Source organism: Haliotis asinina, chromosome 14 (assembly GCF_037392515.1).
Source record: "Haliotis asinina isolate JCU_RB_2024 chromosome 14, JCU_Hal_asi_v2, whole genome shotgun sequence".
NCBI lineage: Eukaryota > Metazoa > Mollusca > Gastropoda > Lepetellida > Haliotidae > Haliotis > Haliotis asinina.
This window is the reverse complement of record NC_090293.1, coordinates 33,130,361-33,375,133: the sequence shown is the minus strand read 5'-3', so window position 1 is coordinate 33,375,133 and position 244,773 is coordinate 33,130,361. Positions and strand designations below refer to the sequence as shown.

General features: G+C 40.3%; 5 protein-coding genes across 7 annotated transcripts; 2 read left to right on the top strand and 3 right to left on the bottom strand.

Annotated features, from left to right (window-relative positions):
• Positions 1–16,707: 16,707 nt before the first annotated feature.
• LOC137260762 (homeobox protein ARX-like) lies at positions 16,708–51,567 on the bottom strand. The gene is made up of 4 exons (XM_067798338.1): positions 51,291–51,567; positions 43,778–43,977; positions 43,073–43,204; positions 16,708–16,923 (listed from the first exon to the last, which is right to left on the bottom strand). Exons 1-4 carry the CDS (start codon positions 51,565–51,567, stop codon positions 16,708–16,710), a joined length of 825 nt encoding a protein of 274 aa, XP_067654439.1.
• A 5,107-nt stretch (positions 51,568–56,674) lies between these two features.
• On the top strand, positions 56,675–82,071 carry LOC137262309 (oxidoreductase HTATIP2-like). The gene is made up of 6 exons (XM_067800131.1): positions 56,675–56,825; positions 73,224–73,413; positions 75,340–75,447; positions 76,444–76,581; positions 76,781–76,842; positions 77,505–82,071. The coding sequence occupies exons 1-6, from the start codon at positions 56,689–56,691 to the stop codon at positions 77,755–77,757; spliced, it is 888 nt and encodes a 295-aa protein (XP_067656232.1). The 5' UTR covers positions 56,675–56,688; the 3' UTR covers positions 77,758–82,071.
• A 688-nt stretch (positions 82,072–82,759) lies between these two features.
• Positions 82,760–97,316, bottom strand: LOC137260959 (2-amino-3-ketobutyrate coenzyme A ligase, mitochondrial-like). 2 transcript variants are annotated; one of them, XM_067798534.1, is made up of 12 exons: positions 97,267–97,316; positions 94,104–94,333; positions 93,502–93,591; positions 91,942–92,161; positions 91,166–91,262; positions 90,677–90,763; positions 89,722–89,804; positions 88,457–88,566; positions 88,015–88,116; positions 87,794–87,872; positions 86,727–86,774; positions 82,760–86,466 (listed from the first exon to the last, which is right to left on the bottom strand). In XM_067798534.1, the coding sequence occupies exons 1-12, from the start codon at positions 97,283–97,285 to the stop codon at positions 86,357–86,359; spliced, it is 1,275 nt and encodes a 424-aa protein (XP_067654635.1). In that variant the 5' UTR covers positions 97,286–97,316; the 3' UTR covers positions 82,760–86,356. The 2 variants fall into 2 exon arrangements, with proteins under 2 accessions (XP_067654635.1, XP_067654634.1); XM_067798533.1 differs by having other exon boundaries at positions 86,271–86,466; positions 87,788–87,872.
• A 279-nt stretch (positions 97,317–97,595) lies between these two features.
• On the top strand, positions 97,596–135,617 carry LOC137260957 (condensin-2 complex subunit D3-L-like). 2 transcript variants are annotated; one of them, XM_067798531.1, is made up of 46 exons: positions 97,596–97,697; positions 99,801–99,965; positions 100,501–100,586; positions 100,947–101,022; positions 102,112–102,189; positions 102,662–102,774; positions 103,538–103,654; positions 104,474–104,601; positions 105,395–105,437; positions 106,033–106,089; positions 106,457–106,575; positions 107,900–108,011; positions 109,647–109,733; positions 110,185–110,254; positions 110,551–110,638; positions 111,016–111,326; positions 111,874–112,007; positions 112,996–113,111; positions 113,941–114,054; positions 114,541–114,615; positions 115,338–115,440; positions 115,596–115,695; positions 116,538–116,624; positions 117,086–117,162; positions 117,757–117,880; positions 118,474–118,608; positions 118,984–119,139; positions 119,282–119,411; positions 119,550–119,658; positions 121,120–121,204; positions 121,844–121,948; positions 122,277–122,346; positions 123,033–123,117; positions 124,148–124,237; positions 124,529–124,636; positions 124,747–124,806; positions 125,756–125,840; positions 126,356–126,483; positions 127,649–127,893; positions 128,531–128,738; positions 129,138–129,210; positions 130,274–130,291; positions 132,196–132,306; positions 133,033–133,111; positions 133,389–133,425; positions 134,389–135,614. In XM_067798531.1, the coding sequence occupies exons 1-46, from the start codon at positions 97,634–97,636 to the stop codon at positions 134,533–134,535; spliced, it is 4,908 nt and encodes a 1,635-aa protein (XP_067654632.1). In that variant the 5' UTR covers positions 97,596–97,633; the 3' UTR covers positions 134,536–135,614. The 2 variants fall into 2 exon arrangements, with proteins under 2 accessions (XP_067654632.1, XP_067654633.1); XM_067798532.1 differs by lacking the exon at positions 130,274–130,291 and having other exon boundaries at positions 134,389–135,617.
• Positions 135,618–153,001: 17,384 nt separating this feature from the next.
• LOC137262147 (uncharacterized) lies at positions 153,002–195,296 on the bottom strand. Its single transcript, XM_067799929.1, has 7 exons — positions 195,244–195,296; positions 173,293–173,403; positions 170,937–171,029; positions 158,369–158,530; positions 157,617–157,706; positions 155,632–155,777; positions 153,002–153,166 (listed from the first exon to the last, which is right to left on the bottom strand). Exons 2-6 carry the CDS (start codon positions 173,385–173,387, stop codon positions 155,633–155,635), a joined length of 585 nt encoding a protein of 194 aa, XP_067656030.1. The 5' UTR covers positions 173,388–173,403; positions 195,244–195,296; the 3' UTR covers positions 153,002–153,166; position 155,632.
• Positions 195,297–244,773: the final 49,477 nt, after the last annotated feature.

The following is a 244,773-nucleotide window of genomic DNA, read 5'->3' as shown; positions in this document are numbered from 1 at the left end:
TTCATCGTTTCGAGCTCACAGAGAAATATTGTTGGTCATCTGGCCATGGTAACTTGTACAACCATGCTTGGACATTACATGGTCTTATAGTTGAATAATGCAGTCATGCTCGACAGTCATATTCATTTTGTATCTGCCTTTGTCGTAGGTTTATTTCCGTCATCTTGACTTATTACATGTGTTGGTTAGTTGGTTCATGTTCAATGGTTATTTGAAAAATGGCGCACTAAGTAACATCCCAGCTATATGGCGGTTGCATGTATGTAATAGAATCTGGAACAGACAATCCAGTGATCAACAGCATGAGCATAGATCTACACAAATGAGAGTAAGTCGGACCACCCGACCTCATTAGGCGCCTTTAACGACAAGCCTGGGTTGCTGAGGATCAATTCTAACCCGGATCTTCAGGGTTCTGTTACACTTGTAATGACGAAGATAGTTAAGAGATAATGACACGAGTTACATGGATTCCCAGCCATAAAACAATATGAATGCATACAATCCGTACAGTAACATACCACTTTACTTAGTAATAATTATATTTTGCGTTCAATCCTCAGACTTCTCATATAAAAGTCTGTGGAATGATATAAATTATAAGGAAAAGCGTCATATGTCTACGGTTTTCTATTTGCATGAATGATCACTCAGTTTACAAGGAAATTATATATTCTGTGCAAAATAATCATAAAGTTTTTCAGTAATAAAGTACGTGATGGAACAGGAACAATAACAGACAGCTCTGTTTACATAAGTAATTGAGTCAGTATAGTTTCACGCCGTTTATAATCAATATTCCAGCAATATCACAGCGGGTCATGAGGATGGACCATCTCACAGGAAGAATGCCATCTGTGTACTCTTTATCTGCGCAACCGGGCTCTAGGGCATGTCATCAGTCGACGTACAGTGCTGCGACGTCTACGTACAGCAGGTGTCAGAGCTCGACGTCCTCTGCATTGGCACAGGAACATCGTCGTCGTGGGTTAGAGTGGGCGAGGACTGTACGTCGTTGGCTGGTACAAAATTAGCAGCAATTCTTTTTACAGACGAAAGTCGATTCGCCATGCTCCATAATGATGACCGGGTGCTAGTGTACCGTAGCAAGGAAGAAAGACTAGCACAGAAGTGCATCCTTTTGGAGGAAACGATGTGGTGGCGTGTGGGGGAATTTGTGTGAATCTACGTACACGATTGGTCATAATACGTGGAAGCTTGATCGCTCAGAAATACAAAGATGGCATTCTTGGACCCGTGGCAACAACAGGGAATACTTCAGCAGCACGACAACTCCAGGCCACACAGCTCTAATTGTCCAGAACTTCTTGAACACTTCTTGAATATCCAAGCTCTTCCATGGCCAGCACGCTAACTGGACTTAAGCCCCATAGAGCATTTGGTACATCACATGTATCGCCAGGTGAAAAGACGCTCAAGACCCCAAGCGAACCTACAAGAACTTGCAGACGCTCTCAGGAACGAGTGGAATCGTGTTCCGAATGACACCATTCGTCGACTGACGACATCGATTCGACGGCGTGCCTGGGTGTGTGTTGCTGCTAGAGGTGGTCATACTCATTACTAAGGATGTGTATGCTTGACCAGAGACTTGAAATGACCGAGACATTCCATGATTGAGTCTTGTATCTGTCATCTGTGCTGTTCCTACCCCTCTGTCCATTACATGACACGTGTTCTTTATCTGTGATGAGTTTCTCATTGACACTGTTGGTGTATTGCCCCAAATGTGGGCTTCATTAAATGTACTAGAACATAAAAACATTGTATATTTTGCTCTGATTTTATTGATGATAAATAAGGGTGTTCACTTTCTTTTGCTCACTAGTTTACAAGGGAATGTGGGGATTGAATATGTTCTTCAATGCATGTAAGATACTCCAGGTACAAAAATCTGGCCATGATATCTAAGATATGACAATAATGAATTTAGTAAAAAGTTAAACCATAAACCATATTTTAATAGAAGGATGGTATTTTTGTGGTGTTTCAGGCATACATGAAAGTGTAATATGTTTAAATCAGTAAGCTTCCTCTCTCTAAAAGTGTTTTTGGTTTTTTGGGGTTTTTGTTTTGTTTGTTTGTTTGTTTTCGTTTTTTTTGGTGAAGTGTGCATTAGTATATCCTAGAAACTATCTAAGACAGCCGTTGTTCAGGGGGAATGTCTTGGTAGTATGTATTAGTGAGTGAGTAGGTGAGTTAAATTTAACGTCGCACTCAGCCGTCAGCCAGCTATTTGCAAATAATCCAATCCGGACCTTAAAGTCCAGTGATCAACAGCATGATCATCTACGTAATTTGGATACGATGACATGAAGCAACAAAGTCAGCGATCCTGATCACCTCATCCCGTTAGCTGACAAGCGTGAGACGTCACACATCAGACAGATGTCATTTTGGAGACTACATGGAGCTGTAGCCAGAGAACAGCCGTATCTACTTTAACATGTTACGTCAGTGCTTCTTCTTCATCGCGACTTACGAGTTAGACGCCTCCCTGTGTTCATTCGTCGATCATCCATAATCACAGCACACATTGTATCAACGTCTTTCTTTGTTACACACAAGGTTTCGGAAATACGTACCACTCTTTCACCTAAACAGTAAGAATTTAATGTCCTTCGGAGAACATTTCCTTAGTCTTCGCAGTTGAAGGTCTTTCTGTTCTTGGGTAATCTGCGAGCCTCTCTGTTCATCCCTTGAACTTACTTGACCCCTCTTAACGGGAGCAAAGGAGGGAACGTGATCCCGTGAAGTTGACATCGTGCCTGACAAGACGGCTGTTTGAGTGAACTTACTGTAGGATATACTTGTTGACAGCGCTAGCCAAGACTGTCCATGTTCAAGAACAACGAAAGAACTCTCCACCTTGATGCCTACAGAAATATGCCTCCTAGCGTTGTTTGCGTTCCAAACGTTGAGTGTAATAATGGGATGTACTTAACAGGATACATGGAAACTGTAATTAGAGCACCATACTTCTTTCGTAGTTTGGATACGGTGGCGTTGCCTGGTGGTCAAAGCGTTAGCTCGAAGTCCCGGGTTCGATTCCCCACATGTGCGCAATGTGTGAAGCCCATTTTTCGGTGTCCCCGTGCGTGATATTGCTGGAATTTTGCTAAAAGAGGCGTAAAACTATACTCACTCAATTTTGCAGTTTTACTCAATGTTTGCCAATACCTGTAATAAAGAGAACCTTGCTAAAAAAGCGTTATCCCAAATATAGCATATGCTACGGTTACCTTATAGCGCCACTGTCATAGTCGGAATGAGTTCATGAAACATTAGACACACTGTGTCGTTTGTACGCTACAGCAAATTCTTTAGAACTAACGCAATAGTCCAGCGGAGTATGGCAGAGATGTGTGAGTCATCGGGTCTGGAGCACACATTCCAGTAATCACCATCATGAGTATCCAGATATTTGTGAGACTATAACATGTGTCAGCCATGTCCGCGAGCCTGACCTCCTGATCCCGATAGTCGACAAGCATGTGTCACTGAAGACGACTCCCAACCCGACTCTTCACAGTTAACTTCATTTTGAGACGGCTTAAGGTTTTATTGTAAACCAAAAGAGGACATACACAGAACAATGTTTTATTTCATAATACTTGCAAAAAGGGCCTAAGTATCTTTACACTGGACGTCACGATGTGGCTGAAATATTACAGATGTGACGGATAATGTTAACTCACTCATTCTTTACACTGGACTTGTCCGTCGTACGTACCATAAGAAGAATAGATCCCGTCATATATAACACGCCTATCGTGCATTGTCCAACGATGTTCCACTTTCAGAATTATGTCATTATGGGCTCGGACCGAGTTGACTCTGATCGTGTCTGTCGTTTCAGCATAGGAGCACGTAGGTTTCAGCAAAGTGATACACGTCTGGAAAACTTCATCAATTTGGTCTTTCCTTCCACACGCCCCCTCAGCTCGCTAACCACAAAAATGCTGAAAGTGGGTAAATCCCAAGTATCAAATGCTATTAACAAAACGTGAATTTGATTTGTAATCCAAAAGACATACACACAAACGCCTCATCACTTTGTTCTCGTGTCAGGATGACATTCCTGGTGACAGTCTAACCACCCGATCCCGTTAGTCGCCTCTTACGACAAGCATAGTGACCTTTTATACTCATTAAACTCACTCACTCACGTAATAAGAAAGTTGTTACCCATAAAGTTTGTCTAGTGTGTACTTCCCGGTTTCTAAAATGTCATTTATAGAAATTCTATTCCTCGTTTGACAACAAACATATCAGACCTTTAATCAGAAAAATATATACAGTGGTATTTTAAGAATGTTAGAATTTCTTTAATTTCAGGTATGATTATGTTTTTCTCTGATAAAAAAACCCATTGTAGACAGTACGATCTGATTATTCTACTCTAACGTAATATATATCTGATATATTTACATAGTCATCACGTTAAAGGAAACATAGAAACATGATCATTCTAGGGACGCTCTCTGTATGTAAATGAATTCTTGGGAACCATTATTCATATACTGTCCAGACAATGAGCTGTGAACGATGAAAACAACCAGCAATAAATGAGTCTACATATCACCAGAAATGTGACTCTGTCAAAGCGTTCACGCAGCCAAAAAGGAGAATATAATGAACACACATGGAAAGAACGATAGTTTGGTTGTTTCAAGTTAATATGCATAGACCTTCAGCATCCATGTGAGCCATAAAAGGCGATTATGCATGTCATAAGAGGCGACTAACGGGATCGGGTGGTCAGGCTCGCTCACTTGGATGGTACATGTCATCGGTTCCCATTTGCGCAGATCGATGCTCATGTTGTTGATCACTGGATTGTCTTGTCCAGACTCGATTATTTACAGACCGCCGCCATATAGCTGGAATATTGCCGAGTTCGGCGTAAAACTAAACTCACTCACTCACTCACTCACTGAAGTTATGCATATCAACATTCAGTTCAGTGCTGAGCGTAATGAAAACATCAGACCCACTCTGAAAAAAAAGTTTCGAATATGAAATAAAGGGTTAGGTAACAAAGTACGTACCTTGCCCGTGTGAAGTCTTCCGAGTGTAAAGTAACAGTAAATAGTGGTGGGTACGGTCTTGTTGTTCTGTGTACAACGGCACCCTGGGAGTTTTTTTACCCTTTTCTTTTCTTTAATTGTGTCACTTCCTCATGACATAACTTCATTTTCTGAACGCAGTTTAAACTATGTTACATTGAATTTGGGGTGACGCTCACAAAGTTTCTGTTCAATACAGATTTTGGGTAAAACTTGATGTCAGCGTGTTTTTCCTCAGCAGTTTCCGAAGCAAATGCTGATCACATGGACAAATTCCTAATTAAATCATTCGTGTTGCGTCGCTGACGCTGGCGTTCATGTTGACATCGGGAACCAGGCAACCGGAGAGCCATGACCTCCAAGCGGAGACTCAGATTTTTCATCTGACGTTGATGTCTAAAGAGTTTTCGGCCATGTCTGATCTACTGTCAACGAAATGAATCCACCCTCGTCATAGAACCAGACGTTTTAACCCGATTACTTCGGAATGTTCATCCATTTCCCATAGCGGAATACGTTGAAATACAGTACTCTTTGTGGTTGCAGGTTTATTTCACAAAAGAGAGTTAGCGGTTATTGCAAATTGTAGCGGAATCAGTTGACAATAAATTTGTGATTGTGTTGGCAGAACTATTAAAAAAACACAGCTTGAGTGTAAACTTACATTCGACGACAGTAGCTACAGAAGGGTGTATAATTATTGTCCGGAAGGTAGAAAAAGCAACATATGGCTTCGAGGCTACGGTACTTCAATATGATGCAATGATGGGTGTACAGCAAACAGCAAAAACTCTATCGTGGAAGAGACCTTTGACTTTTACTGGTACGTTCAGGCAAGTCATCTGATTATGTTATCTTATCTGGGAAAGAATCGAAATGTTCGTGTGAATACTGCTGGGTAGTTTAGGGGTTAAGACGTTCGGTCGTCACACCGATGATCCGGGTTCGATTCCCCACATTTGTAGAGCGTGTAAACCGATTTTCTGATGGCCCTGGTGTTTCTAGAATATTGCTGAAGCGGCATAAAATTATACTCATTCATTCCCGTTAATGTAATTTTAATGAGCTAGCTTTTTCGCCGCTTGCACCGGCTTGAAACATTGTACTACTGAGAGGAATCAAGCCAAGTCTCTTGCAAAGATGATAGAAAGTCTTAAATTACTGGCCCCCAGCTACCTTCATTACAAAAAGAATTGAGTGAGTTAACTAATGACCGGTTTTAAGAAATCGTCGATAAGGAATCATACGAATCCAATGTCAATATCTCATTTAAAAGGGGTTTGCTTAGTACGGGGTCAAGATTAACAAGCTCTGGATGGAGTCTCGTGTTATCCAAACTCCTTCCAAACCTTTAGATTCAGATGGTGAAAGATGTGATTTTGACATCTGTGTCGGAAGCTTTTCTAAATTTAATATTTTTTTCAATCCAAAGAAACAATGTAACTTTTAAAAATAACCGTCATATTCCGAATGTTGTTTTTGCAGTTTAATGGATGGTCTGAGACTCCAATGTGTAATGTCAGCACCAGAGTAAACGAAACTACGGAAGCCTATTAGGGCCAGGCAATGCTATTATTCAGCATCTTTTTTTCTTGAAATTTTAACGTGCTATCTTGAAAATTAACACCCTTTCTTGAAAATGCAACACCCTTATTTGAAAATTAGTATCTTGAACGTTGACTTGTCAAGAAAGGGTGTTGAATTTTCAAGATAGCAAGTTGATTTTTCAAGATAAAAGATGCTGAATAATAGCGTACCGTGGCCCTAATAGGCTTCCGTACCAAACTGTGTAGCGATGAGTTGTCATTATTTTGTTTGCCATACTATTTCTTTATGCGGAAATGTGACTCCGGAGCTAACACTAGGTGCATACCTTCTTGTAGAATACTCATCTGCATGCGAATGTAATAGCTTCACGACGTCTCCACTGACCTCGAGCCCCTCAGACAAAGACAGTAATGTGTGTCAGATTGCTAGTGAAGGCAGTTACTGGGGATATCTGTTCTTGACTAACTTAATATTGCTCAGCTGTCGCCACGCACAAGAGAAGGCAGACATTGTATCTAGGTTTGTGGCGAAGGAGACATGAATCAGGTTACATTTCTTATAGCGATCGTGTGTGAAATATACCAAATTCTTGATTCAGTCGGAAAAACCATCAAATGCTGGACTCAATAACACAATTACCATCGTGTAATTGAAACCAACATTTTACAAAGTCAATATTCGTTCCTACAATTGTCATCGTTCTTGGTATGTTTTGACGACATAGTAGTTTGACTATGTCGGGTTTTTTTCGCTTGAAAACGGACGGTTTGTTCGTTTTTTTCTTGAAAAGTATTTTACTTAAAATTTACGTGAATGTACAATGTGATTATATACTCTTAAGATTTGTACGGGATCTTCATTTTTTATTTACGATTTAAAATATTTAGGAGATTTATCGGAGTCAATCAATGTCGATATGATATTATTGAATGTTTTGAGAGTGTATCATCATTTGCACTTATTAGTAGTCTACCTTTTGAAAGGTGATTGGCGTATGGAATGTAATTTGCATGTGTACGATATTTTCATTCAAAACCAAACACTAACAAATGTGTGATGCTAGATGAGTGTCAAAATTAATGTGATTTCTCGACCTTCTTGAAAAATTGTCAAAATCAAGAATGGGACCCCATAAACGTGTATGGGGCTACTCTGTTGTGCAAGTGCATATCATGCGGTGTGTCTTGGGGTGGTAATAGAAGGAAATGGTGGTGAGATGTCTGTCCTTGAAACATTTGTTAGCGTTTACACTTCCTATCCAAATTGGAAGTTCTTGTTCCCCTACTTTTTTGAAGAGTATATTACGACTACAATTTACGATGGGGTTGATATGTTACGACTGACAACAATGTGTTAGATTTACACTTGCTGTTTACTATGTCCTTGCCTCAGGATGACAATTTACCAACTGATGGATATGTTACGACTGACAACAATAGGGTTCACTTCAAACGACCCTTTACTACGTGCGTGCCTTATGATGACAATCTACGATGGGGTTGAGATGTTACGACAGAAAACAATATACTTCGTTTACATTGACTGTTTACTACTTGTATGCCTTGCGATGACAATTTACAAAGGGGTTGATGTGCTTGATTTACACTAGCTATATATTATGTGCTTGAGCTACTGTGATGTACGCTATCGATTTACAAAGTGCATCATTCACTGATATATTGCGGCCTTTTGTGCTTGTCTTACTGCGTCGATTTATAAAATACATTCTTCTGTCAAAAAACTGAAATATGCTTGATGGTCTACGACATTTTTCAATTTTCTCAATATACTTAAACAGTTTACATTATTCTTGATTAACTATTTTTACATGTGTTTGATTTACAACGTGTTTATCTACTTGGGAGTTTACAATATGTTATACGGCAAATGTACATTGCGTATTCACTCAGAGTTAATGAAAAATGTAAACTTCCTTACAATATAGTAAAATGTTTACATCAGACGAATTTTCTGGAAATTGACGCCAAAGCAATACTGAACATTATAGTAGGAACAAATTATATTTTCTAATGCCAAGTTGGAAACCAGAGACACAATTAAGTCTGTATTGATGTCATTAAAAAGGAATGGGGATTTTATTGGATAGGATCCAAATTGAAAATTCTTGTAAAAACTGATCATGCTTCAGACTGCTAAAAAAGAAGACTCTGCCTGCTAGAAAAATACGTAGGTGCAAGTTGTTGTTGTTGTTGTTGTTGTTTTTCAAGACATCTGCAGGCTGGCTAATGGTTTTCATCCTGTTAATATCTCAAGTCGCTGGGTGCCATTCACCACATAACTGTGACAAATGTTAACAGTATATTTAATTTATTGCCGTTCGCTGAAGACTTGAGCCATTTAATTTGATTTAAATGAAGTCAATTTATGATCAGAACCTGACACATATTGCACATTAGATCATTCCTGCGCAAAAGCGAAGAAACTCTGCATTATGTTCAAGAGTGTACATAGGAACATCTATGTAGTATACACGTTTGTAACAAAACGTAAATCGAACTATGGGCATAACGCAGTTACACAAGACGTCTTTTTGAGTTAACCGAAGTTTACTTTAAGTGTGACTGAAGAAAATAGAGAAAGGATGATTGAGTGAGTATGGATTTACGTCGCTTTAGAAATATCCCAGTAATATCACGGCGAGGGGCACCAGAAATGGGTTCCACACATTGTGCTCATGTTTGGAATCGAACCCGGATCTTCGGTGTAACGAGACTGGACGAAGAACAAGTGGTAGTAAGTACTTCTCTTCCTGGGATCAGCAATACTTTCAGACGGACAGACAGGCAGACAATTTATTTCAGTATTCAAAGCCATTCTCGTAATAACAAAAGAAAATACTAAACGATCAAGCATATATACTGAAGATCTCATTTTAATGTTGTATTTCTTTTCCTAAGGACTAAGGATGTAGAAACCTTGCCAAACTCAATATTACATTTTTTCAGTACTTGCCATAATTCAAACAAAATTGTCCATAGAAGGGTTATTTCTTATACTGTTGTGAAAACATTCTCCTCTTCTACCAAAAAGATCTTTTTACCATGAAAGTATAATCAAAATTTTCACTACCATTTGAATTGCAATGCCTTCCTGTTTCAATGCTTTATGCGCCTAAATTTACATATAACACTTTTTAATTCCAAAGCCAAACTGAAATAAAATATTTCTCACACGAGAGGCTCAAGTAGTGCTACCGACGTGACCGACATTATTAAGTATTAAGTACGACTGATATGGTAAACGATTATTCTACACCCCAATATTTATTAGTCTTAACATAAAGTCATACTGAAGTGGTAGTCTACCACATTCACCAAGTGCCACAACATCATATATGTTCTGAAGTAACCTTCATAATCTCTTGCAAGATTTACCCATTCTGTGCACTCCAAACATCAGCTCCGTGTGTGATAATTGGAACAATCATTGTATCTTGAAGGCATCAGTGCGAGAGACAAAAACATACGTTCTTTGATAAACTTTGATAAGTCACTGTGTTCTGTAATCTGACTGGTTGAATAACATGATCAAATGGTGTTTGATTCCTGGAAACTGCATGACTGTTCGCAAAAGACGCCGTCGGTTCCAAATGTATTCCCTTGCTTCAAATACTCAGTAACACCCGGAAATTGGCCAACACATGATGTTTATCTCCTAATTATATAATTATACCAGTGCCTTATTAGCCTGCACTGCTAAACAGTCCTGTGCCTGTGGAAACAACGCCAATATACCTATATGTATTAACATCATTCATCTTCTGAACTTTGAAGTACCATTTCTCATGACGTCTCCGAGGACCACGATTATCTTGGTTTTCTGTAGATTTGCCTTCATACCTGTTGCCTAACGAAAATGTCCTAAGACATTTACTTTTCTTTGTAGATAATAGAATCAGATAGCCCTGATACACCATCCGCAAATAACAGTGCAGATATAAGGATACACACATACAGATGGTCAAAGGGGACACTTACCACTTCCCCCTACTACAACCACTCACACGCACGCACGCACGCACGCACGCACGCTCACACCTCCCCAAACTCCCCACTCCGTCCAAGTACCACACCATTTTAATATCATTTTTCAAAGATTAAACCATCAAAATCAAAACAAACGTACTTCATATTTTTAACATTCACACTCCCTATTAATCTTACAAGTACCCAGAGACAACAATCGTACTCCTCTATCCTCCCTCGCCACTTCCCCGACATCAAACCCAGATAACGAAGGGTGTCCTCCCACCTAGCCCAATATGAATTACCCTATTCCCGCCTAGCCCACAGCCGAAACAGTGGTGATGTTACAATGGATTAAAGCTCTAGGTTAAATCCTGTGTCGCTGATGTCTTGAGTGATGGTTCACACACTATTGCGTTCAATCAGTGTCATGATACAAAACACGTAATGGTAAACGTACAGGTACAAGTTGAATATATTGATAGCCATAGGGGGGGGGGGGACAATTTCTAATCTACAATGGCTTTCAGTTCAATGTTAAGAATGTCCACAAGGATACAGATGCCTGGGTTTTCTTTTCACTTCTGACGTGCAAATTAATCAAACGTGCAGCAGATATACCATTAGTGTCGTGGATAGACTAGGTGATGTGTTGGTTCAGGCTTTGGAAGTGACCGACATAGATACGTTTGCAGACTATGTGACTAACCAGTGGGTTCAGAAGAAGGTCGCCACTTTGACACCCAGGGCCCCCAACTTGAAGGGTGGCACCATAAACTCAACAACGCCATCAAGCCACCCCATTCTAATTTGTACAAGTTCATCAAGACCATGCAGGTTGAGGGCGAAATTTCAATTATCCAACTCCAGGCCACAGGTAGAGTAAATTACACGAAGTAGAAGATTTTGCAGACTCAACTTCTGACCGAGACGACCAGATATAGATGTGGCGAAAAAGACGCATTTGTTTTTGCTGATATTGCTTATTTTCAGTAGGTGTTCACTTCTAAATTATTATTTAAAGGCTAGAAGTATAGGGCTCTGAACTGTACTTACAGGTAACAAACTGAAACAGACTATATTAATCTGTATGGAAGCCTGTGTTTATTTAGTACGACTAAACCCTGAGCCCCAATATTCCCACATAGACCAACGTGTTTGTTACAGCCAGTTTGACGCTAGGCAGGCATGATCCTAACAAAGTGTGCTTGCTCTCTCTTTATTGTTGTTAAAAACGGGATGAATGCGTGTATTCAGTATATATTGCCTGCCTTTCCTATCACATCGGCCACATTAACAAATTTAATCATAACTCAGCAAAAATAAAAACGTGACACTCATTATTTTTCAAATAGTGTTTTGAAATTTTTCTTGAAAGAGTTCTTGTTGTGATTATGGTTAAATGCATTGTCAAGGACATTACGTCACACATTCCTTCTACTGGTCGGGTCTACGTAGCAAAGGGGAGAGCACTGCACGCTAAAATCACGTTTCCACGTGCCGCTAGTCACGTGACCTATTGATACACATGCAATTGACCTTACGGTAGCAGAGTAGAGTGTCATCTCAGAAAAAACACGGTTTTGTGGTTAATTATTCGTTAATTTGCAATGCCACGAGTGTCACACATTCAGCGTGAAAGTGCCATTGGCATGCTGAATACGGGAACGTCCGTCACTGATGTTGCGATGGTTATGAGATGCAGTCGACAGACCACCCATGATCTCCAGACACGTGTCCATCAAACTGGCACCAAAGCTGACCGCCCCGTCCTGGTCGACCACGTGTGACGTCACACGCAAAAGACCGACAGATTGTCTTACGTCATTTGCGTAATCGGTTTGTCACTGCCTCATCCACTGGGAATGTATTGTTTGGAGGTCGAGTGACTGCCGAAACCATTCGAAATCGCCTGAGCTCTGCTCGTCTCCATGCACGGCGACCATATCGTGGACCAATTCTAACCCGTTTCCATCGACCCCAGCGTCCTCTCTGGGCACGACGGCGCCTGAGATAGACCCAGCGAGAATAGGGTTGTGTTTAGTGATGAATCAAGATTCACATTAACCTTTGCTGATGGAAGGGTTAGATTTTGGAGAAGACGAGGAGAACGCAATGCCCAGTGTTGCGTACAGGAAGTGGATCGATTTGGGGGCGATAGCGTTATGGTCTGGGGTGCTATCGACGGTCATGGTGTGCTATCGTCGATCTCGGCTCATTGTCGTCCAGGAAAACCTTAATGCGACAGCATACAGGGATCAGACGCTCGTTCCAGAGCTTTTGCCATTCATGGCAGCCCATGGCCCAGGTCTGACTTTCCAACAGGATAACGCCAGACCTCATACGGCCAATTTGAGAACGAATTTCCCCAGGTACGCTGGCATCAATATCATGGAGTGGCCATCAAGATCTCCCGACGTCAACCCCATAGAGCATTTGTGGGATGTGTTAGGCAGGCGGCTCCGTCAAGTAGCGAACCCTTCACAGAACATGCAGGAGCATGGTGCCATGTTGGTACAAATACGGCGACGCATTCCCCAGGCTGTGTTCAGACGCATCATCCAATTCATGAGGAGACATTGTATCGCAGTTGTGAACGCCCATGGAGGATACACCCGCTATTGACATGATGTTATAAAGTTGTGACTCACAGTGTTTGGTCAGGGACATTGTAGTAGCATTTCCGGTGGAACCGATTCCATGACAAACATGATCTGTATGCTATAGCATCTTTAATGACAAGAGAATTGAATACAATCGTTATTTCAGACCCATTTTTGAAAGGTGTTCCAACTACTGACTTTGAAACGAGTGTAAAGTTTTTATTTTTGTTGAGTTTATTTGAAATAGGGAAGACATTAACGCGTGTACATCATATTTGGATACATGGATTATTTTCATGATGTCCTGCTATATCCTTTTGCGTGTGTATGATAGCTGACAGCTAGTTCAAGTGATTGGATGAATATGGTATGCGACAGCAATATCACAGCTGTACCCATACTGGGAATCGAACCCGGTCCGTCGGCGTGTGTGAGCGAGGGCTTTAACCACTGGGATACCCCACCACACAAGCTAAGTTTGAACGTCCATATACTGTCAATAGTAATGTTCATTTATGCTACCATTTTGGTTCATGTACTCCACGTGTTTACCTTAGCACACCATGAGGGTATTTTTCTGAAGCCTTGAATGATTTAACCACGATTAAACAATTTTTAAAACGAGTAGTATGACCATTGTAACCTTTGCAAAAGAATCTTGATTTAAGCTAGAAATTGTGGAATAAAGACAGTACATATTGTAGCAGATGGAATACCGTTCGACATAAAGGGAAAATGGCATTAGAAATATTGGCGTTACCTAACCACAACACAGTCTTGGGGATATCTTTTCATCACTTCGAATATTTATAGATAGATTGAATATGAAAGAAAATATCTGGTTTTCTTTATTTCGAGATGAGGTTGGTAAGTCAGTAAAAGGAAATTGGTTATTTGAGTGTGAACACATAAGATAAAATTTCTTTCCTGTCTTATCCTGTCTGAGTATGCCAACACAGGACATTGTTGTTTCAATAATAAGCCGATAACTGTGTAATTTGTTGTGGTAATGATTTTAAAATGTTAGACTATATTTCATTTGTAAGCAATATACAAGAACGACTGGCCTAATCATGGTATATTGCTTTGCTCAAAATACCTGTATATGAACTTTCTCAGAAAGGTAACTGAAACAATAGGTATTTGTTTGTGATTGGTTGCTTATAGTTTGGAAATAGTACAATAACCCCTCGATTAAATGATCGTGAGTGATTGAGGTTAGCTTTGCGCCGCACTCATCAATATTCCAGCTGTATAGCGGCGGTCTGTAAATAATAGAGTCTGGGCCAGACGATCCAGTGATCAACAGCGTGAGCATTGATCTGTGTAATTGGGATCCGATGGAATGTGTCCACCAAGTCAGTGGTGCCCACCTGATCCTGTTAGCCGCCGTTTAATACTCTTTTCACAGTCCATTTTACAAGATACTGGTAGACAAATACTCGAACATAAACACAACGCTTCCGAATCATTGTGTAGAAAGTGATTACGCCAAGGACCACAAAAAGCACGTGCGCGAAGTTTTCAAACCTGTTCCCCCTTTGAGAAGCTAGTGGGTAAGTTCACGGCACGCGCCTCGCTCTCCTTTCAGACCCATAACAGAATGACCAGCCGATCCCCAGAAGCCTGGACAAACCAGAAATGAATACATTATTTAGATTCTAATTGATATAATATATATTGTGAGAGTTGGGTTGTTGTTTGAAAGAAATCAGTCTTGGCTTTTGACGAAAACATCAGACCAACTTGTCATCATTCGGTGTGGATTTCATTATCGTATTTTAAAGTCTATACCCTTAAGAATACTTATGTGTGTTCTTTCGGGGCTGTAGGGGAGAGAAGGAAGGTCAAAGAGATGTTGTACTCTGTTCGATTCACAACACTGACAGGATGTGCTGAGATCCATTTCATGGCTTGTTGTATGGCTTTGATCGCTGACAACGATGCAAAAACCACCCACTCACTCACTCACTCATTCATTAAACTGCGCAAACACGTTGTGTGCGTAATTTTCAAAAGTGCTTCAAAGCAGAGGGATTTTGCACAGGCTCACAGATTTATAAACGAGCGAGTGAATACTGTTTACTTCCACTTTAAATAGTATTGCAGTCAGATCCCAAGGAGTCAGGTTGATGGTCCCGAAGTGAGGCTTGTCTTGAGATTTAATGTGACATTTGTGACAACTGTGACCAGTGTACCAAAAATATATTATTTTTTTTTTTAATGATTAAAAAAATAAACACAAATACGTTTCCACTAGAAACGTAGAGGTACATTTTAAATATATATTTAATGGATATTATATACAAATAAAGCGATGACATGAACGTAGACAAGACTCGGTTACATAGGCATGGGTCGGCCAGTGGTCAAAGGAGTTGTCCCTCACATTAGAGTGAGTGAGTGAGTGGGTGAGTGAGTGAGTGAGTGAACTTGAAACGCTAAATGGAACCCCAGACATTTTAATGAAATTGCAGGCGAAAAGCAGACGGCTTCGTAAACTACAGTGTATTTGCGTGATTTTAAAAACTTTTTGTCATGTGTCCTTCTGCCTTGGAAACAAACTAAGAACATCCTCTTTCCTTACAAACCCCCAGCGATGCTAAATGAGACTTTTTCAGTTTGCGTTTCCGGTGTATTTTATTATCAAGGCGTGGAGTAAGCAAATACTCGGCAGTAAATGTATTCGCAAGCTTATATTCTCAACCGAATGTAAGTTTGTTTGTTCGTCAGTTTTGTTTTTTGGGGTTTTTTTTGTTTTGTTTTGTTTTTGTTTTGATTTTTGTGTGTGTTTTTTGTTTTTGTTTTTGTTTTGTTTTTTTGTTTTGTTTTTTTGTGGGTTTTTTGTTTGTTTGTTTGTTGTTGTTGTTTGTTTTTTTGTTGTTGTTGTTTTTTGTGAGCTTGGAGAACGTAAACCAAACCATCAGTGAAACAACACAACAAAACACAGAGAGAGAGACCAATAAAGTACTGAAACCAGTCTTCGAGCACACCACTCACTGACCTGTCCGGCGTATCAGGGGATGCAGACTTTGGCAGTATACAAAGATGTAACCTACAAGCACGTGGTGCTGATATTCGGATTAGTGCGAATGTTGGAATCCAAGTTCCTGACACACAGACGAGACAATCCGATGAGTGATAAGACGACCTGTCACTGAGGTTGATATCCAATGATCGAGGGAAACAACAAAGTGAGCAGCCACGATGAAACTCGGCGATATATAAATATTTTATGATAAAAAAACCAAAAACTTATGCTGCACAACTAGTTGTGGAACCCATGATGATTGAACCACCCTGTGCCCCAAAGTCTAATCGTTATATATTATCATCTCCTCTCTGCACTAGGGAGATTTTGATAGCTGTGGGCAATGGGCAATGTCAATATTACTTTCAAAAAGTAGATCAACGTTTTTTGATCAGCTTGAATCTCACATGTGTCTGTGCGCTTGTGTGTCTGTGTGTAAGTTCCGCCATTCAGTCTTTCCCTGGCGGAAATGAAACTGACGAGGCAATCTCGTTTCTTCCCAGAGCAGCGGCGAGATCTGACGGTTCTTGTCCCATTCCGGATGAGGTAGGAGTCACGTGGGGAGATGAGAGCGTCGCTGATGATGGCGTCATGACGTAGCGAGTGGTGGATCCGAGTATGGCCGGAAAAGCCCGATACATTTGAGTATAAAATCCATCCAAACCCTGAAACACAATGTGAAAAACACGTTTACTGGACGAAACGAACGCCCACACTAGCGACTGAAAAGAACACAGGTCTCGTTGATGCGGGAGAGTCTTGTGATCATGAAATCTCAGACATGCTCGACGCATAAATTCAATATGGCTACCACAGTGTAACGCACAGAGTCAATACTGTCTGAAATGGTATTGGGTTACTTAGACTACAAACAGTATCCTTATATAATAAGTTTTAGAGTGCAGTCTTTAATCTTAGGAATTTTCGATCAACTGCATCCATAAGACATAGCTGTTATCGTCTACAGGAGAAAATAGTTAATCCGGAAGTTACCGATTTTCTTGAAATCGTTCAAATGAAATTCTGGATGCCCTGTTGTGAAAATGCTGATCTGGAAGTGGTGCAAAGGAAGGCTCGGACACATCTTGCGGTCAGGAACGTTGTTCTACTGGACCGTAGTGATTAACGTAGTAAACCACAGTTTGATCATGGTGCAACCACCGTTGTACGGTGTACTACGGTCAACACAACAGTGCAGAAGGGTCAGTTACGGTCCACTAGGGAGAGCTAGTGTCAACCACGTGCAAACTGCGGTAATAGTGGGGCCTTGGCATTCACGCTAACCGTAGTGATATTTGAAATATGATGAGAAGTTTTAGGCCTAATCACGACCAGATATTGGGGTTGCTGAAGTTCAAAGTACGGCCGGAACGACGGTGATATACGTTGAACAACACTTGTCTATGTCTAACCACGTTTAACTTAGGTCATACTGTCTACTATACGTCTACTACGTCAACAACAGCTATGGCCAACAACGTATGTCTCCATAAGATGTGACTGCCCCAAACTGCATTAAATGGCAGTTTAGAGATCATATAGAACATTCGTTCACAGCTTTGAGACATATAATTTTATGGCATTATGACATTTGATGTCAGGAATAAGAACACCTGTACAATGTGACACCCGAATTCTCCGTCATAGAGATATCTCAAACCCGAGTTCACCGACACGAAGATATCGCTGAGATATCTTAGATCAACTTTTATATCACCGAAATAGCCAGGACCCGACTATTCAATTACCGAGAACAAGTGAGACCCAGCTGTTTCACAGTGCGATATCTTAGATGAGGTGAGGTGAAACAGAGTTTAAGGTCGTACATTTCGTTCCTAAAATAACGTGGATGTATGTATGCGGGCGGGTTGTGATGGTTCTATGGTGCAAACTCACTGAGATACCCCACCGGAACACGTTATACGAACTCCCAGCTGGCCAGTCCTTGTTGCACCCATTAATGCCGAGCGCCAAACACGGACCCAACAAGTACCATATTTGTACGTCTTTTGGTATGACACGGACGGGGATCGAACCACGACCTTCCGTCCTCCGGGGGACTCTATACACAACTGAGGCGTTAGAGATATCTTAGACTGACACTGAAACAATGAGACAGGGCTAACGACTAGTTTTATTTCTTTGCCTTAACGACTAGTTTTATTTCTTTGCCTTAGAGAGTCGGTGGCCCAACTATATCATCATGTAATATGTCAAGTAGCAATCCTCTATCACTGCAATGTCTGAAACCCAAGCTCTGTCACCAATATGTTGGAGACCCGACAAGAGTACATGGTTATGATTTTTACAAAAAATAAAATACATGAAATAACAACCAGATATATTTTTACTGATCCGCATTTAATTCACCCATAACAATTAAGGAAGGATTGAAGTGCGCTATCGCTTTGGGGTTGTCCCCCATACAGATATCAGTAATATTCATTAAATACTGAACCACACGCAAGGCAAACTGATTTAATCGTTTTCCCGACCATTGAAGCCATACAGGGCGTGATGTGACACTTCATTTTCTGAAGTGGAAACAGAAATAGTGTTTACTAACATTCATTCAGGGGAGAAATGATATATAGTAGCTAAAATATGTGTGTCAGTATGTAGGTAATAGCATTATTTACCGTACCTAAATAATCAGACCCGTGAAGGTCCAGGGGTAGAATAGGCCTTCAGCAACCCATGCTTGCCATAAAAAGCAACTATGCTTGTCGTAAGAGGCCACTAACGGGATCGGGTGGTCAGACTCGCTAACTTGGTTGACACATGTCATCGGTTCCCAATTGTGCAGATCGATGCTCATGTTGTTGGTCACTGGATTGTCTGGTCCAGACACGATTATTTACAGACCGCCGCCGTTTAACTGGAATATTGCTGAGTGCGGCGTAAAACTAAACTCACTCACTCACTCACTCACCTAAATAATCAACACCACTTTACCTACGCAAGATCACGTTGACAGATATGGCGAAAATGTCAAGTTCTAAACTATGTAACCATGAAAATATTCACGTCCAAAGATGTTTTACAACTGTCATAACCTTAATTTACAAAACAAACATCACTTTGTGACAATTCGTGTCAAATGGGTCATTTTCAAACATCGAAAGACTAAAAAATCACCCTCAAGCTCTAACTTTGCCTTTTTGTCTAAATTTAAGGCCTATAAATATAACGTTGTAAGTTACGACATGAAGGCGTTAAAATTTGGAAGCTTAGTTTTCATTCATTATGTTTTGCTACCTTTCACAACCGGATTTTTAGAGCCCAATTAATTATGATTTCTGAAAAAAATATAAATCCAAGTAAAACGAATGTAAGAAATATATATAATTAATTTCTCAACTTCAATTCTTGTTAAATGAAATTATGAAAAGAAAATGCAGAGTGAAATATTTGATGTTAATCTGGTTTCTGGATCCTGGAAGTATAGCATTCTCTTATACCACCCTTTGTCCAAGTTGCTATAGGAACGTTTGATGCAGGAGTCACTATACAAGTCATGTCCATAACAGTGGCTGCTTGTGAGAACAGAAAGATGAGACAAGATTTAGGTAAATAAACCAAAAGGTCTAAGAGGTTCCTAAGCGACGACATGGAGGTGGTGTACATCAATTTTGTAAATTGATTAAAGGTTAAACATATTTCTAAGCCAGCCTTGCATCTTTAGCATCTGGTAGATTTAATATGTCAGTCATCGTTACATATGCAGTTTACTTGAGGCAAATATGTCCATTCTTTGAAGACCTAAGACTATTTCTACAAACGGCATTGCCTTGTATACATTTAGTGAAAAATTCAGTTACAAGACACTGATTGTCTGGCATGGCTGTTTTCAGACATAATGAGTATTTAATATACGAATCATGTTCCATAAGTAATACCAGACGTGTCTTTTAGTTGCTTGTGTATGAATATTTTCTCGGAAAGTTGGTTCAAATTTCAGCGCATTATCATGATTTTAAAATGTTTAAAGAATATTTGACGATCAAATGGACGCAAATGGGAGAATGTGTTCATTATCTGTCCATTTGGGATTCTACATAGTATTACATTTTATCAGTATATGTCAGAACGCACGATGTTTCATATGCTAGCAACTATGAATGTTTGAATTCTTATCGTGGTAGCCTATGACGTTAATCCATAGTGATGGTATATCTGTCAAAACTGTATGAGTGAGTGAGTGAATGACTTTAGTTTTACGCCGCACTCACCAATATTCCAGCTATATGGCCGCGGTCTGTAAATAATCGAATCTGGACAAGACAATCCAGTGATCAACAACATGAGCAAATCATAGTCAAATCATGGGAAAAGTTTTCAATGTGATATGTTGTGTGTAAGAACTCTGAGAGTTGCCTGATCTCTTACTTGTATGAAGAATCGAATCGAAAATGATCGAATCGCGAGTCCAACATCAAGTGGAGTCGAGATCTTTGGTAAGTCGTAACCCCATTCGTGAGCTTTATTGTTTATTCGCGATTTTTCAATGAGGCTGTCACCGGGGTTATGACCTACGTGGAGATTGACACGGGTTGACAAGAAGAAGATCGGGAGATATTCACAAGCAAAAGCTGTCCACATTAACCGGGCGCTATCTGTCATTACCCGGTATTTACTATAATCGTTAGCATTACCATTCACTTTCCACACACGCTACTCGTCACTCCATTCACCTGTCTTCACAAATGTAATCCATCAATCTATCATTCCTTCAATCCATCTACATCAGTTTTCTCACTAACGTCTCCATAGGCTATAGATTGATATGCATACTTCATACTTGTACTGACTATTGTTAAATTAAAATATATTCAATTAAAACATTGCATATATATATGAATAGGCTATACGGAAACAGTACCGCTTTTGACAAAAGTGTGTGGGCTTTAGCCGTCGTTTTAGGAAGGCCAATGATAACAGGTTTGAACAGAGGACCTGAGGATATCAGAACAGGATAAAATATAATTTTGAAATTACCCATTGAAATTACGCATTATAAACTGACGAGCAAAAGAAAGTACACAGGGGTGGGTATTTTTTTCAGTAAGATAAAATTAACACATATTTTCATGAAATGGAAAATGTATATTAAAGCACACTGCGATACATGTGTTTCATCAGCAAAATGACATTGTAACAATAAATAGCGGTGTAGACCACTGCAGAAGATTTGGTCAAGGTCATTCAACGCAGCGGTTGGTGGACCCATATACCAGCAGCACAAAGTCGTCTTGTTACCGTGAATCGGCTCACGCGATGAGTCTGTGGTGTGGCTGCTGATGATGTCACCGTCGACACCTGGCTGTGCAAGTGTATAACCTACGTATAGCGATGTCGGGGTGTTCTTCTGGGTCGATCACATGTCTGGCCTGTCATATTGAAACAGTTAAATAGCCGAATTATGGTTTGTCTTGTGCAACTCAGTGTCCTTGCAATACGACTGTTGGAAACACAGATTTGTGACATTCGTGTGACCCGTTCTCGTTTAGCTGGCATTTCCTTGTGAGATTTTTGTGAAATGATTGTTCATTTTTCACGACTAACAGGTCTGATACCCTCTGTACGAAAAATTCATGGGACAATAATTTGCAAAAACAAATCGTGCAAAACATGTACACATGATTTTGGTTGCATTTTGGCAAATTAAACCTGATGGTTGCGTTCTATACAATCAGTTTTCTTCAATAATTGCACTAGTTATGACGCAAATTTCTGATTGCAGCAACAATTACACCAGTGTACTTTCTTCTGCGCGTCAGTTTAGTAAAAACGTAACAGCATCACATGGGATACTGGTAAGACAATGAAGTATATGCGCAATGGTACAACGGTTCCTAGAGGCCTTCATTGAATCATACTGCAGGACTGGAAGATCCAATTTTACACGTGTTCAATGCATGAACAGTGTCGAGCAACTTTCAGTTTGATATTAAACAGTACATAGTTAGAATAAAGCGTCACTGAATATATACAATTGTGATAATAACAACTAAACGCATTCAAATTGAAAAAGAGCCCTAATAGGATGCCTGAACATGGGGGAAATGGAGACCTGCTTCATTTAGGGCTTTATCATAAAGAGGCCTAGGAGAGGGAAAATATTGTGGTTCAGGGATTGTGAAACAAACCGAGTACATCATGCCCATCAATCAATAATTCATTTCAATTGATCAAATCGATACTTTCAGATGCTGCGGTGGTACAGGTAGCGCATACCAACCTGCAAGATACTGACATTCGAAAAGCTTATATTACTGTATCGCTTGATGTTGGTAGAAACAAAGGCCATCGTCGAATAACGTCCTGTTTGTGACGTTAACCATTGTTGGTGGAGTTGTCTGACTGGTTTGATTTTTTTAAATGTTTAATCTTACAAAGGACGAATACGGTTATAATAACTATAATATCAGTTCGTAGAAAATCTCGGACTCCTAACAAAGCCTCGAAAGTAGCGGTGTTCTTGTAGCAGCTATTTAAATATGATTTTAACTATCTGCGGGGGCGAACTCTGATCAGCTAACCTTAGAACATTAAATCTGAATTTAAAAGAAGCTGTCCATATTTAAGCATATGCAGTTCCATATTTAAAGGTCACATGCAACGTAAAACACAACTTTGCAGATTCTGGTACCTTTAGGTATGCACTTACCGAAACAAATCATAAAAAATGCCAATTCAACCTATAAATTTGAAAAAAACGCGATGAAAAAAAAGCCCGCGAAATCGGAGTTCAAACGTTTCGCTAAATTCCCCCCAGCGCTGGGGGAAAACTGGTTTCAACAGCAGTGCTGCGCTGCGTCCATAACGCATGCGCAGTGAATAGGTTCGCGGAGCTTGAAACAGCATGCATGCCCAGCGTCTGAGGTCGTGAGCAGTAGTCTAATCTTGGTTGTGTACACAAACAAGTAAATAATCTACTCGTTACGTAAAACAACTTGTTGATTGTAGTAAGCAGTTTCTGTCACAGAGAAAACTCAGTGTCTGGTTTATTCACACCTATATGTCTGTCTGTCTGTCTGTCTGCTAAAGACAACATGCAATACACAGCTTCAATCATTGACCACGTGCAGTTTAAACTTAACACCTATCAGACTATACGACGTAAAGAAAATAAGTTGGTTTATTACCCGTGCACCCGAGTCCCGTCTCTGCCACATTATGTAATTAGGCACGTGTGATACACATGACATGTTTTTATGTCTGTGGGTTGCAAACAAACTACATTCATTTTTTTCGGATGACTGGATCTGACGGAAACTGGTGCAAACTCTTGTCACTTTCAAGTCCTGCTTTGTACTTGGACGAATAACAGATTCCAGTCACGCAGTAGTTTACTATCTCTACTGACATGATTTTTTATTGGATCGAGCGCAAATTCAGAGAACATGTATTTTCCAAACCCAGCATCTCTATATACATTCTTCATGGATAACGACTTCTTTCAGTGTATATGATTTTGTTTGACAACAGTATATGAATCCATACTGAAACGACGCATCAAGTACACAAAAAGAAGTTGTTATCCATAAATAATCTTACTTTCTTGTGACTGGCTATAGTTCTAACAAGGCCCATCAAACAGTTCATCTTTCTGTACACACGATGAACCCTCAGCATATCAGCAAATGAAACAGCCAATCGGAAGCCGTCGTTACACTTGAGTGTATATCATCCCGCTATGACTGGGTTCGGTCTCCCGACCACTTCGTTTCGGGGGAAGAAAGCCCATGTACAAAATATTGCACTTCTGAATCGCGATTGTACGCTTATAATTTTGTTTATTTGGTTTTTCTAAAAGCATCAGTGTATATTATATGTCATGAATAAGTGATAAATGTGTTTTAATTATGTATGATTTTTTGGTTGCATGTGACCTTTAAGTCAGATATGAGTTGTAGGTTTTCAAAGTGACCTAACTGGTTCGAGATGATTCAAATGGTCAATGCGTCCATAACAGTGGATCAGAGAGACAGTACAGCCGATTTCTGATGCAGCAATGCCTATATCCAGTTTCATAACTACTATTTCGCAATCACAAGTGCCCATGAATATCCGGGTTAGAATGCGTCTTCGGCAACTCATGCAGTCTTCCAGCTATATCACGCCGGTCTGTCAAAGAAACGTCTTCACAAGATAATCCACATTTTGAACCGATGCCAACCTGTGCCAGCCTGTCCAGCGAGCCTGATCACCCTATCGCGTTAGTCACCTCTTACGACAAGCATGAGTTGCTAAAGATCAATTCTAACCCGGATCTTCACGGGTGTTGCCAGAGAGTGTGATGACAATGGTATTCCTCTGTAGACGTAAGCAGTGCACAAACTATGGTGAACTGAACTTTTTAGAATATGACATCGACATAAGAAATAATAACCGACAGAGAAAATACTTTTTGGAAAGCGAGGAAAAGTTTTACAGTTATTTGAGACGTCTGCATCTCTCGAGTTAAATAAACAGACGCTAACACAATAATTTGACATCAGCCGCCCCGAAATTGTCCCGCTCACGTGTGATCTCGTTGAATGCGTTAGATTACGAGACCGCAGGCTGCCATGTCATCGTTATCACATTCAAATGGAAAGGGCGGTGTTTTTCTTAATAATATCCGGATCTATTTCTGGGCAAGATTTATCTGCACATCGACCCCGGTACCGCCGCGTACGTCATCAAGCGTGGAGAAACATCTCGAAATATTCCGATTCCGACTTTTAAAGCTTTCTTTCGTACAGAGAATCTGTTGAAAGTTTAAACACAGAGAGCATGAAGTAGAATTATTGCCCCATAGATCAATGGCACAATGGACCAACAGAGGGGATCAACGGCGCCTGGGGTTCAATTGAACCCATGTGTAGGCCCCGTAGTCACCATCTACGTCCCCCTTGAGACCCTCATAGAGGGTTCTATTGTACTCGGGGACAAATTTAGAAAAGCGATCGTGGTGAAGACACAGTATTCTCCCCCGCCATTGATCTGTGAGTGTTTCATATCACTCGTCGATGTCCCTTTTGGATCAGGTCGAACTGGGGTCTATTTCAGGCCTTTTGATAGGCTCAGCGTGTTTACATGTCCTGTGTTCGATCCCTCAATGAGACAGAAAGGCTTGTCGTTTCTATTGTGAGGGACAATGTAGCTGGCAGACGTAAACCAGCAGATAGGATACTGAAAGGGCCTCAATCCCGACATGATCTCTTCAGATGACCCATAATATGAGGCAGTGGGTCACCAAGTGGTTATGGGGGTGGGGGCGGTGGGGGAGTGAAGGAGGCGGTCGTGATGGAAGCGTGATGTTTGTGCGATGTAATTGTTTTGTGTGATTTGTGTGTTCTGTACATTTCCTTCTGAGTTTTATGGCATCTGTTTAATCAACGTCCTGCAAATCGCGTTAATCCACAACCGAATTCTCATCTCGTCTATTGCGTTTCTTCAAATCAAATCCAGGTTACATTTTTCCCCGAGACGCTACAGCGGTGACTGCAGATCACAAATGCATCCGTTATATAAATAAATATAACATGCAGTATGTCATATATACGTGTGTATCTGCATGTATTGAAAGCTATGTTTCGTCTTGATTTAACTCATGTGAGATGTTGTTCAATGCTTGTCAATAGCAAATCGTACCCGTGTCTATCCCGTTTACTTCAAAATCTCCAAGCTCCAAAAAGGAGTCGGCGTAAACCAAACTCACTACCTAACCTGACCAGGTAAAAGTCACCATGGTGCAACTACCTGACAGTACACAGAGTAAGAAGAGCAAGATTTATGGTTGTCAACTTTTTATTGTGAATAAAAAGGCTGACATCCTTCCTTTGCTCGTGCATTCCACTTCTAAATGCTCCTCAAAGAACTGAGTACATAGTGTGTAACAGTAAGCAGTATGAGTGCGAGTGGAGTTGTGCAGCTTTTCTCAATGTGCGTGTGCTTGTGTACCTGTGTGCGTGTACGAGTGTTAGGTTATTCAATAATGTTTCAGCCTGTCATAAAAGTCACCATTGTGTATATAAGCGTTCTTGTATTACATCAAGGAGTATACCCTTGTCCGCAATACCAATACTGCTATCGATGACGTCAGCCAGCATCCACACCCTAATTGTGTTACCCACAACACTGGTCCTATTCACGGTACGGCGCACGTTGACTACTAAGCCTATCATGGGTTATGCTAATTCTTTAACACAATCCAACGCCAACGAACGGCCTGGACTAAATAAGCTTTCACCGCTTACATCATACCCACTTAACAGTTATGTAATATTCCAATAGTCCATCCGAAATGATTGTAAAAGTTTCGACTGACGATCACAGGTGACGTTTCATTTCGTAAGTTCTTCCTACACTGTACAGAATTTGTTGTTTTTTTTACATTTTCTTTTCACATTTTCTTTAGGTTTAATTCGTTTGTTTTGTTTCGTTTTTGTTTGGTTTTGGGTTTTATTTATTTATTTTTGTTTTAGTTCGTTTGTTTTCTATTTTTTCTTTTCAAGTGATGAAATTTATATCATTTTAGAACATCACGATTAAAAAGAAGCTGGGTCATCATGTGCCTGTCAAGTCTCGCGATGAATCACATAATCTCGTTCATGTATAAGTTCCACCAGCGTTATCCATAACTGCCATTCCAGCCTTTGCAATTCTTCGTGTAGCTTCGTTATGTCCATTGTTATCAAGTTAAACAACAACGAAACCCCATAGATTTTTACGTAAGAACAAAATCGTTTATTTAATATCATCTGCGATCTCAAACGTGGAAGTTGAGCTGCTCTGCTTCATAAAGAGAATTTGGGATACTATTTTCGTCTGTTTTTCAATCAGTGAAAGGGAAATGTCGTTCTTATTGAAGAGATTTTGAACGTAAGCAACCAAAGCAATATAGTGATCACTGATAAGTGGAAAGGGGCCCCCTGCGCTCATATCCATCACCGCTAAGTTCAAACAATCACTCAGATTTCTCGGGCTAAATCGAGTTTAAACGTGACCCAGTATGACCCGAGAGCGATCAACTCGCGTGGGAGGGTGGCGTGGGTCTCGAGGGGGACGGGGAGGAAAACAAGGAGGGTGTGAGAGTAAACCATGATACGGAACACGCCTCGTATGATACCGTTATTTTGTCAGGGGGGTGAAATTGGAGCCAGGTTGGTGGCATCTATCGGCTTACAAACATAACAGATGCTTCTGTGTAGGGTACGTCAACATCAGCGTTGAAAGTTTCGGTCAACACCGTCGACATTAATATTGCGTTAGCCTTTTCTGCGATAGGAAATAGATTCATTTATTGCCGTACAAATATATGAGCAGTGTTCGTGTATTTGTTCAATTTATTGAAAACTGTAAACTGAGCCGGAACAACGAAATGACAGTCATTTCATGAAATTAAAAGGAATATTTTCCTATCCTATTTCTCATAGGTCTTGACAAGAAATACTTCGTTCCTCCAAATTAAATAATAACAATATTCTTATTCTTAGAAATTATTTCCTGGTTTGATAGTCTTTTAAATTAAAAGTGTTGCATTTTGTTGGCTGAAGGATATCGGTTTTTCTTCTTTGATAATTTTTTTGAGAATTCAGAATAACACAAGTTTTCACGCACTCGCACGCACGCAAATTCCACCTTTCGTCGTTGTTGAATTAAAAGCGAGGCGAAGACATAACTTGGCATGTTTGATTGTTTTATTAAATCTGCGACTATTCCAGCTATATGGCAGTAGTCTGTATATAATCCTGTCTTGACCATACAATTCAGTGATCAACAGCATGAACATCGCTCTACACAACTGGGATACGATGACGTGTTTCGGCAAAATCAGCGAGCCTGACCACACGATCACGTTATTCACCTCTTACAAACACGGATCTTCAATCTGAGTGAGTGAGACAATGACATAGGTAGTACAGTAGCTCAACACAAGAACCACCACGTCATGGGTTGTCATTCGAGTGAGTGAGTGAGTTAAGTCGCTTTTAGCAATATTCCAGCAATATCATGGCGGGGAACACCAGAAATGGGCTTCACACATTGTGCCCATTTGGGGAATGGAACCCGGGTCTTAGGCTTGAAGAGCCAACGCTGTCACCGCTAAGCTACCCCACCGTCCCCAGGGCGACCATCAGTGCTGGGTCATGATCAGACAGCATGGCTCAGTAATTGCAAAGGAAAATACAAATTGCAAATGACATGAGAGACGAGATGCAATGATGACACCGGTGTTGGTTTTCTATTTTTCATTTTTATATACAGTATTGAATTCTCTTTGTGTCCAGCAGTAGCGGAACAGTGGACAAAGCGTTCGTTTGTCACGCCGAACATCCGGGTCCGATTCCCCATATGGGTACAATGTGTGAAGTTCATATCTGGCATCCCCCGCTGTGATATTGTTGTAACATTGCTAACAGGTGTAAAATTAAACACAATCTCTCCAGCAATAGCACGTTGGATATAGTTCAGTTCAAACCTTACATATGACATATTACAATGTATTAATCGTACCAATTTTGGTAGAGTGTAGTAGATTACTGGTGTAGACAACATCTGACCTGTGACCCATACTTGCCGGAAGAAGTCTCGGTAGTTGTCGTGTGACCCATTCTTGCCGGAAGAAGTCTCGGTGCTTGTCGTAGAAAGGCGACTAATGGGATAGGATGGGTCAGCTCGCTGACGTGAAAGATGAAGATAATACGTTTCCAATTGATACCAGAAACAGTCGCTTATCCAGGTGATCAAGTTGCTACCTCTTACCTATTTAAACGATCATACTGGTAAACTAAAATGAGTGAAAAAGATCAAAATCAAAATCTGCATCGTGTCTTTCAGCAAATTCAGGTGAACGAACATGTGTATAAGAACGTAGAAATATCTCCACGAATAAAAATACGTCGATGAGAATAAACGTAGGACAACTGCGATAAAAGAAACACTAGACACACTGCCATTCAAATTATATTTCCGTCTCTGCTAGGTAATGTTATATTTGCAGAGACTGAGATTACCGCGTATATTCTCGTAAACCAAGCAAAAAATAGCAGCCAGTTGCGCGCACATTTTATCAGAATCTACAGGTGATTCAGTTTGAAAGTACCCATGAAAATTGAAGAAATTCGGATACATTGTGGCTGAAAACAGGATTATAGTAAGAATATTTATTACTATATTCCAATATCCATTATTTTGCTCATAGCGGTTGCGATATTTTTATCAGGTAAAAACGACTTGGGTGCAAGTGATTGCAACTACCCGGTACTTTCTTACGTAAGGAACAATTTGATCAATCACCGTTGAGATTTCCCTTGATCATTTTTCAATAACAGTCAGGCTACTATAAATATGACATTAATCACGGCAAAGTATGGCACTGACGGTGTATGTATCCATTTCTGACGTCTTAGATTCGCTTGAAATTACCAGTACCTGTAATCTGACTGCAAGTGAAGTAAAATATATATAATTTGGAATTGTTTCAACAAAATTAAAAACAAACCTGAACTAAGAAAAAAATGTTAAAATCGGTGCATATATATGTAATATCAGGATTGAATTAATCATAAACTGATACAGTTTTTTTTAATTAATACTTATTGAACGAATTTAGAGAAATATCTGAGGTTATCAGAAATACATCATTACGAAGCAACAAAAATTTATATCTCACCTATTTCAAAGAAACGTTGTTTCACTACTATAAATATATTTACCTGTTGAAATAGTAGCGGACAGGGTGTTCGCAGAAGAGCATTGTTATGTGATACTGTCATACTAAATACAGAAGCTACTGAAAATGCTATCAGATATCAAACAGCGTTTCACATTGTCGTTAATTGAGTGTCTTTCAAGGCAGACTTATTTTATCAGAAAAAGATATAATTTAGAACAAAATCTACTTTGAATATAGCAAAGTATCTCGTTTGCAGAGAATATGAAGATAGTTGAATACGTCAGCATGTGTTTTCCATCGTCACATACGTATTCACACGCATCATTAACAGGGACCATTGACCAAAATACACCAATCCGTACTGATCTTTAGGAACACTGTATATGTAGCACTTTGTGCTCACATATCGTCTCGATAGCTATTTGGGCAAAGCATCTATTCTTGGTACAGTGTTGACTGTCTCTACCATTCCAAGACATTGCTTCAAAGCATTATTTGGTTTATCAGGGCAATTATCAAACAAAGAGTCGATAGCTGGTATTACTTTCAAAGTATTTCAAAAGTTCAAAAAGTTCGACAAAGGCTTGACAAACATACAGAGAAGCAGTGTACGCAGGTCTTCAATGAATCCTGATATTTCAACGTCTTTGGTCTTTTGGATACTTACTTGGTCTATATATCGCTTTGAAGTCTTTTAATGGATTATACATTTGCAACGATTTGCTGTGTGGGTGGTGTTATTTTGTTTGCATTTGCAAAGTGTTCGGGTTCGAATCCAGTGTTTACACTGTTTGATGGTGCAATTATGGTACAGTAGTGTCACAACTGTGGGTAAATACACGAGTCTGAGTGATATGAACATCTTGACCTTGGGGAACTTGTTGACAAAGCAGTGACCTATGGTCAAGGTAATCTGATTTTAGCAATATTCGAACAAAAGCAGAAATGGGTTTCACATGTTGTGCCCATGTGGGGAATCGAACCCGGATATTCAGGGTAGCTTAAACCACTAGGCTACCCCACCGGACCGCCAGTGGGTTGGGGACATAAAGAGAATTTAATAACTTAAATAAAGGAAAAAAATAATATTTAAAAAAATGCCGATGGTGTTAATAGTGCAATCGGTCTCCCGTACCCACACCGGCCACAACCTGTAAAGTAATACGACCCATTTTTTCAGGTGATGTTGAAGAGCATACACACTAATATGAACAAGTGAATTGATCAATGCAGGTAAACATGACATGTGACGTTTTCAACTCTCCAGACTACCAAAGTCAGAGATACAATGTCATGAATGACTATTAAGAGGCTAATGTCCTTATCAACTTTGTTTACACATTTTATCTCTGCACTGAGATTTCAGCGGGTTCTCAAATGGCATTTACCTACTTACCAACCCTCTGACTGATCGACATTCAGATTACAGGTTGGTGTCGAAAGTGATGTTTTGTAATATGAGCTTGGAGTAAAGTAGGATATCGTGAAATATAATTGTTTTGGTCGGTCGTCGAGAGATTTTCAGCTCTAAAAAATAAATGACCGCCAGATATATAATGATTTGGGAACCAAAGTCAAACACGGATCACACTTGGGAGATGTGGCAGAGAATCGTCTTGTCGCTCATAATGCAGACGATAACATCCATAATTTGTTCCTCTTTCCCGCTCTGCTGATACAAAATGTTCAAAAAAGGCCCCTTACAGGGCGACGCTGATCGACAACCGGGGCAGATCAGCAAGAAACTACACCTTTAGTCCTCGAACTCAAACAACTATTGAAATTGTTGTTCCCCTGCACAGACCACCAAAGGTCAAGTTACTGAAGATCTGCAATTGTGGCGTTCCAGAAAGCAATAGTTGCACCAAACCCCGCCACTCCTATACTTTAACACACACTTCTAAAGTTCGTAACTCGATGTTCCCTTCATGGCTCCGAAGACTAGACTAGATGATATCATCTTCATGCTAAGCGACCACCTCCTGTATTATCATTAATTACTCTAGTCAGACACACTAGCCAGAGTATTTGCAGTGCAGAATCCGGACAACTCGCTGATAGCAATGCGTAATCCTTTCCGGTGAGCCCAGACTTTCAGGACAGGCGTCCTACTAACGTAAACGGGATGAACGTGAGACCTGGGCGTGAGTGTATAAAGGACTACGGCGGGATCATATTAACTGCCAGAACGTCACATACAACTGTCCAAGGAAAAGACACATTTCAGAGGACAACCTGCGCAATACTCTGGGATTGATGCTTTTATGCTCACTGTAACTGATACAACATTATGTTGAACATACGGATCGTGTAAGAAATAAACTAACTAGCGCTATAAAGCTGTTACAGTTGATGCCGACTTATAATAGCTTATCTGTGAGTTTTGTCCCCAAAGCAGTCCGCACGAGCACCCATCACTTGTGAACCTTGCCCCAGAGCAAGGATTCAATGCCTTAGGGCACAACTCATAGTCTTTGAATAGAAGGCAAGCGACATGTCATAATTGCCGTCAGAGAAAACAGGTAAAGGGCGACCATCAGGGATTCTTGGAAAGAAAGCATGAATCTTGCAGGCTTCACTGCCACAGACTTCGAGGAAAGGGAGGCCATCCGCTGTATCTGAATGGAAGGCAAGCATCTTGGCAACTTCGAGTATGTCAACTTCACTTTCTCATACAGTAAGGGAAGGACGCCCTACTTTTTATAGAAGGCGAACACTCTTTCAACTTTATCTCATGAGATAAATGATGGCTGCCGTTGTCCGTGGGGTAGCATGGTGGTTAAAGCTCGTTACGAAGAAGCCCCGGGTTCGATTAACCACATGGGTATTATGTGTGTAGCCCACTTCTGGTGGACCCACAGCTGTGATATTGCTGGAATATTGCTAAAAGCGGTGTAAAACCTCATTCAGTCACTCTTGTGAGTGGTCGCCTTCTCTCTGAGCAATTCGACTGGCCTGCCCCTCTAAGACCTCATGTGTGTTTTGGGAGCTAGTATTGACAAAATTTCTGTTCTTGTGTTGATAAGATTTCTATTTTTGATTGTTGAGACATTTTATATATCCTTCACCGTTCTATTTATGTACTTCCGAGCAGCTGACAATATTTTAGAAACAGTTAGTCTGGTACGCACTGTTCCATGTCTTAGCCTTAAGGGTAAACAGTCGATCAATCTGAGACATGGTTTTCACAAGAGAGTAACATATTCGGCATATACCCATGTTATCTTGTCTGAGTCTGATGGATCATATGACTGTCCCTTTCATAATAGAAAGAATGTGTCTTTTATGGATTTGGGGATGAATTGTGTATGTATAGCTGCTGTTCTGACAACCGTCCCATTGGGCGTACCATGTTTGGGCTGCAGCGGCTCTCAGTTTGCTCTTATCTCTAGTTTGCTGAAGGGAATGATCAGTATCCCTACTTGTCAAGAGACAGATTAAAATATGTGTGTTTTTCTTCTTTCCATTTCCATGAATATCTATGTCAGGCGTAATTCAAGGCAACTCCAGCGTTTCGATTGATCGTATAGTTGTGTATATTGGTACAGAATATTATTGACTATGTTTTGTCTCAAGTTTGAGTTTCTCCCTCTAATAGCTTGTAGTACACATAGCGAGTCTGGCAGGGGGACTGCATTCGCTTCCGGTGCCTTCGGTGTGACTTCCGGTGTGCATGATGGATGTCTCAAACTAAGCAGTGATTAATGACTGACTATAAGACATGGGAACCGAAAGCAGTTGTAGTTTGAAGTGAGTTTAGTTTTACGTCGCACTCGGCAATATTCCAGATATATGGCGGCAGTCTGTAAATAATCGAGTCTGGACAAGACAATCCAGTGATCAGCAGCATGATCTGAGCAATTGGGAACCGATGATAAGAGTCAGCCAAGTCAGCGAGCCTGACCACCCGATTTGTTAGTCGCCTCTTACCACAAGCATAGTCGCCTTCTATGGGTTGCGGAAGGCCTATTCTACCCCGAACCTTCACGGGTCTGCAGGTTGAATAATATCTCCTACGCCCGCCGTAAGCAGCACCCCCCAGCATCCCCCAGCACCTAATCCAAGTAACCCGAACAGCCAGTGTTTCACAGACAGCTACGGGAATCAGTGAAAACAGTGCTGGATTCGGAAACAATCTTAGCCCAGCAGCAATGAGCTTTGCTCGTGATATGAATCTCGTATTTGATTTGACAGCTGTATTCTGGCTAGAATATTGCTGAATATCGCCGTAAGGAACAAACAACCAAATGAGCCAAAACAGTCGACCAAAACACATGCCGTCCATTTGTTAATAAGGATACATTTTGATTGACTGCGGAAACAGAAAACCGGTAAATACAGTACTGGGATTTCCAGCCTTAGCCTTTCTGTGTTAAACCATCCTTGAAGCGGTGTTGGCATCCGCAGTGGATCAGTGTAATTTCATCTTGTCGAGTCTTTGCCCATATCACTTTAAAAGAACAAGAAGCGATTGCAACGATAGAAAAGCCCGGTATTTGGGGAAACGGCAAATATAGCGGGTCAAATTCCGACATGAAATAAAGTTCTCGTTTGTGCTTGGAAGAAAATCCCAACAGTGAGCGAGAACGATGAAAGAACCAGATTAAGTGAATTCGGGACCATTAGGAAATGACGGTATGAACGCTGACGGTTAACTTCCTGCGCTGCTCGGAGTTCCACGCCGTCAAACGCGGTAACGTGTGCAAAACACAGTTCCGTGTGCAGCACAACCGTTGGCCGGGCGATTGAAGCCAGCAATATTTCCCACGGAAGGGACGGGTTATTGACAATTCCAAGATGGCGACGGGAGAACTCTTTGAGAACAAATTATCTTTCGATTTCCCATAAACTGTGCTGGCAGACCGCAGTGCATGATGGGCACATCGTGGAGCTGTCGCTGAGCGATTAGCGGAATTAAATATTTGTTTTGACATAAAATATCTCCTTCATGGCCCGCAATTCAACAGGTAAACATTGTAAATGACCGTCCACGTTTGTTGCTGAATTTATTTCCATTGACGGCAGTAGTTACATTGTTTACAGTAGACTTTTACTTTTTTTTAAACTGTAAATTAATTGGACTGTTGAATGTGATGGCTGAAGTTTATGGATACAAGGTATGTGTAAAAGGACTTTATCATGAGTTTGGGGTGGAGGTTGGATTCACACTTTGGGCTGTATCACACTTTGCGGACTCGCTGTACGTGTAGATTTTAGACAGTCTAGAATAGGACCCAGGCGGCTTACCATCTGTTGCTGTCAGCATTCAAACAACGAATACATACAGTCTACGGTCAGCTACGTAAGTCCATCTCGTAAGTTATCTAAGCGACTACTTCCTCTATACTGTCATTATTTAATCGAGTCAGACATTCTAGCCAGGGTATTTGCAGTGTAGAATCCGGACAGCTCGCTGATAGCAATGTGTAATCCTTTCCAGACTTTCAGGATAGGCGTTCTACAAACGTAAACGAGAAGACTTTGGGCGTGATTGTGTCCTACCACCGCGCTGTCCTGCACTTTACAATCGTTTGCGTCTAGAGAAATCGACATCGTATTGCTGAGTATGACATTAAACAGACAAACGTACAGAGAAAGCAGCGGTTCTATCAGTGAACGTCTTCTCGCAATTACGTACAGCCGTTATCATCAGTAACATACAGTGTACCACAGCAAAGTAAAGTCAAAGCATTGGTTACGTACAGACAAAATGATGGCCTCTTACAGACAAAATATCGGTTACGGGCAGTCTAACTTCGATTGGTGAACGTCTTCTCACAGTATCTTACATCATGTACCATTGGATACGTAGGCTACAGCCCGCCAGCATTAACGTAAAATCAATGCAACGGCTGCGTAGTCTTCCAACATTTCCGTATAGACAAAAGAGCAGCGCTTCATTGTTCAAAACAACCTTATCTCTTAAGGTCAGCCTTATCTCTAAGATTACAACCTTTGACCTTTACTAAGGTTAGTCTCCCGTTGCACGAAACAACCTTAACTAAGGTTAACCTTAAGCTAAGGTTGATAACTAAATTTGGAGCGTGTCTGGGTTGGGAAGGGAATATGGTGGCTGCTCTTATATTTTGAGGAAGCAGAGAGTGTACAGAGAAAGAACTGGACACACTGAATTCACGTGGTAACTAGGGACGCTTCCATCACACCTGCGCTGAAGAGTTCAGTCTTAGTTAAAGTTGCGACTAAGTTTGGAGTCCGAGTTAAGGTTGTCCTAAGGTTGTTTTGTGTAACTTGTTTTTCTTAAGGTGATCGTAACTCTAACCTTAGTGTTTAAGGTTGGTCTAGATACCTAGCCCTAGATACATCAAATTTATATATGATAATAATTTATATATGATATAATTTATTATATATGCTTTACGTAGCATCGCGTTCTCAATTCATTGGTAATATTTTCTCGATTTGAAACGGATGTTTCTAGGTTAATTTCTCTACAATGGCCCACCGATGTATCATTTTTACATCTTTACTTATTATTGAACTGGAACGAGTGTTTGTGGATGGACAAGGTCATCATTGTAACGGATGCTTGCCTGACAACGGTTTTAGCATCTACATTCATTACAATAATTCTAAGTTGTCTATCCATAAAAGATCGTTCCTGTTCCACATACCAGCTTCCCAATGCCACTCTAGTATACATTTTGGTGAAAGGCCTCCGTGTTGCAGTGAGTATAGTGTCCGCCTGGAGAGCGGAATGTCGCGGGTTCGATCCGTGACCGCGTCATAACAAAAGACGTTGAAATATGACACTTGCTAATCCTTACTTGACTGGTCGGTTCGGAGTTAGTATATTAATGATTCTGAGTTGGGTATTCATGCTTAACGTTGGCATTGTATCTCAGTGGGCTAGTCCGAGGTAGTGCAAGCAGCCACACATACACACGCATGCACGTCGTCATAGGAACGATGTATTCTTCAGTAGAACGTTAACCCCCTGGATGCCAAAGGGACATATATGTCGTTCCTCTTCAACCCTTACTTTAAAGTCACATTACATTTCACCTCACCTAACCTTACATTTTGTTGACAATAGCTACTGAATCCTAACTCAGATTGAAAGGCACCAACAACGGCGCGACCTCATCACAATGGTCCATGTTAATTAGCGGTCTAATGAACAGTTAATTTAGTCAAGTACGATCTTCCTAAAACCAATTCAAAATACAAAATTACCTGGTATAGCATACACCAAAGGACTATCATGACATTTATGCTAATGAAAAACAAGAACATTTTAACCTGATGAGTTGCCATTACGGATGGGGAAGTGCTCACAAGGACGACGGGAAGCCTTTGTTGTAGAAACGTTGAAATGGGCAAATGGATCTGTCACATGATATCGTCTCCAATAAAGGCTTATGTTCCCTCCAGGAATCCAACATGCCATGGAATGTATCGTTTAGACAAGCAAATGGCTGAAATATCCAGGTAAATTATCTCTGGCTTGTCAGTGTCGCGTGACATGGTTTGTTAAGGTGGCAACGCGACGATTCATTGACAAATGTCGTTGACAGGCTTTTACACAATTTAACTAGTTTGGAAACTTTCACTTCATTTTGAGCTTGTCACTTCTACTTTCATGACATTAACTTTCATTGAACGACATTCACATATATTTTCAGGTGTACTTATAATAAAAGGAATATACCACAAGCAATTTGACGGTTCCGTAGAGTTTACAACGCGATGACATCATCAGTTCAAGAGTTATGGGTAGGGGTGTAGAGGTGACGTTTTTAAGAAGGGACAGCTACTGCTATTGGCTTTCCCCATTGCATTTGAATATCAGGCTTTCTCAAACCAAGCCAGACATGAAAACTGCGTCAAATTAATACAACCGGCGGTTACAATGGATCCGGTTTTAACGCCTTGTTTAAGAAACGTTTAAAAAATAAACAGATTATTACAGGGGCGGAACAACAAAGGGGAGCGCACCATATCCCCACCAATCTTTGGACTTCATGATTTCGGTCTATACCCAACCTCCAGAATGCATGATCTTTGCACGAACTGGCCTCAATATGTCAGTATTGTTTATGCCAGTGGTATGCTATGAACTAGTTGAACTACTACCTCCCCCTGTGCCACACCCCATACATAACCCTAACCAACTACTGTGGTTACACGCTGTGACTATTTGCTATGCTACTGGGGGAGGCGTGTTCCGAGCTCTTGAATCAATAATAGAGCTAATATCACCTTTATGAATCGGGTTTGTTGTTTAAAAGTAAAAGATACTTGTTGCTACCGTGCCAGGCGGTTGGGGTGAAACTGCGACATGATTCCTCTGTGAAGTAGATAGAAAGCCAGCAATAGTAAGTACCGGTACACGCGCACGCACATGCGCACACTCCCAGCAGCACACACACACGCGCGCACACGCGCGCACACACAGGGGAAGCCTACACTACACGTTCTTGGTGGATTCCAGTGCTGTCGTATTCCTCAATCCATCTCATCCCTAATGTGTTCGGTCGGGTTGGAAAGGGAAGGCCAGTCAATGGCATCAACATCGCCATCTGGCAATGTGAATGTGGCATTGTCACTATACAGTGATAGGGGCAGTGGGTTAGTCGAGTGGTTAAAGCGTTCGTTGATCACGCCGAAGACCAGGGTTCGATCCCCCACACGGATACAATGTGTGAAGCCATTATGGTGTCCCCGCCTTCAGATTGCTGATATTTTGCTGAAAGCGGCGTGAAATTAAAGTTACTCACTTACTGGCTACATTAAACTGGCCCAAACGTTCACTCCAAGGCAATCACAGTTTACTCGTAATATTTTACATCTGATTTCACTCATTCATATTTTTTTAATTCTTGTAACAGCAACTCCTATTTTCGGAGAAATGTAATGTGAAAACTTTTCCTGAATGGCTAGACACAATTAACTTTTATGTTATTAAACTCATCTCCCTAGTGGATTCCCAGCTTTTTCCTCCAAGCTCAGCTATAAACAAATTACCATTCTCGTCTTACTGTAGCTGCAGCAGACGACTGAAAAACCGTAACGCGGTGTCGTTTGCTTACGTTTACAGAATTACGACATATCTTTGTCTGTACGAGGCATCTTCCATAAAATATATCTAAAACGTTTACGCGTAACATTTCTAGGTCTCCTTTTTATAATAATATTATTAAATGACATCAAGTTTATCTGGTAATCTGTCATATAACCAGAATCTTTTGAATTAACTTTCATCTCATGCGTGAAAATCAACTGTGGTGTGCGGTCCTTTGCATAGAGTTCAGGTCAAAGCCAGTTCGAATGAAAGCAACACTGGAAACGGAGAGACCATGAATGGATGGCCATGTTTGGTAGCTCGGACTTCGATCCTGACCCACAACAAAGTACATATGGATTCACCTTAGGCAAGTGAGTTTGTTCAATGTTGCCGCTGTTCGCCCAGCAGAAAATGGGTACCCGCTGGGATAAGTCATGTGACTATGACCCTTCAGTCGCTTCACAGGCAGCCGGGGTAATAATGCTTTAGCGATTTGAGCATCTGCCCTGTATAATAACCATGGAAAAGACGCAATATGAATTCACATTTATCATTTTCATCATCATGATTATTATAACCGTATCTCCCTTCCGGTGACCCACTGTCTGTCTGCTGTAAGTCTAGCCTGACGCCCATACACACACCTGCAGTCGACTGTGCGATAAGGAAAGAGTTTCAGTAAAACAAACTACTACTGAGTGAAACAAACTATATTTGAATCGGGGCAGTAGTCACGGTACCCAGTCTTCACCTTATAGAGCGCTTCAACCAACTGGCAGTCGCAGTAGCGTCGAGCACAAAGAACCACAATAGACCATTGGAGTTGAAGGTTGCGTTCAAGACTAATACAGTTACAAAGTGCGTGCGTGCGTGCGTGTATTCGTGTGTTCGTGTGTTCGTGTGTTCGTGTGTTCGTGTATATTTTGCTGGTTCTATACCTAAGGTACAATGTATAGTCTGGTTCATAATTATTGAGAATTTTTCTTCTTACTTTGAGCTATCCTAACACCACAACTGATTCACTGATACTTAAAACTAAGTAATGGTATAAGGGAGGTAACTCATCTTGGCCTATTGAGTATAGTACAATTAGAGTTACCTCCCCTGAATTTGTAGCAGACGTCATTTTCCTCAGCACTGTCAACAATGTCTGCTGAAGATAAAAGAAGGTTGATTTTTGAGTTGTGTAATCAAGGAATTGATGATGTAAATACATTGGCAGAGAGAACAGGAACTCCTCTTTCTACTGTGTTTAGGATTAGGAAGAATTTTAAAGAGGGAAAGGATTTTGGGCACCAGAAAGGAACAGGGAGACCCAGAAAATTGGACTTCTCAGATCGCGTCCGACTGGGAATTTTAGCGTCTAAAAAGCAAAGGGCTCCAACATCTCCAACATCAGGTATGAAATGATAGAAAGGGGATCAACAGTTGTATCAATATCTACAGTTAGAAGAAATTTGATTGATCTTGAATGGGAGAAAAAGACTGGAATTCCTTCTCCTCTCATGAAACAAGAACATAAAGACAGGCGTGTTGAGTGGTGTTTGGTACATGAAAACTTTGACTGGGAAAATGTGATTTTTACTGATGAAAGCTCAATACGGGTATATCCCAATAATGTGAAAATATGGACAAAGTCTGCGTCAGCACCGTTGTATCGACGACCTAAATACAGCCCAAAGTTTCATGTATGGGGAGGGATATCCTTATTAGGAACGACCCCGCTGTGCGTGTTTGAGGGAAATCTGACAAGTCAACGCTACACTAACATATTAGATAATTTTCTCCTTCCAAGTGCACATGTGTTTTATGGAAATGACTGGATTTTGCAGCAAGATAATGATCCTAAACACACCGCAAAACATGCCAAGCAGTGGTTTCAGGAGAAAAATGTGACTGCATTACCACTTCCTGCATATAGTCCTGACTTAAATCCCATTGAGAACATTTGGGGGATGATGAAGGAATGTGTGAATCAAAAGGGGTTGACGAAAATTGAAGACATGAAGAGAGAAGTGGTCCGATACTGGGACAGCATAACTCACGAGACACTAACCTCTCTGATAGGAAGTATGCCTACCCGTCTTAGACTGTGCCGTGAAGCTCAAGGAGACTTGATAAAATATTAAATTGTTACCTACACAACATGAAAAGGTCAGTTCACTTTCACAATACATTCAATTTTATCTGATTTGTTCTCGTTTAATAATATGAAATGCTTTAGCTATTCTCAATAATTTTGAACCATACTGTATATTGAACATGGTCACACGGTGCCGACTCCTCCGTGTTTAATCATCTTAAATGCCAAGCTCAAGGCAGGGAAATAACAAGTATGACATTTTAACACAGCGAGGATCAAACTACCCACTACATCGGGTGGTAGGCTCGCTGACTTGGGCATCGTATCCACCTGAAGCAGGGGCAAGAATTAGCCCATAAACGTCTTGTACAACAAATAAAAAAGTTGTATCATAGATCGATACTCGTGACGCCAGTCACTGGATTCACTTATCTAAACTAACCAGTGAAAGATTTGGTCTTCAGCAACAATGCTGGTCGTCAGAAATACCTGACTGGATCGGGTTCCCTGATGCAGATTATTGCATCCCAGTGCGTAGAACTGGCTCATGATGCGAGTCACCGGATTGTCTGATCCAGACCCATGCATACAAACCACCATCTTATAGCGGAAATATTGCGATTTGTGGCTTTACGCAAACAAAATCTTTCCACTCCCAGATGGTACGGGTGATATTTTGTTGTTGTTGTTGTTGTTGTTGTTGTTGTTGTTGTTGTTGTTGTAGGGATATAATGGTTAGTATGTGTCCTGCTTAAGTGTGCATAATCAGTTTCATTATTCTTTATAGGCAATGACTAAATACCTGCAATGATATGTAATCAATGCATTCATACACGTTATGTTTTTTTATTTTTTTCTTACGTGAGTGAGTTTAGTTTTACGCCGCCCTCAGCAGTATTCCGGCTATACGGCGGTGGTCTGTAAATAATCGAGTCTAGACCAGACAATCCAATGATCAACAGCATGAGCATCGATCTGCGCAAATGGGAAACAATGACATGTGTCAACCAAGTCAGCGAGCCTGACCACCCGATCCCATTAGTCGCCTCTTACAACAAGCTGAGTCGCCTTTTATGGCAAGCATGGCTTTGAGCAATATTCCAGCAATATCACGACGGGGAACATAAAAAATGGACTTCTCGCATTGTACCCATGAGGAATCGAACCCGGGTCTCCAGTATCACGAGCGGACGCTTTAACCACTTGACTACCCCACCTGCCCCTTTCAAGTATAACAACAGGCATACCAGGGAACGAAATCAAAGAGAATCTGCGCGAATCCAGGATTCTTGCCAAGGGATAGTAATTCTGCATGGCGTATTTCGGCGGTTCAAGCACCTGCGTCTATGCCAGCGACGTCGTCTTAGCGTGCGTATAGGCGTTCAAAAGAAATGACACCCAGATCATGTACGCAAGTATTTGGGGAAATACAGTAGACTTGTCTCCTTAGCAGCAGAGTTCCATTACACGAGATCGGATATAATGTGCATGACTTTTACTGTAAGTATTTGACCAGTATTTTTCCCCAAACATAGACAGATATGTGTTAATCCACAAAGCAAATTAATGCAGGATTTTCATGTTACTGAAAATTTCATTCTATAATGAAAAAAAGCAACACGCAGAAAGTTCTTTTATGCTTTTGAGGATATCACCATCCTGCGATATCTTTATGTGTGTGAAAGTATGATTATATTCAAAGTAATAATGACGTTTGTCCAACCCCCGAGAAGGGCGTGTAAACCTATACACATTTGGAATCGGCCATGTAGGGACTTACGAGTTGCGTCCCTTAGCTGCTACAACACCATATCATTCGATTCCAATTCAGTCACTTTATAATCCTTCATTCTTACTGTCAGCAAAATGTGACTTTTGCTGAAATGGAATATAACTACAGCATGCACATCGGGTGTTCCTCTCACATTCAGCTCAATCTGGAGCTTTCTGTTGTAAAATGTTTAGCGACGTTCAGGCCATTTTAGAATGGTCTAACTTGTAGCATGCTAGCATGCAGGTCTGACGTCAGTTTCTTACCAGGTGTATGGCGGCGGCCTGTGACTGGGTCGGCCAAGACAAAGGGCAGGTAACTCCGTACCCGGCAAGGGACAGCGTTTGACATTGTTTTTCTTTCTTTCTCCACTTAGCACGACGATTTTGAAACCATACCTGAAAGAGTATCAAATATTTCCATAGATCTTACCATGGCATATATATGTGTATGTGACGCGTGTGTGTGCGTTTGCAAGCTTACGTGTGTGAGTTCGCGCGAGTGCGTGAGTTATAATCAGGTGGAGTCAGGTGGAGTCAGGTGGAGTCAGTCTATCTACGGGTAGGTCACCGGACGTATAATCAGGTGGAGTCAGGTGGAGTCAGTCTATCTACGGGCAGGTCACCGGACGTATAATCAGGTGGAGTCAGGTGGAGTCAGTCTATCTACGGGCAGGTCACCGGACGTATAATCACCGACGTCAGTATTTCAGTGTGGTGAATTTGGATTTGCAAGAATACCCATATGACTGTTGTCGCTCACAGAATTTCAACACTTCGGAAAGCACACATAACAAAATTATCTGTATACGTGCATCACCTCTTCATCTGCATTGAAGGTTAACTTGTGTCAGTATTCATAATTAGAGAGGTTAGGCCTGAAGGTGTGTGCATGATGATGGATGGAGGTGGGGTGTTGCAGTGGTCACACTTCATGACAAGAAGAGCCCCGCTACATTGACTTCTCCCTACCTGTATTCTGGACTCCGGAAGCTTGATACGGGAAGCCAGCTTCTCCCGGGTGAAGATGTCGGGGTAGTGCGTCTTCCTGAACGCTCTCTCTAGTTCCTGCAGCTGCCGCGTCGAAAAGGTCGTCCTGTTCCGTTTTCCCTTGCTGCAAATCTTGTCACTGAAACGCTCCTTGTTGATGGGGAGGGAGGGACACGTGGTTTCTGGAGAGTGAGTGAGTGAGTGAGTTGGGTTTTAATGCTGCTTTTGTCACGATGCGTCACCTTAACGTAGAAGACAAACCAAAAGTAGAACAACAACCGCTACTCATTAGATTATCTCTAAACTAATACAGATTTTTTATTCCACAATGATATGTTTCTTAAAACAGTGAAGCGCGCGTTTACACACACGAATCGGTATGGTTTTAGGCCGCTTTTATCAATATTCAAGCAATATCACGGAGAGACACCAGAAATGGACTTCATACATTGTACTCATGTGGGGAATCGAACCCGGGTCGTCGGCGTGACGAACGAACGCTTTAACCAATAGGTTACCCCACCGCCACATGCACACATGATCAGCCAGTACATCAACACCTGTAGCAGAGATGTGAGACGGCTCATTTGGTCAAAAAATTATCAACGTAGTTCTTTACAGATTCTAGTACTTTTTTGGAGTTGGGAGCAGTTCGCAATTGGAACCCACACGCTCAGAATGTTGCTTCATTCGCCAGCACACAAAGCCAGCGATCAAACCCACTCAGCTGGCCCAGTAGTGAAACCTTCTCTGGTCACGGCTGAGATGCCGGTTCAATTCTCCACATGAGAACAATGTCTACTCTTATTTCTGGTGCTATCCCTGATATTACTGGAATATTCTAAAAGTGGCATAGGACCTTCCTGAACACCCTACTCAACCGAAGAGCCTTCAGTACAAATGGTTGTCTCTCGAACTATGTTTACGCGTCCAGTAAGAGTAAACTCTACGTCACGCTAAAACCATTTAGAAAGTGGCCAGTCTTAACAAATGTTATTTATGTTAGGTAAAATACAACATATGCAAATTTTAAATGCCGGTGTTAGTGACCGAGTGTTTGTTTTGAGTGCATATCTGTCCGATCAGCACATAAAATATACTGAAAGGAAAATGAAAAGTCGTAATATTGGAAACGACATTCAAGTATCAATGGAGTATCTGAACCTATTCTATTTTTTTTAAAATAAAAACGCCGGATGTAAAGTTTGGGGAAAGTATGAATCATGGTCGTATTGACCCAAAAGTAGTGTTTTAGTGAGTGTGTGAGTTTAGTTTTACGCCGACACTCAGCAATATTCCAGCTATATGGCGGTGGTCTGTAAATAATCGGGTCTAGACCAAACAATCCAATGATCAACAATATGAGCATCGATCTGCGTAATTGGGAACCGATGACATGTGTCAACCAAGTCTACAAACCTGACCACCCGATCCCATTAGTCGCCTCTTACGACAAGCAAAGTCGCCTTTTATGGTATGCATTGGTTGCTGAAGGCAACTCCGGACCTTCACGGGTCGGTATTGTTTGAGACTGAAATTAGTTTTTGTTTGTGGAAAGGAAAGAGTTCGCACAAACACAACGTTAAAATCGAGATGCATGTTTATTCTATATGTATTCAGGAATAAATTGCCGGCTTGAATGGCAGTCGTTCGCCTGTTTTCTCAACACAGCAGCTATAGCTTGGTTAAAAAAGGATCAACGACAACAAGCCAGTGGACGTCTACACAATCTCCAGCGACGTTTCTTTTACCCTCCAATATACTATTGGAGATGGTGCTTGTTGACGCCCTTCCTGCTCAGCATTGTATGAGGCGAAACACGAACTCGTCAGTATACGCTGGATCAGAGAGGGGCATCCATGTTGAAATATCAAGGTATTTCAGTGGGCTAGCACTATAGAATCGCACGCAGTTGCACACACTCAATGCCATCGGTGGAATCTTCAATACACAACAACGTACAGACAGAACAGAATGACACAACAGTACAAAAAAAGACCCAAATCGATGCGCATGCGTGTTCTCCGAGTGAAGCATCTTGGGAAAAAGCGGTATGTTCTCTGAGGTTCTTCTCCCAACCCTTAGTATCTTACTTCACTATCAGCCACCCTATTGTACACCAATCAGACTCACTTGCTTCTATCGATTACCCACTGTAACAACACCATATCGGCTTTTGTATATTTTCACTCTCTTTTATCTGTTGTTTTTATTGCATATACATGTTTAAAATCATCACACTGCTAGTATATATATCCTAGTCGACTGTTAGTGGGTACACACTTGAGGAAGGGGCAAGATAGAGACCAGAAACGTTGTGCAAATAATAAAGAAGTTGACATCCATAACAGTTTCTCTTATATTGGATGTTGTCTGTTAGTAACTGTTCAAATGTGATATCATCTCACACCCAACCCAAGCCCAACGTGATCACTGTTCAAACTGCTGCTAAAGCCAACTCCCTCAGTCACAGTGTAAATCCATAACGTTCTGTTGTGATGTACATGTTGTGCGGCTGCATTATTTTTCACACAACATGTCTTCCAATTGAATACACTGTAAATACCTGAAAAGTGTTGTCGACGGTTTCCGACCTGACGTTTATTAGGCGATGTAGTTGTTTTATATGATTTTCTTTTTCAATGTCTAGACTGGATTTTCTTCATTGCCTTGTTTTACCCGGTGCATGATGATATTTGCAGTCGTTCAGTGAAAAGGACTGATTTCACATCGGGAGCATAACTCGAAAACAGAACAGTGAATGTCAAAAAATACTTTTCAGTAGGTATGAGTTTTAGATGTTTACATATGAGAAGGTTCATGTCCGGGACTGACGCAACAGTCTGCCTAAACGACAACATGGTGCTTTTTCCTAGCAATGGTACTTTAATATTTAGATTTTATCTTCCAAGCAACGAAAATGGACTTTCTGAGTTTCGGAACTGTTAAATTTTCATCAAACTTTGTAAATGGATAAGGCATCGGCTGAAATGGTAGCCTTTTACAGTCATTTGATTTTGTTCAGCGTTTGGATTTCCAAACTGTTATAAGTACCATGCGAAGAGAAACTTCGAAATTTAACCATTCAGTATTTCTTCAAGAATTGTAAGATCTTCTGTTTTATTTATACCTTTAAGTGAATCCTTGACTGTATTTAAACGGTGAGTAGGCTTACCTTTAAGAATAAAGAATCCTCGTGTTAAAGGGGGATTTACGCAAATGTCAATGTGCGCCCTAACCTGTCTCAGTTGTCTACGACGCCGCTGTGCTCTGTAGACATTTGAGTCTGAGAGTTGTAGGATCAGTTGTTTTATTTATACTGTGTTAGTAAGTACTTGGTTATATTTAAACGTAAGTAGCTTTAGCTGTAAGTATGTAGCTCTAGTGTCCTTCTGAATCACATCTGTTGTGCCCTTGGTGGATATATCAGAATAGATAGCTTGTAAATACTCTGATACATTTAACTTTCCACTTATTTAGATGGCCTCGTGTACAAATTTCGTAACCTTCCTATTAATACATTGCTGTTAAAATATAAGGTGTTCCAAACACATTTCAGTGCCATGTTTAATCTGATATTATATACGATTATAGTTTGTTGTTTCGTATTTTTAAATCGTAACCTTAGAACTCTCCTTCAGGATCCTATGTTTACCGTTAGAGATAACAGAATCGGGTGGACAGGCTCGCTGACTTGGTTGACACATACTGTATCCGAGTTGCTCAGATCGGTGCTCATGCCGTTGATCACTGGACTGTCTGGCCCAGACTCGAATATTTACAAACCACCGCCACATAGCTGGAATATTGTTGAGTGTGCCATATAACGAAACTCCCTCATATATGTATATCAAAAAGGTATATCGAGGCATAATATTAGCCGTGCTGTCGTATGGTTTTCGCTTATTTACAGATCGAAATATTGTTGAGTGCAGCATTAAAACACAAACAAAACTTAACATTGTATTCCTCGACCGTTCACGTTATCTTATCACACCTGTTCACTGATGGCATACATTCAGTTAACTTCGCTCTTATCGAACACGCTTATCACGAAGTGGTGGATATAACGAATTGTTTTTGCCTCGATCACTTGCTGAATATTTCCGTTCATTGCTGAAATACATATAACGGCTTACGCTCAAAACGAACTAAAATTAGTTGTCCCCTCTGTTTTTACAATAACTATACATACGTAGTTAGTATACATACCCATCATACGGCGGTAGCTGCGTAAACACCGATAGTCTTTCGAATAGCCTAATGGTTTAAATGTTCACTCGTCACGCCGAAGGCCCGGGTTCGATTCCCCACCTGAGTACAATATGTGGAGCTCATTTCTGGTGTCCCCTGCCATGATATTGCTGGAATATTGCTAAAGGAGGCGTAAAACAATACTCACACATTGTAACCTCTACGACAAAGACATTACTTATTTCTATCTTTATCAACGTCTTCATCACTAAGCGCTGCCCTGACAGCTTTCAGCATTTCACATCATTACGCCATGGTCAAGGTGACAGCAGAAATTCTGCAAAAGCGTCATGCTGTGTCCGTGTTCCAATATTGAATGTATTTATAACATATGACAAATAGCCTTTTGTGTCTGTGTACCGCATCCGTATGGGAAGAGGTTGTAGTTTCCAAACCGCAGTGTATCATATCTAGCACAGTTTGTCAAGTAGATGTGTGTGAAAAGGCGGAAGTGACACTTGTGCGAAATAGCTACTGGCCCTCTAGCCCGTGGCTAGTGACAGTCCAGTCGGGCCAGTAAATGTCCACACTCACTGGCCCTCTACCCCGTGGCTAGTGACAGTCCAGTCGGGCCAGTAAACATCCACACTCACTGGCCCTCTAGCCCGTGGCTAGTGACAGTCCAGTCGGGCCAGTAAATATCCACACTCACTGGCCCTCTACCCCGTGGCTAGTGACAGTCCAGTCGGGCCAGTAAACATCCACACTCACTGGCCCTCTAGCCCGTGGCTAGTGACAGTCTAGTCGGGCCAGTAAATGTCCACACTCACTGGCCCTCTAGCCCGTGGCTAGTGACAGTCCAGTCGGGCCAGTAAACATCCACACTCACTGGCCCTCTAGCCCGTGGCTAGTGACAGTCCAGTCGGGCCAGTAAATGTCCACACTCACTGGCCCTCTAGCCCGTGGCTAGTGACAGTCCAGTCGGGCCAGTAAACATCCACACTCACTGGCCCTCTACCCCGTGGCTAGTGACAGTCCAGTCGGGCCAGTAAACATCCACACTCACTGGCCCTCTAGCCCGTGGCTAGTGACAGTCCAGTCGGGCCAGTAAATATCCACACTCACTGGCCCTCTACCCCGTGGCTAGTGACAGTCCAGTCGGGCCAGTAAACATCCACACTCACTGGCCCTCTAGCCCGTGGCTAGTGACAGTCCAGTCGGGCCAGTAAACATCCACACTCACTTGCCCGACTTACTAGTGAAGTTGCACAGGGTCATTTTGCAAATAAATCACTCTCCCCGACATGATAAATCATGGAAGATAAGAATGTTCATCATATTAAATGATGAAACCCGCGTGATGCCGACAATATCATATTCACATCTAATTTTATATTCTCTAGCTTAGTCTGTATATTCAAATTTCGGGCTAGTGAATTATTTTGATGGCTAGTGACTTTCAGGTGCTGTTTACTGACAGAGCTTGGTTTGGAAGTACGACCCACCCTACTTTTAGATGACGTAATCAAAATGACAAAACTTTTTCTAGTTTTCACTTATTCGTGATGCCAAGAATGCAAACGAAATATTGAATGGTCTCACAAGTGTCAACATATTGTAAACAGTGCCAGCTTGAATATCTGGACAAAATGTTTTTGAAAGACGTAAATGGGAGTGTCCTTTAAAAACAGCCTCGTCTAAATATAAATCAAGCATTTCAAATATTTGAACGGTGATTATGACGTGAAGTCACCCATACCATACTGATCATATTTTGTATCATATTATCTGAGCGCATGGCATCATCCAAGAGGTATCAAATGACAAATTGTTTTTCACCTTCTGCAATGTTTCAAAAATAAAATATTATACCCCCAAATATTAAAGACTCTTATCACTGTATTACCAATGACATTTCTGTAACAAACAGCCTTGTCTCAGCAGCGCACAGAGTATACTTGAGTGTGAATAGATACACCATAATGATGTACATATAAGCAGGAGCAGCAGCAGCAGCAGTAGTAGTAGTAGTAGCAGCAGCAGCAGTAGTAGTAGTAGTAGTAGTAGTAGTAGTAGCAGTAGTAGTAGTAGTAGTAGTGAGAGCACTATATCTGCATTGTATAATGACATATTCTAGTGATATGTGACATACTACAGCTGATGACATAGTGTTTTGTTAGCCTGATGCGGTGCCAGGTAAAACAAAATACACCTTAATTGATATGCATTTTAAAAAGTGATCCCTGCTAGCATCGTGAATTACAACGCATTTCCGTGGAGGTGGGGTAGTCTAGTGAGAAAAACGTCCACTCATCATGGTGAACACCTGGGTTCTATTCTCCATATGGGTACAATGTGTGAAGTCCATTTCTGGTGTTCCCCGCCGTGATATTACTAGAATGTTGCTACAGGTGGCGAAAAACTGAACTCATTCACTCACTACAACGAATTTCCAGTTAGTGGTACGTTGTCATAAACGAAGATTACGAACAGGGATGACAGCCAGTTTGTTTCAGCACTTCTTGTCTGCCAGCTCGTTTTTTTTTCTCAAGCATACCATCATTTAACCAATAAGTAGCCTAATTTCAAAGAAACTATGAACATACATCACCTGAAACATGATAGTTGGGCACGACCCTAACTTGAAAACAATCGTGCATTACGGAAAGGGCAACGTGGAAAAGGGCATCGTGGAAATGGGCATCGTGGAAACATTTCATAATCTACATAGATGCATATCAAATCTACGAAACAAAAATGCATCAAAGTGTTAAAGGGTAACACTTTAAATTGTTTCATAATGAACATAGTTGGATAAAGAATCTAAACTGTTTGTATCGATGGAGTAACGGAACATTTGTAAATATTTCATAATTACACAGATTTATAACGAAATGTAAAACGTTTCCAAAACGGCATTAAGACAACCCTATGTTAAAGTTCTTTTTACACGCATATTCTAATTGTACTAGATGTGTATTTAACATGTTGAGTATCTCAACTTGTAACTGTATAATTCTTCGTGCAAACAGCTCCAATAAATATGAAAGCCCTTGTCCAATTTTGTGTAAATTGTCAGAAAATACTTTTCATGCAAATCGACGTTATTTAGTATTAATTCATGGCTTTTCTTTCATTGTAAATAAATACTTTTTCCTCAAAACATGAAAAGCAACGTTTTGGTTATGACGTAGCTATATGAACGAATTTATCAATCCAGATACATATTCTTATTAAATGTAGATTTAATCTTAGAAGTTAAAAGTGCAACGAATGCACTGAATAACGTCAGTCTTCTTACCAGCAGTCGCAGTAGAACTTGTGTCGACGGTCGGTCGACTTGGGCCTTCATGTAGATCCAACAACGCTGAAATTGAGAACTTTAACATGCTTGTAGGAGTTGTCTCCCTTTGACTGTTCGGCACCACATCAACGCTAAGGTCATTTTCGGTGTTTTTTAAATCACTTTCAACCTGTTCCTCTGCCTCATCCGAATTCTTCGTGTTATCATCCAATTCTGACTGAATATTTTCACCAACAGTCGGGCGCGACAGGTCCCCGGACTGAGTTGAGGCCATATCGACTCACTAGCGGATTTAATCTAAACATGAATTCGTTGTGACTTTATATATCGTTTGAAAACAATTACACTTTGATAAAGAGACGAGTTCCTGTTTAATCTCCTGTTCTCTGCGTCCATCGCGCCATTTACAAGTCTTCTTCTCCAAAAACGTCTTAAATGTGGTTAATTATCCACCTTAGCAAGGGATATTCTACTAGCTCAAAAATCAATCTATCAAATCGTCTCTTTGTATGGCTTTCATTTCTAATCGGGACATCACAAGGCAAGATTTGATGAAGATGACGACGGCCGATATGAAAACACTTGTCTATTATAACAGCGGCGTCCCTCGAGAACAATTAAGTGTATCACTTGCGGCGATTGCGCGGCCAATAAGAGAATCATACGGCTTCTCAGCGCGCACAACCAGTGAGTTGATTCCGCTGTTCGTCTTCACAACATATTAGGAAAACCTACAATGACGGTAATAATTTGGTCAGATTGTCACTTGTTTCCAAAATCTGGGATGGGCGAAGGAAACTAAAAGCAATATCAAGGCATAAATTCGGTTCTAATTTCCTGATTATAAAGTTGAAGTGTGTATAAACTTCGGGTAATCGGTGAAGATCGGCCTTCTAAGATAATTAGATTTGAATATTACTGATATTAAGTTTACTAGTATGACACTTCTTTCGAAGGCGACTGTTTCACGTGTCATATCATTCGCGGATCAAAGTCTGATTCAACCTAAATTTGGTTTTGTCTCATTTTTGTAGCTTTCTGTAGCTTCCTTATTCTGCTACAACAAAGGTGGCGATTTTTATTTAGTACGACATTTTATTCGGAAATGAGTCGTAGCTTTCTCATTTAGGCTTTATGTACAACAAACGATATAATTTTATATTCCTATGCTGTAAAACAAACCTGTTGCTTTCATAATCATCGTTTGATTTCTAATTCAGTCACACTGTGGTTAAAATATATGTAATACTATCTATACATTCAGATGCGATTTAATTGTTATTACGCATGAAAAAGGTCAGAATAAGCTTTTTTCCCAACCGCATGAACCACATCCGATATTAATTACATTTTGAATATCTTAGTATATATAGTCTAATGTTGGCCTAGCGGTTAAAGCATTCGCTCGTCAGGCCGAAGAAACAGGTTCGATTCCACACATGAGCACAATGTGTAAAGACTATATATGGTGTAACAGCCGTGATATTGCTAGAATATTGCTAAAAGCGGCGTAAAACTATAAAAACCCACTCACCGTTTATTGTGCGTTACATTAGTGTGATGTGTGTTGTTTTCTTTGTGCACTTATTCTGGTTATCCTCTTTATTTATGGATGTTATTTCGTTGTATTTTAGTGTGTACGTGTGTAGATATGTACATGTATACCACATAACAAGGTATAGCAAAAGCCGTGCTGTCGCATTGTGTTTATACGATTGGGATTTTGTTAAAACTTCAGCAGGGTTCGGTTTTACAAAAGCGACAAACGGGATCGGGAGGTCAGGCTGACTTGGTTGACACATGTTATCATGCCCCAGTTGCGTAGATCGATGCTCATGTTGTTGATCACTGGATTGTCGTGTTCAGACAACGGAATCTTGCTGAGTGTGGCGTAAAACAACTAACTAGCCCACATTAAGCTAACACATCGTGATAAAAGCGGCATTAAACCCAGATGTGCGGCGTACAACCACAGTCACTCATTCACTCACATATGTATGTCAAACAGGTAAAACAAGGTTATCAGCAGCCGTGCTATCGTATGGTTTTAACATAACTGAGATTTTGTTAATACTTTTGCAGGGTTCGTCATACGTCTGTCAATATAGGTGATTTAGTTGATTGGTCGTCTTGACACCACGTAAACAGAGCTTTCGTCACATCAACCGAGTTTGTCGGCTTAGGAATGGGAAAAAATGATGTTGGCCTTAGATACACACGTATGATAACCACGGCTGGGATACAGAGATGAACCAAAAGTGAGTGCATGACGTTTTACGCCGCTTTAGCACTAGTCTTGCAAAATCCCGACGGCGGACAGCAGAACTGGTTTCACACATTGTACCCATATGTGGATTCGAACCTGTATTTTTGCGTGACGAACGAACGCTTTAACCACTTGGTAAATGAAACGGGATTTGAGCCCACGATCATCGCCTGATCGGGTTCTGACATTGATAAGGGTCACAAGCGTGCAAGGCAAATCACGAAGCATATGACCTGACTGAGTGATATTTACTATTCTTCTACTCATAACGTACAACCTACTTACTAGTAAAATTAGTAAATAAATATGGTATCAACTATACAGGTAAAAGATAATCTATACACTTTCGGGGCTTTTTATGAAATCGTAATTGACAAGTAAACAGAATAAGAAGATCTGTTTTTCACATTGGTAAAATTCCCTTCATCACTGAGTACGGACTATGAAGGTCTGAAGTTTTTCAGTCTTGAAACAATAACATTAACAATGATGTGCAACCATTATTTACATGTAACCCTTTGATTCATCATGGTCTACCCGTTGTGTCAGACCCGAATGTTCACAGCTGACATTCTGCTGGATTATTACTGACCAGGAAGAAGGAAAAGTATCAGTATCAGAGTGAAATACAAACTCCAGTTTAGACAGCGTTTCTGTTGAATGTCTGCTATAGAATTAAAGTCAACAAAGACGCAGGCTGTGTAACTATAGTTCTGTTTGTTATAAAACGCTGCATTCAGCAATATTTTCCCCAATAGCTCACACGTTGCCTGAAATGTTTGTGAGAATCTCGCAGTGCTAACACATAGCAAGCAACAGATCCTTAAAGTTGAATTCACTTTGGGATCTATCCACGAAACAGCAACCCATTTAACCGTATTCTAACTGCCTTCAAACTGGAGAGGTTGATAGCCTAGGAAAAACTTAAATGTTTCTCAATACAATTAGTTCATATATGCATATTTCAAATAATTTTCAAGACCATTTGAGTGCAGCACAATACGTATATGGAATAAAGTGAAATTAAGATTGTATTCCTCATAATTTTACCTTGCCAATTAAATCATTAAATTCAACATTTAAATCTCAGATTTTACAAACGATCATAGTTTCAAATCGCTTTATCAGTTTGTATTACAAGGGGGTAGGCACATATAGTTATTTGTATTACAAGGGGGTAGGCACATGTAATTATTTGTATTACAAGGGGGTAGGCACATATAGTTATTTGTATTACAAGGGGGTAGGCACATATAATTATTTGTATTACAAGGGGGTAGGCACATATAGTTATTTGTATTACAAGGGGGTAGGCACAAATAGTTATTTGTATTACAAGGGGGTAGGCACATATAGTTATTTGTATTACAAGGGGGTAGGCACAAATAGTTATTTGTATTACAAGGGGGCAGGCACATTTAATGAAACACCGACAACATGTAGGTTTAGTCTAAGCTACATTCATCACCGTATTTACCTATTTGGATTACTTACGTTTTCACTGCCAACAGACTATAGAACAGAGTTAAGCAACAAACCAACCAATCTACTACGCCTATGCCACAATTGAGCCACAACTAAAGCTCTAGACGGTGGTAAATGAATCGTGGGACACTCTTAGTTATTTTCCCTACAAGTGTGGGGACTGCCTTCACTACGTCTTGTACAAATCACTGTGCATTTTTTACTCGTTCCAGTACAAGTAACAGTTACCTCATCTACTACGAGAAAGAAATGATGCGGTCGTAAAAGTGACCATGTGTACAATTACTACCACGTCCCTCACAGCAGACAATTTGATGATAAATTAACAATAAAGGCACTTACATATTGCGCTAGCTATAGCCACGCCATAAAGGAATGCCCATAGCGCATTGTCCCAAACGGTGGTTCCACACAGTGATATGAAAGAGTTTTGGATCTGAATGTTTCCACAGATGGAATCAACTTCGAACAATGATTGGGGTAGAGAGTTCCGCAGTGTAGCAGTTGAGAGAGAAAAGGGTCTGGAGCCGGAAGTTTTAATAAGTGGTGATCGACAGGCATCCCATGGAGCTGCTGTTGGCGAGAGAGAGGAGTTCTTGAAGGGAAGTAGCAACAGTTCCATATTCTTGGTACGGGTGGGGGGGGGGGGGAGAGTATTTTGAATATGATGACATGGCTGAAATATGTGCGTTTAGCCTCCTGTGTCCATGATTACACGATGCCATTTAGAAAGTGGTCAAATGCAACATATGTCATATTTGGGATTTCACTTTAAGCGCGCATCCAGGGCAAAGTGACCAAACGCGGTGTATTTTTAGAATGAACAACAGAGGGAGCTATACGTTGCTATCAGCCAATCACAGATGACGTCATGCATCGTGCTAGTTGACGGCGTCATAAATAGCAAGCATAAAATCAATACGTGGGGAAAAAGTTTGAAATTCAGCATTTTCATATATGAATCATGAGAAATATCACTTACTATTGGCTTCGTTACTGACAAAGTTAAACTTAACATTTTAAGAGAAAATATTATGTGAAAGCTTGCAATTCTACAGTTCGCACGCACGTATTATCTCTGGTGGAAGTTTCATGTGATTTTCGTTCTGTTTTGGTGGATATGAGTTCAGTTTTGATGATTTGGTCACCGTTTGTATGGTAGACCTGGGCGTTGGGTGGTCGAGCTCGCTGTCTTGGTTGACACACGTCATCGGTTCTCAGTTGAGGAGATCTATACTCATATGCATGTTGCTGATCACTGGATTATCTGGCCCAGGCTCGATTATTTACAGACCGCTGCCATGTAACCGGAATATTGCTGAGTGCGGCGTAAACCTCAACTCATTCACTCCCTCGTGACGTTTTGGTTTTCGGTCCTCTCTTAACTTTGAAGCGCGACCTCTGCTTGCAATATTATCATCATGGGACCCTTTACCGTATCCATATGGTCGGTTTATTACTAATTGTGTAGTACGTACTGGTAGCCAACACTGGGGGGTCCCAACGTTATTTGATGAAGGTACTCTAGCTGATTATCATTTATGTATCATCAGCCTCGTTCCATCCAAACCAAGCTAACCGGGCTGAGCAATAACCAGTCCCTCAGCACAAAGCGGTGACGTAGTTCACATCACAATTTCGGAGATGCAGGTTTTGTGGTTTCGGTGCGACGTGATAATACCTTCCGTCAGCTTGGGGGTTTTGGTTGTTTCTGTCTTAATTGGCAGCTTTTTCTACTTGCACGAGATTCAGGACGAACCGGACACTAAACGGAATTGCAAGTAAGTACTTTTGGCGAGGTTGCATACGGGCGACGGCAGAAAACCGCTTCATAATGCCACTTTATCGATCGCCGATTAGGTCACTGAACCATCTGGCCACTGGGCTGCTTCATCGGAAGGGTTCAGAAGGGCAAAGGGCAGTTTCCACGTTATATTGTCCATAATAAGTGCTGACACTGACGTTATGCTGATAAATGAGCTTTTCTGTTTATCTGTTGGCGAATGACATTCATCAGTTGTGCTGTCATACTCTGCGAGAAAGTCGATCTGCTGCAAGAAAGTCGGAAAACAACAGTCCCTCAGTTTTCGCTCACTTCCGTGTTTAGGCTATTGAAAAATATTGAAAATACCCTCATCATGTTATGACAATGTATGATATATCAGGAGATATTTTATTAAAAGAAGTTGTGTATTTATTTTCTTATGTCAAATAAAATCGGCCTAATGTTTAGGGAAGTATGTAAATGTATAATCTGTTATTAAAGGGGCACTGATGCGGAGCGAATAATGTTTCTCGCCAACGGTCTAATTACGAAATCAAACTGCAAATTGGTCAGCGCCCGCTCCTTCGACCGTGACGGACAAAGGAACTGGGCTCCTGTCCATATTAGCAGAATTTCTTCACCTAAACAGTCGGGAGGCCGGATGCCCATCATATGCCATTTCTTTAAAAATATCCATGGTATTCCTTGTCTGATCGTAACCAAATATCCCAGCAGTGCAGTTCTTTTCGGATGCTTGGATGGTATAGTTACTGATCCAATTTGATCCTATTTCAGTGTTTTTAACCTGATATTTAATCATGTTACATGAAAATATGATGTCTACAGGCACGTAGCCATTTGTTTCAGTACGGAAGATTGCAAAGCTTTATATTTAGGTAATTCTGAGTGTTGGTTCAGCTGTGATAGCAAATATCTTACGAAAATCTTGGTAGCTATGGTAGCTACAATGGTTTATTATTTATGATAATAAAAACACACAGTTGATTTATTTGAATTCGTAAACAAAAAACGATGACTTTGCCTTTGGTAGAGAAATCTGAAAATTTTCTTACGTAAAAAACCCTTATTTCACCTATTTACCCAAGTACACAGCAAATGCCCGTGTGTATTCCTTATGTAAGAAAATTCCGTTGGTATCCTCAAAACAGTTTCGGCCCAATAGTGTTTTCAGGCTGCATGCGACACAGAGATTACATCTTCCTTGCTGTAACTCGCGTTTGATGGTGTAAACCTACATGTGTTTTTGTCATCATTCTCTTGATGGTCAATTCATGAATTTATAACAGGTATAATTAGTAGTAACACAACTTCGGTTACTCAACAAAGGTTCCCATTTGGCATTTCTCCTCTCTGGAGTAAATACTCAACATCATAAATTAAGGTCTGTAATGGCAAATGTATTGTATGTTATGTAATATGTGCATGTAAGTGATGCAAGAGGGTTTATCAACTAAGTTACAAAAACAAACATCGATCAAAGGATTAACCGATAACTCACTGATTGATTAATTACTTTTATCTTCTAGCAGATTTGTCAAAAGGCAGTGTGTGTAGATGACTACACCCTGTCGTAAAGTGTAAGTGCAAAAACAACATCCTCCCTTCAAAGAATTAACCACCCTTGCGTTGATTGATTGATTGCTCATTATTGGTTAACTAAATTACTTAGAATAGTGGACATCATACAATTAGTTGCCAGGTGTGCTATCTTGGGAGACCAATCAGAGGTTTATCTGGTTTTCACCATCGAAAGACGTGAAACGATGTGTTACTTTTTCGCAAATGAGACTGTTGTAAGACACGCGACACAGAGCAGGATTACTTACCAGCTGCAGATGAATGGAATATGATTTCTTTTATGATGGATACATTCCTGAACAAGGTAGTAGCCTGACATCGTTGCTATAAAATTAGTCTGTTTTACATTCATTTTTTTTGCATTTTGTTTTAATTTATTTGTTGTAGCATTCAGCAGAATCTGTATGACAGAAAAAACACACTAGATCGCGTATGTGTGTGAAATAGGATCCACATTGGCATTCTATACAATGTATAAATGTTGCTGTTATGTTAGAAATTTACTATGAGTATAAGCAGATCGTGTGTTCTTTTATTAATTTTCAGAATCATACAAGTATGACAATAAACTAAATAGGGTTATGAGACAAAATATAGAGACGTTTTCCGTCCTAATAGTTTTTTACCATTTCTGCCACGGGCAGATGATTAACCTTCAAAGTGTTTCATTTGTTTTCATAATACATTTGGAATGAAGTAAAAATGACTTCACCTAAGTTGATCTGTCTATAATTAAACTATCAATTGCGCTTACGGACTGCGCAGCAGAGGTCACGAACCAGTCACAAATTCTGGGATATCATCCGGGTACTCACGGGAGAAAAACAATAACAAAAGTGTACACCAGTCCACGGAAATTGCTCCGCATCAGTGCCCCTTTAAGTGTTAAGCGTGTCTTGTGTAAGTTTGTGAAAAAACACTAGTGGTGTTTTCATTTGGCTGTGCATGACACTGTTTCAATGTGTTCCTTTTGTGACATTATAAAACACATCACTAAAACCTAACCAGAATCATAACATGGTTATTATTTAATTCCATGACATTATAGGACAGACCACGGTGACGTCAGTGTTTTGATCACGTGGTGCGCCCGAGTACTTCCAGTAGGCAGAAGTTAAACATAAACACGAGAGAACCACACAAACTGCATACATTTGATCGTTGACTTTTCATACGTAACAACTCTTCCCGGTCTGTATTTCTTTTTCTTTTGGTGTGTTGCGTAATTAGACAAGTACACAACCTTTATCTTTCTAAAACATTTGTGCAAAGTATCATATTCACAATATCCAGATTTCATACTTCAGTACCCTGGCCCAATACTGCAAGTCTTCGTTTTTTAAGCAAAAATGTAATGCAAAAACTCCCTAGTGTTTGTCTCGCATTTCTTTCAAACAATACAAATTTTAAACAAATAATCCCTCACATCCTGTTTCCTTGATTACATGTTGTCACAGAGTCAATGATATAATCAGGAAAGGTGACTAATCTGCCTCACCTGCCAGTCATACATGTTACATAAACACCACTCCAAACCTTCCTTGTCAACTATAACAACACATGCATCTACAGTTCAAAAGTCTTTAAATGGCATTGAGTGACCATTTCATCACAGCTTTGCCTTCTTACGAAAACAGATAAAGAAGTAGCTTTGATCTAAGCTAAGTCTTTAAATGGCATTGAGTTATCATGTCATCACATTAATTCCTACTTACAAATAACACATACAAAAGCAGCCTTGATCTATGCTAATCTCATCAACAGGGTGGATTCAAAACTTTCCAGACACACTTGTGGTAGACATCAGCAATATATTCTTTATTCCTAACAATCCAGTATGTAACTTGAACAGTCATCTCTCAAACATAATTTTCTCTTAGCAGACATCCAGCAAACACAGAGGTGATTTGCCATCGACATTGTGGTACTGTATCGGAAAAAGGTGTCCACTTTCCACATATTCATATGCTTTCAGTGACTTGAAGGCTTTCATAGATTCGAGGGTGAGCTGACCTGGGGTGTCTGTCAGATAGAAATAAAATCTTAAGTACATAATCCGACCATTCTTTGCCTTTCACGCTACACCGGTTGCCATCGTTATCATCAACCATTGTGGCTTTCTGCCTACCCATGTATGAGTGAGCGTGGTTTGTGACGTCACTTCCGTAAACATATGGACACCGCTATACAAAATATTAATGAGTGAACAACACATATATACCGGCTAGTGACCAGTTATCGCTGCATACCTATTATCGCCAACACCTGGCTATAGCGCTTGCGCAGACAGCTTTACTTGTACTTTTGTAGTATTTCACATATTGACACATTGAAAGAACTATAGGTTACAAGAGTTATGAAGTAGATGTTACAAATATGAATACCTCGGAAGACGAGACCCAAACACATCGGGGGGCTGTCATGTGACCATTAGTGTGTTGACATGAAATTTCATAAAAGATGAGAATTGAATGAAAATCATCCTGGCTGTGTTGTGAATCTATGACTTGATAATTCAGTCCACAAAAAGTGCAGATTTTACTTTGTCTGAACATACCAATGATGCCAACAGTCAGTCACTTAACTTTGAATTGACCCAAATTTCCATCTCCTATTTATGGACTCGACAGATACCATGCAGGCAATTCTGACAAATATAACTGTCAGTTTTTACTTTTATCTTTTTGTTTTCCCCGGCAAACTACTACTGGAAATGTCAACTTTCATAAGTTCAGCCCGGCAGTGACATCTCCATATTCCCATCAGCTTATATTAGCATCTGTCAAGATTACAATGAGAGCAAGTTTTGTTCTTTTAAACTTCTTTGTTTTAAACAAATTCCAGTAATGAAATTTCTTCAATATGTCAAGGTTTGAAGCACAATATTTTTATTGGCAAGTTTTTGTCAAATTAGGTGAATAATATAAAAACTTCAGAAATGGCGATAATTGGTCTTGTTAGTTGTAGGTTAAGCACAGTCTACCGCGCTTCCTGTTGACCGCGTTTTGGAGAAACACGATCAACAACTGTAAACAAGCAGAAAACATCAGTGAATAGCTGATCTATCATCAAAATAAATTTGATTTCATTCCGTGAAGAAATAATGGAGCAAATCGTTAAAAACCGCCTAAAAATGGTGATAACTGGTTGCTAGCCAGTACCCTGTATTGAACAAATGTCATATTCACTTCATTATGTTCAGTGTGTATTTGTTCGGACTGTGATGGATATAGGATGTTGTTAATTATCGGGTGAACATCGACCATTGATGATGATGATGATGATGATGATGATTACTGACAGACATATAAAACATATATGATAATATATTTGTCCTGATTTGAAGATCATTGCAAAGTGCTTCATTGATAGTCAGTATAAACATGAATCTACTACAAATCAAGGGGCTCCAGTGTCAGGGAAAGTGCATGAATACATTACCATGGTAACAGCGGAGATCATTGGTGAGATCATTGTACAAACCCCAGATGCCCCAAGCCAACGTCCTGAGACTTCCCAGCTCAATGGGTGTCATCAGAATCCATGTACCTTAGTTCCTGTAATAAACTCATGAATATTCGAATGTAACACTGAGAGACTAAACTCACATCTGGCTTGAATAAGAGCCTGGTAAAATATCCAACGATGAAATGGGTTATGTAATGCTATTTTTCAAACCAGGTGGTATAACGAGTCTTGAGTGATCGGTGGATTTGGTGTGAACAATTTTAGAGAACACTTTATTTTAGAACAGCTTTCAATTTTCAAAATTAAATTTTATGTCTATAAATAAGATGATGGCTCACTATTTTATCCATATACTTACACATTCCCATATTTTTTATTATCAAAGAAGTGTGAAATCTCACAAAAACCTTAAATAGGAACATACAATTATTATGCTTGTTCCAATTTACTGTTCAAAGGAATTAATAATAATAACATTTGTATGCCAGCGCTCATTGAACTTTGGTCTTTGGTCTTATGGAAGTGATTGAAAAACAGACCACTTTTGGAGGATTTATGGTAAATTGGTTAGTTCAGTCAATACAAAGGTGAGTAAATAGGGTGCTGACTGTTCAACTCGTTAGCCAGCAAGCCAAACACAACTGTGCTCACAGAGACTCCCTGTGGGGAATTATGAGGCATTGTCACTGTGTTCCCAGATGTGAATGGCTGTCATTACATTGTATCTGTTAATGAATTTATATGCACTTTACAGCATTTAGAAGAATTCACCATTGTTACTGAACCTGGAAGAAAAAACTAGAGATGTCTGTTGTTTTGTACTCCGTGACCAAGGGGCAGGAAAAGGTTTATCTTAGGTGAGAAAGTTCTGAACCAGGACTTCATGTAATCACTTAATCATGGATCATTTGTACAGTCAAAATAAAAACAAACTATAAATAAAATTATTAAGTATTTTTACAGTAACAGATTCATGTTGCATATGCCTTAGAGTGCATGCCCTAATCCTCGACTGAAAGTGCCATCATCTGTATTTACTAAAAAGTGAAATTCCAAACATAACATTTGATGGACAGTAATGAAAATATATGACCTTTTGGTCATGAAGAAAAGTGACATCATTTATCTTTTTTTTTTTTTTTTTTTTTGAGTGTGAAGTTATAACTGAGAATCAGGCAGAAAATCAGATTCACTTTTTGTAACCCTGTCTGTCACAGAATATGTTGTGACTGTGTTGTAGTTCTATACACAGGATTATTTCTTCTCATGCCATTTATGTACAGCAGAATCACTGAGAATCAGACCTAAAGAAGAAGTTGTGGTTCCGATTACCCAACTGACCCTTGAATTCTGGGTCTGACCCTATTTTTTTAAGCTGTATGAATAATATAAGCTTTCAGATAGTTGCTTGATTGGCATTTGGTAGCAGGTGGGTAACATGACAACAAATGGTATGGATTTACAACTTCTTTAATGTTTACAACACAACGTTTCATCATCAGGTGAATGATCTTCTCAACAAATGAGGAAGAGTCACTAATGAAGGATGAAGGGACAAGAAGTAGCCCAGAAACGGCGTGTTGTAAACGTTAAAGAAGTTGTAAATCCCTACCATTTGTTGTCAGCTTTCAGATACCATTGTTTTTTCCCAGTGCCAACAGACATTGCTTATTCTGATAGAGAAAGTTGACATGATGGCCTCAGGTTGACTGAATAAACAATTTACCTCTAAAAAAATATAAAATAAAATAAAAATCGCTCCTACCTATCTGTGTCAAATTTTAAAGACGTGTCATTGGAACCACTACATTTTTGTTATTTGTGCACAACACACATATCTGGTCCCCATCTGATGTACATGTTTTGCCAAAGAACAAACAAATAGAACAGTGCCCATCAGCGTAATTACATGGAGTCATGTTTTTATGAGGCCATGCTTCAGTGCACCTCATGAAACTAGTTGTGCAGGTTATTGATGCATACCAGCTTGCACAAATAATGTTAACGATGCACAATGTTTCACATGACATCTTTGCCAGATGTGACATGTGGCACTGAAAGCATACTTACCTCATTGAAATTTTCACCTTTCTCATTTTTTCGACCTTCTATGTCTCTATGATGATTGTCTGCAATGCTGGGGTCCATAGAAGCAGAAACATCACAACATTTATTGCTGTTTTATAGAAATGTTCATAATTTATGTCTAGGAGAGTTGATGATGATTTTAAGGGGTTGATTTTGGGAGGTAGTGGGGTCATCAAGTTTGTCCACAGGTACTAGAGGTGGGGTCAGCAATTTTGTGGTTAAGATTATTTGAAAATATTTCGGGGGGAATCATTGATTTTGGTCATGAACACGTAGGGTGTCACTTACTTTGTACATAAAACTTAAGGAGGGTAATTCATATTGCTTTTCCATAAAAGTCATCCTCAGATCCCTATATAGCCTCGAATTATGAACGTCCCTAACAGCAGTTTGTAAGCTTGATTTTTATTGCACCATTTATGCCTTTTCAGCCAGTGAAAGTTGTTGATATTAAGTTTAGGCATCTTAGGTAACAAAACTAAATGTGTTCCATGCAATTACTGAAGCAGCTATGGTGAGATAAATAATAATAATAATAACAATAATAACTAGGATTGCCTCAAGGGCAATACTTAACGGTCTTCAGACTTCCTGCAATCACCCCCGGTGGCTATCTTCACTTGAATAGTTTCTTTGGACGCCAGCTGGACCGTCCATTACTATGTTTTTCACATTAATTTGGCGCAGAGTCAACACTGTTGACACGAACACAAAATTCAGAAACAGTAGAAAAAGAAACTGGGTGGCAAATCAGATATACAAACCACTGGAAAGATTACAACCTGACATTTCCCAAGCACTAACAGTTTTGTTTGTAGATCATAGGTTCCAAATTGCGCAGGTCGATGCTCATGCTGTTGATCAATGAATTGTCTGGTCAAGACTCGATCATTGACAGACCGCAGCCATATAGTTGAAATACCGCTCAGTGTGGCGTAAAACAATATACAAACTAATAGGTTCCCAATTGCGCAGGTCAATGCTCATGCTGTTGATCACTGGATTGTCTTGTCCAGACTCGCTCATTGACAGACCCCAGAGTGCGGCGTAAAACAATATAGAAACTACTGGAAAGATTAGAGCCTGACATTTCCACAACACCAACAAAGCTGAGTGCGGCGTAAAACAATATACAAACTAATAGGTTCCCAAATGCGCAGGTTGATGCTCATGCTGTTGATCATTGGGTTTTCTTGTCCAGATTCTGTCAATGACAGACCACAGCCATATACTTGGAATACTGCTAAGTGCGGCGTAAAACAATATACAAACTAATAGGTTCCAAATTGCGCAGGTTGATGCTCATGCTGTTGATCACTGGGTTGTCTTGTCCAGATTCTGTCAATGACAGACCACAGCCATATACTTGGAATACTGCTAAGTGCGGCGTAAAACAATATACAAACTAATAGGTTCCAAATTGCGCAGGTCGATGCTCATGCTGTTGACCACTGGATTGTCTGGTCCAGACTCGATCATTGACAGACCGCAGCCATATAGTTAGAATACTGCTGAGTGCAGCGTAAAACAATATACAAACTACTGGAAAGATTAGAGCCTGACATTTCCACAACACCAACACAGCTGAGTGCGGCATAAAACAATATACAAACTAATAGGTTCCAAACTGTGCATGTCGATGCTCATGCTGTTGATCACTGGATTGCTTCGTCCAGATTCGATCAATCATAGACAACAGCCATGTAGGTGCAATACTACTGAGTGCGGCGTAAAATTCAACTCACTGTAACAGAATGCTGATGAGTACGGCGTAAAACAATATACAAACTAATAGGTTCCAAACTGTGCATGTCAATGCTCATGCTGTTGATCACTGGATGGTTTGGTCCAGATTCGATCAATTAGAGACAACAGCCATGTAGGTTGAATACTACTGTGTGCAGCGTAAAAGTCAACTCACTCACTGTAACAGAATCGACTATTTCCTTAACCCGCATGTATTTCTGTGAACGTTCACGGCTATGCCAATGTAACGCAGGAATATAGCTGAATGCGGCGTAAAGCAATATACAAACTACTGGAAAGTTTTCAACCTGACATTTCCATACCACTAATACTGCTGACTGCGGTGTAAAGCAATATTCAAACTAATAGGTTCCAAAGTGCGCAGATCGATGCTCATGCTGTTGATCACTAGCTGGAATAATGCTGAGTGCGGCGTAAAACTCAACTCACTGACTTTAACACAATCGACTATTTCCTTAACGCTCCTGTATTTCTTTGACCATTCATTGTTAGCCCAGTGTAATGCAGTTGAAGGGAAACTCGAGTTCTAATTTGACTGTGCTATAGCGGCGTTAAAAATAGATTTCTGCCTGCCACAGCGGGACGCGAGCATTTTGTTCAAACTTGAGTTGATTTTGGCTGGAAATGGGCAATTTTTCTTTCCGGCGTAATTGTGACGTAAGTATTGATTTTTACATAACCATAATGTGAAGCAAAGATGTTTCCCATTCAATTAGCTACAGTTTGGTACCATCAACGATGAAATCCGGTGTGTTATCGAGGAGTTATGACATCTTAATGAACCCTACCAAAATGCGTCTTTGAAAAATTGACCAACTTTGAAGGGCGATAACTCCGAAACTATTTGAGATATCAAGATGCCTTGAACAAATTAAGCTTTCCAGGCTATGGGCTTTCTAATGGTGTAACAAACATGATTGTGCCATATGCCGTTCTGGAGAAGAAGATTTTCAAAGATAGGCACTGTCAAAACGCTAAAATCGGCAAAAATTTCAGTTTTTTCAAAATAGTGCTAATTTTCTTCTGCTGCAAATCTTCTTTTACATGTTGAGTCGATGGGGAATTCAGTTGTCTACATTGTGTGTAATTTTGGTTAATATATCTCTAATAGTTTTGGAGATATTCAGGGTGAAAGATTTTCACATTTTGTGTTGTCTGCCCTTACCGGAAGTCGGAAGTCGGGATTTTTTTTTCATTGTATACCTTTCAGCATATAGGCTATCATCCCTGAAAGTTTCATTGAAATTCATCCAGCGGTTAGGTCAGGAGAGCTGGCACAAAATTCGTACAAATAATAATAATAATTCGGATAATAACAGTATGTCTTCCGACTTTCAGTCTGAAGACCTAATAATAATTCACTTGTATAGTGCCTAGTATCCATCAGGCTAGTGCTCACTGGATGCTGTAATCAGAATCTGATCATTATTACCCCGGATAACCCAAGCTGCCACTTAACCGCTAGAAGTCTCACTGGGTCCCCTTTTATCTGCTGGCTGGACAGAGGCAATTTTGAACAAACTCACTAGCCTAAGGTGAGACAACATGGACCACATGTACTTCTTTGTGGGCAGGACAGAAGTCCAGGAAACTGTCAGGAGGCAGGCTGCTGAACATGGTCACCCATTCATGGACTGCTCGACGGTGCTTAACCTCAACTGATTTGTGATCTGAGCTCTATGCACAGGACCACTCTCCACCCAGATATTTGCACTCTATGCTCCACAGAGCATAAATATTATGCCTCGGTTAACAAATTACTGTGAAAAATCACAAGAGGCCTCTGCGTTTGGAGAACACTGTAACCAGTTTGTACTGGTTATAAGTGGTGACTTAATCATTAATGGATGCGATGGTCTGACTAATGGACTTACTTGTCTGTTGTCATACCCTGATTTTGCAGTGTGGAAAATGATGCTGGTCCTGTGGCCCCTGTCTAGTGAAAACTCATCAGGACCACAAAATGAAAATGAAAAGTCTGCAGTGGTCTTGGTGGCAAGTGAATTTTGTACTGATAGTTACATAAATCTATGAATGTTATTTTGGACCAGTGAAGAGTGAGTGAGTGAGTGGTTTTAGTTTTACGCCGCACTCAGCAATATTCCAGCTATATGGCTGCAGTCTGTAAATAATCAAGTCTGGACCAAACAATAAAGTGATCAACAACATAAGTATCAATCTGCGCAATTGGGAACCGATGATATGTGTCAACCAAGTCAGCGAACCTGACCACCCGATTCCGTTAGTCACCTCTTACGACAAGCATAGTCGCCTTTTATTGCAAGCATGGGTTGCTGAAGGCCTATTCTACCCAGGACCTTCACGGGTCGGACCAATGAAGAACAAACAGGACCACTAATCACTAGTCCTGTGGTCTAGTGGGAAACTGTGAAAGGTTTCTTTCCCTGAAATGTTTGTATGTTCACATTTGTTTCTCTAAAGATAGTCAATTGAAGCACTTAGTAAGTGTTGAAATAAGACCTAAACATGAATGCTTAATTTTATGAGATTTAATTTTTTTTTAAATAGCGTTTCTTTTGTTATTCAGTATATATATACCAATTTGCACCCAGTTCATGTTAACATTTTGCTGGTGAAAGAAAGATGGAGCACAGTCACTGAATGACTGATACTGTCATGAAATTTTATGAAATAAGACAAAATGATCTTTCTAAACCCAAAATACTTCTTTTAAGGTGATGTTTTTAGTAATCTGTACCAAAACTCAAGCATATATATATATGTATGTATTGTGTGTATTTTGTATTGTGTAGCAAGTGCAACCACTTTTAGTCTGGTGCAACAAGGATATTACATAAGGTTACACTGAGTGCAAGTAGGTTTCATTTCCCTTAAATTAAATAAAGGAACCCATCAGCAGACAAATCCAGGCTGCTACTTTGTTGTAGGAATTTATCAAAGTGGTGGTTTGTGTTCCTGCACCTAGAACTCAGGTCACAGATCAGTTGAGCAACATTGGATGTTGAAAGTCCTTGGACTGTGTTTGGCAGCTTGACATCTACGAGTTTCATTTCTGCCCCACAATGAAGCACATATGATACACATTGTCTCATCTTGGGCAAGTGAGTTTGAGTTTGTGTGAGAAAATGGGTACCCGGTGGGATAAGTCATGTGACTAACAGACTTCTAGCACCTCACACAGCTGGTGTTATATTGGATTATATTCTAATAATCAGATTGCCTGCGCTTTAAACAACCACAACAGATGGAAAAGAACTGATACTAAAGGCACTTATATTGTTAAGGTTAGCACAGATGGTTAAACTAAAAAAATAATATGATTTTTTAATCACTGGTGTATTACTGTGAACCATAATTGGAACATGTGCACATAACCTTGAATAACCTCATTTGACACTTAACCCAAGAAAGCATGGCAAATTACATATAACGCAGGGATTAGTGAAGTTTAGTACATGAAGCATGGAGTAACAGGGCATCAAGAAATTGTTTTTGTGCCAGATGAAAGGTTAGCCTGGACAAAAAGTTGAATTGTTCCGAAAAGTGTAAATGCACATAGTGCCATTAGACAAATATTTGGTTCAACTTTTCAGTAGTGGGTTGCGCTGGTGCTTTTTGTAAATAGCTGAATCAAGCCTAACTGCCAGTGAATCCATACATCAATCACAGACTCATCAATATTGATATAGTGTATGTATAGTTACTCATGTGTCACCGTTTCCATGGTATGTGTCACCGTTTCCATGGTAATAAGGTGTATGTGGCTGAAGTATATTCCAAGTACAGTCCTGCTGACAAAAGTGCTTTCTCGTTTACCACCTGTGATCACACCTGGAGATATTCATTACATACAATTTCTAACGATCTTGACAGGTAAGTGACATGTAATGTTAGGATAACCTTGACTTTGTCAACTGACACAACACTTGTGTTGGAACTTGAAATCTTTTCTCCAGATCAATAGCACATCGCAGTGGGCCATTCATAAGACTGATTACAGCAAAGTAGATATAAATTTTGAAAAAAAACAACATTATGGCAGCACAGCAATGCCTTTTAATTTTGATTTTTTTAATTACAAGAGAATACAGGTATACATTAAAGTCGTGACAGTGTTTGCATAACAGATTTTTGTAAGAAGTAGGTAGCACCTGGTACACTTATACACAAAAGTACAATCAAGCTTTAATTTCAGTGGAGCATTCAGAAACGAGTACAAGTGTATGTTGATGGCTTTTGACTTAAGTTAGTACTAACGTTATACAGATTTCTTTCCAAAGTCTTCTGAGAAAAATGGATATAGTATTGCCAAATTTCAGAGGTTGTTGCCATGGTTACAAAAACATAAATTTTGTGGTTTGAAAAATTCTAATTTTGACATGTCAGTAGCATGTTTCTAATCCAATAATGGCAACAGAATGCAACGGACAACAAAAATATGTTGAGGTTTTAAAGAAGTCTGTCTTACCACAATAATACCAGTTCTGCAGACGGCTGTGTTTACAGTACAAGGCCAGGGGAACAGTGGCTTTGTGATGTCCGAAGCTTGTTTCCATGACTTAATTTGTATGTAGCTATCAGTGCATTCAATTACTCTGCAATGACATGGATTTGACTTGGTGTACTGAGTTAAAGGTTAAAACCAATCTTCAGCAGCTCATGCTTGTCATTCAGGCGACTAATGGAACTGGGTGATCAGACTCACCGATTTGGTTGACACACGTCGTCATATCCTAGTTGCACAGGTCGATGCTGATACTGTTGATTAGTGAAGTGTCTGCTCTGGATAAAATTCCTTTCTTACCACCAGTGACCATATGGACTCAGCTGAAATATTGCTGAGTGCGACATAAAACAGTAAACAAACTAAACAAACATTAGGTAGAGTCAGCGGGTGTTCTGACCTATATTTGTGGAATGAAGTCACAGGCTATTGATTGCTGTGACTCAGGTGTTTTCAGTGTTGACTGCATGGTGCAATTCTTGACTAGTCCAGGATAAGGTATCAACATGGGAGCTGCAGCACTGAGTGGAAAGGGGTGTGTACCTGTGTACATAAGCATGTGCTGAGTCTTGCCGATATTCTTCATTACAGGCTTGTGATTCTAATCAATGTAGCATGGATGTGGGTGGAGTATTCATCCATTGTCACCTTCATGTTGACCAGTGTGGAAAGAGTACATATGAAAGTGAGACACAGCTTTTTGTGATAGTTGGGATTTGATAATTCTCGCTAATTTGTGGAAAATAAATCACTAAATTGATTCATCATAATGTGTGATGTTTCATTTTAGTGGGACTATCTATCCTTTCTGGATCAACCATTGCTTCACATAAATTAGTTGTTTTCGTCCATGGTTGATATTGGTGGATCTCCTTGTGTATTCTGAATCATTTTGTGCCCTTTGCTAGCAGTCTGTTGGATAATTTATTTTTAAAGCAAATTTAGTCATTTTTAAAGAAATTCTACTAGAAATGTGTCAAGGGACTTCTAACTTGTATTTATTATTGTGTGTTGCTGTGGAACTTGACTCACAGGGGAAATATACAATAGGTCATTAGCAGTAAGTAGGATGTAGGACATTTCTCACAGGAGTAGAGTTCAGCATGTGTGGTGCCTGCTTTTTATCAGTTAATACAGATGTGCACAGAAAAATAGGTTTGTAAGGTGACAAACACATACTGTTATTTGTATTTATTTATTCGAAAAATGAAAATTAGATTCTACATATGCAAGTGATAATTGGGTAATTGCATGATTTTAAATTAAATTATTCATTGAGCTTAGTATGCCTCAGAATGCAAGGATTGGGGAGGATTGGGCGTTCAAGCTCGCTGACTTGGTAGACACATAACACCATTTGCCAGGTGCCTACAAAGATGCTCATGCTGTTGAGGGGAATGGGGTAGCCTAGTGGGCAAAGCATTTGGTCGTCACACCAAAGCTCTGGGTTTGATTCACAACATGGGTACAATGTGTGCAGCTCATTTCTGCTATCCCAGTGATATGGTAGGAATATTACTAAAAAAAGGGCATAAAACCTTACTCACTCACCATGACTGAAGAACTGTAAGTTTGTTTCATTTTTTGATGAAGCATGACCAGTCACGTGATGAAACAGGTCATGAAGTTTGGACCAGGGTGATGAAGAATATTTTCTTGACAGTGGGTACTGAGATGACACAACCGACACCATAGAGACACAACATGACACGACACTGTTAAGTAGTAATTCATAGCCCCTCACATGATACATGTACTTTGTTTAGGTGTCATAGGTAGTAGGTTACCATTACATTACCAAAATGTACAGTTCTCTGTACTTTATTTCACACTCGTTTTGCCTGAAAGGACCCTCAAAACTAATAATTAGGGGTCCCCTGAATCCCCATTTTTGTGAGTCAAGGTAAAATCCTGCATACCCATGGCGGAACAATCATTTTCAGTACTTAAACCTCTTTTGAGGATTCTGAAACAATAAACAGAAATATACATGACACAGGTTGCTACTGTGTCACCTGATGGTCTTCTTGCAGGCGGCGGAAGCCTTGTACAGGTGTAGTCATCATCATCATCATCATGATGATGATGATGATGATGATGACAACAATGATAATAGCTGCAACATCACTAATTAGAAAGATATTTCCTCATAACAACAGAATTAGCTCTATAATCTCTATAATTGCAATAATATGTCATTTATATCGTACACTGTGCCTTATCAATGGCCAATAAATTAGCATGCTCATTTAACTATACTTATATAATGTTGAACTCATGTTGCGTTCTCAGCTTCTTGGGGAGTAGATCTGTACCATGTGAAACAAAGCCATATGTTGAGCAGTATCAAATATTGGGGATAGAGATTAAGACTTCCCTATCTGCTGAATCATTGCTTGTCCACAGGGCATTATGCAGATGCAATGCATGTGTACAAAGTGTAAGGAAGCTGGGTAGTCCAGTTGTTATGTAAAGCATTCAGTGATCACAGCAATAATTAGGGTCCAATTCCCCACATGAGTGCAACATGTGAAACCCATTTGAATTGTCTCCAGCTGTGGTATTGCCAGAATATGCTAGAAGCAGCACAGTAGGACACTCACCTTAAAAGATTTGCAAATATATATCGACTGACCAAATTTTGGAAGCAGTGAAACAGAAACAAACAAGTCAGTCACTTAGTTGTAACTGAGAGCTAACACTGACCCATCTTGTTCGTTATAGAACAATGGTTGACCTGTGAAGATTAGGTTGGAACTAATCTTCAGAGACCAATGCTTGAAATAAGTGGTGATTAAACGGGTCAAGTGGTCAGACTCGCTGAGTTGGTTGACAGATGTCATCATATTCCAATTGCGTAGATTGATGCTCATGCTGTTGATCACTGGATTGTCTGGATTGAGAGTGCGATTGTTGTTGAGTGCATGTATAACTCTCTCACTCACTCACTCACTCACTCACTCACTCACTCACTCACTCACTCACTCAACGATGGTTGTGTTCCAGCATGGCTGAGGCTGCTCAGTCCAACTGGGAGAGATACAGAGCGGAGGGGCATCAGGCGTTTGTCCTCGGCTACACCGGCGAGGTCGGCAAGGAGCTGTTGAAGGAGCTAGCTGCTGCCAAGTTGTACAAGAGGGTGGTTCTGATTGGTAGACGACAAGTGGAGCTGGATCCGAGCTTTGGCCCTGAGTTTGTAAGTGTTCGTTCATACACAGGCTAGTGGAAGTAACTTTAAAACTGCAGGCTTTTGTTGTTAAGAGATGTTTATGTGACTTTGTGGTTATGTAAGAATTTGATTCTTTGTTGCTGTGTGCAACATTCACCAGTATATCAGGTACGTGGGCCACCTGAGAAAAACAAGCTGGTAGCAGTGAAGCTAGTGACTGATGTTATGAGCACTATTTGGTTGTCGGGCTATCTAAGTAGGTGGTATATGTTTATAACAAACATGCCATGTGCAATCAGTACATAACTCACGGCCATCAAACATTGCTTTGCCTGTGAAGATATGGGTTACTGTTGGTCTACAGCACCCCATGCTTGTTGTGAGAGATGTATTTTATGCCCATGCTTGCTGACTTGGTTGACCACATGTCATCATGCTCATGCTGTTTATCACTGAATTGTTGGTTCCAAAAATGACTATTTAGGCTAAACAAAAAAATGAAATGTTTCTCGGGCATCATTGCGTCACTTTTATTGTGCGGATAACAAATTTTTATTGCCAGTTATAATCATAAAATTTAACTTTCTGTGTCCCGATCATCCATTTGTCCACTATAAGAATGGGTGTCTGTACCAAAGAGTGTGACTGAATCTACCACTCATTATAAACTCTTCAAGCTGTATTTCTGAGAGAAAAAATGTGTTCTGCCTTGTCCCTTTTCTTTTCTATCTAAAATTTTTAAAATGTCCCACTGCCCTTGTCATTTTTGACAAATGTGTCCGAGAAACATTAATTTTTTGTTAATGCAGCCTTACAGACCACCACTGTTTAGCTTGAATATTGCTGATTGCAGTGTTAACCAACCAACCAAACATTGTTTTACCTATTGACCTCTAGACAGACTCGTGAAGGTGCCGGGGTAGAATAGGCCTTCAGCAACCCATGCTTCCCATAAAAAGTGACTATGTTTGTCATTAGAGGCGACTAACGCGATTTGGTGGTCAGACTTGTTGATTTGGTTGACACATATCATCGGTTCCCAATTGCGCAGATCGATGCTTATGTTGTTAATCACTGGATTGTCTGGCCCAGGCTCAATTAATTACAGGCCGCCGCCATATAGCTGGAATATTGCTGAGTGCAGCGTAAAACTAAATTCACTCACTCACTACTCGCTCACAAAATGTGCACTCCTCAAGTTCCTTGGTCGCATACTTGTTTTGTAAGGGTCTGGGAAACCAGAGGATTGCAGTTTGAATCTTTCAAGGAAAAGCATGGAATTGCATAGTGATCATCTTGATAATAATTTAAACATGACAACATGATAAACATGAAGAAATATCCCAAGAAATCACCTGTTTATTAATGGTTGGATAGTCCCCTGGTTAATCCATTTGCTTGTCTTGTCAATGTTCAGTCCCCTACATGGGTGCAAATGTGAACCCTATTTCTGGTGTCCCAAGCTTTGACTTTGTTGGATGTTTCCAAGAGTAGTGAAAAGCCATAGTTTCGGACTCTTGTTGTAAGTAACCAATTTCCACAAGTCTTGAGGTCATTTGGTAGCCTAGTGGTTAGTGTTCGCTTGTCATGCCAAAGAACTGGGTTCGATTCCCCACATGGATGCTAAGTGTGAAACCCATTTCTGGTGTCCGCTGCTTTGATATTGCAGGAATATTGCCAAAAGTGGCCTAAACTCTAACTCGCTCACTCGCTCTGCATGTCTGTATATGGGTTGAGCATTAAATCTGGGAACAGCTGTGATCGAACTGGTTCGTTTTTGCCCTTAACCCAAGTGCATCTATCTAAAAGTAGTGGTTCATGATATATTGAAACACTGCACTGCCATTGACAGTTTAGGTATTTAAGGTCTGAAGTTTCCTGATCACATATAAAAAGATGTCTTGGAAAGTACATTCATTATAGGCTGATGAATTTATTGTGTCTTGTTTTTAGGAGCAAAAAGTGGTTGACTTTGAGAAGCTAGATGAGCATGCTGATGTTTTTGAAGGCCTGGATACAGGGTTTTGTGCTCTGGGTACGACGCGTGGCAAGGCAGGCACAGTGAGTACAGCAGGGGTACACAGATACTACAGGTTGTCCAGCTTGACCTATCAAGTGAAGACTAATGCATTGCATGACCATGTCACACCTGGTTGGGTCTATTATTGTGAAGGGGTGCACCCAGGTCAAGTGATTGTTAACATGTCTGAACAGCCGAGACAAGGTCGGCATTTGGCATCTCAGTGTTGAGAAATTGTCATCAATGTGCTATCTTACTTCAAACAATTAGCTGCAGATGGTTTAATGTTTCCTGTTCAGGGTTTTAGGCAGCGAACTCCTCTATTTCATGAAGGCAACTTGACCTGCTGTTTGTGCCGTTTGACCTCCCAGGTTGTGCATATGTAGAGTAGCTCAGGTCAAGCTGAACAATCTGTAACTGACCCTTTCGTGTGACTGACTGGGCCATGTGAGTTGATGCCACTAACTTTGTCTTTTTATGGCAAGGTGTTGGATCAACTAGGTCATCTGTGTGACTGGCTGCTGCACTAAATGATAGGGATGTCATGATTCACCACTGCACTGGTGTATCGTTGGCTAGCTTTGCACAATACAAAGCACGATGCATGTGATCTTTTATCAGTTCAGAAATTATTTTATATATATTGATCACTATTTCGAGTCTTAGCGCTTTTGTCCCTTGTATTTTTTACATAAAATGGCAAATATGACTTGTTGGGTGTGAGTGAAGGGTACTTGGCTGACGGGTTGTTATCCATTCTTTAATAGTCTCTGTCTGTAGCAGAAATGAAGTGGATTACTTTACAGGTTTTCACAGACAACCATAGTTACAAGAAAACCTTGGTCCATTTGTTGAGACAGCTGATGACGCTGAAGGTCCTGTTATTGCAGTGGCTTGTCACATAGAAGTGTTATCAGAGCTTCGATGTGTTATTAGTTATGCAAGTTATCATTTCTTTCTTTGCAGCGAGAGTGATCAGACTGGTCATCCAAATAATCATACCTCATGATAATTGTTTTTTGTTGTATTTTCCACAGAAAGGCTTTGTGCGTGTCGACCATGATTATGTGCTAAATGCTGCTGAAATTGCCAAGGCAAGGGGTTGCAAGCACTTCAGCCTGGTGTCCTCCCAGGGAGCCAACAAAAACAGCAGTCTGCTGTACACTAGAACAAAGGTCAGGGTCACCACAAACTTCAGCAGTGCCCATTTGTCTTCAGCACTTCAACCTATAGTACTTTGTGCAAAAAGTAACATATCTTTGTGTTTGTTTCATGCCTATGTTGTGTGATTCATGCCCCTGTTGTGTGTTTCATGCACCTGTTGTGTGATTCATGCTCAGTTGTGTGATTTATGCCCATGTTTGTATGTTTCAGGGTCAGGTGGAAGATGCTCTGAAGGTCATGCACTTTGACAGGATATCTATCTATAGACCAGGGTAAGGAGGTGAAACACCGTCTCTCAACCTACGTATGTAAGATCAATTGAAATCAGGATTGTTTGGTTCTGATGTATGAACCGTAGTGTATACATGACCTGTGTATCTGACTCCTAAAAACATGACTCCGACTCATGACACAAGTAGTCTTGATGACTTTTACATTTGTTTTCATGAATGAAGAAAACCTGCTTATATGTCCATGATTACTTCTAAATTTGTATGCCAAGAGCAAACATGGATGACATGCTTTTTGCATGTCATCATGTCTATATACAGTAGATCATTGTACATACTGACTTGTACATACTGACTTGTACATACTGTCTTGTACATTAAACAGCAAGGCCAATAAGTAGTTATGTGTCCACAGTATTTTCTGAGAATCAAAGGATGTAGCCTTATGGTTTTAGTGTTTGCTTGTTACACCTTAAACCTGGGTGCAAGAGTACAATGTGTCAAGCCTATTTCTGTTTTACCCAGCTGAATATTTTTGGAAGCACCGTAAATCAAAGAGAGTGGATCAAAGAGAGTGTCATTGGACTTGTTTATGAGAATTCCTACAGATTTCGAAGTTTATCATTTTAAGGCTGCAGTATGGCACTGCTAAACAATTCAGTGGAGTTAAAAAACAAACACGCTTTTACACCTTGATGTTCCAGGGTCCTGATGTGTGACAGAACTGAAGATCGTCCTGGCGAGAAAGTTGCCCGCGTGCTGCTGAAGCCAATCTCTTACCTCTTCCCTACCGCAATAACAACACCGACCGAAATTGTCGCCCAAGCCCTGATCAACAATGCCGTTGCACCAAGCGAGCGCAAGGAAGAGGTATACGAGAACAAGGCAATTCACCAGCTGTCTGGAACGTCCAAGCTCTGTGCACAAAACAACCAGGAAACATCGAAAAGCAAATAAAACCTACACGCTGAAACATTAAAGCTGGAACTCTGTGATAAGGTTTAGACTTCATCCTTTGAAAAATGATGCTGTGTTTTAGTGCCGTGACCTTCAGGCGAGTTTTACCACACAACCATGACCCTGTCAGACGCCCCAAGCTCCTGCCTTGTTCAATGGCACCACAGTTGACTCAATTTTCTCTGGAGGTTAAGTCCTCTTAGGGATGAATAACTTATTGTTGCAGTTCAATGGCCACAAAACTTTGTATTGTGACCCATTCTATGCAAAGTTAATGCAAGGAGACAAAGTACAAACCAGTAAATGCATTCGGCTTCTCCACTTCCACAATCAATCAAATGTGGGTTTTTTTTGCATGTTCTTATGTCTAGAACTTCAAAAGGTATGCCTTATTCTTATGCCTTATTTTTTTAGTTATTAGCTTTTTATCAACATTCCAATTGTAAGTAGTTTTTACTACTTTTCATATGAAAACAGAAGTTTGCCGAAGATTGTTTAAAATAAAGTAGGACAGAAATTTCATATTGGTCAGGCTATACATATTTTGAAATGAGATTTTGAGTCTGTGACTCTGACATTCTTACCACATACAACACATTTCATAATTTAAGATTGCAACTTAGTGGTTAAGGTGTTAACTTGTCACACCCAAGACCCGGGTTCAAGTTCCCCATGTGTGAAGCCCATTTTTAGTGTTCCCTGCTGTGATATTGCTTGAATATTGCTAAAAGCGACGTAAATCGGAACTCATTCACTCACTTTGTTGCTGCCTCGTTATGAATTGACTGAAAAAATGATCGTGTTTATAAACATTTTTGATAGCAAACATTCTAAAACCTGAAGACAACAGTATGAAATCATTACAATCTAATTTGTGGTGTTATAATCTCCAATTTTTTCCCATTCTGGTTTCAGTCAGTGGAGAAAGAGTTGTTGATGATGTGACCAAAATGTTAGAGATTTGTTTTTGCCAGTCACATGCCATGCAATCTTTTGCTATTTATTTATATTTATGCAACTTGAGTGAGAATTTAAATGAAGTCTTCTTGCACCATTGATAATGTCACTTGTTGATCAGAGTTGCCTCACTTGAGCACTCCAGTTCAGATCCCAGCTTGATCTGAATATGTTGTAAGGATCGTTACACTGCATCAGTGCTTGAAGGTTTAACTAAAGTGGTAAAACATCTCAGACCTTCGTTACTCTGGACTTTTGTCCCACATTTAGCATCCCTGCCTTGATGTTGGTGGAATTATGTTAAAAGTGGATTTCAGCTCATTCATAGATGATGTCATTTGTTAATTCTTGGAAATTTGATATGAATAGTGTGGTAATATGTTATGTATGTTTTATGTTTTAGATTTTAGTGCTTTGTTACTTGCACTGGTGCAACCCAGTATTACAAGTGCAACCTAGTCATTAATCTAAGTTGCACCATTTGAAGTCAGTTTCTGAGTGGTTAACTTCAGCATTTTTCTACATATTGCAATAAAAAACAGTACACTGGAATTTGGCTGGTGTAATTTGCTTTTTACATTAGGTTGCACCTGGTGCAAGTATATCATCACTAAATCGTGCCAATAGTACGAAATACGAAATTAACTAATTTATAACTTTCATTCTTATGTAAATAATTACTGTGTATCTGCATATATCAAACTTTACAGTACTGATTGTAGTATTATTTGTGACTTATGAGAACTTAATATTACAAAGTGTATATTTCTTGACAATATGTTATCATTTCATGTTACTCGTACCTTATGCCCTATCTGTTTAAATGAGTGTTGTAGATAAATACAACTTTCGTAATTTTGCTATTCTCATCAGGATGTATAGGAAGATTTTGCTATGGTGCTCAAGTTCAGCTCATATGCTAACAAGAAGTTTAATCATCATGTCATGCCAATGATATGTCTAAAATATTTCTAAAAGCCACTCGGAACTATACTCACTCACTGGGCACAAATTGTGCAGACCTTTCTACATTTCTACGCCTCGAGTATACATTTTCATCCTAAACCTCAGAGGTATATTCTTTTGATCATCTATGAAACATTAGAATTAGGTGGTACTGCTGTAGAGATGTGTAAATTAGCCATGCAATTTTTCTGCTGTATGTCACTCTGCTGGTGTTGTAGCCATGGTAACAGTTTTTCATTTTTGCATGTACATATGATTTCAAGCAATATACATATGTGTCCATTGTACTGGTATAAACTAGTTTTTTTATGGTTGTTGTTTATTGTGTAACAATTCATATCAGGTAACAGTGTAAAATGTTGAAAGTATTCAGGGTTAAAGTGGAATACTGGTAATTGTCCTCGTGTTTTAAGGAGGCACAGATCTAGAGTACCTGTGTCATGATTTTTGCTGGAAAATTGGCAGAGGTGAAATGATAAACGACTCTCAGAAATGTACAATTTTCTCTTTAAAGTACTCTCTAATACAGTGCAGGTAACTTGAGCAGAAAGACAATTTATCATTTCCCTTTTAATGCTGAATATGCTTCCGTTATTTAAGGCAATTGACACAAAATCGAATGAATGAATTTGGGATAAGGTGCTTGACTCATGCCATTCTGCTCAAAAGGTGGTCAGTTCCAAAAACACATTTTCCTCATTGAACTGTTATTAGTGAACATACTTGAAACTGATTCTAGTGGACCCAGGCTTTGGATCATACACAAACGTTGCACATTGTCACAGTATTGCCCGTAGTCTCTTTGAGGCGGTGGAATAGCCTGGGAGTTAGAGTATTCCCTTGTCAGACAGAAGATCTGGGTTCGATGTGAAGCCCGTTTCTGGTTATCACTTCTGTGATATTGCTGGAATATTGCAAAAAGCAGCTTCAAACCCAACTCACAGTATCTGATTCTGTCATGCTCCAATAATTCATCAGACATGTTTAAGTGGCAAGTGTGTTCACTTTTTTCAAAATTATTTATGGCTGTAAACAACCATGCTAAAGGCTCTTAGATGTTTGGTTGAAATACAGATACAAGTTATTTCATGAGTGTTTCTAGTTGGAAAAATCAGTTCCAGATGGGTTGAATGACCCTTTTAGCACCACGGTTGAAAGAAAGGATAATTTCGGTAATCTATCAAGCCATGTAGTATTAGTCATGACTTATGTATCAAAATGAATCATACAGACCTTCACTGGAAGTGTTACATGACAAGAGACATTATCCCCCAGGTATGAAGCTGTCTACTGGGTCTTAGTGATTAATGTTACAGACAACCAGATGTTTACTGGGAGTAGTTTCGTAGGTGTTAAAAGATCAACAGAACTACATTTCAAAATCTGATAATATTAAAGGTCTGAAAATCAGATGATTATAAACAGATGACACCCAAATCAGCTTCTCCTGGTTCACGACATATCAGTGGAATGACTGTCACATGTTCATGAGCACCAGACCCATGAAGGGCTGGAACAGAATGTATCTTCAGTAACCCATGCTTGTTGTAAGAGGTGACAAACTGGATCGGGTGACCAGACATGCTGACTTGGTTAACACGTCATCGTATCACAATGTCGATGCTCATGCCGTTGATCACTAGATTGTCCAGACACATGAAGATCAGGGTTAGAATTGATCCTCAGTAACTTACTACAACAAATGGGATTGAGTGGTCAGGCCCGCTGACTTGCCGATCCTAATGGTCATCTATCCTAATTGCATTGATCAGTACTCATGCTGTTGATCACAGGATTGATTGACAGGATAAAACTAAACTCACTCATGAGCACCAGTTTTGGATGTGTATCCAGGAACTATGTGTTGAGAAATGTCTATCTCAGTTACTGCCACCATCCTGTCAGTACTGTTTACTATGCAGTGATAAGGGATGAACATTTAAATGTATACTTCTTGTATTTCAAATATTTCTAAATACTTCAAATTAACATTGATGTACATATTTATAATGTGATTCAAACATCTTACTGTGTTTGGTCTCAACAAGTTTATCAATCGTTCAGAATGTCTTTCTCAAATATTTGTTGACATTACATTACTGCTGACTGGAAAAGGTTTCTGGTTGGTTCACATGGACCTGACCTTCATTAAAATCTCCATTGAATTACTTTGTTGAGATATCTAATGTGTAAATCATCAAGTGTGACAACTTTGATATAAAATATGAGGAATTCATTAGCATGGATTAAAGATACAGCTAAATTTGCAATTACCACATGAGGAAGTGATCAATTTCTTGCATTATTTATTAATGAACTTGAAAACCTGATTCGGTTTGATTGTACGTCTTTGAACAAAATATCAGTAATAAAACATTTAATTGAAATTCATGCATGCCTGTCCATTTTGTCTGCCATTTCCTTGTTCACCTAAGCTGTGCGTGTAGGTGTGACGTGTTCAGTTGCCAGCATCACATTAGGTTGTGCCTCCTTTCAGTCCAAGGTGCAGCATTCATTGGCGACTTGTGTCCCTTATGTGTGCCAGGACTGATTGTGGTTCGAATACAAGATCTGCCTTTACTGAGAAACAAGTTTGCTGGCACCATATTTAAAACTGGTCCCAAGTAACCCATGCTTGTCATAAGAGACAGCTCACGGGATCAAATGTTTAGACTTACTGACTTGGTGCTCCAAAGACCTTGGTTTGATTCCCCACATGGGGGCAATGTGTGAAGAACATTCTGGTGTTCCCTACCATGATACTAAGTGAATATTGCTGAAAGCGGCATAAAACCATACTCACTCTCGCTGTTGATCACTGGATTGTCTGGTCGACACTTTAATATGTATAGACTGCCGTCATATAGCTGGAATATTGTGGCATTACACAACCAGCCAAACATAAAACTCTTCAGGTTTTTAATATCACAGTAGCCTTAAGTGATCACGATGAACCAATGGTTGATAGCATGAGCATGATCTCTGCTGCATGGAACATTCTAACATGGAACAATGCTGTTCACACACTGATGAACCAAAAGTCTCTTCAGTGTCTCTTACAACTGCATTAACACATATGTAAGGACAAACTGACTTTATTCTTATAATCTGAATTATTTGTCACTGCCAAATGTAAAATATATATGTATTCATTCAAAATATAGATGCAATTTATCGACAAATGCAATAGTAAGCATAGAGATTTCTGATTAACATGTGCAACAAAGCAATATGGAGAATATGTAAAATAACTCATATCAGACAACATCAGAAAGAGCACAGCAGAAACAATATGGTAAATAATAGCACTAAATGTGAGAATGTATGTCAGTAATGGCTCAATCACCAGGCTAATGTGAGACAGAAATACTTTGATCAATACCATGAGATTCCCATCCAAAGTTTCAGTAATACCAACAGACTGTAAAACAGAATTTGGAATAGTTGTTCAGTTTCTAGGACTTCTGTCCTGCCCAACAACAAAACACATGTGATACAAATGATACCTCTGTTCACTCAGCAGAAAATGGGTACCTGCAGGGATAAGTCATGTGACTATGAATGACCTTGTGCCTCACAGGTAGTTTGGGTTATCTGGGGTAATAATTATAATATGTTGTGCAAGCGCCTAAAGCAGACACTTACTGCTTGACAAGTCTTAGATAAGCCAGCGCGGTGAACACATTTGTGACAAGCAGGCAGGACAAGTCATCTGGACAAATACACATGGTTGCTGCAGGTAGACTGGCGATTAAGCATGTGCAATACATACTGACCATGGCGCGAAATCAATACTGCCATTAACACATGTCTCTTAGAGCGATTTAGTTCAGCAAAACACCACCACAACCTGATTTGCACAAGGAAATTGAACTTTTCAATATCTATATGACAATCTGTTTCCCTCTTGTTTCAAATGGAATGTTCTGGAGGACGCTCCCATATATGAAAATTGCGGTCATTTGTCAGGTCGTGGCTCATTTGATACTTGTCAAGCAGTAGTGCCTGGACTATTTAGCACTATAAGAATACACCTATTATTACCATTAGCAGTAGCCGGCACCACTGCAGTGGTTCTCGTGTATCATAAGATCAAGCTTGGACCACTTGTTTACATAATGAGAGTTGCATACAGATGTTTGACAATTTTTTGTAAGCATTTTTTCATAAGATGACATCATGTCGCCATATTGGATCACATCAAGAAGACAATAACTGACAGATACTGAGATTTCAATATGTATCACTGATTACCAAACAAATTACCCCAACCATCACCAAGAGAAATGAAAATGTAACAAAACATACCTATGGAATGTTGGAGAGCAGAATATTTGATAAAGTTATGGATCTGATCATGAAGTTTACAATATTCCATACGAGGACAAGGCTTGAAGAAATGACAACAGGTATTAAAAAACTTGGTCATATGATCAGCCGATGACAAAGAACCTCCATCATGGGATAAACAAAATGCATCCTTCTGTTTCAGGAGATTTCACAACACCCATTGTGCTGTTTCATGAGATATACAACATCTGTTTTTCTGTCACATTGCTCGTTTAAGAGTTTAGTTACGGTTTCAAAATACTTTATATCCATCAGTCTGGATCAAAATTCTTCACCAGACCTCATATTTCAATGAAATGACATTTCTGATCAAATAAGTGTTTTGATACAAATATATAACAGAAAAAGGTTCCACAAGATGCCAAAACATGACATGAAACACAAAAAACATGTACCCTGCATAATTAACTGGTATTACTCATACACTCTACTATTTGGGTTAATGAGTATACTTATCAACATGATCTAGCTTTTTAATTGCCTCCAATATTAACATCAAACACTGGTAACTTTTATGTTGACAAAATGTTTTTGTTCTCTACATATCTAAAATACATATTCTCTCCTAACTTATGTATCGTATTAACAACAAAGTTGTGAAATACAACCCATATAATTCATACATAATGTTATAAGTGTTGTATATACATGATATAAAGGTACAACAACGTCAGATAAAATATTTATACAACTTTGACAACACAAGCTATGACTTTGTAAACTCTGCAACTGCAACTGCAACTGAGATTCTACATCAGATCATGCCTCCAAAAGAAAAAATCTCAATATCATGATGACACGTCCATGACATATATGGTATCACTTTAACAAAGGATTACTTTGCAGGGATGGCAATTTTCTGCTGATTCACTGACTATATTTCAAATTGATCAACTGAGTTCCCTTGCTGAACACCCCCATTTGATGACACCATGTTCAGTTTTCAGTTGAAAATAGATTTTCCTGTTGCCATCCCTGCCATGTTACATGATCATCATGTATTTCTTTTAACAAACACGTAAAAATTGTACAACAATATTGATTACATAAATTTTTAATAATTCTATAAACACTGCATAGTTGTTGCTGATTATGCAAGAACATGTCAGCAGTTTGATTTGATCATTATCATGAATATACTGTCATGACATCCTTGAAATTCCTGTAGAATTTCTTGCCTTATCTTTCGTATTTCTCATTTTGTTGTCAAAAGAAGTTATTGCATTTCTTTACCAAAACAACCAGTTGGTCTTGTAAATGTAATAATCATATATCGTCAGTTATTACTCTGACCAACCTTTCATACCCAGACAACATGGCTGACAAGCATAGTGCCTAAAGTGTTTGTTTGTCACACCGAAGACTTGAGCTCCATTCACCAAATGGGTACAATGTGTGAAGCAAACTTCTGGTTTTCCACGTCAAAATATAGCTGGAGCAGTGTTAAAAGGGCCTACAATTTTTTTATTAAACAAAATTCTCACAAGTCTGGATACCAGCCTTGCCATGGACTGGACAAGGAGGTTACGCTATTGATGCACTTCTCTTCCTCATAGACAACAGAGATGACTCAATATCGACTTAACGGCACACAAAGTGAGATTACATCAGTATCTGTCATGCAAACAACTGTCATGGCCTTGTAGTCTAATCTCTGCACTCTGCTTCAATAATAGGCAACCACAGGGTTAGCTCCTTGTAAGAATAGGGAGGTTCTGACTTCAGAGCGTTACACATCCATTTTAAAAGAACATGGTGAGGATGCATCTACGGCTAGGCTTGAAAACTGTATTACCTCCCTTTACTGGCTCCACCTTCTTGTAGAAGCCAATCAGATATGCCATTACAACCGAACTTGCAAGATGGCGGCCATAGCCACTTAGGTTTGCTCGCTGTATGACTCAGATTTAGGAAAAAAACACACAGACAAACTGACAGACCTAAACCCTTACAAATATAATAAGAACTCCTTCTACCCCTGTTACAGTACCCCTTCAACAACTGTGTTGCAAAGTTTCTTCAGTTAGGAAAGGAAATGAAAGTGAGTTATGATAGAAGTATTGTGAGTGGTACACTCAACTTCCCAATGTAGACACCCAACAGGATTAAAAGCCAGCAGAGAGGTAATACAATTATCATGCCGAGCCATTGATTCAACCTAGGTACTAGTGGAAATTTATCAGAATGTATACCCTTCAGGATGCATGTATGCTAGGATGCATGTACTGGCAGTATGAAATTATATTGCAGTTGTGAATAGAATGACTGATAGAAACCTTCACCATAGAACATTTGACCAATCCTCTGAGATATGTGTGTGAGACTTTTACTGGACAACATTGAGTTTTCTGCCGATGTCAATGAAAGCATCTACAGCCCTGTCAATGTCTTGCTCGCTGTGTGAGGCAGAAATCTGAACTCGGATCCTTGCCTTTCCTGTGGAAAACACATTCAAATCAACTATTGTAGGATTGTGCATCTATTGTTTGAAGCCAATATAAGCAGTAAACCAAAAGGCTTATACAGTTATATATAGACACTGACGGTATCCATTTATTTCTGTATAACTATACATTTTCAAGAATTCTGAGGTGAAAACATGTTATCTTTACATGTAAAATTATATATTCTATATCCTAAGATGTGCACCTGGTTTGAGGACAAACAAATTGGAAGGCACCAAATTTTGCACTTACCTTTGGGTACAACTGGGAAGCTGAACCCAATGACATAGATTCCTCTATCTACAGAAAAAGAAAAAGAAACCATAAAAATCCGGAATATGTCATACTTAAGACTGAACATGAGTCTGGTGGCTAGCGACATATCTTGAGGATAGAGGGTGTCTAGTGCCTGGTGAACAGTGGCTTGTCTGGTAGATGCTAGTGTGTGTAGTGAGTAATGATGAGTTCCTTGAGTAGTGGTGTGTTTTGTAGCTAGTGATGTGTCTGGTGGAGAGCTGCATGTCTGGTGGAATTTTGTGTGTCTAGCAGTCAGGGCTGAGTACAGCAGACAGTGATATGTTTGGTGGATAGTGATGTGTCTAGTGGATAATGATGTGTCTGATGGATAGTGATGTGTCTAATGGAGAGTGGTGTGTGTCTAGTAGATGGTGATGTGTATGATGGATAGTGATGTCTGATGAAGAGAGATGTTTGTCTAGTGGACTGTCTTATGGACTGTGATGTGTCTGATGGAGAGCAGTGTGTGTCTAGTGGATAGCCTGATGGATTGTGATGTGTCTGATGGAGAGTAGTGTGTGTCTAGTGGATGGTGATGTGTCTGATGGAGAGTAGTGTGTGTCTAGTGGATAGCCTGATGGATAGTGATGTGTCTTATGGAGAGTAGTGTGTGTCTAATGGATAGCCTGATGGATAGTGATGTCTGATGAAGAATGCTGTGTCTAGCTAACAGTCTGATGGATAGTGATGTGTCTGTTGAAGAATGCTGTGTGTCTAGTGATAGTCTGATGGATAGTGATGTGGAGAGTGGTGTGTGTCTAGTGGATGGTGATGTGTCTGAGGGATTGTAATATATCTGATGGAGAGTGGTGTGTGTCTAGTGGATGGTGATGTGTCTGAGGGATAGTGATGTGTCTGATGGAGAGTGGTGTGTGTCTAGTGGATGGTGATGTGTCTGATGGATTGTAATATATCTGATGGAGAGTGGTGTGTGTCTAGTGGATGGTGATGTGTCTAGTGGATAATGATGTGTGTCTTGTGCATAGAAGATAGTGTTACAGGTATGTGGGAGTCACCCTTACCCAGCATCTGATCAGCAAAGTTACTGGCCAATCTGGCATCACCAAGCATCACTGGGCAGATGGGATGCTCTGGGTCTCCCTGAGGAAAACAAAAGCATCAGTAAAGACATAGTTTCCTGATCATGAACACTATCAAGAAAAACCTATGGTAATTAGTATGCTTGTATATGAAAGTGATAAGACAATGCATCAAGATGAGAGTGAGGTTGAGTTCTACATACAGCGACATTGAATCCTGCATCTATCATCCTGGATCGGAACCTGTTGGTGTTGGTCAGTACTTTCTGTGGGAGATCAGTGTTAGCCATGATCAGATCCAAAGCCTGTAAGGGAACACACTCATGAATTGTTTAGGAAAACTCAACTCAATTCAAACGTCCATTAGAACCTGTTCCCCTTCCCTTTATACTGTATGTAGCATGAAGAACTCGACAACATCATGCTTGTAACATCAGCATGGAAGTTGAAAGATCTTAGAAGCCCTTCCCTGTTGCACCCAATAAATCATATGGAGCATGTAACACTTTACAACATCATGCCTGTAGCGCCAAGATACTCATCTTGTGACACCCAAACATACCTTCCATGTAACACCCTAGAACACTGTGCTTTTAACATAAAGGAAATTATTCCCATAACACCCTTGACCCTCGACCTTCTCACCTTGCTGGCACAGGCCACTACTGGTGGTGGTAGAGTGTTGGAGAACAGGTAAGGTCGTGACCTCTGGCGCAGGAGGTCAATCAGCTGCTTTGGACCCGTAGTGTAGCCACCTGGAGATACAGAACTGCATTGTCAGCGCTAATGATTGTTACTGGTTGCAGTTATACTCTGTACTTTCACATCCGTCACGTGTCCTCCTAGTAGTCCTACACAGCTGCACAGCCATGATATGTGTGCCTTCCCATCACTGCTTAGCCACTATATGTGCCCCCACCCAGCTGCTCATCCACTGTTTCCCCCACCCAGCTGCTCATCCATTGTTCCCCCCACCAGCTGCTCATCCATTGTTCACCCCACCAGCTGCTCATCCATTGTGTCCCCCACCAGCTGCTCATCCATTGTTCCCTCACCAGCTGCTCATCCACTGTTTCCCTCACCAGCTGCTCATCCATTGTTTCCCCCACCAGCTGCTCATCCATTGTTCCCCCACCAGCTGCTCATCCATTGTTCCCCCCCACCAGCTGCTCATCCACTGTTTCCCCCACCAGCTGCTCATCCATTGTTCCCCCCCACCAGCTGCTCATCCATTGTTCCCCCACCAGCTGCTCATCCACTGTTTCCCTCACCAGCTGCTCATCCATTGTTTCCCCCACCAGCTGCTCATCCATTGTTTCCCCCACCAGCTGCTCATCCATTGTTCCCCCCCACCAGCTGCTCATCCACTGTTTCCCCCACCAGCTGCTCATCCATTGTTCCCCCCCACCAGCTGCTCATCCACTGTTTCCCCCACCCATCTGCTCATCCATTGTTCCCCCACCAGCTGCTCATCCACTGTTTCCCCCCCCAGCTGCTCATCCATTGTTTCCCCCACCAGCTGCTCATCCATTGTTCCCCCACCAGCTGCTCATCCTCTGTTTCCCCCACCAGCTGCTCATCCATTGTTTCCCCCACCAGCTGCTCATCCATTGTTTCCCCCACCAGCTGCTCATCCATTGTTTCCCCCACCAGCTGCTCATCCATTGTTTCCCCCACCAGCTGCTCAGCCATTGTTTCCTCCACCAGCTGCTCATCCACTGTTTCCCCCACCCAGGTACTCATCCACTGTTTCCCCCACCAGCTGCTCAGCCATTGTTTCCCCCACAAGAATACACTGCAATCTGTAAACCCCTGCATACTAACAACATGCGTAACCTCTGTACACACAAAAACGGCTTACATACTAAAGACCAGTAAAATGTTTATATACACCCCAAAGACACCCCTACCTGCTGCTCCTCCAAGAGCTTTGCCCAGAGTGGAGTTGATTATGTCGACTCGGTTGTTCAGATTGAAATACTCCTCTGTACCTCTGTGTAGAGAAGCAGCACTGTCAGTCAATGGCACATCGTGTACACATGACAGGCGTATTAAGTGAAGCATTTGACCATAAATTACTCAATAACTGTAACAACTCATTTAAAACCCTAGTGAGGCTGACTGAAGTCCCCGAAACCAGTTATTACAGATTGAGGACATTAAACATTAAAAAATAACAAAAAAACCAAACAAACCAGTTACTGAAGCTAAAATATTGCTGATGAGGAACGTTGTTCATCACTATTTTCAGGAATTAAACTTGAATAAAACGATCTCATTCAGTTAGAGTGTGGTTATTGAATGAGTTTCATTTTATGGCTCCTTTAAGCCAGACCAATTTTATATCTTGTTTTACGGATCCGCTGTCCATATTTTTTCAAGAATATGAAAAAACAAAACAAACTAATTTTCCCCCTCAAAAAATAGAATCCTATTGTTTTTATTCACTAAAGATGTAAACTCACAAGAAAATACTTTTTTAGGTTGTTGTTTTACCCATATTCACTTAATAAATTGCCAAAAGTAATATACTTTAAAGGAATATTACTTTGATTGGAAGTTATATTTCTATTTTTTTCCCTCCTGCCTATAGGTTTTCAGAGGACAAAAATCCATAAAACAAGAAATAAAATTGGTCTGGCCTCAGCAATAATCCGCAATATCACAGCAGGGGGACACCAGAAGTGGGCTTCACACATTGTAACTATGTGGGAAATCCAACCAAAGGTCTTAAGTGTGGCAAGCGAACGTTTTAACCACAAGGCTACCCCCCAGCCCGAGTGGATGGTTGAAATGTGACATTTAAGGTGTTGAATAAGCATGATAGCTATATCATCACAACATTTACATATTAAGTATTCTCACCTGCCCGTCTTACCGAAGAAGCCAGTGGCATGGCATTCATCCACAAACACCATGGCCTTGTACTTGTCAGCAAGGTCACAGATGTCTCTGTACATGGTAGTTAAAGAGTTCGTGAGAAGACACAAAGACATGAAATTCAGAATCTCACTAAATCGGTAAACTGGTGACATGGATCAGACAGCAAGTTCCTAACTGGGGAGGAAGGACACCATGTATTATGAAGATGAAATCATTTGTGTCATACAATGCCACACCCATCAATGTTAAGTGGACTATTTTTTTAAAATGAACATGCTTATAATGAACTTACAGATATATAAAAACAGTTTTGAAAAAGAAATTCATCCCATAGTCTTGCCTTGTACTTAAAATTGAGATCATTGAGAGTGATCATTTGATCCATTTTTCTGTCTTCTATAACAAGCACAGACTGCCAGGGATTTTGACCTGGAACCTCCAGGGGTGTGTCTTACAAACAGCGCTACTTACGGCAGCGGTGCGACATTTCCGTCCATGCTGAAGACACCGTCAGTAATTATTAACCGTTGGCGAAGATTCTGTGTGTCTTGAAGATGGCTCTCAAGGTCTGAATAAGACAATTTGTTTTGTCATTAAATGCACATTCCAGCAATATGTCTGCTGAGCCTGAGCCTGAGCCTGATCCAGACTAAATAGTGACTGACATCATGAGTACTGATACACACAATTGAGATAAGACGATATACAGCAAGCCTGACCATCATTTCTATTTAGTCTCCCCTTTCGACATGCACTGGTAACTGCGAACCTATTCCAACCTGAAATCTCTGTTTTATCCAGAAGAACACTACAACCTCTTCATCGCCACTATCTTCAGTACAATCTCCAGTCACTTCTACAAAACCATAATATTAGTAACATCTATCGCCTGCGAGGATCCGGATTAAAATTGGTCTTTAACAACTCGCTCTTGTCGTAAAAGGATCTGGTGGTCAGACAGCTGATTTGATTGACACATGGCAAGGTATAAATATGGCATAGATTGATGATCATACAGTTGATCATTGGACAGTCTGGTGTAGACTCAGTTATCTACAGACCACCAACATAGAGCTCAAAGATAGCTGAGTTCAGTTTTAAACAGGAGACAAAGCTACAACTATACTGACATGAACTGAAAATTTTCAGTCCAATTAGAAAATTGTTTACTGACGTTTGCTTCAGCCTGAACTTACTTCTGAACATGCCCATATAAATCCCAGGATGAACTTAATAACAGCCCCTACCCTTGAGGTCTCTGTGCTTGTAACGATATCTCTGTGCCTTACAAAGGCGGATGCCGTCGATGATGGAGGCATGATTCAGTTCGTCTGAAATGGCAGCATCTTCAGGCGACAACAACACCTCAAAGATGCCGGCATTGGCATCAAAACAGCTGATGTACAAAATGGCATCCTCTTTGCCATGGAACTTTGCAATCTTAGCTTCAAGGTCCTTGTGAATATCCTGGAAGGAGTCAACATCATAGTAACCATGGTAACAGTGTTCAATCAAAATACAGTTGAACCACATTTATCGGGATCTTTTGGTTTCACTCGAAAATCATCTGGATAGCGAGATGTCCGATTAACTGGATTAAACAGGCAAACATAGAAATTAAGTGAAAGTAAAAAGTGAAAATTTTTTTATGTATGTCTATCAATAAATCAATTGTCAATAGTAATAACAGTGAATCATCATAACGCGTAAGTATGCTGATAATACATGAAAGGTGGAAAGCAGGTTAAAAGTTTTCAGGTTGTCTCAGATATAAGCAATATTGTGGCATGTGAAGCTTTGGGTGTTAAGTTAGATAAAAAATGTAAATCCATGACAAAAAGCCACTATTTGGCCAAATGCATCTTCTTTTTTTAATGTTAAAGATGCATTTCTTGCCCTGAAAACATATGACATTGCATTGAATTCATGCTGTCTGCAGAAAGCAAACTTCCTGATGGGATCACATGACTAAGATCATGTAGCAGGTTATTTTTAACCTGCATTGTGATAGATAATAGGGGTCGATCCATATGTTATTTACGGTACAATTACAGTGTAGTTAACCATAATCCTACTTAACATGTGTTTTCGTAACTGATGATATGTTCTCACACCCGCCAAATCTTAATTAACAATCTGTGATATGCGTCCCTAGTGTTTTGATGAGTAATTAATCAATTCACATCAAATGCCTTCCACTAGATTAAGAATGAAATCACTTAGACACTATTGACGTGACACATACACATGCATGTGTTCACAGATCTTTCTGTCTGGATAACAGGATCATTTTTCAATGGAAATCTATCGGAATGGTCTAAAAATTTGCCATCTGGTTCCGGAAGCACAGGGTCCGGTTATGCGAGTACAATTACTGAAACTAAGGTTTGCTTCACATAAAAATCATGTGGAAGACATTGTTTCTAGATATGCAGGGTCCAAGTAAACAGGGTTCAACTGTATATACAATCCAAGATAAGGCTTGTAGAAATAACGTTCTTGCTCTGTATGCCTCCTCCACTAATATCTTCATTCATGTTCAAAAAACACCTTCTCTACTAATTAATGCAATCACTTATAGTATGTCCCTCATGCAAGTCATTGTGTGTCAGATCTGCAGAGGTACCGTGTGGCCATGACAAGGGTTCTTTAAAGGCTCCCTGGAACATAAAGTCACCTGGCAAATATGATTCAGGACTATGGAGTAAGAAAATTAAAAAAAAAAACAGTCTCCCAGCACTTCTGCAGTTTGTGAAAAAGAATCTATTTCAGCGGATCTCAACCCCTGAGTAAGATATTACACCTACCTGAGTTCCACATATGAATCGGACAGAGCTGAGACCAGCACCATGGGTCTCCAGGGCTTTCTTGCCAGCTTCAATGACCTCTGGGTGACCCTTGAAGGCAAACAAAATAATGAGAAGTGGTTCCTCAACATGAATGCATGTTTTTCACTCTTCTAGTAAATCGTATTTTCACTAATCAGCAGAGTTTCATTCTACAGAAACAAAAGTAAAAATCACATGACTCCAATTCCTCAAGCAACATCATTGAAAATGAGAAAAAACAGGTTGCTAATTATCTCACAAATCTTGGCCAACATGAAATTGATGAATGACTTGTTTTTATGATTTTGTTTGCTTGTGTGTAGATAAACGAATTTATACCAAACAATCCAGTGATCAACAGCAGGAGCATTGATGATGATAACAAATGTTAACCAAGTCAGCAAGCTTGACTATGTGGGTTGCAAAACACCAATTCTATCCGGGATCTTAACAGGTCTCTTTCTATGAGTGTGCTGTGCATAAACCACTGTATACATGTGTGTACAAGAGGTTAGCTTTAATAATATCCTGTCAACATTGCAGACATAATGATCGTGGCAAAGCAACTGTTTTCCACTCACCGAAAGTCCTAAGTAATTATTGGCACAGAAGTTGAGGATACTACTTGACTGGCCCTGAACCTGGATGGCAGATCCCTGACGAGAAGTGATGACTCGCTCAGATTTCCATGTACCTGCATCCCTGATACCTTCCAACTCTTGCTCTAATAGGTCTCTGGTAGCAGACAAAGTTGCAGTGCCACGTCTAATCACACGAGTCCTTTGTACAACGGAGCTAACTCCTGTCAAACCTAAGAAAAATAATTATATGGAACAATTGATTTATCATCATAAATGACAAAATGTTAGGCAATGTTACCACAACAAAATCCATGTAGGGAGACCGGGGGCATTAAGACAAAATGTTTTTGATTCAGCCTATCTCCCTTTTAAAATGGATTCACAAAAAAATTAACACATCTTCTAATCAACACTTTAACAACCCACCAAACATTTATTTCACAAACATGAAATTAACTGGGCCAGAGTGATTTAAAAAAATACTCAAAAAATGTCCTAATGCGCCCCACCGTGGGGTTCATTGAGACATACAGTTGGGTGGATTCGGAGAATCTTTAACAAAATGACGAATATATCTTCACAAGCAAATAAATGATTCTAAATATATATCTTAGAATATAATTAGAAGTTCTGTTTCAAACCTTAACTTAAAAAACAAGTTTTTTTTACAGAATCATCCCTTCAAACAACTAATTAAACTTCAATAACTTGATAACACGAGAAATATTCACACAATCATGTCTGATGAGGACAAGATGAGCTCAAAATACCTTGCCTTATCTAACTAAACTTCAGCAAAAATCTCAGTCTAATATCCTTTTCAGAATGTGACAGCACTGAACAATAACCTGCTGGTAGAAAGGAATTCCTGTCACATTATGTCTCCATAAATTCAATATTAACAGTAAATCCACACATCCACAAACAAGAATAGAAAATATTAATAAAAACTGATCTTGCAGATGTACTCTGACCTAAAAAATACTTGAACAAAACAGAGCAATTCTGTCATATGGTCAGATCAGAAGTAGTCAGTGGGATCAATATCGAAACTCAGTTGCTCTAAAGAACAGGCTGTTCCTCCAACAGAGAGCTGTTTAAGAGGTTCAGCGACAACATCTTCAATGGCAACAGACCCGTGAAGGTCCGGGCTAGGATAGGCCTTCAACAACCCATGCTTGTCATAAAAGGCGACTATGCTTATCATAAGAGGGGACTAATGGGATCGGGTGGCCAGGCTCGCTGACTTGGTTGACACGATCGGTTCCCACTTGTGCAGATCGCTGCTCATGCTGTTGAGTACTGAATTGTCTGGTCTAGACTCAATTATTTACAGACTGCTGCCATATAACTGGAATATTGAATAGTGCAGTGTAAAATTAAACTCACTCACTTCAATGGCAACAATGTCAGTGTCCTCCTTCTCTAGGAACATAAACTGGACGTTCTTGCTTTTCAATTCAGAAAAATGATGACACACCAGTCATGTAAACAAAATTACATCCATATATTTGTGGTGCATTGGGACATGTCCCCATACTTTTAATTAATCATTGTTTTGATTAAAACTCATACATCAACTGAATGGTGAAACACTTGGGTAGATAGAGCTTCAACATAAGGTGTGAGAATTTTACAATGAAGTTCAAAAATCATGTTTTACTAATCAAACTTCTGTTAACCATGCTGCGTCCACATGTGCTACAAAAAGTGCCAGGATGCATGATGTCACTTCCTTTAGGTTATAAATACTGTGGGGGGTTTTAGGGGGTGTCTCATTGCACCCTGTGTCCTAATGCACCCCGGTCTCCCCAGGTAAATGATCCACAAAACTATCTCTATTATCTCACTCAAAAAATACATATTTAACATGTCTTTTAGCATGATAAGGTCTATTCTGGTTTGCCCTGTCTTACAATTCTGGGATGCAAGAGGCCCCGAAAAATTAATTTCAAAACTTTTTGCAAGACAGATGAGGATCTGATAAATTAATGGAGCAGTGTAGTGAAGTATACTGTAGTGTAAGATTTGATAAGCATTTTACTGTCCGGAATTTCAATATTAACATTTCAATGTTTGTGAGGATACAGAAATTTGCACACTGTGACTGAGATATGACATAAACATTTTTATAAAATGTATATTCTTTAAAAATGATCTGCTAAAATCTATTACTGGGGCTTGTTAATGGTTTGGCTACCATTAAAAAATAAACTGACAGACTGAACACCTACAATATCCATAATTTCTACTTTATTACATTCAATGACAGTTTGAAGTTGATTCTTATACACTTTTATTAAGCTAGAGCAATGAAGTGCCACAAAGTAATTAGTCACCATAATAAATTAGTGACATTCATATGCAGAGTATGTTATGATATGCAGCAAGATGTGATTTAATTAATAACTGAAACTTGTAACGGATACCAAGCAACACACAAAGAGTTGGATAAAGCCATATAGTAACTCTCTGAATAACAAATAGTCCACAGGTAGGTAGGTGGGACGTGGCCGGCAGATGGGGATGAGAAAGTGATATGGGGTGATTGAGTTTGCTTGGGGTTTTTGTAGCCCCCTTTAGCAATATTCAAGCAATATCACAGCAGGGAACATCATTAAAATTAATGGGCTTATCAGACGGTACCTATGATGGGAATAGAACCCGAGTCTTCAATGTGATGTGCGAACTCTTATAACATTAGGTTACGCCACCGCCACAAGTCCAGAGGTAACAGTACGAGAATATATATTTAATTGAGAAAGTGTTATCACAGATGTACAAGTACGTATAACGAAGTACGGATCGATGAAACACTTGAAGTTGAAAATGGTACTAATTGACTATGTATGTGTCGACGGATTTCTGGTTAAAACAGCAGAGTACTTTAAGTCATTCCATTCGCCCAGCTCCGTAAACTGTGACATGACATTATTATGCAACTCATTTGGCATTTTCATGGTTAAAACACGTCAATTCATTTCAACATTTGCACTTCACTTCACTCAGTCGAAATATTGAATCAAGATTACTACATATCGGGAATTTAGGTCAAACATCGAGACGTCGTCTTATCTTTGGAAATTTATCTTTCAGGTGCCATAGCATAATGCATTAGAAAACCTGAATCTTTAACAGAACAGAACTTTCACGCTCGTCATACCTTTTCTCAACACCTCCATGTTGTTGCCACAAGACGATGACCTCGCGAGGACCCAGTCCGATCGGTCGAGCCAATGGATGTCGAAGGTGTGTCCCCAGCAGCCAATCATTACTTTCCTTCGTTTCGATTTAGATTTTACCTAACAAGTGCCTGTTTTCAAACAAACATGCTATTTTTGCTTTAAAAAATCCTTTTAATTCCAGCTGTGTTTAAGTCACAATACATAATGGTATTGATGGTTGTCGAATTCATATGAAACACAAGCTTTACACCAGGGATATCATTTATGTTATGTAATAAATTCATTTTCGTATTTATCTTGGTTTGGTATAGGCGGAAGTGGACGAAATAGCGGCAAAATTGAAAAATGGCGGATATAGAGCGGACAGTGGAAGTCGCCTCTGCGCTTCCAATTTCCCTGGTTTCCGAAGGTAATAAGCAATGTATCTCCTCGAAAACCTTTGGAAACGATGTACTTTGCATGAACTTTATCCCCCATGTCGGTTCATATTCTTAAGACAGAATTCCATATATATTTTTTCTCTCAAACTGATGACAGCTTGTTTGTTGACAAATATTCATATCATATTGACTCATTGACAAGACGTTCGCTGATCGTTGCTGATATGATGGAGATGTTTTATCGTCAGACCTAGCATACAAACGGTGAACAAATCATCAAAGCTGAAAAGAATTTAAAAACCGAGCAACATTATGTTTTCATTGGAGGAGTTCAGCTAGCTAAACTATCATCAGAGATGGACACATGATGATGAACTTGCTCAACTTCAACCACAAGGGATGGACATCAGTGTACGCTTGTTGGACCCAGGACGTATTATTTTCAACAATACAAGCCCCTGTGACATCAGCTATGAACTGTGTATCAGGAAGATTTTATCATTCTGCAATTTTATCATTTCCATGTTCTTTAAAATATTCCATACATCCAAATATGTTTACATCGTTTAACAAAAAAAACCCATAATAATTAAATAAATAAAGAAAGAAAGAACGCTTAAATTATGGCACAGACATAGGGCCATCTTTCTTCTTGTAAGTCTCAAGATGTTGCCATCCTTTGAACTTGAAACACAAAACCGTCCCCTAATCAGTGGATTGAGTTTAGACTCGTTCACTTTATCATGTTTATGGTTTAAGTCAAATTGACATGCAGATATGCAATTCAGAGACAGTGATCAAAGTTTTAAGCCACCAAAATATATTAATGCTGAATGTGACGCAGTGAATACTTTTTTTTACAAAACTAAAGAGAAACAGTTATCAGCCCTATCTAGATAAATATTATGGATTGGGGGGTTTTTTTTTGCTTTTTGTATAACTTTGTGTCCAGAATTCCATTGTCTATAAAACTTCTCACAACAGCGAGTAGGCATCTGCCCTACTGATGAAACTGCTTGTGTGCTCTGATTGCACATACCCTCCCCCAATTTAGTGCAAGCAGTGCTATTGTAAAAATCACCAGAACGTCAAATTCAGCTCTCTTTACATTATACGACACACATTTCAGAATCATGGTAATCTGATAATTTATCATGTCTATGTCGAAACTTTTTTGACATGGAGAAAACGGAGTTAGTGCCAAGTGGGTATGTGACAATTCAGTCATTTGATATATCTTATGCCAAGCCAAAAGCGAAGGTACCCACTTTAAATCATTTTGTTTTCAGTTTGCTTGCATTTGCTTGACATTGCAAGGGAAATGTTTTTGTAGCTTTCTGAATGAGTAGAACCTGTGTAAAAAATATTAACAGGTGAAAATCATAATAATGTATAGCTATTGTTCTGCAACTAAATCCATGTTGGTTACAAAATGTTTTCAGAATTTGCTTCTTTAGACACCAAGAATATATTTCAGCTGTGCCTTTAGGCCAAACCAATTTTATTTCTTGTTTTTTTTATATGCCTGTCGTATTTTTTCAAGAATGAGAAAAAAATTAAAAATTACTTTTCCCCGCTAAAAATAAAATCCAGATGTTTTTATTGGCTAAAAATGTAAACTTAGAAGAAATACCTTTTAGGTTGTGTTTTGACCCATATTCATTTCATAAATTGCCAAAATTAAAATACTTTGAGCTTTTAGAAGGAATATTACTTTGATTGGAAATTTTATTTATTTATTTATTTTTTTTTCCCCTGCCTTTAGATTTTCCAAGGACAAAATTCCGTAAATACTAAAACAAGAAATAAAATTGGTCTGGCCTTATCCTTTGGGATATAGTGAAATGGGCTGAAGGAAAAAGGGGACAAGAAGTGCCAGTTCAAATTGGCCTTGGTCATCTCTTTGCATTTAATATCTTTAAATATAGTTCTCAATCTGAAGTTCTCAGGCACTGAATTCTTATTTTTTACTTTTGATTTCGGTCCATTTGACTTTTGGTCCTGTCACTTTTGTCCTTCAGGCCTTTTGACTGCACCATTAAGTTCATTTTTATGATTTCAACCATGCCCCTGGCACTGATCTGATGATTCAAAGCATCTTAAACTGTATATGCCTCACAAACTCATTCTAGACTGGGTGAAGAGTGTGTGGGACAATGACTTCACCGAGATTGAAGCCCTACCAGAGGACATCCGGGAAGATTTCCAGTCCAACAGCTATTTCACTACCCAGTTGGAGGAGTTTAAATCACTTCTGTCTGACTGGCTGGTGCAGAAAGAAGTCAACACAGGAGAAGGTAAGACTTTGATAGGATTGTCCATTGAGCATATGAACTCATCACCCATATTGATTGTACTAAACCAAGAGCCTTTCTGACATATAATACAAGTGCTTATAACTGATAACTTGGTTTTCTCACCGTTTTTCACCGTCTCGCGTGCACGTTATGTCTCTGACTGGTTATGTATTATCTTCTGTAATTATATTTCTTTGTACATTATTATCACTTCAGCATATCTGAGCCTGGCTAAACAGGCTAAATGGGCTATAATATTAATTTCTTTTATGTTGCCCATCATGAAGGGTTCAATTCCCAGCATGTGCAAAATGCATGAAGCCCATTTCTGGGGTTCCCTAACATGATATTGCTGGAATATTGCTAAAGGTGGAATTAAACCATAAAAACTCAATTTCATCCTTACCACATTATTCGTTTGAGAAATAGTTTTTCTGTTAATAGTGAGGATTGTTATAAGCACATTATCTGACTTGTACATTCTTAGAGATTTTTTTGTGACATCAGATACAACTCAAAATGCCCAAACTTTCAGGTTTCTGGACTGTGCTGGTGGAGAATGACGTGTCCGTGAAGGCCATCATTGCTGTGTTGGGATATCTCATAGAGAGCGGCTGTAAGGTAGGAGTCAACTGGTGACTAGTTGGGGTATATTCTTCAAATAACTGATTCTCCAAACTTTTGACATTTGAAGCTTTCTCCACAACAATCCACTTTGACTTTCTTGATGTTTCATGTATTGGTTTGTCAACGTTTTATTTGGCATCTAAAACAACTTTTTCAGAAATTACATGGTATTTTGAAACCTTTTAGTTTTAATATTGAGCTATCTATCATGTATGTTGTGGTATATGAATCTAGGAACTACCTGAAATTTTAACATTTTTGCATGTTTAGTGTTAGGATGATTAGGGTTACTGGATCTGTAACTGTGATCATAATTCAAACGGTCATCATGTCATCTGTTGTCTCCACATGCAGTTAACATCCGATTCTGGACAGAGAGAAGCAGCCATCTTGTCAGCTGCCACCTATTTCAAGCTTGTCACTGTGCCAGGTAAGCACAAGTCACTATTGTCTTTACACTTCAGCTCTGTTCATCAAAACCTGAACCTTTGTAGAGCATTGTGACCATAAACAGCCACAACCATCATCATGTTTGTATCTCTGTGACAGTATGATTGCCTTCTAACTTGGGTTTATACATTTCAGGGGTGGATATAACATAAAGATTCCTACCGTACTCTGGTACAGTTGCACATGTCAAATCAATTGTCCTGACAATTATTCCATTATACCAGCCAAATTTCTTGTTGATTTTTATTTTTAATAAGAAACAGTTAACGTTGGAAAGTCAACTGGACACTGGTACACCGTCACATACAAATTTGCTTGCCCGGAAGTAAAAAAAAACAGTGAACTGGGACGTCAGGCACTGAGTTATTTTCACCCCTGCATTTGCAAAGCCCATTTCTGATGACCCGTTCTGTAATACTGCTGGGATATAGTTAAAAGCGATGTAAACTTGAGTTTGTCCACTCATTATACATTTGTGATGGACAAGTAGTCTGAAGATGGAAAATGTGTCAGCAGTCAGAAGAGAAGGACTGGTTTATTGACATGGTTAATTACAAAATGCTGTCATGTACATGACATAGCTAGTGCCTTGTCAAACATTGTGAAACAAAACCTGGAAATTTTTGGTGTAATCACTTTCCAAGATTTACATGGTCTTTGAATTTTCATGGCCTTCATAGTACTTGGCATGCATATTTTAGCATTAAGTGTGTTCAGGAACTTCTAAAGCATGTTATAATTGATAAAAATCCTTTGAATTTTGTCTTTAATTTGGAATAATGACTTGGGAAAGTGCTTTGTTTGGTTTGTAATGGTCATGTGGAAATATTTTGATATGTTTATTTAATTCCTGTTATGCCAAAAGTGCGTTTTTGTTCAAGTTATACACTTTGATTTAATTTATGAGAATAGATTTGTTTTGGTTATAGTCATTAAAGGAAATCATACTGATGTAGATCAACAAGACTTTCACATCAGTTTTCAGTTTGAACTGGTAACTGGAGGTACAGGTTGTGTTCCAACGTCCATGCAGTAGTGATACAAACAGAAATTCTATTTCTTTTACCAGGAAGTGGTGCCTTCAAGGTGTACAGTCCAGAGCTCTTCATCAAAGCTGTGGATGTCTTCAAACTCTGGAATAAACTTGGTTAGTATTGTGTCCACTGTATGTACTTAGCTGGAATATTGCTCAGTGTGGCATTGAACAACAAACAAAGAAACCTAGTCTTTCTGTTCAACTGACCCTCTTCACATAAGTATGACCCATTTGCGTCGATCAATGCTAATGCTGTTGATCTCTAGATTTTCTGCTCGGGACTTGAATCAGGGGTTCAACGTTATTATCATTGGAAAATTTAATGTCTACATTTGAAGCAGATATGAAATGAAATCCAAGTTTATTTGCAGTTTGAAACTGTAAGCAGAAATTATCTAGTAGCCCACGGACAAGTAAGATACCATTGTTTGATTGTCTGAAATGAAAACTGACTTGTCCTGGGCTTCGGGCGATGGGATTTTTTAACCCCTGTGAATATTTACAGACCACTGTGATCTGACTGGAATATTGCAGAGTGTGGCATTAAACAACAAGCAAACATAACTATGGCGATGCATTGTAGGATCATGTAAGAGGAAGCGGACTTCACCATCAGCCTCCAGGAGCCAGAACAGTCAACGGAGCAGGAAGGGGCGTGGCGCCAAGAGAGGCAGGAAGACTTCTGCAGAGAACACAGTCAGTCACTCGTAGATTTCAGAGAATGTAGCATGTGTTTATGAAACTGTACATTATCAGTGTCTTTTGATTAGTATGTAATTTAGCTGTAAAATCTGACTTGTCTTGGCTTCATTCCAATTGACAGGATAGTCTAATTCTGATACTTTCTATATTTTCTTATGGCTTACATGGGAATTTGTCTATCTGTGTGAAGACTTAAATTTGATGCCACTCAGCTGCTCCATTTCTCTGAAGCAGTCTTAACACTATGGCAGCCATTGTTCAACATACTTGCTGTTGTCAGTAAAAGTGAGAGTGTTGCACAATTTGTGTACATTGTTCAAAAGAGACAATGACAACAGACTTCAGACACTGACAAGGGACAGACACAACAGACAAGAGACAGTGACAACAATAGCAACTGACAACAACCAATGACAGCAGGCAGTGACAAGAGACAATGACAACTGACAACATGCAGTGACAACAGACAACATGCAGTGACAACAGACAACATACAGTGACAACAGACATTTACTGGATTGTGCTTCGCCAAACATTTCAAAATGTATTGTATTTAATGTAATGCATTGTAATGTAACAGCCATTGTTCAAAATACTTGCTGTTGTCACTAATGTCAGTAAAAGTGAGAGTGTTACAGAATTTGTGTAACAAAGAATATGGACACTGGTATCTATTGTAGTAGCTGTTAAAGGTATAAATCAAACATCTGTAAAACTGGAGACTTGAATCAGCATGTGTGTTATATTATCATTCCAGAACTTCAACATCTCTGAGTTCCCTGATGATGAGGAAGAGGAGGAGGGGTTGGAGGATGAGGAGTTGACACCAAGGCAGCTAGCTCGCTTCCATGCCATGATGAAGGACCTGCTTCAGGTCAGTCACACATCATGCTGAGTCACATCATTTCATGGTTTCATGTCAGTCATATCACCCTGTAATGTCATGTTGCATCAAATCACCCTTTAATGTCATGTTGAATCAAAATCATCGTGTAATATCATGTTGAATCAAGTCATCCTGTAATGTCAATATGGAATCTCCTTTACACATGTGAAGTTGTGTCTGGTTACATGTGAGTATGATGTCATGTCTGGTTACATGTGAGTATGATGTCATGTGGTCACATGTGAGTATGTGGTGTCATCTGGTTGCATGTGAGTATGATGTCATATGTGGTCACATGTGAGTATGTGGTGTCGTCTGATTACATGTGAGTATGATGTCATGTCTGGTTACATGTGAGTATGATGTCATGCCTGGTTACATGACAGTATAAAGTCTTATCTGTTTACACCTGAGTATAATGTTAAGTGTGGTTAGTGACAGTAGTGTGTCATGTCTGTTACATATGAGTATGATGTCATGTAGGGTTATATGTGAGTATGATGTCATGTAGGGTTATATGTGAGTATGATGTCATGTAGGGTTATATGAGCGTATGATGTCATGTTTGGTTAAATGTGAGTGTAGTGTCATGTCACATGACAGTGTTTTGACACTGAGGTGTCATGTCTGGTTACATGTCACTATGAAGTGAGATGTCATGTCACATGATACAGGACATAACTGAAACAGTGTTCAGAACTACACAGGCTACTGTCAAGGTATCCTGATGTTGCATGTTGTAGGCATCAACAGATTTATACTGAGAGGAACAAATATAGGATGCTAACAAACTGTTTATGTGAGCAGGACCTTGTGGATTTACTGGAAACATTCTCCCTCAAGTCATCAGAGTCCACTGCCCATCATGCCATTATGGTTCTAGCAGAGATATCAAGGATGGATGGAGATCTCATCACCATGGATTTTGACAGCTGGTGAGATACCCTTTATTACCTAGGGTTTCATATCTCTGTACTGTTTGATTCATACTGTTATGAACATACTGGACCCGTGAAGATCAGCCACCCATGCTTGTTGCAAAAGGTGGTTAACAGGATCGAGTGGGCGCATTGTACAGGTATGGGTGGATCATATCTGAGCATCCATGTAATTTTTAAACCTGAAACCCATCACAAGTTTGTTTACGTTTGGCAACTCAAGCAAAACTTGAGCACGTTTCTCATACTAGTAACTAGGAGTGTATGGCTAAAGAGTCACAGCAATGTGAGATGACCCACATCAGATGGTCAGGCTTGATCACTTGGTTGATGCGTGTCATCGGATCCCATTCCCAATTGCGCAGATCAATGGTCATGCTGTTGATCACTGGATTGTCTGATCGAAAACCAATTATTTACAGACAACTGCCATATATATGGAATATTGCTGAGTACAGAGTAAAGCTAAACTCACTCACTCACAATATTTTCGAAATGACCCACATAACTAAGGACTGGTGGGCCAAGGGCTCACTTTTTAGAAATGCTTGAATGAGAGCTGCTACTCAGAAATATTGATTGTTCAAAAGTTTCCGTGGGACTTTACATGGATATGTGTATCAAAATACAGTATTAATACGTATGTATTTTATCATGGCCTTGTGTCGTTTCATCCCTCTTACACTCCATATGTGTGTGCTTCATTTGTTTGCAGTGCTAAATTAAAGCGTATATCTTTACATGTAGAACTAAATGATCTAGTATCTTGGTCATCATTATGTGTTTACAGGCCCAGACCAAGTCACATGTCTCCTGCATGCTATGCATACAAGGTAAGGCATTCCTCAACTGAGAGTCCATCAACCAGTAGTGCTAAAATGAGGACTAACATATATTGCAGCTAAAAGTGCTACCAAACCACAGATCAAACCTACATGGCTGATGGAAGAGCATGTCTATACCTACCCATGAACTGCTGATACTATTCAGACCTGTTGTTTTAGTCAGTAGTTACTGTGGGGTAGCCTAGTGGTTAAAGCATTCTCTCATCCCGATGAAGACCCGGATACAATTCTCCAAAGGGGTAAAATGTGTGAAGCTCATTCTGGTGTCCTCTGTCGTGATATTACCAGTCAATCACTAAAAACTGTAAAACCAAACTCAGCCTCTATAGTCATTAGGACCTCTCATTTCCGTTCTTATTTCTGCTTTTTAGAACAAGGTACTTTTCAGGGCACATTTTCTCTCCTAGCAGAACAACAGTAGCACTCCATGTGTTTTTCCAGAATTGGTTGACTATATCAACCATTCAGTTAAAGTAATATATGAAATAAGATGGATGTGCTTGTCATGAAGTAATGTTTATGTTCATATAGGAATCTCGCTGTTTGTTTCCATGCCTGCTCAGTCAATTACCTTTTCCTTCAGGGGATGACTGCAATATGCTCACCTCTCCATGGTCATGTTGTTTCCATGACAACAACAGTAAGTACTAAAAGACAGTATAACAAATTGACTGGGGTTGATTATCCTAGTTGTAATGGAATATGTACAAAATACCCTGGTTTGTAAAGTGAGCTTTCTAGCTGTCAAATGTTTATCATCCAAGTGGAATTCATCATTTATTTTTACGAGTGAATTAATAATGATTTATTGTCCAGAAATATGACGAATATCATCATATACATGTCTGAATTTTAACCCAACGTTCGGGCAGATGAATTTGAGAGTCTGCTTTGAAAATAGCCCATCCAGGACAGTCAGGCCAGCAGGTATTTTGAACACTGACAAGGTAGCCTCAAGGATATATAACCAGAAGTGTAGTGAACATTGCGACATTGATGCATTCCAGACATTCAAGTACCTGCTACAGAATGTTCTAATGCTGGTTGGCAACAACAAGTCTGTCATAGCCCAGAACATACCTCGGCCGGTCATCAACACCAGGGACAACGCTGTCAAGTTCATACGGTATGTTCCACATGATCTCTTTAGCTATCCTACACAGAAAGTAGTGAGATTTTATTTGTCCAAAGAAAAGAAGGTTTGAAATCAGCTTGTCCAAAAATATGATCATATTCTTGAAAAGGCTTTTTGCTTGTGGTATTTGAATGTTTTGAGATACTTGAAAGTGTTTAGCACATTTTCTGAAGTTAAATGAGTCCCAAGATTTTGTGGTATCTCTCACCCTAAACTGTCAGGGTTCACTGAATCAGTCACTACTTTGTAACACTTCTAATTCTCTTCCCCAGTATGCTAATAAAATGACAACAGTAAATATTAGCGATGACTGTTGGCAGTGTTGAGGGGGAAACAACTATTGCTGGTGTTCCTTCCTCTTTAAATTCTCATTTGAGGTCATTTCCCATATGAATATATAGTTTATATGAAATAAAAACAAGTAGTTTCAGTCTGTGTTAATAGCTGACAAGAAACTGGAAACCCAGATCAAGTTTAAGAGGTAACAGGGGCAGATAACTCACCATCAAAGTGAACGAATTTGGTACTTCATGTATTTTGTGCTGCACATTTATCAGTGGAAGTCATTTACAAAACTGTCGATAGGTTTAGTTTTGATAAATTGCTATCACCATTACTATTAGTAATCGATTGAAAAGAAATCCAATCGATATCATTGTATACTGAATAACATAAACGAATGGTGTTCATGCAAAATTGCAGTTACCACCAGGTAGACTCGCAATCACGGCCGTAATACAGGATGTCTAGTCTTCAGCTTTTTGTACAGATAGCGGCTTGCAGCATAATCATGTACAAGTGATCGTGTAACAGTCGTCTCATCAACTGGTGTTGTGTTCATAAATCCATACTTCTATTCGATCATTTATTGATAATTAATTGACAGAAGACATCGATAATTCATGATTACAGCCCTAATAAACACTCAAGTCTTGGTTTGACAGTCCAGTGCTTGATCAGCCTCAGAGTATGATGATGCCAATATAATGACCCAGATCACCCAGCCAGACTACCTTTGTCATTGTGTCTCCTCTTCCTACTAGAGGAGTGGTGTGATAGCCCAGTGGTTAAAGCGTTCACATGTTGCACTGAATGCCTGGATTTGATTCCCCACAAGTCTACAATGTGTGAAGCCCAGTTCTAGTGTCTCCTGCTGTGATATTGCAGGAATATTGCTAAAAGCAGTGTAAACCAACTCATTCACTCTTCCCATCAGCATAAGTTGCTGAGAGCCTGTCATTACCCTGAATCGCTTCGGTGCACACCAGATTACACACAAGGCCTCACCTGCCTGACATGGATGCTATTGTTTCAGGTTCCTGATCAAACAAGCAGATGAGAGGGTTATCTCCCCTACAATGCATCTCTTACAGCACCTGTGTACAAAGGTTCCTGACAAGACAGAATATAGGACCAAAGTTGCAGAGGTATATCTTGTTACTATTTCACTATGATACAAGCCTTTCATTTGTGGTGTAGACCTTACCATTAATTTAGCAAACAAACAAGCGTTTGGACTTTTCATTCATTAAATCATTTCACTGGACAGAAATGTTGACTCATGTCAGTGTAACACCTATTGTAATGGGCTGTTTGCCCTGTCCTGCTAAATCTCACACTCTAAGTCTATTTCAGGCTACAATAATCAGAGAGAAAAAACCAGAAAAAGTCTTTGGCACTGACCAACTATCAGTAATACAAGTTTATTGTATTGAATGGGGACAGTGAAGTAATTAACTTGGTGTGCACAGATGTAGGGCTGTGACGCATAAAACCCCAAATAGCACGTCCAGACCGATGCACACAATTACTTAGAACATACCTAAAGCACATCAAAAGTAGTTATCTGTGTCTCACTGGCTCGCTATTGTATTAAATGCAGTAGAATGTAATAGGGGAAATGTGTAATTCACCTGCTTGCATTCTGTCTGACTCTGGTCAGGATGGTAAGTGAGTTTCGAGGTTGAAGGTTAGAGTTACCTTCTAAGGCTGTGGACCCCCATGGGACCCTGCATGGGTGGTTGAAGAAGACTGAGACAAGTTTTTAGTATTGTAAATATTGTATTCAAAATATAGTTAGAACTTTCATAGGAATTTTTAATGGACACCAAAATGGTGATAAGTACCCCAAGGATGATTCTTCAAAGAATCTCTACAGGTTTGCACAAATTTAAGAGGAGGAATACATAATGTAGGAGCTTAGGTTGTCACCTTTCTGTCAGGCATCTTGTGTCTAGAATCTGGTGTCCATTGTAATTATCTCATAAGAAACCACTTAAACAGGAGAGATGAAACTTCATGAGTTTATTCTTATAATTATCATAATGGCAACTCAGTTTGACAGCAATATTCAAAACCTAGTGTGGCCATTGCTCAGCCATATTGTTTCTGTCTGTGGTAATATTTGGTATATATGTAGTAAGTAATAGGGATCAACACATGTTCTTTGTGGTGGGGAGGAGGGAGAGGGATGGTGAGGGAGAGGTGGTTAAGATATTGTGCAGATTGACCATGCTTTTGCACAGGTTCTCTCAAAATGCACACTACCCATGAAAATCTAGGTTAGAATTGATTTTCAATGAGCGACTAACAGTTTTGGGTGGTCAGGCTCACTGACTTGGTTGGCACATCTCATCATATCCTATATGTGTTGACTGATGCTCATGCTGATAATCACTGGATTGTCTGGTCCAGACTTGTTTATTTACATATAGCTGGAATATTGCTGAATGCAGTATAAGACTAAACCCACTGACCTCGTTCTTTAGACATCTCTCAAACAGGTTGAGGCTGACCCTCAGTGTGTATATTTCTTCTGATGACGTTACATTTTGTACTGATTATTATGATTTTAGTGTTGTGTGTTTTTTCCTCAGTGATTATGCAAACACTTTTGTCAGGTTACTGTCTATATGGACATCTTTACTGTTGACTACACATCAATATCAGCTACAGCTTTCACTGTGTGGTGCTCATTTGTATACTTTGTACAGCTTTGGTATGGTGGCCATGAAATACGTTTGGAGGTAATACAGGGACATTGTGTTGGTCTTGTGTTCCAGACAGTAGCGTCTCTGTTCAAGGATCTGCCTGATGAGGCCTATGTGAAGATAATGGAATGGGTGAAGAGACTCAGCAAACATCAAAAAGTGAGATTTGCCTGTGTTAATATCGATTCTTACAACTACTAACAAAATTTTAATCCGTAATAAAATCAGTTGATCATCTTTGAAAATAGTAATGTAGTAATTACATGTGGAAAGTGCAGCAAAATACCTATCAATAGTTACCCATATCATTCTTTCTGCCCTGTGTAACATGTTCTGTCTTATTGACATGTCAGGTGAACCCTGAGAGAATGTTGACCCCTGAATTTGACTGTTGTCTCTGATGTGTGAATGCTTCTCTTGACTGTGCTCACAACTGACTTATTTTGACTTTAGTAGATTGATAGTTCAACTAAAGTTCTACTGACAGACTTCCTGTGGAAGTTATGAGATCTTCTTACAGAAATTAATTGGCAGCAAGGGTGTGATGATGATGCATGATGATGATGATGATGATGATGATGATGATGATGATGATGATGATGATCTTCAGATAAACAACCGTGTCATGGCACTGGAAGTTGTTTCCCTCTTGTTGGCAGTTCCCCAGAGGGAGCTGAAGGGTGAGCATGACAACATGTAAATTGTAGTTGTTTCATTTGCAGTCATGTCCATGGTGGAAAATACTTCAGAATCAATTGCTTATAATGTATATAATTGTTATAAATGGTATCAATGTTTCATCCAAAGAAGGGCTACACAATCATTTGTCATCTGAGAAGAGAAGTATTTTTGAAAGTTTATTCATTAGATGAATTTTTTAAGCTTTTAGTGAAAGACAATTGGACTCAAACTCAGATGACTCTCTCCGAAGGTATTTTCCAGAAATATTCACAAAAGAAAATGTTTTCTGTTTTAGATGAGATTCCAGCTGACCAGGCAATCTACACAACACATCGTTTTCTGGTTATTCTGCTCATATCCCGATGTTCCGACATTGCTCCCACGTATGTGTCCCAGCTCTCTCACATGCCAATAATAATTTTATGTTCAGAGCTGTTAGTGTTAAGAATGGAAATTAAAACCCTGTAAACCTGCAGAACCCAACAGACTACACCTAAGTGGGTAAACATATGTCAAATATCCATAGGATACTGTAAATGCCCATTGTAATAACATGTGAGTAAATAATAAATGGCTCCTGAAGTATTTCAAACCTGGTAACATAAATCCTGTACCGGACCCAAGAAAGTAAATATAAATTATGTGCCCAAGGAAAACTATTATTGTCTGTTGTGAATAGCATGGTAAACAAATACTGAATGGATCACAATATAACCTGGAGCTCTGGTCACATAAGTTCTGTACCCAATTTGTTATGCAGTGTTCGGACAAGGGCTATCTCTGCCTTTGCCCATCTTCTGTCATCGGGTGACGGAAGTCTCATTAGCACCCTGAGAGAGATGGTCACACCCAAAGTTGGCCCCCGAGTGGGTGGTCCTATCAGGCTGATCCCTACCCCAGGGGTTGACACAAGGACAGTTGCTCACACTGAGGGCACCCCCACAAATCAGAACGACCAGACAGTGGAGGCTGAGGGTTCCACAGCAGAGAAGACTGCTGAGGGAGTCACTGTGGACAGCCAGGTCAAAACACCTTTTAACCAGATAGAACTGACTCCTGGCTTCAATGCAAGTGAGTAGATTAGTTGCTTGTGATTATAGAGGCAGGACCTTTTGGGAACACATAAATCTTGTTCATTGTTTGTTAAGGGTCATTATGAAGGAGTGGGTGATGTCTAAAGTGTTGCAGACTGTTGTGCCAAGTTGTCTCCCTTGAACGTCCCAGGTTCATAGGTTTGAGTCCATTATTTTCAGTGCATAAGTTTCATTAGTTTTTAGGATATTAATTGGTTCCTGTCAAGCACCTGGACTTTCCACCCCTATGTAGTTTGCTTGCTGTAATGTGTTCATAGATGGAAAGTAACAAAAGGACTCCTGTTAATGGTTGTTGCATACGTTTTGTTATTTCGGGCCATGGTTCTGTGTTAGCTGGATGGTGAAAATCTTTTGAGGACTACTTGATGAAATGCATTGGAAACAAGTGTATTTTCACTAAAACTATTCACTCCGTCATGCTTAATTTTACTCCTTGTTTTGAAAATATTACTATGACCCAGTGATAAAGATTTTCCAAAGTGCCTTTTTTGTGTCTTTGCTGTATAAATTGTGTTTATGTACAGACTTGATAGATGATGATGGTGTTATCTCCATGTTGCGTCGTCGCAGCCAAGACCAGAAGGTGAACGTGAGGAAAGCAGCTCTGCAAGCCCTGGAGTGTATGATCCGCTTCGAGGCCCCCGACTACAGGAAAGAGGTAGGTGTCTCATCTCATGCTGATCCAAAAATGACATTAAGTCAACTTCAAGGAAATCTTTATGGCATGTTATCATATTGCATGCTCTCTGTCATCTATTTACCTTGCCCTGTCATCTAGAGTTCCAAATTTGCCATGCAAACTTGCATTCCTTGTGTATGCCAGAAACCTGTGAGTAACAGATCAAAACCCAGATTTCCTCAACTTACTGGTTTGTCACTACCATACCAATGGTTTAATACCATACATTAGACTTGCATCACTGTCCTCTCACATTGGATCTGTGAAGGTCCAGGGTAGAATAAGCCTTCAGCAACCCATGCTTGCCATAAAAGGTGACTCTGTCATAAAAGGTGACTAACAGGATCGGGTAGTCAGGCTTGCTGACTTGGTTGACACATGTCAGTGGTTCCCAATTGTGAAGATTGATGCTCGGAATATTGCAGAGTGTGGAGTAAAGCTAAACTCACTCAATTTGTTCTCTCGCATTGAGTTAGCATGCTGTGATACTACCAGAACACTTTTCAAAGTGACAATAAACCCATCTGACTGGCGACAGGTGAACACCTGGGTTAGAATTAGTCTTCAAGAGCCGACTAACAGAATCGGGTGGTCACATTCACTGACCTAGATGACATTTATCATTGTATCCCAGTTATCTAGATCAATGCTCATGCTCTTGATCACTGGACCGTCTGATTATTTATGGACTACCATCATTAAGTTGTAGTATTGCCCAGGTAGCGTTAATCAACAAACCAACCAACCATCTGACTCACTTTCATTCACTATCCGTCTGTCTGCTTGTAAGATATTGCCTCCTCGTTTGTGTGAGATAATCATCGTCTTCAAGTGCTTGTTTGAACAGTTCAGACTAGTTTCGTTATGGAGTAGATTGTATTGTCATAACCTAAGAGTCATGTGATTAGAATATTGTTGTTTGAGTTGTAATATAACAAAGAACACTTTGACATCTTTATGCTAATAGGATCTGGCTATACTGGAGGAGCGTTGTGCCGACCCTGCACTGTCGGTGAGGAAGCAGGCCATGATGTCCCTGACAGAGCTTCTGATGCAGCACACCACCGACACCAAGATACAGCGGTAAGATGGTAGTTCATCATATCTCATCAATGTTGTCTCATCGTATCAGAGAAAACAATTTGTTCATGTCATTGCTGAAAGATGTTTATAATTATTGGATCTAAGTAAAAGGTGAAACTTGAAAATGCATACAAAATTGCTTCACATAAGTATGCCTGATGTGGCCTGTCAAGTAGTGTGTTTTATATTTATTTTTCTTTCATTTGTTTGTTTGTTTCTTTCTTTCTTTCATGCTTGCCATAAAAGGCGACTATGCTTGTCGTAAGAGGCGACTAACGGGATCGAGTGGTCAGGCTCGCTGACTTGGTTGACACATGTCATCAGTTCCCAATTGCGCAGATCGATGCTCATGATGTTGATCACTGGATTGTCTGGTCCAGACTCGATTATTTACAGACCGCCGCCATATAGCTGGAATATTGCTGAGTGCAGCGTAAAACTAAACTCACTCACTCACTCTTTCTTTCTTTATCTTTTTTTTTTTTTTTTTTGTTCCCCTTTCCTCATGGACATGCTTATGAACATCTGGGTAAGAATTTGGTGTTGTTGTAAGAGGCAATTTAAAGGATCAGGAGGTCAGGCTCCCTGACTTGGTTTGGACATGTGATCGTATTGAGGTTGTCTGCTGTTGATCAATCATGGCGAAATGTCAGATATTGAGTTTGTCTCCTTTGGGGCTCACCTGAAAATCTTTCTTCAAATGACATGTCACTCTTCTTCTCTGCTTGCTTCCCCATTCAAACTAACATCCTGGAACGTTTATGCCTGAAACTCTATTCAAATTAGTGTTATATTACTCCACCAGTTGCTTTGTTTTGAAATGTTGCAGGGCTTGGTTGGATGGAGTTCTCCCCCTTGTCATGGACAGGGAGACAACTCTTCAGGACAAGTGTATAGAGACGCTGGAAGATATTGTTCTGAATAACGTGGTGCCGCACAACAGGTAGGTTGCTAAGCATTCTTAATTTTAGAGACAAACATCCATGTATTTTGCCCAGTCAGTGCATTTGCAATCTGCCAGCACAGTTATATACTCAGTACAATACGAAACTGAACATGCTCTTTTAATACCCATGTGTATCTGGTTTAGAACTGATCTTCAGCAAAGCATGCTTGTCAGAAAGTTGACTAACAAGATCAGGTGGTCAGGCTAGCTGAATTGGTTGACACGTCACCATATCCCATTTGTGTAGATTGATGTTCATGCTGTTGATCACTGGAGTGTCTGGTCCAGACTCAGTTATTTACAGACAGCGGCCATATGGCTTGAATATTACAGAAACTTGCTCAGTCCTGTTGACATGAAAAGTTGTCATTTGAAGGCCCTTGTGTAAATCAATACTGGGACTGGAATGCACTCTTTCCTTTCAACAATGTCCATATCGATACTGGGTAGAGCCATGGTAACCAGAGTCTGTCTATGTTTCAGATCCAAGGATGAAGAACACCAGCTGGTGTGGAGCCTCCTCAGCATCATGACGCAGTATGAGAGTCTAGACTTAAAGTAAGTCTCCATTTTCTTGCTTAGAGTCTGTCCCAGCCAACCCATCTTGCCAGAGACTACCAGTTGGTTTAGTTTTTTGGCCTTGCTAACTAGTTCTCTGAACACCCTGTGAGCATTGATGGTTTGCTTATAATATCAATCATTTCATTGATCCAGAATTGTTCATGTTCATATTGCTATGATGTAACTGGAATATTGCTTTGTGCATATTAAGTAACCAAAATACAGTCGAACCCTGTTTATTCAGACGTTTTGGTTTCACTCAGAAATCATCCAGATAGCGAGATGTCCGCTTGATTGATTCAGACAAGCAAAACGTAAAAATTAAGTGAAAGCAATTTCTCCATGTATGTATATCAATAAATCAAGTGTCAATAGTAATAACAGTGAATCATCATAACATATAAGTATACTGCCATCCACTGCCTACTTCTTATAAACCCATTCTCTGTGGCGGTCTAACTTATCCTTGTTTGCCAGTGAGTTATTATTACTATAATTTGTCAGCAGCATGCATGTTGTTGTGGGTTTCACCAAAGTGATAATGTTGGACTGCTGCATCACTTTGATCACTTCCATCTCAAAATGACTCCCAACAATAAGTGAAATACTGCTCACAGTGACATTAACCAGAACTTGTTTGTAGGGAAGGTCTGCCTGCATGTGTATTTTGTAGCATACGACAAAGTGTTTTATCTGAACAAATACTTTACGACCATCAGGCGCTACCTGCAGCGGGCCTGTCAGTACTGGTCACGGCAGGGGAAGTTGAAGGGTGCTGTCGTCAACCACCTACAGACACATTTGGACACAGAGAATGATAAGGTAGGTGTATCCTGAAAAAAATGGTGAACTGTAAAATTTAGAGTCATGATTTCTGAACATTAAATGATGTTGTTTTTCAACTGCTATAAAATTTAAAAAAAAAAAACAACTGTGATCATTTTGTGCTCTTGAACAATCATGTTATGTCTCCCCAGGGTGCGTGGCTGCTTCTGGCTGAGATGGCAACATCCTTCCCCAAGATGAATAATGAATTCCTGCTGAAATACTGGGACAAGCACTCTTCTGAGATGAGCAGTATGTTAGCTTTTATGATGCAAAGGGGCAGTGAGGTAGCCAAGTGAATAAAGCGTTCACTCACCACACCGAAGAACTAGGTTTGATTCTCCTCATGAACACAATGTGCAGCCTATTTCTGGTGCCCCCTGCCGTGATATTGCAGGAATATTGATAAAAGTGGCATAAAACTATACTCAGTCAGTCATGCAAAGTGCAATCATTTCCGAACACTACACCTCAACTGCCAATAGTAAACGATATGCAGTACTGATCCCATATGGCTTGTAAGGAATCAGATCAGGGAGTCCATTGATTATTACAAAGAGTCATGGTGACTTGTTATGAACTGGTATGGAGTATGGACACAACCAACCAAGTCATCAAATCTCAACAAATACTTTAGATCATCCTTTCACAGAGGTCCTTCTCTAATCTGACTGAAAGGGTAGTGGGGAGGTCAAGTGGTTATGTTTGCTTGTCACAGAGAATAGAGAAGACCACTTGGGTATCAACCCGTTTCTGGTGATCACTGCCGTGATATTGCTGGAATATCACTAAAAGTGCTGTAAAGCTAAACTCACTCACTCCAAACAGGAAGCTTTGTTGTGGTGTAGTTTGGAAATTAGGCTTACATGGAAGATAAGGTCCTCCTAATTTGGTTCTTTGGTAAAAAGCAACTAAAGGTAATATGGCCAATTTCATCCTGTCCTTGTGTTCTGTATAAGTTGTTGTTCATTTTCTCAGTAACTGGTTTGTTCGGTTCAGACTAAATTGCAAACAGGCCACTGATGAAGCCATAATATTGTTAAATATATCGTGTTTGCTTGTTTCATGCACTCCTCTCCTTCAAACCCCTGCAGGTGACAACAGCACCTGGCCACAAATCATCTCTGTCATTGGATGTGTCGCAAAGCATCTTCCTGCCAACAAACGCACTGACATTGCTGGTAAGTGGCACCCATTGATGTGTGGAACGAGGGGCTGGTGTTATGCATAATCATTGGTTGACATGAAAAGAGATTCTATGAACCTTGCAGCCTATTTTGAACTTTGATAGTGCAGCATAGTTTGCTTTAGTGTCATGGTACAGATCTATTGAGCATGTCGTCACCTTCCATTTGTCTACGTGAAAAATGGTGAATCTAACAGTGATGTATTTTACGACTTGAGAAGGAGGCTCTGAACAAGGTCCTTGAACAAACAAAGTTCTTCACTGGATGCAGAATCATTAGATCACTCATAGCACACATGGTCATCACGTTCTTCGCCTTTGCTGACAGTAAAAGGATCACATAAAAATTTTGGTCATTTTTTTTTTATGAAATGGAAATTGCCACTGCCTCTTCACGTCAAGACTGTTTTTGTTTTTTTTTGTTCCATGAATCCACATGATGTCAATATATTCCAGATGCTTTGAAAGAAAGACTGAAGAAGTTTGATTCCTCCCCTCAGCTGATAGCTGTCATCATCAACACTCTTTCCAAGGTACATGCCCATGTCCTACTGCTGCAGTTTGTCTGGGTTAGGGTGCATACAGCAACTTAGAAAACACAGAATCTGGAGCTGAGATAAATAATAATAATAATAATAGTGCACATCTGTAATGCACTCATATCCATGCTTGCAGTATGCTCAAGGCGCAACAGTCACGTAGGTGCAATGGAATGGGAGATGACAAAGTTAGCAAGATTTGTAGAACTGGCAGAAAAGATAGGTTTGAGACCAACTTCGAATGAATCAAACGTTGGAAAAAGTTTCAGATCTTGAGATAAAACAGACATTCTGTATGAAACCAGTTCTTTGATAGTTATGTGATACTCCAACTACTGTTGACGTATCTGATGACCATCTGATGCCGTGGTGTTAGAAGTGACTGCCTGTGTTTTTACATTTAGAACAGGCCTTAGATTTTAGAAGCTGCCTTAGCGTATGAGCATTTCCACCATGAAGCAGGCTCACTTTTCAATGATGCCCACGGCTCATGTTATAACCTACACATATACATGTAGCTCACTAGTAGACAGCATATGGATAGGGAGGAAGTCCTGAATTTATGGTATCTTTTCTTGTCTATTTTAGCTGTGTGAGGCAGGGTCGGATGAGACCACAAGTCGGAGAGTGAGGGAGAGCTGGTGCAGTTGTTTGCTGAATGCATGTGACGAGTACCTCTCTCACATCATCCTCAATGAAGAGGCTTCATCCAGTAAGTTGCCTCCCTTCAATTCAGACAGGGCATGTTCAGTATTGGCAAAATGAGGTAGTGAGTTTAGTTTTACACCACACTCGCCAATATTCCGGCTTTATGGTGGTGGTCTGTAAACAATCCAGTCTGAACCAGACAGTCCAGTGATTGACAACATGAGCATCATTCTACACAACTGGGAGACTATGACATGTGTCAACCCAGTCAGCAAGTCTGACCACCAGATCCTGTTAGTCGCCTTGTATGACAGCATGGGCTCAATTCTAACACAGGTACAGCAAAATGATATATGTTGGCCCAATAGTTGTGTTATTTACATGATTTCTCTGTGCCTTTTCCATATGAATCAAGCATTTAACACAAAATACAAGTGTACGGTAAAACATACAGTATACTCTGACCTGTCATCATTGAATTCAGCTTCAGAGACACTGCTAAATATGATGAAATTCCAGAAGAAAGTAAGGTAGAGAAACAAAAGGCAGAAAATCAACTGCCTTCATCTCTTTGGTTTCCTACTCGTATCATATAATGCTGTCAGATATGACTGAAATACTGTGCCATTGTTAAACCCACTCACTCGATGTTTACAGTTGGCAGTGAAGAAGAGGATCAGATAGTTCGCTACCTGTTCACCCTGGGTGAGATCGCACAGCTTTGCCCAGCCAAGACACCCAAGCGCGTGTTTATGCTGGTGCAGTCTCTCATAGCTGCCCCTTGTATTGAAGGTAAGAGCATGCACTGACTTATTGATGTAACAGCTGCTTGTTAGCAGGTGAAATTGAAAGCATAATGAGTTTGCTCTAATGTGCAGTCTGTACCATGCATTTATAGATCTTAGTGACTTTATTCCTATTAATTCTAGGCTATGTATGTCCTGTGGTGTATTTCTGGTATATGTTTGAATGACCTTGACATCAAGGTAACAGTGTGGACTGGGGATCAAACATGAGTTTTCACTAATCCACTCTTAATGATAACTCTATGCATTCACATGTTAACCACGTCAGTTATCAAGGTCATGAATTAGTCTTCTCATATTTTCTTGGATCCATGTAAATATTTATGCACCTACTCACTATCTTCCTCTTCCCCGGATGTAGATGACTCAGGTTCCCAGGATGTCCCCTGCACCCAAACCCTCCCCAGCTCCGGCGAGGTCACCAGCAGTCAGGGCACCGTGCTGTCACAGCCTCTCTCTCAGTTCCGCGACTCAAAGATGTCCGGCAAGATACGAGCACATGCCTTCATCACACTTGGTGGGTCAAAAGTAAAATTAATCCTCAATTCTTCCCCATCTCTCTGCTCCTTGTACGTCTCTCCCAGGAGTGTTATTTTGATGTATTCAGTAGGTCTATTATTTCTCAGCTAACATTTGTTTGTTTTCTATGAATTCACCAGGCAAACTGTGTCTCCAGAACGAAAACCTGGCCAAGAAATGTATCGCAGCTCTGGCCCGCGAATTAGAGACATCACATGACCCAAACATCAGGAACAACGTCATCATCATTATGTGTGACCTGTGCGTCAGGTTAGAGCTTGTTACAATGTCCTGCCCAACAATGTTACTGTACTGAGTCACTATATCTCACATGATTCAGTCACGTCATACTTCTTCCAAACCTTTTTCAGAGACAGTAATCCTAGATTCATTGATTCATGTTGGCAGGTACACAACCCTGGTAGACAGGTATGTGGCCAACATTGCCTCCTGTCTGAAGGATCCTTCACCTCTTGTCCGCAAACAGACCCTCACTCTCATGACCAGACTGCTGCAGGTGGGTCTTTCTTGTTGGGTGCAGGCATAGTGTGGGTAGGTTTGGTAGGGGTGGATTCGGATGTTTAGGCATAGGCGTTGGCGAGGTTGGAAGTGGTGGTGGATTTGGGTGATGGTATTGGTTTAGGTTGGAGGGGGTGGATTTGGATGTTTAGGCATAGGTGTTGGCGAGGTTGGAAGGGGTGGTGGATTTGGGTGATGGTATTGGTTTAGGTTGGAGGGGGTGGATTTGGATGTTTAGGCATAGGCGTTGGCGAGGTTGGAAGTGGTGGTGGATTTGGGCAATGGTATTGGTTTAGGTTGGAGGGGGTGAATTTGGATGTTTAGGCATAGGTGTTGGCGAGGTTGGAAGGGGTGGTGGATTTGGGTGATGGTATTGGTTTAGGTTGGAGGGGGTGAATTTGGATGTTTAGGCATAGGCGTTGGCGAGGTTGGAAGGGGTGGTGGATTTGGGTGATGGTATTGGTTTAGGTTGGAGGGGGTGAATTTGGATGTTTAGGCATAGGCGTTGGCGAGATTGGAAGTGGTGGTGGATTTGGGTGATGGTATTGGTTTAGGTTGGAGGGGGTGGATTTGGATGTTTAGGCATAGGTGTTGGCGAGGTTGGAAGGGGTGGTGGATTTGGGTGATGGTATTGGTTTAGGTTGGAGGGGGTGAATTTGGATGTTTAGGCATAGGTGTTGGCGAGGTTGGAAGTGGTGGTGGATTTGGGTGATGGTATTGGTTTAGGTTGGAGGGGGTGAATTTGGATGTTTAGGCATAGGCGTTGGCGAGGTTGGAAGTGGTGGTGGATTTGGGTGATGGTATTGGTTTAGGTTGGAGGGGGTGGATTTGGATGTTTAGGCATAGGTGTTGGCGAGGTTGGAAGGGGTGGTGGATTTGGGTGATGGTATTGGTTTAGGTTGGAGGGGGTGGTGGATTTGGGTGATGGTATTGGTTTAGGTTGGAGGAGGTGGTGGATTTGGGTGATGGTATTGGTTTAGGTTGGAAGTGGTGGTGGATTTGGGTGATGGTATTGGTTTAGGTTGGAGGGGGTGGTGGATTTGGGTGATGGTATTGGTTTAGGTTGGAAGTGGTGGTGGATTTGGGTGATGGTATTGGTTTAGGTTGGAGGGGGTGGATTTGGGTGATGGTATTGGTTTAGGTTGGAGGGGATGGTGGATTTGGGTGATGGTATTGGTTTGGGTTGGAAGTGGTGGTGGATTTGGGTGATGGTATTGGTTTAGGTTGGAGGGGGTGAATTTGGAATGATGATTGTAAGTGTGGGGCTGGTTGGTGATGTGGGAGTGGGGATGTAGGCAGCTGTGTTTAAATGTGCTTAGAGGGACAGAGGGGGATGTATTTGGGTGGCTGGGCGTAAGCTTGAAGTATTAAATATTTGGGGGGTAGGTGGGATGTTGGTAGGTTAGTGGGAGATGGTACATGATGAGATTCTGTTTATAAACCTGCCCTGTATTTCCAGGAGGACTTCCTCAAGTGGAAAGGTGTGTTGTTCTATCGGTTCATCACCACACTGCTGGACACCAACACTCACATCAGAGACTTTGGTAAGTAAGCAGCGTAGGGCTATTAATGCATAGAGAAGCATCAATGACTCTCATATGATTGGTGCCACAGTTTATTTGTTCACAGTTACATCCCTCAGTCATGACAGGATCCAGTATCTCTGGTTTAATTCCCAGATTTGTATTTAATATGATTGTTAGCACAGTGCTAATGGTTTTTGCAAGATGTTAAAATATGGTACTTGTTGATCCCTGCCTCGCCCTTGAGGTTAATGGGTACAGCAAGGACTTGTCAGCTTGTAGTCAGTATAAGGTGTCTGAGTGACCATAAACCATTTAAAAAAAAAAAACTGCGCTAGTACAAGCAGCCACACATACACAAGCATGTACATCATCATACGAGCGAAAATTTCTCAAGTATGACGTTGACCCCCAAGTACGATGTGTTAGCCCATTGCACCTCACCTCTTGGTTCTTGCTAAGGATTTAAGTGGCTTTGACTCTATCACTTTTGACCAATGTCCAATCTACTGATTTATCAGTATAAAACTGTTTATAATTGAGATTATTAGTTGTTTTATATTTTATCTAGGAAATTTATGATTTACTTGAACATAACATGGTTGCTCTTCCCGCGTGAAACTACTTTACTCATGTGTTAAATTGTACTGTTGTCCGCAGCGGAATTCTGTCTGGTCCACCTCCTCCTTCAGAGGCAGCCCACCATGTTCTTCCATCACTTCGTCGAGTGTATCTTCCACTTCAACTCGTATCAGGACCACTCAGGTGATTCATTGACCATTGCTGTCCCCCATGTCATTCCAAGACTGTATTCAGTATTGATAGGGCCTGGTTCCATAAACGACCCTGACCATATTCACATTGTAATGAGACCATGCAGTACATGACAGTCGATATCTTCTTGTATGTGTTACAGATTTGGTACAAACAAAACATTTCCACAGAAGTGGTATTTTATTCCTTGCCAGATGAAATTTGTTCAACCTGCTTCAGTTTGAGATATCCTATTACATAAACCTGACTCACAGCACTCATTCACTCACTCATGACATATTGTAGAATTAATTCTGATTGACGATATTCCATGTTATAGTGTACAACAAGTTCACCCAGTCTGACCGAGAAAAGCAGATGTTTTCTCTAAGTGGCAAACAAAATGCAGAGTAAGTTCTTTCTTTGTTGTATTCAAGGCTCGCCTTGCAGCATGTCATTGTACTCAGCAATACTACTGCTGTATGACTGTGGTCTGTAAAGAATCAAGTCTGGACCAGACAACGTACTGATTGAGATGAAAATCTGCTGCACAATTGGGATGTTCCAGGGGTGTTTCATACACATATGTATTTTACTCCAAAACACAACCAATGTGGGGCTCTGATGTGTTCACTGTAGCTTATGGTATGATGATTACATATGTTAGACAGAGTTTCGAAAATTGTGGCCCAAGGTTAAAATTGATCTTCTGTAACTCATGCTTGTCACAAGAGGTGACTGACGGGATCAGGTGATCAGACTAGCTGTCTTGGTTGACATGTCATTGTATCCCATTTGTCCAGATAGATGCTCATACTGTTGATCACTGGATTGTCTAGTCTAGATTCGATTGTTTACAGACTGCTGCCATACAGCTGGAATATTGCTGAGTTCAGCATGAAGCTAAACTCAGGCACGCTTATGTTAAATTCCAATTAGAATTATAATCAAGATGTTACAGTGTATGACATGGAAGATTGTGTGCCATTTTGTCACAGTTTTATCTGACCTTGACTTCATTATGAGCAGGTTTGATTAAAAACATTTACTTCATCTATTCAATGTTTCTTGGATGTTTTAATGATTCTGTTTCTAGAAAACGCCTGAAGCTGTATCTGTTCATGCTAGAACACATGAGTGATGACCATCGCTTCCAGCTCTCTGCCAAAATCTGTCAGGATGTAAGTGAATCAGATACAGTCACATCCCAATGAGTTGAATGCCAACATCTCGAATATTGTGCATAACTTAAAGTACCCGTCGGTCCTGATCATTTTTTCTACCATCAGACATACCAATGTCTCGAATACATTGATAAGTCAAATTTATTACTTGGTCACCAGTGATTCGACTTATCGGGATATAACTGTAGTGGACGAGACATTAGGAATAGCAAAGATCTTTGTAGTTGGTTTGTAGTTTACCGCCTCACTCATCAATATATGTTCTCCATCTATCTACTATAAAACAGTCTTGTAACCTTACCCATGAAGATCCGAGGTAGAATAGGCCTTCAGCAACCTATGCTAGCCATACAAGGCAACTATGCTTGTCATAAGAGGCGACTAATGGGATCGGGTAGTCAGACTCACTGACTTGGTTGACACATGTCATCAGATATCAGTTGCGCAGATCGATGCTCATGCTGTTGATTACTGAATTGTCTGGTCCAGACTAGATTATTTACAGACCGCAGCCATTTTGCTGGAATATTGTTGAGAGTGGCATAAAACTTAATTCACTCACTCACCCAACAGTGAAAATCTCCTAAGAAGCCCAGCTTTCAGCCTTCAGCTTTCAGCCTTCACAAGAAACATGCTTAAACATGTTACTTGATTCGAGGTAGAAGTGGTCTTCAGCAACCCATCCTTGCCTTGCCATAAAGGCGACTATGCTTGTTGTAAGAGGCAACAAATGGGATCGGGTGGTCAGGCTCACTGACTTGCTTTTGCTTTTGCACATGTTCTCTCAAAATGAACACTACCCAGCATCTTGGTTAGAATTGACCTTCAGTAAGCCACTAACGGGGTTGGATGGTCAAGTTCGCTGACTTGGTTGACACATCTCATTTGTGCAGAGCAATGCTCATGCTGTTGATCACTGGATTGTCCTGTCCAGACTCGCTGCCATATAGGTGGAATATTGCTGAGCGTGGTGTAAAACTCCCCCACTCACTCCCTGTTGTTAACACATGTATTTGCTCTTGTACAGATCCTTGCCAGTGCAGTTGATGGTGTCCTGCCACTTGACGGGGAGAGTACTGCTGTCTTACAAGATGCACTCACGATCCTCGGCAGTAAGGTATGATGGGGTACAAATAAGAGCCGAAAAATTCCTCAGTGTTGGCCAATTTGCATAGCTGTCTTTTTTTTTGGTGGCTCTCTTTGATTTGTCAAACAGTTTATTTGAAGTAATTTACCAGTACTTTTTTTAACCCCCAACTGATTCTACTGACAAGAAAATTCTATTTACAGAATCTATAGTGTATAAGAATATGTGTTGTTTCATTTGTTAATGCTCATGTTGAAATGCAACTGAATTAATGCTGAAAGTTGTATGACCCCATCTAACTCACTCACTTACTCATTCCAGGAGATCAAGTTGTCCTCCCTGAAGGTCCGGCCTCATGATGATGTTGCTGAGGAACAGGACATGGCTGCAGTTGTCATGGCAACTGCAAAGAAGACCTTGATCACACAGGTATTGCTTGTTTAATAACTTCAGTGTTCAAATATATTTCAATGTGACAAAAGTAGTTTTTCATATGATTGGTTGGAGATTTCTTGAAAATATTTTTGTTAATTTTGTAGGTGCTGAAGAAGAATGTCATTGAGAACATCGTTCCTATAGTGACGTCACTCAAGAAAATGGTGAGATGAAGACAACTCTCCAAAGAACTTGTCTAAATCATTCCAGTTTCAGTATGATATATAAATGCAGACATTATGGACAAGGAACTCATTTTCAGACGTTGTTACCATATACCCTTGTGCCTTTGTGAGGATTAAAGATTTTTAAAAAAGATGAAATAATTGAGATGCCCCCCAAATTTGAATTGCTTCATGGTGGTATACATCATGACAAGGCCGGACACTTCCATGCACCATACCTATCTGCTTTGCTGATCACTACACTACCATTGCAGGCAATCAGTCATGGATGACTGGTCTATCAAGCACCACTCATTCTTTATACATTCTTTATACATTTGCTGTAGACCTGTGAAGGTCCCGGGGTAGAATAGGCCTCCAGCAACCCATGCTTGCCATAACAGACGACTATGCTTGTCGTAAGAGGCGACTAACGGGATCGGGTGGTCAGACTCACTGACTTGGTTGACATATGTCATCGGTTCCCAATTGCGCAGATCGATGCTCATGTTGTTGATCACTGGATTGTCTGGTCCAGACTAGATTATTTACGCCATTTTGCTGGAATATTGCTGAGTGCGGCGTAAAAGTAAACTCACTCACTCCACTATACATTTGCTGTAATTTGTACTGTCACTGACTGCTTGACTTGGAAATGTAAACATTTTTTTTTTTCCAGCAATGGCTTCTCAAAAGAAAGCAGACAGGTAGCATGCACCGTAGTGTCCGGCCTTGTCATGATGTATTTTGCTGCGAAGCGAGTCGGGGGTCATCTCAAAAACAACATATTTTTAACCTTTGATCCTCACAATGACACAAGGGCCTTTGATTGTTACTTGTACAAATAATCAGTCAGTTCAGTTTGTGATGAAGTTTATAGAGTTAGGAGAGTTTGGTTGTTGGTTGACTTTTGATTTTTTTCTGACTGTTGCAATGTTTTTCTTTGCAGCTGGAGAAACAGAAAAGTCCAGTGCTGCGTTACCTTATGCTGTATCTGCGTGAACTCATGAAGGACTACAAGAATGAGGTCAAAGGTGAGAGGTCAAATATTTGCTGAATATGTATGTAGGACTTATTGAGCACAGCGTATGAGGTTTGTATGCCATGAAAAGAAGAATCATTTAATATGTCCTAGAAGGTGCATCATTAAGCCCCTATCTCCTACAACAAGCTGGCAATCACAGTAGCAAGCATGCATGCATTTGCCCACTCCTTCACTCACTGGGTGGACTGGGACACATACTTTGTCCATGTTTACTGCACACATTTGTACCCGCATCTAGGTGTTTGCACGTATTCATATGACCACCATTTGAACATATCACCAAAAGTTTGTGATGAACACACAGCACAGGCACCTGATCCACAGAGTGTTTGTAGCATTACAACCTGTCACATCTGTATACTTTATTATAAGCATACATGTTGGTAGTGCCATGTACTCCTAGAGGATTGGGGTCCAGATCGCTAGATAGACCAAATTTGTGTCTGGTCCAGATTGGATGATTTACTGATTTACATGACGCTTCTTGCATTTTTGTCTTCACAGACATTCTGTCAGCAGACAAGCAGTTGGCGACAGAGATTGAGTATGACCTTCGTATATTTGAGGAACAGCAAGCAGCGGCAGAGAAACAACGACATGAGAACACTCCGATACAGAGAATCCCGATTCAGGTATGTGTAGTTTGGGGTATCTGGTTCACCCTTTTTGATGCTTGGCCTATCAACTCAACACTTGTGTTGCATGGTTACAAGAAAGTAAGAAATAATTTTGACCTGCTTTACTTTGGGCTTTCTACACAGCTGTCATGCTGCGATGCAGGTACAATACTTATAGTAATGGAGGAGAGGTTGTGTTAACCAGGATTGGATATGGCATTGAAAATTTTTCCCTTTAATTATGACACGTGCTAATGTTTGTGATGAACATTACCAAACTGGTCCATTTTTTGCAGTCTAAGTAAACTTATCCTCAGTACTTTTCGTTACACTACACTACTGAGTCTAACAAAACGTTATGGGAGGTCGCGTCAGGTAACCTTTGAGACTGACTAATCAGAATACAGCTTACCAAATCGCGAAAGTGCACACACCTTTTGAACTTTTTGTCTTGATAAGGTTCGTACCCAAACAATTCCGAAGGCTGTTTAGCGTACGCTCACTTCCGAATGATGCACACGGCGTACATACAACCATGACAATGGTGAGTAAACAGTCGCTGAAAATAGTGTTATTGGCAATATTCAGGGATGCTATCTCGCGGAAATATTAGCTAATGGTAACCATGTCAACAGAAACCCTAAAGCATATGTACTGCAGGTCAAATAACTGTGTTATATGTGTTTTGTTTGTGGAGAGATCTGTGTCAGTGACCTGAATATTTTGAAAGTCCCTCTGATCCCTAAATAATAGTCGTTGTCTGATTTGTTAAATCTATTTAACCGTCTCGCGTTTGTTTGGACGGTCATAGGTCGCTCAAAGGTTACCTGACACGACCTTCTACTAGGTTTTGTTAGACTCCGTGGTGGAGCATAACAAAATACACTGAGACTAGGTTTACTTAGACTGCATTTCTTGTTGCCTCCATGCTCATGAAGGTCCAGTTTGGTACTGGTCTTTAGGAGACTAAGCCTTTTGTAGACACCACTAATGGGATCGGGTGGCAGACTCACTTTGTTAGTGTATGCCAATTGTGTGGACCAATGCTCATGATGTCTGATCCAGGTTTGATTATATACAGACCGCCATCATATAACAGGAACATTGCTGATTATTTTGAGCCTTTGTCTTTTAGCCCATAAATCTTATCATGTTTTACAACAAGATACTGTTACTGCAGGGCCGACTGTCCATGTCGCCTGCTTCAGTGTCCCCGAGACCAGGCAGTTCTCCCAAGCCAGCTACCCCTGCCAAGTCTCCTGGCACTTCTCAACAGGGGAAGTCCCCTACCCCGGGGGGAGCCAAGCCATCCACACCTGGCAATGGGACACCAGGGGCCAAACCTCAGAGTCCACTAGCAACCAACAAACCTTCCACCCCTCTCAGTGCAAGTAGAACACCGGAGAGACAAGGCACTCCCAGCAGGTAGTCTTCAATTCCAGAAACAAGGGTTTGGCCTCCTGTTTGCTACTTAATGATAATTTACATTGCTACTTACACAATACTGACTGGTTAACATGTATTTGTGAAGCCCATTGTTTTGGGTCAGTTTTCTGCAGTAAGAAATCGCCACATTCTTAATGATTACACTGTTTCTTATATAGTGTTGAGGGCAGTCATGTGATCACTTCGTAAACATCCCTGTTAACTGGATCCTATTGTGTAGATTGATCATTGCTCAAGATATTGATCACTGGTCTGTCCAGTCAAAACTCATTATTTTTTTTCACAGACAACCCCCCCTTGTATAGTTAGAATGTTACTGGAGGTCCTGTTAATCAAAAAGAAGAAATATGTTAACTGGAATTGCCTGGTTGCTTAATGTAGCAAAAAAGAATAAGTGTTGAATGATATTATAATGTCCTTAACATGCTTTGTTGCAGGTCATTGTCCTCTGACAGTGATGTTTATTGCTCACATCATCAATCTGACCTCCACCATATAGCTGCAATTAATTTGAGTACAAAAATCAAGATATATCCTGCATACTGCTGCAATACTATTACCACCCCTCCCTAAATCCTGTGCGTACCTGTCACATATGATGTATTAACTTTATCAGATGCACTCCACTGGCCACGCTTGCTATCCTCAACTCGGCCAGGAAAGCACTTACCCGCAACACGGTGCTGCGGGAAGTCCGGAACTCCCCCAAACCCAAGGAGAAGGTCAAGGTTGCTGAGAAGGATAAGGAACGTCGGCGTTCTGCAGTAAAATGGGCAGACAAGGATGGTGGGGTAAAGGAAGAGGTGTCGCCAAGTGAGGTTGAGGTACGACACTAATATTCACACTGTGTTTCCAAAGGGTTTATTATCTCTAAATAAGGGAGAACTTTTGGTGTTCAGTATTGTTTATTATCTCTAAGTAAGGAAGAACTTTTGGTGTTCAGTTTCGTCCTTTTAGGGACTGACTGTTTAATGTTTATGATGACAGAAACTTGGTTGACTACAGTACATTCTTTCTTTCATAAATCCATTCATCCATAATTGACAGATAATAAAGTAGTGTATTTTATTTCATTCATGAAATATGTATGAGGAAAGAACAAATGACAATGTTTCAAGCAATGTGACAATCAGAATTCATGCTCATGAAGACTAGAATAGTTATGAAAGAAATATGCTGTCAGATAATGTGCCTGTATTGTGGAAGTCTGTTACATTTTGCAGAACAACAGCGAGAATGTACGGACACCACCACGGCGTACAAGGAACACATGTCGTGCCATCAGTACTCCCAGTGGTAAGTGTCCAACATTGAGCAGAGCATGTAGGAGCAGCATTGTACAGATGACACACAAGCATGGATAAGTCTGTAACAGCTCTTGTAGGATGTAGGCTAAAAGGGACGGCCACATGGTTGCCAGAAAATGTACAGTAGGAGAATGTGGACTGGGGCTGGAAGAATATACACATGGAGTAGGAGGATATAAACCAGTAGAAGGATGTGGACTGGGGTTGGAAGGATATGAAGCAGTAGAAGGATGTGGACTGGGGTTGGAAGGATATAAAGCAGTAGAAGGATGTGGACTGGGGTTGGAAGGATATGAAGCAGTAGAAGGATGTGGACTGGGGTTGGAAGGATATGAAGCAGTAGAAGGATGTGGACTGGGGTTGGAAGGATATGAAGCAGTAGAAGGATGTGGACTGGGGTTGGAGGGATATGAAGCAGTAGAAGGATGTGGACTGGGTTTGGTAGGATATGAAGCAGTAGAAGGATGTGGACTGGGGTTGGAAGGATATGAATCAGTAGAAGGATGTGGACTGGGGTTGGAGGGACATGAATCAGTAGAAGGATGTGGACTGGGGTTGGAAGGATATGAATCAGTAGAAGGATGTGGACTGGGGTTGGGAGGATATGAATCAGTAGAAGGATGTGGACTGGGGTTGGAAGGATATGAAGCAGTAGAAGGATATGGACTGGGGTTGGAAGGATATGAAGCAGTAGAAATAGGTGGACTGGGGTTGGAAGGATATGAAACAGTAGAAGGATGTGGACTGGGGTTGGAAGGGTATAGACATGAGGTACAAGGATATGAACCAGAAGAAGGATGTGGACTGAGGTTGGAAAGATACAGACAACCAGTAGAAAGATAAGGACAGGGGGAGAAGGATATGAAAAAAAAAGTAGAAATATGTGGTCTGGGATAGAAGTATATGAAAATACACACACACACACACACACACACACACACACACACATATTTTTCCTTTGGCTAAAAGCTGCATTTACTCAATCACACTGGACATAGCATGATTCTGCTGTGTATGTGACAAGAGTATCTGTATAGTTGTTATGTTTACAGCTCACTTGGCTCAAACAGGTAGGCCCACAGGTGTCTCTGTCCCCATTGCATCCTAGTGCTGCTTGCTTTCTTCAAAGTGCCTTTTGCTTCATAGTGCATCCTTGTACTGTAGACTTACTTGACTGCTATTGCTTCCTGCTGCTTCTTGCTTGCTTCCTGTCACATCTTGTTGCTTAGTGCTTTGGGTGCTATTGTACAAAACAGTTTTAGAACTAAGCTGATCATCAGCGCTTTGGTGGTGTGTTAGCCCAGTGGTTAAATCATTTGCTCATCACACTGATGACACAGGTTCGATTCCCACATGGGTACAATGCATGAAGCCCATTTGTGGTGTCCCCCACCATGATATTGCTGGAAAATTGATAAAAGCAGCGTAAAACCTAACTCTTTCTCTCACTCATGAGCCCCATACCTTAACACAGACTTACGATTGTCTTACTCAAGTTGTTTTGTACAAGGGCACCCTGTTCTTCCCTTATTTACTTTCAGTGAGTATTGTATCTAATGTTATGTCTGACAGGTTATGATATGTAGGGACATTGTTTAGTTTGCATCTCCTAGCACTCATCCCAAACTTCAGTGTGCCAAGGTTTGTGCATTGTCTTTTTGTGAGTTCAGATTCCAGCACATTCATTAAAATGATCTATATCTTCAAAGTGATAAGAACTATTGCATAGTTTCACTTTACTCAGAATCTAACCAAACAATAGCAGTAATGAATAGAGTGCATGCTCAATGCATGATAGTCACGATATGGCTCAAATACTGCCGAAGTGACTTTAAATTTTAACTCACTCATTTAATGCATGACTTGCCATGATATTGCTGGAATATTGCTGAAAGCGGCATAAAAGTGTATGCAGTCACTCACTGACTTAATGCATGAAACCATCAATACAGTGACCATCAGGTCAGATTGCTCTCTAGTTCTCAGCTCTCAAGGAATCATACAATCCATACTACCTGCAAGTCTCGTCCTACCGGGTACCCACTGACTGGGTGAACAGAAGCATGTTGTCAGATTGAGTGATGAGACTGCAATATGCAGCTATGACTACACTTGCCCATCTGGGTTATAATTGGTCTTCAGTAACCCATGCTTGTCGTAAGAGGCAACTAACGGGATCAGGTGGTCAGATTTGCAGACTTGGTTGACACATGTCATCGTATCTCAGTTGCATAGATCGATGCCCAGTTGATCAGTGGATTTTCTGGACCAGACTCAGTTACTTACAAATCACCGCCTTGTAGCTGGAATATTGCTGAGCGTGACATAGAACTCACTCACTCACTCTCTATCAATGACTACCAGTGATAAGAACAGCATCCAGTGCTTGCTAGTTAGTGCCAGTGAGAACTGCTAGATGTTTTCTAGTTGTTGTAAACTATATATTGTTCCATGTTCCTGTATGTGACCTGTGAAGATACTAAACAGAATAGGTCTTCAGCAACCCATGCTTACCACAACAGGTGACTATGTTGTTAGAGACGACTAATGGGATCGGGTGGTCGGGCTTGCTGACTTCATTGACACGTCATTGGTTCCTCATTGCGCAGATCGATGTTCATGCTTTTTGATACCGGATTGTCTGGTAAAGATTCGATTCTTTACAGACTGCCACCATATAGCTGGAATATTGCTGAGTGCAGCATAAAACTAAACTCACTCACTATAACCCCTCCCTAAATCATGTACTCACTATGTCCCCAAAGTAGATCTGTGGTATAACCTTTCAAGCTTAAAGACAAATTTGAGTGTCTTCTGTTTTATAAAAACTATCAACATTTGCAAGGCCAAGGCCATAGCATTTGACGTTGTTGTCTTTGGATGTGTGTAGCCCAATTCTCTTTATTTTTTTTCTTTGTGTGGATGTGGGTGTTTGCTTTTCATACTGTATACTGTATTTCTGCTTTGACTTCAGATGTCCTTAGCAACATCACGTTCGCTGGGGAGCAGAACATCACACTGATACCTCCATCCCCGATCCCAACTGCGGTCCCTGTTCGTGTGTATCCTGATATATCAGAGGATGGTGAGTACTGCTCATGCTTATGACACAGTGTAATGAACAAAACTGAGAGTATTCAGAGTAAAATTTTGTATCAGGATTGAAAAGTTCATTAAAGTTACATGATTACACACTTTTATTGACTTAATCGTTTAGGAAAGACTCCAGGTTCAATCGACTATGTGAGTAATAAAATTTCCTTTCACTTCATTCCTCTATCACTTTCCTACAGGCAGGATTGTAACCCCCAAACTGACCAAGTATCAGTCCTTAACAGGATTGTCTTAAAAGACTTGCATCAAATGCATGAGGAGTGGTAGGATAGCTTAGTGGTTAAAGTGTTCATTAGTCACACCATACACCCAGGTTCTATTCCCTGTATGGGTACGATGTGTGAAGACCATTGCTGTTGTTCCCTGCTGTGATATTGCTGGAAGCTTGCAAAAACTGCATAAAAACAATACTCCCTCACTCTCTCACTCAACAGTCGGATTCATGACAAGCCTTGTCTTTATTCCCATAGTCCATAGTATGGTGACCTAGCTTCTTTTGTTGGCAATGTGTAATCCATTTTTGTGGTTTTGTTTCATTGTTTTAATGTAAATGAGTGAGAGACTAGTTCTTTAACTGTCCTTTGTTGACAGATATTGTAGTCTAAAAGGTATTGTATTGTTTGGTGATGATATGACTTAAATTACTGACGTGTGTTTAAATTTTATTCCATTCACATAATAATGATATGTGTTTCAGCAACCTCAGGCTCTCCAGTGCGTCGAGGTCGCAGCAAGCCTCGAGATGACATTGTCTATATGTTCTCTCCAGACAAACCGTGAGTACAGTTCTGTTACTCAAGCCACCTCTAATGTGACCAGATGCTGGTGACTCAGGCTTATGCTGTTGATCACTGGTTTGTCTAGTCCAGATTTGAATATTTACAGATCCTGGACATATAGTTAAAATATTGCTGAGTGCGGTATAAAACTAAACTCACTCACTTGCTGTTTCTGACTCAACCATATAGGCTCTCAGTACCCATATTTTCCCTTTCTGTCACCTGAACTTGAAAGTACAAACTCCTTATTTATGTTACGTTCTCCTCTTTACAGAGCGCCCCGAGTAAAACCTTGGAACATTAAACCATCAGTGAGTATACCAAACAACACAAATGTCATAAACAATGATTGGTATACAATAAATGTCAGTGGTCAGATGTAAGGACACCATATCACTATAACATCAGCAGCTGTATCAGGGTGGTCATCCTTGCTGCAGTTGGTCAGTGGGGTAACCTGTGGTTAAAGTGTTCGCTTATCACATCAAAGACCCGGGTTTGGTTCCCCACATGGGTACAATCTGTGAAGTCCATATCTGGTGCCTCGTGCCATGACTTTGTTGGAATATGGCTAAAAGTGGCGTAAATCCAAAACTTACTTACTCACCAATTGCTTGAAACAGTGCTCATGATATCAGTCACTGGACTGTTAGGTCGATGCTTGGTTTTTCAGATGCCACCATCAAACTGAAATATTGTCAAGAAAAGGGTGCACTTACATGTGCAAAGATATATTCCTCATTTGAAACAACATGCATTTTTTTAGTTAGATAATACCTGTTTAAAAATCTCTCACACTGAAAGGAAAGTGCAATATATGTGAAGCCATCATGATGCTTTGATTTTCTCAGCTAAACAGACCTGAGTTACCTCCTTAGATTCAAATGGTGCCAATTTAGACTGGTCAGTGGTCACCTTACTAAAGATCTCCATAGTGCTAGGTATTGCTGAGAGTGGCTTTAAACAATTAACCTACGAAACACTAGCAATAGCAACTCTTTCTCTGTATCTTGACCCATGAAGATGCGGGTTAGAATTAATCTCCAGCAACCCTTATTTGCGAGAGCTGACAAATCGGATCGGGTGATTCAGGTCAGTGACTTCGTTGACACATCATCATATCCCATTTGTGTTGATTGATGCTCATGTTGTTGATCACTAGATTGTCTACAGCAGACTCCATTATTTACAGACTGTAGCCATATAGCTGGAATATTGCTGAGTTCTGCATTAAGCAACACCTTCTATGTATGTTATATATTGTCATGTTGCAGTCTTCCGCAGCTGCAGTCGGGGCTGGCGATGCTGACCCTCCAGTGGACGGTGAAGAGGAGATTGCCGAGGTGTCTGTTAGTACCCGATCTCGCAGTCAGAGGGCGGTTACAACAGCAACACGCAGAAGTTCTCGAAGCAAGAGATAATAGAAACTAACATTAAACAACTATACAGTACCTGATGACAGATTTGGCTCATATAGGAACAATGCCTTAGATTGTCTCTGCTCTAATGTATGATAAATGCAACACAGCGTGGAGTTGCAGTTGAATTGTTAGACTTTACAGAAGTATGTGCTGCAGTGATTGGTTGAAAAAAGCGGGGCAAATTTTGTGGAATTTTCTCTCATCGTATGATTAGAATACCCGTTTCCCAACCATCGTCAGCCCTTATTGGTCAGTTAAACTGTCATGTACACCTGTGATGAAACATCCTTGGATCATTGTTTAGGGGTAGTTCTTGTTATTTCACAAGTGGGCTTTGTTATTTCCGGGTTATGATGGGTCACTCCATGAGTGTGAAGCGTTGTTAAGAACAATAGGATGTGATGTCATTCTGTAATCATGAGGGCTGTGGGGTTCGCTTAGTTTCGCTCATTTTGTGAAAGACCTGGTTCAGTTCCCCACATGGGTACAATGTGTGAGGCAAAGTTTCTGGTGTTCCCACCATGATATTGCTGGAATATTGCTAAAAGGGGCATAAAACTAAACGCACGCACTCACTCACTATAATCATGATATAAATTAAGATTCTATTCATTTAGTTAACATCAGTTTAGAACCCACACTTGCCAATGTTTCAAAACCTTGGTTTAGTAACTTTGGTTTAACTCGTAACATTGCGTGTGATTTTCCATGAAGGGGTAAGCGTTTTTGAGTGTATGATATTGATCTCTCCTCCTAATCATGTAATCAAAGGTCCGCACTCACACATTCACTTACTCAGTGTTATGGCAGTCGTAGATGGATAGCATTACAATATTCATTATATATCTCATTTTACAAGACATGTCACACAATATCATCCACATAGACATAGAACCTACAATGTTCAAACATTTGTTTCACTAACCTTGTCATGAAGCTAACCAGATTAGAAAAGAAGCAATCTCTAGTTTCACAGTTTCACCATTTCTTATCCTTTATCATCACTTTATTCCTTTCTGTTTCACAAGTCACTTTTCTCCAAATCAGTTTTTGACATTAAAACACTTCTGACCCCTTAAGAATGTTTAGTTTTTGATTTCGTGGGATGAGAACAGATTAGATATTCTTTTGCTTATTATCATTTTTTTTTAAAAGGTTAGCAGAAAGAAAAATGTAACCATTCACAGCTTGGAGTACTGGTTTATAAAGAGCTCAAAGAGAAATACAGTTCATTGTTGTGGTAGCTCATACAGCTCTGACTAAAATGTGCATCAAATGGCCTTGACCAAATAAGATGCCGTAATATGTGTCGGTGCGTCTACCTTATGAATATAGTTTACTGTGTATAGAAGTTGAAGAAATGTTCAAATTGCTCATGCGAGACTCGGATTCGATTCCTCACTGTGTGAAGCCCATTTTAAGGGTCAGTCAATATTGCTGAAAAAAGCGAAAAGCGATATTTCCTGTTCAGATTACCAAGCATGTATCATTTGACTTGTTAAATGTTCAGGCCACAGTTTGTGAGGTTTTGTAAGTCATTACTAAATTTTTTTTTAAATCAGCTATTGTAAAAGATGATTATTCATTTGGATTTTTTTTGTCTTCCATTATTGAATTTTTAGATCAGACAATCTGTCAACCAGTTCTGATATGTATAAGCACCTTGATGTGAAGGTTGACTGTTTTAACATTTCAAATAAGTCGTCCCAGTACTTACTCAAGTGTTAAGTTCCATATAAGTTTATATATGGTAGAGGTATTGTGGATTTGACGGCAGAACACGTTAGATAATCCGGCCTGTTTTGCAATACAACACTGTCAGTACTTGTTTCCTGATCTTTTTTGTTTCCTTGACCTAGTCGAGTGTTTTACCCGTCAAGGTCCAGGGTAGAACAGGCCTTCAACAATCCATGCTTGCCATGAAATGCGACTATGCTTGTAATAGGCGACTAACGGGATTGAAAAGTCAATCACAATGACGTCACGAGTCCACAAGCGGCACCGTGGACAAACGACCATGTCACAAGCTCAATAACGGGTATATTCACCATCGGCAATGAGAACAGCAGTGCATCGACGACGCATAGAGCTTATCAAACGTCCAAGGAAGCCTCGTAGGATGTCACGTCAGATTCTCGCAAGTTCTGTTACAAGGTCAAGGACGTTATCTGGCGGATGAGGAAGACGGCGCAGACGTCGATCCATCTCGTCCCAAACATGCTCTATCAGGGTGAGATCCGGTGAATTTGCAGGCCAAGGCAGTAAGTCAACGTTGTAGTGTTGCAAGAAATCCATAGCCACCCTTGCCGTATGAGGGAGAGCATTGTCCTGTTGGAATGTTCCCAGGGCCATGACGTCGCAGAAAAGTAATTGCCACAGGTCGACGAATCTGATCCCTGTAGCCAGCACCAGCTAAGTTGCCCTGAACAATCACCAAAAGAGTTCTCAACCGTGTTATTATTCCACCCCAAACATCACGGAGCCAGCACCAAGGCGACTCCTCTCCAAGACACAGGCCTGTGCATAACGTTCTCCCACGCGTCTATAGTCAAGTTGACGTTCATCACTGTGGGAAATGTTAAACCTGGCTTCAGTAAAAACACTTCTCCACCAATACATGGGTCTGCGGGCATAATTTCGGCACCACATTCCGCGAGCTTGTCGATGACGTTGTGTCAGGATAGGTCGTATGGCGGGACGTCGTGGCCTGATCCCAAGATGACGTAAACGTTGTCGAACTGTGTTGAGGTGGATACGGCGAAGTCCTGGGATGATCCGGGCAGTCATCACTGCAGTCTGAAACCTGTGGCAGAGATGGGTCACCCTTTTCCATCTGTCCTGTCCTGGCGTTGTTACACGTAGACGTCCAGAACGAGGCCGATCAATGACGTCATTTGTGTTCTGGTAGCGTCTCACCGGTGCAGAAACGGTGCTTCAGTGGCAGTGCAAATGTTCAACCAGTTGTCGAGACATAGCCCACGGACCATCCCAATGGCTTCATTACGTTGTGCAGACGTTAGCCTTGGCATTCTATACGTTTAATAGCCTCTGTTCATGGGCTTCTTCCAAACTATGTTCTGAACTTGCATACATATACTACCCATCACAAGTTTAGAATCACTGGGATACATGTAGCGACTTAGCAAAATATTCCATTCTGTTTAAAGGTACTGTTTAACAGTGTTTGTACATGAACTGGTGTATTGTAAAACAAACTCGTAACGTTGGAAAGACTTGTAATGAGTACAGTGAATGATGAAACTCAATTAAAATTGGCGAATTCTTCACAAGACTTTACACCAAAACGAAGTTGTTCACATGCAAACTATTTGCACATCGTTTTCAACAAAATGCTGCATGATGCTCGTGCAATTTATCTGCATAAGGCTTGCAGTTGCTTCCCACAAGATGGTGGACAAATCAGTTTCGATGTAACCATACATATGTTCATAACGTAGTGAGTGCTTTAAGTGAGTCTAAACTTTTGATTTGTAGTATATGTCCCAGGAAACTTGACTACAATTGTCAAAACCTTTGCAAAAACTTATTTACGACATCTTCGTATGGTTCAAGAAATACTAGTGTCCTACTAGTTATCTTAAAGGAACTTCATCAGTTGACGCATGCGGCACGAGAAGATACAATCCCATCTTTAGGTACAAGTATAGCATATAAGTACGGGGATATGACAGTCTAAGTAAACTTCGTCTCAGTGTATTTCGTTGCACTCCACCACTGAGTCTAACAAAACCTAGTAGAAGGTCGCATCAGGTAGCCTTTGAGCAACCGATGACAGTCCAATCAAATGCGAGATGGTTAAATAGATTTAACCAATCAGACAACGGACAAGTCATCAGACAACTACTTAGGGATCGGAGGGACTTTCTAAATATTCAGGTCACCGACACAGATCTCTCCACAAACAAAAATCAGCATATAACACAGTTATTTGACCTGCAGTATATACGCTTTGGGGTTTCTGTTGACATGGTTACCATTAGCTAATATTTCCGCAAGATAACATCCTTGAATAATGTCAAAACACTATTATCAGCGACTGTTTACGCACCGTTGTCATGGCTGTACGTACGCCGTGTGCATCACCCGGAAGCGATCGTACGCTAAATACCATTCGGATACGTTCGGGAGACGTGCGCGTAGAATCTCAACCATTTTACTCCATGGAGCCTTAAACAATGTTAACTGTTGTTAGGAGCCTAGACTGTAATAGTCTATGATGATTTTCAAAGTGAAATTAAGATTGCGAATTCTCATACTTTTACCTTGCCAATTGAACATTAAAATCTCAGAATTTCATTCATCTCAGAACAAAAGTTTAACAAGCGATCATATATTAAAATCGCTATGATTGGTGTGGATTACAAGGGAGTGAGCGCAGTAGTTGGAACAGTGAAACAAATGCACGTGCGGTCCATGATGAACATTAACTTCGACCCACCCTACTTGCCTCTGTGTTTCATGTGTATACCCTCCGTAATAATTACTAATAACACCGATTCGAAACTATAATCATTTGTTATACAACTTGTATTTTAAACTGGATAAAATTCTGAGATTTAAATGTTCAGTTGGCAAGGTAAAAGTATGAGGATTCGCAATATTAATTTCATGGTATTGGTTTCATGCTTTTGTTTAAGTAAAATTCATCTGTACGTTTGCACTGCAAACCACAGGGGCTTGTATCGTTTTGAAACGGCGTTCGAAATACATATAGATGTATAGATCCTTTTATATAGTACTAGGGTAGGGTCTATACATCTATAGGGGTGGTGGGGTAGCCTAATGGTTCGCTCTTCACGCCGAAGACCCGGGTTCGATTCCCCACATGGGTACAATATGTGAGGCCCATTTTCTGGTGTCCCCCGCCGTACTATTGCTGGAATGTTGCTAAAAGCGGCGTAAAACCAAACTCACTCACTCACTATACATCTATATGTCTTTTGAACGCCGTTTCAAAGCGATACAAGCCCCTGTGCTGCAAACATAACTCATAACTGGTGCTCCTCCTGTATGGAGCCTTAAACAGTATGTTACCTGTTGTGCTCCACTCGTGTGGAATCAAACGCTATTTCTGCCCCCTGTGAAGGTCCCGGGGTAGAATAGGCCTTCAGCAAACCATGCTTGCCACAAAAGGCGATTGTGCTTGTCGTAAGAGGCGACTGACGGGAACGGGTGGTCAGGCTCGCTGACCTGGTTGACACGTCATAGGTTCCCAATTGCGCAGGTCGATTTTCCTCATGTTATTGATCACTGGATTGTCTGGTCCAGGTTCGATTATTTTCTCTCCGCCACCATATAGCTGGAGTACCGCTGAGTGCGGCGTAAATCTAAATTCACTCACCAGCGCCCTTTGCTTCCCTTGTACAGGAAAAAAGTACTAGTTTTGACGGCGATGATTTCACACGGGCTAGTGAAGCGTGCCTATAATGACTGTTAAAGCCTGCTGATATGAATGAGAATGGCCCAATTTCAAGTACAACTGCATCACCTCGTATAACGACAGTGATGCAATTCATTTTTCAGGGTAAACATATGACGATTCTTGGTATTTAAGAAATATCTGTTGAGCTAATGGACGTAGAGACGTAAAAATCAGTGCTCATTGTATGTCAATGCTTTTTGCGGACTTGTTCAAAGTGCACTCAAGGTTTTTATGTTTGAATCTCTAAAAATATAATAACCCCACAGAAGTCAGTTGTTTTGAATATGCACGTCAAGAATGATGTAACGGAGTTCATATGTACTTGTTAACGTATCAGAAACGAGAGACTTGTAAAACAACAAACCCAAACCAAATCGATATTTCCTCCTAACATTACGACCCAAGATCAAAACATCTTCTACCTAACTGTGTTGTCTGAGTAGACGTTTAAAGTTATTTGCATTTTGGCACTGATACCTCTCCATACACTATCAACTGGACGTTGATGTTAATGTCATTATTGAACCAATGAATGAATCGTGTACGTGAGTGAATGTGTATGGTTTTACGCCGGTTTTAGCAATATTACGGCGGGGGACACCAGAAACTGGTTTCTTACATTGTACCCAACGAGGGATGTCGTACCCGTGTCTTCGGAAAGACGAGCGGCGGTTTTAAGCACTTGACTCCTCCTCTCTCTCTCTCTAGAGAAACTATACGATGAGGGAGATAACTCTCAGTCGAGGGGTTTGACCCATACATCCGCTGTGTCTCGCCGTCTTATCATGTGCAGTTGAATGAATAGCCTTGCGTTCTCTTGTATTAAAGCAGAGCTTACAGGGATCCCATGGTACCGTCTCGTGATCGTCAAAGATTACCCTTTCAAATTGAAGCTGGCATTTCTGTTCCTAAGTAAACACCATATCAGGCATGTCGTAGTCTATAACCTCCACAAAAATTGACATTTCCTGGTTTGGTCGCCATGATCTCGTCAATATGATTTTACGCGTCAGCCAGACTTCATTTGTCCGGAATCACATACCACGCAGTAATTTCAGAATCATTATGGGTTTTATTTGGATTCGATTTCTGAGTTACATGTTTTAATAAGTTATTCCGACAAGTTTCATTCTATTTGTTAAGACTTTATTCGTCACGTCAGAAACCCTGGTTTGAGTCACCATAAGCGAAATCGTTTCCAAATTTTGCTAGCCAGTCGGACTAACTACGCCTGAAAGTTACTAGCCCATCAAATAATTCACTTGCCCAAAATCTGATTTCAGAAACTAAGCAAAGGGCAACAGAAAGTTAAAGTGCTGTCATTTATCAGGCCATAATCTTGCATGATTTAAGTCATTATGTCTTAACAAAGCATTTGGCGCGAGTGAAATATTTTATTAAAAATCATGAAATTCACCTAGCCAGTCGGACTAGTGACTTGGAGATTTACTGACCCGTGTTGATGTTAACTAGCAACAGGCTAACGTGCTAGTGACTATTTCGCGCACTGCCCATAGGTTTGAAATGGGCTTTGTAATATTTCTTTACAGTGTCACCATATTGCACTCGATGCTCATGCTGTTGCTCACTGGATTGTCTGGTCCAAGCTAGATTATATACAGATCGCTGCCATGTAGATTGAATGCTAGTTAAACAACAATTAACCAATCATTTCCTGAATAGGAATAGGATCCGGCGCATAGAAAAAAAGAGAAATTTGTATAAAGTCTTTGAATGTCATTTAGAAGTGTAAATACATAAGAATGAAGATTTTATGGATATCAACTTCTTTATGAGAGAACACAACGTTTCGGACTTAATGCTTACTCCTTCATCAGGTGATTGAGAAAGGGATACAGAGGTGTATTTATATGTACAGGTAAAACAATAACAAAGTAATAAGTGGAATGAGTTAACGAAAGCTAGTATAAACAAGCACTGATAGGAAGCCGATAGTTAAGATAACAATGATGGAAGCCAACGGTAATGCATTACAGTTGATTGGATATGTTTACATAACATGATTGGGGATAAGGATGGAAGCCAATGGTGATACATTACGCATGATAGGATGATGTACATAACACACGATGGGGGGTGAGCATGTTTACATGAGGGTTGGTGATGTACAAACACAAGTATGTACTCGGGTAGATAGGCTATACATGAATTACATAGATAGAATGTACACAGGTAGATGAGATTAATTTATCAATAAGTCCCAGGCACTTGGTAGATACACTCCTTGGTCGCGGTTGATGGCTGGTTTCTGTCTCCGGATCTCGATGGCCTCTTGCAGTTTCCTTTGGCGCCAGTTGTTGTTGTTGGTAGATAGTATCCTAGTGTCCTCCCATCGAATTGAGTGTTCAGGGTTCTTGAGAATATGTTCAGAGATGGCCGATTTCTGGTCGAGTTTCCTGACTGAGGTCTGATGTTCCTTCATTCTGGTGTTGATTGGTCTCAGCGTTTCTCCAATGTATAGGTCGCCACAGTTGCAAGGGATCTGGTAGATGCATCCTCTCGGGTTAGGGTGGATGCATCCTCTCGGGTTAGGGTGTTCACAGCTGGGTCCTTTACCGTTGGCTTTTAGGTAGGTCTTGATGGTCTTGTCACTGGAGAAGGTGACATCGATGCTGGCTTTGGTCTTGATGAGGCGTGATATTTGATGACTGATGGGGCCAAAGTAGGGTATGGTTACTCTGATGGGTGATGGAGAAGGTTTGGGGCGGGGTTCTCGGTCCTTAAGGGTCTTGTTGATGGTGGCTGTGACGAGCTGGGGAGGGTACCCGTTGAGTGTGGTGAATGTCTTTCTGAGGTGGTCCAGTTCATTGTTTAGGGCATCGGGGTGGCAGAGGGCTTTGGCACGTCTGGTAAGGGTGGCGATGATAGCTTGCTTGATCTGAGGGTGGTGGCAGGAGTTGTAGTGGATGTACTGGTCGGTGTGCGTCGGCTTGCAGTATACTGAGGTTCTAAGTCCATCGTCTGTGGTGTGGAGGGATACATCAAGGAAGGGCAGGTGTTGGTTGGTCTCAGTCTCCATGGTGAACTTGATTCTTGGATGTTGGTCGTTGAGGTGGTTGAGGAGCTCATTGGGGTCGTTGTCATAGGCGATGGTGGTGAAGGTGTCGTCGACTTTGCGGTACCAACAGAGGGGCTGGAACGGAGCTGTGGAGAGGGCTGCTACCTCGAAGGAGGTCATGAAGATTTCTGTAATGAGAGGAGAAAGAGGTGAGCCCATGGGGAGACCGTGGATCTGCTTGTATATCTTACCATTGAATGTGAAGTAGGAGGTGTCAAAGCAGCTGCGGGCGAGGTTGATGATGCTGTCTATGGTGAGCTGGGTGTCCAAGTCATCTATCCGGTTGGCTAACTTGCTGCGAAGGATGTCCAGGGCTTCTTCTAGTGGGATGTTGGTGAAGAGGTCCACGACGTCGTAGCTGACCATGGTGCCTGTGGGGTTGGATTCTTTCAGCTGGTTGACAAAGGATGAAGAGTCGCTGATGTAGGACTTGCCATCTTTGCCAAGTGGAGCGAGGAGACGTGTGAGGAACTGGGCGGTGTTGTAGAAAACTGAACCTCTTGAGCAGACTAGGATCCGGGCTTTGGGCGGGTTCTTGTGGATCTTGATGGTGGCTCTTCCGTATGGGGCTTGGGAGTTGATAGGGTTCAGCTGGTTGAAGATGATGTCGTTGGCTTCCATCATTGTTATCTTAACTATCGGCTTCCTATCAGTGCTTGTTTATACTAGCTTTCGTTAACTCATTCCACTTATTACTTTGTTATTGTTTTACCTGTACATATAAATACACCTCTGTATCCCTTTCTCAATCACCTGATGAAGGAGTAAGCATTAACTCCGAAACGTTGTGTTCTCTCATAAAGAAGTTGATATCCATAAAATCTTCATTCTTAGAAATTTGTATACATTTTGACCAGATATGCCACTCCAACGAGGTCACTCATACCAAAGTCTACTGTCTGGCTGGCTGGTTGGTGGTTGGTTGTTTAAGGCCGCACTCAGCAATATTGTAGGTATATGGTGGCGGTCTGTAAATATTCATGTCTGGACCAGACGATCCAGTGATCAACAACATGATCACCGCTCTACGTAACTGGGATACGGTGGCTCTAAACTAGCCTGATTCCGTTAGTCGCTTCTTACGACAAGCCTGGGCTGCTGAAGACCCGGAACTTCAAGGATCGTATCTGAGACGGTACTCGTTCAAGATTTGCAATCTTCACGATTAAAGTAATTGAACGGAACCGCTGTTTTATATGACATTGTGTCATCCTAGTCCTACTAATATGATGACAGATGTGTCAAGGGTCTTTGTCTTGATAAAACACCCTGGATCACAGAAGATGATATTTGTCAAGACATACATGTACATCGTTCGCTCCCGAAAGATTTGGTGCTTGATAACTTTTAGGTTCTATATCTATGTCTTTCAAATGTTCCTGCTTGATGTCAAATGTTCACATTTCTGCCAAATGTATATCTTTCAATTCAAGGATTAATTAGAGAATTTCTTTCAGTTTTGATACTGTAATCGACTCGGGAATTGTAGAGTATTATTAGGTTAGTTAAGACGAAGCACACTCGTGAAGGTCCCGCGGTAGAATAAACCTTCAGCAATCCATGCTTGCCATAAAAGGCGATTATGCTTGTCATAAGAGGCGACTAACGGGATCGGGTGGTCAGGCTCGCTGACTTGGTTTGCACAAGTCATCGATTCCCAATTGCGAAGATCGATATTCATGCTGATGATCACTGGATTGTCTGGTCCAGACTTGATTATTTACAGACCGCCGCCATGTAACTGGAATTTTGCTGAGTGCGGCATAAACTACATTCACTCACTAAGACGAAGCAGCTTTTGCAAAAGGTGATACTGTTACGACGCCTTCCAGATCAAAGTCACTCCAGTCATGTTTTTTGTCATTTTGTAAGGAAAAGACATTCTCGTCGTATTTGTATGGAATGTTAGGAATGCGTACGACCATTGAATTATGGGTGAGTGACTGAGTTTGATTTTATGCCTTATGTAGCAATATTCCATCAATATCACTGCAGGGGACACCAGAAATGGGCTTCACACACTGTGCCCATGTGGGAAATCGATCGTGGGCCTTCGGCTTGACGAGCGGACGCTTTAACCAATAGGCTACCTCACCACCCCTGTTGGAGATAAAGATGATCCAGGTGTCGGGCGATGCAAATCGCCATGCAGGGTTACATCCCTTATTCGTACCGGGAACCTTTAATCTCTGGTTTGTATTTCAAGATTTTCTACGATAATGTTTCTATATCTGACAGCTAGATAGTCATGTACCACCTCGAGCATTACTATCGCATCCCACTGATCAGCCGGGATGGAACTCGAAGACTGTTAAAATAAGAAATGTCGAACGAAAGAGTGACTGACTCAGAGTGGTTCCACGCCGGTTTTTAGCCATATTCCAGCAATATTACGGAGCGATAGTGAGTGAGTGAGTTTAGTTTTACGCCGCACTCAGCAATATTCCAGCCATATGGCGGCGGTCTGTAAATAATCGAGTCTGGACCACACAATCCAGTGATCAACAACATGAGCATCGATCTGCGCAATTGGGAACCGATGACATATTTCAACCAAGTCAGCGAGTCTGACCACCCGATCCCATTAGTTGCCTCTTACGACAAGCACGGTCACCTTTTATGGCAAGCATGGGTTGCTGAAGGCCTGTTCTATTCCGGGACCTTCACGGGTCTCACGGAGAGGGACTCCAGAAATGAGCTTCACACATTGTACCCATGTGGGGAATAGAACAAGGGTCTCCAGCGTGACGAGCGAACTCCTTTACCACTAGGCTATCCCAAAGAAACTAGGAAGTTGAAGAAGTGAATGTTTGAGTGAGTTTAGTTTTACGCCGCTTTAAGCAATGTTGCAGCAACATCACGGCGGGGGACACCAGAAATGGGCTTCACACATTGTACCCATGTGGGGAATGGAACCCTGGTCTTTGGCATGGCGGCGTTAACCACAATTCTACCTCACCACAACTATCAATTTATACTCTAAGGATTTAGGTTTTATGTTGTGAAACTTAATTTTAGAAAAAGGATTGAATTTGAACTGAAGAAGTAGACGGAGAACTAATGACCCAGTCTAAAGTGCCGTGCAGAGTTGCACCAATTGGTTCGTCAAAATACTAGGGTCGTGGGGTCGAATACCTGTTCACTCCGGTTATGTTTCAGTTCACAACTGGGAGCCTGTAGAATTCAACAACAGGCGTCCACCGCGGGTCCGAAAGATCGATAAACTAAGTCCCGGTTTACCATCCAACCCCCTTACTATATAAAGTATATAAAGTAAGTCCCAGTTTACTATCCAACCCCCTTACTACATAAAGTATATAAAGTAAGTCCCAGTTTACCATCCAACCCCCTTACTATATAAAGTATATAAAGTAAGTCCCAGTTTACCATCCAACCCCCTTACTACATAAAGTATATAAAGTAAGTCCCAGTTTACTATCCAACCCCCTTACTACATAAAGTATATAAACTAAGTCCCAGTTTACTATCCAACCCCCTTACTATATAAAGTATATAAAGTAAGTCCCAGTTTACTATCCAACCCCCTTACTATATAAAGTATATAAACTAAGTCCCAGTTTACTATCCAACCCCCTTACTATATAAAGTATATAAAGTAAGTCCCAGTTTACTATCCAACCCCCTTACTATATAAAGTATATAAAGTAAGTCCCAGTTTACTATCCAACCCCCTTACTATATAAAGTATATAAAGTAAGTCCCAGTTTACTATCCAACCCCCTTACTATATAAAGTATATAAAGTAAGTCCCAGTTTACTATCCAACCCCCTTACTACATAAAGTATATAAAGTAAGTCCCAGTTTACTATTCAACCCCCTTACTATATAAAGTATACAAAGTAAGTCCCAGTTTACTATCCAACCCCCTTACTATATAAAGTATATAAAGTAAGTCCCAGTTTACTATCCAACCCCCTTACTATATAAAGTATATAAAGTAAGTCCCAGTTTACTATCCAACCCCCTTACTACATAAAGTATATAAAGTAAGTCCCAGTTTACCATCCAACCCCCTTACTATATAAAGTATATAAAGTAAGTCCCAGTTTACCATCCAACCCCCTTACTATATAAAGTATATAAAGTAAGTCCCAGTTTACTATCCAACCCCCTTACTATATAAAGTATATAAAGTAAGTCCCAGTTTACCATCCAACCCCCTTACTACATAAAGTATATAAAGTAAGTCCCGGTTTACTATCCAACCCCCTTACTACATAAAGTATATAAAGTAAGTCCCAGTTTACTATCCAACCCCCTTACTACATAAAGTATATAAAGTAAGTCCCAGTTTACTATCCAACCCCCTTACTACATAAAGTATATAAAGTAAGTCCCAGTCTACTATCCAACCCCCTTACTATATAAAGTATATAAAGTAAGTCCCAGTTTACTATCCAACCCCCTTACTATATAAAGTATATAAAGTAAGTCCCAGTTTACTATCCAACCCCCTTACTATATAAAGTATATAAAGTAAGTCCCAGTTTACTATCCAACCCCCTTACTATATAAAGTATATAAAGTAAGTCCCAGTTTACTATCCAACCCCCTTACTATATAAAGTATATAAAGTAAGTCCCAGTTTACTATCCAACCCCCTTACTATATAAAGTATATAAAGTAAGTCCCAGTTTACTATCCAACCCCCTTACTATATAAAGTATATAAAGTAAGTCCCAGTTTACTATCCAACCCCCTTACTACATAAAGTATATAAAGTAAGTCCCAGTTTACCATCCAACCCCCTTACTACATAAAGTATATAAAGTAAGTCCCAGTTTACTATCCAACCCCCTTACTATATAAAGTATATAAAGTAAGTCCCAGTTTACTATCCAACCCCCTTACTATATAAAGTATATAAAGTAAGTCCCGGTTTACCATCCAACCCCCTTACTATATAAAGTATATAAAGTAAGTCCCAGTTTACTATCCAACCCCCTTACTATATAAAGTATATAAAGTAAGTCCCGGTTTACCATCCAACCCCCTTACTATATAAAGTATATAAAGTAAGTCCCAGTTTACCATCCAACCCCCTTACTATATAAAGTATATAAAGTAAGTCCCAGTTTACTATCCAACCCCCTTACTATATAAAGTACATAAAGTAAGTCCCAGTTTACTATCCAACCCCCTTACTATATAAAGTATATAAAGTAAGTCCCGGTTTACTATCCAACCCCCTTACTACATAAAGTATATAAAGTAAGTCCCGGTTTACCATCCAACCCCCTTACTATATAAAGTATATAAAGTAAGTCCCAGTTTACCATCCAACCCCCTTACTATATAAAGTATATAAAGTAAGTCCCAGTTTACTATCCAACCCCCTTACTATATAAAGTATATAAAGTAAGTCCCAGTTTACCATCCAACCCCTTACTATATAAAGTATATAAAGTAAGTCCCGGTTTACCATCCAACCCCTTTACTATATAAAGTATATAAAGTAAGTCCCAGTTTACCATCCAACCCCCTTACTATATAAAGTATATAAAGTAAGTCCCAGTTTACTATCCAACCCCCTTACTATATAAAGTATATAAAGTAAGTCCCAGTTTACCATCCAACCCCCTTACTATATAAAGTATATAAAGTAAGTCCCAGTTTACCATCCAACCCCCTTACTATATAAAGTATATAAAGTAAGTCCCAGTTTACTATCCAACCCCCTTACTATATAAAGTATATAAAGTAAGTCCCAGTTTACTATCCAACCCCCTTGCTTTATAAAGTATATAAAGTAAGTCCCAGTTTACTATCCAACCCCCTTGCTATATAAAGTATATAAAGTAAGTCCCAGTTTACTATCCAACCCCCTTACTATATAAAGTATATAAACTAAGTCCCAGTTTACTATCCAACCCCCTTACTATATAAAGTATATAAAGTAAGTCCCAGTTTACCATCCAACCCCCTTACTATATAAAGTATATAAAGTAAGTCCCAGTTTACCATCCAACCCCCTTACTATATAAAGTATATAAAGTAAGTCCCAGTTTACCATCCAACCCCCTTACTATATAAAGTATATAAAGTAAGTCCCAGTTTACCATCTAACCCCCTTACTATATAAAGTATATAAAGTAAGTCCCGGTTTACTATCCAACCCCCTTACTATATAAAGTATATAAAGTAAGTCCCAGTTTACTATCCAACCCCCTTACTATATAAAGTATATAAAGTAAGTCCCAGTTTACTATCCAACCCCCTTACTATATAAAGTATATAAAGTAAGTCCCGGTTTACTATCCAACCCCCTTACTATATAAAGTATATAAAGTAAGTCCCAGTTTACCATCCAACCCCCTTACTATATAAAGTATATAAAGTAAGTCCCAGTTTACTATCCAACCCCCTTACTATATAAAGTATATAAAGTAAGTCCTAGTTTACTATCCAACCCCCTTACTATATAAAGTATATAAAGTAAGTCCCGGTTTACCATTTAACCCCCTTACTATATAAAGTATGTAAAGTAAGTCCCAGTTTACTATCCAACCCCCTTACTATATAAAGTATATAAAGTAAGTCCCAGTTTACCATCCAACCCCCTTACTATATAAAGTATATAAAGTAAGTCCCAGTTTACTATCCAACCCCCTTACTATATAAAGTATATAAAGTAAGTCCTAGTTTACTATCCAACCCCCTTACTATATAAAGTATATAAAGTAAGTCCCGGTTTACCATCTAACCCCCTTACTATATAAAGTATATAAAGTAAGTCCCGGTTTACTATCCAACCCCCTTACTATATAAAGTATATAAAGTAAGTCCCAGTTTACCATCTAACCCCCTTACTATATAAAGTATATAAAGTAAGTCCCGGTTTACTATCCAACCCCCTTACTATATAAAGTATATAAAGTAAGTCCCAGTTTACTATCCAACCCCCTTACTATATAAAGTATATAAAGTAAGTCCCAGTTTACCATCCAACCCCCTTACTATATAAAGTATATAAAGTAAGTCCCAGTTTACCATCCAACCCCCTTACTACATAAAGTACATAAAGTAAGTCCCAGTTTACTATCCAACCCCCTTACTATATAAAGTATATAAAGTAAGTCCCAGTTTACTATCCAACCCCCTTACTATATAAAGTATATAAAGTAAGTCCCAGTTTACCATCCAACCCCCTTACTATATAAAGTATATAAAGTAAGTCCCGGTTTACTATCCAACCCCCTTACTATATAAAGTATATAAAGTAAGTCCCAGTTTACCATCCAACCCCCTTACTATATAAAGTATATAAAGTAAGTCCCGGTTTACTATCCAACCCCCTTACTACATAAAGTATATAAAGTAAGTCCCGGTTTACCATCCAACCCCCTTACTACATAAAGTATATAAAGTAAGTCCCAGTTTACTATCCAACCCCCTTACTATATAAAGTATATAAAGTAAGTCCTAGTTTACCATCCAACCCCCTTACTACATAAAGTATATAAAGTAAGTCCCAGTTTACTATCCAACCCCCTTACTATATAAAGTATATAAAGTAAGTCCCGGTTTACTATCCAACCCCCTTACTACATAAAGTATATAAAGTAAGTCCCAGTTTACTATCCAACCCCCTTACTATATAAAGTATATAAAGTAAGTCCCGGTTTACTATCCAACCCCCTTACTATATAAAGTATATAAAGTAAGTCCCGGTTTACTATCCAACCCCCTTACTATATAAAGTATATAAAGTAAGTCCCAGTTTACTATCCAACCCCCTTACTATATAAAGTATATAAAGTAAGTCCCAGTTTACCATCCAACCCCCTTACTATATAAAGTATATAAAGTAAGTCCCAGTTTACCATCTAACCCTCTTACTATATAAAGTATATAAAGTAAGTCCCGGTTTACCATCCAACCCCCTTACTATATAAAGTATATAAAGTAAGTCCCGGTTTACTATCCAACCCCCTTACTATATAAAGTATATAAAGTAAGTCCCGGTTTACTATCCAACCCCCTTACTATATAAAGTATATAAAGTAAGTCCCGGTTTACTATCCAACCCCCTTACTATATAAAGTATATAAAGTAAGTCCTAGTTTACTATCCAACCCCCTTACTATATAAAGTATATAAAGTAAGTCCCGGTTTACTATCCAACCCCCTTACTATATATACTTTATATATAGTATATATATATATATACCGGGACTTAGTTTATCGATTTTACGAACCCGCGATGGGCGCCTGTGAATTCAACGTCAGATCTACATCCCTCGGGGCTTTACTCCAAGAAATAGGGCGGTGAGGTAGCCTTATGGTTTAAGCGTTCACTCTGCACGCCGAAGATCCGGGTTCAATTCCCCATAAGGGTACATTGTGTGAAGCCCATTTCTGATCTCCCCAGTCGTGATATTACTGGAATATTGCCAAAAGCGGCGTAAAACCCAACTCACTCACTCCAGTAAACATAACTGACTCGATACTATACAACTGCAAACTGTTATAAATCCAAGTCACTCACTCACTCATTTCGGAGAAAAAGACACCAATCTTTTATTTTAAACCATGAATCAAGCTCGCTTAACTGCTCAATCCATCCCAGTTCTTTTTTGAATATATACTATTTTAGCGAGTTGTATGTGTTTCTAATTTATAGGTTATCCCAAGATAATGCAAAAATGCAAAAACATTGACGTTGTTGGGATTAATTAACTTTGGGCATCTAACTGATAATGTGGAATTTTTGGACAAAATCAAAGCGTTCTCCAAAAGTGATGTAGACATTTAAACATGTATGACAGCCCCTTGGCACATATCCCCGATGCCATTAACCGTTACTGTGGCACCGCTGCAGGTTTTCCTGGCGTCCAACCATCTCCCACAATGCATCTGTCACATCATACGAGAAACTGCGTCGAGAGTCTTTCTTTAAAGTGGAAATGAACCAGAATTTGGTTCTTGCTGCCTGTCAAAAATGATCGAATTAAGTCGCATGGGGGAAAAGCACAGCACCAACACTTAGCGCCGTCCGTCTCACAAATGTAATTATGAGCTGTTGGGATAAAGATTCAGTAAATAAAAATAACTGCCAATTCCCTATTCGGCGACTCATGGATTTTGGTGGCAGACATACAGCATGTCGCAGCTGACTGGAGACGTCTTTGCTTTGTTTTAGTTTTTTTTTTCAAAGCCTCATTCAACAATATTGTCATTATCATCAATAACAGATATTCATAAAACGTCTGTATCCTCGCATATGTGCATGTTAATCGTTATCCCGGGTGCCTGGGAGGCGCTAGAAGGTTAAGAGTCGTATGACTCAACCTACCGGGTACCCATTCTCTGCTGGGTGACCAGAGCAAATGTGAACAAACTCACATGTTGAGACTACACGTGTCGTGAGTGCTTCGTTGTGGGACAGGGGAGCCAGGTTGCCAAACACGGCTACATAACTGTGGCCTGTGAATGATCGCGTATTGGACAGACAAGCCAGTGATTGATATCATGAGCAACGATTTTAGCGTCAGGGTATAATGACACGTGATCATACGAATAGTCCAGAACGACCTGGCGATCTATTTATGTCACAGCTGATGCAGTTGGTGTTCACATGTGGGTTTGAACAGTCTCTACTGGAGACGAGTACAGAAATATAGCTATAAATTGATGATTACTAGGCACCGTGATATAGTATTCACATTGCCGACATTCACAGTAAAATAGCTGTTACATTACTGATAGTCTCCTTGACAGAGACGTAACATTTATCACCGTAACATAATGACAACTGGTCACCGTGATATAGCTGTAACATTGTTGTAGCATAATGACAACAGGTCACCGTGATATACCTGTAACGTTGTTTACGGTTACTGGTGTCACCGTGTATTTTAAAGAGATTGGGAATGACTGAATGCACTGGGTTTCGCTGCAAAGACGTCAACAAGTCTGTTGTTTCTTCCACTTCCAGTTCAGTTTATTTCAAAATTGGATTACATACGTGTCGAAATGTGAAACAACCTGTTTTTATCTGTACAAAATGCGTCACGTGACAGGTATTAGTGTGTGAAGGTGCTCTGCTTCCTCCCCTGCTTGTCTGTATCAAACCCTCTGTGGACATCTGAAACATAAACACATGTATACATCAGCCGCTGAGACAGTGGAGCGGTGTCTTTTAAGTCTCTACTCGTACCAGTTTCCATTTCGGCTGCTAAACCGCGACAAAATCCGGGTCATGGATCTGACGAAAAAAAGGATTTCTCAGACTGAAGATAACATGTCATTGGTGTCATTTGCATCTCGACTACTGACTACTGATACGCTTTTCAGGAGTAATGTATCACCGTGTTGGTATTGATCATCCTGTTATACATGTACGTTTTGTTTATAGCAGATACATAGCTTTTCGCCCTGTAGTGGAGGCCGCCATTGTGCAGACCTAGCCGGGGGTCAGGGAAGCCTCAGCGCAGCAAACCCCGAGAACATGGCTGGTGGGATTCCCAGCCACGACCAGAGGGATTTGATGCAACTCAGTTGCATCTGGTATCTTAACATGCAATACCGGTTTCCGGAGGAGATATCGCTTGTAGAAGATCAAGCTATATCCCCAAGGAGATATCCTTTTTTGATAAGTTTTGAGCTAACTGCTGAGTTGTCAATATTGTCGGACTACTTCCATATCCCTTCACTTAAAAGAAAATGGTCACCGCAAATGAGTTAAATTTGTTCATGATTTGTTCTAACGACACAAAGGTGTGGTTAAAATGTCAGGAGCAAACAGCGAAACATATCCATTGCAGAATTAAAGCAATGAATGCCAGCACTACTCTTTATGTGCTTGTTTTTTATGACAATGGTTTCGCTCGTTCCCTCTCCCATCACTCTGGTTCACTTGGATGTATTCATACGCAGATCGTCAAATGAACCTGTTACAGGTGACGTTTCGTATTTAATTTCTCTTGGAGGACAAATTAAGTATAATATTGGATGGTAATAGAATCTCACCCCGTGATATTTATCTATTTACCTGCACACGCCAGTCATCTGCTTGTTGTGGGGGTGAGGTTCAATTAACTCAAAGGGGTCCAGTTACTTCAGTTAATGTAAACTAACCAATGTAAATGACATATTAACACCAATGATTCGTTACTCAAACAAGATACAAATTCCTTTTAGACGCAAAATAACAATTGATCGTAAGCGAGACCACCCACGGTGTACATACGTGACAATATTTATGTTACTCTAGGCATTTTACAAAAGTAAATACATATATGTTGCGTATGTAAACTTTTGCAATTGTTTGGTCAAATCTAACAGTTAATGGGACCAGTGTCGCATTTATTGCTAAATGAGAAGATTTTATCTGATGTTTTCCAATAAAATATATTACATTTGTGGAAACTGTATACCTTTTGTTATGCTGGTGACAATGAAAATCAATGTCTTACGGCACCGCTCATAGCGTGAGTGAGTGGGTGGATGGACAACCTGGACGCCGCTTTGATCAATATTTTAATCAAATCGATTTGTGTAAGACAAGGGGAGAACCTATGACCATTTCTGTTTGCCCTTTATTTAGGTTATCTGGAGAGTTTCCCATGTGAACATAAAGTACCTGGGTTTTTTTTGTGTGTGTTTGTATTTATTTATTTTCAATTTTGTGTGTGTATCCAATTACTACTTGTCATGAATGCAGATGATCCTGTCTCGCTTGCGGAAAAAGTTGAATGTTTGAAGAATTGTTTAGATATGTTTGACAGTACAAATGTGACCACAGTTGTAATTTTCTCAAAGGGTTATGTATGAAATGAATTGAAGTTTACATTTCTGGGACCCGAATAGATATTGTTAAGTGACATGTTCATCTAGGTGCTCTTTTTAGTGGAAATGGCAGATTTTGTTATCCGATCACGCCTCCAAGGCTATGTTTGAAGTCTTTCTCCAAAATAAGATATGCCTATCGATTGCCATTATGAAATAAATATTTGACAAATTAAACAACTTCTACATCTATACGGCTCAGAGAGTTGGAGATTTGAACATATTGGACAGTCAGAACGCATTCATCTTGGTTTTTGTAAATACAATGTATATCATGAACTTTAAGCAATCCGCTCCGGAGAATTGGGTCGAATTGCGCAGGCAAACCATGGAAGACACTCGGAGCATTTTAGACTTAAACCACAATCTTAATCTTGTGAGACCTTTGGGGCGTTGAGATAGCCTAGTGGTTAAAGCGTTTGCTCCACACCGAACACCCAGGTTCGAGTCCCCACACGGGTACATTGTCCGAAGATCATTTCTGGTTTCCACAGCATTTCGATGGAATAATTCTAGAAGCGGCGTACAACTAAGTGCACTCAATCACTGATGTGATATGAATTAAGCTTCCATAAATTTAGTTGACATCGGTTTATAACCCACCCTCGGTTTGCTTGAAAAAGGTTGGCCCTATTATGTGACTTTCCCCACACAACAATTTTAGTAGACCCTCGATAAACTGGAATACTGTTCAAAGCGACATAAGTAGATCTATGATATGATTGTGGTTGGTCAGCCACATTGGCAGAACGTGTAACTTACTTCACGATGTGTTGAGAGAGTCGTCCACTGTCCTCTTCCTCTTGCCCGGGCTTATGTCGCTGGAGAGGAAGTCGTACAGGTCAGCTATGGAGGAGTATTCGTCGGTCTGGCAGTGGAACCCTAGGTTCAAGTTGCACGATCTCTTCCTGGAACAAACGGCCAACCAATTCCTTCAACAGCCTCAGCCATTCGTCCAGAAAACAAGTAAACCCTATTTCACAGGTCGTGAGATGTTAAAACTTGTACCACTTGCGCTAGGAAGATATGTTTTCTATGTATGCATTTTCAATCCCAGATTATAGCGTTGATGGTTAGTTTATGATTATGCTTGTCTTCAATTCAGACGCTAGGCATTAAGGACGACAATCATCTTTGGATTTTCACTAGCCCAACAAAAAATGAGTAGTCTCCGGCCCTCGGACTAGCATTAATTATATCTTACAAGTCGCTCTATAGCTAGCTCAGGAATCACCATTTGGTCAATCTAATTTGTTTTATGGTTTCGGATATAAGCTTAACACAAGCACTGGTAGCAGCATATAGACTATGTGGATCACTATTTCAGCTATTTAATGTGACATAAATAATGTTCTGTACAGGTGGTTAAGCTGAAAATCAACATTCCCAGTACAACAGTATCAGAGACGCCTTTGTTCTCGTCACACTATGTTAGCAGAACCCGTTTTTCTCAGAGGAATTTCTTAGATGTTTTTACGTTTGAAATCAGTAAAAGATGAAGCGGTTTGGAAAAAATAACTAAATTTTAAGTTACAAAAGTATCTCCTTAATGCGACAATTCCCTTTATAACATGAAGCGTCGTGTCTGTCACGATAAACTATTCTGAACAGCAAAAGAAGTGCAAGTTTCGAAAAAATGAAATCTCATAAAGTAAGCGTCCATGTTTATGTCTACTTAAAAACGTGACTAAAACAGTTGCGTTTCTTTTGCTGTCATGATTATCCTGAAAAGTGCCATTTTCGAGGCTAGAGATGCGGCATGGAAAATGACATCATCATCAACTTTATTCCGTATTTCAGGCCTCATGGCCCATAGTACAATTGTATTATAAGGTATACAGTTATGTTCACGTGACCATCGTTGTATTAAGAAGATCTTAAGCTAAATATTTTTAACAGATATATAGCTGTTAGACGTAATACATTTACATCAGGTGTGCTGAATATTTGTTGCAATGTTAATCCAGCTTTGCAATATTTTTTGATGGACAAAAAGTATTCATTACGGAGCAGAACATACCTATCACAGAAAATGACAGCTCCTTTCGGATGATGTTGTGTACAATTAAGAAATTTGGACGATATCGTGTAAGATTCATAAATTTTGACGATATTGTGTAAGATTCTGAAATTCTAAAGAATTTTCTTCCACCAATTAATTAATGCTGACCACTGTTTATTCCCAGGCCGTAGGGCACCAAAGGACGTTACCCTCCCTGGAGCTAAGGGAATATAACACGGACAGGTGTTCTGGAGTGAATCTACTGTGCCACATTGTCTCAGTAGGGTAGCACTACAAAACCGACGTCAGTACACCCACTGGAATGGATTTTCCGCAGCTTGCGGAAGGCTTTTTGTTCCGTAATGCGATTCTTCTTTTGTCTGTGAAACAGGAAGTAGCATTTTGTGCGGAACTGTGGTTGACGTGTTTGTGATCATTAACACGGAAATGATTTGCAGGCTGAGGTCGCCTGCTCTATTTTACGGCAGCATTAGTGCTAGGTTTTACACACACGTACATGAAACGGAAGATGAATGCTTAGTTATTTACAAAGTGATAAAAATATTTTCAGCGAAGTTGATGGTTTTAATAGGAGATCACGGTTATTCTAAAAACATACTCCTGCTTTAAATGCGAAATAGGAATGCATTTAAACCTAAGGTGGATAGATCGGCGTGTCAAATTTGCAGAAACAGCAGGTTGGTGTCAGGTAGTGATGGCTATCGCTGTGCCAAGCGTGCTTTACCTCTCAGCTTTAATCATCTTCTCTGTGTTGGACAGAATGGCTCTCAGCGACCGGAGCATGTATCTTTTTCGGTACAGATCCTCAATGGACCTGAAACGAACATAATGGCACATTCGAAAAGATTTAGACGGGAGGAAATGGTAAATAAAGTTGGATTAAGGAACAACCCTTAAATGATTCCGAAAAATTTCTTTTGAACATCACTATGACGAAGCCAGGAGGTTAAAGCTTTTGTTCTTCTACTCGGAGACCTGAGGTCGATTCTCCCAATGGGTACAATGTCACCGCTTTTTTCTGACGTTGTGATGTCAATGGAATATTCGCTGTTACTGTCGTGGGGTAAAGCGATCAGAGTGGCTCACGGTGGAGCTTTCCGCTTCACCTGGGCGTGCCCGGAACCAGTGATCGTGGGTTCGAATCCTATATCACTTTCATTATGTTTTCCAGGGGTTTTAAAACCACAACTAGCTGGTTTGACCGTTAAACGACCTGCCTTTTGTTTCACCTCAAGCTCAAGATCGGGGCTATAACTGATCTTCAGTGACCCATGCATGTCGTAAGGGGCGGCTAACGCGACTCGCTGATTTAGTTGACACATGTCATCGTATTATTTGACACATGTCATCGTATCCAAATACGTAGATCGATGCTCATGCTTTTGGTCAATGAATTGTCTGGTCCCGACAAGATTATTTACAGATCGCCACTATGTAGCTGGAATATAGCTGAGTGCGGCGTAACACTAAACTCACCTTGCTGTCCTTGTGTGACCCAGCACGCTGGATGTATCCCTCACTGACCGCTTGCCTGGTGACCTGTAGGGATTGGACAAATGATTCTTGAGCCACATCTGACTGAGGATGTACATTGGGTGGCAGTTCTTGTCCACTCCAAGGGAACAGTCATCTGTTGGTCTGCAGAAATATAGACCCCGTGTAATTCCCTGACTTTCCACGGGGTATCAGTGAATGCCTCTACAGTTATGGCCGTGTGGCACGATGTAAAACTGTTACATTACATACTTAGGTATCTTAATGGACATTCACTGCTGAACAAAAGGAAACGTATACCATTGTTTGAACGTATCTAATTTGAAGGAAAAACCAAATTGTTATTCGATGGTAATGTATTAGATGCTTATCTGTTTGATGGTTATGCATCACCACCACGACCACCAGCATCATCATCATCGTCCCTCATATATATATAGCAAACCTTGATTTTGTGGACCCTGTTATTATAGATGGTTTGTTGGTAACCTGAGGTGTATTCTTATAATATTTCAACGATTCCCTAATACAGGAAAGATCTTTTCATCCAGGCCATTTATGACACTATATATCGTGATCCCGGCCCGTATGATCCCTCCGTGGCTATATCATCATCATCATCATCATCATCATCATCATCATCATCATCATGATGTCTCATCACCCTCCGCTTCCTCTTCTCACCGCAATGGAAATGATACCCTACTGATACCCCTGTCGCCATGTATCAACATCATCATCATCGTCGTCGTCATCATCATCATCATCATCATCATCATCATCATCATCATCATCATCATCATCATCATCATCATCATCATCATCATCATGTCTCATCACCCTCCGCTTCCTCTTCTCACCGCAATGGAAATGATACCCTACTGATACCCCTGTCGCCATGTATCAACATCATCATCGTCGTCGTCGTCATCATCATCATCATCATCATCATCATCATCATCATCATCATCATCATCATCATCATCATGATGTCTCATCACCCTCCGCTTCCTCTTCTCACCGCAATGGAAATGATACCCTACTGATACCCCTGTCGCCATGTATCAACATCATCATCGTCGTCGTCGTCATCATCATCATCATCATCATCATCATCATCATCATCATCATCATCATCATCATCATTGTCATGTCTCATCACCCTCCGCTTCCTCTTCTCACCGCAATGGAAATGATACCCTACTGATACCCCTGTCGCCATGTATCAACATCATCATCGTCGTCGTCGTCGTCATCATCATCATCATCATCATCATCATCATCATCATCATCATGTCTCATCACCCTCCGCTTCCTCTTCTCACCGCAATGGAAATGATACCCTACTGATACCCCTGTCGCCATGTATCAACATCATCATCGTCGTCGTCGTCATCATCATCATCATCATCATCATCATCATCATCATCATCATCATCATCATCATCATCATCAGTGTCATCGTCATCATCATCATCATGATGTCTCATCACCCTCCGCTTCCTCTTCTCACCGCAATGGAAATGATACCCTACTGATACCCCTGTCGCCATGTATCAACATCATCATCATCGTCGTCGTCGTCATCATCATCATCATCATCATTGTCATGTCTCATCACCCTCCGCTTCCTCTTCTCACCGCAATGGAAATGATACCCTACTGATACCCCTGTCGCCATGTATCAACATCATCATCATCGTCGTCGTCGTCGTCATCATCATCATCATCATCATCATCATCATCATCATCATCATCATCATCATCATCATCATCATCATCATCGTCATCGTCATACTAATCATAACTTAAGTATGCTATTAAGCACCCTATATATCGTGACCCCTGTTGATCCCTGAGTGGCCATGTATTCACCATGAGACCTCGTTAATGCAGATCCCCCGTGTCCTGATATACAAGGACACCTCATTAACCAAAAAGGCGCTGTTCAAATGTCCGGATTAACGGATCATTGCTAGACAGCGTTTGGATAAGTATGACGTTCTGACGGTCAATTAAAAATCCGTGACCTCGGGATTGAAGGGTTCCAGATTATCGGGTTTTACTAAACAACAGTCGTTCCAGACTGACGTCAACGAGCACCTGCTACGTTAAAGTGGTGAACGTCAACGGATATCGACAACATGACCTCCTCTATCCTAATGATAACACTCATCTACACCCAGCAATGCAACTTGACCTATATTCCGCTAAGAACATTTCAGCTGATTGCAGCGTTAGATGTACCAGTTTAAAAAATAGACAGAGAATGAGTTTTGGAGGAACATGAAAGGACGACGTAAATAAGGCGGAATGGGTTGGAGAAAAGTGGGTTATTGTTTCACGCTTTGAATCGAATTCATGTGTAGGAAAATAATAGAATGAGTGAAGGTTTACGCCGCTATTAGCAATATTCCAGCAGTATGAATGCGGGGGTCACCACAAATGGGCTTCACTTATTGTACACATGTGGGGAACTGAACCGGGCTCTTCTGCTTGACGAGCGCATCCTTTACCCACAAGGCTATACCCCATCGTCCCGAATGTCTAAGGGAGGCAACTCCGCACTGCCAATTATCGAATATTATTTACAGACCTCCACCACATAGTTGAATGCGGCGTAAAACTAGAAGCACTCACTCCAAAATGCCATTTTAGTAGGACAGTAGTTGGTCTCTAAAAACGTCGAGTCTTCAGTTAAGCTTGACTATAATAATAATAGAATTTTATAGTGTCAGTTAGAGTAAATACGGTTACACTGTTAAGCCTTTACACATGCTGAACGTGCCTTGTTTGAGAAAAAAACAAAACAAAACACAAAAAAAAAACAGCCTCAGGATGACGTTCTAACTCCATGTATTCTCGTTAGCCAGCTCACATAAATTCTGATGGAATTTTTTCCTCATTTGTCGGAGCCTTTTAAATGTAATACCCTTTTACTATGACAAAACAAAGACGGGCAAGCTCTGCGCGCGATCTCCTTCAGCGGAGTTCAAATTAATTGTGTAACTATTGACAACACAGTGAAGCTCCGATACCCAATGATCATCGTACGTTGTCCTCCATTAAGGCTTCGTGAGACACTTCCACACAGGGTGTTGCCTTGTGAAATATTAATCATGGGATGACATAGCATCCTTTAGAAAAAAAAGATATTAATAGATCAGTCTAGCGTCAGTCGATACCTATGTTTGCTCTTCAATTACCAGCATTGATAGACATTAATTGATACCTCTACAAACAATACGTACTTAGACCGATCGTTAGGTTGGAGAGCAACTGAAATTAAGGTTATAATCAATATAGAAATATATTTTCTCAAGAAACAAAGATTAGAGATAATGTTTTCAGTGGCAAAAAGGCAATATTTTTTTCTTACGTTTGATATTTTAATCAATACAGAAATATATTTTCTAAAGAAGCGAAGACGAAATCTGTAGTGTTTTCAAAGGCAATAAGACAACACTTTATTAAGTTCTGATATGTAATGCCAGCGAAGTTTCTAGTTCACTTTGTGAACCGGTTGTGGGGTAGCTTAGAGGTTGAATGAGTGAGTGAGTAAATTTAGTTTTACGCAGCATTCGGCAATATTCCAACTATATGGCGGCGGTCTGTAAATAATCGAGCCTGGACCAGACAAGCCAGTGATCAACAGCATGAACATCGATCTGCGCAACTGGGAACCGATGACATGTGCCAAGTCAGCGAGTCTGACCACCCAATCCCGTTAGTCGCCTCTTACAAACTGAGTCGCTGAAACTTCAAATGGTCACTCCGAGGGCCCATATTGAAGTCATAATTATCTGAGTTTGGTACCCCGTATGCATATTGTAGGATTATTGACAAAAGCTGACAGAAAAGCTTGTTCGACCATCCTTAACATTTTAAATGTTCTCGCGCTTTTATTATTTTCATTATAAAAATATAGATCAAAGGCGTTTGTGGAGTTGAAGGAGTATAGTTTTTTATGCTTTGTGAAAACGATTATTCGTTCAACCTACTTAGAATATACTCTCTGTGTTTTACACTCTATAAATGCTCTCGCGTTGTGATAAGTTTCTTCATAAAATGCATGTATCGACGGTTGAATATAGTACAAAGCTGTCTTCTTTCATTTTATCTAAAGGCGATTTTTACAAGAAATATAGTGTTTCGTGCTTTGATCCACAGAACACTGCAGTGGGTCACTGAATTAATCTTGTTTGCTGCCGTATTTAACACCTAGCGACCGAGTATTGTTTTACGCCGATTTTAGCAAAATTCCAGCAACATAACGGGCAGGACACCAGAAATGGATTTCACTCACTGTACCCACCTGGGTAATCGAACTCGGGCCTTCAGCGTGACGAGCGAACGCTTTAACCACAAGGCTACCCTACTGCCCCGAACCCTTCAATATTAAAGGGTTAAAGGGTTAAATGGGTTAACCGTGGGACAAAGGCATCCCCAGTAAATTTGATTTACTTACACACCGCTACTGGTGGCCGCTACTTTAAATGATATATGCAATTGAAAACATCCATATTTGAAAAACACACATATTTGAAATATCAACTATGAAAAAGAACGATAGCTATATGAAACAAATGACTCTTTGGACAAATCTGTAATGAGAACCATACATCTCAACATTTGAAAAGTCACAGTTATTGCTATCCAGGTTGCAAGATTTCGGGCAAGGCTGAGAAGTCGTCAGCGCATGTCTGAACACAGTGACTCCGACTCTTGTACTGCATGCGAGAAGTATTGGACTAGTGGTTATGCTCCCGTTACGGAAAAAAAACAGAAAAAAATCAATTGCCAAAGCAGACGTAATGGTGGACCTAACACATACAAATTAAAAGACAGAAACTTGAGTGCAAGTCTTGAATGTTAATTTATAGGTCTGTCTGTATAATTCAGTTAAATTCGCGCTTTCGAAGCGTAAAAGAGACAAACGGTTTAATGTTTTGTACTCCATCTTCCCTCGTTCTTGCGCTGATGTAGAGATATAGATGTACACCGTCGGTCGCAGCTGCGAGTAAGATATTGTCTCTAAACCTTTGAAGGGCATTTAGATAATTGTTTCGTTACAAACGTCACGATACAGGAACACAAATAGAAAATAATAAACTTTGTATGACTCCCGTGGTAGCTATCTGACAAACTCCTAAGTTACAAGTATTGAGTTCCAACTGGTCTGGTTTTGTGCTGACAAAACCAAGTATCCTTATTCTTGGCACCGAATCTACGGTCAAAGGATCTTCACCCTACTCTGTACAGCAGGGCTTAAAGTGACAGGTGACCAAACCCAAATCATCCCGATGCCAAACCCAGATGGAAACTATACTATTCACAAGTTATCTATTTGGTTGATGCTCATGATGCCAATCACTGAATTGTCTGGCCCAGAATCGGTTATTTATAGACTGCCTTTGAATGGCTGGATATTTCTGAGTGCGTCGCACAAGCACAAGTTGCAAGTGGTTATGATGTTCCATTCGTGACCAATTTGTGTCATTCCGGATAATTCGAATGTAGGTTACGGAAAAGGGCGAGTGAGTTGAAATAATTTTACTCTTACGTGAATTTTCATTTAGTCCACTAAGTGTCGTTTTCAGTTTGGGGAAATACGTACAAACAAGCTTCGGTACTCTAAAAGACACCCCAGGCTAGATCAACGGTACGTGTGTTAAACTCATAACGCGGTGTGATCAACCAGTTCCTAAATGACATGCTTGCGCCAACGAGTCTTCGTGCCAGAAAAAATACGGCAATGAAAATTTCGTAAACTCCATTTCAATACAACCATCTTCCCCTAAATGTGGATCCCCAAGCCGAACTTCCATCTCTGTGCGCACACACCCTACGGGGGCGGTGGAATTGCTGGAATATTGCTAAAAGCGGCGTAAAACCACATTCCCTCATTCACCCTCACAGTAGTGAGTGAGGGAATGAGAGAGAATTAATATTACATTGAATAATATTACTGGACGTATGAGCTTCAGGGAACCGTTGTGCATTCACGACTGCTACTTTGATGTCAAACAAACGCGTATTACCCAGTTATTTAGATAATAGCTGGTCGATAATTTGATGTTTGTAAATTCATGGAGGAACGGTACGATATTGATCGTTGTGTTGTTGGTGTAAACATCGTCCCAAGGTTAGTCTTTGTAATAATGGTGATCAAGAAGCCTTGGGTCCTTTTCTACAAATCAGCATGTTCATACGTCTCAATGAACTCCCAACTATTTGGCAATTAGAGATCCCAGAGAAGGGAGTTCTGCGAAAACTTGTCATTATATTTTCATATCGACCCATCGAAAGCGCTTCTATTGCTCCTGTCAGTTGTCAGTGATCCCGGTCGAGGATTTAGTTCAAGACGACTGTGAACAGTATGTCAGTCTCCACTTGTCAGCTTAATGTCTAAGAACTGACTTGTGACATGGATTTTCAATATCTTTGCAGTCTTCAAAATTCACCTTTGTCCGTTAGTCCGACCGCTAGAATCCAATACACAAACACTATATAAGTGCGTGTATTATTGTTTGTTTCCTGCGCCGCTCTCAGCAGTATTTCAGGTACCCTGCGTGGAGATACCAGTGGTTAATAACATGCGTAACGATCAACTCCATGGGAGGATGACACGTCAAGGAATCTGACCACCAAATCCATAAAGTCGTCTGGTGCGACAAGAATAGGTTCAATTTCAAACCCTGGAGAATGAGTATGGTTTTATGCCGCTTTTAGCAGCTTTCCAGGACATTCCAAGCGGGGCACACCAAAAACGCGCTGCCATAAGGGAAATCGAACTCTTCTTTGTCGTGAGAGACGGATGCTGTATTCACTAATCTACCCCACCGGTCCTTCAAAACACTAAATACCTAAGTGGTCCTAAGTCGTCCCTGAGAACCAGCAAGGAGATTTGGGATCACGGTTTCACTGTGTTGTATAGTTTGTAGGTTACAATTCCCTGTCCCAACACATACTGTAGCAGAACACGTTCCTGATGGCAGACATCCGATCTTAACCCAACTGTCTCACTTACAAAGACATAAAGTGGTTGTTATTTTTGGCACGGTATAATCTGTCCTCGCTCCTGGAGACAGAGTCATCACCAAGGACCTCAAAACGGGTGACGCGGCTTTGTCGCGCGCCTTATTCTACACGACAATCCCAGTGGATTACCGGAAAGGCGCGCTGATCAGCAACCCCATGTGATACTTTCCTGTCAACCTACAACGCTTAACTTAAAAAGCTATCCCCCTGACCACACATAATGGCTAAGCATCAGTCATCGACTTAATACGTATCCTAAATGTCCCGTCTGTCAAGAATAAGGGCGTTTTTCTCTCGTCAACGGAGACCTTTTTAACGACAGCTGACAAGGCTGGAACAGGGAACTCTGGGGTAATCCGTGCAAGAAGCTCACTGGATGCACCATCTCCGCGAGACGAGAAGCCCAGCCTTTACTTCATTAGTACAATAGCGGCAAGACGCTTTATAGGGGGATTCATTTGATTAACCAAATATAGTGGTCTTAATGACGCTCGCCTCTCGACTGGGACTTGTTGATTAGACAAGGAAGCCGTTTTTTTGCCGAGTTTAGCACCTTTGTAATCTTACAACACGTGGCTTTGAAACTCCATTGGGAACGACCAGGTTAAGCTTGACAAAGCAAGTCATTTGGTAAACGTGTAATATAATTATCCCCGGTATTGATCGGAAGTTTCATTCATATTTCATCCTGTTTATTCATTGCGAGTTAATCAAACGAAGATACGTGTCACTTTTTCTTTTTTAAGACTATTTTGTTGGTAAGAGTATACTTGCGTGTAATTGATGCGGTGATAAAACACAGATGTGCTTTGGCGCTAAAGATATCCTTCGCTACGTGTACAGATTGGATCCGTCGGGTAAGTTGGTAAAGGTACCATCACCGCGATGTTCGGTCTGTGTTTGATATAGTGGTGGTCAATAGCAGAGTTTTTGTACATATGAATGCATATTACAGTCTATTGGCGAAAAGGAAACACTTACATAAAGTTTGTCAACTGGTATCTCTCTCAGAAATTAGGGATATTATTGACTGAATGCAGAGAAAAAAAGGGTAGGTTTATTTTACGCCGCACTCAGCAGTATTTCAGCTGTATGCCAGCCACTTGTCTGGACCAGATAATCCAGTGATCAATATCAAGATTATTGATCTCCCCATTCGGGATATGATAACATGTGTCAACCAAGTTAGCAAGCCTGACCACCCGGTCCAGGTAGTCGCCTCTTGCAACAAGTATGGGTTACTGAAGATCAATTCTAACCCGGATCTTCGCAGGTCAAAGTAGATTCGAACACTAGCTAATTAACACAGTGGCAATAAGAAGAATAAGGACAGTTACAAAAACTAAAAATTTCATAAACTAATACAGGTTTACGCATTATTCAGATTATTATAGTTAACATTATTATTGTATATCCTCAATACATATTTTCATCATCATCATCATCATCATCATCATCATCATCGTCATCATCATCACCATTGTTATTGAATAAACAATAAAAGTGTGCATCGTTTTTATTATGAATATTAAAATTTATAAATTTCAAAACAAACGACATATGTTCCCATCTTCATTATCCCACTATGCGCGAGGCCAACCTTACATCACAACGTTCTTTTGAAGTTCTCTTCCACCCACTGCCCATTTTGACGGTAAATATTCTCATCTCCATGACTAGTCGTTAAACTTGACGATAAAAATAATTCCAGTGTGACTTTTATGTTGCCAACGTTCCCTCAGGAGTAATGAAGTCGCAAATGGACGCCACGGTCGTTGCTGAAACGTCGCTGTCAGCACCCCAGCTTTATCAAATACGCCTCCTTACAAATTTCTGAAACAATCGTGGCACTCAAGGAGTTTCCGTCTGAGTAGAGATACTAATGCCATTCTTCTTTTCTTTGTGTTTTGCAATTCCTTTGTTAGTTCAATATGACCCCTGTGGCGTATCGGCGTTGCTAAGTGATACGTTTTGTCTGACACTAAGTTGCCTCATCGCTTGAGGGTAACACATCAACACTTCCTAAGTCCGCTCAGTAATAAGTTGAAGTTTTGACTTTTTGTCATTTGTCAAGTTAGGAAGCTTTCATGGACGTTAAGCTTTCTAATCCACGTCTGAATAGCGGTAAGAAGTGACGTACCGCATCCGTGTAACAGTTAACGTGTTTTAAATATTTACCAGTCGATGGCGAATTAAGAGACTGAAATGTTCTTTAAATTATATGCAGCGTTACCTTGTAGAAAATCTGTGAATCGTTAGAAAGGATTTAATACTTTTAAACTATTGAAACAGATATTTCAAAACATTTTTAAGAATAATGACCAATGAAACTCTCTGCTCCTTTTCGAGAGAACACTTTCAGCTAATGTATAAAGAAATTGAAAGAATTCTTAGAAGCTTTGGTGCGAATTCTCAAAGCACATAAGCACACATTACAAGCTAAGATCGAAACTTTTCAATGAAATCATTCGATAATATTTACTGTTGAAAGTATAGAGACTCGGTTGTAGTATACTGTATAACAATGATTGGTGTTGTTTCTAGTGTTTGCAACATTTACATATTATATACATTCTACTTTTGAAAATAGGGATGAGATTGTAATTTAAGGAACAATGGAATTAATACGTACATTGTCAGTAGACTAACGCACTGTCTTTTTGATAGTAGTAAACAATAGTTACTCTAAAAAGACATCCAGCGAGAATGGAAGCTGTAGAAAATATTGCTTCATTGACAAAAAGTTTGTTTCTTTGGTGCTTACAGCCGCATTTAGCAATATTCTAGCTCTATGATGGCAGTCTGCAAATAATCGAGTCTGGACCAGACAATCCGCAGATTCAAAAGCGTAAACATCGCCGCCCCAAGTGGAGATGAAGTAATATAGGCCATGAATGTGAGACGAACGAAGTGTGGCGTGCACGTCCGAGGATGGTACGACGACGGGAATTCTACCACATTAAGGCTCACTAACAGAAAATAAGTGTGAGTGAGTAAGAGTCTCCTCAGCTATCAGCAATATTCCAGCAAACAAACTGTGGTGGACACCAGACATGGGTTTCACACATTGTACCCATATGGGGAATCAAACCGGTGTCTTCCGCGCGACGAGCGGACGCCTAAACAATCGGCTATCCTACCGGCCCGAAAACAAGTGTGGGACCCATTCAATCGCATCTCCAAAACGGCGTCGTGCTATCACCTACTGATGCAGAAGACCCGTTTGAACACTCTCTTTACTTTACTTGCACTGATCACATCATGGAATGTTAAGATATTGAATAATTTCAAAGCACATATATAGCTCTTTACAGAAAGCTGTTTAAATGAGCTCACGGTCCGTTAGCTACAAGTCAAACAACCTATGCATAGCTCCATCACTTATTGATTGTCGTTGCATTAAGAAAATGACACCAGTGTGTGTCATTTATACTTTCAAAAGACATTAATCTTGGCTAACAATTAAACTATGTTCGATCGAATTAACAAGTCATTCAATAATCTATCTTTTAAAACTACCGTTTAGTGAGCTTCTTCGCAGCGGAAAGAGGTTCAGTTCGTATGGCTTTTTATCGATTGATTCTTGACGCATACGGTTTTAGTCGCATCCTCTTTTAAAAACGACTGAAATTTTATACTTTGACAAGAAACATGCGACGGCGTTTCGAGGTAACGTATGTGAGGAAGTCTCTGATATTTGTCAAGACTGATTTTTATAATTTTGATATATATTTTAAAAGTTGCATCTAGTTATAGACATGTCAAGACAAATTCCTCCATCAACGATTGCAAATAGAAAAATGGAAAGAACTGGAAAGCATCCACCTTTGCCGAACAAGACTAGATGTTTTTGCTCGTTGGGAGAGTCAATTGTGTATGAAATAAACCGAAAACCTATCCAGACATCAGGCCAGGTAACTTCAAAGTATTAGCTATCCCCAATACAAGGCTAAATAACTTTATTTTCAGTTATAATGAAACTCCGCGCATCGATAGGTGTCGCAGTTTTGGTGATAGCATATGTCAACGCAGTGCGCCGAGTTCAATGTTCAAACAGTAATTGCCAAGTTTAAATGCAACGCTCAGTTTGAAAAAGTAGATTTTAAGATGTGGTGAATTTACTCAGATGTATGGAACGTGTTATCTACAACCTTTGCTCTCCTCGGGCAGACGGGTGGGCCTTATTTCGTACAGTGATGTCAACCGTGACTGGTGTAAGTCAATACTATTTTATGCTTTTATAAATGACCAATCATATTCCATCTTTCACGCAACGTGCAACTGCTTCATCAAGCCATTTAAACACTATAAAAGAAAATATGCTTCCTCGGCAGTTTATGAACTGAATTTCGATTTCGTAATCTAATTAATATGTCACCACGTTCTTCCAGGCAAGTTCGGCAATGGTGGAAACCTTTAGAAACTGACTTTCATAATCATTTACACCCGTGCTTAAGGAAAACTGGGTTCGAATCTCATCATGAATCGTGAATTCCGTCGAATCGAGAATCTGCGTGACGTAGCACTCGACAGACCTAACTGAAATACTGTTTAAGCTGTCATTCATTCACTGCAAGAGTGAATAACAATAGCTGTCAGCAATGTTTCAGCAACTTCATGGCGGGGGACACCAACACATTGTTTGGCTGAGATGAATCGAACTCGGGCGTCATCATAGAGAGCAAACACCTTGATCACCCCACCACCCTCACTGCACGGACCTGCATCAGAATAGATCCCTGGAGACGAATGCTTAAGTTCTTAAAGGCACTATCACACACTGTACTTTTCTAACAACAAATGACACATTTCTCTCAATAATACGATCAGTCCTCAGGGAATTTATATTTTTTCAAGATTATGTATTTAGATAACAATATTTCATTAAAAAATCAAATGAAGTAAAGCAACGTTGCATTAAGTCGGCTCTCGCGCTCTCTATGGACCGAATGTTATTTCAGTTGAGCCTTTAGAGTTACGTCCCTTGGAGCGCTCCTCATGAATATCCTATTGAGACAGAACTTAGTCACATACGAAAAAAGAATGAAAAATACTCGAAACGTCTGGTTGATACCAGTTCGGCAACCACCGACAACACCACGTGCGACAGATATTGAAGTACGGAGCAACTGTTTACATTCCATATTTGGCAGGTGTTCTAAGTTAGGAAGCTGTACGCCTCGATGTGTCCGTTGTAGACATGTCGTAACGGATAATACGTCTTTTATTGCATCAATAGGAAGTTGAACTGATTGCATGGGGCCATTATATATAATATAGGTTAAATATTGTCGACAATGTGTGAAATTGTGCCTTTAAAAGATCCGAAGGTCAGAATCAACGTCCTTCTGTGTTTTACGCGTCATACCGGGATAAACCCATGCTCATATTATGAATCACTGGATTGTCGGGTTCAGATGTGACTTTTTTCAAATCTCCGTCAAACAGCTGGACTCTTTATGAAGTTTATACAAGAAACAAACAAACATAGCAACTTGTCTATACTCACAAGGAAGTCTGGATATCAGAGTCCAGCTGGTCCACTGATTGTTTGAGACTGGACACATCTCGCAGCAGTTGCTCTAGCTTGTTTATCACGACCCTGAAAACAAACATTCTAAGATACAATACAAATCATTAATATGTTCCTGTTCTCAAAACAAAGGCTTTCCTCCCTGTGTCAATCGAGTAAAGTATTTTATCACGATGCATGCCGTGAATTAATATAAACCATACTCACTCACTCACCAAAATCCGTTCACTGGTTTGTACAATGCACGGAACATTCACCGTGAAAGTGTAGTAACCCTGTAAGATCCTCATCCCGTCGGCAGTAGGGTGGTCTGGTGGTTAAAAGGTCATGAGGAAGGCCTAGATTCAATTTCCCACGTGAAACCCATTTCTGATATCCAACATAGATATTGCTAAATGCGTCGAAACACTAAACTCACTCACCCAAACTCATCTGTTCGAAGATACATCAAAATACGTCACTAATAATGATGTAAAGCGGTTACAAGCAGTGAAACTCGAGAGTGGGTGACGGGATCCATCTTACCCGCATCTAATGGCTGATTCCTAATTCGATAAATTGAAAATTTGTAATCTGTAGTCGTAATGCTGCATGTGAGTCGGTGGCTTTACGACTCATCACCTCATGAATGTCAAAACTCTGATCCTAAGGTCTGTTCGCCTTCAGATCTGTCATCATACATCCCCAGTTAATTCTGTTGAAATGGCTGAACAATAAACACGTCATCGTTCAGATTATTTAATCATGTATTTATTGTTCCTTCGCTAACGAAGAGGAATGGGCTAAGGCATTTTTTCTAACCTACTTCTTCTAAAAGGCGCAGATTAACGAAAAGCCGTGAACCAAAGTATCGATGGGACCAGTGATAATTTATTTAGAACGAATTAGTGAGTTTACTTTTACGCCGCCGTTAGCAATATTCTAGCAATATCACGGCGGTTGACACCAGCAAGACTTCCCACATTGTAACCCATGTCGGGAATCGAACCCGGGTATTCAGCATGACGATCGAACGCTTTGACCACTAGGCTGCCCTAGTGATCCCATTGTAGGCATTACTTCCAAAGGCCATTTTTCTGGAAGGTTTTGGTGCGTGCGTGCGTGCGTGCGTGCGTGCGTGCGAGCGAGCGTGCTCATGTGTGCGTGTGAGTATTACAATCCATGCTTCGAGGTAACGGAACAGGGCCTTTGGTACATAACGACAGAAAGGTGCAGATGCACCTTCGTCTGGGTCAAGAACCGTTAGCACGAAAACGTTGAAGCCGACACCACACCGTGGGAGCAATGAATGATCGTGTCGGAAGCCTCATGCCTGGAAGCGCTTGCCCACCAGACACGGCGTCTGTGACTACATACACGCCATGCTTATTACCAACATTACAATCTGCGCCGTGGGACTTCCCTTATATGTCGCGGGTTATGATCAGTAATCTACAGTTAATTCATGACGGTCACGTTTTTGTGGAGTTTGCTTGGCTTAATCGGATATTGCTCCCAGAAGTGATCTACAAATGTGTAACTCACAAGTATCCGGAATGAGGTCATCTCTTTAAGTTCATGGTGTCCCAGTTGTACCTGCTAATGTCCGCTGAATAGGTCAAGTGAAAGTAAAATGTAAAAACTGAATGAGACGAACCCTTTATGTTCATGGTGTTCCAATTTTAAGTCCTTAGGTGAAATGAAAGTAAACTCTAGTAAGTGAACGAGGCCATCTCTTTATGTTCATGGTGTCCCGAGTGTAATGGTTCATGTCTTTTGGACAGGTAAAATGAAAGTAAAACGTCATAACTGAATGCGGCCATCTTTTTATGTTCATGGTGTCCCGAGTGTGATGGTTAATGTCTTTTGGATAGCTAAAATGGATGTAAAACGTCATAACTGAATGCGGCCATCTCTTTATGTTCATGGTGTCCCGAGTGTAATGGTTCATGTCTTTTGGACAGCTAAAATGGATGTAAAACGTCATAACTGAATGCGGCCATCTCTTTATGTTCATGGTGTCCCGAGTGTAATGGTTAATGTCATCAGGTTCTACCTCCAGCTGTTTTCTTTTTAAATTTTTCTGATGGATCAAAACCGACAAGAACATGAAGTTTAAACATTTGATACGTTATGACTATATCGCATCTGCATTATCCGTTTTTTTATATCTTTGTCGAAATGCGTATTCTACGGATATTACGAATTTTACAAAGAAGCGGTCTCTTTGATTTAGCGACCTTCGACACAACTGCAAGTACGAGGCAACTGTACATTCGACGCATCATCGTTCGACACGAGGGGTGTTTGAAACACAAAACACAAAAACCCGATTGACTGATTCAATGCTTACCCGACTGTCTGTTCAGACTGTTGTTTGGCTGTTGAGTGGCCATAGTTGAGGCAAAGTATGACTGTCGTGAACACAACCAGACTGTTAGCGTCCATCCCTCAACAGGTGGCTCTGTAGGACAAGAGCAGAAGGCTATAGGGGTACTCCGTCGGAGTGCGGGGGCGAAGGGGTTGGCTGAGATGTCATGTTAGGAGACGATGTTAAGTAGTGAGACAATGCAAGGGGTTAAGGCAGTGTAGCGGGGTGAGACAATGTCAAGTGATGAGACAATGTGAATGAATGAGACAATACAAGGGGTTAAGGCAGTGAAGCGAGGGTGAGACGCTGTCAAGTGATGAGACAATGTGAATGAATGAGACAATGCAAGGGGTTAAGGCAGTGTAGCAGGGTGAGACAATGTCAAGTGATGAGACAATGTGAACGAATGAGACAATACAAGGGATTAAGGCAGTGTAGCGGGGTGAGACGCTGTCAAGTGATGAGACAATGTGAATGAATGAGACAATACAAGGGGTTAAGGCAGTGTAGCGGGGTGAGACAATGTCAAGTGATGAGACAATGTGAATGAATAAGACAATACAAGGAGTTAAGACAGTGTAGCAGGGTGAGATAATGTCAAGTGATGAGACAATTTGAATGAATGAGACAATACAAGGGGTTAAGGCAGTGTAGCGGGGTGAGATAATGTCAAGTGATAAGACAAAGCGAATGAATGAGACAGCACAAGGGATTAAAACAGTGTAACGTGGTATGATTACGTGTAATGATTAATGGTTTAAGCATATGGACAATACTGAGACATTTTTATGTGACGAGATTAAATTGTGAGACAATCGAGCTTCTAATGTTAATATATAAATCTGATTTGGAGGTGAAAGGATCATTTGCCCTCACAATTAAAACTGAGGTCTTCACTATCCTGAAAGAAAAGTAAGTGTAGGAAAATATTGTTAGAGCAATTCTGTGAGAGAATGAAACTGCACATGTCTTGAAGCAGTGGCCAGTGACGAGATGCCGCTTCTAACACAACTCTTTAACATTCCCATTAAGGATGGGATGAGATGTAGGGTGATAAGATGGTGGGTATCGGGGTGGATGGGTATGGAAGGAAATGCATGGTTTTTTGGCTTGTTGACCGCCCCATACAGAAACATCAGATCGTATTAACCTCGAGAGAAGCATACAACTTTTAATATGCCAGAATATATGATTCTCCACATGTCATTTGCACTGCAGTGTAGGGGCATTCCACCCATTTATATCGAGGGTAATGATGATTATGATTATTATATACAATTTTGAGTGATGAGTCTAGTTTTATACCTCATTTAACAATATTTCAGCTACATGGCGGCGGTGTAAAGTCTGGACCCGACAGTCCAGTGATCAACAGTATGAGCATCGATTTTCACGTGTCAACCCAGTCAGCGAGCCTGACCAAGCGATCCTGATAGTCTCCCCTAACCACTCGACGAAAACAGAGAATGAAGGGTAATTCGTGAGATTCAAAATGGGTCAAAAGAAAGTTTAAACGTCCTTTGTGATGTGTGGGATGAACGTTTGAGGTGGTGGGGTAGATGGGTGTCTGTGGAGCGTGATTTGAGATGGAGTGTGGGGTAGATGAGGCTCGAAAACTGGTTTATGGGCTATTTGGGGGAAAGGAATGTTGATACGAGGTTTAGAAGGCAGGCCTGGAAGATTTGTGGGTGTCATGCGTTGAGCGAGAGTTGAGGCTGTGGGCAAAGGCTGGTCTTGTGGGTGTTGGGCGAGTGTTGGACTGTTTGTGGGGTAGATTAAACAAGGGACAAAAAGTAGACTCGGTGGTCGATACCACCATCGGAATAGGAACTTGGCGTTCCATCAATACCTCAGTGAATGACTGCACCAACAACGGCAAGGTTACAGCCAATACAGTTGTTGGAAGCATAGAATTACAGCCTGTAATCAGCACGTACGATAGATCGGTACAGAAACACCCTCACAAAACCGTAGCCGGAATGCAGGAAGCGATGTGAGAGGAATACGGCAGATATCGAACCATCACACAATGGACCTCGTTGGAATAAGAAAGTCCAAAAATGTATCTCCTATACGCTAAACCTTTGATTGATATATTGAATCACTTTTGCTAAATCTTGAATTGATATACTGAATATCTTTGTTGAATGTCTTTGGCAACAAGACCTGACTTTGGTTAATCCACCCACGTGATGGGGCCACTGGAACCCTACAATACAATCTAATCTCAAGCTGTTTCTTATTGGTAAATGGCAGCAGATATCTATGGAGATGATGTCGTTCATGTTGACGTCCAAGTCGAGATGTATTTTTACACTGTAATGTTTTCTTCACACATACGAAAATCGGACATCTGTATTAGTTTGACGATCTCGTTAGAACAATCATATATTTTGTCAGAATACCCAACACACAAGCTATAAAATGCACGCTTATTAAAGTTAGATTTGAACCTCGACTTACTTATACTGCTGTCACCTTCGGACGTATTAAAATTTCCTTTTATACGTACAGAGTTTTGCTCCGTCTAATCAGGGATAAATGTAATTTGAAAGTAATATTTTAGTTAGTTTATATAACTATGGTGGGAATATTTGTAATTTGCGTAACACTTGTATCCTTTTGCAGGCTCACTGACACGTTGTAACCCCACTGTGCCCACACCAACAAAATACAGTCGCCCGAAGAACAATATGGCGACTAGTTATAGTCTGTTTCAAGATATGTCTGGTGACACCGTGACCGTCTGACTATATTGGTGAACACATTTCAGAACAAGTTGAGTCCCATCCGGGATTCGAACCCTCGCCCTCAGTCAAGCACCTCATCGCCAGCTGCCTATCGCGCTCAACCACCGCTCACCCTTGTGGAAGTCGATGTGGTTGTGCGGGTTAGGCGGCCGACATTTTCTTTCAAGAAGGTCGATAAATCGCTGTCGATCTTTAATTTTGACAATCACCTTTCATCACACAGTTGTTAGAGTTTTCTTTGTTTGAAAATCATACACATGCAAATTTCACGTCATACACCCATAATCTTTTAAGAGCACTTGCTGTGGAAACAGCTATGGCAGTAAGGAAATGCAAACGGCGCTGCACTCTCGAAACATACATTATCATATGAACATTGATTAACTCCGATGAGTCATATTTTTTCAATCGTAAGTTAAGAATGAAGTACCCTAACCTTTAAAAGAGTGTACAGAGTCATGAAAATCAGAACTATCGTCTTCCCATAGAGAGAAAGTAGTGAGTTTAGAACTTAGTACCAAAACCGAAAAAAATCCCGAATAGAACAGTTAGAGGGAAACCCGATTATCGTGATCGTTTTCGTTACTTAACTGGTTTTTCGAAGACGTAACGCAGTCACGCAGACGAAATTGTATTTCTCAGAATACACAGATGATATGTTTTATCAAGTGCAGCATTACTGTTTTTACGCCCAAACTCTGTCATCAATCACGAGGCCTAACTGGGTGCACGTATTGGGAATACCTCGCCACAGTGCAAGAGTTCTTCCTATAGTTTTTACCAATGTCGCCTCCATTACGCATATTAAGGAGGCGACGTTAGACCCTTGTCGATGGGCGATATCTACTTGCCCTCTCCCCCGGGGCTCGTCAGGAACTTGTCAACGCTTAAATGATGCAATGTGTACTAAAGAAAAATGAAATAATCCCAAGCGTTTATAAAATTTTCTAGTAGTTTGTGGACCTATCGATCGAGCAAGGTGCAACTCATTCGCGTGACTGGCAACTGGGGGAGTTGAAATCTCGATAAAGACGTCAGTCGAAGTTACTCAAATTCTGAGAGATGCTGTTTCAATCATCCGTGTGGTCCTCTAATGCCTGTCAAATGTGACTGATAGATTGTAATGTGCTCTGGGGTGATGAGGATGAGAGAAGTGGACGAAAGGTGGACAGCTGCTGTTGACCAATAAGAGTCATCAAGAGAGGTAACAGACGCTCCAGGCAGTTGACCTCTCGCCACATTGATAAGATTACACTGGCCATCTGTGTCCAGCTTGACCAGCACCTTATGAATGAAGTCTGGCTGTTTTAGCTCCGGCTTTAGTTATATATGATATTGGAAGACACACTTGTGAGGTTCGCAAGAACCATCGATTAACTGAACAACAGAAAAATACGCACTTGTCAAGATAAACGATCTGTTCTAGATAAAATTTGTACCAGGATGACAAGTATTTGAATAAAAAAGAATTTGTTTTGTGTTAACAGCAGCGGTTGTGTCGATGGCTTGATGTTATCTTTAGATAGCGAGATTGATAATGATAGCAACGAATGCTGCTTCTGTGGCACGGAATATGTTTTCAGTCCGAGCAAGAACTGTGTCTATAAATCAACTGAACTGTTTTGTAAGCCACACATTTTTCTAAAGCAAGCATGACCACTGAGCGATATACAATGCATTCCAAAGGGCCAAACTATCAACAATTTCCCTTCTCCAGGAGGGTGAGTGAGAATCGGTTTACCCGATTTTCAGCAATACTCCAGCAATATAACAGCGGGGGACTCTACAGATATGTTTTACACATGGCACCCATGTGCGGAATCGAACACAGGTCTTCAGCGTGAAGAGCGAACGCTTTAACCACTAGGCTATATCATCGCCTCAACAATGTCGGAAGCAAGATCATTAACTTACCTATACTTTCGATATAATCATACAGGTACTGTAATGATTTTGCCAAATTTCTGTGGACAATTGTCTTTACCTCACCATTTTCTTGAGTGACGTCACTATAAGAACGATGTTCGCGTATTTCAAATCAAGGCCATTTCCAGCAAAATACTGTCAGGGTGCTGTTGTACAAAACAACATCAGCACTTAGACTACTTGATGTCTATGTTAAGGTATGGGAGTTCCAAGCGCCAAGATCGCTTTGTTAACCGGCACCCAGAAGAGTGTGATGGTATGAGCATAGTTTGACGCCGGTTTTAGCAATATTCCAGCAATATCACGACAGGGGTGCCAGGGTTTCACAACTGGTACCCGTGTGGAGAATCGAACCCGGATCTTCGGTGGTACGAGCGAACGCTTAAACCACTAGGCTACCCACCGCCCCTGTAGGAGGGTGTTGGCTGGGTAACCATGTCACGGCGTTATCATCAATAACTTAACTGCCGTGCATGTTTTATAAATATTTTTTATCCCCTGCATCACGTCCGTCCACGCGTCCGTGCACATTTGTCTTTTCCGGAGCAGAACTTCAAAACCGTTCACTATTTCTTCACCAAACTTGACACATAGATAGATCTGATGGTGTACTGGTGCCTTCTGGTAGTTTTGGAATTCTAAATAAAATATTTTTTTTTTGCGTTTCCAAGACACCACGTTTCACTTTGACTGAATTTGATTGGTGTTCACTTTTCCAGAGCAGAACTGTAAAACCATTCAATATTTTTTCACCAAACGTGGCACATAGCTAGATTTGGTGGTGTACTGGTGCCTTTAGGTAGTTGTGGATTTCTGAATAAAATATTTTCAACACTCTCGAGTCCCTTTCACTTTGCAAAAACATTTGACATCATCATAACTAGCGGACATATTCATGAAGAGCATTTTGACATTGTGGGGGATATCGATGACTTTGTCTCCTTGTTTATTTTCTCTTACTTTTATCAAAAACATCCTATGCTAACAAGTTACCAAAACGCCATTAGATGGTGCTCTGTATATAGAGAGGGCTTAACGTTTTGACGCTGATAGTGAACCCACCGGTAGTCGAGATAATATGATCATGTACGCCGCGTCTAGATTCTGCTATATAATCATATCGACAATAGCCAGTAATACCTCTCGCCTTAACAAAGCCCAAGTGGTGCAGATATTCCAGGTCTCGCCCCTCGTATAACTAAGTGAGTGAGTGTGGTTTTAGCAATAGCCTAGCAATATCACGGCCGGGGATACCAGAAATGGGCGTCACACATTGTACCCATATGGGGAACCGAACCCGGGTCTTTATTGTGACGGGCGAACGCTATAACCACTTGGCTATCTTACTGTTCTGCATATAAGTACATATAAAACTGAACAAAAACCCAATAGCTGTAATTATAACAATAAGGGCGACGACAACGACGACGATCATGAAGAAAACAACTATATGGAGGTTGAATAAAACAGCATCAACCACTTCCGTCAAAACTTGACGCATGTAACTGAGGTGTTCCTTGAACTTTGCTTATGCTAAAATTTAACCGGTAAGTTCCGAAGCGCAACAGCAACACTTTATAATCTTGTCAGAAAACGGTTATCCATTCATCTTCTCAGGAACGTCAATGTCAGCAACTATCATCAACACGGTGTCCAATGTGAAAACATACAAGAATCTTCATCAACGTCAAGGTCAGCAACTATCATCAACACGGTGTCCAATGTGAAAACATACAAGAATCTTCAGCAACGTCAAGGTCAGCAACTATCACCAACACGGTGTCCAATGTGAAAACATACAAGAATCTTCATCAACATCAAGGTCAGCAACTATCATCTACACGGTGTCCAATGTGAACACATACAAGAATCTTCATCAACGTCAAGGTCAGCAACTATCATCAACACGGTGTCCAATGTGAACACATACAAGAATCTTCATCAACGTCAAGGTCAGCAACTATCATCAACACGGTGTCCAATGTGAAAACATACAAGCATCTTCATCATGTCAAGCTGAGCAACTATAATCAAAATGGTTCAAACGTGAAAAAATACAAGCATCTTCATCAACGTCAAGCAGAGCAACTATGATGAGCATAGTTCAAACGTGAAAACATACAGGATTTTCATCAACGTCAAGGTGAGCAACTGTGATCAACATGGTGTCAAACGTGAAAACATACAAGCATCTACAACAACGTCGATGTCAGCAACTATGATAAAGTATGCTGCCCTAGAAACGAAAAAAAGTTTCGGGAAAAGTTAAATGTAATAAAAGTAAGCGTTCATATTTATATCTTCTAGTTAAAAACGTAACCAAAATCAGAGTTGCGTTTCTTTTGCTGTTGAGTATATGATCAACACGATCTCAAACATGAAAATATGCAAACACGGACGCATGTGCACCATCGTCCATACTTCATGGGCAGGTATACCAGTCACCCGTGTATTCAAAACACCAACCCCAGTCACCGATTGCTAGGGACATGGACGATAAACGAAGGAAGGACATTATAGCACATGTATCACTTAAACTCAGTAATGACACCGGGTGTTGGCCCGTAGGCAGAAGCGGTGATGGCTACATTAATCAGCTCATATAGAAGGGTCAAATGTGCGAACTTCGTATGAACTTTGTGTGAACCCTACCGTTTCCAGGCGGCGAAGAAGCGTGCAGAGCTGATACATAGGTTATAGGTCACGTGACGCATGGTAGCAAAAGAGACATGTAACTGTAAATGGTCACTATGACATCCATGTTTTCGTTTATACTATTATCCACATCACAGTTCACAATTATACACTTGTTTACAGACTTTTGTTGACTTTAGCATGTACTATCTTCTTTTGACTTGTTGTTTGTTGTTTATCGCCACACTCGGGAATGTCCCAGCCCATTAAAGGCGGACTCTCAATATTCGAGTCCAGACAATCCAGTGATCAACAATACGAGCATCGATCTACGTAACTAGGAAACGATGACATGTGTCAATCAAGTCAGACCGCTCGATCCCGTTATTTGCCTCTTACAGCAATCAATTCTCTCACGGATCATCACAGATTTAAGCATGTAAATGATGTTCATTTCAGTATTCGGACCAATGTTCAAGCCATATTTTATATTGTCTGGACTCGAATATATTTCCAAGTTAGATTCCGAGCACTTGTTTTATTTACAATGTTTGGGTTTCAATCTAAATCACTGGTCATGATATGAGCGCAAAATTAATTCGACAGATTGGATTGGTGGAAAAGGGCACATTCCTCAATATTCCTGCATGTCTGCATTGAAGTACATTCTCTGCAAACTGCGGGCTGTTTTTGCAGTTTGTATACTTGTAAATAACAATCAAATATCAAACAATATTTATTGTGTTTGGGGGAAAGTTATCTCACTACACAGTGTGTACACTCTTTTGCAGGTCGGGTTATCAGGTGAACAGCGATGATAACGCACAACGCTGTGCTGTTATCTGGTGAACAGCGACTGATTAAGTTAGTTGCATTTATCCCCTCTTGGTACATCTTTATTCAGTTACGTCTCGTCGCGTCATCTTAATGAATATGGAAATGTAACCACACGTGTTACAGATTGGAGACGTTAAATAATTTATCACACGCCATTTTTTTTAACAGGCTTTGGGAACAATTAAACATTTGCAAAAGTCATGGTGACTTGTTTTCCGGAAACCAGGGTCAAAACCCAAAATCAGAAGAAAGGTAATAAGAACTGTATCCTGGATTGTCAAATCAATTCGTTGCGTGCGTAAGTTGAGGTTTATGCCGCCTTTAGCAACATTCCAGTAATCACCCGGCGGGGCAACATCAGTAATGGGCTTCACATATTGTACCCATGTGGGGAATCAAACCCGTGCCTTCAGCGTGCAGAGCGAACGCAACCACAGCCCCCATTTCGTTGATGAATTAAGCATGAATATATCCATGCAATTTAATATTGAAAATAAATCTGTCTGAAAGTTGAAAGTTGATCATTACAGCTGTTGCATAACTGAAGGGAAACGTCACATGCAATGCAGGCAATATTATTAATACGTCAATATAAATAATATAGAATTGTCCCCACCTTGATCGTGGGTCTTCAGTGTAGCGAACTTTAATCACTGGGCTACCTAACGCCCTTCATAATGCCTCCTAAATACATACACCATAGGGCACGACAGGGCAAACCTTATATCAAAGGGGGAAAAACGTGTCTCTGCGCTCATACCTGTCCTAATATAATACAATACTAATCCTATTTGTGGATACTAATAAGTCATTATCATCAAGATCAGTGCAGTTTCATGGCACGGTAAACATGATAAACTCGAGTAAACAGATCAAAAAGGGCTTGGAACATCAAACTCAAATTTTCATATGATTATTCTTCTGAATTGCACTTTAAGTCCGGTTTGGTCAGGGTCTGGATTACTGGATGGAATTGACCGATGGAGATATGACACATGGGCTATATGTGACCATGCAGAATGGGGTATGACATGAAGGTCATGGCAAATATAGGAATGGTAAACAACAGATGATAAATGAGTGTATAAATACATACAGGTACATCCGTACATAGCAAAGAGGTAATAACGGATAACAATCAGTCTGTTTTCTAATTACTGCATCCTACATCAATCAGCATGGATTGTGCGATCACTGCACAAGACAGACACGGAATTCAAATACTTTTAACGGATGTTTCGATGTCCACACAAAGGAGTGTGTATATATCGAAAATGGAAAAGCAAATATTGCACGGGAAAGCATTTGTATGTTGAAGATTCCCTAAATCAATGATAAACAACGCTTCTTGCCCCGGCGTTCTGGGATAATTTACAATCAATAGACCCCGAAAGAAACAGAACCATCTGGTGAGTTCTCACTAACACTGTAATGGGGCATTAAAACTCCCCCTTATTAGATTATTATGTTTCATTGGTGTGACATTGTGTCATGTTTGTTTAAGGTTTCTTCAGCCCCAGGCAATATTTTTTTTCACTATTGTGGACATTATTGAGGAAGTTGTGTTTATTTTTCTATAGGACACCAACTACAACTGGATAATGTGTGTGTATATATATATATATATATATATGTGTGTGTGTGTGTGTGTGTGTGTGTGTGTGTGTGTGTTTGAACCAAGGAGGTGTAATGTTTTCATAATTGCACATGTGCTTCACTGCTGGGTTTCTAGGACTTCAGTCCTGCCCCACTACGACGTACATGTAATGTGTGTGGTCTCCCCTTAGGCAAGTGAATTTGTTCAAAATTGCCTCTGTTCAACCAGCAGAAAAAGGGCACCCGGTAGACAGTTGCCTTCACTAATCTAGTCCGGGATCTGAATTCCAGGCCTCAGACTTGCTTTATGCGTATTGTGAATCTTATGCCTGCGACCCACATACCGTGACATCTGAGACAAACATACAGTGATAACTGAGACAAATGTACTGTGACACCTGAGACGCACGTACTGAAACACCTGAGACAAACATACTATGATAACTGAGACAAACGTACTGTGACACCTGAGACAGACCCCTGAGACTAGAATATTGTAATATCTGATACAATCGTAGTGTGACATCTGAGACACACGTACCGTGACACGTGAGACGAACATAATGTTATACCTGTGACAACGGACAGTGATACCTGGGACAAACAGACACTGATACCCGAGAGAAACATACTTTGACACCTGAGACAAATATACCGTGGCATCTGAGACAAACATACAATGACACCTGAGACAAACGTAACGTGACACCTGAGACAAACGTCTTAGACTATCACACAGTAACAACTGATGCAATCGTAGTGTGACACCTGCGACTACTAGGGAGAAAATATCAAGGCACCAAATGACACAGACTTTGTCATTTATACACATTTCCACTACCCTTTAGCTGTCACTGCATCTGTTTGTCTTCTGGTGTTTTTTTTGCCAAACGCATGATCTTAATCAATTATTTTTTAATCATAATGCGGTTCGAAAACACAACATTTTACTTCGCCCTCAAGCATGCTCGTTACTGTGACTGAAATGTGAAATCAATAGATAAAGCTGCAAAGATTTCCTTATATTTTAAAAAGTGGTACAATACAATCGAGTCATTGTGAAGTAATCTTTTATGTCGCACATGTAATTAATGAAATCTGATTGTTGGCTACAACAGGTAATGCAACACGCTCACATTTTATTACCATATTCCTGAGAATGCACTGCACGGATTGTCAAAACGGGCAATTCATAATATCGAACCATCAGTTTGGTACGTCCTTTTTGATGTCGGGTCTATAGATGGCAAGATCTAATGTATTTCGCATTAGTCCTCCATTCTGTATTTTTATTAATGTATATGTTTAAACACATTGGCGTCTGATTTCTAAGACGATCGACAGCTAAGTGCATAAAGCATTTTTCTTTTTGTTAACATAATAAATTATCATTGCATATAAACCATATTTTGGACAGAATCTATTGTAAGTCGCAGCTTCAAACATGCAAAATAACAATTTTAATGGTACATCTTTCAAAAATAAATACATGAAAAAATATTCACATCGCATTTTTCGAGATTTGAGTAGACACTAGCTTAATGGATTTCTGTTACACCCAAAGCACCATTGTTTTGCAAAAGGATATTTTTCTGAAGACTGGAGTCGAAGATGTAAATACATCTTTGATAGAGTATAGTACGAAATGAAGAGATGCTACTTGTCATAAATCTCAGAGTAAACTCGGATAAAGGTTGAATATTGTTACAATTTCTTAACATTAACCATCTACGGTCCCGATCCACAACGTTCGTAGCGCTACAACATTCGTAAGTCTACGGTAAACTATAGAGTTACAACAGGTCGTAACATTACGAACGCTTTCTGGATCGGGACCCAAGGACCTTATTCTCAAGGACCTAAGAAGTCGTAACTTTGATCGTAGAAGTTCGTAAGGCTGCGAACGAGCAGAGAATTGCTAGCCACGGCCCCGTTTCCCAAAACTCTCGTAATCGTAAGATCTCGTAACTTTCCTCGAAGCATTTGCACCTCCTGTGTTACAGTATGCCAGATACAAGAGCTACGAGAAAAGTTACGAGATCTTAGGCTTACGAGAGTTTTGTGAAACAGGCCCCTGGACCCAGGAATGGTTTAAGTTGGCTGGATGATGAGACGGATGACGTCATTCCTCTAAGAAATGACGACATCATATAATGTTGAGATCACATAATAATCAGGTTAAGTATTGTTAATCTGTCGCAAAAGACTGATTTCATAATTTTCAAATTGGGTTGGAACGATTGTAATCTGCCGGGAAGGATAATCAGATGACGGCATCCTCTACGATATGACGTCATACGTCGTTCCCAAAATCACTCTTTGATTTAGTCTAAAGAGCGACATCTTATACCCAGTTTCTTAAAATGACATCGAATAATCCCAAATTACACTTTGTCTGCCTCTGTGACTGATACTGGTGTCATGGGACAGATACTGCTCCTAGTTCGTGTAATGTGTGTCAATATACAACCCTCCTTTCACTGAGATGTTCCGGCCCTCTTTGATCCTACCGTTGGTAAGTGCATTGCTTGCATAAACATCCCGACTTTGACACTTTCTCACCAGGTTTATGTACACCGTCTGGTGTTACAATTATCAAACACAAAGCCGAGTCTTCTGAGTCCCTAACAACGAGCCTTTTCTTGTTCATTCATGATTATATATGATTATTGTTATTGAGCTATGTTGTGTTGATTCAGAATTCGTACCCAGTCTTATTTGCAAAAACTGAGATTCTGCAACAGTAGTGTCAAAACGAAATATGATTTATGTTGTTTCAACGAGAACCAAATATTCGCAGCGCTCAAGTAAATCTGAAGACCTCAGAATGGGGTTCACACGTTGTATCATTGTTGGGGTCGTACCTGGGACACGAGTGGCGAAGGTAGCCTCGTGGTTAAAGCGTTCAGTCGTCACACAAAAGACCCGGGTTTAATTCTCCACATGGGCACATCTTTGGTGTCTCCGGTTGTGATTAACCTTAGCTGCCACTTCTACGGTTTACATTGACACCAAAATCAGAAAACAAGCTCTTTACGTTAATTGCAAGACATCAATCACCATCTCTAAATATCTGCTTGGATGACGTTGTCAGGGAAATGAACTAGGGAATTTTCCCTCCACGGATGACGTTGTATCAACGTTGGCGTTTACAGTTTTTCCAGTTTGTTGTTGAACATCACTGCAATATTCCAGCTAAATGACAGTGGTCTGTAAATAATCGGGTCTGGTCTAGACAATCCAGTGATCAACACCATGAACATCAACTGGTATGACATAGGCCAAACAAGTTTCAGAACCTGACTACCCGATCCCTTTAGACGTCTCTTACGGCAAGCAAGACCTGGAACTCCTTTCATGAAGCAACATTTACTGCTATTCTTTAACATGCTATTCTTAACTAAATTTACCTTAGTGACTTAAAAACACCTTAGTGCGTTCTGAGAGGAGGCTCAGTACTAACACGGATCTTCACGTTTTGGTTATTTTACTTAAAGATGACATAGCATGTTTATTTTAGTTTATGGTGAAACTTGATCATTTCGATCCGGGTTAGAACCGATCTTCAGGAACCCATCTTTGGCGACTGTTGGCATCAAGAGGCGACCAACGGGATCGGGTGGCCATCCTCCCTCATTTGGTTGACGTATATCGTCGTATTTCAGTGGCTATAGCCAGAAATGTGGTGTGCCTAATGCACCACTCGCTCACTCTTCAACACGAACACCACGGTTCGATTATTGGGTTCAATGTATGAAGCCCACCATTCTGCTGTGCCCGCCATGATATTCCAAGAATATCGCTAAAAGCGGCGTAAATCCTAACTCACTATCTTTATGATGTTAATCACTGGATTGCCTGGTTCAGACTCGAATATTTACAAACCTCCATGTCATATCTAGAATATTACTGAGCAAGGCGTTTCAACGAGATATGAATTCTTTAGTTATCAGTATGCTGAAAGGATATATAAATAAATGCATCTGCTGTCTTATTTCATTGAAAATGTCATTTTCATTAAATTCAACAAAGCCTAGTTTTTGTTTTGTGAACCATTTATTTCTTCTTTTCCAAAATCAATCTAAATTTAATACGGAGTCATGCAGGGAACGCGGCATACATCAAAGGCCTCAATGACAGTTAAGTAAACAGAGGTAACGAGTACATCATATCTGATAAGCTTTGAAGTTTTTTTCATGTACCGATAATTGGGCAAATTAAAATTATTAAATGATGGCATGCTGAATTGTAACAGAGGATTGTGGATGCATTAGAAATGATTTAATTAGGGAAAAACACGTCACATGAAATGATAACGTTTTTTATCAATTCACGTTGCAGTATCTGCTATATTTGTACGTCTTATCTTCTTAATGCAAAACGTGCATTGATACTAATACTATATATTTTATATATAAGACACTACTGAGTCTAACAAAACCTTATGGGAGGTCGCGTCAGGTAACCTTTGACATGGGCCAATCACAACATAGCTTACAAAATCGCGAAAGTGCACATTCGCATAATCCTTTTGAACATTTTATCTCGAAATGGTTCGTACCCGAACGATTCCGAATGCTATTTAGCGTACTTTCGATTCCGGGTGATGCACACGGCGTACGTACAACCATGACAACGGTGAGTACACAGTCGCTGAAAATAGTGTTTTTGTCAATATTCAAGGATGTCATCTTGCGGAAATATTAGCTAATGGTAACCATGTCAACAGAAACCGCAAAGCGTATATACTGCAGGTCAAATTTCTGTGTTATATGAGGAGCTTTGTTTGTGGAGAGATATGTGTCAGTGACCTGAGTATTTTGTAAGTCCCTCCGAACCCTAAGTAGTAGTCGTTGTCTGATTGGTTAAATCTGTTTAACCGTCTCCCGTTTGATTGGACGTTCATACGTCGCTCAAAAGTTACCTGACGCGACCTCCTACTAGGGTTTGTTAGAGTCAGTGGTGGAGTGTAACGAATAACACTGAGACTAAGTTTACTTAGACTGCAATTAGCTATACAGAGTTACGTCCTTTACCTTTATTCCTGCAAAACAATATACGAGGGTTTCAATCCCAGATTCATGGGTCTAGGTTTGTGAGAGCGACAGTGGGATAGATTAGTGGTTGAAGAGTCCGCTCGTCACGCCGCGGGCCCGGGGTCTATTCCCCATATGGGTACAATGTGTGAAATCCATTTCTGGTGTCTCCCACAGTGATATTGCTGGAAAAGCGGCGTAAAACCATACTCACTTACTCAAGGTTTGTGTGCACCATAATGTTGGACGTGGGCTTGACCAAATTTGTATCCGACTGAAACCTACATCACATCAAGCTCTGCTCCGACATTAGGTGGATGCAGAATGATCTGCGTGGGATGCTATTAAGATCAGTCTGAACCGTGCGTTCAGACGAACGTATGACCTGACACAATGCCCATCCAGTTGTAAATTGCTCCAAACTATGTTCTTCTTCAGGGTTTTCTCCCCTAGTCACGCCGTTGAATCAGAAACCGAAATTCTGTGCTTATAGGCTCGTAAGTATGTCATATGACACATACCTTTTCGAAAGCTCTCGGTGTTGTCAGTTCTCTAAAATAGCCGTTACTCCTTACAGGAATAACAAATTTCCAGCTATTACGACTGTCAACAGATGTGACAGTCATGCATGACGGATCAGCTCTCGGGTTCACTGATCTGGTTGGCACATCTCATCGCATTCCAACTATACAGATCGATATCCACACTGCTGATAACCGGATTCCCTGGTTGAGACTCGATTATTTTACAGATGCTGGAGTCCAGTATTAAACAACACACGATCTAATCATAACTTTGGACATAGTGAGTGAGTGAGTTTAGTTTTACACCGCACTCAGCAATATTCCAGCTATAATCCCGGCGATCTGTAAATAATCGTGTCTGGACCAGACAATCCAGTGACCAACAACATGAGCATCGATCTGCGTATTTGGGAACCGATGACATATGTCAACCGAATCGACGAGCCCGACCACCCGATCCCATTAGCCGCCTCTTACGACAAGCATAGTCGCCTTTAATGGCAAGCATGGGTCGCTGAGGGCCAATTCTACTCCGGGACCTTCACGGGTCTTGGACATAGTGATTCTTAAACAAAGAATAATGATGTGCTCACAGATAAATAATCTGAGAACAAAATACGTGCAAAAATAGAACAATATTGTCTCAGACCTTAAAGAAAAAATGTTGTTGTTCCGATTACTAGACCGAACTTTGGTATCAGCACTGTTGTTTTAAGCGATCTGAATAAAATATGCTTTCATATACCACTGATTGTTATCCCGTCACCGACTGACATCGACCATTTTGATGAAGAAAGTCAACGTCATGACCGTAAGCTTTACTTAATAAACAATTACACATTGATAAAAATGTTATTAGTTTGTACTTACTTCTTAAAAGAAAGGTAATAAAACCTACATGCCTACCCTACATTTTAAAGCGCTGTGATCGGAAACGCCATTTGTATTTTTTGGCCTCATAGACACTATAACCAGGACTGAAGGCCAGTGCATAATGAGAATCGGACCTGAGAATGTGACGAAAGTGTGAATCATCTGTTATGGTGTCGTTCACCTGAGTTGAGACAGACATGATATAGACATATGATACCTCTGTAATACGCTTTGACAATGCATTGACATGATATGGGCCATACGCTATAAGCATCGACAAACCCGTGTATGCAAAATTTAGAATGACGTCAGTGCCTAAGGTTTAAGGTTATGTAACATGTGCCTTCACGGATATTGTTCAAGGTTATGTAACGTGTGTCTTCACAGCTATTGTTTAAGGTTATGTAACGTCAACACGAAGATGTGGGTGCCGTTCTACAAAACAGCCTTACCGGCAAGTTTATGTTAAGCTGCATGTTACGATCATATTAGCGCTATAAGATTGTATTGTACTTGGTCTGTTCATGAAAAGAGTATCATCAGTAGCGTGTATATTTCCTTGAGAGAAATTCTTATTTTAATCATTAAAAGACACCGAAAAATAGCATGAAGTCTTAAAATATCATATTTATTACAATACTTCGAACGTTTAGAGTTTAACTATTTCAATAAATGAAATTAAAATAAATATGTTAAATCAAAGATTCATATGTACTGCAAAATAAATGGAAGCTCGAGTGAGTGGGTTAGGTTTAAACCTGCAGCAGTTCAGCTGCATCACAGGTGAGTGTGTATTGCTTTACGTCGCTCTTAGCAATATTCCAGCCAAATCACGGCAGGGGACTCCAGAATTATATCAATGTGGGGAATCGAACCCTGGTCTTCAGCGTAGCGAACGAACGCTTTAACCACTCGACTACCCCACCACCCCATGTATGACTGGCGTGTTAGCTTAATGTATGGAGAAGTGGTTGGTGACATTCACGACATTGGTAAAGTTTATGGGGTCGACATTGGCCGCAGCAAACCCGTGACGTAACTGAGTCGATTTTCGGAATCAAACCAGCCATGACAGCTGGGTGAAACAACTCAACGTCATGTTCTCTGGCATTTTCATAACAGTTGGGAAAGCTTATTGTGAATCGTAATTCCAAATCAGTGGATTTAGTTTCAATAAAAGTGGTTGATTGTTATTTTGTAGGCAATTCTTGTCATATGTGTGTTGAGGCTGAGGATTCAGTTCATAGACGATAACTATTGTGATAATAAAGGCGAATAATCCATCATCATAATCGCCATAATCCGCTGAAACCACAAAACGACGGGCCCAGACTGGCCCAAACCCAACCTGTGAAACTTTGAAAGAAGCTGGGGTGGCCAGCAACAGCCGCGGTTGACAATTTAAGAAAGCGACAATCGCAACAGTTTGTTGTTGTCAGTTTCAACAAGCCGTGCCACCTGCGTGCTGCTCGTGAAATCCATTCTGCGCGTGCTCAAGATTCTGCAAAAGCGACACTCACAACAATTTGTGTTGTCAGTTTCAACAAGTCGTGCCACCTGCGTGCTGCTCGTGAGATCCGTGCAGCACGTGCGCAAGATTCCGCACCGAATTGAATCCGAAAATCAACGCACATTTACACAGTACGAACTACAGAAATGAATCTCTCACAAGAAGTGAAAGAAAACAGATTGGACCGTTGTGTGTTATGTTAACCATTATGAATGATATAGTTCCACAGAATGGGAGAATCACTGCACGGGTTGCCATAACGACTGATAGAAAAAGAAATCTAACAGTGTACCTTTGTCAGAGAAGACAGATAAAAAAGTAATAAAACGTAGATCCCGAGACCTTGATATTAACCTCTGTTCGACATGGCTGCCAGCACTGAAACTAACATTTTGAGAGATCGAGACAATTTGTATGCCTTTCTGCGTTTCTGATGTGACTCTCGAGATCGTTGACGATACTGCGTGACGGTCGTGAAGAAAACAAAATTAAAGAAGATTTTGTTTCTCATCGAAAAATGTTTCTTATCCTGCACAAGAGAGTGAGTGAGTGGTTTCAAGACACTTTGAACAGCATTTTAACTGTTTCATGGCCCGCCAGCTTGGCAAAACCTGCAACGATACACGCTCCTCATAATCTGTATCCACATTACAGTGGTTTGTGACGGTTGTGAAGATGGTATGACTAATAGTTGTGCATCAGATATAGATTAACGCTCAGTCTCTGAATATAGAATATTTGATATTAACAAATGACCCTATTTAAACTGAAAATGATCCCTCGTGAGAAGGGAGACCTGAAGAGACCTAACTTGCTTCATGTAATGTTTAAGAATTGCAGGTATGTAAGGCTGTGGGGAAAGCAATGAGAGACTGAGAGATATCAGAGCCAGTAGGAGAAACTGCCAACGTATGTTAGTCAACAGTCTGTACCGTTGCATTGGCAACACAAAATTCAACCCCAAAATAATGTGAATCAAACGTAGCATACATCGATTAACATGGAATTGCTTCTTGGACACTATAGAAATACAGCGAAGAAAATATACATTATGTAACGATACGTCAATGAAAAGAATTGATTTTTTTCAGTACAACTGTTTTGGCTGAATTTATCAGCCTTTCACTGAGATGAGCAAATGTTGTTATTTATTGGAACAACAATTTAATGAGTAACTGAATGCATTTTACGCGGTCTTCGGAAATATTCCAGCAAGACCACCAATGACTCCAGAATGGATCATTCTAACTTCATGTGGAGATTCGCACAGGACGTCGGCGTTACTATCGAAACTAACCGAGCCAACTTAAAATGAAAATCATATTTACTGGTGTGGTTCTTGCAAGTCTAACAATACCATCCTGAGCGTATAAATATTTTATGGATATTCAAACCGAAACATAAATCTCATTGACTAATTCAGGCAATAACCTGTTTCAGCCGACCCAAATTTTCTCGTGTGAAAGGGAAAAGAGAAATTTCAAACAACTATTGTTATCCTAAATTCCAACTCTTTGTTTCAAAAGAAAATGGTATTCACAAATTAGTTTTAGTTCAAAAATATTATTTCTATATTTCATATCGAGGTTTAGGCAGCTTGTCATTTACTAAGACGTCACAGACTGTCCCTGTTAGAGACAGAGGTACAATGGGTCACAATTCATCTGGCTCACTGTTAGTTTCTCAAGCTTGAAACGTTCATGGCAATGCACGTCTTAACGACTACCACTTATTTGAAAAACCCATGAAGGCGACTATGCTTGTGGTAAACGTGGAGGTCAGGTTCGCTGGTTGACACATGTCAGCTGTTCCCAGTTGCGAAGATCGATGCTCATACTGTTGATCACTGGATTATCTGGTTCAGACTGGAGTATTTACATACCGCAGCCATACAGCTAGAATATTGCTGCGTGCGGCGTAAAACTAGACTCACTCACTTAGTTGAAATTTGTGGCGGCTTAGAAAACTGTGTCAGAGGTAAAGTTCTTTCGGTAAACATGTTAGCACTATCCGCTGAAATGTATTATGTTGATTCAACGAGTCCTATTTTTCTCTGTTCCGATTAACATACGGGGCCTCCCAAAATGGATATTTTTATCACAATGAACACTGACGATTATGAAGTTGGGACTATGCGCATGCGTGTTTAAGTCTGCAGTAATTGATGGCTTTGTATGTCATCCTTCGGATGAGGAAAGGAGTTATCATTTCCGTTCTGTTTGACAGAGGAGTATGTTTAGATTGGCATGCCAGGAAAACACCACTTAGTTTGATTTGCTTGACAATAAAAGTGCCTACGGTATCTCCTTGGCGGACCAAACGTTATACGCCAAGAGAAAGTGATCATTTACGAGCACGAGATCTCGCGAGATGAAAAGAAGAAAGTTGTCATGAATTGAAGGGACTCAATAAAATTCTCATTTCCGACGAAAAAAGTTTATTTAAATCGAGAAAGGTGACAGCGACTGGCCCTGCCCACATCAAGGACTTACAAAACCTGACGCTTGTTGTAAATTATGAAAAAAAACGAAATGAGTTAAAGACAGTGTAGGAAACGGATCGGGAGCAGAAGTCGAAAGTGATTACAGAGGACGAAGTGGAAAATTTCGAATTATTAACGGAAATTTATTCTGCCACTGAGGCCCTCTGAAATGAAAACTCAAGTTATTATTGTGTTTTTAACTTTTCCTTAAAATGGAAAGAGTTACAGTTTAAGACTTCTGCATCAATTCAATGGCATGTTTAAGAAGAAAGCTATGACATTTTCAAACTTAGAACGCTTTAACCAGTCGGCTACCCCAACGCCAGTTAAGTTTGAAGTTTTTCATACACCAAGTACCCTAAATTCAAGTATCATGCCTTTCGGTCAGTTTAAGCCATTACAGGGCAAAACTGTTTCAGTGTTATAAAGGACAGTGAGTGCATCTTTCACATCTTGACTGCCGTCACTCTTTGAACTATCGATTGTAATCTTCATAAAAAAGGCATTTTTCATAGAAAGAAACTTTTTTAAGTAGCTTACAAAATTATGTAGCGCATTCATTCAGTGAATGGATTCTATTTTTTAATAAATGATGTTGTTGGTGTGTTTTACAGATTGAAAACAGATAATGGAGCAGACAAAAGTTCGGTGGTCCTGGAACCGTTTTACTATCGCCATTATTATATTTTACAGATTAAAAATAGCTGGCAGCAGAGAGGGTTCGGGCGATCCTGGCACGGTCAGGCTGGTAAGGTTCATAATCAGCTCAGGGTCTTAGTTTCTACACGCAGCCCAGACAGCTAATATGACTTCTCCCAGGAAAGCTACCCAGTTGAACCCACCTAGAACAGTTTGGAGATATGTACACACCCCAGCACTGCAGCTTTCTGAGTATTATCATTGTTATTTTTAATATAATCCCCCTCGTTGTGAGTTAATAGCTGCCACGTGCTTTCCAGTTCTTTCTTAAGGACTATGTTAAAAGAAAAAAAATATTCTAGAAGATTTTGCCAGTAAGGCGGCAGTTCATTTTGTTCATGTTCGTATTACAAATGGAGTGTTCGATAGCAATTACCCTGCTGTTCAATAGCGGTTCAACAAACGCATCGCCCGACAACTCGGCTGGTACTATAAACTACACACCCTGCCTCGTCAATGTCTAACTGTACTCTGAGGCCATGCAAATATAGATAAATGCGTTAACGTCGGCAGCATAAACAGCACTGTACCGCAGCAAGAGACTGGCGTAGAACCACTGAAGGTAATGTTGGGGGGGGGGGGGGGGGGGGGCAAACTGACAGGCATGTCATTTATACAACTGTATGAAAGCAGAGACCATATATTATGTGGTCTCTGATGAAAGGCAAACGAAACGTGAATCTGATTAACTCAAACATTAAAACATAAAAGAACATTAAGTGAATTGATAAGATGAGCTGATGTCATGAAAATGATATGGTATATATTAAAAATCGTATGTGGAGAAAATAACGTGTGAAATGAGAGAAAAAGTGTGTATTTGCGTGAGAGAGAGAAAGAGTTTATGAGGGAAATGAGAGTGGAAGTGAGAGAAACGTGTGTGAGAGACAGAGAGATAGGTGTATCTGGGAGAGAGTGCAAGAGAGAAAGAGAAAAGCATATGTGTGTTTGAGAGAGCGAGAGACAGGGACAGATAGTGTGTGTGAGAGAGATTAAGAGCATAAAGAGAGAGACAATGTGTGTTAGAGAGAGAGAGAGAGGGAGAGAGAGAGAGAGAGAATCCTACCTTTTGTGTGTCCCCGCCTTGTTAGTCGCAGTACAACCTGCTGCCAACTTTGGTAACCGCGCTTGTCCAATTCCAACTTTGAAGAAATTACGAGCGGGTCCTGTGACTTTATATACACACCCAAATGAGACACCGAGACGTCTCGGAGACAGACACCGTGTGATTAATTACAAAATGGCAATCGTCACTACTTTTGTCTTTATAAAATTCGGCTATTCTTGAGTTGTTCTTGCGTAAAAGTGTTCGTCATCCATCTGTTGTGACCGCGTGGACGAGTGTCGCCGAGTGACTGCCAACAATTGGTGCTAGTGTTTCTTTATTCCCCAATCAGATCGAGGTAAGCCTGTGACGTCACGACCGGGAGCACAATCTTCGGCACTCGTGGTCGTCTCTCACATGCTTAAGTTAATTACCTGACTTGCACGGTGCCAATTAATTTCACCGGGAAAGTGATAAAGAGAGTACAGATTACAGCGGTGTCGGGAGACCAGTCTTAGAGAGTAGAGTGTTTGCGCTTTCTACTCTGCCCACGAGAAAATGTCCTACGTCGTTCCGAAACACCTGAATGGAAATCTTTCATTCTTCAAATCATCAGCTTGGCTGTATCGATTGCGCGTATTGTCAAGGACTTCGGCGCTGCCATAACTGTTACCAGCATTAAAAGAAACATCACCCACGCTATGTATTATATACTTTTAGAACATCAAGATGTGTGAGGGAGGAAACCTGCTATGTTGAAGAATACTTTCTTTACAGTTTTTACAGTATTAATGTTTCCTGTTGTCACCATAACAATAAATCTTCAAAAGAAATCTTCGATAATAAATAAATAAAAAAATAAATAAATAAATAAATAAATAAATAAATAAATAAATAAATAAATAAATAAATAAATAAATAAATAAACTCCACAACTTTTGATTAACATGTGATTTAAAGGAAATATTTTTGTTGAAAAGTCATAGCAAACAACTGTCGTTTATTCAAATACACCTCGAGATAGATAACACGTGGTTCGGTCCATCAAAACATCTAATGAAACTGCAAAGAATAATTTGAACGGGACGCGGTGACCTTGACATTTAAGGACGACGAAGTAACCAGACTTGAAAGGTTGTGTCTCATAGTCCAGAAAATCCCATGGCCGTTAGTTCGAAGCCATGAGGTAAAGTTCTATGATGGAGCTATTTTGTGGACGGTCTCATGAAGTCAGACCTAGGAAGGATGGTGCAAGTCGCCTCGATGAAATCCCCAAATCTCCTCGATTCTGTATCTTGGCCGTACGTGATTACGTTTTATTTCACATTGAGAAAATGCCGACATTATACCCCCCACCCACCCCCCACCCCCCACACACATCCAACACACACACCCAACACACGCACGCACGCACGCACACATACCTCCTACTCGCAAACTCCTGATATTCAAACTTACTGCTGTCGCGGTGCTGTTGCCCAGTGGTCAGCCTTTCGCTCGCCACGCCGAATACCTTGGACCTATACCCTACGTGGATATAATGTGTGAAGCCCATTTCAGGTGTCTCCCGCTGCAGAACATTGCAAAAACCCAACTCACTCACTCACTCACTAACTCAATGCCCCCGCAAACCCTGGTTATTGTTCAATTCATGAATACCCAACCCGGTACAACAATACCACATCAAATAGTTGTAAAGGTATCGATGTAAGGCGGGGTTCTCGGATCCGGGCATGGACTCAATGTCTCCTCCTTCTACTCCAGCGTCAGGGCGACAATAGACACACTCGTGTCACCCAAGCCACGGTGCCATGTGACAATACAGCCTTTCAATTAATGCCATTGATTCCTGCAACAAAGAGGACAACGTGCAACTTCGACCACAGTGTAACAAGGACAAGCATATTAGAGGAGGTGGATCTTATTAAACAAAGAGAACATCGCTCTGGCGTTATCTGTATCAATACAGATCATCCAAGAAGTCTTCCTCTTAGACTATAATCTGGAGCTGTTTTTCTTGTCGGCAATTTACGTACTTGAGTATAGATCTGATGTAAATTGCCGATAATCTTAGCAGAGCATAAGTGAATATAAAGTGTAGTAATTATTGGTATACAATTTCGAAAAATGCCAATCTGGACATTACCAAGCGTTGACTGATTTCTAACTTGGATTTGGCTACTGTGCTATCAAACAACCAGAAATAGTCATGGAAACTGTAATTCAAGTTCCACCTGACCTGGCCTGAGTTAACTTCAGTCCAGGCTTTTCTTAGGAAAAAATATTTGCTCAACTGAACGTACGCACGTCGAATGCCCTCGCGCTTACACATGTTCATAGGATAAGCGTGATGTTTTAAAGATAATATTTAATATCTAAACAGTACGTGAGCGGATTCTTCTTTAAGAGAGCATGGTACGATTATTTGATGCATCAAATATTCTTTTACTAACAGACATCCGCCAGTGAGTTAGGATTCTGTATCCCTTAACTGTTGCTGATTAATTCTGAAGAACGTCAGATTGAGATTATCGGTCGTCATCGTTAGCGATGTCTGATCTTTCCCCGACTTTAATAGTTACGGTAAGACAGACGCCTATCGTCACAATCATGTTCTAGTCTATTATGTAGATTATGTATATCAGTGAATATCTTCTGTCTACATGGTCTCCTTTTGTTTTGTGTGGTGTACTGTATAGGCGGTATATATTACTGTTTCTGCAAACGGTATCTCATGGTCTGACTTTGTTACTGTATTATATAGACGGCATATACCACTGTCAATTCGGACTGTCTCCTCGGTCTCCTGGTTTTGTCAGCTATATTTTATAGACAGCATATATTACTGTTATACAGACGGTCTCCATATTTTCCTGGCTCTGTCTGACAGTCTCCATGGCCTTCTTTTGTTTTGTCTCCTTATTATGTAGATGGCATGTATCACTGTTTGTATAGACAGTCTCCATGACCTTCTTTTATTTTGTCTCATTATGTAGATGGCATGTATCACTGTTTGTATAGAGAGTCTCCATGACCTCCTTTTGTTTTGTCTCCTTATTATGTAGACGGCATGTATCACTGTTTGTATAGAGAGTCTCCATGACCTCCTTTTGTTTTGTCTCCTTATTATGTAGATGGCATGTATCACTGTTTGTATAGAGAGTCTCCATGACCTTCTTTTATTTTGTCTCATTATGTAGATGGCATGTATCACTGTTTGTATAGAGAGTCTCCATGACCTCCTTTAGTTTTGTCTCCTTATTATGTAGACGGCATGTATCACTGTTTGTATAGAGAGTCTCCATGACCTCCTTTTGTTTTGTCTCCTTATTATGTAGATGGCATGTATCACTGTTTGTATAGACAGTCTCCATGACCTTCTTTTATTTTGTCTCCTTATTATGTAGACGGCATGTATCACTGTTTGTATAGAGAGTCTCCATGGCCTTCTTTTGTTTTGTCTCCTTATTATGTAGACGGCATGTATCACTGTTTGTATAGAGAGTCTCCATGACCTCCTTTTGTTTTGTCTCCTTATTATGTAGATGGCATGTATCACTGTTTGTATAGACAGTCTCCATGACCTTCTTTTATTTTGTCTCCTTATTATGTAGACGGCATGTATCACAGTTTGTATAGAGAGTCTCCACGGCCTCCTTTTGTTTTGTCTCCTTATTATGTAGACGGCATGTATCACTGTTTGTATAGAGAGTCTCCACGGCCTCCTTTTGTTTTGTCTCCTTATTATGTAGACGGCATGTATCACAGTTTGTATAGAGAGTCTCCACGGCCTCCTTTTGTTTTGTCTCCTTATTATGTAGACGGCATGTATCACTGTTTGTATAGAGAGTCTCCATGGCCTTCTTTTGTTTTGTCTCCTTATTATGTAGACGGCATGTATCACAGTTTGTATAGAGAGTCTCCACGGCCTCCTTTTGTTTTGTCTCCTTATCATGTAGACGGCATGTATCACTGTTTGTATAGAGAGTCTCCATGACCTTCTTTTGTTTTGTCTCCTTATTATGTAGACGGCATGTATCACAGTTTGTATAGAGAGTCTCCATGGTCTCCTGGCTTTTCTACTGTATTACACAGACGTATATGTCGCTGTATATCTAGACTGTCTGCATGGTCTCCTGGCGTTATCCAGTCTCCATGTTCTGATGGTTTAGGTCAGTGTATTATGGAGACAGTATGTCGCAATATATATCTAGATTATTTGTCTGAAGCATTACACAGACGTTTACATACACAGTCTCTTTTGGTCTGCTGGCTTTGTCTAGTATATTATACACACCGTGTTTAATCATCCTGATATGGCAGGGGTTACACAAAATGCTTTTGACAGAAGAGTCTTGTCTAAAGTAGAGAGATAAGTCCCTATCACAAAGGTAATACTCTAATGTTCGAATGTTCTGTCCTCATTGTTCAGTTCCTTTGTATGTGGGTTCTGGGCTTACTTTAGTTATGATGTCTTATTCACTTTTCCAAGAGGTTCCGAATATCTTTAGCAGATGGTATGATTTCTAAAAGTGGTCACGTGACAGGCCCCTAATGCATTTTGGTCTGAAATTACCTTGGCACCCTAGCTGGCGTGCGGTGGATATTGATGGTAATGTTGAATTGCCCCAAAAGAGGCCCTGTAAGTATCAGTTTTCAAGAGAAGCCCATCAGGAAGGTGACAGCGTAAAACACGAGGCACAAAACGACAAATTAACCCTAACAGAGGTAAAACATTGGCGTGCCTTGTGGTTCAAGTCAGAAATACCTGCAGGGGATTTTAAAATGATGACATAGTCGTCTAAACATGCCTTTCTTAATTATCAAATTCATCCATCAGCATTATTTGAGAATGTGTATGATGATATTGCACTCTAAATGAGTCTAAAATTACTACACCAGCACAATTCGAGAAGTACTGTCAAACTGTACCAGCATTAACCCTATATTTCGGGAAACGATCTAACTCAAAAGAATAAACGATAATTTATAAATTTTGTATCGATGATCCTTCGTGACTCTGAATGTGTCAGAACGTAGATAAGATCAGACATTGGGTGCGTTGAATTGTTCCCAGACCCTAAGTAAAACGTTTGTACAATTATCCTAAATAAACTCTAGAACCAGACCGCTGTTTGCCAAACGTCCCTGTTTGTCCTGAGTATCTCGACAGTCTACATAGTCTCCTGGCCTGTCTGCTATGACAAACAGATCCGTTATGTCAGGCTTTGTTCAGTACAGTTCAGTTACAGACCTTGCAACGCAATAAAGTCTCTCTACCTTACATTTTCTTGTCGTTTACATTGTAAAATCACCATGCCTTTTCCCACCTTGTTACATCGTCCCCATTATGACAAGCATTAGAGGTCAATGGGATTAGAAAATGTAACGGCATGAAAAAACGCAAGGTTACATTTTCTAATCATCTGACTTTTCCCACCTTGTTACATTGTCCAATCACGCCTGTCGTTAAAGGCGACTGACGGGATCGGATGGCCAGGCTTGCTGACTCGGCTGACACATGGCATCGTATCCCAGTTGCGAATATCGGTGCTCATACTGATGATCATACGTATACACACGCTTTTCTACTCTGTCCCACATCAGTACCCTGTCACATCACCTCACATTGTTTCTTCACCGCACATTATCTCATTTCAGTCTTTTGGAGCCCGGTTCCGTTATTACCAGGGCCAATATTACTTACAATATCATCGTGTTTTCCAATGACAGATAAGTCCTGCATCAGGACCAGGCCGCCCCAGGTGATGCAGCGTGCAGGTCCGATATATGGTCAATCTACGGACGTTATACACACAACCAGGGATGATGAGCTGCTCTTGGACTATTGACCTGCAATGTGAACTAGCCACCGGGCTCTCACGATTTCAGTATGTTTAACGTCGTCCTAAGTCACACACATGATGGAGTGGACGTTTCATTCATTCTCTGATATCACGAAGGCTGCTCGTTGAGACACGGACATTGTTTATACCGGATTCCATTCTTTTTTTTGAAGGTTCCTGGTACATAACGGAGGTGTCTCTAGTAGAAGGATTTCATTAGGGTTTCGATTCCGAGCTGTCGTAATTGTTCCTATGTTAAAGATGTTACGATTCCCGGCGATTTTCTCTCTCTCTCTCTCTCTCTCTCTCTCTCTCTCTCTCTCTCTCTCTCTCTCTCTCTCTCTCTCTCTCTCTCTCTCTCTCTCTCTCTCTCTCTCTCTCTCTCTCTCTCTCTCTCTCTCTCTCTCTCTCTCTCTCTCTCTCTCTTTTTGTTATGAAGTCGAGAAACCGCAATGCAAATCCACTACCATCATTTCAGCTGAAACAGTCACGTCAAAACTACAATAATTATACTCATGGAAAAAATAAGGGATCACATGAAAGCAAACGTGTTCTTTTAATTTTTTTCAAGGTTTCTTCACAAGCCTTGTATCGCACAGAAACCTGGGACAAAATTAATGAACACTTGTACTTTCATGTTATCCCTTATTTTTTCCTCTGTATTCACACATACGCGTGTGTTGTTGCAGATAGTAATTTTTTACTGTGGCATTTTACTGCAGAGAGCGTTGTGTGTTTAAGGGCCACACTTGTTGTACTATTCACTATTTGATCCAACTTTAAATATGTGTGAACTTTGTAACTATAAATGTGTGTGAACTATGTATGCTTTCGAGGTTTCAGCATTAAGCACAAATGACCAGGCCTAACAGATTACACATATTATATTGTAATCAAAATTCACTTATAATTAAATGTGTTATCTTTGGCGTAATGACACATGCTATGGTTGATATCACCGGTAGATTCCATATTCCAATATTCACTGACAGTATGAACACGAACAATTACCACGGGAACAGACTCCTGTCGCTGTTTTTGTTCATGATTTTAATAGGTGCATATGCACTATTTAAAATGCCTTAGATTAATGGCGTAAGGGGAAAGTCTTATTTCATTGTTCACAAATGTCTGATTTTCCATAAATCTGAATGACCCTTGATTCCACCATAAGGCAGGCTGAAACTTTATGAGGAAGAGAGTTTATATGGATGTCAACTTTTTTATTATGAGGAACACACGGTTTAGGATTATATACATATGGAAATTAATTAAGCAACACCAAATTCAAAGACACATAAAAACTTAACAAAGTTTAACGAAGTAATTTTGATGATTGATTATTCAATTTTGATGTATTGACATACAGCATGAGCTTTTCATGGGTTGATATGACGCGCGTGAAGCTTGCACAGCGCACGTGCATTGCTTTAACCTCAACTTTCGAAAAATGCACTTTTTCCCTGGGGTGTTTACAAGCGCAGGTTGTCGATTGCATTCGGTTTTTCATTCATTTCAATGTCATGGCACGTAGGAAGTTATCAAAGGCCACTCGTTGGCAAATAATCGGCATGAGGAATGCTGGTATGTCTCTAAGACAAATCGGGACTCAAATCGGACGACATCATTCCATAATTTCAAAACTTTTGAAAAAATACCGGGCCACTAATGAAGTTAAAGACCTGCCTAGACCAGGAAGACCCAGGAAGACCACAGTCCGGGAGGACAGAGCTTTACTGAGACTTGTACGGCGCAGGTCCTTCGACTCGAGCTCTCGGTTGAGACAGGAGTGGCTTCCAGGGAGACCCATCTCGAACAGGACTGTTCGGAATCGTCTGAAAGCTGCAGGATACCGGGCAAGGAGGCCAATCAAGCGACCCAGACTGTCTCCAGCCCATAAGGCAGCCCGACTGGCCTGGTGTAATGACCGTTTGCACTGGAACATTGCCTCTTGGAGGAAGGTCCATTTCTCAGATGAGAGCCGGTTCTTGCTGCACATGGTGGACGGTCGTACTCGGGTCTGGAGGCAGAGGAACACAGCAATGGCTCCACGGAACATCCAGGAGACTGTGGCCTTTGGGGGAGGTTCCGTTATGGTATGGGGGTGCATTTCCATGAACTGCAAGTTGGATATCATTACCATCCGTGGCAACCTTAACGGTGTTCGTTACCAACAGGAGGTTCTTGACAGGGCTGTGGTACCTCATTTTGAGAACCATCCTCTGGCAACGAGACCCATATTTATGGACGACAATGCTAGACCTCACAGGGCGCATGCTGTAAATGATTTTTTGCGGCAAAATGCAATTGACAGAATTCCATGGCCTGCCATGAGCCCTGACCTCAACCCCATTGAACATTTGTGGGACTTTATTGGCCGTCGTGTGAGGCAGAGAGACCCACCAGTCCATAATCTCAACGAATTGACGGCTGCCCTGCATGAGGAGTGGAACAGGATCCCCCAGAATCAGATCCGGAGACTCATCCAAGGAATGAGGAGGCGTCTGGAATCGGTGGTGCGTGCGCAGGGAGGACACACTAGATATTGATGAAAGTCGGTGTGCAGACTCTCAGATGACTGTTCTTTCTTTCCATGTGACATTTGTGTTAATACACCTGACAACAACGTCTGTGGATGAATAGTAAATTGTGTCCATTTTTTCATGAATTTAAGACAGTTTTAAGAATTTGGATTTCGTTGCAATAAAGCAAAGTCTTGATACTTTTTCCCTTTAAGTTGTTTGTCAGAGATCGTCTGTTGAATAAAAAAGTGTCAAACTATATCAACCCGGCATATTTTGATTGTCAGAACACTTCAAAGTTGCTCCAATAGAAAAAATTGGGGTGTTGCTTGATTAATTTCCAGGTGTATATATTGACACTCCTCCATCTCCTGATGAAAACACTCTTCCTTATTTGTATCACTTCTAAATACCATTCAAACACCTCATCACTTTATCTTTGATGTTAGGGATAGAAGGGAGCCATCTCTATTTCTACCGGGTGAGAGTAACACACTACAAGATTCCATGATTGTTTATTGTTCAAGAAACTATCATACACTGACCCAGTTAGAGCAGGTGATGTCCAGCAGTGTGTGATATGGTCATTTGAGCCCACTAATTGGCCATTGGTGCACGAACACATCTCTGTCGATTCTTACGTGCTCAGTAGGCTGACAAAGCATGTACAATAAGCCTTTGGTGGTGGCTATCTAACACCATAGCTTATTTGCGAAGGAGTCTCTTCTTCAACCGATGCCATCGTGTTAAACATGTCTTGTCATGCATCGAAAAATCTCTGTTCATCTTACATTGGCCTCTGTGGTCTTTCTTATATTCTTTGACCGCAAACCTTTAAACGTGATTGGTATTTGGTTTCTATTTCCAGCCTTAATTATATGCACGGGTGTAATATTGTACATACTGTTTAGGCCAAAAATGTATAATATATTGTATGCCACCTGAATATGCATATGTTAAGGCAGTTGAAGATTTGGTTTTGTTTTCTTGTGTTCTCATCAATAACTTTGAGCATATCAACGGCTCTCTGTATTGGACTGACGTATGCACGAATGAATCTATCGGGTTACACAACTTTGATGTCTGACATTTTCGGCAAGATCATTTTAGAAATAGATTGAACCAAGCTTGATTTTGTGAGATTCAGATACTAAAACTATAAAAAAAATAAACTACTGTGTATCCCCAACTTAAGTGAGAGTATCCTAACAAATTCGGAAACTGACTTTTTCTCATTTTAGTTATGCTTCTATATATGATCCTATGTTTCCTATAGTTTCCTCCCATTTCACAGAATAATAAGGAGGTTTAAATTGTTTAGTGTGAAAAATACAGGTTTGGCGAAAGTCAATGAGCTCATGTTTGACAATTGGATAAATTGAAATTAATCATTTTAAAAAAGAATTTTACTAACTGGGGTACTTTTCAGGTTCTAACTATGGCACCAAATTCTGGCTTGGTAGACGACAGAGGACGTTGAGGGCATGAACAGAATTTCAGTGGGTACATTAGGCCACTGATTCAATAAAACTAAATCATTTACTCCTTGACAGTCGTGTAACAACTTGTTACGTAGCTTGGTGCTCTCCATTTTCTGTACACCAGCATAGCCCAAGGCGCCGGAATTGAAACAACATCAGTAACAACGGTTTATTGAACCATTTAGATACAGATTTAATTACACTGAAGACATTTTCAGATATTAGGTTGATTCAATCAAGTGTGTAACATGTCATCTACTTTCATGGATGGTCTCCTAAATACGAACAGAATCCTCTCCCAAGGAAACATAACTCTAACTTCAGAACTAAGTGGCAGACCACTAGATAATTGTTGATAGGTTCGGGGTTGATATAGGTTTCGGTGTGTACTGGATAGGAGAGTATGGATAAGGAAGTGGGATAAGGAATACATCTGGAAAGTCATCTGAAAGACAGGAAAAATAAAAAAAATATTTTGTTCTGTTTTGCAATTAATTAATTAAATAAATAAATAAATAAATAAATAAATAAATGTGTCTGACATTTCTAAAGTTTCTCAATTAACACCGCACTCAGCAAATATTCTATCCATGTCTGTAAAAAATCGAGTATGGACCAGAGAATCCAGTCATCAACAGCATGAATCTCGATCTGCACAATAGGGATACGATGACGTGTCAGCGAGCCTGACCACCCGATCCCATTGGTCGCCTCTTACGACAAGCATTCTTTGCTAAAGACCGGTTCCATCTTCATGGATCGATCAGGTGGAATGGAATGCAGGAGGCAGTGGAATGGAAAAAGGTAAATTAATAGCAAGTGTACGCAAGTATCACTGATAAATTACTGTGACGCACCTAATGTTCAGGAAGCTAGTGAGCAAATCCCTTAATGAATTAAGGCCACGGTCAACTTTCTACGACCACCAGGGTACAGGACATAGTTCTCTCTGAAGTACGTCAGTGTCTGAGACCACGTTTGCTGCGTCAGTGGCTTGGAGACAACTGGAGGATCAAGCACACGGTTAAGACAGGAATCTAGTTTGACAAGTCCCCGTTGTAGGATGAAAACCACCAGAGGCCAAGCATCATGGCGGCACATAGATTCTGTTCCAGCTTCAAAGACGGACGACAGATGATGTGAGGAATCTTATCACATTTTAAGCTGGCAATTATTTCTTTGAGGGTCAATGTAGTCTATGTCATGTTTGGTCGGAGATGTTCCGATTAGGCATGCCGATCGCTGGTTGTAGGTCAGGAGTTGAAAGGTCAACTATTTTTAGCCGAGGCTCAGGGATGTCGGAGAATTATACCATATATATAATTATATGAGGACGAATTTAGCTGAAACACATTTCACTTCTTAGACATGGGTGTATAATTGCATTCTCAGATCGATATTACGTAATCTAATTTTGTGAAATGCATTAGATATTATTGCATTTGAAATATATTTCATAACTTCTTTGTGTGACATTTTAGAAGATGGGAAGTGCAACAGAAAGTTTATGGATAACTGCTTGTTTATTTCGAGAGTGCAGCGTTATGATACAGATTCATGTACCACTGTCAAGCAGGAATTCTTGCACCATTGTCAAGTAGGAATTCTGTACCGAAACGTCGTACACTCGTAATGTATTACATACAGGGCCCTGTTCTACGGTGGTAAATGATCATCTATTAAAGTGTTTTACGCCCTTAGGACACAAAACCAGGTAATCTCAAGGCAATTGGCGGTGAAACGGATCAATTGCAAGTAGTACTTAATTTTTTAATTGTATGGATGCTAATCTTCATATGGATGCTCAGTAAGAGAATGAATGAGTCTGGTTTTACGCCGCTTTTAGCAATATTCCAACAATATCCTGACGGGGATCACCAGGAATGGGCTTCACATATTGTGCCCATGTGGGGAGTCGAACCCGGGCCTTAGGTGTGATCAGTGAACGCTTTTAACACAAGGCTGCACCACCTGTTTAGTGCTCTCATCGCACATCGTTAAATACTGAAAGTTTGTTCACGTTTAGATGACCAAACCATTTGTTTCCATTAAAATCCGTAGTAGATAGCAAGTTTTGCACTGATTTTGTAGGAACCGAACCATGCTCTGTCCAGAGATTCAATCGCTTTCAGTTAGAACACATGTGTTCTCACATAAGACGGCGTTCACTTGAGGACTGTAATACTTGTTTTAATGGAATTTATTGATTTGCATCACAGTTTCGGAGTAACCAACAAGAATAAATACCAGCTACCAGCAGGTTTTCAGGCAGCAACAGTTTAATCATTGTAACTCTGAGCGTGAATCTTGTAACGCTTGAACACCAAGGGGTGCATGAGTGAGACGAAGACACACGTTTGACTTTGTGGCGATGCCTGTGTTACAACAAGCATGTTATTGAGCTGGGGCGGTGCAATACCAGGCGATGCTCTGATAAATAATAATACACTGTTATTTTGACGCAAGATGCCAGGTGAGGGAATGTGACATTTACTGAACGTATTAATCATCTGGGAAAGATAACATCCTCGATCAGCTTATTCGTGATGTGACGGGTTGGTTGCCGACCTGTGGAGGTATCTGAAGTGCGATGTCGTTAAAATGTGTTTTTGTCATTACTAATCATTAAAATTACTTTTGTATTCAACTGTAGTCAAGTATAGTTCTAACATTTCTAACATGGGACTCATTTCACGTAGTCTTGACTTTAACATCCCTCAGATCCCATGTGGTACAATATTAGAACTGATCTTCAAGATTTTGCTTGGCGTACAAGGCGACTCAATGTTTGGGTGATTGAGTGAGTTTAGGTTTTTACTGCATACAGCAACATTCCAGCTTTTTTTCGGTTGATTGTCGCCTCTGTCAACAAGCATGGTTACTGAAGATCAATTCTAACTCGGATCTTCACGTGGCCAATGATTGGGTGACCAGGCTAAGTGACGTGTTTAATAATCTCACAATGTACGACGACAGTGGGGATCGTTGCTCATTGTATCAACCACTGTTTCATTTTACCCATATTCGGTTATTTACAGGTCACCGATAAATCTGGAACAATGTACGACGACAGTGTGGATCGTTGCTCATTATATCAACCACTGTTTCAGTTGACCCAGATTCGATTAATTACAGGGTACCGATACAACTGGTATAGGGTTTAGTGCAAAGTTACTGCAGTATAGTAGTTGTCTATCCATATATAAAATCTTTCCTATTATCACATCAGCATGTAAAGAGGGGCGGTGAAGTAGCCAGGTGGTTAAAGCGTTCGCTCGTCACGCTGAACACCTCGGTTCGATTGCACACATGGGTACAATGTGTGTAGCCCATTGCGGCGTCCCTTGTCGTAACTGATTGCTGGACTATTGCCAAAAGCAACGTATACCATCCTCACCGACCAGTTTGTAAATGTCACTTAAAGATGTTAAAGTAGACGGATATTGCTGAAAACCATTGGATTGTCAAACAATGCTTAACCTTCAAATACCAAACAGAACCATCAAACATTGTCATCGATTTATACGGCCACCAAGAAATTGAGTAAGGGCGCTTTGTCACGTCACGGGAATTTGCAGACTTCAGCAGGATTAACATTATCACTCTAGGTGTGGGTGGTTGTCGATAATACATGCAAACCGTGATCTGTTCTGTGATTCAAACATAATATATACTACTCAAAAAAAAAAAAGAAGAAATCCATAGCTGAAAATTGTTATCAATTCATACAGTTAAGGTTCGGCAATATTGGGCAGTAACCCAAGTAACCCTAAATGAACATTAACGGGCCAATGCTGCAAGAAACGTTGCAAATGACAAGTATTCCAAGGTCAAGATCGCAGAGCAGTCAGTATCGTGTGTGGCCACCATTAGCATCAAGGGTTGCTTGGCATCGGCGTCCCATAGACTGGACCAGATTCCGGATGCCTGGGAATGAGTTGGTACTCTTCCCTCAAGACTACAAACAGAGCAGGTAACATCTGTGGCTGAGGGTCATGGTGTCGCACACGACGGTGCAATTAGTCCCACAAATGTTCAATAGGGTTAAGATCCGGTGATCGTGAGAGCCAATCAAGAACCCAAACGTGGTTCTGGGCAAGGAAATCACTGGTTATTCTTGCTGTATGCGACCGAGCGTTATCATGCTGAAAGATGACGTTCTGGCGGTTCAGGAAAGGAAGAAGATGAGGCTAGATGATTTTATCGCGGTAACCTCGAGTTGTCAAATTGCCCTGGACCTGAATGAGATCTGACCTGCCACTGTATGAGATGCCAGTCCAAACCATGACACTTCCAGCACCAAATCTGTCCACTTCCTGTACACAAATTGCAGCGTAGCGTTCGTTACGACGTCGATATACACGTGCCCTTCCGTCGGGACGTCGCAGCATGTAACGTGAGTCAACAGTGCTCCACCTTTGCAAAGGCCATGGGAGATATTGGTGTCACCACTGTCTGCGTTGTTGCCGATGTTGACGCGTATAGACAGGTCCTTGCAAAGGTTTTCTGGGACGAATACTAGCCTCGTGTAAGTGGTTCCTCACAGTCTGATCAGAAATTGTTCTGAGTCCTGGCACTACCGATGTTGTGGAGGATGCTTTGATGGACCTCAGTAAGTCTAGGCATAACTTTAACACACACACACACAAACACACACACACATACACACAAAATTCGAAAAGTTACATACTACCTATGCGTTTCTTTTTTGAGTAATTTATGTTTGTTGAAAGCGCATCCGACTTGTTTATGTGTATGGATAGATAATATATGTGAACGTAGGCTTCACATACACGGAAAATCACAGGTTGTACAATTCCGTCTGTAGAAAAGACGAAACATCCAAATGTTTTAACAATGTTTAAACAACTGTCGATGGAATCATCTGATGATTACTGAGACGCGGCCATACAGATTAACAGGGTTCGAGGGTTCCTTGATGGAGATGCTTATTTTAGACCACAGGTCCTCCTTGGACAGTTTAAAGAGTCACGTAAAAGCTGTTTAGCCCTGAAACATCCGTTCTGATGTATCGATTCGGTGAGGTATTGTGAAATACAAGGCAACATGGACAGTTATCTTACCTCACACATAAATGTGGTTTTGTGATTGACTGAGCGCTCATCTACTATTTTCAATGTATCCCGCTGTCAATGGCAACTCAATTGGTCTTTCGAAACCCATGCTTGTCGTAAGACGGGTAGTCAGGTTCGCTGATTTGCTTGACATGTCATTGTATCCTAACTGCGTGGAACGACGATCATGCTTTTGATCACCGTATTGTATGGTCCAGACTCGATATTTACATATAGCTGTCATATAGCTGGAATACTGCCGAGTGCGGAGTTAAACGACAAACCCACTGACAACCAATGTCTTTAGTGTCTTTCAGTGCTAAGGTTTCTTTCCCAGATGCAGTAAACTCCCGATGATATATTATGGGGTGTAGTGTCGACACACCGTTGCTGGAATATTTCTGAGTGCGGCGTAAAACTAAACTCAACCACTCATACATATGCCAGATGTTTTCCTTCAAGTAATACAGGTCTGAACCATGCATCACTTCGGTTTTCCCTCCCACGGTAAGCATATTGCTGTGTAAATAGCGTTTTGTTCAAAGAAGCATTGAAACAACTCACGTGAAAGCACTCTAACAAAGAGTTTAAAGGGCTCATGAAAATAAATCAAACGATAACGCCCGGTCCATAGTCTTAAGACTCCTCGCTGCTTAAGGTACAGTCCATTGTAGTGAATGAGTATTGTTGTACGCCAATTTTAGCAATATTCCTCCAGTATCTCAGAAGACACCAGAAACGGCCTTGACACAATATTATCATGGTCCTTTGGCCTGACCAGGTATAACTTTAATCACTGGGTCATTTATATAGGAATTCTTCCAGTAATAATGGAATCACGGTTCTGATGCACGTCATCAATACAGCCAAACTCTTACGAATTCACTTCGGCAAATACGCGAACACTTTTTCTTAGATTAACACCAACTAGAACTATTAGCTAGACATCCAACTTGGACCAGGAAGCACGAAAAACCAGCGCTACTTTTAGACAGCTGTAGTCTGAAGGATTTCCTAAAAAATGTCGATAGATGTTTTATGTGCAAACATGGCTAATGGCAGGACATCTCTATCCCCGTGGAAAAGTGATAATCGTCAAATACAGGTTTCAATACGGGCATTCAAAGCAGTGCCGGGTGTTTTTGAGGCAGTAAGTGCCCATCAAGGGATGATGAGTGGATATCGCAGAGTAACACACACTGTTGATGGTAGATCAGCTGATAAAGATTGGTACACACGTATACCGCGACTCCATCACCATATACACCGATGGCACACACAGACATGAACGGAAGTTACACAAGGCCTCATATTAGACGTGTTTACACTGTGAGGTTGCAAACAAGCGTCAACAATGCAACGTCCACGACTATCCCTCAGAATCGAACAAATATTTCATGCACTGTCATCAAACATGTACATAATATGTACCTTACAAATCCCTGGGGTCGGTGGGGTAGCCTGGTGGTTCAAGCTCGTCATGCTGATGATCCGGTTTAGAATCCCTACAATGTACAACATGTGAAGCCATGTTGTTGCGTCCCACACTCACTCACTCACTCATTCATTACTCTGTTAATATGTCATTCGATGTGGTTTCGAGCTGGTCCTCGTCCACGTAATATTCTCAGATTGTGGTATCAGCTTTTTTTTACAGGCCATTTTAGGTGGTTGGTGTCTCTGCGCATTTTCATGACATTTGGACATTTGCTGCACGACAACATCTCAAAGTTAATCATGGACAGTTTTACTACTATCAATCTGATCACTTTCATTGTTTTACTTTTGTGTATTGCTAAAGGATGTATAATATTTTGTTTTACATATTTTAGCTTTTGAAAATAATCAAAATGACAATCTTGAATTGTCGTGTGTTGTCTTGTGTTCTCGGCAGTAAATTTACATAAAAAATAACACCGAATATGTCCATTTACATCCAATGTTGACACTTTTGATGTTTTTTCACGCTTGTCACTTCCAGAGTGGTGGTTTGGGCACAAAACAAGTAGTTTTGTATGACCGTACCGTGGTAATATAATGTTTTACACCTAATTCTTTGATTACGATTAGCTATTCTCCAACTTTTCATGGAAATGTGTGGTGGTGATTTATTTATTGAAAGTTTACACTATTCTTGTAACTAGAATCAGTTGTTTTTGTTTCCTGTTTACTTCTAGAGTGACAGCATGTTATACGAAATTATTTCATATTACCCAGAATTCAAAACGGCTGCCAAGCGGCTCCCTATAATTTTTTACAGGTTACTTTTTTGCATAAAAGTATTGATATAACACTCTTTTAATGTTGCTAGTGCTCCCTTAATTGAAAAATGATAACTTCGGCCCTGTTGTAGCTATTCAAAGTGGTCTGTCTGATAACTCATAATCAATTCTTGATACATTCAGTAGCTTACAATTAACTCTCCTCCTCACTTTCTTTCATATCATATGTCGCAACATGTCAGAATTGGACTCATCTACAAGCCAAAGCTGTTCGGGCAACAATCCCCTGCCATACAAAAAGACATGTCTCTGTGTACAATAAATCAGTCCATCTGCATCGACATAGTCTCTCTGCTGGCATGCTGACCTTTTGCATTTACTCTATGTCAGTTCAACCAATCCACGGGGAGCAGGATCTCTCTTCATCAGAAAATGGATAAGCTGACCATTACAAATGTTTCAACCAAGGCCAACTGGTGAAGGAATCTTCATGATTGGTTGTATCCACACATGCACATGGTAGTTGACTCGCTCAATAAGACGTTTTAGGCTGTTGAGTGTTGGTGGAAGGTTTTGTCAATACTTCATCTACAAGCATCACTAGATTATTTACAACATAGATAGCATTAGAAACCTGTCCACAAGATGTAAAGACTGTTTCGTGAACATCAAAATTGTGACCCATTTGTTGTGTGGAGCTTCTTATCCCTGGGCTTTATAGACTTTTTTGGAATCAGCGTAGAAGAGGAGATTTCAGGTTCAATCGATGTAAAGGTGACCAAAAGTTTGTCTTGGGAGAGTTCAGCTGACTACGTACGATATTAATTCTTTTGCTCTGTTCAACATGCAAGAAGCTGTGAATAATATCCCTTGGGACAACAACTCCACTTGCAATGTTCATAAGATACAATCACGACACGTCATTAATTTAGTAGACTGAATGGATTTTCCAGTCAATCCTGATTAGCACATTGACATTTCTGGTGTTCCTTTTACAATGGCCCATTCAGATGGAACATCAAGAAAAAAACCCATCAAATGCGGTTTGGAAGAGGAACTTTAAAAGAGGGTGTTTGATCCTTCATTGCCTACTAGCACAGGAGAGAATGTACATCTGTACTTCTCAGGACGTCCTGACCTGTCTTAACAATAACTGTAAAAAGAGATTGAACGGGAGAGAACATGTAATGATTATATAAATTACGATACTCGTTTCATCGTAAACAGTTGTCAGTATGCCTAGCTCACCTGTGCCCAGTCCCCAGACAGTTGGCATTACGTATAGACTGGGAAGAAATGCGCCTTCACACCAGGTGAACAGCGTTTTCAAGCAGTTCAAACACGTCTTTAGTCAGTTTATATCCGTTCTGGATTAGACCTACCACTTTCTTAACATGCACTACCCAGAACTAACTCTTCCTTAACTCAACCAGCTCGTATTCAGACACCTCTTCCCGTTCGCACTACATTCTCACTCTGATTCTAGCGTGTGCAGTGGTAATAGCAGACATGTCCTGGTTTGATTTCTGTAAGTACACAGCCCATCCTTATTTCCGTTATCAGTGTCAAGGTGGAAACATCGACATCACCATACCTCCACAGAAAAATGAGGGTGAACCAAGAAAGACATCTTATTTAATGAATGGGTGATGCATTCAAGAATGTCATCAAACATGGGTGGGGTGATTCTCAAGAAATTGTAGGACTCATGATCATCAAGGCGGAGATCCTGTGTCAGTTGATGAAATGTTCCACAACTGTTGGCGTCTCAGGTTAGAGCCAGTTTCTCACCCAACAAAAGTTCTTGTTCGTTTCCTCCTTTCTTGCTCTACCAACCCATTGCACTCTTGTTCTGCATCCAATAAAAGTTGCAAGAAATAAGCATTCAGCATGTTGACAGCTGCAAATTTGTTCATGTTTCACAGGCAGAAATTTTTATCTCAAATGGAGCTACCCTATCGTGTGATATCGTAATGCACACAGTGTTGACATAGTAAGACCTGTGTGATCCCTACATAAAAGCAGAACGAGTAGAACTTGGTGTGAATCCATTGCGCTCGTTCAGAACCGAGTAGAAATTTACTACAAACTTCTTAAGAACAACTCACTTGGTTTGGGGAATATTTGCACGGAATACCGGAATACTAAGAACACAATGCGGTCGAGTGTCATCAGTCTGCGTGCGGAGTTGACCTGGTGGAAACTGTGTGCTAACGTATTGCAACTGATGTCCATCTATATTAAGTCTGCACACATCCCCATTAAGTTTGAAGTACGGCGATTCCGTTCGTCATGTGGCAATCTTGTTTAAGGTGTGTTATCACTCCTTCCCATTTTAGAACATGCAGAACATTGGACAATGGGTATCGTCTTACTGAAGTCATCTGAAACACACCAACTACATTCACACAATTAGGTGACAATCAGGACTTTGTCGGTCACTATATCTTGTGGACAGTTTGAATAAATCAGATCTTCATTACACCTGACACCCTATTAACACACTTTGGAAACAGGTCAAAACACTTCAGTGTAATGTCAGAGAATGTACGAGAATTTCCAGATTGTATACGCATACAACTCAGCTATCAAATCCCAACGTCCAGAATATCTAAGTGAGTGAGTGGACCATTGTTTTGACAATTAGTGTAGGTTCGATCCCCCAAAATGTTACTTTTAAAGCCATTCTCAAGGATTCTCAAGTATAGTGAAGTTCTATATTATTATGTCCTCATTTTGTGCAGTTGATTCAGTCTACCGAACATGCCCTTCCTTGACACAAGAAAGGTCATTAAAACATTGGAATTTCGCAAGAATATCTTAAAATGTTAAGGAAATACATCGGGAAAACATGTGTTAATGTACATGCTCTATTGTCTGCAACCAGAACGTAATACACGCACAGGCAATGTACGATTATTCAAAACCAGATTTAATCCATAAATATACAGTCTGCGATCATTTACATGCAAATCTGAATAAACAGATGTACAATCTACGATTATTGTAACCTACAGTATACGATGACTGGAAGATGCATCCACACCATGACTTGTATCTACGTGACAGCTGAGTCAGCAAAAGTACATGTAGCTAAAAATGTAGCCAAGAGGTATTCTAAACAATGGCTAGTAAATATAACATCTTATTAGCTGAAAAACTAGCTGACTACAAGCAAGAATTAGCTCTGAAATGTCGTATGAAGAATAAAAAAGAAGTGGTTCTGAAACGCGATATAAAGAATAAAAGAGAAGTACTGTTATTAATAAAACGTGTCATGTGTTTATAGTTATATTGTTGTTTTTTAAGAATATCGCAAAAATGATAGTATATCATATGTACTTTGTAAATCACATAGGTGTCAATATTGTACTTTCAAATCCCTCCATATCGAGAGATTTAATTCGTTCAATAGGTATGATTCTACTTTGTCTTTCTATGATGCACCGCAACACATCGTTAGAACTAGTTTGCGCAAGGAAAGGATGAACAAACCCACCACTGAACATGATGGGCTAAAACACTTCAGTGTCCACCATAGCAACATGTCTTGATGATGAGATGCCTACAGTGATAGATGTGTTTTGGGTGTTCCAGTGGTGTAGTGGTGGATGTAGTTGTGTCGTGATTAGTGGTGGCTGTGTTGCATCCCATGTTGTGTCGGTGGCTGTGGTGTCTATATGTAGTGGTGCATGTGGTGGTGTCCCATGCATTGGTGGGTATTTTGGTGCCCCGTGTAATGCCGGTGGTGGTGCGCCATGACATTGTATTGGTGAATGTGATGGCGGTCTCTCATCTACATGTATGGTGGTGTCCGATGTTGAGACGATTTCTCACTGTAAAGAACAGGTAAACCAGACATAGTGAAATTAATATTTCGAATCCACCTAATTTTATCTATTCAAAATTTAAGTCTTAGAATTTTATTCAACCTAGGATAAAAGTTGTTTAACAAACGATTCAAATCGTTATTACTTCTTTGTATTGCAAGGGGTTAAGCGCAGCAGTTAGAACAGTGAAACAAGAGCACGTGCGGTACGTGATGAGCGTTAACTTAGACAAACCCAAATTCTTCTCGGCGTTTTATTTAATGTGCATATCACCTTTTAATACAAACAAAGTAAGTGATCTGAAATTATCATCGTTTGTTAAACAACTTTCAGCCTAAGTTAAATAAAATTCTGAGATTTAAATGTTCAATTGGCAAAGTAAAATTACAAGAATTTCTGATCTTAATTTTACTTTATTCGATTTACATTTTTTTGACATTCATCGGTACGTTTTCACGGTATCTTACATAAATAAATCTGTAATTAATGAAAGAAATTTTTATTTCGTTTTGTTTCAATAAAGAATATTTCCAGGCCTCACTTATCTCATGCGAAATCACAAAAAATGTCTCTGTGCAAACACTTGTGATTGGGGTATTTCCAATAGCTTTAATCCTTTGTTTCGGATCGGCAACTGGGATTAGGTTACAAGGTGGTCGGTTTGCCCTTTGTCGTTTCCAGATGCACTCTGTAAGCGAGCGACTGAAGCCCGCTTGGGGTCTGAGCACCGACTCACAATGATGTGAAATATTTGCCGAGGGTACAGAAAGTCTTGAGATCCTGTAGAGGTAGGACGACGTCAAGGATTCTTCGAAAGGGCGACAGAGGACCAAACAGGCAGGTGTTTCCAAATCTGTTTGGAAGAAAATATGCGTCTTCATGAATGTTTGTTTAATATGCAGTGCAGACTCATTCTCTCATACTATACAGCTATTTAGGAGTGAGTGACTGAGTTTAGTTTTACGCATAGTTGTTCAAGTGTTGGCACGCCATGTTCAGTACCAGTGTTTGAGTCCCCATTTAAATACTATGCTTCACGCACACTTCTGAGGCTCGTCGTGGGAATATTGCCGAACGACATAAAACTGCACGTACTCACTGTTGTTAAACCAATCTACATCCACAAGAAATATGATTTCTGATGCTTATGTATGACTCATTTGTTGCAGACGCAGGAACCCTGGCACATTTGGTGTTGTGTCCCTCTAAACTCTTCCACCTGGACTTTACAACACTGGCTTTCCGAGGGGCCGATGGGATGAGCTTTTGTCTCATGGTGGCTCCATAGTACGTCCGCTCTCCGCGATGTGGATCGTCGAATAACCAAATGGTTTCAGCGTTCGCTCGTGACGCTCCAAACACTCCTAATTCGATTTCCCATATGCGAATGATGTGTGAAGCATATATTTGTTGCTTCTCACCGTGATGTAGCTGGTATACTGCTAAAGGCGGTGTAAAAAGAACACTCATGCAGCGTTAATCTGTGTGGGAAGCATAAATGATGTAGAATACTATTTACCTTTATTTGTAGAACCGTTGCCCACGGAAGCAAGTGTTTATTTTTCAAACAATCTTTTAAAGAAAACATAAAATGCCTCCTTGTTTACAATGACGTATTTGAGGTGTCTTCTCGTGGAGTCATATATTTTGCATTAATACACACAGTACAAATGATGTAAAATATGATTACCTTTATTATCAGGAGCGTGGATACCCTCATCCTTGGGGCGGAAATGGACCCTGAAGTCCCCCAGAGGCATCTGTCCATGGACAGAAGTGGATCAAGGATTCTTCTGAAGCAGGATGTGGATGTTTTACTGTTCGTGTGACATTGTACTCTGCGTGTCTACTACTGTAAACCCTCCAGTAGAATCGGTAGCGTTACATACGTTGAGGGAACACGGTTCCGGGGACTTTTCTTTAAAAAAACGTTTTTTTATCTCTGGTTCTACGTGTCGGGCTTCAGTTACCTTTGACCTTGTTCAAGTCTCAAATATGAACAAGGACAATATAGACACACATTCTGCGGCAACAATGTTGGTGTTTATGTTCGAGGATTTGGAACTGTTCCATGTTAGGAATGATGACATTAAAAAACGTAATCCGCACAGCTGGTCCAATTGTACTTGTTTGTTTTGTTTTGGTTTGGTTTTTTTTGTTTTTGAAAGTTGTGAACTCGAGAAGAACTGTTTTTGTCGATGGAAATCGGATGTGCCCGGCTTTATTGCCGTGTTCGACGGCTTGTTTTTGCCATACACTGCCATACACTGCCATACACTGCCATACACAACGAAACACTACCAACACAGAAACACACCAAGTCCAACATTAAAACGTAAATACATCACTACACGGGCGTATTATAATATCTACAAACCAGAACTAACAATACAAAAGTCTAGCAACATTACCAGTTCACATCGCACAGGCTTTAAGTTCAATGTATGTACCAAACAATCCAGTGATGTCTGTAGATGAGACAAAACATTAAATGAAAAGTTCCCACCAACATCCAACAGTCTAGAATATCACATGGAGCAAGTAAACTACCCATGGCATGTTTGAAAACAGTATCGGCCATCTTGGCAGCCATTTTGAATTCTGGGTAATATGAAACAATTTCATATAACATGCTGTCACTCTAGAAATAAACAGGAAACAAAAACAACTGGATCTAGTTACGAGAATAATGTAAACTTTCAGTATATACATCACCAATACACATTTCCATGAAAAGTTGGAGAATCGCTAAAATCACCTGTCTCAAAGAATAAGCTGTAAAACATCATGTTACCACGACATGACCATACAAAACTACTTCGTGTGTGCCTAAGCCACCACTCTAGAAGAGACAAGTGTGAGAAAACATCAAAAGTATAAACAATGGAAGTAAATGGACACATTCGGTGTTAATTTTATGTGAATTTAACTGCCGAGAACACAAGACAACACACGACAATTCAAGATGGAGGCCAAAATGGCGCTCATTTTGATTATTTTCAAAAGCAAACTTATGTAAAAAAGAATTATACATCCTTTAGCAATACACAAAAGTCAAAATGAAAGTGATCAGATTGATAGTAGTAAAACTGTCCATGATTAACTTTGAGATGTTGTCGGGCAGCAAACCAAATGTCATGAAAATGCTCAGACACCCACCACATAAAAAGTATTACAGGCCTTTTCATGAGCCCAAGGCATCATACTAACTGAAAATAGTGTCAAACAAAATCAGTACTGGGGAGGCTACGACATCAGGTTTTTCAGCTGCCTCCTCCTGGACTATACACTGTGGTAATGAGACTCTACACCGGCGACGCGTAATTGATCGAGTCTGGACCAGATAATTCAGTGATTAACATCATTGATCTGCGCATTTAGGATACGATGCCCGGCATCAACTAATTCACAGAGCCAGTCGACTCGATAACGTTCGTCAAGAAACCCCCCAAAACATGGGTTCCTGAAGATCAGTTCTGATCTGGAACTTCACGACGTGGAACAATATTTCATTTCTGTTTCAGTTGCTAAAGCGGATGCAAAGAGACTTCCCTCTGGAATAAAAAGAACATGGGTACAGTAGACACAAGCAATGGATACTCGTGGTGAATCTTGGATTCGAACCCATGAACTTCTCCATTTCGGACTTTGCACATCAAAGTATTTCTTTGGCCAACACCTCAAGCTGCACATGACAACATGCCTCAATGAAATTCCTTTTTTGCACACGGCGTCTCTAAAAAGGTCCATCTCATAAATGTTTTATATGTAGACATAATATGTAATGCAATATAGTGTAACACTGACTATATCCACCCACTTGTGTATGCTCCAGACTCTAAGACGTTATGTACATACACATCACCTGTCCCACCGGGTACCCATTCAGTGTATAACTAATTCACTCGTGTGAAACTACATGTTTACGTCTGCTTCGTATTGTGGCAGGGTTGAAGTCAAGAAACTCTCAGCCACTAGCCAAAGGACACTTCCTCTGTGCTTCACGTGCTTCAGCAGGGTCTGGATGAATCAACGTCATAATGTCCATTTTATTGTATGCGCGTCCAACATGCTCGTTCTGCGTAAAGTTCAGGGCCATATAAGTGGCTTTATTAATAAACCGTCGTCTTTTTTCCGTCTCCATATTTGAGATCGACAAACTGAAAACACTGGACACATTCCGTATTGTCGCGAAAATTTATAAATTGATACACAGTTTTTTTGTATTTGCAGCAAGGAAATGAAGACACCATGGTTCTAAGACCGAGTTAACACATTCACTGTCACGCGTGTCATTATGGTTCAATAGTTATCTCCGATACTTCAAATATACGTTTGTTTGAGAAAGAGTTGCTTCATCTTCCAGCATCCCTGGTGCATCCAGCAGTTAATTAGGTGAGGCAACTCTAGCATCTCCAGGGAGTCCCTGAATACACACATCTTAAATTAGACCGCACGACAACAACATATGAGTCGAAAAACAAAATCAGATGGTTGCATAGTTGGTTGTTAAACGCAGCATTCAGTAAAAGTGCAGCTATAGTCTATAACTAATCGTGCCTCGACCAGACAATCCACTGACAACAGCATGGGCATCGACTCTATGTATATAATTGTACACGATGACATGTGCCAACCAAATCAGTGAGTCTGACCACCTAATCCTGCTAGTTGCAGGACAAGCATAGATAGCTTTAAGATCGGTTTTTCACGGGGCGATTACCATAGCACTTGAGACGAATGTGGGATTAACAAATCTTTTTATCTTACAACATTTTACTGCTGAATGTTTCTGAATGATTGCGAGGGAAAAAAACCCCATATAATTATGTGTTAATAACTGCGACGTAATCGTCATGAAAAGACACTTAAACAATATTTTTTTGTAATTCACCAGAAATGTAATAAACCTGATAATAGCGTTCTAATAAAATCCGATTTTGAAAATTTGTACTTTCTCGTACCCGACAGTTTAATGTTGTTGAAACGATTTTTTCTTACGACTTGGTCCCTGGGTGTGTTTAATATCGCTACGAAACGTATTTCGTTCTGTTTTTGTCCATGTAACCTTTTCTTCCATGTAGTGGGGGTCTCACTGTGCCAACGTTCGCCCTCATCGTCCACCTCCACGCATCTGATCGTGTACCGTTACTCCCTAGTCTCGCTCCTAAACACGAAATATGGTTAGTTTCGTTGCTTCTTTCTCGTTTCATTTGCAGATTGGTTTTAATGAAACCCTAAGTGGTGGTAAATAAAGCCCAACAGAACTTTTTTCAGTAGGAATGAAACCCCTTAAATGTCCTGCGCAATTTCTTGAAGACTTAGAAGAACTTTAGTTTTGAGAATACTGTGTTAACAATAGGCCAGCGTTTACAATACCAGTCTCTTTCCTAACCGTTAGACGAAAAAGGAGTTTGCAATATGCCGTGATACCTTTCTGATAATTACATGATTCATTCCATGGTCTCTGACACTCGAGAGACGCGCAATCCCTCGTAAAACCTCTCCCTGCCTATCGACCCATCTGTAATCAGACGTTCAATGGCAGTGTGGGTGGCGTTTCCGGCGTCTACGCATGACAATTTAGCGTTAAACGTTGAGGAATAAAATTACATTTTGTTAGTTATGTTTTCAAGAAAAAGCATATCACTGAAATGTTTACCATTTTCGTCTTATTAAATTGATGTTGTTAAGAAAAAATATCTTTGTACAACTGCGCTGACGCTAACATGCGTCCCGCGACGTACGTCAACCGTAGACGATGCCGGAAGGTTTCTCACCTTCATTGACACCAACACAACTCTAGGATATCATGTTGGGGGGCAATATCGTCTTTGTGACCCATGAAGGTCCCGGGGGAGAATAGGCCTTCAGCAACCCATGCTTGCCATAAAAGGCGACTATAGCTGTCATAAGAGGCGACTAACGGGATCGGGTGGTCATGCTTGCTGACTTGGTTGACACATGTCATCGGTTCCCAATTGCGTAGATCGATGCTCATGTTGTTGATCACTGGATTGTCTGGTCCAGACTCGATTATTTACAGACCGCCGCCATGTAGCTGGAATATTGCTGAGCGCGGCGTAACTCACTCACTCACTCACTAACTCACTCAATATCGTCTTTGTATCATTAGGCTAAGCATTTCGTAATTAACGTCAGTCTGGAAATAAGTGAATTGTCTTGAAAGTTGTATTATCAAGAGTAATATAATTTCTTGTTGTTATGATAAACCATGCATCATGAATCATATCTCCATAACTCCATCACCTTTACCACTTCTATCATTCACGAGTAGCCAAACCATTTCGTTCGTGAAAGTCACTGGATGGTTATGTTAGTATTGTGATATCTGAATCAATAACAATGGCCATACACAAAGTTGCCAAACACAGTCACCCATCCAAGTACTCTTCGAATAAATATGCATAGGACCACATATCAAAATAGGTATTGACCATCTAATGATGCCAAAGTGGTCCAAGGCGTTTTCCATAATAAATTAAAGATAATATATCCTAGACAGTAAAATGATTACATGATTGAGAATGTGTTTCAAGTTACAACAAGGATCTTAATTCGACATTTCGGCCAACAGTGTTTATGGCGACATCTCCAGGCACACTGGAGTTCACTGAAACACAAGTTCCACAGCTGGGAGTCCATGTTTAGTTGAGTGTTTATGACATTTAGGAAATCAGCATCTCTACAATCATTACCTCATGAGTCCATGTGTCATTGATGTCTGGAACAAAGGCAGATATTTTCGAGTTTCCGTTGTTCTTTTTTGTGTCACAGGTTTAATAACGCGAGAGCAAATTTCAGAAATCCTCCTTTAATCATGCGGGTAACGTCTTCTACAGACATGGCAGTTGTACAAGACGTTGGGTCTCTGAAGATAATTCGGCATATCCTTTCAGACATAAATATCTTAGAACAAAGACTGCAAAGAAAAACATAGTCTGAAGCTTAATATCAAATGTCAAATCACTTTGGGATAGTCATACAGCTTGGAATGATTACAAAAACTAAATCAAATTAAAATGAAAGCGACCAATGTAGAGAAACCCTATGCTAGTGTCATTGTGAACGAGCGATTCAACCAAGTATTTAGGTGACGGGGGAGCAAGTCCACCTACAGATACAGTGAAGGTCAAGGTGACTGGTGAGTTGACGAACATTCTACGACCACCAGGGTACAGGACATAGTTCTCTCTGAAGTACTTCAGTGTCTGAGACCACGTTTGCTGCGTCAGTGGCTTGAAGACACCTCGACGATCAATCGCTCAGTTGAAACAGGAATGTAGTTTGACAAGTCCCCGTTGTAGGCCAGAAACCACCAGAGACCAAGCTTCATGGCGGCAAACAGATTCTGTTCCAGCTTGAAAGACGTCCGACAGATGATGTGAGAGAATCTTATCACATTTTAAGCTGACAATTTCAATGGTGATATTCCTTTGAGGGTCAGTGTAGTTTATGTCATGTTTGGTTGGAGGCAGTTCGATTTGGTAGGCTGATCGCCGATGGTATATCAGGAGGTGAAAGGTCATGGCAAGTTGTTGCTGAATCTGACTCGAGAGACTACATGGAAACTGACACCACACGCTAACATCTTAATGTCAAGTGTGGGTGTAGCTTTTAAAAGTTTGCACCGATCTGCAATATATGGCATCGTGACCAAAGTTACGTCCAGTGCAATTATTCATTATTTACAGACCGTTTGACTGGTGAACAACTCTGGTGAAATTGTGACAGTCCAACTAGCAGGCAGGATACGTACATCTTTCTTCAAACACCTGTTATCATCACAATTCTTTGGTGAACCATGACACCATAGACCAGGTCATGGCACAGGTGTTGTTCAGTCGACTCCGCGAGATTTCAGTTGAACATTGAATGGAGTTCTTTGCTTCTATCAACAGGGAAACGCTATAAACAAACTGATGTGTCAAAGAATGTTTGTATGTTCCCGTCACACATTCGTTAATATATATTTTAGTCTTGTTACTAATACCCTCCAGTTCTGTGGTCTTAAATGGTTAACTATGAGAGTGTTGTACGCGCTTAGGACACAAAACCAGTTGATCTCAAGGAGACCAGTAAAAATAAGTGACTGGATGTAAAACTGATAAATTACAGTCATAACTTAAATTCTATATCGTACGGATAGTAATGTTCATATTGATAGTTAATAAGTAAGTAAGTGAGTGAGTGAGTTTGGTTTTACGCCGCTTTTTAGCAATATTCCATAAATATCACCACGGGGGAGTCCAAAAATGGGCCTCGATAGTACAAAACGATAAACCACCATTCTGATAAGGGCAAGCTCGTATTAATTTGCACACGTCTAAATGACCAATCTCTCTGTTTTCGTGAAATAACCTAGTATGGTAGATGATAGAGGAGTTGGGGATGGTGGAAGCGAGCATGTAGTTTACTTATTGTGTAGGAACCGAACCAGTCTGTGCTATCGACACAGGTGTTCTCACAAAGGCGTTCACTTCAGGCCTGTAATGCATGCTTTGGAAGGAATTGATTGATTTGTATCACAGTTTCGGTGTGAAATAATCAAAAATATAAACGTCATAAACAGTCCCGCCTGCACCAAGTCTTTAGGCGCAAAAAGTTTAATCGCTGTAACTCTGGGATGGTGAAGCAGAAGGCGATGCTCTGATAAATAACACACTGTTATTCTGACGCACGATGCCAGGCGAGGAAATGTGACATAAACTGAAAGTGTTCATCATCTGGGATAAATAACATCCACGATCAGGATATTCGTGATGTAACGGGATGGTTGCCGCCCTGTGGGGGTATCTGAAGTGCGATGTCGTTACAAATGTATTTTCGTGATAACTAATCGCTATAGGTCAGGTGGTATTTTTGTTTCCAACCGCTTTCATGTGCATTTCTAACATGGGACTCATTTCAAGTAACTTGACTTTAACATCTCTCAGATGTACTAGAATTGATCGTCAAGATTTTGCTTGGCGTACAAGGCGACTCAATGATTGATTGATTGAGCGAGTTTAGTTTTACGCCGCATTCAGCAATATTCCAGCTACATTGAGACATTTCATCAGTTAGTCGCCTCTTACGACAAGCATGGGTTACTAAAGATCAGTTCTAATCCGAATCTTCACGGGGCCAGTGATTGAGTGACCAGTCTGGGCGACTTGGTTGATAATGTCGATCATTGCTCATTATATCAACCACTGTTTCAGTTGACCCAGATTCGTTTATTTACAGATCACCGATATAACTGGTATAGGGTTTAGTGCAAAGTACCTACAGTAACGTAGTTGTCTATCCATATATAAAATATTTCCCTTTATCACACCAGCATGTAAAGAGGGACGGTGAAGTAGCCAGGTGGTTAAAGCGTTCACTCGTCACGCTGAACACCTCGGTTCGATTGCACACATGGGCACAATGTGTGTAGCCCATTGCGGCGTCCCTTGTCGAAATTGATTGCTGGACTATTGCCAAAAGCAACGTAAACCATCCTCACCGACCAGCTTGTAAATGTCACTTAAAGATGTTAAAGTAGACGGACATTGCTGAAAACCACTGGATTGTCAAACAATGTTTAAATTCGAATACCAAACAGAACCATCAAACATGGCCATCTATTTATACGGTGTCCACGAAATCAAACAAGGTCGCTTTTCCACGGAAATTTGTATACTCCAGCAGGATATACCAGCAGGATTAACGTTATCACTCTAGGTGTGGGTTTTTGTGAGTAATACATGCCAAATATAATCAGTTCTGTGGATCAGAAATACAGATGATTAAACAGCTTGTGTGATACATTGTGTTCAGGGGAACTATAATTCTTAAACCAGTTTTTTTTTCAGTTTCATCAGACATAACATATATTTGTTCGTTGGCTGTACATCCGACTTGTTTATGTGTTTGGACATTCAAACGGTGTGAAGGTGTGCTATATGTACGGAAAAGTCACAGGTTGCAGAATCCGGCCTGTAGCAAAACGAACGTTGACACTGTTATGACAAAAATTTGGCCTGTAGCAAAGATGAACGTTGACACTGTTATAACAATAATTTGGCCTGTAGCAAAGACGAACGTTGACACTGTTATAACAGTAATTTGGCCTGTAGCAAAGATGAACGTTGACACTGTTATAACAATAATTTGGCCTGTAGCAAAGACGAACATTGACACTGTTATAACAGTAATTTGGCCTGTAGCAAAGATGAACGTTGACACTGTTATAACAATAATTTGGCATGTAGCAAAGACGAACGTTGACACTGTTATAACAATAATTTGGCATGTAGCAAAGACGAACGTTGACACTGTTATAACAATAATTTGGCCTGTAGCAAAGACGAACGTTGACACTGTTATAACAATAATTTGGCCTGTAGCAAAGATAAACGTTGACACTGTTATAACAGTAATTTGGCCTGTAGCAAAGATGAACGTTGACACTGTTATAACAATGATTTGGCCTGTAGCAAAGACGAACGTTGACACTGTTATAACAATAATTTGGCCTGTAGCAAAGATGAACGTTGACACTGTTGTAACAATAATTTGGCCTGTAGCAAAGACGAACGTTGACATTGTTTTAACAATGATTATAAGAACTACCAAATACACAACCATTATCGATTGGAGGTGCATCCTTACACTGAAGTTCTATAGAGAGAACTATTTCCTGTACTCTGGCGACTGATTTGCTTGACATTCTTCATCGTATCCTCTCTGCGTAGAACGATGTTCATTCTGCTTAACACTTGATTGTCTTGGCCATGCTGGATCATTTACAGACCGTCGCCAAATAGCTGGAATATTGCGTCGTAAAATTAAACTCATTCACTCATATCTATGCCACTTATTATCCTTGAAGTGATACAGGTCTCAAACATGCAATATCAGGAAGTGGACACTAGAAATGGGCTTGACACAATATTAATATCATGGTCCTTCGGCGTATTGAGTCAATACTTGGGACAGTGATACAGGAATACTTTCAGTGGTAATGGAATCACGGTTCCGAGGCACGTCAGCAATACAGACGAACTCACATCCGTAAATGCGCGGCCACGTTTTCTTAGATGAACACCAACCAGAGCTATTAGACATCCAACTTGGAACCAGGATGCACGTGAAACTACCGCTACTTTCAGACAGATGTAGTCTGAAGGATTTCCTAAAAAATGTCGATAGATGTTTTGTGTGCAAACATGGCTAATGGCAGGACATATCTATACTCATGGAAAAGGAGTAATCGTCAAGTACAGGTTTCAATACGGGCATTCAAAGCACTGCCGGGTGATTTTTAAGCAGTAAGTGTCAAGGGATCACGAGTGAATATCGCGGAGTAACACACACTGTTGATGGTACGAGTAGATCAGCTGGTAAAGATTGATACACACGTATACCGCGACTCTATCATCATATACACCGATTGCGCATATAGATATGAACGGAAATTACACGAGGCAGGATATTGGACGTGTTTACACTGTGAGTAAGTAAACAAATGTAAACAGGCTGGGGGATGGTGACCATTATGTTCAGGATTCCTTAAGAATCGACCAAGTATTTCCTGTACTGCCGTCGAACACATGCATTATCCTTACCTGCCTAATTCCGAGGGGACGGGGATAGCATAATGGTAAAAGCGTTCCCTCGGAATGCTGAAGACCCTGGTTAGATTTACCATACGGGTACAATGTGTGAAGCCAATATCTGGTTATCTCGACTGTGATATTGTGACAACAATGGCGTAAAACCATACTCACTCCATCACTGCTACTTTGACATGTCGTAAAATCATTCGATGTAGTTCCATGCGGGTCCACGTCCACCTAATCCACCCCGTCCACCGACAGACGGAGGCCGACCAATCAGAGGCCGACCAATCAGAGGCTGACCAATCAGAGGCTGCGACTGGACAAAACTAAAACGGGTATTCATTTGGCCTTGGTATCAAACAGAAAAAAAGTAAATGAAATATAGAAGCAAGTTCCGTTTTCGGCAGAAAGGTCGCTATATGTGCACACCTTAACCGGATATGAAATCATATAACACCGCAATAAACCAGTGTTTCAAAATCCATTGTTACTTTTGCCCAACAACACAATAGGGGCGATGGGGCAGTCCAGTGTTTAAGACGTTCGTTCGTCACACCGAAGGTCCGGGTTCGATTTCCCACATGGGTAGCCATTTCTGGTATCCCCCGCCATGATATTACTGGAATATTGCTAAAAGAGATGTAAAACCATACTCACTCAGTACAACATGCCATGTTTGTCTATCTTGTCTTACTCCGATACAGATACAATGGCCGTCTTCGCAGTAGGTCAAAAAGACTTACGACAGTCTGAGCGTTAAGATGTGAACTTGGCTCTGTGCCAGAAAAGTGGGTGGAACAGTTCAGTTTGCTTCACGCTAGTAATGAGACTCTACAACGGCGACGCGTAATTAATAAAGTTTGGACCAGATGATTCAGTGATTAAGATCACAGGCATCGATCTGCGCAGTTGGAATACGATGCCCGGCATCAATCAATTCAGAAAAGCGCGGCTTGATAGCGTTAGTCATACGTCAAACATGGGTTCCTGAATATCGGTTCCGATCTAGATCTTCACTTGGTAGAGCAATATTTAAGTTATATTCTCGGTCTTCGGTTAAAGAGGATGAAAAGAGACTAGCCACTGAAATCCACAAACATGGGCACAAGTCATGGTTACGCGTGGCGAATCTTGGATTCCAACTCGCGAACCTCCCCATTTCGGACTTTGCTCCACAACAAAGGGTTTCTTTGGCCGATACCAAAGAGTGGAAGACATTAAGTTATTGTACGTGACATAAATATGCCTCACTGAAATTCCTTTTTGCACATGACGCCACTAGAAAATTCCTAGGTAGACATATCATAATGGAGACTCCTAGACGTTATATCTGCTCATAGCACCTGTCCCACCGGGTACCCGTTCAGTGTTCACTAGTGCGAAACTACATGTTTACGTGTGCTTCGTTTTGTGGAAGGATTGAAGTCAAGAAACATTGAGCCACTAGCCAAGGGACACTCCCTCTGTGCTTCACGTGTTTCGGCAGGGGCGTGGATCGAAGCATCGGGTTGTCAAAAACGGCTTCTCTCCTATCTATGCATTGTCCATAGAACTCAGGTCACAATTCAATCGAACTCAAGCAGCGTTAGTCATAAAGAGACATTGGATGGGTGATAGTATTTGTCAGACTGACTCTAGGATTTCTCCCCCATCCCACAACGAAGCACACGTGGCATGTATGGACACACTTTACGCAAGTGAGTTTGTTCAAACTTGCCTCCGCCTCCCCAGGAGAAAATGGATAAGTCATATGGCCATTTATCTTCCAAGGCCTCACAGGCACCTTGGGTTATCCGGGGTTATAATGTCCATTCTAGTGTATGCAGTTCCAGCATTCTTGTTCGGCGTGGAGTTCAAGGCCACATAAGTGGCTTTGTTAAGAACGCTTCGTCGTTTACTTTTGTCTCCATATTTGAGATCGACCAACTGAAACACTGGACAGATGCTGCTTTATTCAATAAGTCCGTTATTATTTCGTGGAGTTGGCTCTTAATTTAGTCATGTTAGAATTGGCTTTCGGTTACAATTTCAATTTTGAGCCGACAATCGACAAACACTCACGTTTCACATTGATAACACAGTGGCTTTTTTCTATTAATTGACATATACACACAGTATTTCGTAACAACATCTTTCCTCAGTATTGTTGCTACACATCAAAGCATTTTCAAATAAAAATCGATGCAGCTGTTGTAAACATGCATAAATTGATGTGTATCAAGGAATTTGTATGATATCGCTTAGAAACAATGACGCGACTTTTTCTAAGGCAATGAGCATCATGTATTGTCACGAACATTTATATATTGATACACAGGGTTTTTTGTATTTGCAGCAAGGAAATGAAGACACCATGGTTCTAAGAACGAGTTAACACATTCACTGTCACGCGTGTCATTATGGTTCAATAGTTATCTCCGATACTTCAAATATACGTTTGTTTGAGAAAGAGTTGCTTCATCTTCCAGCATCCCTGGTGCATCCAGCAGTTAATTAGATGAGGCAACTCTAGCATCTCCAGGGAGTCCCTGAATACACACATCTTAAATTAGACCGCACGACAACAACATATGAGTCGAAAAAACAAAATCAGATTGTTGCATAGTTGGTTGTTGAACCCAGCATTCAGCAAAAGTGCAGCTATAGTCTATAACTAATCGTGCCTCGACCAGACAATCCACTGACAACAGCATGGGCATCGACTCTATGTATATAATTGGGACACGATGACATGTGCCAACCAAATCAGTGAGTCTGACCACCTGATCCTGCTAGTTGCAGGACAAGCATAGATAGCTTTAAGATCGGTTTTTCACGGGGCGATTACCATAGCACTTGAGAAGAATGTAGGCTTAACAAATCTTTTTAACTTACAACATTTTACTGCTGAATATTTCTGAATGATTGCGAGGGAAAAAACATATAAGTTTTAATCATTAAAACATCACTATATTATGTGTTAATAACTGCGACCTAATCGTCATAAAAAGACACTTAAACACTATTTTTGTAATTCACCAGAAATGTAATAAACCTGATAATAGCATTCTAATAACATCCGATTTTGAAAATGTGTACTTTCTCGTGCCCGACAGTTTAATGTTGTTGAAATGATAGGTTTTTGACGATTTGGTCCCGGGGTGTGGTTAATGTCTCTACGAAACGTATTTCGTTCTGTTTTTGTCCATGTAACCTTTTCTTCCATGTAGTGGGGGTCTCACTGTGCCAACGTTCGCCCTCATCGTCCACTTCCACGTATCTGATCGTGTACCGTTACTCCCTAGCCTCGCTCCTCAACACGAAATATGGTTAGTTTCGTTGATACTTTCTCGTTTCATTTCCACATTGATTTTTAATGAAACCCTAAGTGGTGGTAAAAAACTCCCAAAGCCTGTAAGAACCCTTTTCTGTACGAATGAAACCCCTTGAATGCCATGCGCAATTTCTCGAAGACTTAGAAGAACTTTGGTTTGAATAACTACGTTAACGATAGGCAAGCGTTTACAATACCAGTGCCTTTTCTATTTACCGTTAGACGTTAAAAACGTGTGCAATATGCTGTGATATCTTTCTGAAAATTACATAATGAAGTCCATGGTCTCTGACGCTCGAGAGACGCGCAATCCCTCGTAAGACCTCTCCGTGCCTATCGACCCATCAGTAATCAGACGTTCAATGGCAGTGTGGGTGGCGTTTACTGAGTCTACGCATGACAGTTTAGCGTTAAACGTTAAGCAATAAAATTACCTTTTGTTAGCTACGTTTTAAAGAAAACGATCACTAAAATGTCTAGTATTTTGGTCCTATTAAACTGATGTTGTTAAGGGAAAATAGCTTTGTACAACTGTGCTGACGCTAACGTACGTCAGGCGCGTACGTCAACCGTTGTCGATGCCCGAAGGTTTCTCACCTTCATTGACACCAACACTAAATGAATTCTAATTTTTATTTACTTGATCACTGATCAGCTTCATAAATATGTCTATAACTCTAGGATATCATGCTGGCGGGCGATATCGCCTTTGCATCATTAGGCTAAGTGTTTCGTAATTAACGTTAGTCTGGAAATAAGTGAATTGTCTTGAACGCTGGGTTATCAAGAATAATATAATTTCTTGCTGTTATGATAAATCATGTATCATGAATCATATTTCCATAACTCCATCACCTTCACCACTTCCATAAATATCTTAGAACAAAGACTGCAAAAAGCATAGTCTGAAGCTTAATATCAAATGTCAAGTCACTTTGGGACAGTTGCCCATTTTCGATTGATTACAAAAACTAAATCAAATTAAAATGAAAGCGACCAATGTAGAGAAACCCTATGCTAGTGTCATTATGAACGAGCGATTCAAGCAAGTACTTAGGTGACAGGGGAGCAAGTCCACCTACAGATACAGTGAAGGTCTAGATGACTGTTGAGTTGAAGAACATTCTACGACCACCAGGGTACAGGACATAGTTCTCTCTGAAGTACTTCAGTGTCTGAGACCACGTTTGCTGCGTCAGTGGCTTGGAGACAAATCGAGGATCAAGCGCGCGGTTAAGACAGGAATGTAGTTTGACAAGTCCCCGTTGTAGGCCAGAAACCACCAGAGACCAAGCATTAGATTCTGTTTCAGCATCAAAGACGTCCGACAGATGATGTGAGAGAATCTTATCACATTTTAAGCTGGCAATTACATTGTTGATATTCCTTTGAGGGTCAGTGTAGTCTATGTCATGTCTTGTTGGGGGCAGTTCGATTTGGTAGGCTGATCGCCGATGGTATATCAGGAGGTGAAAGGTCATGGCAAGTTGTTGCTGAATCTGACTCGAGAGACTACATGGAAATTGACACCACACGTTAACATCTTCATGTCAAGTGTGGGTGTAGCTTTTAAAAGTTTGCACCGATCTGCAATCACAGTTATGTCTAATTCAATCAATTTATTTATCCGCTTTTTTCCCTTTGTTTTGTCAGGTGAACAAATGGTAAGGGCAGACAGTTTCTACTGATGAACAGGATGCGTTCCCCTGTCTTCAAACACCTGCTATCAGCACAAATCGCTAGTGAATTATATAAACATAGACCTGGGCATAATATAGTCAAAATTGTTCAATCGACTCGACGAAGTCTCATTTGAAGGTTGAATGTAGGTCCTAGCTTCTAGTAACAGTGAAACCCCATGAAAACACTGATGTGTTCGTGTTTTGGTAGCTGCCTGCGGTATTTAGTACCGGCGCCTAACTAAGTTAATATTCAATCTTCTCTTGCCTAAGATAATCCATATTTTATAGGCATTTAACATTGTAAGGATAAAATATGTAGTAAAGCACTGGCATATTTGACTTCACCACACTGTTAAAAAGCCGTGTGGAATAGGCGTTTACTCGTCACGCAGAGGTTCGATTCCTCGTAGGTGTATACTGTGTGAAGCTTATTTATGATGCCCTCCGACTTCATATTGTTGAGAAGGTACAGATATGGGTGCAAAACCTATTCACTCACTATTCTTATGTGACTTTTCACTCGTTATATTGGAATGTTTCATGAATGCTTCAGCCTGGGAGATTCCAGTTATAATCTTCAGTAACTGAGGCTTGTAGTAACATGTGACTGACGGCATCGTGCCATCGTATTCCAATTGAGCAGGTCCATACTCATGATGTTAATCACTCGATCGTCTGGTCGGGACTCAATTATTTACAGACATTCGTCAAATAGATGGAATGTTACTGAACGCAGCGTAAAACAACAAACAACCATATATTGTTACGATTAATAGGTGTAAGAAACCCCCTCAGAGACTGCAAAATGTAACACTGAGAGGTCTGGTATTTTCAGTAATTTGTATTCAGCAAAAACAAATTAAAGGTATGATACAAAAGATTCACAAGATTCACAAGAGAGGTTTCATATACAATACAGACCCGTGAAGGTCCCGGGGTAGAATAGGCCTTCAGCAACCCATGCTTGCCATAGAAGGCGACTCAGCTTGTCGTAAGAGGCGACTAACGGGATCGGGTGGTCAGGCTCGCTGACTTGGTTGACACATGTCATTGGTTCCCAATTGTGCAGATCAATGCGCTCATGTTGTTGATCACTGGATTGTCTGGTCCAGACTCGATTATTTACAGACCGCCGCCATATAGCTGGAATATTGCTGAGTGCGGCGTGAAACTAAACTCACTCACTCACTCACTCATATACAATACAACTGAGTCAATTCTAAAGTAATGGGTCACAAACATAATGTCTACTCACCGAAGTCTTGGTGTGAGAGTGCGAAACAGTTATGCAAAATGTAACACTGCGAGCGGTCAGGCAGCGGTTATGTAGATCAAGCGTTGACAGAGATTGGCAGATATGTACTCCAGTTAATCTGGATCCGTATCGACAACATGGCAACTAGCCTTTATGTATATATACAGTCGATCTTTCCTGAAAGTTCGAGCACTTACGACCATGGCCACCAACGTGGAATCTTCTAGCAGTCTCCCGAATACGCTCAAATAATCACAAACATAAACTCAAGAGGAGGTAACTCTAAAGCACTTCCTGAAAGCCTGCTATCAAAATAAATTCAAAGTATTGAACATTTATGATAGGAACTGTGACCCATAATAATTATCATTCAAAACAATAAACGTTGAGACCCAATAATAATTGTTCCTTACTTAATAATAATACAAAAAATAATACAAATTACAGAAAGTACACTCTCGTAACAACATATCAATTCAACACCGTACCACATTTGATGTAATGTTCCTATTACATTCCACTAAAACACTACATTCAACACATCAAAATGAATGCTTACATAATGATATAATTATTTAAACATTCTCACATCCGGAGGCCGACTAAATTACACAAACCTTTAACAGTTGGATAACGATGTCTGCAGCTTCACCAGAACGTGTCATAGTAAGAAGTCATTGTCGTCTTTGTAATGGAATAATGTACATTTCATACAACAAAACAGAATATAGTTTGCACCATAAAAACAAAACAAGAAAAGTGGGTCCCTGCGACATGCGTGGTACTCAGCAACCACGTGACTTGTTTGAAAGGCATTTTAAAAGTTGTATAGATGACGGAAAACAGGCAAACCTCCATGCTACAACTCTATGTATCACTTGCTCGATAGCGGTGTTAGTACCTGTATTGAAACGTCACATCCACTCCAATAAAGAAGCTGACTTGGTTTTCCTTAACCATGTGACTAACGACCATATCTGTTGGCATGGTTGATTGGACGTCAGTGGACCCATACCGATGCTCATAATCACTGGATTCTCTGGTGCTGACTAGAATTTTTCAAGACCCCGATATAGACAGATAAATAGACAGAAAGAGAGACAGACAAATTGTTATCACATCTTTATGGCCACCAATGTTACACAAATGACAACATGGATTAATATTATTTGGCTATACTTTATGTAATTCCGATGACCTGTGGTAAAATATAATAAAGATAATAGTATCTTAACATCAGCGATACGACATCCTTCTCCGTCGTTTTAAAATAATAAAGCAGATTTTGGACCGAATTGTAGGTATTCACTTGACCTTAGAAATCATATGCACTCCAAAGGTTTAAAAGTTACGTCATCTTAAAAACATAGATTTTACGCCAAACCTTTAACTCATATATTCACCTTGCACCTGGCATGTATTGCCGATCAATGCTCTGAAGCAGTGCATCCTCAATAGACACACCGGAGGGCGTTTGCTAAAAAGGAAATATCGACATATAGTCAAGCATCTGTCGATAATCAGCATCACAGTTAGCAAAAACAAAAACGTGAATCGATCTGCGAAATCGTAAAAATTGTACGTATCAATGACGACTAGATGAATATCTAGCATTATTGTATTTCTTGTGATGTTAATGTAATGTACTGAGTTGCCGCAGAAGCACTCAAATTTACACTAACACGTGCACTTACGTGTAATAATAACTAATCGTCATCATCATTATTTGATTCACAAACTTATACTCTTGATATATCCAGAATGTGTTTGCTGTTGATTCGTAAATTCATGCTCGTGATAAATTCATAATCTACTTACTAATTCAAAACTAGTGGTCATAATATAGTTTGAAATTATTTGCTAATATTTCACAAACAGGTGGACATAATATATTTAGAATCTGCTTGCTAATGAATCACAAACACATGGACTTGCAATACTTGGTTAGAGTCTATTTGCTTATAGTCACAAACATATGGTAATGAAATATCTAGAATCTATTTACTAATGAATCACAAACACCTGAACCTACTACACTTATTAAGAACGTGTCTACATACGATCACAAGCATATACCCATAATATATTCAGAATCTTTTTGCTAAAACATGTCCATAACATACTACCCATCAAAAGTTTAGACTTACCTCAGTCAACAATTTTAAACTAGTTTTTGCAAAATATTCCATTCTGATTAAGATACTGTTTACACATCAACTGGTGTATTGCAACACAAATTGGTACGTTGAAAATACTATTATCATGAGTTCAATTTTAATGATGAAACAATGAAAATGGGCGAATTCTTAACAAACGTTTAAAGGAAAACGCATCAGTTCACAGGCATGATATCTACACAAGCTTTCCAGTAGTTTGATACATGACTTTCGTGCAAGTCATTTACATGAACTTCACATTTTTCGGTTTCGTCAGGCGATTTTCTGCCCTGTGGTATGTTTAACAACTGTTCAGAACATTTCACAACAAGTAGTCACAAACAGAACAACGAGATCTGCTTCTTATTCGCCAAGCCGCACAACTTCAAAGCCGGTCAGTGTATTATTGCGCGGACAAACGCTTCAGTTATTCTGTAAAGGTAAAACGGCAGTTTGTTAAAATGATATTGCTACCGATATTTATTATTAGTGTCATACGGACTCACAGAGTTTCAAACCTAACGACGAATTTGTTGCTATATTTGAAGGAATAATTTGGGACCTATTTCTTCATGTGCGGAGATACATGCTTTAAAACAGCGCCGAGCATGGCAACATCGCTACAATTCTGTCTTGAACACAATGTCATTACAACATTTTTACAGGTTTTACAGGTTTCAAAACACATCACCGTAAACAAGGATCTTGCAGAAGTGGGTAAAAGCGTATATGTAAACTTCAAAGTACGAAAATATAAGAAACGAAAGTCAGTTTGCTCGTAAAATCGCTCTTTCACAAGTTTTAACAACGCTATGACGTCGCTCATTTTCAGTACAACCAACACAAGCTGATATTCAGTTATTAAATGATCACAAGCATACGCTCTTAATATGTTCATTCAAAATCATCCAGTAGACTTTGCTTTCAACAACCATTTCACGTGAATGTGGAATCTTCATTTTTATTTACATGTTATATGTCACATACTGTTAGACGTGGGACATGATATATTACACCATTGTTACGTCATATGGTATAATCTGCACGTGGTACATAAAATATTAAATTATTACAAATGTTGTTACAGGTATATATGATATACTGATATATTGATATTTTGACAGATCTTGTATACTGCAGAACAATATTGTTATGACTACTGTCCTAACCGAGCGGTCCACGCCATTTCCCTCTTGATAGTGTACCGAGCTACAAAGTTTTGCATTAATTAGTTTCATCGGCGATTGAACGTCTATTGAATATACACTAAGCACATATGTGTGGCGCCATGTTACCTTTATAGTGCGAGAGTACTTTGCCAAGTCCTTGATACGGTGTCGGATTCAGCTAGCATCATCGCCGACGATGCAGCTGAAAGACGTCGAGATTGACAGTGCCATTTAAGTGTGATATCTTCTGCCAAACAGACATGTAAACAAATTATTCCAATAAAATGTCTGAGAGGCCATGTTTGAACTTGAGCACATTTTCCCCTCTGTCTATGATGCATTTTTAATTTTAGTACTGAGTGATCTCTCGGTGGACGTCTGAAGTGCAACAGTGACTACCACAATTTTTCGAATAAGCAAAGTATAGTACTTTATGGATGCCAGTCAAAAAGATCACAATCTTTTGGGCAGTCAAGCTGTTCACAAGGGGAATTACCTGGCCATTAAACACTTCATCTTCATGCAGTACGCCTTTCACGCCAACGTTTTATGACGTTCTGACCTCGACCTTTCTTTCGGTCGCTGTAGAGAGATACGAAGCTTGTTGGCGTCCCATTTCTCAAATAAATCTTGTGTAATATTAAAATATTACACTTGCTTCAATTTCATAATACTTGCATATTCCCGGAGAAATCAGAATAAGCCATCTGAGAAATAGCCTATACTTCATCATTGTATACTGGTTCAGGCAATATAATGTCTGACTATGTGAGCACAAGTTGTAATGTATCGAAATATTGATTGCCTTTAAAGTTATGTTCAATTCATTTCAGTTAAAAGTTTATAATAAAGATAATGACATGTACACCCTTTAAAGGAGAATACGAGAGAAGTTGCAATGACTAAGTGAAAGATAATCCCATCAAAAACATATACCCAAATTTTCAATTCAGAGTATGTATGTTTATGTTTTAAACGCGAAAACAGTTTCTGTTATTTGAACTTCGTCCAATATGCACATGCTGCTGGAGCTCACGTGACCTTTCCGCTCGTGACGTCAAATGTGGCCAGAGTCCGCCATATTGCCAGAGACCAAGAGCTTACGGTAGCTTACTTACTTTGAAGCCCACGTGGCATCGGGAGGCACTCAGCACAGTCACATCTAAGGAATATATTAAAGTATATTGAAAACATCTAAACGGATCTGGCACATTAACAATATAAGTTGAACGGATAAAACCGATAATATGACAGATTTTTTATATAACGAACGTACCAGACTGTGTTCCCAAGTCTTCCAATGTTGACATTAAGTGGTCAGGATGTTAAAACTGTGACCTATTATAGTTACCTTGGTGTTCTGTTCTCATCATCACCGAGGGGCCATAAGCATGTCAAACTGTCTCCCCCATAGAGAGTAAAGTAATTTTCTTTATGTATAGATTGTTTCGTAAGAATGAGCACATTTCCATCACAGTTATTTGTAAATTAGTTTATAGCAAAATCATGCCTGTATAACTGCATGATTCAGAACTTTGGGGGCTAGGTATTATGAATGCATAGAAAAGGTACAAACTACATACTCCAAAATTAATTATTACTAAATGTTAGCAAGTATGCATCGAATAAGGCAATACTGGGTGAGTGTGGTAGGTACGCAGTGCACGTGTCCTCTCAAATACGTGTTTTAAAGTTTTGGTTCAAATTATTAAGAATGGAATCACACCACCACCCTCACTGGTGTTATTTTGTTCTTAAAAATTCATAAAATAGTAAACATACATGGTCAGCGTTAGGTGTCATTTGTCCGTTACTTTCTTTTCACACTTTACCCATATGTTTGGATAGCGCAAGATGAGGAAACATGCAAATGTTTGTCCGTACTTTTACAGAAAGTGTCTGTGATTTATGTTCTCAGGTCTGGCACGACTCACTTCGTACATCCACTGTGACTATTTTAAAGAATTGCCTAAATTACAGCAGTACGTAATAAGACCTTGATTCGTGCATTCTGTAAAAATCGCATTCCACTGCATTCGTTTAAAACTAATCTACTGGGACAAAGATATGTACTAATGAAAACATTCCTGCATGCACAAGATTTAATCTGGGCGTTCCCGAAGATGAGTATCATGTAAATTCTACGGTTTTATGTGAAAGGTATGCAGAACCCGAACCAAATATTCACATCGTACCAGTTAAAAAAATCTGTCTGTTTTCAATACCCCAAAATATCCAAACTGTAACTTCTTTCGCAATTTTCATGAAACATGTGTTTCCCTTTTCATGAAGATGAACATAAATTACTCCTGTCACGTGTTACGGTTACGTGACCGCAATCATTAAGCTCTATTTTGGATCACATGGCCAAAATACCGACTAAATAAACTGAGCTGAATTGAATCAAGTGATGCCTCTTTTTCGATGGATTCTTCTTTTTCGTCGTCACTGGAAATTTCTCTTGTATAAAGAGTAAAATCGGTTCGTTTGGTACGGTCTAACATCCAGGTCATAAATGGCATCGGGAACATCTTTTATTGCTTCCGAATCCATGGTCACATTCAAGTTGTCAAAAACAACCAAAGGGGAAGCCATCGGCTACAGGCACAATTGACGTCATGTCACGTGATTCCCACCTCCATTCATTAAATGTCGGGTGTTTCAGCAACTTTGCAAATTAATCCATTTGAATATTGACGAAAAAACCGTCAATATTCTCCTTCTTAACACATTTTCTAAGTTAATTAGGATGTTCACGTCAACACAACTTAATACCACATTAGATGTATAAATTGAATGATGTTCCCAGATATATTCAGGAATATGCTTACGCCTTAAATTGGACTAAACTTTACATATTAACAGACATTCATCTTAGTTCATCATCATACTTAGTTTGAATTGTTTTCAGGCCCGCGATAATCCGGGTAAGAATTCCTCTTTAGATACCGATGCTTGTCGTAAGAGGCGATTGACAGGATTGGGTGGTCAGACTCGCTGACTAGGTTGACATGTCCCAATTGCATAGATCGACTCCCATGCTATTGATCACTGGATTGTCTGGTTCAGATCCGAGTATTTACATACCGCTGCTACATAGCTGTAATATGGCTGAGTGCAGCATAACTCTCACACCTAGTGGAAGTGTACCAGTAAGAGTAATATATTTATCCTAGACGCCTTCTATATGTTTTGTTACAACATGGTCAAAAGGAATAAAAACAAATTACGCCATTTCTTTGAGTGGCATCTAAAGGCTAGCATGATGAACACGAACGATTGGTTGTTTGATAACTGAGTTAGCATCTACACCGAAACGTCGTGTTCATTGCAATTAAAAAGTTGTCTGTCCATAAAAATGTTCCAGTTCTGTCGTAGTTTGGTTCGTTTCTGTTTTCAGAATCTTATTTGGAGGACGATTGGGTCATCGGCGAACGACCAGGTGCGCACAAAAGCGGTGACATTTTTGTGTTACCTTTCCAACTCTTGAGACGGCAAAATACTGTATGTACAAAATCGACAAACAGTTTTTAGTTTGAACGTTTCTTTTCTGTTGTTAAAGGTCCTGTACCATCTGTAAGTCTTTACTGTCCGATTTCAGTACATACCGCCGTCGCATGTCATCTGTTTTGCAACCCGTGAAGGTCCCGGGGTAGAATAGGCCTTCAGGCTTGCCATAAAAAGCGACTATGCTTGTCGTAACGGGATAGGGTGGTCAGGTTCTCTGACTTGGTTGACACATGACATCGGTTCTCAGTTGCGTAGATCGATGCTCATGTTGTTGGTAACTGGATTGTCTTGTCCAAACTCGATTATTTACAGACCGTCGCCATTTAGGTGGAATATTGCTGAGTGCGGCGTAAAACTAAACTCACTCAAGCAATCTTTTTGCAAATTGTGTAAGCAAGCTTTCCGTAGAAAAGAAGTGACCAAATCAGATGTATGTGGGTAGAACTAGAAATAACACACTCGACACTTGGAATCAGGGATTATAGATCTCTCGAGAAATTACCTTTCAGAGTTTGAGGGCTGACTTGACGTGAATTTCACACGGGAGATATAATCCATATTTCCTGGAAGTTCATAATTGGGACTCGTGGGGATTCCGGATTGGAACTGGTTCTCAGAACATCATGGCTGTTGTTAGGGATGCCTAAATTGATCAGATAGTCAGGTGACGGTGTGGAGTACCCCGGTGCGATGCTCATTACATCGACCCTTGGTGGGTTGATTTCAAAATCAGTGTGAATCAAAGATTTGCTCTTAATTACGAAAGGACTGCACATAGACGTTTGAAATCAGCATACTGGACACGTATTTGCCTTAACTCGCTATTTGGTATTGCATTGAATGAAAACCCCACCTGTGATAGAAGGACTACAGGCTGATTAGGCTCAAACACATACATCCACAGGAGACAATAGCAAACAATTATTCAAACTTAGAACAGAACACGTCAGTAAGGAATCTTGAGTTTTAAATAATTTTGAAAAGAAAATATATGTTCGTGCTCTAAACGCATTGTCGCTATTGGACAATAAAAAAGTTGATCATCCATAATTAATGATTGATTTGGGGTCAGAGGTGAATATTGCATAACGCGCCTTTTAAATCGGCGCGGTGTGGTTTGGATGGTTGAATTAATGTTGTGGAAGCCGCGGAACCTGTGCGGGTTTGACTGCTGGTGATTATGAGCCTGACCATGAGAGTATGGGTTCGAATCCCGGATGGGATTTAATCCAAAAGGCACTTGTACTAAGATTGCCGTAAGTGCCATACATTAACATTAGTTGACGATTATCTTAGCGCCCAGAGAGCTTCGAAAATCTAGGCCACGGGTTGTAACTGATCTTAAGTGACCTATGTAGTGAGGCTCACTGACTCGGTTTACACATATCATCGTGTCTCAATTGCGTAGATCGATATTCATGATGTTGATCACCGGATTGACTGGTTCAGACAGTGTATAGTCCGTTTGAGGTCAAATTAGAACAACGAATGGTAAAGTGATTTGAAATAGGGATAAGTAGACAAAACAGTAATAAGTCACACGGTCCTGAAACCTCTGTACTCAACAGGATCTAAAATCTGACGTTTTGTGATTAATCACGATGCAAGTTGTATCCTGACTAGTTGGTAGCTGTGCTGAGTTGCACCTGAAATGCGTGCCGTTCCACCAGCCGTTTGTCACCCCTCTGTGTGATAAGTGAAAATAGAACAATGTTACATGATAAATTATTAAACAAATGTTTCTGTGATCGATCATAAAGCGTCAGATTTCAGATCTTGTTGGATACGAGAGTTTCAGGACCAGGTGTCTTATTTATATTTTGTGTACTTATCTCTCGTTCGAGTTATTTAATCATTCGTAGTTCTTGTTTGAACCCAAACGGATTGAGCAGAACACCACCATACAACTGGAATACTGCTAAGCGCTGCGTTAAACAACAAACCAACCAACCAACCCAAATCACTCACGCTACAATTCTCAGAAGCGACGTCTTTAGTGTTAAGTTTCAGTAATAAGGCTTCTTACCCTAGATACGGTAAACCCCTGATGGTGTTTTATGGGGTCCATAGTCGACAACAGCGTCCGGCGCTACTGAAGGTGAGTTATTACACGATTAGCACGTTTCTCAGATGTGACGATTGAACCACATTACTGCAACCAATCAAAAGTCTATAATTTAAATTATACATTACCTTTACCAACATGGCGGTGAGCCAATCAACAAAATGAATTGGGTCACGGATGTTAAATCACCCCACTTCTGAATAGCCCTAGAGTATGCATGACTTCAGTGAGAAGCTGAGAATAAAACATATTTGTGAAGTCTTTCTGTTCCTTGAAAAAACTCCTAGCATATTAGGAATTGGCAACTGGTAAATAATTCATTATCTTGAACCAACCCTTCCATTGATTTCCACTTGGAATAGAAGGAGTAATCTCTATTTTGACAACATTTGGGTTAATTTACACCTGGAATAGACTAAACTGTTTCCAATCATGAATCTTGAGTGAATTATTTCAAATTTTGTGAGCAAACCTGTCGCAAACTGGGCTTCCACCTAAACTGGTTCCACTAATAGTACACCGTGCAAGCTTATCGTAATTTGTGCGTTATTGCTCCTAAAATGCGTCGACTCCAGATTACATATCTCAACGATTACATATCTCAACCACATCCGGTTAAAGTTGAGCATGCGTACTATCTTAACCATATCCGGTTAAAGGTGAGCATGCGTAACGTCTTTTTCACCGAAAACTTTATGCACTTACTTTAAACTGCTAGTGTTAATTCTGTCGAGAGCTTGACAAAGAACGAAGTCAGCAATGTTTCCATTTAATACCAAGGTCCAGTGAACGATAGTTTTAGTTCTGTCTAATAGATTGGGTGGGCGGGTACCACAGGGAATCATTTCAGGACACATCAAAGTAGTGAATGAGTATGGTATTGCGCCACGTTTAGCAATATTCCAGCAATATCACTGAGAGGAACACTAGAAATGGGCCTCACACATTGGACCCATGTGAGAAGTTGAACCCGTATCTTCAGCGAGACGAGCGAACGCCTTACCTATTAAGCTACCCCACCATCCCTCGGAATGTATGTGTTCGATGTGTTCGATGTCAGTACAGGAAATACTTGTTCCATTCTGAGGAAATCCTCAAAAAAGATCACCATCCCCCAGCATGTTTACGCTTGTTTACAAACTCACAGAGTAAACACGTCTAATATGTGTAACGTCCGTTGATGTCCGTGTGCACAATCGGTGTATACGACGATAGAGTCGTATACGTGCGTACCATCTTAATCATCTGATCTACCATCATCAGTGTGTGTTACTCTGCGATATTCACTTGTGGTCCGTTGAAGGGCACTTACTGCTTCAGAAGCACCCGGCACTGCTTTGAATGTCCTTATTGAAACCTGTATTTCATGATTATCCTTTCCCATGGGTATAGAGATGACATGCCATTAGCCATGTTTGCACATAAAACATCTATCGACATATTTTAGGAAATCCTTCAGACAACATCTGTCTAAAAGTAACGGTAGTTTCACGTGCATCCTGGCCACACGTTGGATGTCTAACTAATAGTTCTGGTTGGTGTTCATCTAAGAAAAAGTGTTCGCGTATTTGCGGAAGTGAATTCGTAAGTGTGACTCTGTATTGGTGACGTGCCTGGGAACCGTGATTCCATCAGCACTGAAAGTATTCCTATATCACTGGCCCAGTGATTAAAGTATTACCCACTCAAGCCGAATTGTCACACTAATGCTTTGTCAAGGCCATTTCTTGTGCCCCCTGAGTTATAGTTAGAATCATACCCCTTTCACTACAAGGAAATAAGACTGTTTAAAAGGTTTTATCGTTTTGCTTTATTT

Excerpts from the sequence above, each read along its gene's own strand:
- LOC137260762 (XM_067798338.1), bottom strand. The coding sequence starts at position 51,567 with ATGGCCTCAACTCAGTCCGGGGACCTGTCGCGCCCGACTGTTGGTGAA. Across the intron at positions 43,205-43,777 it reads TTCCGGAGTCCAGAATACAG|GTATGGTTTCAAAATCGTCG; the intron begins GTAGGGAGAAGT and ends ATACTCTTTCAG. Across the intron at positions 16,924-43,072 it reads AGGCCGCCGCCATACACCTG|GGTTTGGATGGATTTTATAC; the intron begins GTAAGAAACTGA and ends ATTGTGTTTCAG.
- LOC137262309 (XM_067800131.1), top strand. The coding sequence starts at position 56,689 with ATGCAGGTTTTGTGGTTTCGGTGCGACGTGATAATACCTTCCGTCAGC. Across the intron at positions 56,826-73,223 it reads GACACTAAACGGAATTGCAA|CATGGCTGAGGCTGCTCAGT; the intron begins GTAAGTACTTTT and ends GTTGTGTTCCAG. Across the intron at positions 76,843-77,504 it reads ATATCTATCTATAGACCAGG|GGTCCTGATGTGTGACAGAA; the intron begins GTAAGGAGGTGA and ends TTGATGTTCCAG.
- LOC137260959 (XM_067798533.1), bottom strand. Across the intron at positions 91,263-91,941 it reads CAAGCACAGAGACCTCAAGG|ACCTTGAGAGCCATCTTCAA; the intron begins GTAGGGGCTGTT and ends TGTCTTATTCAG. Across the intron at positions 88,567-89,721 it reads AGCTCTTGGAGGAGCAGCAG|GTGGCTACACTACGGGTCCA; the intron begins GTAGGGGTGTCT and ends CTGTATCTCCAG.
- LOC137260957 (XM_067798531.1), top strand. The coding sequence starts at position 97,634 with ATGGCGGATATAGAGCGGACAGTGGAAGTCGCCTCTGCGCTTCCAATT. Across the intron at positions 116,625-117,085 it reads CAAACGCACTGACATTGCTG|ATGCTTTGAAAGAAAGACTG; the intron begins GTAAGTGGCACC and ends AATATATTCCAG. Across the intron at positions 119,412-119,549 it reads ATGTGTGACCTGTGCGTCAG|GTACACAACCCTGGTAGACA; the intron begins GTTAGAGCTTGT and ends TCATGTTGGCAG.
- LOC137262147 (XM_067799929.1), bottom strand. The coding sequence starts at position 173,387 with ATGGACGCTAACAGTCTGGTTGTGTTCACGACAGTCATACTTTGCCTC. Across the intron at positions 158,531-170,936 it reads TCTGATATCCAGACTTCCTT|ACCAACAGATGACTGTTCCC; the intron begins GTGAGTATAGAC and ends ATATTTCTGCAG. Across the intron at positions 157,707-158,368 it reads GGTCACACAAGGACAGCAAG|GTCCATTGAGGATCTGTACC; the intron begins GTGAGTTTAGTG and ends TGTTCGTTTCAG.